This window comes from Bactrocera oleae, chromosome 3 (genome assembly GCF_042242935.1).
Source record: "Bactrocera oleae isolate idBacOlea1 chromosome 3, idBacOlea1, whole genome shotgun sequence".
Taxonomy (NCBI): domain Eukaryota; kingdom Metazoa; phylum Arthropoda; class Insecta; order Diptera; family Tephritidae; genus Bactrocera; species Bactrocera oleae.
In genome coordinates, this window is record NC_091537.1 from 23,160,444 (window position 1) to 23,373,749 (window position 213,306).

General features: G+C 36.0%; 10 protein-coding genes and 1 long non-coding RNA gene across 27 annotated transcripts; 6 read left to right on the forward strand and 5 right to left on the reverse strand.

The window, feature by feature from the left end:
- Positions 1 to 3,232: 3,232 nt before the first annotated feature.
- LOC106619850 (uncharacterized) lies at positions 3,233 to 4,763 on the reverse strand. Its single transcript, XM_014238138.3, has one exon. It carries the CDS (start codon positions 4,669 to 4,671, stop codon positions 3,388 to 3,390), a length of 1,284 nt encoding a protein of 427 aa, XP_014093613.2. The 5' UTR covers positions 4,672 to 4,763; the 3' UTR covers positions 3,233 to 3,387.
- A 6,571-nt stretch (positions 4,764 to 11,334) lies between these two features.
- On the reverse strand, positions 11,335 to 11,886 carry LOC118681589 (rRNA-processing protein UTP23 homolog). The gene is given in 2 exon segments (XM_036366679.2): positions 11,335 to 11,682; positions 11,684 to 11,886. Coding segments are annotated over 2 exon segments (519 nt in total). The 5' UTR covers positions 11,855 to 11,886.
- A 15,111-nt stretch (positions 11,887 to 26,997) lies between these two features.
- Positions 26,998 to 30,287, forward strand: LOC106619847 (collagen alpha-1(I) chain). The gene is made up of 2 exons (XM_014238132.3): positions 26,998 to 27,201; positions 28,270 to 30,287. Exons 1-2 carry the CDS (start codon positions 27,199 to 27,201, stop codon positions 30,175 to 30,177), a joined length of 1,911 nt encoding a protein of 636 aa, XP_014093607.3. The 5' UTR covers positions 26,998 to 27,198; the 3' UTR covers positions 30,178 to 30,287.
- Positions 30,288 to 44,241: 13,954 nt separating this feature from the next.
- Positions 44,242 to 47,620, forward strand: ppk13 (pickpocket 13). The gene is made up of 8 exons (XM_014238130.3): positions 44,242 to 44,413; positions 44,484 to 44,610; positions 44,687 to 44,971; positions 45,034 to 45,121; positions 46,056 to 46,141; positions 46,414 to 46,782; positions 47,124 to 47,230; positions 47,377 to 47,620. The coding sequence occupies exons 1-8, from the start codon at positions 44,251 to 44,253 to the stop codon at positions 47,517 to 47,519; spliced, it is 1,368 nt and encodes a 455-aa protein (XP_014093605.2). The 5' UTR covers positions 44,242 to 44,250; the 3' UTR covers positions 47,520 to 47,620.
- Positions 47,621 to 51,311: 3,691 nt separating this feature from the next.
- Positions 51,312 to 54,596, forward strand: LOC106619852 (uncharacterized). The gene is made up of 3 exons (XM_014238140.3): positions 51,312 to 51,707; positions 51,801 to 51,942; positions 52,705 to 54,596. The coding sequence occupies exons 1-3, from the start codon at positions 51,480 to 51,482 to the stop codon at positions 53,631 to 53,633; spliced, it is 1,299 nt and encodes a 432-aa protein (XP_014093615.2). The 5' UTR covers positions 51,312 to 51,479; the 3' UTR covers positions 53,634 to 54,596.
- A 139-nt stretch (positions 54,597 to 54,735) lies between these two features.
- On the forward strand, positions 54,736 to 58,312 carry LOC106619849 (uncharacterized). Its single transcript, XM_014238137.3, has 4 exons — positions 54,736 to 56,034; positions 56,716 to 56,863; positions 57,123 to 57,397; positions 57,603 to 58,312. The coding sequence occupies exons 1-4, from the start codon at positions 55,834 to 55,836 to the stop codon at positions 58,236 to 58,238; spliced, it is 1,260 nt and encodes a 419-aa protein (XP_014093612.2). The 5' UTR covers positions 54,736 to 55,833; the 3' UTR covers positions 58,239 to 58,312.
- Positions 58,243 to 60,412, reverse strand: LOC106619848 (uncharacterized). Its single transcript, XM_014238135.3, has 4 exons — positions 60,154 to 60,412; positions 59,938 to 60,088; positions 59,604 to 59,881; positions 58,243 to 58,957 (listed from the first exon to the last, which is right to left on the reverse strand). Exons 1-4 carry the CDS (start codon positions 60,346 to 60,348, stop codon positions 58,301 to 58,303), a joined length of 1,281 nt encoding a protein of 426 aa, XP_014093610.3. The 5' UTR covers positions 60,349 to 60,412; the 3' UTR covers positions 58,243 to 58,300.
- A 1,038-nt stretch (positions 60,413 to 61,450) lies between these two features.
- On the reverse strand, positions 61,451 to 81,477 carry tadr (torn and diminished rhabdomeres). Of its 3 annotated transcripts, none has more exons than XM_036366677.2 (12): positions 80,816 to 81,477; positions 70,014 to 70,156; positions 69,649 to 69,843; positions 69,419 to 69,510; positions 67,842 to 67,976; positions 66,169 to 66,326; positions 64,857 to 65,101; positions 64,629 to 64,772; positions 64,299 to 64,570; positions 64,132 to 64,230; positions 63,912 to 64,071; positions 61,451 to 62,537 (listed from the first exon to the last, which is right to left on the reverse strand). In XM_036366677.2, exons 1-12 carry the CDS (start codon positions 80,818 to 80,820, stop codon positions 62,185 to 62,187), a joined length of 2,001 nt encoding a protein of 666 aa, XP_036222570.2. In that variant the 5' UTR covers positions 80,821 to 81,477; the 3' UTR covers positions 61,451 to 62,184. The 3 variants fall into 3 exon arrangements, with proteins under 3 accessions (XP_036222570.2, XP_069962347.1, XP_069962348.1); XM_070106246.1 differs by having other exon boundaries at positions 64,629 to 64,768; positions 64,853 to 65,101; XM_070106247.1 differs by having other exon boundaries at positions 64,629 to 64,768; positions 64,853 to 65,101; positions 69,649 to 69,865.
- Positions 81,478 to 95,709: 14,232 nt separating this feature from the next.
- LOC106623403 (estradiol 17-beta-dehydrogenase 11) lies at positions 95,710 to 127,336 on the forward strand. 7 transcript variants are annotated; one of them, XM_036366663.2, is made up of 9 exons: positions 95,710 to 95,985; positions 101,095 to 101,475; positions 120,883 to 121,036; positions 121,226 to 121,350; positions 124,536 to 124,646; positions 124,729 to 124,854; positions 125,971 to 126,092; positions 126,169 to 126,285; positions 126,350 to 127,336. In XM_036366663.2, the coding sequence occupies exons 2-9, from the start codon at positions 101,293 to 101,295 to the stop codon at positions 126,624 to 126,626; spliced, it is 1,215 nt and encodes a 404-aa protein (XP_036222556.2). In that variant the 5' UTR covers positions 95,710 to 95,985; positions 101,095 to 101,292; the 3' UTR covers positions 126,627 to 127,336. The 7 variants fall into 7 exon arrangements, with proteins under 7 accessions (XP_036222556.2, XP_036222559.2, XP_036222557.2 ...); XM_036366666.2 differs by having other exon boundaries at positions 101,121 to 101,475; XM_036366664.2 differs by having other exon boundaries at positions 95,710 to 95,981.
- Positions 98,250 to 100,486, reverse strand: LOC118681586 (uncharacterized). Of its 2 annotated transcripts, none has more exons than XR_004977296.2 (4): positions 100,005 to 100,486; positions 99,472 to 99,644; positions 98,681 to 98,833; positions 98,250 to 98,600 (listed from the first exon to the last, which is right to left on the reverse strand). It is a non-coding gene; the product is annotated as an uncharacterized lncRNA (long non-coding RNA). The 2 variants fall into 2 exon arrangements; XR_004977295.2 differs by lacking the exon at positions 100,005 to 100,486 and adding an exon at positions 99,710 to 99,998.
- A 977-nt stretch (positions 127,337 to 128,313) lies between the features above and the next one.
- On the forward strand, positions 128,314 to 207,136 carry LOC106623489 (uncharacterized). Of its 8 annotated transcripts, XM_070106250.1 has the most exons (6): positions 128,314 to 128,406; positions 128,544 to 129,743; positions 162,703 to 162,729; positions 199,535 to 199,764; positions 201,835 to 203,163; positions 203,285 to 207,136. In XM_070106250.1, exon 6 carries the CDS (start codon positions 203,449 to 203,451, stop codon positions 204,412 to 204,414), a length of 966 nt encoding a protein of 321 aa, XP_069962351.1. In that variant the 5' UTR covers positions 128,314 to 128,406; positions 128,544 to 129,743; positions 162,703 to 162,729; positions 199,535 to 199,764; positions 201,835 to 203,163; positions 203,285 to 203,448; the 3' UTR covers positions 204,415 to 207,136. The 8 variants fall into 8 exon arrangements, with proteins under 8 accessions (XP_069962351.1, XP_069962350.1, XP_036222567.2 ...); XM_070106249.1 differs by having other exon boundaries at positions 201,835 to 207,136; XM_036366674.2 differs by lacking the exons at positions 162,703 to 162,729; positions 199,535 to 199,764 and having other exon boundaries at positions 128,316 to 128,406; positions 128,544 to 129,217; positions 201,835 to 207,136.
- The last annotated feature ends 6,170 nt before the right edge of the window (positions 207,137 to 213,306 follow it).

Here is a 213,306-nt window from a genome sequence, read left to right on the forward strand (position 1 = left end):
AATGCTGGATTATTTATTATGTCAAGAGATCAATGCATGTGAAAAAGGTAGTTTTTTAGACATGTGGTTTTCAAGAAGAAAAAAATATATGTAATTTGAAGTTATGACAAAGAATTCAGCCTTACTATAAAGATAAGAGTTTGCCATTATGTAGAAAAAATTATTTCGGACAAGGGACTGCTACAGTTGGCTTGAATAAATTCCAGCCGGGAGGCCTGATTATCGACCACTTTTTGCAGCAATTGTGGTTGTATGTCAGCAATAACGCGCCGAATGTTCTCTGCCAAGGCGTCAATCGTCTCGGACTTATCTGCGTAAAAACGCAACTTCACATAGCTCCACAAGAAATAGTTTAACGGTGTTAAATGCCATGATTTTGAAGGCCGCGCCACACGCCAACATCAACATCCTCCAATCCAGGAACGAAAAAGCCAATTTAATTTATGTACGCACCCATGCAACCAAAAAAGAAATTCATCGCTGAACAAAATTTTCTTGTGAAAATCGGGATGGGTCGATTCACTGATATCACTGACATCACAATAATTCTTGCACGAGTTCGATTTTGTAAGTCCGCAAACCTAAATCCTTTCGTAAAATCTTCCATAAAGTGGATGTGCACAGCTCCAATTATTGCGCGCGATGGTGAATGGACTCATTTGGGTCTTCTTCGATACTCTGCTCCTTAGCAGCAATATCATCTTCAGTGCGCACTGCACGACGGCTCTAAGGATGCGCATATCCACTAGAGTAAACGTGGTGCAAAACCGATCCTTGGTTGCTCGAATTACCCACTCTACTGGGTGATAATGTCGACCGGGCTTCCTTAAAAATTTATCAAATTAGACTAACTTTTCCCAGCTCTTACCTCAGATTAAATTATTTGCGACTTTGTGGTTGGCTGCTCATGGTTCGAGTGCGGATATCTCACTAAATTAAGCGTAAATATTTCATTTAAGCAGCATTTTTACAAAAATATTTACTTTTTTGCATTTAATTATTTCTTGAATTCTTATAATGAAGATTCGTACCTTTGGGTGGCTGCGTCACTAAACCATTATTTAATCGTTGCCTAACATTAAGACTTATCACATTAAACTTGATAAAATATATTAATATAATATATACATTGAGCTTCGTGAGGTCAGCACCCTTCAAGTTTAAATAGTTTTGGTTAGTTTATATCGAAACTAAAGTAGCTACAATATTAAAACTATTAGCGATTATTAATTAATCAATAACTCTACTAAATAAAACAATTTTTTTTTTTATATTTAAAGAAATAAAATTTTTCGAGTTCAACAAAAATAATAATATAAATTAGATCATCAGGTTTGCACATATGCCGTTTTTTATACCCTGAACAGGGTATATAAATTTTGCCACGAAGTTTGTAACACCCAGAAGGAAACGTCGGAGACCATATAAAGTATATATATAAATGATCACCGTGACGAGCTGAGTTGATTTAGCCATGTCCGTCTGTCTGTCCGTCCGTCTGTCCGTCCGTCTGTATATACGCGAACTAGTCCCTCAGTTTATATCGATCTGAAATTTTGCACCTGTACTTTTCTCACAAAGAAGCTGCTCATTTGTCGGAACCGCCGATATCGGATCACTATAGCATATAGCTGCCATACAAACTGAACAATCGGAATGAAGTGCTTGTATGGAAAACTCTTTAATTTGACGAGGTATCGTCACGAAATTTGGCATGTATTATTATTTAAAGCATTAATATAATCTCCGAAGAAATTGTATGGATCAGATGACTATAGCATATAGCTGCCATATTAACTGAACGATCGGAGTAAAGTGCTTGCATGGAACATTTTTTTATTTGACGAGATATCTTCACGAAATTAGGCACGAGTTATTGCTTAAGGCAATAAATTATTCTCCACAGAAATTGGTCAGATCAGATCACTATATCATATAGCTGTCATACAAATTGAACGTTCGGAATCAAGTTCTTGTAAGGGGCCTTTGTTTTTGTGAAGGGTATTATAGCTTCGAAGTTAACGTTTTTTCTTGTTTTTATTATCGTTTAACATTTTTAGGTAAGAACATATTTTTAAACTTGTATATTAATTAATTAAAACATTTTTACATTATTTGAATAATGAATCGATCCCGACTTGTTGAGAATGATCTCAAAGATCCGATTGAGTAGCGATTCGTAAAATTTTCCAATATAATTTAAGGAAATGGACGAACAAGCATTTTAATACCTTCAACTAACTCTTCTTTAGTGGAATACATCCAGCCAGATTCGAAAACTTGACGAGCGAACCATCCCTAGACATTGCCAATTACAGTGAAGTCAGGCGAATAAGTCGCCCACTGCATTAAATCGACGTTTTGTCGTTCAATCCCAGACATAAACACTTGGACTGTGTGAATCGGTGCTTCATCGTACTGTGCAAAGCTCCAAACACATTTTTAAAATGGAGAAAAGCAGTTTCCAGAATATTTCTATATGTTCCTTCCGAAGATCATGAAAATAATAATTATGTCCATCGGCCAAATTAATTTTTGTGTTATCATAAAAGACAAAATAGAGTCAATCATACTTCTAGTCTATGTGCCCCTTTGCAAAATGTAACCGTGTTTCTTTTCGGAGAACCTGAGCTAGATAGGTAGATATAGTGGCTGTCTTACGACACACCTAGCCCTTTAGGAGGCCTATTGTGATACCACCGGTTCCAAAGTCGCCTCACTCTATTAGCTCCTCTCTGAAACATCCGGTACTTTTGATGAACATCCTCAATACGACAAGCTTTACCTGTGCAACCTTCTAGACCTCATCAAGAAACCCTCGAGAGAGTCTTACAATCGCATAGAAGATATTTAATTGTCTCTCTCTCTTTTACCTCCTGACAGCTTCTACGATAGTCGTTATAAGGCGTTCCAAGACTATTGGCATGTCTGCGTATTAGACAGTGGCCTGTTAGTAAAGAAAAACTCTGAAGATAAATGCACATCGAATTGTATGTACTTGTACTAAACTGATGACGCAAAATTAAAGCACACTTTTCGACTAAAAAGAATAGAAAAGAGCGAAAGTCATGTAACGGGACACTCTTACTTACCAGTGATTGTTCATACAAAGATGATAAAATCAGTAAATCTAAGTATAAAGTAGCTACAAGTTAATAACAAAAATTCAGACGCCATTGTATTAGGCTAATGTGACGCCAAGTGTATAATGAACAATTTGCAAACAAATGAATGCGTTCTTTAAGTACATACTTGTATATTCTCATATTAAGATTAAAAAGTGATTTTAGTTGCATATATAGCTATGGTAATTTAATATCGAAATATATTTAAATCTATATATATTATTGAAAATATAACTTTTCTTCCGCTGCACATTTACAAATACTAATGTTTATTGTTTAACACAAAAGTATCGACAAAATCTTCCAGCATGTCCGTCATTCTTTCCCGGTATACGTCATCGGTGCGAAAAGCTTCCAAACACATGTCCACACGTTTAGCATCAAAGAAATCAGTGAAACCATTCGCCGATGAGGTAACAGCTTCTGCCAGTTCTGTTGGCAGATCCGTCAAGTGAGAGAAAAGTAGACTTTCTATAAGTCCAACAATGCGGAATTTGTCTGCCGTCTCATTGAACTCTTGGCGTGCTAAGTAGTCTTCCATGTTGAGATGTTCTCGCTCCAAGAACTTGGACAAAAAATTATAGTAGTCATCGAGTAATTCAGATAAATATTGCCTCCGGAAGCTACTGCTTGTCGGTATGGTGAGAATTGTTATCACATCTAATATGGGCGGTGCATAACGGCAAAGCTGAAAGTCCACTAAACGGGACTGTATGGGTGTCTTACTAGAATTGCTATACTGAAACATGACGTTGTTTGCCCATAGATCGCCATGACAGAATACGTTTCGATATTTTTTCGACGTCTGTACCAATTCGAAGATCACAGCCATGCGTTTCGGAAACTCCATTAAAATATAGTCCAAATTCTCCTGATATTTTGGCAGTAATTTTATCAGTTCCACAAATACTCGATTCCCATTGTTGAAATTTTGTTTACGCACGTGACTCTCCGGAATGCCCAACGGATAAGCGTTCTCCACGACAGCCTCGGGATGCAGCTCATTCAACTTACGTCCACAACGCACTTCATAGATTATTGAACTGGCATGCAGTGCTGCAAGTGTTTTCAATACGCAATGTAGATGATCATAGTTGAGAATGCCATCACGTCCGGCGGCCATGCGAAATTTCTGATCGGCGAGATGTTCGAAGACAAGTAGGCGCTCATCGGCGTAGTAGCAATTAGGGGCTACATGTGGAATAATTTTTTGCAATTGAGGCATTAGCTCGCGGTATACACTAACCTCTTTTTTGAAAACTCCAAACTCTTCTACATACTCCATACGAGATGCCAATTCCAATGGTGGAGTTTTGGTGAAAAAACGCTGTTGTTCCAAATGTTCGTTTTTTTCGGCATCAATTCGGCGAACTTTAAGCATGAGGAACTGATGGCGACCCAGAAAACCAGTGACGGTGTCTGCGTTGGCAGAATGCTCATAGCTGACAACTTCAAGAGTACGCGGCTGTTTGAACTCATAGTACTTGTGATAGCTCTGGCAAAGTCTGTGCAAAGCATTGTTGCTTAACTCTATTGTAGCTGTCATATTGTTAAGAAATGTAAAACTAGACGAACTTAAGAAGGATATTTTCAATTAACAACTCTTCTAGTCTGAACTGCGTTAGATGCTGAAGCTGAATAGCATTCAAACTTATAACCATGGAACTTTTGTGTGCTCACTTTACGTATCAGCGAGCTCTGCCTAATTTAGAAGGGAATGTAAGCGTTCAGCGAACTTAGAATGAAATATGTTTTGTTTGAGTTCAAATGTGGTTACGCAAATAAAATTTACATCTTGTTGGATTTGCTTAAAATATTTAATAAGTAGCAAATTTGATATACAATTCTGGGTTTTTCACACCATTCCTTATCTAATCTAATTGTCTAATTGCGCCTACAGTTAAGTTCATGAAAATATTATTACAACGAAGCTTATATTCGCACAAAATAAATCAAGAATGTTTCCTTAATTGTTATTGTCTTTACAATTGTTTCAAGCCCGGCATTTCAACATTAGTTCGTTATGTTATATATCGATTCGCCAATTTAGTACAAGACCTTTGCACTTACCTAAGGTTGGTAAAGCGAAACATCTATGCTAACTGAGCATATACCAAATGCTTAATAAAACGGGTGTTTTTTAGACTTCTTGTTTTGCAATACTTTTTCCGGAGTTGGTCTTTTTGATAGCTGACTTACAATATTTAATTAACAACATCTAATAACACATTTAGAAATCGTGCTAATTTATTACCAAACAAATCATCGCGCGCTGAGTCTAATATTCGGTCGACATAAGCGCCCAATAGAGTCGATAATTCAAGCAACAATGCGCATCCTCAGAAACGCCGTACATGCGACCGAAGTCACTATTGCTCCCGGGAAGCAGAGTATGGAAGAAGAACCTTATGAGTCCCTTCGGCAATGCGTGCAATAAATAGAGCTATGCCCATCCACTTTATAGAAGATTTCCCGAAAAGATCTTTGTTTGCGGGCTTAAAAATTCCAACTCGTGCAAGAATTGAAGCCGAACGACCATCAAGCGCGTCGCACGTTCGGCAAATGGGCCCAAACCGAGATGGCCACCGATCCTGACCGTGCTGTAGCCGACCATAATGTAAAATCAATGGGGAACCCTATATAGCCATGATTAATGGCTTTTTCGTGCCTAAATTTGAGAACGTTGATATGGAGGTTCTTGGTTCCAACAAGATGGCGCTACATGTCATATAGCCCACAAAACAATCAAATTATTGAAATAAACTTTTGTGGCGTGGCATACAAGATCGAGCGATTTAACACCGCTGGACTATTTGTGGGGTTATGTGAAGTGGCTTGTCTACGCAAATAAGCCCGATACGATTGATATAATAATTGAGATATTTTCTTGGTATTAACTATTTGGAAAAGTTTTGAATGTTCCATTGCTAATTTTCCGCTAATCGCTGTACTTACGGAAGGTGTTTGTTTCAATTTGTAGGAAAAATACGTTTTACTACGTCTAGTAAATATTTACGTACGATCCCACCTAATCTCAACCGGCCGGCTACCATTATGTACACATGCAATATATCAGAAGCACTTTGTGGCATATAAATAAACTGGCGTGTATATATATTTTTAGATATATAAAATGTGTACATATTTGTTTAAATTTAAGTATAAGAGGCATTGTAAATACATCTACGTCATGTATGTATACTGTATGCTTTTGTATATCTTTATATTTATATATATGTATATTATTTTTAACCACTTTTATTTGGTACCAAGACATATTATTATCAGAAAAAGTTCCTCTCTTAATTTCATGAAGATATTCATAAGCTCTAAGTTTTCGAAATCTGAGGACTTGAAAAGTTAAAGCCCGATTCGACTATGTTTTGACGAGAGGTGTCACACCTTGAATAAAAAGTTTACGGAATTTGGTTGATTTTTCATTTCATGACCGAAGCGTTTAATAAACTACATGTCTAACATTTACGCTTATTTTCTTTCAAGCCCATGGGATCTTCCACTGCTTTTAGGAAAATATGTTTTATCTATTGCCGATTTTTTGTCAACGTGTGCTCTGCTGCGGCTGAATCATTTAACGATTATTTTGTATATTTTCTATTCTATTGTCATTGGGATCCACTTATAAATATGTGACATCAAGATCCTTATTGATATCACTTAATACTTTTATGATTGAGCAGTAAAATATTTCATATATACCTCATACCTGAATCAGACCATCTAACCTCGTAGACATCAAGAAGATCTCCTCGTTCATGATAAGGTAGTCAGAGCCTCGTTCCTAATAGCGGGTACCGCATGAAGCGTTAAAATACAAATGTGTTGGTAGGGAACATTTGTTGTGAACGAGCCTTAATTGTTTTTGTTTGGTTATCATAACATCTGTCAAACATATTCAATAGCCTTACAGTCATTGAACAAAGAACATCATATTTTTTCATTGTGTTGAAAATGTCAAATTTTGTACCGGAAAGTAATGATTTGCGAAAAGCATTAATCAACATCAAGCATCAGTTTTGCATCGAATTGTTACTGACGATGGAAAATGGATTTATTTTAAGAATCATAAACAGAGAAAATCCGGTGAAACTGTTAATACTGATCGTTATAGACAACAAATGATTAATTTGAACCATGCATAGAGCGAAAAACTACGAGAATGGGCCAGAAGACACGGCAAAGTAATTTTGTTACACGACAATGCACCTGTACACAAAACAAAATCGGTTACCCCACCCGCCGTATTCAGCAGACTTGGCACTTTCCAATTAACATTTATTTTCAATGATAGGACATTCGCTAAGCAGCACTTCGATTCCTGCGCAGAAGTCGAAAATTGTTTGCCTGATTGGTTTGCTTCAAAAGACGAACATTTCTACTGGCATGGTATCAACATGTTGCCAGAAAGCTGGTCAACATGTGTAAAAAGCAATGGTAGTTTGAATAATTTGTTTTTACTTTCCCATTTAAAATTGTTATTTTATTTTCCCAAAGAAACGCTCATTTTATACCGGTACATCGTATGTGGCTCCTTAAATCCATTGTGCACACATAAAAAACTGATTGTTGTGGCTATCGGACAATAGGTAGCGCTCTACAACCATATAAAACAATGATCGGCAGCTCATTGCCCGCAGTCACTCTCTGAGCGCGCTCTGCGTATACGTGCGACCGCAGTTATTATTCCGTAGAAACGCTGACAGTGTCAGTTGCTTTCTGACTACGCAGCATTGTACAGGTATACAGGTAGGTTAATACAATGCTACGCAGCCAACTAGTTGTGCGCGGAAAACACACGCATACTCATACACAAGTATGAAAGCATCCGGAACTAATCGACTTTATTTTTATATACTCGCAAAATGTTACTACGGAACACAATGAATATATCGGGATAGGACATGCTTGCATGAATAATGTCTTAAAGGTATCCATCTCGAGTCTAAAAATTGTCAAAATCGGAGCATAACTGACACTGAATTTATGGACCCCAGTACCTATGGGTGACTTTTTACCGAAAATATCGGTCAATGTGTGATATAAAATATATAAATGAAGTTCAGAGAGAATTCTTTCATGATAATAAATAGTATGGCCGTGTCAAAAATATGTGGAATTCCCCTAGCCCCCATATTTCGAATAGAAAGATTTTCGAACTTCCGGCGGACTTTATACCGCATATATCGACCAATATGTGGGATATCTCAGCATATTTGCGAATGTACAGATATTTGAGAATATTCTCCGCCATGTAGCGGAATAAAGTTACGTAGAATTTCATTCAAACAAATTAATGGCACTAAAACATACCATATATAGTACTGCAATTGATCTGTAGCTTACCTCATATATTGAATATATTGACTTCCGTCAGAAATTACAATTTATATCTCGACCAATAACTCACAAATCTTAATAAAATGTATTTCAGATGCTTGCTTTGAGCATAGTTTTATTTGGTACCAAACCGTAAATCGTAACTTTCCTCACATGCCATATACCGAACGTAAATTTCCGTATCCCTGCTTAATTTTAAACATTATATAGAGCTCTATATGAGAGACCTCTCATTAAAGCACCGACTACATGATTTCACTTTTCAATTGAGAAAGAAGGTATAGAGTAAACGTAGAAAGATATTGCCAAGATGATATTGACTACATGACGAATATGACAAGGAAGATTAAATGCGATGGAACGATCAACCTGAATGCAAACTGCAAAAGTTATTTATAAAGGGGAGTTCCTACGGGCACTCGATAAAAGGTACTGCAGGAACATGATTAGAATACTCACTGGTCACAGTCTGGTAGTGGCACAAGCCTGCAACATGAGGCTGACAGTTTGACAGGACTGAAGAAATATTCAAGAGCAACGCACCAGAGAAACAATGCGTCTTTCGTTCACTTTTCCTGCATTGGCAAGGCAACGCTTCATGCATTTGGTATGAGACACTGGATTAAGTATCGTTAGTGAGGCCACAGAGCACTGTTGTAATTCGCGTCAAACGCAGGCATCTAGGCAGGATGACTACTCCTCATGGACTACGTATTGGCACTCCATCTGGTATCGCTAAGTACCAAAACTATCTATGCGTGATTCATTAGTACCTATACCAGACTAATCTAAACTAACCTAGTTACGCACGAACTTAGCCTTCGTTTATGGTTCAGAGGTTACAGTTACAGGTATAATTGATATCTTTCCATCGTTATCGTTATGAAGCACTTGGCCGTCAAGCAATCAAGCTTGCGTACTCCAATTATAGGCGAAATAAACCACTATAGTTTAGCGACTAAATGAAAAAGTATGTTGCTCTCATTTAGAGTTACGTAACTACTACTCTGGCATAACTTTCGCTTTTCATATGGTTCTTTTCTCAACACAACAGAAACTGCTTTTATGACACCTTAAAAGGCAAAATATTCGGTCACACCAGTTTCCTAACTCTGACACTTTTCCTTAAATGGTCTGAAAATGGAATGGCTGTGTTTTGGCTAATGAGTTGATTGTCCACCACTCTGTCAAGAGCACAACAAATGTGTGAAACTTAAGTGCGAAAACCCTTTGCTGGTTGTTTTCTTAATATTTAACAACTAAATTGTTTAACTGATTTACTCAGCCAAGTAAGCGGGTACATGTTGTGTACATTGGTGTTAGCTGGTGCTGTATAATGGTGTTGTCACGTTTCTTTTAATCAAGTAGAGCATTTCTTAGTCACAATTGTGCGCAAACTTCAACTGTTGTAAATTCTGCAAATGATTTACAAGTTGGGTTATGCAACTGAGTATTTTCGCAAATCGTGTGCAAAATTGCTCATCTTTCAGACAAAAAAAAGCATTTTTATATGTAATTAAAACAAGAAAAAACGTTAAGTTTAACGGAGCTAGAATACCCTTCACAAATAATGAAGTTTCCATACAAGAACTTGATTTTGGTCAATCAGTTTGTATGGCAGCTATATGATACAGTTATAAACTTGGTGGCAAACTTAATATACGCTTTTTAGGGTATAATAAAATGATTGCCGGCCACAATTTTCGGAATCTGATTGGTTGGTTGACAAGGTAGACGCAAGAGTGCCAGACCGCAGGCGGCCACATTTAGCCCAGCAACTCAGTGGATTTGGTAAAAAATCTGATTTTATCCACACCAGCTGTCAAATGTCTCTTAAATTGGAGCAATGAATATACCCCGTCTCATCCAGCTGAAGACTGGACATAGATAATGTTCGAGCGTCTCATTATCCTTCGCGCCTCCTCTGCATTCCACCAAATTAATTTTTCCCATTTTCTGAAGTGGAATCTTAAGGGTGCTGAGAATCTAGTTATTTCCTGATTGCATAACCTAACGCAATGGGACTTATGCTGGAATTAGTGACCCACGTGCCGCCCTAAAAATCAGCTGTTCTTTTTTGTTTATATTTGACATTTCATACAATTTTAATAAGCAAGTCGACAGCAATATGAAAGAAGACAATATTGATTAAATGTTTTTAAGTTTGTGCGAAGTGTACACATTGTATAAAAGTATGTAAAATTTGCCAAGGTATAAAATTCGCCCAATCAATAAAAACTGCGGCACCGCTGGTTATCAGTTAAAAACTTTTCTGGTGATTAACCATAACAATTGTTTTTGCATACAAGGATGTAGCCAGACATCTTTAACTAGCTTCTGAATTTAAAAAGGAAGTCATTGCAGAAGCCGAAGCAGCGGATTGGTCCCGACGAAAGGCTCTCGTTGGTGTTGCTGTGAGTTGATTGATAGTGTATTGTAAATTAATATTCATGCTTATGTACATAGATGCACTGCTATTATATATACATATATATATATATTTGTTAACTATGTGTCACAAGGCGTATCAGTGCAGAGCATTGCATGGAGTAATAAATTAGGGAAGTCAATAGTGCGCGAAATCATATTAAAATGTATGAGGTAATCTGGCGGCTGTGTTCCCTAGTTTATGTAAGCAAGCCAACAGAGTTTCAATACAAGGACGTCTCAATAAAAACAAGAATTTTTTAATATATGGAACATTCCGAATTGTGTCGGTGCAATTGATGGCAATTAATTGCCCGGCCAATACCAATCCGATGTTCTACAATTATAAAAAATTCTATAGCATCTGGTCCTTCGAGCCGGATAATTTTATTATACAGTTTTTCATTTTGTAAAGTCTGTATTTGTTTTAAATGTTCAACATGCCACTGGTTAGACTTTTATGCGATTTTTTGGAAACATATTTTTTTGATGCTTCGGAGGGCTCTTCTAAAACGGGTGTAGCTTTGTGCAAATACAACAATATCCTACCGGGCAGTTTTCTAAGGCTGTTTTGTAAACTACGATCCTGTGAGGCAACGACGTAACGTCCACATTTTGTCATGGACTTAATGCATTGTGAAGCTGGTACAGGTGCACCTTCGTGACCGCATTTGTGCACATGGAATTTCTTGACAATCATAGTAGCTCCAGCAAGCGGACTTCCCAGAGATTCTGCTTCTAGTATTACACATTGGGTAGTTACTAATTTTATATTTTATAGTTGACTGAAAATATTTTTTTATTTGCTCCTCGATTATAACTTTATTTTGTAGAGCTATCTGACAGAAAGTGGCATCTACCAAAATCTGGTATGGTTCTCGATATGCAAAATTCGTGGCAAAAAAGTTTAACGTTTTATGAGCTTTTTTAAAACGTGCAATTTTCATTATTGCAAAATAATTACCAGATTTTGGTTCTTCTCTCAGCGACTGTCGATCAGCAAACATCGAGCTTTCCTTTGGCGCGTTTTATCGTCAATAAATTTATATAATTTTATTACCTCTCCACTGGTATGCGACCAGGGAGTGAGTGCGTCAAGATTACCTTTTTTATAATTTCATATTAAAATAAACATTTTCGAAACGGAAAAACATTCAATTTTACTTTAATTTGCACACGCGGAAGTATAAAGTGGCAAGTAAGTGGTGGGCTTAACAGCATCTTTTTCTTGCAACTATACGTTCAGCAGTTCGTAGGTGCAGCTTTGGAAGTCAAAATGACGGAGGTACAGTCTATAAAATATTATTAATAAAGGATATTTATCTTAACAGAACAGCATAGGCATTAGCATAGGTGGGACATATGTTTTACGTTACTTCATGAATTCGTTGCTAATAAAAAGTAATACTGAAAACAAAAATATATAAATTGACTTTATCAAGACTGTGCAAGGAGGAGCTAATGTGAGAGGGGGAGATGGCGTTGGAACTTGTACAGCGTCAGAGTACCCTCTATTACGAAGTTCTACCTTTCGAGAACTTTAGAAGAGATAGACTGATTATTGTTGAGATAATCATTATGTCTTCGAAACAGTATTATCGGGGGCTACAGATTAGAGAGCCTTAGGTTTCTCCATGAGAACTTAAATAACGTTTCTGTCGCGAAGTTTTCGGTAATTTTCTCGCAGATCAGATCAATCACGTGATAGTTAACCGATTTCGTCCGATTATGCTGATTAATCACTTAACCAATCTCTCATTTCTGAAATCCCGTGTAGTAATCTTTTTGAATGTTTGTTATATTAAAATAGTCAGATGCATTTTTTATTACATAATAGGGTATAAAAAGATATTAATCTTAATTTTGATCGGTCAGCTTAAATAGCAGCTACAAGTATGTATATGCTATAGTTGTCCAATATAAGCAATTTGCTCGGAGGTGGCAGCGATGCATCTGATAATAATCCTTGCAAAATATCGTCAAGATGCACTGTCAAATAAAAAGGTTTTGCTTACAAGGACTGTACTTTGATCGTTCAGTTTCTATGGCAGCTATATGCTGTATTTGTCCGTTATTGGCGGTTCTGCCAAATGAGCAGATTCTTGGTGAGAAAAGGACATGTTCAAAATTTCAGATCGACATATCAATAACTGAGGAACTATTTCGAGTATATAGAGACAGACAGAGGGACATGGCTAAATGTCATCACGCTGATAATTTTATCCGCTTCGCAATAACAGATGAATTGTTTTAAAGAATCAATACACTTTAATCCAACGATTATAAAGTTTAAGAAACCACAGTAACTCCACTTAATTACGTGACATTTGATGCTAACGCATATAGCAAGCCAAGGTTTGAAGAGTCGTCAACAAATGATTTTAGATTTTTTCAACTAACTCAGTCGAGACATTAATGACTGGCGAATAGTCACAGTTCTTGTCTCATTAATCAAAAGTATTAGAAGTGTTAAATTTCGTTTTTAATAATTCATTTTACATCTTGTTCTTTTAATTTATGCGCTTGACAGTTCCTTTCTTCTATCATTCTGTTCGTTCTTTTATAATTTATTTTTGACTTGAAGTTTATTTTTTACTCAACTTTACAGCAATTTTGAAGAGTGACGCCATTGACCAAATTTAATAACTCTTCGCACACAACTTGCCAGACTAACTTATTCTTAGTTTATGATACTTAGACATATTTTGTTTCCGGGTAACTAATTAAGTTGCCTTTACCATCGTAAACATAATCTTCAAATAGTAAACTGTGACCCTCGCGTATAATGTTTCACTGTTGCTAATTAAATAATACCAATTTATAGCTTATCCACACAGTTAGGTTTTTATTTATAGCAAATTGTTTTATGTCTTTAGATGTTATAATTTTCCAAGATTTCAAATCAATACATACTTACAAGTAGATACCATACACACATATTTATTGAAATAGGTAAACTGTAACAACGTACAATACAAATACTAAGAAAAAATTATTAATATTTCTTAGAGCCCAAGAAAGTAAATCAAAAATTTGAAGAATTTTTCGTCTCTCTGTACATTTGTAACTGCATCACACAAAAGCTAATAACAGGGTATATTACGTTTGCCGCGAAGTTTGGAACACCTAAAAGGAAACGTTGGAGATCGTATGAGTGATAGTATGATGAGTTGTGTGTTTATCCATGTCCGACTGTCTGTATATACGAAAACTACTCCCTCAGTTTTATAGTAATCGATCTTAAATTTCACACGCTTCCTTTTCTTCCTTAGAAGCGGCTCCTTTGTCGAAGCCGCCGATATCGAACCACTATAGCATATAGCTGTCACATGAACTGACTGATCAAAATCAAGTTTTTGTAAGAAAACTTGAACCTGTGAAGGGTAAATAAAAGTGCTCAAATCTGGGCTAAAATAGCACTGGATGGGCCATTTTGATGCACTATCGTAGGGCCGTTATAAACTTATTATCTCGTCCCATCTTTGCGCTCAAACTTTTTCGTGCTTTCAATTAAATTACTTATTTTCGTTACGCTTTTTGTGGACAGCCATTCAAGGTTTGGTGCCTGATAGATTCCAAGTATTCTGTGTTTGGTTTGTGTTAGAGCTTGTCATTCACAGAGAAAGTGGAAAACGGTTTCCTTATTCCTATTCAAGCTGGCAGCTGTGGCAATCTGTGTAAGAAATCATAATCTTATCGTACTTGGGCCATATTTGCTTCGTTATACAAGTACTGCAGTTGGTTATTGATTTGCATCTGCTCTGAGCTAATGCATTTATTCAAAATGAGTATAAAGCTCTCTTTTGATCGTTCTCAGCGGTTATGGTATTAACTTCACCTCGTATTCGGCTGAAGAGGCTACTAGCTGGGTCAACTCGTCTGCTTTTGAGTTGCCGAACATGTTCGTGTGGTCGGAAATCAAAATTATGGATACGTGGAGTTGACCTTCCAAAGAGCTTAAAGCCTTCCTGCATTTATTGACTACGCTGGAATTAATAAGAGGCGTCAACAGAGTCAGCAATGTCGCCTGGCTATCTGTGTATATGTTTGTTTTCTGTATCTTCCCGTACTTATTCAATAGAACAACACAGGCCTTCCGCTTGGAAGATGCGGGCTGGCTAAGTTTGGTAGTCGTATAGAGTGAGAGGTTTAGAGACCATTGAAGTATACGCCCGCCTCTACTTCACAGTCCATTTTGGACCCGTCGGTGTAGATAGAGATGGCATCATCCTCACCTACAAAACCTCCTATACATTCACGTCTAGAGGGTATCCTCATCCGAAAGTGGCTATTGAAATCTAACCTCAAAATGATATAGTTTATTTACTGAAGTTTAGCTGGTTCAGGATGGCGCTATGTCCATAATATTTCCTGTTCCAACCTCTTAATTCCTTTATTCTTATAGCAGAACTTGCTGCTACTTTGCGAGTAAAGACGTCTATGGGCAGCTGATCCAGGAGTATATTAAGCGCATCGGTCGAACAAAACTTGATTCCATTAAATTTCCTGATATTATAGTGTGTTTTTTCCTGTTTTTATTCTCATATGGTTCAAATGTATATAGTCAAATGGACAGACAAAAACATATATAAATCTACTTTATATAGTGTCTCAATATTGTTTTGAAATCATAGGATGGAATCATTGTTATATTCTTTCACATTGGTTACACAGTTATTTTATTTTAAACTGGTGTGTTTTTATACAGAAATTAAAACAATATTGCACTCTCTGCCCCCCCACTGACACTTCTGCATATAGTAAATTACTTCACTAAGCTTTACGTGTTAACCGATTAGTCAATAATAGGCAAAACATGATAAAATATGAAAATCTGTTAAGTCTTGATTTTCGCCGGTCGGGTTTGTGTCGTGTGTTCTGCTGTATTTGTTTGTGTTAACAGTATTGACAGCAGTCACGCTATTAATATTTATTTGGTGTCGCTTCTCTACTGAATTTCGGCAAAGTGTAAACCGTAATTATGAATTAAACATCTTAATTTGCATGCCAAATTAAAATTTTCTGTTTTTTTCGTGTGATTGATGATGGGAATTTAATAGGCAAATTTGTTGCGTTCTAATGAGGTAATCTTCAAACCAAAAACAAAACAAACACAAAAGAAAGAAAAAAGATTTTAATATAATGAACACTAAGAAAAGATAATTATGCCCATAATTATTAGCCAGTAGTGAATGAGAGTGCTGTTAACAAGCTGTAGCTTTTTGTATAACAACTTTGATTAACAAAGGTTGTTTCTAACACCATAAAATATGTACCCATAAAGTATGTAAATAAATGTTTGGTACAATATGAAAAATGGATTGATTCCATCCATAAGTGAAATCCCACTTTCCATATAACGACAATCTTCACATTGCTAAATATTGAAAACTGTCCAGCGGCATTCATACGGTAAGGCTTAAAATCTTGTCAGACGCTAGTTTTCAAAGTTGTATGGAGGAGGGTGAAGTTAAAACATTCAGGTACTTTCTGCTTCATTGTCCGACCTTTGCAAGACTGAGACTAAAAGATCTCGGTAATCTAACCTTCGGCGAACTAGAAGATATAGCCGAAACTGATATTAGTCGTCTCAATAAATTTTTGATAGGCTCAAAGCGCTTTGTCGATGTGCAAGGATCTTATGATTCAGTATTTAGGAGTTTTAGGCACCACAACGGACCGGCGTTTTAAGCCGTCCAAGTGAGATCTCTCTTGGGATCGACCTCTTAACCTAAAATAACCTTACCATAATTTTAGAGAAATAATTTAGTAGTATTAACTTGGAATTGATAACTTAAATATAAGAGTGATATAAACGATAGCTGGAGACAATATATTTCGATTGAATTTTAAAATTTTCCTCGGCCCATTAACCATACAATGATATCCTAAATAAAATACAGATGGTATATACATTAAACGTATTAGTGGCCACTTTGTAAAAATTTTAAACCACAAACGTCACATTTTTGTTGTCAAAGTACAAAAATTTGCAAACAAATATTTTATTAATCGTATTCATATGTAAATATGTGAGCTTCCACTAATATCCGGGATTTGGGATAAACACGCGCGTGATTCATGTCTAGAAATCAGATACTTTGCTGCTTAAACTTTCGATGAACTGCTGTCAAATATAGTAAATTCATTTATTCTATAGTTATTATATACCTATATGTCTAACAGCAAAGTGTGAGCCTGTGAAATTATTAGATATTATGAAATGCAATAAATCTGTTAAGGATTCGTTTAAAATGTTAAGAGTAGTCAGAATTTTTAAAAATCGATTTTTTGCATTTTCTTAAAGTAAAATATCTTAGAAATATTCTATGAAATTTATAAATAAATTAGACAATTATTTTTCGATTTATTCGATAATTAGCAAAGGGGTTTCGGGCGGTCCAAAAATGTCGAAAAAAATTTTTGGATGCGCCACTTTGTTAATTAAAAAAAATGCTTCGATCGGGCACTAGATTATCTATTAAAAAAATAAATATTTTTGTCCGATGAATCCCAAAGATTGATGATGATCACGGCAAATAGCTTCGGTTGGAACTGGTTCAACTCAAACAATTATTACTTCTAAAATCATATATGGATTTTTTCAAAATTCTGTAAATTCAGCTCGAAACCTTATTTGGTGATGGTATTTTATAACTTTTATAAAATTAAATAATTTACTGGCAAAAAAAAAATTAAAATTGTAATTTTTTCATGTCAAAAATTACACTTATTCCTTTGCAAGGATCACTAAGCTTTTTGATAATATGAATGCAAGTTTTCGGTAGCATATGCCTTTGGTCCATAATCGTAATTTTATCTCAAGAGAAGGTATGCATCTAAAGCGGCAAAGTTTCCTTATAAATATAACAACAACAAATATAAATTTTATATAATAAACACGTGTGTATCGTTCAGCTAGCTGTACCTCCCACACTTATTAAGCTTACCTTCAGAGGCAATAATATTTAGTATAAGCTCCTAAATACAATAGAACACTGCTATCAAGTTTTAATACTGCAAATATACATTATTGTTGTCAACTCGGGGTTATCGCATACTAAATTTAGTCTATTGTTTAAATGCAAATAACATCGATATTAAATATATACACATACATATTTACAGCACAATTTTTCGACATAATGTTGTAATTTAATGTTTGCTTTTCCGTTCGTTTGTTCCCTACCCTGCAAGCCAACAAACCGTTAAATCACCGGTTAGTTACTCAACAGCCAGAGACTTCTGTTAAAGTTTCTAAGAGTTTTCTCTTCTCCTTAAGAAGCTGCTCATTTGTCGAAACCGGAAATCGGACCACTATTGCATATGGCTGGCATACAAACTGAACGATCTAACCCAAGTCCTTCTATGCAAAAATTTTTATTTGACGTAATATCTTCACGAAATTTTGTATGGACTATTTTCTAAGGCAACAGTATAACCTCCGAACAAACTGTTCAGATCGGACCACTATAATATTTCGCTGCCAAACATATTGAAATAATGAAAATCAAGATAACGATTTTGTATACCCTTTTATGCTATAAAAATTTAGCTGTGAAGGCTATTATAACTTCGATGCAAGCAAAATTAAAGTTTTGTTTTTGTTTTTTAACATATTATATTTTAATTTAACATTATTAAAAAGCAGTACGTTGATAAATTAGATGTGTACACACATGTACAATACAATCTTTAATGCTATAAATGGTATTTAATTTGAGGTAATTTTATAATTATGGCACACATGCTAATTGGAATATTTTAAATTGTGGAAAGACGAATATCTTTCTGCTTACTCTAATATATACATAATATTGACCGCAAATGTATAAGACTTATTGTGAATAGATTTCAAATAGCTCACTAAATATATAATCAATTTAAAAAATGTATATACATGTCCAGAGACAAAGTTCGAAATCACAGTTTTGCACGGTCCACTCGGATATTTATAAATTAGTAACTAAAGAGCCTTATGTACACTTATAAATAAAAAAAACGGTATAAAAATAGTTGCAAATTGTAAAAAAAGGTATTTGTTTATAAAAATGTACCTTTTAATTATGAAAAAAAAATTCTAAAAATTCAACGTTTATCTTATTGGAAATTTTGAAAGTTCATAACTCCAAAATTTTTCATATTGAGTCGAAATAAAAGAAAAACGTGTCCAATATTTTGCCTCAAAGAACACAAGAAATAAATGTTTTGCACAAAAAAAGATTTTAATTGAAAATTTTCGTGGAATGGCCCATATATGATTCTTTTTATTTGCATTCATAACTTAACTTTTGGTAATAAATATTCAAAAAGGACACATGTTTAACAGAGCTGAAACTGTGACAACAAAGTAAATAGATAAAATGGAAAGGCGTATGCGAGTATACAGCAATTAACACATGCTTTACTGCTTACTGCTAACTGCTTACTTATGCTCAAAACTAAATAAATTTGCACATCTAAAGAGCATTTAATGATACGTTAGTATGTGAAAATAAACATTACATTTACATTTGATTATTGCTGATGTAACCGAGAGAATAACAAAAATGTCTTAACATTTGTGAAAACATGTTTTAAGCTGAGTATTTGGCATTCACAGATAGCTTGAAGCCGCATCGGCTTTAGCACTTATAGCCAGAGCAAAATGATGGAAAGATTTGCCAAAAAACTTGGAGTTACTTATAAGTGCAGAAATAACCTTGATTGATGAACACACAACTTTCTAAAGACAGCGCGATTTGAATTTATTACCGAAGCTTACCGCACTTTTCTTCTGATATTTTATTTACTGAAATATTTTTGTTCGATTGAAGATTTGGAAGGAATAAAAATAAATGCTTTTTGAATTAGATTCTATATTAGATTCACAAAAATATATTTTTTTGCGCAAATAAAGTGCGATACGAGCTTTTCAGCCTGCCTGTTGGTTTGGTTGAGTTATATTTTATTCAGTGCGAGGCATCTCGTATGGGTTTAGGTAAACAGTATGTATTGTATAACATATGTATATCTAATAAAGCGTTTTCAGAGTTTGAATATCCATTTGAGTTTGTTTAGTTTTATCACACAAGCAAAGCAAGCCGATTAGTTCACAAACAAATCAAATTTGGCAACTGCCAATAGCCGAGCAAAACAAAAGTATTTTATTAATAATTTAGATTTAAAGAAAAATGTAATAATAGAAACCGTTTTAACAAAAAAAATTATTAGCAGATTACGATTTCTTAAAAATCTATTATATTGAACATAAATAAATCAAAAAAATAAAACACAAATTATTTAAAATTTTAATTTATTAAATTTATTGTTTAAGTATACATACATATATATGCATGAAAAAAATATTATAATCAATGGTTGAAAAAGCTGGTGGAAGCGCATTAAAATTCTAGCTAACACCTAAGTAGTTATAAAGGGTGTCCCAAAATTAACGCAAGATTGGAATTAAATGGAAATAAAAAAAAATTTCAAACACGATTCCGACCATATTTTGTATGCAATTTTGAACTGCGGCCACCAAGCTTTCATTATTTTTGAAATATTGTTCACTAATGAAGACACATTGTCCTATCGTGTTACGCTTCATTTGCACTGAGCCTAAACTGTCAGCTGTCGATTTGTTTTTTTTTAAACTGCGTAAATTTTGGGAAACCCTTTGTTACCAGATGATTTCTAACGTATTAATGCTTACCAGTCCTAAGTTTTAGTGGTTGTACGCACTTTTGCGAACTTCATTATGGGATATGAAGTAATAGTTAGAAATCTTAATTCTCGTGCGCTATCAATAAGGGGTTAGGTGTAGTCAGAGACATGAAAAAATTACAACTTAAAATATTTTTTGCCTGTAAATTATTTTATTTTATAAAAGTGATGCCTGTTTATCCAGGTCCAATCGACGCTTCTTGCGATGATTATCACTAATCCTTAGAGATTCATCTAAAATGAGTTGCACAAAAAAATTAGTTTAATTAATAGAAAATCAGGCGCCTGGTACTAGTTTTTCGTGTTTTCAAAAAGCTGTATAAACTTCATTGTATAGCACCTAGCGGTTTTCAAGTTACAGTGGTCACCAGTTCAAAAAACATAGTTTTGAGAAAAACGCATTTGAAGTTTTACACCAACGGTCCAGAGCGCCCGAGAACTCTTTCCTAATTATCGAATAACTCGAAAAGTGCTTGTCGGATTTACTTAAAACTTTCACGGAATATTTCCTAAATACTAAACATTAAGAAATGCAAAAAAAAAATCGTTTTGCTGTTGAAAATTCTGACTGCCCTTAATCTCACAAAGTTAAGTCATACCGAACATGTATGTTTAGTTCTTCTCCTTACATTCTATGTGCTCAATGAACTTTCAAACAATGATAAAGTACGAGATTGAAAGCGTCGTAAACGAAGCTGTATAACTTTCATTGTAATAGGTAATTCGTTCATAATGTCACGAACGCATGCTGTTTTATGTCAAACGCACTTCAAAAAAGGAAAGGAAACTGTCTACCATATACATATCTACATTTTTTTCTCTCCTACTTGCGCTTGCGAATACTACGCATATGAGAGAAAATATCTCAAGCAGTTTGTATCAATACTATAATGATTAGGCTCAGCGCTAGAATAACCTTCAAAAATAAAGAAATTCTCATACAAGAACTGCAGTTGATCGATCAGTTTGTTTGGTAGCTATTTGGCTAAATCAACTCAACTCATCATGCTGATCATTCATATACAAATATATGATGATGATGATGAATTTATAAGGTCTACAACGTTTGCTTCTGGGTGTTACAAGCTTCGTGACCCTGTTTAGGGTATACAAAAATAATACTAATAATTCATAGACCAAGAAGTATTTATATTTTATAGTAGTTATAATTACTTTATATTATAATTTGATACTAATCAGAAATTATATACCAATTTGATTTTGATATGCCTACAGTATCCATTTTACGTAATTATTATTATAAAAAATTATTTGAAGGCGATAATTAGGCATGCATTTAATTAAGAACCGTAAAACGAATAAAGAAAAATATTTAAGATTTACACAAACCAATTTACTTGAACAATCCAAATTACGGTTCGCGTTTTACGCTGAAAATATGTTTGTGTTACATATGTATGTGTTTGTGTGATCTTTGATTCGTACAAGTAGTTTGTATAGGCACTAGTTAATTTTCTGTTAATATGATTTTGATGAAAATAACACGACCTTGTTATATCCGAATTGTTATCATTGTTTTTGGTATAATAAAACCACGATTTTCGAGGATTGTTATCAATTTTTGATTCGTAAAAATCATGTTGCCTCATCTTATGCCAGCCGACACTAATTAAAAGTATGAAGTTCAGCTAAATTGTTAAATAAACAGCCATCGCTGCGTTACGTTAAAACATCGACGAGTTGTTCGCATTGTCATTGTTTTCAAATTATTGTAAATTCTACGGACGGCTAGATGCTCGTAATACTAACGGTATTATTTCTATAACACGAAGCAGGTGGAAGGCCTTAAAATTTTGTAATACGGTGATTTCTTGAGCTCCGTTCAGATTCAGCTATCGAGATCAAGAATGGTAGGAAAAGAGATTACTGCAATTTCGGGCCACTATTTTTTATAACCTGAACAGGGTAAATTAAGTTCGTCACGAAGTTTGCAACACTCAGAAGAAAACGGAAACGGAGACCCTATAAAGTATATATTATATATAAATGATTGGCCAGTCGATTTAGAAATGTTCGTATGTCTCTCCGTCTGAAATTTTGCGCACGTCCTTTGCTGCTCAGTACCGCCGAGATATAACAGTCATACAAACTGAGCGATCAAACTCAAGTCATTGTATGAAAAACTTAATTATTTTACAAGACATTTTCACGAAATTTGGATTGTCCAAAGCCAGCAGTACAACCTCCGAAGAAATAATTTAGGTCGGAGCACTATAGAATATAACTGTTATACGAGCTGATAGATCAAAATCAAATTCCTGTAAGAAAACTTGAACCCGTAAAGCGTATTAGAGCTTCGGTGAAGCCGAAATTAATGTTTTTTCTTGTTTATGTTGCGTTGGACTGTTTGGGACGTCATGGAAAAAGCGAGCCTTGCTTAAAATTACTCTTAAAGTTTGGCAGTTCGTTTCGTTTTTGTCGTCATGGGTGGCAATCTTTACCTTATCAGTTTTGTTCGGAATCAGTTATCGTCATTATTTCAAAATAAGAACTACAAGTATATGCCACAAAGCTCATTGCAATCCATTTTAAATTTAGAGTGGTGAGTCGTTTATAAACTAAAAAAGTATCTTTTATTCAAATTTTGAGATTTTCGTTTGTTTCCATTTCAACTTGTATAATTAAAATAAAAACTTTGGTTTCAAATCAAAAGATATGTTTCAGACATTTTCTACGACAATAGAAAGTGTACCCTAAGTTTAAACGTGTGCTGAGGATCAACGAAAATGTTTTTCGCGCTAGAAGAACACTTGAGCGTCTGGAATTACTTTTCTTAAATCAACTGTAAGAAACAAACTTCTATTTGATCGAAAGATCCGTATGTTGCCTAAACTCTTTTTACAACTTTGTTTAGGCCTATATTGTTACCAAATTCATTATGACAACTTAGTATCGGTTCAAAAACAGTTTTTACATTTCGCTTTACGTCATTCCGCTATGTTAAGTCTACCTCAATATAAAGTCATTTCAAACTTATAAATCAACCTACACTTACTAGTCTTAGGGAAATCCTGAATGGAACAGTTCTTTTATCTTTTTTTTCTTTTCTCTTGTCTGAAGTTAAATTGAATAGGCCGGTTCGCATTTTGAGGTCGGGTTGGTTGGGGGAAAGAGGTTAATCTTTGGGTTATTATTATTATTTTAGACTTGTGTCACGCCAATCGTGTGGCTGGTCTTCGACTGTTTTGAGCGAAGAGTATAAACACTTGCATTTATTAGGCAATTCCAAGAGAGTATTACCGGAAATTGCTATGAATTTTACGTTTTACAAAACTTAGGGTCAACAACGCCTATCTTACTTATTATTTATGGAATAGAAAATCTTGCTGCCAAACTGTTGACGCTGTATAACGTCAAACCGGATTTGGAACGCACACCTAGTCTTTTGTGCACCCTAATATCCGTAGATACATACATAACTACGTAAGTATGGATTTGTGTGTATGTATGTGTATGTGTGGGCAGAAACTTTAAAAATAATTTTAAATTCAACTGCGGTTTCATCATTCAAAATCAGTCGTAAAAATATTTTATTATGTAATGAAAAGATTTTTTGAATGATGTTTGTATGTATGTGCTTGTACTCGTATGTGTGTGTCTCTATGCACTCGCACAGAATAACCAATTGTCATAATGCAACTACAAATAATAGCTTATTAATTTAATATTGATTGAAAGTATAGAAGCCCGAGAACTGACACTGAATAATAGTAAGCGGACATTGCATGAAATACATAACAACATTGGCGACAACATGACAATAATGCTAAAATTCGCCACGAAGCCACTGACAGCGCTGTGCGAATTCCCAGCGCTACAGCAATTATATTTTGCGATTTCAGTTATACTATATACTATATTATAATGTATTTGCATAAAAACTATTTATGCTTGAAATAATAAATATTAAATGCAATTTCAGTTGACACAGTTGCACTTTTTGGGTCAGTCGATATTGCAAGTTTCACAAGAAGGTGTTTAGGTTTGAAATGGCGTGCACTTAATATATGGTATAAATAGGAGATCCCAGCTGCAAATTGCTATTTTAGTACAGATATGATAATTTGAATAATTACTCTCATTAAAATGGCACAGTCACACGCTCATGAGCACTCTTCGAAGAAGACTGCAACCATCTAGACTCGGTTTATTGAAATCATTGTTGCAATTTATGAGCATTTATTATGAATACATATGTATGTACAATACTTCAATGAGTAATAGAAGTCAAACTCCTTTATCGATAATGATCAAAAATCCTGAACAAATTAAATTTTTTTTGGTATCTGAGCGCTCTTTAGTTAAAAAATGTTTTTTACCAATTTTTCCCTATGTTACTGGCTTTCAAGTTGACCACACGTAAGAAGTGTAGAAATAGAGTTTGCAACAGTTTGCCCCGTAACCTATTTTGGAGTGTGATTGACAGTAAAACGATTAGTTGGTGACATCACAAAAGAAAGTTTAGCAGTTCTATTGTTTTGAAGCGCACACAAAAGAGCTAAAAGCCAATCCAAATGCCTGAATTTTGCAACTATTTCCTCATCCAGCCCTAGCTCTTAGAAATTGAAAGTATCAAATATATTGATCAACGAAATTTTCGACAAGGTTGCATAGGTTAGATTCAATAGCTGATCCAGATATCACACTTGGACCCCTATATGCAGTTCCTTGTAGCGCCAAAAAAGCAGAACTTCTGTATTCAATCTTACAAGTCAGCAAAGCGCCTAGTGGCTAATACAAATTGGCTTAGGCGTTTAATTGCAATTCCCACCAGCTTGGATTAATATCTGAAAGATTGAGCCCTTAAGTGTTTAAGCCTTGATCTCAGAAACGCGTGGCAATCAGACAGGAAATGTTATGATGTTTCCACCTCGTCTTCCTCTATATACAAGTAGCTTCTGCAGCTGGCGTCCGGTAAGATCTCAACCTTAAAGCATGGACGCCTATAGGGTCTTTCCTTTCCAGCTCATCAGCTTCACAGTTAACTGTGATTTCACTGTAGCCTGGGTCAAAGTAGTAGTAGTAGTTTTATCACAAAGTCACTTGTTGTATAGGAACATTGATCTAAAAGCGAATATTTGATCTACATTTTTGAGGATGAACCGATCGAGTTTTGATAACACACCCTTTTCTAACTCGTTTCGAAAAAGGATATTACCTATAGACTATTAAACTATAGACTATAGTAAGTCTTTCCTATATTTTTGGTCGGCACTCCTCATTTCTGTATTCTTCGCGCGTTTGTATTTCCCCATTAATTCCCTTAAGATGGACTACTTTATATGTAACCTCAGAAGGATGTGAATGGAATGGTGGAATACATCAGCCATTGCTAATCAGGTACTTGGGGATAGGCGCTGAAGGCTGAAGGAAGAGGTGAAACGGTTGGATTGGGCCAGAGGAGATGAAAAACGCAATTGGTGCAGTGCCTCGGATCCAGCCAGTTTCTGCACTGGACTGTATGAAAAATTCACTCGGATGATATCACCAATAACTTTACAGCTGTGCAGTGTTCAATAACCAAATTTTAACAGACCTTTCCAAAAATGTTATGTCTTGTTTAAGCGCCATTAGTTAATTCAGACATCCATTATAGAGGTTCGGTGTCACACCGAAGAAATATCTGCAAGCCACCATCCCATCATTCTTTTCGTGGGAACGTCGACCAACATAAATACTTATACATGGGAATATTATTAATGTTCTGCAATCATATTAAAATAACTAAATTGTATTTTACTTCAATATTAAATATTAAAAAATAAAATTATTACTAATTTATGAGCAAACTTTATTTCATTACATTAACATTTAATATTGAATTTATAAGCGAATTTTCATGTATAATTAAAACCACTATACAAGTATTTATTTGCTATGTACAGCCGTCGAAAGCAATTATGATGCTCATTCATAGTTGTTTTTATAAATATCATAGAGTTTGGAAAAACCTTTATGTATATGTATATGTGACATGGTGTGTTTGAGCTCGTCTACTGAGCGTGCGCCACCGCTTTATTAAATGACTTTTGGTTTGTTTGTTTACCTTACTCGTATTTGTTGTACGAGTAGATCTGCTCGTATGCTTCGTTGCTGTTATTGTTGTTCTTGTTGTTGTTGCGGAGTCTCAGGTCGCTTAGACTGCGATGACGCTGCTATTGAGGTTGCCGGTGGCTTAGCGGATTGACAACTTAGCCAGCCACTGAATCTAATATTTCTGTAAGGGAAAGAGCCTAAGGTATTCGCATTTGATGCTACTGTGGAGAAGCAATTGAGATGACGCGACTGCGCGCGCGAGAGTTGGGATTCCCTAGCACCGTAGCATCCATGAACCGCTCGATTTTCATATAAATTGAGCTGAGCGAGAACAATTGGTCAGCATTCGGTGATCGGGCGTGCAACAGTTGTGAACCAACTACAAAGTGAATTTCGAACTCCAAACGTTTAGTGATAATTTAAACATTTAATTACGGATTATATGAATAATATATAATTATACACCCAAGGATCGCTAAAAATATTACGTAACTTTCTTTAGTCGGGTACTAGCGACCGAAACTTGAGAATGGTGAGTTAAGGCAAAGCAGCGTTTAAGAAATAATCATAATGGGCATCTTAATTTCGCAATACGGTAACTTGCACTAGACAAGTATCTATTTTGCAACATGCAGAGGCACATATGTGTATATACATATTTACATAAGTATATTCATACGTACGCTTGTGGCGTTGGCTAACTATTAGCGCGAAATGTGATTTATGACCAAGTGTGACGCTATGTGCTTAGCAACAAAATTTATGTCATAGGTAAAGACAAAGAATACCTGGCAATACTGAAAATGGAAAATGAAAAGTTGAAGACCAACGTCTGTCTGTCTTGTTGCTAAAATAATAGAAACAACAATAATTTCTTAACAACCAAATATAGCGAATCTCTATTTATACAGCCAAGTATTTTAGGCGTATAACGGAGGGTTGACTCGGAAACTACAACGCTAGCTACAATAATGGAAACACAACTTGTGATGGAGAAATTCAGTTATGTCGTAGCAAAATTTTTTTTTCGTTAGAAAAAAAAAACAAACGAACAAAATATTGACTCTAATGCGGTTTTTTGTTTCTTAGCCTACAATGCTATGGCGTTATTGCCGGGCTTATTTCGAAATCGTGACATGAAGCACACTGCAATTGCAATGCAAAGGCAGCTCAATGCACAATCAGTTCCCAGCTTATTGAGAATACCATCACGAAATAGTGAAGTGGTACAAAACCATAACTTTTAAGGGCGGCATAGATTCAGCTAACGTAATAACATTTTTTTTTAATTTTTACAAATTTTTGCATTTTGATACAGGCATGTTTATGCGAGTTTGAGACTGTGCATCGTTGATTTGTTTGTTGATTGAAGACGCTTTGATTGTTTTTAACTGATTTGAATAGTGAAGGCGACCAAAGTGTACTATGATTTAATGACTAGTTTGCGGATACACTATACATTGTTAGCAATTATGACTTGCGTAATACCTGCCTGCCAAATTTGACTTGTGTACATGTGATACATACATACATCAAAATATATGTTTATATTTTATTGCACGGCACCTAAAAATTTTGTAAAATTTCATATATTTTACAGAAATTATTTCTACTTCTGCTGGCATTAGCTGCCGCTGGTGCGCATGCTGATGTCTCACACTTGAGTAGCGACTTACAGGAGGATGGTTATCATTACCAGCAGCCTTCGGTGCCTTTCCCAGCACCACCTTCGGGCAATGGCATAGATGATGTACAATACCAACCAAGACCACAGCCACAGCCACAGCCATCGTACCCTGCACCACGTCCGCAGCCACAACCACAGCCGCAGCCAACGTATCCAGCACCACGGCCACAGCCACAACCGCAACCGCAGCCACAACCAAGACCTCAACCTTCATATCCAGCTCCTTCACAGCCATCATATCCAGCACCACGCCCACAGCCACAACCTCAACCGCAGCCTCAACCAAGGCCTCAACCTTCATATCCAGCTCCTTCACAGCCATCATATCCAGCACCACGCCCACAACCTCAGCCGCAACCGCAGCCACAACCAAGGCCTCAACCTTCATATCCAGCTCCCTCACAGCCCACACAGCCATCCCCTCGTCCACAACCTCAGCCTAGTCGTCCAGCGCCAGCACCACAACCAGGTCCGGAATATTTGCCCCCAGAGCAACCACAACAGCCAAGACCTCGTCCTCAACCACAGCCACGCCCACAACCTCAACCCCAGCCCTCGTATCCTACACCAAGGCCCCAACCACAACCCCAGCCGTCATATCCTGCTCCACGTCCTCAACAACAACCGCAACCACGACCACAGCCACAACCGCGTCCACAACCTCAGGCAACACCTGGCCCTGAGTATATACCTCCAGCTGAACCAACTACTGGTCCAACTTATCAACCACGGCCACAACCACCCAGTCCTGGTCCAACTTATCAACCACGACCACAACTACCCAGTCCTGGTCCAACTTATCAGCCACGACCACAACCACCCAGTCCTGGTCCAACTTATCAACCACGACCACAACAACCCACTCCTGGCTCAACTTATCAGCCACGGCCACAGCAACCCACTCCTGGACCAACATTCCAACCACGACCACAACAACCCACTCCTGGTCCAACTTATCAACCACGGCCACAGCAACCCACTCCTGGACCAACATACCAGCCACGTCCACAACCACAACCAAAACCATCGCAACCTGCCAAACCCGGTCCAGAATATTTGCCACCACCTGGTGAAAATGAAGTAGGCCCAAAACAGCCGACACCTCGCCCTCAACCCCAACCTCGTCCGTCGCGACCTAGCCAACCGGCACCTCGACCAACCTACCCTGCTCCTCAGCCTAGTTATCCGGGACCACAGTCAACGCAACCAGAACCAACGTACCCAGAAGGTCCAGGTGGTCCAAGTGGTCCAGGTGGTCCAGGTGGTCCAAGCGGTCCAGGTGGTCCAAGCGGTCCAGGTGGTCCCGGAGGTCCAAGCGGTCCAGGAGGCCCAGGCGGTTCATATGGTCCAGGTGGTCCAAGCGGTCCAAGTGGTCCACAAGGCCCAGGTGGTCCAGGAGGCCCAGGCAGTTCATATGGCCCAGGTAGTCCAGAAGGCCCAGGAGGACCAAGCGGTCCATACGGTCCAGGAGGACCAGGTGGACCAAGCGGTCCACAAGGCCCAGGAGGTCCAAGCGGTCCAGGAGGACCAAGCGGTCCAGGAGGACCAAGCGGTCCAGGAGGACCAAGCGGTCCAGGAGGACCAGGTGGTCCAAGTGGTCCACAAGGGCCGGGTGGTCCAGGGGGCTCAGGCGGTTCATATGGTCCAGAAGGACCCGGCGGTCCAAGTGGTCCACAAGGCCCGGGTGGTCCAGGAGGTCCAAGCGGTTCATATGGTCCAGGTGGCCCTGGTGGACCAACAGGACCTAGCGGTCCCGAGGCAGGATCTCTCGGACCTGATGGTTATAACTACAACAAACCAGCTAGACCCTTCTCATATTAAAATAATGTACTCAACACATGAAACTCGCCCATTTAGTATTATAAACAACAACGAAATTTTTATGCAGAATTTAATAGTAAAAAAAAACAATAAAAACGAAAATTAATGTATGAGCAACATGTCTTCCATACTGTCTAAAAAGAGACAAACTGAGAGATTGTTTACCACGGACGCGAATGCCAGTTGACATTTACGTAAAATATAAATTATATGACTATTTAAAAATAAATTTTACTATAAAAAAAGCCGTGTTCAATGTTAATTATCAATGGGTTAAGCGAAAACGATAAAACTCGCAATGTCAAGTAAATTTTGTAGGCACAAATGAGAAAATCACTTAACGAATGTACGAGTGTGTATGTTCCAGCTATAACCCCCGTGGTCAAGGGGCGACGGTTGTTTTTTATGCAGACGGAACTATTGTATTTGTTTTTTTGCATATAAATTTGTAGCGAATTTGAGTACACATATAAAATCCACCTTGTTTACAATTCGTCAACGATTTTTGATCAGCACTTACAACTCCGCTTACATATACCGTTAATTCAATTTGAAAATTAGCTTATTTGCTTGGACGTAAAGGCGTCCAATTCATTCATACTCATGTTTTTCTTAGTACGTCTTTGAAAAGGGAGCCTTTGGATAAATTATCATTTATGACAATCATTCCGATACAATCACTCCCTATGTTACCACTTATGGTCAGGAATTAAGCTTTATTATGAATATAAGGGTTTGATATTATGCCAATTCCGGCACGAAAAGTCATCAATTATGGCTCTACAGCGTTTGAAGAAATATGGAGCAATCATTCCCTCTGACCATAGAGCCCAATAAACAGTTCCGTTTTGAGGATCTAACGGTTTCTCAATAATGATTTGTGGATTATAATCATTTCAAATGCAACAACTTTGTTTATTGACGTATCCGTTCAACCAAAAGACCCATTCATCGCTGAAAAAAATTTTCTTGTGAAAATCGGAATCAGTGGTCATGTCGTTTTGAGCGCATTCACCGAACGTGCAGCGCGCTTGATGGTCTTTCGCCTTCAATTCTTGAACGAGTTGGAGTTTGTAAGCCCACAAAGATAAATCCTTCGGCGAAATCTTCCATAAAGTGAATAGACACAGCACAGCACAATTTTTGCGCGCGATGACGGATGAACTCATTCGGGTCTTCTTCGACAGTCGACCCCACAGCAACAATAGCATCTTCGGTGCGCACGATGCGGCATCTTTGAAGATGTGTATTATCTACTAGAGTAAATGTAAACGAAGCCGATCTATGGTTGCTCGAATTACCGACTATGCCGAGCCGTTATGACGATCGAATAGTGGACGCCGCGTGAGATGCTTTGTACGAACCGAACCATTATTTTGGTAATACATTTGCATCGATTTACAAACGTTGTTCCCGAGTAGGTCTGTTCACTATGATTAACCAAACTGAGTATAAATAAAAAGTAACAGGTGTCAAAAAGACCAGCTCAGAAAAAAGTATTGCCTCATTGAAAACAACGAATCTAAAAAAAGCACTCATTATTTTGCAGTTAAAGCAAACCTTTAAAAGATGCATCTTGCTTCCAAGGCTGTAGGCCACAAATGCATAAGAAATGTGGTTTAAATGTTATGCTCCTAAGAAGGCTTTAGTTCAAAAAACTGACAAAAACGTTTGGCTTCCACGGACATTTATGTTTTGGATGTGAGAAATAGCAAAGGAAATTTGATGACTTAAGCTAAATAGTTATTTTCATTCGTGGGAATACCATAATTTCTGTGCAAAATTAATTACTGCCACAAAAGATTTACTATAATTCATTATGCATGAGGAAATACTTTATGAAGAAATTGCAATTGCTTTTGTTCATATAATTTTTTTTGTAAGCTAATGTATATATACAAATATATATAGTATATATATGTATATAAATATATATGCTTTGTGTAGGTTTGTGATAGTGACTGCATATAAATTCTCCACGGACATAAATGTGGCCAGACAATTATATGAGCATACGTAATAGTTAATGGACAAGATTTAATAGCATCGGGTGAGTGGATGGTTGCTTCATATACAACGTTAGATTTCTAGTTCCTGCTCTCCTCCCAATGATGCTGCATTTTTATAATAGTTTCATATTCAAGTTTGCAATATTTTACTATATATGGACAATAATCGAAGTGCTTAATTGGACTAAAAGCGCTGGATTGATTGCCCAGCTGTGAGCAATTGAAAAATGAATTTGAAAAATCAATACAAATAACTGTGCCTACTTATAGGTAAGAAACATCTAGTTAAACATATACATTTTTAGGTAATAGGCTAGTCTCCATAAACCAGAATAAAATATTGCTGTTAAATATTGCAATAAAATAAATCTTCCTCTTCTTTGGCACTACAACCGTGGGTCGGTCTGGGCCGAGAACTCAAAACTTCGTCAATTGTACATCCCAAGTGCATGGAGGTTCTTATCATTGTATGCGTGGGTGCTCCTGCTACCGTTGTCCACCTACGGGTCTCGAATCGAAGGAGCTTTTCGCTGGAGCATCATCTTTCATGCGTACAACATGACCTAATTGGCGCATTCGTTGCTGTAGTCATCGAGAATGATCTTAACATCGTGGCAGTGACATTTCACATACGTTTCATTCAAGCGTTTTTAGAACTCTTCTTTGGTATCGTCGTCTTTTTCTTCGGTCGGGCCGCACCTCTTGGTGAACAGATGCTGGAACCTTGTTGTTACCTCGGAGTGGCCACATCAAGGCTCCCCCTCTCTTAGCCGTGACCCTGAGATCTACACGGGAAATTTCATTTATTTTAATATTGATTGAATGCAATCTTAAACGTCAAATGATCTAAATATGAGTGCCTTCAATGTTGTTATACCTTTTTATACTCCAGAATATATTAAGTTTTCCACAAAGTTTGTAACAACTATGTATACCATATATACCACAAACGAGCATTTAGCCATTGCCGTATTTACGCAAACTAGACCCTCAAGAGATATCGATATAAAATTTTGCACCTGTCATTTTCTCCTAAAGAAGCTGCTCATTTGTCGGAACCGCCGATATCGGGCAACTATAGCATATTGCTGCCATATAAACTGATCGATCAAAATCAAGTTTGAAATGGAATATTTTGCATTTGTACAGGGTATTCAGACGAAGTTAACGTTTTTTCTTGTTTTGTTTTTTACAAAATAACAAACAGTTTTATTTCCCGTCCCGTAGTACATATATGCTTGAATGAATCATTACAAGAAATGGTCCAAGTGTTCAAATCGTCATTTCTCGCTATTAAGTGCATTTACGTGACACTAATTCTATGCATAAATTGAAATAAATTATATTCTCATTAAGACCTTGCATTTATTCGCAGTTCCTAGTGAAAACATGAATTTGAAATATAAAGATTTGCATAGAGACGAGCTTCGTTGGCTCGATTATACCGAACTATCAAAACTAATTAAAATCATGTCGAGTGCAGGTAAAAGTTCTGTCTTCACAAAACATGGTTTTAAATCACATTTACATACGAGTACAAACATATGTATGTATGGCGAATTAAAGAAATTAAGCAACAATGTTCGATCGCCAGCCTTGGCATTCTATTATTCTATTTGGCGAACTCGTGAGCTTTTCGTGTACTAAAGTGTAGTCATAAGCGTCGAATGAGTTGGAAGCGTTTGAAGAAGCATTCATATTTATGTACGAGCTGTGGGAATGTGGTCTGTGGTAGACGGCGTTGGGCTGTTCGACGAAATATTTATGATTTCTGCAGATACGGGAACTGAAAAAGTCAATTTCTGTCAGCATTGACAGCCAACACCTGACAATTCACTCTTCGACGTTCGCTGTAATTAATGAGCAGCTTCACTGTGGCATTGTGTGTAAATTGCATGCAGAAGCAACCGTTTGTGGTTGATGGCAACAAGTAGCTGTTTCTATTTGCATTAGGGAGACACGGTTTTATTTGAGGAATGTGCTAAAAAATAAAATTGTCTAACATTCAATATATTACCTGTCCAAAAAAAAAACTAAAATTTGATCTGTCGTTTGGACCTCCTTAGAAACAGTTTCCATTTACACCCACAACAATCCTCAATCTTAGTAGGGAAGCGAGTCCTTGAAGAGAAATCATATATATGTATGTGTATGTAGTACTTATCATATGCCTCCGTTCTCTATACTTAATTTAGCGAAGCGCGAAAAGTAATAATTTCGAAACTTTTAAATAACTCCTTAAAATCTAAAAGTTAAATTTCATAACTTCGTTAGTCGTCATTCCCATAACGTTAACATGCTTCAACTCTCACAGAACTGCCAGAAACAAATATGTGAAAAATCTACCAATTACATATATTTTTTATTTTACAAGTTCACAAGTACAAAAATTTAGTGACTTATTTTTCTTTTGTAATATGCGAAATTTCTAAATTTGCCAAATACCACAGATATGCCATGAACTAAAAATAAGAGAAAAACATTAATTTCGGTTGCACCGAAGCCAGAATACCCTTCACAAATTAAGAAGTTTCTACACAAGAACTTAATTTGGATCAATTAGTTTGAGAGGCGCATATATAATTTGGTGGTTCTTTAAATATTCTAGCGTTGCCATAGACATTAACCTATGCCAAATTTCGTGAAGATATCTTGTCAAAAAAAAAGAAGATAATTTTTCAATAAGAACTCAATTTTAATCCGACAGTTTGTAAGGCAGCTAAATGATATAGTGTTTCATCGGAGATTGCACCCATGCCACATTTTCGTGGAAGTATCTCCCCAAATGAAATTGTGTAACACACAAACACTTGATTCCGATCGTTCAGTTTGTATGGCAGAAATATACTATAGTGGCCCGATATCGGCCTTTCCGACAAATGAGCAGCTCTTGGTGAGAAAAGGGCGTGTGCAAAATTTCACATCGATATCTCAAAAACTTTGAGACGAACTCACATAAAAGTATACAGACTTAGCTAAATCGACCAAGTTCGTTATGATCTTTTATATGCTACATACATACTTGTATATTCTTTATATGGTCTCTTTCGTTTTTTTGGGTGTTACAAACATCGTGGCAAACATATAATACCTTGTTTAGGGTATAAAAAAATGGAAATGAAAAACCTATGTTGCAAATTTGATTGAAACTGATCGAGTAGTTTATGAGAATATGATATTTCTACGTAAGATGGACGTTGACACACCCGGAGTGCACTCGCTGAACTGATTAATACGGTTAACCAGTATACCTTTTTAATATGTAAGAGGTCGTCTTTAGGTTCAGTCAGAGACATAAAAAAACTACAATTTTAAATAATTCTACTAGTAAATTATTTTATTTTATAAAAGTAAAACATAGCAACATTAATTAAGGTTTCGACTTAACTTGATAGAAATTTGAGAAATAAAAATAAAATAATTTGAAAGTATTGGTTGTTTGTGTTGATCCAGTTCCAACCGAAGCTTTTTGTGGTGACTATCACTAATTCTCTTAACCTTGGAGATGCATCTAAAATCAATCGGACAAAAAAATGTGTTTATTTAGTTATTATCGAAGCTTCTTCTATTTTTTAAATTAGCAAAATGGCGGCCTAAGGAAAAATTTTTCACATGTTCGGACCAAAATCAACAGTTAATTGTTTATAAAAAATTTAAATTAAAAAGTTTTCAAAAAACTGTATAAATTTCATTGAAATCTATCGAGCGATTTTTGAGCTACCACTGACAGCAAAAACATAGTTTTGAGAAAAACACATTTGATGTTTTACACTCAAAGAGCCTTTGCTAATTATCAAATAACTCAAGAAGTATTTGTCAGAATTTATTAAAATTTTCAGAGACTATTTCTAAGATATTATACTTTTAGAAAATGTAAAAATCAACCTTTTTTTATTTTAACTACCCATAACCCCATAAGACGGAGCTCTTCAATACTTTTGTTATTTTAATTATATGATATATGTATGTATCTAAGTTTATGCCTCTTGCATCAGTGACCGACTCCCTGTTCAAACATTGGGCTTCGGCTATGATTTCGGCCATTTATTGAAACAGCGGTGCAAAATGATAAACTACTGTTTCTTCAAATATTTGAATGTTTATTATGTACTCGCATTCCTGATAATTTTTATGCAGATAACCCTTTGTCTATCGCGTTTAATGCTATGTGTTACAAACAACCATAACGTGAGGAAAATTTTTAACTTTTGATGTTTGATGTTGAGTCCGAAGAGACATCGAACCCTGGCGGCCACCTTATATTTACAATAAGACCGATAAGATCGCGCATCTAAGTGCAACATTTTTAAAATGACAACTTGTAATTCTACCAAACTTGTATTTATTATTTGTTGCAAATCTACTCTTAAATATACTCTAACATATGGGAGACATCATATGTACGCATATGATTTCATAATCTATGCCAGTCACGCATACTCGTACCAATGCCAAATATTAATATTTCTTCAGCTACATCTGTCATCTGTGACAGACACTTGACAGATTTCAACTGGAAAAACTCAAGGTCAGCGCATAGCCATCTGCAAAGCTACCGTGAAGTAAAAGTCATCTGCAACTTACCACACCTGCAGCATACATAGTTAATTAGTACATGCGAGTGTTTTTGTATGCAGAGCTTTACGTCTTCGTTTTCCTAAATTGTTTATAAGTGGAAAAGTTGTTTATCGCAGCATATATCACAAAAAATCTCCAAAGTATTATAGCTTTATTCAAAGCTACTAGAAGTTGCGCAAGTCATTGAACATGAATGAGAACTAACCGGCTGCTCAAACGTGTGACTTTGGTCTGTAGGGCTTTTATTACAGCCGCATACTCTTTAAATTAACATTAGCAAAAGTACATGCCAGTTATAAATACTCATACAGATGTACATTTTGTATTCATTCCAGTGCACACCTTACCCAAACATTGAGTGCAGTAAAATCAATCAATGGATAATATTGCCAAATATGCTTGTGAATATGTACTCGTATGTATGAATAGGCATGCACTTATTTGTACATGTATTGTTCCCTTTGAGGTGTCTGATGGCAGTAAATCGCAGGTTGCATTGCATAAGTGCAACAACAATAACAAGTGCATATGCGCAAGCGTAAGTGCTATTCATTGTCCACTCTTTTATATGAACATAACGGCGTTCCTAATTATCCAAAATCCAAAATATGCACTTTTAGGCCCAGCACGCCAAAAGATGAAGGATGAAAATAAAAACAGAGGTGACCATAAGTGACCACTTGAATATAATATTATATATTCACTAATGATGTATTAATATTTCCATAGTACTTCTAACATATAACATATATAACAATTGAATGTAATCCAAAATTTATATCATAATTTATGTTAAATAAACTGAAAAACTAGTTCCACACTAAAATAGGAGTATTCTATGTAGTATAAAAAATTTTAAAAACTATAACCTAAAATTGTTTCGAACATTTATGGAATGATAATTTATGATGCATATTGCAGCAGTTTAGCAGTTAGGTTGGTTACTAGGTTGGTTTACTGGGTATTAGGTCAAGTAGTTGCGTTTATGAAGATACTTAACTCATATTGCTTACGTCAATTATATAATATTAATGTACATATATTATAAATATGCATTTAGTTGAATGTTGCGTTACATATTTTTTGTCCACATACTTAGCGCTGACATTAAGGAGCAAACTGTCATGCTCAATGGCACCGCTACTACACGGTGTTAAAGTTAAATGTAAAATGTTTCTGTTGGTTGAAACCATGATTTTGTAGTGTTTGCTTTTATAGGCATACTTTTACAATAAGTTTTTACGGCTACTGCAGGTCATGCAGCTAGTGTTATTATAACATTAAGTTGTTGCAATCTGTGAGTTATATATCCTTTAATATGCCATCTTCAGAAATTTGGTAATATAGAATCGGCAGAATGCACACCACGCGCGGAGGATGATGAGACGACTAAGCTTTTTAAAGTTATTGTGAATTACATAAAAGATCTGCGGCTTAAAACATTTTGAAACAGTGGGCGTGGCCTCGGTTTAATGTACATATCTCAAAAACCATTCAAGCTATAATAACTAAATTCGCTCAGAACAAATCTTTTTGACATCACCAGAGACGCTTTCGAAATTGATGAAATCAGATTATAACCCCGCCCACTGCTCATATAACGGTTTTGTTAAAGACTGCCAAAAATGCGATAAATCAATAACTATGTAGAAGCCGCCCACATTTAGATGAAAAAACATATTTCGGGACCTACTTTGCCGATTTCAACGTAATTCGAAAGGTAACACTATTCTGACTTACCTATGCTGTGGCGCGAAATTGTCTATTTTCAGTATACAAATCAAGTATCAATGAATTTATCGGCATAAAACTTTGCGCATTTGATTTTATATGAATCTCCAAGAATTAGTGATGACCACCGCCAGGAGTTCCGATTGACACTGGATCCACACAAACAGTCATTACTTGCAAAATTGTAAACTTTTTTTTCAAATTTTGGCCAATTTAAGTCGGAAATCGATTCAATGCTAAATACACCTAACCCCATAACGCTAATAAAATTTAAGACAACCAGTATCTAAGGAAAAATTTAATAAATAGTAATAATTTTACCTCCTATTTCGTTCTCTTACAATTTCTTATGAATGAAATACATTTTATATGAAAATCATTATCTAGATAGTTTTCGTCCGCCCATTCATCATTGCTAAAACAGTGTCTAAAATATGTGCATATATATTGACATAAATTAGAAATCACCTGTACGGTGTAGAAGAAGCTGATGTGGAAGAGGCATCGCAAATATATATACATACATACGAGTAAGATATATGTGCATCGCTTTGTCTATAAATATCTTCGCAGACGTGTTTAATATAATTTTTTATTTATTTTTTTTTATGTGAAATTTGAAATTAAATGATTTTCGGGAAGTTTGTAGAAGCCAGGTAATTAGAATAATCAGCATGTTCTAGCATAGGTTTCAGTTTCCTGCTTTAGAAATTATTCAATATTTCTTCCGTAAACACCAAACATGAAAAATATCTAAACATTCGGTTCAAATGAATTCGCATTTTCCAAGGTAGTTTGTAATTAAATTATCGATTTTAAGGGGTCGGTTTCCAGTTAATATGAAGTTGAATATGATTTTGCATGCCTCATGCTTGGCAACACGTTTTGCCTTTGATGGGGTTGCATCTCATCACATTATGCCGTTATTAGTTTATTTTAAATATATTATTTTAACGATCATTGACATTGCCAAAGCCGCGTGCTGTTAACGGTTTTTGTTTTGTTGCATTTGCCAGTCGTTTCATTATGCTCTCGATACTCTGTCAACACACAATGCAACAGGTTTGCTTCGAACCAGCACCTTGTTGCGCACCTTCCCAGTAGGTATACGGGTATTTAAGCAAATAGTTTCTGACAATAACATTAGCAGGAATTATATAAACCATCTATTATTCGGTGTTTATATTTCAACCTTGAGCACACCTAGTTTACCTGATGGTTTTGTTGACAAATTTGACCAAAAAATGCTCAGACTATTTAATATTGATCTCGTCAAAAATAATAAACAAATTAAACTGGTAACATTGTGCGAATATTTTTCCCAGTTTTAGACTCGGAGGTTCACCGAAATTAGCTGTTATTCCAAAATATATCATTTGATGCATGCTGTAAACTACCTTTATACCTTAAAATCGTGGATTTGGATGAAATGGGATGGTGACCAGCCCCACTTTCGATATAATTATTATGCTGGAAACTGCTAAAAAAGCGATAACTCGCTACATAAATCCATCAGAGTTCTTATCCGCCCAATTTTATATCATATTTCAGAAACTACTCGACCAATACACAACTAAATTTAGTGCGTAACTTAAACGGGCGAAGTCGGACAACAACACTTTTAAATTTTATCTCATTCTTTAGGTTTATAGTATATAAATCAAGCACTAATGAAGACATCGGACCAAAACTTAGCACGTATAATGACTTCAAGGTCTGCCATCTCTTGCCCATAAATGAACGATATCAGACCATAAATTTTTAAGCCCCAGATACCGCATATGTGAACCCAGTGCCTACTACTAGTCCCTCCAGTCCATATTCCTAATATAGAGTATTCAGACTTTCCAGTTGACTTTAGCAACTCTCTAAATTGGCCACTATGTGCGATATTTTAATGAAATTTAATGTTTTCTTAGCCCCTAATAGGTATATCTTATTTCTCCCTCATTTTCTGTATATTTTAAAAGTCGTCCCAGTTTGTATAGCAGCTTTATGGTATAGGGGTTTGACTTCAATAGTTATTCCAGAGATAGAAAATAATCCGTGCTAAATTTCGTGAAGATATCCCGACAAAAACAAAAACTCTCGCAACCTGTTGCTACAGAGTATAATAGTTTTGTTCACCTAACGGTTGTTTGTATCACCTACAACTAATCGAGTTAGATATAGGGTTATGTATATGTAAATTATCAGGTTGAAGAGACGAGTTGAAATCTGGGTGACTGTCTGTCCATCCGTCCGTCCGTCCGTGCAAGCTCTAACTTGAGTAAAAATTGAGATATCTTTATGAAACTTGGTAGACATATTTCTTGGTACCGTGAGACGGTTGGTATTGCAGATGGGCGTAATCGGACCACTGCCACGCCCACAAAACGCCATTAATCAAAAACAAATAAATTGCCATAACTAAGCTCCGCAATAAGATACAAGACTGTTATTTGGTACACAGGATCACATTTGGGAGGGACATCTGCAGTTAAAAATTTGTTTAAAAAGTGGGCGTGGTCGCGCCCACTAAGAGGTTTAATGTGCACATTTCCTAAACCGATAAAGCTATAATAAAACAAGTAAGGAAGGGCTAAGTTCGGATGTAACCGAACATTTTATACTCTCGCAAATTTATTGTATACTCGTTTGTGGATTGACCGATATTTTCGGTAGAAGGTCAACTATAAGCACTGTGGTCCACATATTCAGTACCTAAAGGCTTGAACAGTTTTGGTTCGATTTAGAAAATTTTTGCCATAACTAAGCTCCGCAATAAGATACAAGGTTGTTATTTGGTACACAGGATCGCATTAGGTAGGGGCATCTGCAGTTAAATTTTTTTTAAAGTGGGCGTGGTCCCGCCCCTAGTAAATGGGCTAAATCGGACTACAACCACGCCTATTTCCCATATAACACCATTTTCAAATCCATCTGATTCTTTCACTTTCCACTATGCATATCAAGCAACAATGATTATATCGGGGTATAACTTTGCGAGAATAATATGTTTAAAGTATGCCACCTTGTGACCAAAAATTGTCTTAATCGAACCAAAACTGTTCAAGCCCCTAGGTACTGAATATGTGGACCACAGTGCCTATAGTTGACCTTCTAGCGAAAATATCGGTCAATCCACAAAGAAATCTCAAACGAATATACCATTTGACTTTGCGAGAGTATGAACTGTTCGGTTACATCCGAACTTAGCCCTTCCTTACTTGTTATAAGATAGAAACATTGAAAGCAAAGCGTTCATTCTGGCATACTGTTGCTTTCTTGGCTTTGTTGTTAAAAAATGAATTGTCAAGCGAAGCTAGGAAAGTTGTATATGAATGGGCCATAAATGTTAGAGCGTTCAGTCTGACATACCCTATGTTTCCTTCGTTTCGATGTCAAAGTAAAAACTGTCAATCAAATATTTTTTGACATCACTTTGCCGATATTCATATGTGCCGTTCGTACGGTTTTTTATTGCAAAACCGAGACATAATTTTTGAGATATGTTTATTAATACTTTTATTTCGCGTATCCCTCAAAGTATACTAAAATATTCACCCGAAAATATTTAATTTTTTTGAGTGGCTTTCATTAAACAAATTAATGTCTAAGTTCTGGCAACATTTTATATCTTCCGATCAACAGTTATTTTGTATACTTGTTCGAATTTTTTGCCTACTGCGTATTTCGAGGTGATCAATTAAATAAAAAAATTGCTAAAGAAGAATATAATATTTAGAAATTTGTATATTATATTATATATATGGAATATTCAAGTCGAAATAATAATATAAAAGATTTGGATTCCTGATACTTATAACAAATTTTTCTGACGCTTTAGCCTCTTTAATAAATTCGTTTAGCGATTATAAAATCGTTTTGGCCAAAACTAAATCAAAAGTGTTATCTGGTGTTACAAAATGTAATACTAGACTAGAGTGTAACTTCACATGATATGAACTGTATCTCAAATGTAATATTAGCAGGATTTCCGTCTTACTTACTCGTAGTCGAGTACTCTTTAACATAATTAATATAGGGTTTAGTGGTATTGCAAATTAATAAAAACAATCCAAAAACTGTCCTTTGATCTCGACGTCCAAACAATCCAATATTAATATATTATATAATATTTTTATATATCACCCAGATTTTAACAAGTTTCTTAAAGGGGTATATCCAGTTGCAAATCAAAAAAAACGTGTTTTTGTTTTAAGATTTGTTTCCTTTTTTTTGAATAGTCATTTTATTTAATAAATAAATATAAAAAATTTACATTTACAGCCTTTAATGTACTTTAAAAATCGTTGATTTTGAAAAATTTTGGACTCCCTTAATCCCGTAGCCGATCTCCAGGAGGACCTCCAAAAATAAGATGTCTGGCGGGGAGAAAGATTTTTCTGCTTAAAATTATTTGATATCCTAAAATCAAAAAAAAAAAAATATCTACAATAGATGAATACAGGTAATGATCGAAGAACTAGTCAAAATTTTGATTTTTGACAAAATGGCAGCGTTTCGAGAATAACGTGTTTAAAGTTTTGGGAGTCGATTACATTGAGTTAAAAAATTCTTTAAAGTATACTTATATCTCCAAAACTATTTGCCGGATCAACATCAAAATTTCAGAAAACATTTGCAAATAAATGTACTTTTTAAAATTTGGAAGTGGTTATACCTTTACCCCTAAATCTTTAGTATTCACTGAGAAGTCGAATAACCTGATACTTGACAACACTGAAAGCCGCCTTGACGTCTTTTGAATAGATCTACTCCGCAAAGGAGTAAAGACAACGCGGGTTAGGGAAGAAGAACGAAATAAAAATAGATAAAATAAAAGTACACATGAAAACAAGACAACAAGCGAATATAGAGACGTGGCGTATTAAGAAACACGGCGGGGTAAACTACTACTTAACACAGATGCTCTCCGGTCACAAGTTATATTACCGAAAATACTTGTACAACAGGGGAAAACAGAAAGTCCTGTATGTTTTTACAGGACGAACCACTAGACGACGCAAACCATACCTTATTTAAGTGCCGTCGACGGAAAGGAGCACGCAGAACATAAGAAGATAAACTGGATTAACTCAATACGGACAATCTACAAAAACAAAAGCTTATGTACTACGCACTAAAAAAGGGACATGGCCAGAGAGCTTGTGCCCGGAGAATTCGAGTCAATAGAAGGTGAGCCAAATACTTGTAGTTTGATGCTGGCTATAAAATCATAGGCATTCCTGGACGCAGGTAGAGTAGAAACTGATCTGCAAAATGTCCAACTTGGGAACCTTGCCCTGAAGAAATGCGAAAGCGGCACGAGGCACGGGAAAGTATTTAAGTGGATACACTATTCACGTAGGATGACGATCCCTTTACGGTGCAAAACCCTAAAACAAAAAAAATTACTTGTAATTTATCAAATGGAAGCGATTTGAACTTGGTCATTCACAAACAGTAAACGCATTTGCTTTCCCACATATTCTCTTTGAACGCCTCCGAGTGATTTTTGGGGTTGAGCATATATTCTCAATTTCTTGTGAATTGTAACATCTGTTCCATTGTTGGCATGTAATAATGTATTGTAATAACCTGATTCGAATGAGATAAGAGGCAATACTTATAATAAAATGCGTAATAAATTATGTAAGTCCGGTCATGCCAACTTGTAATGAGCTTAGCTTTACATTGCCACGAGTTATTGGTCGTTAGGTGTTTTTTGAAATCACTTGAGCTCTCGTGGTACCTCAAAAGAGTCAGAAATATGCGTTTGCGTCAACTTGTCGAGGAGTATTTCAAAAATTCAACATTGCATGGAGCAAAATTTATTGTGGACAAAGATGCATCATGGATAGAGAGATTGTTTTGGACGTTATGTCTAGTGGCCTCGTGGCTGGCTTCCTGGCAGCTGATAAAGGTTTCATTGGGTACATATTTACATTTTCAATGTGATATGCTGAATCGCTCATATATATTTATTAACTCTGTGTCTACTAGATGCTTTTGAGCACAATGCCATCAGTTTTGTGGTGGAGAGTTCCTATCGGGATTGGGACACCAATTTCCCGGCAATTGTTGTTTGTGAATCGAAAAACATGGATCGCATACAGGAAGTGGCGGAGCAGTAAGTGTTAAAATACCTAAAAGGATTTGCTCTACGCTTTTAATTGAAATATTCACACTTTTCACCTTTTTACCAGACTCTGGGGCGCCGATCATGATTTCACATTGGAGGAAGTGCTTAGCGAAATTTCATTCTTTCGTGGCGAATCTTATCACACCGTGCATGAATGTGGCGGTGAGGAGCCGGCGGAAAACTGCTTTTACTCGAATTTCTCGTATTACGCTCAATTGGTGCGCAGCAGTTGTCAGGACTCAATACAAAATTGTATGTGGAATGACAAGGCCTTTGAATGTTGTAAATACTTCCATCGCATGGAAACGGAACTGGGCATTTGTTATGCCGTCAACTCCTTACAAGCGGGGTGTGTATTGCTTTTTCTTAATAAAGAATCGATCACAAACTGAAGACTTCCTCGAATTTCAGTAAAAACAATGGCCCCAAGCTGAATATGTACTCAAATCGCTATACTGGACCAGGATCCTTGAAAATGGAACTGCACACTGAAGCCACTGTAAGTACTTAAAGCTTATAAAATTAATTATTTTGATAAATTTTAAGATGATGTGCTTTTTTTATACATTAATGTTATATACAAATGAAGATGGCTAATCAAAGAGAGTAAAATATTTTGTAACCTGTTACGATATATTACATATTCTTTCAACAATACAGGATGCGCCATCTTTTGTGTCATTATGCAAACACTTAATAACTTGGAGATATATTCATGAATCCGAATTCATCCGATCCATTTAAACCGAAACAACTCTTCAAAAAAGTGACATTTTACATTCAAAATAATCGTTCAGTTATGCGTATGCAAAATTTCAGATCGATATCTCAAAAACCGAGAGTTCGCATACAAACGGTTATTTGGGGAACATAATTTTCATTCGAGTTTTATAAACATATTCACATAACATAAATTGAATTCGATGGATGTTGATTCATTATATCAGCCAAAACGTCTTGAAGGTAATTGGTTTCCACCAGCCGGAGCGCTATATCGCAGGGCGCATAAAACTTATGAATTTCTGCAGCAAAAACTTCCATGGGTCTGTAGCCAAAAAAGCGCAGAATTTATTGGTCACGCAGATCTTCCGATTTGACTACTTCTGACTTCTTTTTGAGGGGTTATTAGAAAATGAAGCCTTCGCCAGCGGCGCTCGGAGTATTGACGAGCTTAAAATAAACAGTCGTTTTTACATAAACCCCATATCGTTCGAGATATCTAAAAAGTAATGGGCAAATAAAAATGCTGTGGCCATTAAAGTGGGCCCATTGGCTGATGTATTCAGTCTAAATAAATTCAAAAAATTAACTTAAAATATCGCAAATATAAAAGGCTGTTTTTTGAAAGCATAAGACGTAATATGTCTTACCCTGCACTTTTGAAGTACTTATTTTCAAATTTATTTATTTCCTTTGTTATTGTCTAATTTAAGGTTTTTATTCTTGGTGAGGAGGAGGTACCAACTTTTGTTACTCCCAAAACGGATTACCTATTAGTTGGGCCGTACGTGTCATTTGTGTAAGTTGTGTGAATTTTTACAAAACTCAGAAAGAGTTCTTGCATATTAAGGTAGGTTTATTAAGGATTAATAATGAAATTTGGCTTAATTTTTGTGGCATCACTTCATTCAAAAACACATTGATATGTAGGTATATGTATAAAAAAGTTATAATTTTACATTTCGAAATTCTTAAGATATGTATATATCAGTTCGGCAGCCATCACAGTTTCTATAATGTCTACAACAAAATTAAAAGGTAACTAATAGTTTATCAACCTATTTCCCTAAGTCGCCACATATCCAAGCGAGACATTCAAAACGACGAACAAATTCGTGCAACGAGTGTGGCTCAGCGCAATTGTCGATTTAGTGATGAAAATAATTTGGACGTCCACCGCTACTACAGTTATTCCGCTTGTACAGTGCAATGCCGTAAGGATCGCCAGATCGAATTCTGCAATTGCTCTAGTCATCTTTCACCGAACACACCAGATTGGCAGATGTGCAATATGGATGGGTTGGAGTGTTTGAATCGCAATTACGAAGATTTATCGGTAATCATTGCTAAGTGGTCACGCGGACGCAAAGGGCTGGTGTGCGATTGTCTGCCTTCCTGCACAGAAGTTGACATTTCTACGGTGCATGACAGCAAAGAAAAGTAAGCAAAGAATAAAAGTTACAACCCAGTCAGCATTTGACAGATGGCTGGTCACATTGGCGGATATTTAACGGTAGTGTGTAGATAAGTGTAATGCGTTTCTAACTCTTTCACGATGACATTCGCATAATGTTCGTGATCAAAACTCGACAGTAGGTATATATGGTAATATGTATTGCTATTGTGACTCGCTTTATATTCATAAAGAAGTTCGCGCCAGAGGATTCGATCTATTCAGTAAGCCGACTCAACTTTAAGTCCGTTATGTTTGCAAATGCCGACTGGGAAGGCTAACAGTGATTAATATAAAAATTAAACCAAAATAAATATTTGTATTTCAGCATTTTAGAGAATCAGAATCCATTGGCTAAAGTTGAGATTTCGCTTATTGAATTGCCCACAGAGCGCTATAAGCGAAATGTTGTGCGTGGAAAGTTGGATCTAGTGGGTATGCGAGTTATTTCAATTAATTTATATTTTAATATATATTTATTGTTGTGTTATTCATAAACATGTCTACAGAATTCTGTTTGCAATCTTAATATATGTTTCGGATTAAAAGACCATTCGTCAATATTATTGCAATTCTTTCAGTGTCAATTGGCGGCACTACCGGCCTTTTCGTTGGCGCCAGTCTCTTGAGCTTCGTGGAGATTATTTATTACATTACAATTCGCCCTTATGGCACCATGGTGTCGGAGAAGCGACAATTGCGTCAAAAAATGCTGATTTCATAAAATACAACCACTGAAATGATAACGAAGACAAGCAGCGACTTCTCGTAGCTCTTTTCTTTGCCTTCTAATTAACTGCTAATAAAATTAATAAATAAAACCACTTTGGCGTCAAGAAATTTATGTGTGATTTTTTCAACTTTGAAAACAATACAAATATGGTGCATATGTATTTGGATTACAGTTTTTATTAAGATGGAAATATAGAACGTTTTTGATTGACTCGACACTTGTAACCTGGGAAATGTGAACAACCCTTATTGACAACAAAAGGGATGGTTGCCAACATCGTCTGCCTTGTAACAAACGAATTGCTATATGATCATCTCTGATTTTATAGTGAGTTTTCTCACAAGCGGTTTGAGGTAGGGAATATCCGGCAATTTTATTTAGTAAATTTCTATTCTAATGTTTTTACACACATATGCATATACATTTTAATCACTATCGAATCTGATTTAAGTCTTATAACAATCTTTTTGCTTTTAGATATAATTTTGGTAGAAGAATTTGCCTTTTGCTCAAAATAGGATGTTGGGTAACATCCATACCTATTTTTATACCCTGAACAGGGTATACTAAGTTTGTCACGATGTTTGTAACACCAAAACGGAAACTTCGGAGATATTACAAAGTATGTATTAATACTTATGTATATATATATATTTATATATAAGTGATTAACGTGACGAGCTGAGTCAGTTTAGGCATGTCCGTTAGCCATGTATACTCGTGTATTTTGAAGGTTACGTGTCATTAAAAATTGTAGAAAACTAAAAAAAGGCTGTTTTTGGAAAGTGTTTTTTCAAGAAACTTAGGATGATGATATGAATTTATTAAAAATGGTGCCAAAAAGGTTGGATGAATTGTGTAAAACATTATAAGGCTGCACAAAACTAAATAACAGAACATGCTCTGTACTTGTTTAAGGGGGTATTCTAGTCTAGAAGCATGAATTTCAGGTAATTTTCAAAGTGTCGTAAAAAAGGCACTTCATATTTTTACTATCCATTTTTTGATTAGTTGTTTATTAACATTTCAATAGTACAGAAAAACTTAAAAAAATAAAAAATAATGAAAACAAGTAAGGATGGGCTAAGTTCGGATGTAACCGAACATTTTATACTCTCGCAAAGTCAAATGGTATACTCGTTTGAGAGTTCTTTGTGGATTGACTGATATTTTCGGTAGAAGGTCAACTATAGGCACTGGGGTCCACATATTTAGTACTTAGGGGTTTGAACAGTTTTAGTTCGATTTAGACAATTTTTGGCCGCAAGGTGGCATACTTTAATTGCATTATTCACGCAAAGTTTTACCCCGATATAATCATTGTTACCTGATTTGCATAGTGGAAAGTGAAAGAATCAGATGGAATTGAAAATGGTGTTACATGGGAAATAGGCGCGGTTGTAGTCCGATTTCGCCCATTTTCGCACTATGACATAGAAACATAAAAAGAACGTTATGCACCAAATTTGGTTGAAATCGGTTGAGCAGATCTCAAGATATGGGGTTTCACCTAAAAGTGGGCTGTGTCACGCCCACCTCTAATTTTGAACGCTTTTCCTATAAAGTCATCTCATACCATTCCAGAAATAAAATTTAATGTCTCTGGCGTGTTTAGTGCTTGATTTATCGCGCTTTTAGTAGTTTTTAACAGTACCGTTATATGGGGAGTGGGCGGAGTTGCCACCCGATTTCAACTATTTTCACACCGTCAATAGAAGGGCTAAAACATTTGCTTCTAGTGAATTTTGTTATTATGGCATTAGCGGTTTAGGAGATATGCACATTAAACCTATTAGAGGCGGGACCACGCCCACTTAAAAAAAAAAAGTTTTAACTGCAGATGCCCCTCCCTAATGTGATCCTGTGTACCAAATAACAGTCTTGTATCTTATTGCGGAGCTTAGTTATGGCAAGTTATTTGTTTTTGATTAATGGCGTTTTGTGGGCGTGGCAGTGGTCCGATTACGCCCATCTGCAATACCAACCGTCTCACGGTACCAAGAAACATGTCTACCAAGTTTCATAAAGATATCTCAATTTTTACTCAAGTTAGAGCTTGCACGGACGGACGGACGGACAGACATCCTGATCATTTATATATATATAACCCTATATCTAACTCGATTAGTTTTGGGTGATACAAACAACCGTTAGGTGAACAAAACTATTATACTCTGTAGCAACAGGTTGCGAGAGTATAAAAATTCGAAAACCAGCTGTATAAGTGGGAGATCTTTTTTTTACCTTTTTTATACTCTCGCAACCTGTTGCTACAGAGTATAATAGTTTTGTTCACCTAACGGTTGTTTGTATCACCCAAAACTAATCGAGTTAGATATAGGGTTATATATATATAAATGATCAGGATGAAGAGACGAGTTGAAATCCGGGTGACTGTCTGTCCGTCCGTCCGTCCGTCCGTCCGTCCGTCCGTTCATATCTCCTAAACCGCTAACACTATAATAACAAAATTCACTAGAAGCAAATGTTTTTAGCACTTCTATTGACGGTGTGAAAATAGTTGAAATCGGGTGGCAACTTCGCCCACTCCCCATATAACGGTACTGTTAAAAACTACTAAAAGCGCGATAAATCAAGCACTAAACACTCCAGAGACATTAAATTTTATCTCTGAGATGGTATAAATTGGCTTTATAGGAACCGCGTTCAAAATTAGCCAGTGGGCGTGGCACAGCCCACTTTTAGGTGAAAACCCATATCTTGAGATCTCCTCAACCAAATTTCAACCAAATTCGGTGCATAACGTTCTTTTCATGTTTCTATGTCATAGTGTGAAAATGGGCGAAATCGGACTACAACCACGCTTACTTCCCATGTAACACCATTTTAAATTCCATCTGATTCTTTCACTTTCCACTATGCAAATCAGGTAACAATGATTATATCGGGGTAAAACTTTGCGTGAATAATGCAATTAAAGTATGCCACCTTGCGGCCAAAAATTGTCTAAATCGAACTAAAACTGTTCAAACCCCTAAGTACTAAATATGTGGACCCCAGTGCCTAGAGTTGACCTTCTACCGAAAATATCAGTCAATCCACAAAGAAATCTCAAACGAGTATACCATTTGACTTTGCGAGAGTATAAAATGTTCGGTTACATCCGAACTTAGCCCTTCCTTACTTTTTGATTGTTTCGAATTTTTATTAATAGTAAAAATTGCAATTTGGGAACATGGCTAGCTCCTGTAGATAAGTCTACGAAGAGGACTCTCTTAAAATTTCAGGTAAATCGGTAGAACCGGTATAACTTGAGAAATCGTTGGTATCGTATTAAAAAAGAAATTTTCAAGAAATACACGCTTAAAGTTTTAAGTTAAAACCAAACCGGCGAACTTGTAACTATTTAAACTGTCCAAATGCGTAAGATAATTTTTTAGATTTATTAAAGTTTCTAGTGTAGACTACCCCCTTAATCTAGAATATAGAATTTCAAAGGGCTTTAACTTATTGTCGGAGAGACTGCATTTATAATTTACATAAATATTTCCACAAATAAACGAATTGTGTAACAGCAACAAATAAAACTGTACGTACATAGGTATGTTTCTTATCAAACGTGAGAAACGCAATTAGATATTTTGTTCCGAAAACAACAACAGAAAATTACTTTGTAAATAAATATTTTTAACGATATCGGCAACAAAATAAAAACAGATGTATGTAACAAACAAACGCCACATAAACATATGTATATATGTATGTGCTTGCATAAGTTTGTAAACATCTGAATCTGTATATATAATACTTATTGCACTTATTGCTCGATAAATATCGGCGACAGTTGATTCGAGAAGCTCTACGAATTTGGACGGTCGCCAAAACATAGACACATTGTAACGCTGAACTGGTGGAAATTAAGGCAAAAGTGAATTTTTCTGTATAAATACAAGAAATCAACAATTTTAGAATTACAAAAGAAAAGCGAAAATGTCACTAAATATTGCCGATTTAGATAAAAGTTCTCCAGCGGCAACCAAAAAGCTGCTAACGAACGCAGAATGCCAACAAATTCTGGCCAAAGCCTGTGTAACGGCGTCTAAGTTGCAGCTAAAAGACTTTCTACTGACGCCGGCCGAGAATGCATGTGGCTATCTTGGCGAATATTATCATCTGTTGGTGCAGTACAGCGTCGTTGAGGCAGATGAAAACAAAAATGTAAGTTTTGGCGTTAACAGCCCAATTTGTGGCACACTTTTGGGCTGAAAGTGTGTGAAATTAGTTCTATACATGTTGCTTGTAAAATCGCAGCTAGCTGATGGGCGCGAAATGCGCGAACTGCGTGCTTTCGTCAAACGTGTGCCCCAGGCTAGCGCAGAGCCTGAGAAGGAGGCGATATTTCGAAAAGAGGCAGGGTTGTATGTAACACTTTTGAAGCAATTACGGAAATACTGTAAGTACAATAACTTTTTAAATTAACTTGATACTAAAACTGGTTCTTTTGTTATTTCAAACACAAAGTCTTCTTTGTTCAACTGAAAAGTGATTAAATCATATTTTGAGACTTTTCAAAAAATTATTTGCTGCAAATTCTTCCAACGCGCAGTTCTAATCACGTAACAAATACAAAACTTTTCTTAGAAGTGCTTGATTTTGATCGTTCAGTTTGTGTGGCTGCTATATGCTATAGTGATTCGACCTCAACAATTTCTTCGCAGATTACACGATTGCTATACAAAATAATAAGAACTTGATTACGATCACTCAATTTGGAGGGCAGCTATATGATGGCCTGATATCTGCGGTTCCGACAAATGAGCAGCTTCTTGGGAAGAAAAGGACGTGTACAGTTCAGTTCGATATCTCAAAAAATGAGTGACTAGTTCGCGTATATACAGACAGACGGACATGGCTAAATCGACTCAGTCCGTCATGCGAATCATAAATATATATATTTTATAGATTCCCAATGAGACAGTATTTCGCTTCTTCAAAGTCCACTGTGTCGACTGTTCCTTGGTTTTTTTGTACCAATGGTTTTGTTGAAGGTGAAATCGGACCGCCGCGTATATGAAGTAGTTTGCAACCAAATAAGAACCGAAATTTTAAATTAGAAATCGCCTCAGAAGATTGATATTGTCTGCTGAAGTAAAATCGCTCTTATTACAGGAGAGTTGTTATTAATGTGATAATTTGAATTTCTCTTTCTTTTCAGCCACTGTTTCATGGTCACCTCGCTGCTACTATGCACGCGACGATCTCATTGTTCTCGAAGATTTGGAACAATTGGGTTATGCCCTGTATCCCAAAGCCGAAGCATGTATTCGTGACGACTATTTGCAAAACGTGCTACGAGCTTTAGCTGCTCAGCACGCATCCAGTTTAGCGCTCGAACACATAGAAGGCGTTTGTATTGGCGACATCTATCCACAATTAGAAGAAGAGATCACTGTGTCACATCGAGTGCCGTGGTACACCACGGGGTTACGTGTCATTCGCACTTTGGTTACATCACAGTTAGAAGCACTACCAACATTTGTACGGGAATCTATTGAAGCGCGCTTTTTGGTCGCCATTGAAAGCGTGTATGGTATGACCAATATTTCTGCTAAATATCGCAATGTGCTTTGCCATCGCGATATTTGGCGCGGTAATATCTTCTTTAATGACAACACTTTGGCCACTTCGAATGCGAACGAGTGTTCGGTAATATTCGTGGATTATCAAACTGCGCGCTACTGTCCGCCTGCTATCGATTTGATATACATATTGTTTATGAACCTAGATAAGGTTACAAGAAAAGCCAAAGAAATGGAATATTTGCGCTTTTATTACGATATTCTACAAAGAGATTGCGTCGCCAATGGGTTTGCGCAGACAGCTGTGCCGCTCTCTTTTTCAGATTTATTGGCATCTTATTGGGAATTTCAGTTTTTCGGTTTGCTTTACAGAGCGATTGCCAGTACGATTCTGAATGTTCCACGAGAGATTGTGACCAATTTTTACGTTCATGTGGAACGCACTGATGTAGTATTAAAACTGATGAATGAATTTCCCGACTTTGGAAAGTATATGGCGGAACAGATTTGTGACATTTTGCAGTTTCTGAGCGAAGAAAGTTATGAGAGCACTAATCGCATTTGATCTATTAGCATTTAATAATAAGATATGTTCAGCACATATATGTAGCTATTTGAGTAACTACGATGCAGATCAATTACCTACCAAATACCAAGCAGTAGTCTTGTTATACCTTGAAGAGGGTTTACTATGTTTGCCACAATGTTTGTAATACTCAAAAGGAAACGTCGGAAAACCTAAAAATTATATGTGTATATAAATTATCAGTGTGACGAGCTAAGTCGATTAAGCCATGTCCGTCTGTCTGTAGTTTCTGTTCCTCAGCTTTTGGGATATCGACCTGAAATGTGTACGCTTTCTCCGATATCGGACTACTATAGCATATGCTGCCGTACAAACTACTTGTTCAAATCCAGTCCTTTTATGGTAAACTTTATTTAGCAGTTATTATTGTCCAGGGCTACGGTACGATCATTTGTGCTATAAAAAATGCATCTGTGAAGGGTATTATAGCTTTGGTTCAGCCGAAATTACCGTCTTTTCTTATTTTTGAAGTTCATTCTTGTCGGATCATATAATTAGGTCGACATCTGGTTCCAAGTATGTAATCAATATCTGAAACTGCATATAGACTTTGATTTTAAATACGGACGAGAGACTGAGAAATGTTATTGTGCTTACTCCAATTAATTTATTCTACAGGAATAGAATGTTTCAAAAACAAGTTTGAATTTTTAAGTAAAACAAATTTTATTTAGACTGAGAAGGCTATGAACAGATATTTTACAAAGTATATACATATATAATAATTTATCAATGAATATGTGTTTTAGCAGAGCGAAAATTGCTAACTCTTTGTAATTTTATCTAGGACCATAATGTCGGAATTTGTCTAGCTGGTGTTAGCAAAATATAAATATTGATCAAGATAATGACATATGGCATCCATAAATGTGTTTGTTGTCAACTATTGATAAGAGCAAAGCAGCAACTTGTTTCATGCAATAAAAAGCCATAAGTAACTAATTTTAAGTTTTTTAATTTGTGTTGAGTTTTCTAAAGATGTCTTAATTGTCAAATGACTTATGGTGTGGAGCGGGCTAATTTCACTTCCACTAAATATACCATTTTTGAGTGTATGTATAGTTTTTTATACCCTGAGCAGAGTATATTAAGTATGTCACGAAGTTCGTAACAAGCAGAAGGAAACATCGGAGACCCTATAAAATATATGTATGAATAATGAGCATGACGAGCTGAGTGGATTTAGCCATGTCCGTCTGTAAATACGTGAACTAGTCCTTCACTTTTTAAGACATTGATCTAAAGTTGTGCACACGTCCTTTTCTCCCCAAGAAGCTACTCAAGGCAACGCTACAATTTTCGAATTTTTTTTAGATTTATTATATATATATTATATAGCTGCATATAAACTAAACGATGAAAGTTCTTGTATGAAAAACTTTTTTTCGTAACGAAATTTGGCATGGCTTTTTTCCAAGATAATGCTATAACATCTGAAATAATGTTTCAATCGCCGTGGTTCATTTAAGGAAAGAGGATACACCGTTATTAGAAAAAGATCATTTCTGAATTCCATAAAGATTTCTTATATATTGACCGAGAGTTGCGGTATAAAGTTAAGTATATGGGGGCTAAGTAAAGTTTTGACCTACCCATTTTTAGCACAAGTTACAGTGCCAGTCGACAATTTTATTACACTATTTATCAAAAGTTTTATTCTGATAACTTTATTGATGTTTAATTTAAATACTATAAAGTGAAGAATCGAAAGAGACGGAATTTAAAAGTTTGTTATATAGGAATAAGTCTTAGTTGTCATCCAATTTTGCCAATTTTTGCAGTTGATTTTTGGTTAAAATGCCTCGAGTGCTTCCCGAGATATATAATTTCACAAAACTATTATACTCTGTAGCAACATGTTGCAAGAGTATAAATATCAAGAACTTTTATGATTACTTTCCTGTTGGCCCCAATGTTTATAAAATGAATAAATGTAAACATCACTCTTTATCTTCAGTTATAACTGATTAGTATAAGTAACGAGTAAACTAACCATATTATTTAGTTGCCATTCGCTTGTGGAGGCGCGACGACGACGCGATCGTGTTTGTGAACTTTTCTGATACCAGTACATAGTATACAAATTTATTTCACGATATACGTTGGTTTTGATTGTCATTCAGAAACTGCGAGCGCCGCAAATATTTTCGCGAATTAGCTTTTGGCAAAAGTGATAAAAATGAGTCCGACAACAACGCTTGTACGTGTTGATAAGCAAAATGATCTCTTTTCACGCTCCGAAGTCAAGCAAATTTTGAGAAATATATTGAATTCAAATACGGCTGCTACGTTGTTGGAATATAATGTGTCGCCAGAGTGTTCACCAACTGGTTACTTAGGCGAATATTTTAGTTTGGAATTAAAATACAAATTTCTAGAGGTAATGTGGATTTGAGTGGCACTGACCTACGGCTAACTGCCGCATATAAAGGGTGTTTCGTTTTGAACAATTAATATTTTCAACGGAATATACAAACCTAACTTTTGTTAAGATTGCTAAGCTTCTTTTAACACAAACGAAAACGTCGGGACCCAATAAAGTATTGTATAGTTGGTAAATGATTATCAATGATCTGTTTGTCGGTATATACGCAAGCTAGTCCCTCAGTTTTGAGATATCGATCTGAAGTTTTGCAAATATTCTTTTCTCTCCACAACTTTAGCATATAGCAATTATACAAAACTAAGTTCTTGTATTAAAAAAAAAGTATATATTTGACAAGATATCTTCACGAAATTTTATATAATATGTATCTTTGTCAAAGACAATTTCCGAACCAATTGTTCAGATTGGATTACTATATAGCTGCCATACAAACTGAACGATCAAAATTTTACTTTTTGTTTGGAAACTGGGTACAGCCGAAGTTGACGTTTTTTTTTCGTTTCGAAGTTCGTTTTGTCAAAAAATTTATTGAGTTGTGGCGTCATTAATTAAAGAGTAAATTATTTGTAATATTATATATTGTATAGATATATTTTTATTTCACACATTTTGTAAGATGTGAAAACAAATAAATGTGTACAAATCAGGATAAACCAATTCTGGTATCATTTCTAGTCCAACGACACAATTCAAACAACGCGAGTATTCGTTAAATCCTTGCCTTATCAAAATCCCAAGATGACGGCGTTTATTGAAGCTTGTGGCATGCTTACCAAAGAAGCCTCGATATACGAGCAACTCTTAAATGAGTTGAGGAAATTGAGTGAGTATAACAAGTATTTGGATTTGTTGGAGAAAATAACAAAATAAGCAAATATCGACCCACTTAAAGTTGTCGTGGTAATTTTTGCAACCACTTAACAGGCAGATAAATTTTAGCTACTATTTTTTGAGCATTGGTATTTACTATTTGTTCACTTCTTTTTGTTTCCATTTATGCGTTATCTATTGTGTTATCATTCTCAATAATAATACTATGTCCATCAATAGAGATTTTTAATAATGTCTGTTATCTTCTACAGCGTCGACCGTCTGGTGTGCTCAGTGCTACTTTACACGCAGAGATCTGTTTGTCATGCAAAATATTGTTGATATGGGTTATGAGGCGCTAGTGGACCCCGGGGAATTTCTAACACAAGCACAGATAGACGTACTACTGAAAAGCTTAGCAACAATGCATGCTTGTATTGTCACATATGAAGAGCAAAATAAAGTCAATATCGGAGAGCAGCTAAAAGATGTTTTAAGAGAGATGACAGTTTCACCAGAGGTGGTTTTTTATACTGCGGGAGTGAGGGTAAGTATTAAGTAGATAACTTAGTCGCTCTAAACACCTATATAACTAATCGATTTTTTTTTAATTTTGAAGGAGTAATATAACATACATATATTTATATGTATTAGGTTGGGCAAAAATAAACGTTTAATTTTTTTTATTTAAAGAAAGATTTCTGGAAAAGTTGGCACTCTTAAATTCTTACTTCAGAATTTTTTGCTTGCAGGCTATCTTAGCTGTTGCCCGCGTCCACCCTGCCTATCAATGCGAGACGTTGCAAAAGTTTATTGCCGAAGAGCTGCCGCAACGTATGGACAACGTATACGAAATGGTAAATCCGTCAAAAAAATATCGGAATGTTTTCTGCCATCGCGATCTCTGGGGTGGCAACTTATTCTTTAACAAATTTAAACCCGATACAGAACCTGTCGTTCTCGTAGACTACCAACTGGCACGCTATAGTCCACCGGCGATCGATGTCCTCATGGCCGTGTATTTGAATATAACACCACAACAACGAAAAACAATGAAACACTGGTGCTATGATAGATACTATAACTACTTTGCTGAGGAACTAAAGAAACAGGGCCTATCAGCAGAGCAGCTAATTAGTCGGAGCGAATTTGAGCAATCCCTGCAAGAGTTGGAACTCTTTGGCGCACTATACAACTGTATATCAGCGACGATACTGCGAGTACCGGGCGATTACTTAAAGGATTTGAAGTTGAATCATCCGGACGCATTTCACCGCTATACAAATGTAGATCGAGTGGAAGAGGTGCTCGAGCTGTTAAAAATTGATAAGACATTCCGAGATTATATTTTTGAGTGTGTTGACGAAATGATAAGTTTGTTGTTGTAGAAAGTAATGTTAATAACAATATATATTAATATAATATTAATAAAGTAATAGAAATTATACAATTAATGCCACAAGTCTGGATTTCTTATTAAATATTCTATAAGTTCTTCAATGGGCCACATAATCTTTGACTCGTAGGAGGGATCCATTTCCATTATACGTTGAAAAAATTCATCACGCTGAGTATTCATATAGTGGTCGAACTTTTCTTGCTCCTCTGCACGCCACTTATTAGACAAACCGTCTGGCATCATTGTTAACGGCTTAGTAATAGCCATAATAACGAGTGCTGGCAGATGAGCACGACGTATATCTTCCAGAAGCTCCGCCTTAATAACAATATCAGGTGGCAAATCCAACTCCTTAAAGCGCGCTTGCAACTCGGAAACATAATGCTCGATATACTCCTTCATATGCAGCTTTCTTTCGCTTGCTGTGGTTTGGCCATATAAAAAGAATAGTACGTCTAAGCCAGGCTGAGCGTACCGGCTTAGTTGAAAGTCGACAATACAGCAAGCAGTTGGTTCATTATTTGTATCGAACTTAAAAAATATGTTTCGATCCCATGAATCACGATGTAAGTAAACATTACGTGATCTAGTGGAGGGTTCCGTATACTTTTGCATATCCATAAGCAGCGTGAAAAGCTTGTCATTGATGAGTGGTTGTTTCTCTGGTGTTTGAAATTTTCGGTAATTTTTCGCAAGGAAAATTATTCCCTGTAAAAACATAATTAAAAGATTATTTCAATAAAAGCGTTACGATATTTGGAAATGGGGTGTATCTCTAAGCAAAATACTCAACACTGTAGAAAAAATCCATTCAATAAAGGTATTTTAATCTAGTTAAACTTTGCGACAGTCAAGAAAAAGTTTTTCAACAAATTTGCTTCTTTGTTACATAACCATTGGGCAAGTTGAGGGCGCCTATTGTTATGCCATCAAAAAAGGCAATATATCTGGATGAAATTATCTTGACAGATTGTAGAGATAATTGATATGTAATCGGTGTTTTTTTTACATGAATGGTTTTCAATGAGACACAACTTTTTTCGTAGTTGGTCTCTTTGACAACAGTTATTTGATTTATACTCAGTTTGGTTTGCCATTGTATAATGAACAGACTTACTCCGGAACAACGTTTGCAAATCGTGCGAATCAGTGTGAATCAGAACCAATCGTGTAATCGTGTGTTTGTACCATAACAAACTGGAATTTTTTTGGCCATAACATAAACTGTATGCGACTTATTTCTTCTTGAAAATCACGTGTCTAAATAAAAACGCCCTTTATATATATATATCTTCAAATTATCCTAAATGTGGCTTTGCTGCAACTTGTTAAACTCTATTCAATTTAACTTTACCTTAGCGCCGGTGACGTACCACGCATTTTCTGCAATTAACATCAGTTCAAATAAAGAACCCTCGAATTGCTTGCCGATATTAACGTCTTCCTTCTCTTCCCATGCAATGCTACCTACATGTAGCTGAGCCAAGTGCGTGAGAAATAGCTTGATATGCCTGTGCGTATATGGCTCATCGCTGGTCAGATGCCGATAGCCTAGGTGTGCAGCGGAGAGATCTTCAAGCACCAATAAATCACTGCGCGCATAATAGCATTCAGCATACAGTTTTGTGGTGGCTGAGTGCAATCGGAAATAAGATTTCGAAATAGCAACAAATGCAAATTATACTCACCATACTTTTGTATATTCGGCAAGATCGCTGTGTAGGCACAGATCTCTTTGCGAAAAAAACACTTGCGCTCACACTCAGCACGTTGCAATTCGTTAGAAACGGGCACCGATTTTACAAAACAACAAAGCTCTCGTTTACCCTCAGTTGAGTGCTGAGAATTTATAAATATAATTATATTTTATAAGAAATGCATTTTTTAAACAGCATTTTGCTCACCTCGTCTGCTATTTGCACGCGAAGCTTGAAATATTCACCCATAAAACCCACGAGATCGTTTGATCCCTTTTCAAGTGTATAGCTTGCAATTTTTATACTCTCATCTGGACTTAATTTCAATGCATTTCTAACAACTGTTTCACATTCTTTAGCGCTTAAAGTGCAAACGACCTTCTCGCTCATTTCATCCGGCATCTGTTCCTAACACTCGCTGATTTCGAACTGCCGTTACTTGTTGTATCGCAAATGATTTCTCTGCCATTACAATGTGTTACTCGCGATCGTTTTCGTTTGTTATATACGAGTATGTATGTATATAGTAGTAGTAGTTAGGTGCACATATACTAGTAATGTTTTCAAGTGCGCTGCTATTGTTGCTAGTAACTATCTTAATGCTAAATAATGTAATACATTGTAGCGACATCTTATCTCATCCCGCGATTTCAATTTGAATCAATTATGAATTAGCTTCTGGCTTATCTTTGAGTTTGCTATTATTACGAGGGCTGCTATATAGCTTGCTGGCTATCTGACATTTCCATTGGAAAGTTTGACATTTTTTAGCATAACATCACTCAGAATGTTTTGTCATTTAATCGTGAATTGTTTTATTTACAGGGAATTAAAAAACCAAGATCGTTTTTCAACAATTGTTGTTCAATTCATTTGGCATCCATCTTCGTACCTTTTGAATGTATTGTATGTGGCTGTTTTAAAATTACTGCTTGAGTGACTCCACAAGATTCTTCGAGCTCTTCTTATGTTGAGCAATTCATCGAGTATTATTTCCAGTTCCCTATCATCAAATCCAAGACTTTCTTCGTCATCCAAGCCAAATCACCACTTTGAAATAGTGCAAAACGCTTTTGCCAATTCGCTCAGCTAGAGAATGTTCCCTATAAACTGGCACAGGAAAAAAATGTGTGCAAAATTTCAGATCAACATCTTAAAATCTGAGAGACTAAAGACAGACGGACAGACGGACATGATTAAATCAACTCAACTCGTCACGCTGATCATTTCGATATGGATTTTATAGGGACTCCGAAGTTGTTTGCTGGGTCTTACAAACTTCGTGGCAAACTTAATATACCCTATTCAGGGTATAAATATATTCGATATATGATTTAGAACAAATTTTATTCAAATAACTTATACTTATGGTACGCGTGTTGGTTACTGACACAGTCCCTCAATAGTCCCAAAGTACTGGACTTTTTATGCAATTTTCTATGTAAAAGTATAATATATATGAGTATCTACCTCAAATAACCTTTTCAATAAAAGAACACATCAATTTTTCCATTTTAAAATATTTTTTTCATATCTTCGAAAACTTATTTACTTATAGTTATTATGTCATTATTAATAGCATTTCACGCGACAGTGAACTTGCTCGTATAGCAATTTTGTTCAACTCAATTGTTAAATTTATGATTTTTAAATATTTGATTATAATTTGAATACTTTCTAATTTAGCACACATGTCTTTTCATGACTATTTATAAAAATATTTATACAATACATATGACATATAATATTATTTAACTAGAAATTATACTTATTACTTTTAAATCGTATTATAATTCGATCGTTCAAGATACAAATCCTAGTGCTCTAAATTTTCTTTATATTTATCTGAAGTAAATACTAAAATTAAGCACAAAATACATACATAATAGTATAAATACTCATACACCAGCTTTTTGTTTTTTTGTTGTCTAAAACTATAGGATTTTCATCTGATTTTGAATGAGGATTTGTCTTATAAAATATGCTTTCTCTACTCAGTTGCAGTTTCAGGCAAGCAGGCGGCATTACGGAGACGGCAATGACTAGGCTACGGCTGCGGCACAAAATTTCTCTCCAAATATCTCAGGTGACACAAAAAGGTACTCAGTTGTTTGAACATTTCATTTTACTTGTATTTTTACAATATTTCTACTCGCTCCAACAAAGTTCGTCATCTTCGTTTCGGTTCTCTTTGAAGTCGCACACATTAAGGTCTTCACTCTCTGAAGACTCGAGTTGTCACCTGCTCGTATTCACAAGAGTTGGTACTGTCACAGAATTTGTGGGTGGGCCTGGTATGTGTATTGCCGCGGACCTTGTCATTGTTTTCGGCGCATCGCTCGGTATTAACTGTTCTTGTATAGTGCCACCGCTATGTTCGAAACAACTACAACACCAGTTGTCACAACGCAGCAATAGCATCAGACCAGCAGTCACCCAAAAGACTATCGCAGGCCAAGCGTAGTATGAGCACGCCCCAAAAAGTACGCCACTAGTCATAAGTGTACCGCAGCAGAAAACTGGATTCAAACAGATGATACCGGTCTTGTGGCGTGGAAACAACGATAGCATGGAGCTAAGAAGCATTGTTCCTGAAAAATGGTAAGAAGAGCACACTCATATATATTTTAAGAAACTATATATATGTATATAGTCTTTCAAAACTATTTACTTCAATTAAATAAAACTGGGGTTATATTAAGTGCTTATCCTTGCACAAAAATTTATTTCTCAAAACTTTTAAATATGTTATTCGAATCCTATTTCTAACAGAATGTGAATATTTTCAGAGATTATTGGAGTGCTTACACGATCTTAGCATCTTCCATTAACGTTTTACAAATGGAAAAATAATCCAAACCACCAAAATATGTTGAAGACCACTCTGTTTTCTCATCGCCATTTAAACAGTAGAATGTTAGTTTACAAAGTTGAAGAAAACAACTATTATTTACCTCATCTTATATTGGGAGGTGTCTCGATAGAATTAAGTTAAAACATAACTCTTTAATTTTAAAATATTTAATTTTTACAGGGGTGTCATAGTGAAAACCATCCTAAAGTCGGTGGTCACCGCTCACATCCCTCTGAGGGAGTCATGAGAGGGGAGGACTCGCTGGGGGTGAGGAACGGGGAGCTTTTTTACGGATGGATGAAATCTTGTGTTGAGGATTGATGGAGAAGTACGCTGTACGGGAACTTTTCACGGCTTTAGGATTCCTGACCACTGCAGTATCTTCCAAGCATTAGTAGATATACTGCTCCGAAGGGCAGACCTCTTCAGAGTGATGACTATCAACTCCGGAAGTAGTACAACAATATTAGCCTTGAGTTCGCTGACTGTGTGCTCAATACTTCGGATATCGAGACTCTTTATCTCTAGCATATTTATTTGATGATTAGAATGATTTGGGTGCCTGACCACAGCGGTATAGCAGGAAACTGTAAAGTTGATGAGCTTGTTAGGATGGGTACTTCATTCTCAATAACTATGGAAGGGGAACAGGTAGGAGCTTGGTTGGCTTCTTGTGGTCTCCGAGTGGACTGTAGCACCTCAGACAAGACCCCAAGACTAGGAAGATCTTCGCAAGGTTCAACTTTCAATAGTTGTAGGAGTTCTAACTGAAACCTGTACGATTGGGATTCATATGGTATCATCCCAACACTTCCTCCTCGAATGTCTCGCTTTTGCCAGATCAAGGCAAAAACACCTCGGATGTCATACTTTTAGACATCCAGGGGAAATAGCGAAAATATAACAATAAAACCTAAGCAGAGTTGTGGTAGGCTTAGAATGTTTTGCCGTTAGCTGATATCCAACTAAAGAAGTTTTTCGTCTAGCTTCTAAAAGTAATGTACATAACAGTTTAAGTGTAATCTCTCCGCCATGCTGAGGGATTGGCCATCTAACCTAACCTAACCTAAGGCTCGTTCACAGCTACATATATATATATTTAAACACTTACCACAGCCGAAGATTATCTCTCCATGTGGATTCTGCTGCATGCTATTGAAAGCGAATGAAATTGTGCCAAAAATTGCGATGAAAATGATCAACAAAGCAAAACGCCACGAAAATACCGACGGTACACGCGTGCTGATATCGATTAGGCCCGAAGTTGTAATCTGAAATGCACAAAATAATTCCAAGATAGGTTTTTATTATTTTAGTCGCCTTTATTATACCCTAATTTTCTGCCTATATTCATCGACAATTGCATCAATATCTGTTGAGGTATCCGAGTCACTGATCTCAACTATCTCCGGATAAATGAAATTCAAAGGCTTCAAAGAAACGAATTACATTGTTATTAATTGTAAACAAAACAAAAAATATATTCCATCAATCGTACCACTGGTTTACTGCTCGACTGCATGGCGGATTCGACATCCGTCGGCTGACGTGTAGGACATGGAGATGTGGGTTCACCCAGCAAAAGCCATTCTTTTTCTAATTCTTTTTTCGGTTTTTTCTTCGGCACTGGCTTCTTCGCTGTACTTATATTGGCTACGTTGACACCCAATATGCTTCGCTTACTGTTGTTTTTCGCCGCTGCACGCTTGTATGAAGTCGTTGCGGCAGCTGCTGTTGCAAGCCGACTATATGCTAGTGACGAAATCGCAACTAGTGGTAATTATAATTAATTTAAGCAATTCAATATATAAATGAAACAATTATTTACCGGAACGTTGTATATACTTTGGACGGACTGGTATGTACAATAAGTATAATGCTCTTAAGAAGCCGGCAGCCAAATGGCTGGCCGCCAGCGTGTTGATGAGGTGTTGCATCGGACACGCAAAAGCCAACATAGCACAGAGGCTGCCTGCAAAGCACAAATAACAAATTCGTTCAAAAATATTTCTTCAAAAAGACCAATTCAACCAATTGAATTGCCATTAACACCCACCACTTATAAAAATAGCAAATACGGGACTACCGCTTTCGGAACTTTCGTAGCTGACGTGCTTTGAAAGCACTTTCCATTCTGAGGTAGCAAAACGCACTATTAAACCATAGAGTTCTGGAAAGAGTTCCAAGTATGCGGCTGAGGAGGTTAGCATTAGTAGACAAGCAGCGGCTGGCACTAGCTTGCCTAAGGTAATATCGTCTAGAAAGTTGAGGAGTGGATTGGCAATGTATTCGTCAACTGGTCTGAAAGGAAGAAATTCGTGAGGTTCTTTGATATGCATTGTACTTGTATAACTCTTTTAAGTGACAGCTTGCAATTTATATTGGGCACCTGAACTAATTTATTGTTTATTTAATTACCTGACTTTTAATCTTTCATCGAAAAAGTACTCACTCTCTTTGCAACTACAGGTCTTTATGTCGTGGTACTATTCGCTACCGCGCTTAATGTTTAGCTCTTTTTTATACCCTGTTTAGGGTATTTTTAGTATGCCACTAAGTTTGTAACACTAAGAAGGTAACGTCGAAGACCCCATAAAGTATATATATATATAAATTATCAGCATGACGAGTTAAGTTGATTTAGCTATGTCCGCTTTTCCAATCAAAATCAGGTTCTTTTATGGAACTCTTTGTATTTGTGAAGGTTATAATTACAATTATTAACTGACCTGTCTTGGTAAATTAAAGCTGATATCGCTTAAAGGTAGTTTAGGTTATGTTAGAAGGCGACTACAAAACAAGAAGACGCTCATGCGAAGTTGATCTCTACATTGCACGTCACTATAGTAATAAAAGGAAAGTTCCATACTCCTATTCTTTTTTCGTCTAAGTGTGTCTAAGCATACTATGACAGAAATGTTTAGTTTAGTCAAGTTAACGCAACAGTTAAGTCAAGTTGACTAAATATATTTTAACTAAGGTATACGAGACGTTTTCTCGACTGCTTTATATTTAACTCCTAGGTAAAGGAATATTCGTATTGTCGACGGCCTGTTATTAGTCAGGTGTCAGCAATTCGTGAGTTGCAGTTAGTCTACCGGATAACTTTTCCTTTTTTACTCGTTGCAACATTGTCAATATTTACACTTGTATAGATGATAAATAATTCCTTCTACGCTGTGATATTCTAGTCTTTTCTCTTTTTCTTCTATTTCGCATACTGTCACGTTGTTTTAATATCAAATCAATTAAACAACACTGACACCATTTGATTTACTTGTATGTCGCTAAATTAAAACTGAAGGTGTTGGTAGAACTAGAAATTTAATTTATTTACTTAAACAGTAAACCACATATTTATAACTTACTTGTAATGAACCAAGGTTGATAGGGATACTATCGTCAAACATAAAATAAGGAGAGTTCTGAAGAATTTTCCAAACCCCTTGAAACGCTCGAGGAATGAATTGGGCAGTGGCAACTCTCTGGGATAAACAAAGGAAAGAAGCGCCGCCGGCGTTAGAAGCTATAAAATCAAAAATATATTATATATAGATTTATGTAAACACGTGCAAGTATATATATATATGGTATATATATATATATAGAAAACAAAAAATCTTATACGAAATAGTTACATATTTTTCACCATACTTGCAATATCTAATTAAATTGCTCTTCTGCCCCTCATTACTTGTATCATTAGAATCCCATCTTGATATTAAACCAATAATAATATGTTAAAATACAAATTAAATTGGTTTCCGCTTAGGCTCACGAATCCACACTTTCTCATATTTCTTAATGCCTTAGGATGCAACTCATTAAACCACAGCACTACTACTCACACAACATGCACAGCGCTGTTGGCGATTGTAGAAAGCGCGCTAAGAGATTTGCAAACAGCCAACCACAGAAAATCAGAATAATTACTACAAATGGTCATAAGTCAAAGGGGAACCGAGAACTTGTGCAACAAATTACCCGACCATCAGCGTGCTAAATGCGACAACGTAAACAAAAATATACATACATACAAGCCATATGTAAAGGGTGTTTTTATAGAGATGTGGTTTTCAAGATGAAATAAAACGCATATAATTTAATGTTATGGCCAAGAATTTAGATTTATTATAAAGATAAGGGTTGGGCAATATGTAAAAATCATTTCGGTCAAGTGACTGACACGAATAAATTCTAACGGAGAGTTCTAATTTTCGACCACTTTTTGTAGAAATTGGGACCGTATGTCAGAAATAACATGCTAATATTCTCTTCCAAGTCGTCAATCGTCTCGGGCCTAACTGCGTAGACAAGCAACTTCACATAAATCCACAATAATAATCCAGCGTGTATGTCATGTAGCGCCATTTTATTGGGAACAAGGGCTCGTCCACACCAACATATTCCAATTCAGGCACGAAAAAGTCATTAATCATGGCTCTGTAGCGTTGCGAATGATTTTATTAACATACCCATTGAACCATCGCTGTGGTGGCCATCTCCTTGTGGACCCATTCACTTAACGTACGAGGCGCTTGATGGTCGTTCGGCTAAAACGGCAAACCAAACTGAGAATAAATCAAGTCCAATTTCGAGAATAGTATTGGCTCATTGAAAACCACACTCTAATAGGACACCCTTTATATACAGTGCTTAAATACATACAGCACATACTTCTTTCCGTTTGTATATACTCGAACTACTCCCTTAATTTTTTGAGATATCGATCTGAAATTCTAAACTGTTCTTTTCTCTCAAAGAGGCACTGAATGTTTTAAGCAACTCAATAATCGTGTTCATGGTAAAATAGACTCCCTTTTTCAACATCGCCAGACAAACTTTTCGCGTCATAAGCAAACAGTTGCTAAACACGCACTAATTGGCATATGGCGATCAAACTTCACGCGAACATAAAAAAAGTTGTATTAATCTAGAAAGTAATTTTTATTGATTAAGCTGTTTAAACGCATCAGTCCGAGTCAATTTTGATTTGTATACATAGGTATATTGTATAATGATTTATATTGTGCTTACTTACACTAAGAAATCCGTTTGGCCGAAACAAATATCGTGTCCACTCCACAAAGTCGCCTTTCCAGCAAGTCGCGACTGGCGGACACAAGTTCAGGATAATCATGCCGCACCACATGATGATATGGAAGACTTTCGAGTGCTGTCGCGTTAGAGTAAGGAGAAATAAACAGAAATTGTAATCAGTTTTAAAGAAAATGTAAAGGTGTGTTAAAATTTCGAAGAAATGATCTGAGATAAGAACTTATTAGTTTTACTTAGGCTTAAAAAATATTTTTATGTCTTCAAACACAAATAAGAAGCAAATTCGACCATTTATTATTATAAAGGTTGTTTTTTTAAAGATTTGGTTTTCGAGAAGAAATAAAACGCCAATTTAATGTTATGGCCAAGAACTTAGCTTTAGTATAAAGATAAGGGTTTGCCATTATGCTTTAAAAGTCTTTCGGGCAACCGCCCGTCGCATCTTCCATAAAGAAGGAATGTTCGGGTGTTCTTCGATACTGTGCTCCACAGCACCAATAGCGTCTTCGGTGCTAATTATCTTTTAAAGTAAGTAGTAAGTTGAGATGTGGTGTGAAACCGAATCATGGTGCTCGAATTACCGACTCTGCTGAACGACTACGTCGACCAATATTGGACGCAACGCGAGATGTGTCGCCCGAACCAAACCATTATTTTGGGTATAAATTTACACAATTTGAAAACGTTTTTCCTGAGTAAGCTTATTTATTATGAAATAACGAAGCAAATTGAGCACAAATGAAATAGCAGCTGAAATCCACACCTCTAAAAAAAACACCCTATGTTGATATATTTAACGTCATTTAATATACTTGCTAGAATCCAATATATAGATAATATGTGTATATACTAGACTGCTTTTTTTGAACTATTTTTTTTTTCGATCCCATGGTGAAATTTTGTTGGAAATACCAAAAAAAAAATTCCCTAAAAAATTGGGACTTTAATTTTAATATTAAGTACTAGACCTAGGCCTGTAAAGATTTCCCATATAAAATACACGTAAAACTTGATTTTTTTTCTTTTTAATTTTATAACTCAGCGGCAGTTGATGGGATTATCTCACCCGTCATTAGGTATTCCTCAGAATTGAACGCTCTACAAAAGTCTCCATTGCGGTAAAGTTATAACCTAACCCCAAACCTAATTTTTCCATGAAATTCGCGTTTTTTTGGAATTATCTCGTGAACAACATTAGATACAGAAAAATTGTTGATAACAAAATTGTAGGAAATTTAATTTCCTACAAAAAAGTCTTTGGCACCAAACCGATAATATTAATACTCTTTGAGATACAGAGATTTTAAATTGAAGTGGTATGACCTCACCTGAGTTTCAGAAATTCATAAAAATTCCATACTAGGCCTAGGTCTAGTACTTAATATTAAAATTAAAGTCCCAAATTTTTGGGGAATTTTTTTTTTGGTATTTCCAACAACATTTTACCATGGGATCGAAAAAAAAAAATAGTTTAAAAAAAAAAGCAGTCTAGTATTAACATATGAAGTGTGTGTATGTGTATATATACGTATGTGCAATTCTTCTGAAATATGTACTCACGTCCAGTCCCAGCATAAACATAACTGTAATTATAATGACCACGGCAACACCCAGCACATCCGGCCACGGCTCGTTCGGAGAAGAATTGCGGCCTAAAAGTATGCCATAAATTTGACTTAATAAATTTGATGTTTTAATAATTGCACACAGAGCCACCGAAAAGTAAGCATAACACATTTTCTAATTAAATTTGAATATGCATAAAATTAATACAAGACCAGTTCGCTTACCTAAAATCAGAATGTGCGCCATACCGCCCGTCATGGCATCCAAGCAGGTGCTCATGGTACGCGCCAGAGCGACACAGGCACACAGCACCGCCAGCACATCCAACCACGTGGCTAGAAACAGGCAGGTGTAGTCGATTTTGTTGCTGGCCCGAATGTACGGCATTTGGAGGGATTTCAAATGGGACTTGCAGTAAGCTGAACACAAAGAGAGAAAAAACTACGATGAGTTGGAGAGATAGAACGTCAGTCGCTTTTAACTTATTAGTAGGGAAGTGAATAGCATACATGTTAATATGTATCTGCAAATCTAATTAAAGTTTTTCGACGGTGGCTAATGATTATATACTGCATTATTACCCACTCACCTGCCATTGCGCTATAGGTGAAGGCGAGGAAATTGGCAAACAGTACAGCCGGTCCACAAGCCTCATTGTAGAACAGCAAATACACAACGACTGTTGAACCAAGAGCCAAACGGCCGGAACTGCCGTCAAAAAGTTTGGTGTCACTGCAAATAGAAAGAGATTAAGTTAATAATTTGTTTTTATAAAGTTTTAAGAAAAACTTTGTAGATATGTATATGTGTAGATGGTTGGTGGTTGGTGGGACAGGCTTCTGTTGGGACTTCTTAATCAACTCTTGTTTCAGACTGCCAGATCACTGTAGTGTCTTTCCAGCAGAAGTTGCAGCTATCAACAGATGTACTTCTTTGAAGTACGACTTCCCTTAGGGAGGTATGCATCCTCTCCGATATCCGAGTTGGTATACAGACCTTGAACACGCTGAGAATGAGCTCAAAGCTATTCCATATTAAACATAAAAAATTTATAATACGCATTTTTTTTGAGAGCTTCTGCATTTTGGCTGAATCTTTAAATAGCTATTCTTGCAGATAAGTAAGGCTTGTGAAAAAGAAGTTCGGTATTGAAATATGGACCTATGAGTTGCTATGATTTTTAATACAAAAAAGTGTATTATTTAATTGCAAATTGCAATCCTGTAGTGACCTAAATATGGTTCCTTGAACCTAACCAGGTTTCTCAGTTTGCTCTCAAAATAAACTTTTTTGTTATCTAACCTAATTGGATTTCAGAAATTGGCCACTTACATAGGAGTATACCAGGTGTACCGGTATGAAATTTTTTGAGAACATGAAATACTAATTTTGAATTGGAAAGTAAACAAAAATGTATTCAAAGTATTTCCCATTGTTTTTTACACATTTTGACCAACTTTCTGGCAGTTTGTGGATAACATGCCACTAGAAATGTTCGTCATTTGAAGCAAACCAATCAGACACCCAATTTTCAACTTCTGCGTAGGAATCGAAGTGCTGCGCAGCCAATACGTCCCCGATGAAAACAAATGGTAATCGGAAGCTGCTAAGTATGGTGAATACGGCGGGTGAGGTAACAGCTCCCAGACAAGTACTTTAATTGTATCCTGAACCGATTTTGCTTTGTGTGCTGGTGCATTTTCGTTTAACAAAATTACTTTGCCGTATCTTCTGACCCATTCTGGTCATTCATCGATCAATGCATGGTTCAAATTGATCATTTGTTGTCTATAGCGATTAATATTAACAGTTTCTCCAGCTTTTAGAAGCTCATGATTTAACACACTTTTCTGATCGAATCGATCTGTTTTTGTACTCGATGTTGATAGTTGTCCCGGATTAACCCAGGATTTTCTCCGTTTATGATTCTTAAAATAAATTCATTTTTCATTGCCAGTGACAATTCGTTGCTAAACTGATGCTTGACGCTGATTAATGCTTTCCGCAAATCATTACTTTCCCGTAAAAAATGTGTCATTTTCAACACAATGAAAAAATATGATGTTATATCAACCAAACTATTTGTATGTCAACGCTCACTCCATACCGGTAAACCTGGTATTTACTTTGCAAAGAAAAATCTAATTTCACAACCTTACAAAAACTGACACTTAAGAAACAAACAGTGGCGCATACACTACACTCAATTTAATTTTCGCACGAACTACAGTCGTAAACGGATTGAGTCAACAAATTATCACAAAATGTAGTGTTCAAATATAACTTAAATAACGTCATGCGGCCGGATAGTTCATTTAGTTAAAACGCTGTGTTACATAATTTCAAAAGTAGGTAGTAGTAAAGTATCTTGGTAAACAAGCTGTAAACCTGTGTTGAATATTACCTCAGTCAAGAGAAGAATAAATATGTAAATGGTAAAACTCAATTTATGGTAGAAGTCTGACGAAAAATATTACTTCCAGCATTTTCCTACAGCTAACGAGTGTGGGCAGTTTATAAATTGCAAATAATTAGAATATGAAATAATTGTATAGATGAAGAGTTAACACAGATTTGTAAAGAGTTTAATAAAGTAAGAGGTAAAAAGTGTGTTGAACGAACTTAAAGTATATATTAAAAAAAAATCCTTTATGTAGTTGATCTTAAAACCGTTTTATACCTATAGGTCTAGATTGCTCTTTGCAAATACCATGCTGAGGATATGAAATCAATGGAGAATCCGAAAGTTAGTTTTCCTGTGATAATTGCTTCAACGAGTTTTTATAGCCGATCTTTGTGTTAACGTTTTCAGCACATAATATAAATCCACTCTTATGCAAAGTGATTATACTTATAGAAGACTGTTTTCATGTTGAAAGAAAATACTTTGCTAATGAAATAGATTTGTTGGGGTTAAGTAGACATTTTTGGCAAATTTTCAAAAGAAATATGGATGAATCATATTAGATTCGGAATTAAAACTTATACTATTAAGGAGTTAGAGATAAACCAAATAAATAAAAAAATTACAGATTTTGCTGTTTCTTAAAGTATAATATCTGGGAAATATTCTCTGAAAATCTGAAGATAATCCGAAAAATGCTTTTCGAGTTATTAGATAATTAGCAAAGGGTTTTCGGGCGCTCCAGAACGTTCTTGTAAAGCTTCAGATGAGTTTTTCTCAAAGCTAGGTTTTTTGACCTGGTGACCACAGTAGTTCGCAAACCGCTGGGTAGATTTCAATGAAATTTGTAGAGCTATTTTTTAGAAACAAGAAAAACTAGTGGCTGATCGAATGATTTTTTTTATGTTAGTTTCGAAAAACAATTTTCTGAGGCCGCCATTTTGTTAATTAAAAACAGAAATAATAAGCTTCAATCAGTCACTAGATTATCCAATAATAAAACTAATATTGTTTTGTCCAATTGATTTTAGATGAACCTCCAAGAAACTGGAGATTCTAAAATGATTAACTTTTCAAATTTCTGTCAAGTCAAGCCGAAACTTTAATGATATTATGTTTTTACCTTTACGTTTATCAAACAAAATAATTAAGTGGCAAAAAAATTATTCAAAATTGTAATATACTCATGTCCCTTATTGTTTCTAATCCCATAAAATGTTAGATTAGATCTATCCTTGTATTGGGTGGTTCATGATTAAACTGGTTCATGATTAAACTTTTTACCAACTGGGGGACTGAGCACAAAATATTAGCCTATTATAATAAGTCTACTGATTTCTGTCCGTCCAGTTACCCTAATCCCAATTATGTTGATAAATAAATAAGTTGCTTTAATGAAATTATGTTCAAAACTGCTGAAATCGACCCATATATTTGAGTAATTCCTTTCACCCTTAATTGTACAATTATCTAATATTAAATTTCGATTAAACTTCGCCCTACTTCTTTACTTAATAATGGTTAAATTTTTAGTACTTCCGCCTCCTTCAGACAGTGATTAGGCATTGCACTTTAAGCTGCAAATGAAAACTGTCAACACAATAAAGGTAGGACTAAAACTGCCGATCCAACGCTAAAAGTAAGCTCCTAGTAGTTATATACATATACCTGTATACACATAGATTTATTTCTCATAAGAAACCTTACAAGGGACCACTAAGTAGTTTGCTCCTTCATTACACTCTTCACGTTGTTAATTTAATCTTATATATGTAGGTGTGTATGTTGTTAGTGGTATTGTTGGGCTTGGTAATTCTGCAGCTCTCACCTTTCATCAGTCAACAATTTTTCACGACATCCTAGCGGATTTCCCTAACAACATAACCTAGAAATCCTAAGTATGCAACAAGCGTTTCCATTACTCCGGTTGCTAATACAAATAGACGACAACCCACATAATGCACAGAAAGCAAACACGGGTGTATAGTATATGTATTAGACGGCCATATAGTAATTTTCTTTGTTATTTTGATTAAATAGGATTTTATTACTGTTAAGCTTCATGTGATGCCAGCAAGTGTGAAAGTTAGACGTATTACCGAACTTTATTCGAGGCTTGAAATATGAATGTTGCGCTCAGATTCAATTCAAAATGTTTAAGATAATAAAACAATTTTTTTTACGTATTTAACAATACAAATATACTTTAGAACTAATAACTATAATATTCATTCTTATTTGGGTCAAACGATATCTTCTTTTAACCTCCATATCCCCATGAGTTGAGCCGGTCCATACCGTCCCCCAACATTATTATAATGGCTGTACTCTTTTTTTATAGGATATTGCATTTTTAGTTAATGTTTGACAAACACTTTCCTTATATGTCAGTCAATAGATTTAACTATCGACGAACGCCAGCAGTTGTACATTCTTATGGAAGACTGTACCTTCTCTATTTAGCTCTGCAGCACGTATTATTTTCTCCAGCAATGGATTGAAGAAGTGACATGATAGGAAATATCCCTGTTTGAAACCTTGCTTATTATCGAACAGATCGGAGAGGTCCTTTCCGATCCTTCTCGATGAAGCTGTAAGTGTTGCTTAACGTCAGTATACACAGCCATATTAGTTTTACGCCAAATTCTGACATAGCGGCATAGAGGCAGCTCCTTTTCGTGCTGTCGAAGGCGGCTTTAAAATCGACAAAGAGCATGGTGAATATCTCAGCAGTGGTAAATTTTCCGGTTCTAAAGCAATGCTGAAAAGGTCCAGTCAGTGTTTGTCGACGGTGGGAATGTCTTTCACACAACACGCTCGATAATGCCTTATATATCCCATATCTTGAGGAGTCTGCTCCCACGGTAATTGGCGCAGATTGGAGGGCCTACCTTTTTGTGAGTTGGCCGGAGTACACCGACATAGGTACCAATTTTCGGGAATACGTTCATCCGACTATATCCTGCAAAGAAGAGGATGCATGCACCTTTGTCAGTTCATAGTCGCCGTATTTGAATAGGTCATCCGGCAAACCATCGGCCCCTGCCACCCTGTTATTCTTCAGGCGAGTAACTGCCATTCGAACTTCTTTATAGTCGGGCAATGGAACATTTATTACATCGTCATCGATAACCTCGTGTTACACTTTCTCTGCCGGTCAGCAGGTTGGAGAAGTGTTTCCTCCATAAATTCAGTATGCTCTGGGCATGAGACGTCAGATCACCCCTTTTGGGCCTTGCAACCTTGCGACTTCCTACGTTTTCTCTCCACAGTGGCACGACAGTCCTCATATTACTAGCTTACCACCTTACCGAAGTTTAGAATAGTTTCGATTGTAGCTGTACGTAAGGATCTTGAAATGCCGTCCCACAGTTCCGTTATACTGAGTAGCTAATGAGTGTTTTGAGAGAGCAGGATTTCTATTCCAGTAGAAAAGCGTTTAGCTGTCGGTTCTGATTGTAGGCTAAACGAAGTTGTTTAATGATGGGTGTACTTGGTTGCACATAGGCGGCTAGGCGCGAATAAATTAATTATGAAGAATTTGGCTAGACGTTCATCCATAGGAGTGAATGCCAGGACCCCACGACTTAGTTTCTATCCCATCACCAAATTTTTTGCGTTCCTTCATAAGGTCACTGTAGTAAATGTCACAAAGGCCTACTCGTTCCGTTCATCGCATTTCTTAGACAGCATTGATTTCTCTTATATTATATACCTCTTATTATGTTTGCACTGGTCGTCATTAAAGCTGTGGTATTTCATTCGAGGCTGTTGTTTTTTTTCATTGGAAGTTCATTCTACGTGGTGAGACCCAAATCCTGTGCACACTTCTCTAGGTGAGTAGTACGAAGTTTTGTACACATTTATAAAATAATAATAATATTATTATAATGAACCGCTGGTTTCAAGACCGACGCCTGCTCGCGCCCCTCTAGTTAACAGACGCTGCAATTAGACTTCAGCGATCCCTAAAAGCGAATACCATATGTCGGAGTGGCTCCACTGAAGCTTCCTCCATTTCTTCATATTTCATATTTCCTTCCTGTTGGTTTGCACAATTAAGATGCAATTGTTATACTCTCGCAACCTGTTGCTACAGAGTATAATAGTTTTGTTCACCTAAAACTAATCGAGTTAGATATAGGGTTATATATATATAAATGATCAGGATGAAGAGACGAGTTGAAATCCGGGTGACTGTCTGTCCGTCCGTCCGTGCAAGCTCTAACTTGAGTAAAAATTGAGATATCTTTATGAAACTTGGTAGACATGTTTCATGGTACCGTGAGACGGTTGGTATTGCAGATGGGCGTAATCGGACCACTGCCACGCCCACAAAACGCCATTAATCAAAAACAAATAACTTGCCATAACTAAGCTCCGCAATAAGATACAAGACTGTTATTTGGTACAAAGGATCACATTAGGGAGGGGCATCTGCAGTTAAAATTTTTTTTTTAAAAATGGGCGTGGTCCCGCCTCTAATAGGTTTAATGTGCATATCTCCTAAACCCCTAATGCTATAATAACAAAATTCACTGGAAGCAAATGTTTTTAGCACTTCTATTGACGGTGTGAAAATAGTTGAAATCGGGTGGCAACTCCGCCCACTCCCCATATAACGGTACTGTTAAAAACTACTAAAAGCGCGATAAATCAAGCACTAAACACGCCAGAGACATTAAATTTTATCTCTGAGATGGTATAAGATGACTTTATAGGAACCGCGTTCAAAATTAGACAGTGGGCGTGGCACAGCCCACTTTTAGGTGAAAACCCATATCTTGAGATCTGCTTAACCGATTTCAACCAAATTCGGTGCGTAACGTTCTTTTTATATTTCTATGTTATAGTGCGAAAATGGGCGAAATCGGATTACAACCACGCCTATTTTCCATTTGACACCATTTTAAATACCACTTGATTCTTTCACTTTCCACTATGCAAATCAAGCAACAATGATTATATCGGCGTAAAACTTTGCGTGAATAATACGTTTAAAGTATGCCACCTTGTGACCAAAAATTTTCTAAATCGAACCAAAACTGTTCAAGCCCCTAGGTACTGAATATGTGGACCCCAGTACCTATAGTTGACCTTCTACCGAAAATATCAGTCAATCCACAAAGAAATCTCAAACGAATATACCATTTGACTTTGCGAGAGTATGAACTGTTCGGTTGCATCCGAACTTAGCCCTTCCTTACTTGTTTTAAACTAACTTCTTCATTTGTGTTCTTTAATCGTAAATAAAAACTGATATCGGTTCTTTTCATCCAAACCCTTTATGCACCCTGTCTTTCATTGATATTAGGTAAAATAAAACGCTCGTTCGGTTTTTTATTGATATTTCAAAAGATGATAACTTTGTGTACATTTGTCCGATTTAAGTCAAATATGCGCCGTTTTGTTCGTAAACTTGTTGCCAACGAGATGCCAACCTTATTATACCCCTCTCGTAGAAGGCTGCGTCCCTATTGGCAAAAAACTCGGAGAGCTAATTTTCACAGGCCTCTCTTGAGGCCAACTTCTCACCATTAAGCGCGTTCGCCATGGACAGGAAAATATGGTAATCACTTGGCGCCAGGTCCGGACTATAAGGTGGGTGCATTAGGACCTCCCATCCGAGCTCCCGGAGCTTCTGGCGCGTCACCAAAGACGTGTGTGGCCTGGTATTGTTCTGATGGAACACATTTCGGAAGCTGTTGATCATAGATGGCCTCTTCTGGATGAGTGCTGCCTTCAAGCGGTCTAGTTGTTAGCAATAGAGGGCTCAATTGAGCGTTTGGACATAGGAGCGCAGCTCGTAGTAAATTATTTCTTGCGAATCCCACCAAACACGCAGCAATACCTTCCTGGCCGTCAATCCGGTCTTGGCCAACGTCTGGACCGCTTCCCCGAGCTTTGACCGCGACCGTTTGCGCTCAATATTGTCGTAAGTGACCCATTTTTCATCGCCAATCACAATTCGCTTCAGAAACGGGTCGATTTTGTTGCAATTCAGCAGCGATTCGCAGATGGAAATTCGGTCCATCATGTTTTTTGCGTTAGTTCGTGTGGCATCCAATCATCGAGCTTCTTTTTGAATCCAAGGTTATGCAAATGGTTCCAAACGGTTTTCTGGCTTATCTTTATTTCCTCAGCAATTAAATAAGTACTCACGGGACGGTCTGTTTCCACTATTTCCATGATTTTATCGCAATTTTCGACGACAGGCCTCCCGACGCGTGGTGCATCTTTGACATCGAAATTACCGGAACGGAACCAAGCAAATCACTTTTGTGCTACACGTTCGTTAACAGTATCGGGCCCATAAACTAAATTAATTTTTTCAGCCGCTTTGGCTGCTTTTTCGCCTTGATCGAAGAAAAATTGTAAAATATAGCGAATTTTCTCTTTGCTGGACACTCTCAAGGACAAACTTTTAGTAGTAGTATGACATGATGCGAGACGTAACACCAGTACTATGGACAATAACGCCATCTCTTAAATAAAAACCGAACGAACTTTTTACTTGAGCTAATAATATTAATATAGAGTGGATTTATAACTTTTGTAGTTGCATAGCGCTACGCTTTCCAAACACAAAACATTTATTAACTATTGAAATTCGCTCATTACTCGGCACAATATCTTTGATATTCCTGGCATAACATAAATTGTCTACCGATAGTTTACCAATACACCTAATTCTGTTTTTACAGGTCTTGATTTAGAACGATTTGAAAATCAAAAAAAGTTTTAGTTTTTTACACGATTTAATTCCATTTTTGGGTTTCCTTTTTTTTCAGACCGAATTTTTGCGAAATATGTTCATATCAAAAATTTAGAGGAATTCCTCTTTTGTGGATACAAGCAAGTTTACTGGACAGAGTAATTGTAAATATCACAAATTTAGGAGAACGATCAATGTCGTTTTCTACACGGCTTTTTTTTCTGGAACCAATCTACCGTGTAAAAACAGAATTCGGTGTATAGTACCGCTGAGACAGACATAGTAATGGGCCGCAATAGAACGCGTAGAAATTTAATTATTTGCTAACTTAACACTATGAATGTGTATTAGTGTATTAAAAGCTTAACATACATACTCAAGTTATATCGATAACACTCGATTATGCATTGTTGTGCTAAGTTAGCTTACAAAGGCACATATGCACAGTATTGTGTAAAACCTTTGCATTGATCATCATTTTCCTTAATGAAATAAGAAGAATTCAAAAGAAGTAAGAAAGGGCTACTAACTTCGGGTGTAACCGAACATTTCATATTCTCCCAACTTGCAAGGATCAAAGCCGGGGAAATACCTTCGGTTGTTGACAAAATTTTATTATATTGTACTTATATTATAAGTCACTACTAACTAAGTAAGTCTATAGTTTCATAACTACATATATTTGGCTTCCCGTCAATGAAAAGTATATTTATATCATCATCAAATCAGAAATATGTGACATAAACTCAATTGAAGAGACTAAAATTAATGTATTGAGTTGATATGCAAAACGTCAACCAGAAGATCAGAATTGATTATGTAAGTATTAGAGATATGAAGTTTAGACCAAGATACTCAGGAACATATTTTTAAGCAATTGCATAAATAAATAACTCACACACTGAACGACATATTCGTCACAAGGTTTGTCAGTTTTTTAAGTCCTTACAGTGGTGCCGTCGGGGTAATTCGTGGACGAATTTCAGATATTTTCGACATTAAACTGTAGTGTATCCAATATTATTCGCTCAATTAATTTTGCTAAGATATATACGTACTGTATGTGTAGCTGTATGTATATGTTTTATGTATATAAAGCCGACCGGATGTTTGATCTTATATAAGGTATATGGAAGATAGGGATAGTGTAGTATGAACCGGCTTAGCTCACATATCATCACCAATTCATATGTCATAAAAGGAGTAGAGTCAATTGGTTGTTATGATATTAATTATATAGAAGCTAGGGTAAATTTTCACCCGATTTTATACACTTGAGGCACAAAGATAATCTGCTAATAGAAAAACACGCTCTCTCAATTTTATTAAGATAACTCAAATATTGACCCTTATGATATATGCGTATAAAGTCAGCCGGAATTTCGAAAGTCTTTATAATAGGTATATGAGGGCTAAGGGTAGTATTGACCCGATTCAACGTATAATTGACGTACAGGCATATCATTATCAGGAAAGAATTCTCTCCGAATTTAAATAATATATCTCATAGATTGACTGACATTTTTGATAAAAAGTTCGCAATGGGAACTGGGGTCCACATATTCGGCATCTGGGGGTTTGAACAGTTGTAGTCCAATTATGACAACTTTTAATCACACCTTAAAGGCCTTATTTGCGCAAAGTTTTATCTTGATAAAATCAGCGGTGCTTAATTTGTATATTGGAAAGTAAAAGAATCAAATGGAATGTAAAATTGTGTTAAATGGGAAGTAGGCGTGGTTGTAGTCCGATCTCTTTCATTGTAACATAGGAATCTCAGATTAATGTTATATATCGAATTTGGTGCCGATATATGCTTGTGTTTTGCTCACTACTGCAGATATATGTAAGTTGTTGGCGGTCAAAATTAAAAATCAATTTATCGATTAGTTTAATGCAAATGCTAATTGTAGGCATGAAAATACCGAAATACAAGTGACAGCAAAATGCTAATTACGTCAAATCACCATTCCCTGAGAGTACAACAAGATAATAGCCTCGGACTGGTCGCCAAAGTGGTATGAAAATTGCATAGCTTTGCATAAATTTGTTGAAGAACCACAAGTGGTACGCCAGGATTGCTTACTTGAATAGATGAGAATATATGTATGTATATTGATGCGCTTTTAAAGAAGAATAAAGAAGATTATGGTGGCAATCATCATGAATAAAGATGGTTCAAGCACCATATCCATAATTTATGTACATAAGAGAGTAGTAGCACTTGCCTGTCGCACTTTTGTGGCACAAACTTAACTAAATCTACACTCACCCCATCTTTTTGCAAATGCGTGTGTATGTATGTTGTTGTAAGATAAATTATTTGCTTTTTGTTGCGGCCTCTATGCTGTCGTTTTTTTCAGCAGAAAAGCTCCTGATGCCCGCTTTGGCTTTTAATGGCACGCGGCCAAATATTAGAAATTGCCGTGATTATGCGCACATTCAAAATTAAATATATTCCCTTCAATATTTTCACGCGTTTTCAATGCCAACAATCTTGTAGTATGTTTTTATTCGTTATATTAATATTATTTGTATTCATAAATTTGTTTAATTAATTTTGTATAAAATTCACACAATTAAATATTCAACACAATGTGCTTTAATAAATTCACTATTCACTTCACCCTTCCGAAAATGCTGAGTATAAGCAATCAGCTGCGCTAACTTGGCTAATTTATATAAATTTTCTCTTTCATAATTTTAGCTACACGTAAAAGGCAATTAATGATTTGATTATTTGTATATGTTTTTTCTTATTTTTGCGATTTTTTCATATATAATATTCGATTTGCTATTTTCACTACAATCCACGCCCCTCTCTTACTCCGCATTTGCTCTTCCGCTCTTCGCGTGCCACAACTATTGCACTGAAAAATCGCCGTTCTGCATTGCGACCGTGAAACTGCGACGTTCCACACGAAGCTCATAAAACGAACTGAATTTGCCGGGACCGCATATTGTTGAACGAAATTGCAGTTTTCTCTCTATATTCCTACGATTCCCGTTTAGTAATATTTGTGGAAAATTCTCATTTTCCAATTTCATTGTAAACACAACATTCAACAATGAGGCGTATGTATGTGTATTTACTTATTTCTCTTTACGAATGCTTCGAAACTTGCGCATTCTCTCGTTTTTCTCTCATGACGTTTAGCACTTTCTAAAAAATTGTTTTACCCTATATTTTTTACTCGGCGATGAAAACATACATAACATACTAAAGTTCTCTTAATCTCCCAACCCATATCCCCTCCACACAAATTGGTGGCACCACGAAATACTCGCGGCACATATTTTTCTTGCACGAATTGGTATAACTTTTGGCAATTACAAGCCCCACAGTGTACGAAGAAAAAATACAAGAAATATGCAGAAATAAATTAACGATCGATTCCCGATATTTGTCTCTCTGCCTGTCCTTTGGTATATATATTCCCTACCACACAAAGAAGTTTTATATTGTATATTAGAGAAATCGCCACATTACCACGCCCACAAAAAAACATTATTCGAAAAATTGATGGTGCTATAACTTCGTTAAAAGATGTTATTGAATTTGTGCTTTCATGATGTCAGAGAGCTGTCCTTTAATAGGTCTAAGTCATATATCTTCTAAATTGCCAGGACCACAATTAGCTGACAATGGCTCATATCTTCACTGAGAACCATATTTTTTCAGGTCATTATAATAAAAAAATTTTTAATTGATATCGAAAATTCTTCTCTGTTTGAGGCATATACATGCGAGTTATCTTAAAATCTATTTAAATAATAATTTAAAATTATATGTAAAATCCAATCAGCAGTTTTGTGCAACACTGTACTTATGGTATACCTATAGGCAGTTTACACTCGTGCCACCACAAATTTGGGGAGGGATTCTCCTCTCTTTTATTTGCTTTTACATTCTATAAATGGCACAATGAAGAGTTTTTCTGTTTATTCACCTTTTCAGTTTGCGGCATTTTTTTCGTACGGCATTCTCATCAAAGTTCACTTCTCTTACCAATTCCCTTTCACTACAATTAAGTCTTTTGTATGGTATGTGTGTGTATTTGTTTACATTAATGGTTTTAAACACTTGACAGGATCTTTATGTCGTTTGAAACGATGTTCGTTACATCTGAAAGGAAACGTCGGAGACCTTATAAAGTATATACATACATATTGCATAAATGATCAGCATGACAAGCTAAGTCGATTTAGCCATGCTCGTCTGTAAGAACGCGAAGTATTTGAGGTATCGATTTGAAATTTTGCAGGCATTCGTTTCTCCCCAAGAAGCTGCTCATTTGTTGGAACCGCCGATATCGGATAACTATAGCATATAGCTGCCATACAAACTGAATGATCAAATACATGTCGTCGTATGCAAACATTTTTTATTTGACGAGATATCTTCACAAAATTTGACACAGATTATGATTCAAAGCATTTACAAAGCTACATTTCCAGAAGAAACAGTTCAATTCGGACCGATACAGCATATAGCTGCCATTCCAACTGACCGATCAAAATCAAGATACAGATATTTAATACCATTTTATGGTAGCTACGAAGTAAACGTTTTTAATGAAATTGAAGGTATTTCATTTTTATACTCTCGAAACATCTTGTTACAGAGTATAATAGTTTTGTTCATCTAACGGTTGTTTGTATCACCTAAAACTAATTGAAATAGATATAGAGCTAACGAGTAGAAATCCGGGTGACTGTCTGCCTGTCCATGTATGTGATAACTTTAGTAAAAATTAAGATATCTTGATGAAACTTGATACATACATATGCTATGTTTCTTGGCCCTCACGATAGGTTGTTATTGAAGTAAAACCTATGAAGTGCCATAACTAAGCACTATCAGTTTGTCGTAACAAGGGACACCTACTGGCTAAAATTTCTTTGAAAGTGGGCGTGGCCCCGCCCCCAAACGGTTTTATGTACATATCTTTCAAACCGCTAAAGCAAAAATTACCAAGTTTGCTGAGAGTAAGTTTTTTAGCACCTCTTCTATACTGTAAAAATGGGTAAAATCAGATTATAACCACGCCCACTTCCCTTAAACGGTTCTGTTGAAAACTACTAAAAGTACGATAACTTACTGAATACATGCGCCACAAGCCTAAAATTTCACAACCAAGATGGTAGGGAAGGGCTTTATAGAAGCCGGTGTAGAAATTGGACAGTGGGCATGGCACCGCCCACCTTTAGGTGAAATCTTATACCTCAGGAACTACTTGACCAATTTCAACCAAATTTCCCCTATAACATACTTTTCCATCTTAATTTTTATCTTTACCATATACAAATCAAACATCAATGAAATTATCAGAGTAAAACTTTGCACAAATAGTCTCTTTAAGGTGTTTATCCTTAAGCGCTAAAATTATCGAGATCGGACTATAAAATTTTAAGGGCACATACAGCAAATATGTGGACACTAGCGCATATGGTAATTTTTTACCGAACATATCGGTCAACCTGTGAGTTCTAGTATTGAAACTCGGGATAAATATTTTTGTGACGACAGCATGTTCTTGTGTTCGGAAATGGGTAAAATCTAAAATTGAGATTTTAAATTAATACGTGATAGCAAAAAAAAATTTGCGAACTTCTCACTTGTTGTTGTACTATATAAATTAAATAAATAAATTTTTCTATTGGGTCGTATGAATTTATGTCAACTATACCTAGAAAATTTTTTAGTTACACCGCTTTTATTCGAAGAACAAATAAAACGGAATATGAAGTCGTTGTGAAGTAGGAAATTTCGTCGAATACTCGAAAACGCTGAATAAATCATAGCGGTTGCTTATATTCGTGCATGCTTAGAGCACTTGCCTGCTTTGCGGACTAACGTATTCAACCCACTAGCCTTGAGCAATACCGCATTTTTTATAGCAAAACATTGAACTCAAAGCTAAAACATGTAAAAGCTTTTGTATATTTACCGAAGTGACCAAACCTGTGGGCTATATTATTTTATAAAAGCTCTGCAGTCTTATTTTTCCAAAAAAATGTTTTCGCAAACACATGAAATCTTCAATATTAAATATATCGAAGATAGCCAAAAAAACGAAAGGAACGGCTCAAACCACAACAAACACGCATATAACGTGTCCATAATAAGAGGAAATGGAAATTTTCTACAAAATATAACCCGTTTTCCTGAAACAAGTGACTACAGCGCGTTAAAAACATAAAAATTTAGAATATAAAAACAAACACTTAAACGAAATACGCAGAAAGTGTGCATTTTTTCTTCAAAACAAAAAAGAGAAACCAAATTTAAACAATTTTAGTAAATAAATAATTATTATATAACTTTGTTATGAAGTCGCATTTGCTCAGCTTTCACTAGTAATTTGCTATTCACAGATCCAGTGTGATCACCATCAAAGTTCATTTATGTATCAGAAATTACATTTGAACAAAGTATGAACTATGTCATACAAGTATATTGAACTAAGCTTTTTTGAATTCCAATAGGTTGTTGTAAAAGCAACAGCAAAGTTAAGGAAATAGACTTCGACCAAATATTGCACCTATATGTTATAACAGCTTTGTCGCAAAGGGTAAGGAATATGAATATGAGCACCTCCGTCTTTCCGGCTCGCGTTTTACTGGAAATATCCGTGAGTGAGGCAGATTTCTCATTAGAGTTATGTATGAGTATAGAGTATGTACTTGACCCTTCTTTACTTGCTAATTATTTTACATTTATAGCTCAACGTCGGTATTTTAATGAGATCGATATGAAATATTACATTCGTCTTTTTTTATCCAAGAAGCTAATCATTTGTCGGAACCCCTGATATCGGCAGCTATAGCATATAGCTGTCATACAAACTAAACTGTCAAAATCATGTTCTTGTATTGAAAACGTTTTCATTTGACGAGATATCGTCATGAAACTTGGCATGAATTATGGAAAAAGGTAACGGTATAATCTTCGAAGAAATTGTGCAGATCGTACCAATATAACATGTAGCTGCCATACAATCTGTTCAATGCTACATGAAATTCGGGATACCTTATTTTCCATAGCAATGTTACAATCTCCTAAGAAATTATTCAGTTCGGACCATAATAACTATAGCTGCCATACAAACTTACCCATCAAAATCAAGTTATTTTAAGAAATCTTTTGTATTTGTGAAGGGTATAAAAACCGAAATTAACGTTTTTTCTGGTTCTGCTTAAAAACGTGTCGATATTTTTATTTCTGCGAAGTAAAAAATTTAATAAAATTATATAATAATTAACCCGGCGAATAATTTTGCCATTTGTAGCCTCTCTAAGCAACGCCATACCGGCCCAATTATGGATTACAAAGTTCAACAGTAATGCGACAAATTATATAATATACATTTATACATATATGTATTGTACATACATATGTTTGCATACATGTATGTATATATGTACATATATGTTTGTATGTGAGTATATATCATAAGTGACATCGACTCTGGTTGCAATACATCACTGAACTGCAAACGGAAGATCAAGAGGTCAACTTTTGCAACAAGCCGCATATTTGTAACAATGCATGCCTACATGCATACAAATATGTTTATAAATTAGCAATATGACCCTTGGCTCCTAACACACGCTTACACATTTTGAAATCACTGCCTTTATTTAAATTAACGTTTAAAGACTGTGTAAAACTTTTTTACGAAAGATTGAATTTGGTATACAAATTCATGCGCAGTTCTGTAGAATATTCATAAATTCTTGAAAATTTTAGCACCCGTATTTATAGATCTCTTATTTACACTGTTGTATAATTTACAAACAAGAATGTTGACACTTGTAAGGTTAGCGTAGCATACCATAGAAGCCACAAGATTATTGACCGTATACTAAATGTCTAACAATTGTTTAAGGTGTGGTGTTTGTTATTGAGTATTCTGAAATCTTCATAAAGAGAATTACGAATAATTTATGTACATATGTATTAAATATTGTGTAAAAACAATATTGTTGGTTGTTTTGGAGTGAAGGTAGGTAAGATAAATGACAAACGTGGTACAACAAAAGCCTGGCTTATTTTATTACAACAAGATATCAAAGTAAATCTGCGACTAAAGTCATGGTAACACAACTTCAAACTTGTAACTTGCATGTAGCTCCCAACACTAATCGAGTTAGATATATGTATGTAGATACTAGAACCAAATCTGGTACATTAATGCCTTTTGATAATCATAAACAGTTACATTTGCATTTTAAAAAAGGAAATAAACTAAATCCACACCTACTTCCCATATGACCTCATTTAACATTCCTTCTCCGATTTTCTCTAACGAAACTATCAATGAATTTGCGACATATCTTAGAGGCATAAAGTGAGCAATACTTCCTATTAACATTGTGTTTTTATATAAAAAATCCTTTAGTACCCTTATAAAACATATAATTGTATGGAAATAGTGTCCTTCGGTCCAAACCTTTCTCTAATATACATTTGTTATACATATAATATACTATACCCAATATAATGAATTGCGTGAAGCTACAAGTAGTTGACTTTCAGTCTAATATATTATAATATATAAATATATTTCATTAAGATATCCAAATATTGGCTAATATATAAGGTATAAGTCAACAGGATGTTTGAAAATCCTTATATTAAGTATACGTGGCCTCGAGGAAGTATGGAACCGATGTTTTCCATTGTTGACAACACAAAACAGCTAGCCATAGGCTCCGAGGTCCGCATATTCGGTATCTGTGAACTTAGAAAGTAATGTTCCGACTTCGACTATTTTTGGACGTGACATCGCATACCTTGAATACACTTTGTATGCAAAGTTTTATTTCGATCATCATAGACTTTCGTTTTATATACTGGAAAGTGAAAGTATAACACGAAATTCAAAATAATGAAATATATTTGAGAAATAGGTGTGGTTGTAGCTCGTTTTCGCACATTTACACAACATACAAGAAAAGTCATAATATATTATGCACAAAATTTAAATCAGATAAGTAGTTTTTGAGATTTCGGATTTAACCCAAAAATGGGCAGTGCTACGCCACCAGCACCCATGGATCGCTTTCGTACCATTTTGGTTGTAATTTTAATTTATATGACGCATTTACTTATTGAGTTATCGCACTTTTAGTAGTTTTCAACATAACCGTTATATAGCGAGTAGAGGTGGTTATCACCTGATTTAACCGATTTTCATAGTAAATAGTATAGGTTACCAAAACGTCTTCCCTTTTAGCAAATTTGGTTGAAATAGGTTAAGTAAGAAGTTTCTGGAGATATGCTCATTAATCTTTTTAGAAGGCGGGAATACGCCTACTTTGTAGAAATTTACAGCCCACAGATTTCCACCACGATACCTCGTACGAAATAACGGTTTTCTATCTTACAGGTCGTTCAACGTTCATAACATTTTTCGATGGCGCGTAGATGACAAACTAAGAAGAGAGGGGAACCACGTGGCATCTCAAAGTAAGGACAAAGCTATTTCTCTTTTTTCTGAAAAGAAACCACTGCTAAGTCCAAGAGCAGCTCAAAAATGTGGTTTGTAGGGGAGATATATCTCTAAACTCAATACGGGACAAACTTCAGAGATCTGACAACAAACACAGCAGTACTATAATCAAACTCCTACTTTTAAAAACATACATTGAAAAAAGATTGCATTGGGCGCAGGAGAGCATCAATGTAATATTGACAGATGAGTAAACTTTTGTTGCTTTGCTTCTCTACTCATGGATTTGAGGTATTGAGGTCCTACACAGAAAACCTGAACGCTGTTAGAATTATAAAATTGTATAAAAAGGGGTTTACTGAAGTCAGCTGAAATGATTTACGGCAAAAATAACCAAAATAGGAAACTGAAAGAAAACAATGATCCGAAACATAGGAACAAAGCTATGTATTTTCTATAATTACAACATTTTTCTCAATAAACGCTACCTACACTTAGTATAGTCCTTTTAATATTTTCGCTTAGTTGTAGTTTGTCTACGTAGCAATGAACCGATTCCGATCTACAATACTAACCCCCTTAGATGTAAAAAAACACGATTACTAAGTTTCATCAAGATATTTTACGGTCGGACAGATGGATTGACGGACAGATAGCCAGTTACTCGGAATTCAATGCGTCTTGTCATCTAAATTATTTATATATAAATAAGTCTATATCTATGATTTTTACAAAATTCAATGAAAACAAATGATTTTCCCCGCCCACTCTCCCGTTAAAAACTATTAAAGGCGCGATAAATCAAGCACTAAACACGCCAGAGACATTAAATTTTATCCCTAGGATGACATGAGATGACTTTATAGGAACCGCGTTCAAAATTATAAAGTGGGCGTGCCACCGCTTACTTTTAGGGGAAAACCCATATCTTCAGATTTGCTTATTTGTTTATTTTTTAAAATCAAACTCATATTTCTATGTTATAGGGCGAAAATGGGCGAAATCGGATTACAACCACGCCACATAGAAATCTCAAACGAGTATACCATTTGACCTAGCGAAAGTATAAAATGATCGGTTACATCCGAACTTAGCCTTTCCTTACTTGTATATATTAAAATTTATTTAATTATAAAAATGTACCTTTTGTTTATAAAAAAAGTCGAAAAATCAACGTATATCTCATTGCAAAGCTAAGAAAAAATCGTAAAGAATAGGTCAGTTGGTTATTTTTATAATGAAATACTTTTCTTCGTACACGCAAATGTTTAAACGTACTTTTTTCTAACGTTGATATTTTGAAAATTCATAACTCCAAAATTGTTTATACAAGTATTAGGTCGAAATAAAAAAATACGTGTCCAAAATTTTGCGTCAAAGAACACAAAAAACATGTTTTGTACGAAAAAAATTTTTGTATGATAATTTTGGATGGAATGAGCCATATTTAGTTGCTATAAAAAACGTGTTTGTGAAGTGTATTATAGCTTCGGAGCAGCTGAAGCTACCGTTTTTTCTTGTTTCTAGGAAATTTTCATTTCTATAAATTTTAAGTAAACACCTTTTTCAATTTCCTTACTTTGATATTAACCCTAAAAACACATTAGCATTTGTTTTTGAAACGTCAAAAAAGGCGTTGAACTCCGGCGGTATGCGAAAATATACGAAGACGGATTTCAAATAGAACGTAATCAAGGCACTAATGTTTATTTAAAATTAGTCTAAATAATAAAGCAACAAAATAAATATTTATGTATTGCCTTTTTCATTGGCGTTAAGCAATATATAAAGAATTTAATAATTTCCGCATAGTAGTAATTCTGACTGATACGATGACTACTGCGCGCACACATACAAATACATACATGAATACATGTAGATCTAGGAGTGTGGGAATTCCCAGCCGACATATGGTCAAGTGTATGTCATACGTTTTTTATATGTACAAGTATACAAGTATCTATGTATATAAACTGTATTATTTAATAGGTCGAAATTAAAACTTTTTTGCAAACACCAATACATATGCACATTGATTTATTGAAAAAACTGGATTTACAAATTTTTCGGTTGACCTTAGAATGACGCCTAATAAAATCTGTGCAAATTCTTTTTATACTCTTGAGTCTGCTGTTCGCTTGTGCGTGCGTATGTGTATAACATAGAAGCGTAGATGAGTAGAATTGAAACAATTTACCGGATATTCTTAGTTCTTTGGATCGTGGCATCACATCTGTATGTAATTTAACCTATTTTACTTCCTCAAACGTTGTCTGCAAATGAAGAGGAAGTTGTTTATTTGCCAAAACACATTAGCAGTTATTTGTATGTATGTGTGTGCATTTTATAGTGAAGTTGCGAAGTGCTGTTCTGCCTCTCAACGGCGAGCGTTTCAGTAGTTGACGATGTGCTTCCGTGCTTTTTAGCAAGTACGCTTTAATTTTACATTTGTGCGATTTTTGCGTTGTCATTTTATGACATAATGCGAGGCACTTTAGCGTTTATTTATTAACAACGAATTTTATGGTTCAATGCTTTGAAGAACACTCGATAAGCTGTTTGTTTGTAAAGGCTTAATGGACTGTATTAGTGGCATATATAGCTGTTAATTATTTGGTAGTTCACGGTAGTTATTTTTATTTACTCAATTAGATACAAATATAAACAAAATTTGTATAATTTAGAAAAGTTTTGATTGACATCACGAAGTTGTTAGTGTTGTCACATTTCAAGGTCACATACATATGTACTCGTATATATTTTTGTAGAACCGAAGAAATAAAACTTTCCATAAAAACTTGTAATTAAGTGCTTCTGAACACATAAACTCAGTCCTGCCATTAGTTCTGTTACAAGTCCGGTATAAAAATGGTTATGTTAGGTAACGTAAATCGGCTGTTTTTGCGTGAGGTCACGTATAAAACCACTTGAACAGCTGGAGACGCTTGGCCGTTGTGTTGCTCAGAACTCCTAGGGTTGGATCATAGATACCGTCGCATATCTGCAAAACGCCTAGAGCAAGCCACAAATTTATTGAGCAGGCTAATATCTACTCCAGCCAATTTGCTGAGTGCCTATAAATTATGGCAATTGAGATGCTTCAACCTTAGTCTGGCCAAAGCTGGACAACTCCTTTTCCTATCTGCAACTTTGACAAATTGAGTTCTCCAAAATCTCTAGTCTCACAGTCTCCATTTGGGACTTATCCTTGCGGCTAAGTGAACCTTGCTAAGAGCCAGTAACTCCATGTACCTTATATGTTCCACTCTGAGCTAGAAGGCTTTCGCAACTCCACAAGTGCTGGTTGCTGACGAACGCTTGCTGATATCGCACAAGGCCCATAGACAAGGGACAAGGGTTTGGGTAAGGGTGCCCTTTCTCACACAACTGGATATTGACAACGTTTAACTCTTTAAAAAATATGTTTTATGTCTTTGAAAATTTTAGCGTAGATTTTGTCATTTTCCTTATAAAAAACTTCTTCAAAGGTTAAAAATTGTTAATCTGTTAAAAGGATACTTTCACGGCTGACCACGTGCCACTAAAGAAACCGTTTGCATTTGTTAAGCTTAATTTGCTTCAAGCGCGTTGTCAAAAGATGACCAGTTGACCGACAGAGGGCTTTCATGTGGAGATCATCTCGAATAAGACATTGATCCGGTCGATATATCCATTTCCTTTAACATAATTTTCCATTTTCCAAGAGGATTTCTGCGAATGCATTCAAAAACAGCTTTTGTGGCTGAATTGGTTCGAATCATGCGAGGACGACCGCTTCTCTTTCCATCATCAACTGTAGACGTTTGGGAGAAACGATCAATGGTTCAGTAGATAAACATTCTGAAAATATTAAGTTTTCAGAGAACCTCATTTTACTTGTGCTTCTTACACATTTATGTAAAACAATCAACACCATACGAATTTCTTTGTGTCCCCATTCCATTGTTAAGAAGCGAAAGCAAACACCGAACTGATATTACATATGTACGAGCAGACATTGTATACCAATTATAACAAAAATAACGGCTCTTTTTTTAAAAATTTTTCCTCACTGAATGTATTGTAAACTTTGTAACAGATTATATGGCAAGACTAAGTAAGACAAGTGGTAAGACATATACATATGTATTTGATCGTTTTTCCCGTAAACCTGTTTTCACACGACAATCTTGAATATATTTGTTACGTAATCATCGAAGGATACGATTTTTATACTCTCGCAACCTGTTGCTACAGAGTATAATAGTTTTGTTCACCTAACGGTTGTTTGTATCACCTAAAACTAATCGAGTTAGATATAGGGTTATATATATATAAATGATCAGGATGAAGAGACGAGTTGAAATCCGGGTGACTGTCTGTCCGTCCGTCCGTCCGTGCAAGCTCTAACTTGAGTAAAAATTGAGATATCTTATCGTGGTCCCGCCTCTAATAGGTTTAATGTGCATATCTCCTAAACCGCTAATGCTATAATAACAAAATTCATTGGAAGCAAATGTTTTTAGCACTTCTATTGACGGTGTGAAAATAGTTGAAATCGGGTGGCAACTCCGCCCACTCCCCATATAACGGTACTGTTAAAATCTACTAAAAGCGCGATAAATCAAGCACTAAACACGCCAGAGACATTACTTTTATCTCTGCGATGGTATGAGATGACTTAATAGGAACCGCGTTCAAAATTAGTCAGTGGGCGTGGCACAGCCCACTTTTAGGTGAAAACCCATATCTTGAGATCTGCTCAACCGATTTCAACCAAATTCGGTGCATAACGTTCTTTTCATGTTTCTATATCACAGTGCGAAAATGGGCGAAATCGGACTACAACCGCGCCTATTTCCCATGTAACACCATTTTCAATTCCATCTGATTCTTTCACTTTCCACTATGCAAATCAGGTAATAATGATTATATCGGGGTAAAACTTTGCGTGAATAATGCAATTAAAGTATGCCACCTTGCGGCCAAAAATTGTCTAAATCGAACCAAAACTGTTCAAACCCCTAAGTACTAAATATGTGGACCCCAGTGCCTATAGTTGACCTTCTACCGAAAATATCAGTCAATCCACAAAGAAATCTCAAACGAGTATACCATTTGACTTTGCGAGAGTATAAAATGTTCGGTTACATCCGAACTTAGCCCTTCCTTACTTGTTAATATAAGTTTCGATTTTAAAGCCCACTCACACACTTTTTCCCAAAAAATAAAACGAATTTTGTCAAAAATTAAAATTTTAACTAGAACTTTAATCATTATCTATATTTTTAGTTTTTAGGTTTAAAATAATTTTAAGCAGAAAAATCTTACTTATCGCCAAGAATTTGCCACCTTTTTTCGGAGGTGCTTCTGGAAATCGGCTACGGGATAAAGGGTATTCAAAGTTTTCAAAATGAATTTCGACCGATTATGAAAGTACATTTAATTCTGTAAATGTGCATTATTTTAATTTATTTATTAAAAAAATTCCTCTGTAAAAAAAGTTCACAATATACGCGGCTTTTCGCTCTTTCAAGTGAGTAAATTCCTTAAAGCAAATTTAGAACGAAGCATTCTCAAAAAGCCACCTCTTAGTGCATGCCAAGAATTTGTTTTCTTATTAAATTACTTATGCCTCAAAACAGTAATCGCACCTTGCACATATACTGCTCTCGATATCTTCCAAAAATATATGTAATCTGTCTATACTGTCCCTTAGAGCCCATTTACTCAATACACAGACTTTCGTTCCTCCGTACGCGTATGCTTTTTGTATATCGCTATCAAAATAGATTATCTCGTTGCCTTAGATCGCATATACTGAATATATTAAATTTTCCCTCTTTGGTTGACTTTACAGAAGTTTTTTTTTTGTAATTTTGATTTAGTAAAAAAGATATTAGAAAAGGTCTATTTCACATAGATGTCAATGAGTTTCTCCTTTTCCTAAACTGTATTAGACAACCTCTACCAGAAAAGGATAGATGGCCTTACGTCATGAGTGGTTTCAAAGAACATTTTAATTTAATTATCTCCATTTTATTAAGTTATTCGTTCTATTTCTAGGTAAATCTACCTCATTATATGTTCGTCCAGTATTCGGTCGACATAATCGTCCAGCGGAGTCGATAATTCAAGCAACCATGGATCGGTTTGGCACTACGTTTACTCTAGTAGATAATGCGCATCCTCAGAGATGGCGTACAATTCGCACCCAAGACGCTATTGCTGCTGTGGAGCAGAGTACCGAAGAAGACCTGAATATTCCAGCCGCCATCTCGCGCAACAATTCGACTGCGACCATACACTTTAAGGAATATTTTGAGAAAGAATATTAGTTTGCGAGCTAAAAAAATCCTACTCGTGCAATAATTGAAGCCGAACGATCATCAAGCGTGCCGCACATTCGGTGAATGGGCCCAAAATGATATAGCGTCCCGATTTTCACAAGAAAATTTTTTGTTCAGAGATGAAGCTCTCTTTTGGTTGAATGGGTTCATTAATAAACAAAATTGTCGCATTTGTAGGGATGATAATCAAGCCATTACGCCGGTATATCCTCAAAAAGTTACAATTTGGTGTGCTCTATGGACAGAAGGAATCATTGGTCCATATTTCTTCACAAATAAAGCCGGCCATAATGTTATATTCAATGGTGAACGGTATAGAGCCATGATTAAAGAATTTTTCGTGCCTCAACTGGAGGATATTAATGTGGACGACCTTTGGTTCCAGAAAGACCTCGCTACATGCCATACATCCAAAGGAACAATCAAATTGAAGGAAACTTTGGTGAGCGCATTGTCTCGTCCCATGGGTCTGTGGCGTGGCGTCCAAAATCGTGGCATTTAACACCGCTGAACTACTTTTTGTGGGGTTTTGTGTGAAGTATTGTATGAATTACGGTTCCAACTGCTGCAAAAAATGGTCGAAAATTGGCCTTCTCAGCTGGAATTTGTTCGAGCCAACCGCGGCGGTCACTTAGGCGAAATCATTTTTAAAACAAATTGGTAAATCCTTATCTTCATAAGAATTTAGCTAAATTCTTTAAGAATATTAAATTATATGCGTTTTATTTCTTCCTAAAAACCACATATCTAAAAAAACACCCTTTAGTTATTAAAGCACAACATTGGCGAAAATGGAAACAGTGTTACTTTTGTAGAGCAAATACGTTAAGAAATCCTTCCAGTCCTGTTGGTAGTTAATGCCAGTAATATGGATAAAGAATATAAACACGCTTATCCTCTATGTAAAGGTGAAGACACCTTTGCAGAATTGTATGGAAATATTTCTTAAATTATGTAAAAATGTCTTAAATATTATCATTAAAATAAATAACGTTTTTAAAGAGCAGGAGACAGTGAGAAAGAGAGACTAAAATTATGTTGTTTTTGCTGAGATTTATCTAAGCTAAGAGTTCGTTTATGTGAGTTTTCGATTTTTCTAAAAACCAGAAACATAAAAGGATTTTAAAAAGTGGCTAAAAGTCAATTAAAGTAAAAAACTAAATTGCTGCAGATCTAAGGAAAAATGTAAGAATTTGATATTAAGTTTGCTCACCACTCTTATTTCCACAAAAGTGGCAACGCACCGCTACACAAAACACAAGTCCTTTTCGGCGTTGAGTTTGGGTGCAAACCCAAAATAAATACAAAACAGATTACAACAAACATTACAACTGCGCACGCGCTAAAAATGACATTCCTATTGCATGAATCAGAGATAAAGCATGAATTGTCAAAACAGCTCAGTTTCTTTCAGAGAATCGAATCATTATTTGATGAAAGCAATTGAAGAAAATGTTTTTTCTATGTTGAATTGCATTCATGCAAAAACTTCGTCTGGCTAATTATTAGAAAATAAGAGTTTATGTGCCTAAATAAATGTTTAAAGTTGAAAAAATAAAACTACAAGACCAAGTGGAACAAGAAATTTATTAATGGAAGTACCGGAATCGAAAAATCGGTAATTCAGCGGATAATTTTAGTTCGATAGTCGGTGTGTGAGTCTCATATGAATTTACAGTAATAATTTTAGAATTAATATCTGTGCCTTCAAACACTCGTTCATGGAAAAGTATAGAAGGTGTTCTATAGTGGTGGTGGTTCAGCGGTATACGAGAATACTCTGTGACTCGCTGCACAAAATCACTAAACTTAAAAGCGCTGCTAAGCCAGAAGCAAACAAAAATCAACCAAAAAATCAATAATTATAAAATATGTTAAGCAAAAATTAACAAAAAGCCACGTAATGACGTAAATAATTAATGCAATTAATGCAACAACAACTGCAAACCGCATTTGACTAGCTGCTGACCTTTATTTTGGCTAAAGAGTTTCTTGAACTTCCAGCGGCACGCGCACCGCTCTGCACAACGCACAAATCCAACGGTTTAGATTCTGCCGACTAATTAACGCTTCTTGCTGTTTCCTCCACTTCTTTGTTTTGACGGGCTGTCGCTACTTTTTTTGCGCACAAAGCGTTTGCCTTTAGTACTGCTGATTGGTTTTGCATAACTGGTCTGTGAAGTGATCCACAGATATGCATAATGATACGATATAATAATACAGCCTGTATCCGAACACTTGTATATTTTCAAATGCAAAAATTGTTAGGAACACTTTTGAAAAGCACAAGCAAAATAGTGAAATCAGTAAAAACTTACATTATAAATTATATTTTATTACTCTTCTTTTCGCCAGTTAAGACCTTGAAAAATTGAATCATCGAAAGCCAGAGTGCGGAACTTTAATCTGCAACAAACTCAAGAATCTCACAAGGAACCACCAGATTAAGTATTACCATACTTCATGGGAGTGACAAGACTTTTAGGTCTCCTCTATTATGAGAACTAACGGACGCCCAGTCTACAATAGTTTCTAGTTTCTCCCTTGTATTTTAAAAACGAAGGCAATAAAAGAATAAATAGTACATACATATTCAGAGTCATGTACATATGCACTCTGTACACTGGACTAATGTCATGATGGCATCTGTAGAGTTAGCTTCTAAAGCACCCATTTACACTCATTATTTGGGTCAGATCGAAATCCAGGTTACCAAGTCGTCTGTCTATTCACGATTGTATGTCTGGTATCAGTCTGTGGGTCCTCTGTCCTTTGGATTAGCATTGCCAACGCTGCTGCCACATTTTAGACCTCTAATTCCTTTCCTTTGCCTTTATCAATACTGTTTTTGGCGCTGATAGCTGATATAATTATATAATTGTCAATAGGTAGCATCCCGGCTCAAGTACGAAGCAGTGTCGGTTGATATAGTCTGGAAAGCACTAATATTTCGCTGATGCGCTGTAGTTATTGCTCTTGCATAAGATTTCATGTTAGAGCCTCAATTCATATTGGAGCATATAATATGTTAAGCAACTAGAAGATATAATAATTGCAGATATTATCTTTAAGGCAGCTTTAAAGCATTCAGAAAATAGGAAAAAATATCCGACCCATAAAATATGGGCATCATAAAAAAAGTAATTCCACTGTACAAAACTGTTAAGCATCCAATAGTTCTCTCACGAAATAAAGTATTTTTTATCATTCAGATATCGTTCTAAGCAACTCTCAATTTATGGTGTGCGCCTCAATGTTATCAGATCATCTCGGGTTATACTCAAAAGTATGATATTATTAGTGTTATTAACGCACTTAATCCATTCACCTACTATTAAATCTGTTGATGATAAAGCTTATCTGCTACTTCCAATCTACTGTATCTTGGATCGGACTTGTATAAACAAACTGTAGAATTTCTCTTCAGCTCCGTTTTTATACTGGAATTAGAACTCCGATGATGATTCGTGGATAATTTATAATGAAAAATCAATCAAAATCTCTGGTTTTTTAACTAAATATTCAAGTGTGCTGGTAATTGTGCATAATATCACAGTTTTTCAGGTTTTAATCCAAATAACTACATTAAAGTGCATAGAATATATAAAAAAGCGATGACCTTCACATGAATCTGAGTTAATGCAAAATAAGTTGAATTAACGACGCCATAGAATAAATATCCGATACACACCATCACCAACTTCAAATAGCTCAGCTAAAATAAAAATATTAAGCAATTTGCAAAAATAGAGAAAATCCTGTTTTCGCGTTTATTAATTCAAGGCCAAGCTATATTCACATCCAAAACTAAAAATTCGCAAAAAATCAACTCGACGTTTACTTAAAGCTTTGTTATGTATTTTTTTTTAGGAATATTTATTTAGAAATCAGATAATTCATTAGAAATTTTTTTACGGTTATTCTCATAAGTATGTTTATTTATTCATAAATTCTAAATTTTGTTATCTTGCATATCATTTCAATATTATTGTTTTTGTATTACTCGTGACCTCCTGCCTCAGAAATGCAAAAATATAGAGACGATGAGACGAACTAGTTGTTTCATTCAAATTTGTTGCTTTTTAATCTATATACTTGTAGTATGTTGTACAGATATCTATCTGCTATCGGCGCTTTCCTAAATAACGGAGTACATTCGGTGGCTTTCGAGCTAATAAAAAGTGACGCCCCTGGTAGGTACCTATTAAGCTCTCAAAATGTCGTTCACCAACTTCGCGATTGTCTTATGCTTTGGCCTTATATTTGTAAGCTGAGATGGATTAGAGAATACCATTTTAAGATGAGGTTTGATGATATCAACTAATCTATAATATTCGTATGTGAAGTTACCTGTTTGGCCGTGAGCTTGAAAGCAAACTAGTCCCTCGGTAGTAAAATTATCTGAATCAATCATTTACGAAATTGACTACATGTGAAGGGTATATAAGTAACATATGTCACCATACATCCGATTGTCCAGACATAAGTTTGAACTGTGACCACCTACCGCAAATAGAGAGGCTACAGTAAAATTAAGAAAGTGCCTCTCATATAAGAACATATAAGTAATGCAAAGTGAAAATATTTTTATGATAGACATGAAGATCTTCAGCTTTGTGCTCCTATCATATCCAAATATCGGTTTTACGGATCATCAGCTATTTTTTGTTTGGAAACATTTTTGTTTTTCTATACAAACACTTGATTCCGCTCGTTAACTTTGTATGGCAACTATATGCTATAGTAACTCGATCTGAACAATTTTTTCAGAGATTGCACCGTTGTTTTGGATAATAACCATGCAAAATGTCAAATGAAAAAGTTTTCCATACAAGCACTTGATTCCGATCGTTTAGTTTTTATGGCAGCTATATGCTATAATGATTCAATATCGGCGGTTCAGATAAATGAGCAGCTTCTTGTGGAGAAAAGGACGTGTGCTAAATTTTAGATCGATATCTCAAAAACTGAGAGATTAGTTCGCATCTATTCAGTCAGACGGACAAAAAGACGTACATGGCTGAATCAACTCAGCTCTTCATGCTGATCATTTTACTATATATTAGGTGTAGTAAAAAGAAATCCATAATTTTTGAATTAACTTGAATGCTTTAATTATTACTTTTCGTATCCAGACTTACTAAAATAGTTCCAAACGATTTTTTGTGCAATGTTTAGATCCTGGACAATTGTAATCGATGTTTGGACTCGGCTGTCGGAAAAAATTTTTTAGTACGAAATGTCATCTTTCTAACGCCATCCAGCCGAACCTGATCGGACATATACAACGCGAGATACAGCTAAATAACGCTATCTATTGGAAAAATAATAATAATAATAATATTTAATTAAATATGTTATTTCCTAGGGTCTGCGAACCTTCCTTCTAGGTGTTACAAACTTAATATACTATAATATAAAGTGCCATTGGTTTTAAAAAATATGTAGATTTTTATTTTTTCATCAACGGGCTTTGTTTTGCACGATTTAATGATATTTCCACCTTAAGCAACTAAGTATGAAGATTCTTATAAAAGTACTTCCTTACGTCTATTTGACACAAAACATTTTGAAATTATAAAAAAATTATAATTAACAAATAAACGCATATTAAAAAAGAAAACTACTAAGTCCGCACCTCTCCCTATCGGAATGAAAATGGGAAACAATTTACCTGACGGAACAAATTATAATAAAGGCAAAGAAGACCAATTAGTGCATCAAAACAAAAGAGCAGAATAGGAAACAGGATGAAAGAAACAGTTATAAGAAATGAAAACGAAAACGAATTGCTCACGCTCTTATGTATGTACATACATTTGTTTCGAAAAGATACCCCACTAAAGAAATGAAAGGAAAATGAAATACAAAATAACCAACCTTGAAGGTCTCTTTAAGAAAGCCACTTCGCGGGCCACCGCCAATCGTTTGCAAGCATTTTGGCGCGCAAAGCCAACGCAACACAATACGATCAGCTGTGCCGAACAACGCTAAAGAAAAATCAAAAGAAAAAATTAGATAAAGAAGCTGAAGACAAAAAAAAAAACTAACAAAACCGAAAGCATGTTGGTAGGTTCGATATGAAAACTGTAATGCAAAGTGAAGTGAAGCGTGCGAAACAAACACATAGGAGGGAGGTGGAGGGTGGTGTGAGCGGAATGCTACAACAAAGCACAACAGCTGTGTGACGTCTGATTTTAATTAGAGCTGCAGCGCCACAGCTAGCTCAAGCTTCAGCATTAGCATGCACGCTTCAGCAGCTGCTGCACCTGAGCTGCTGAGCGCCTGAGCTAAGCTTTGGCCGAGCGCAGCTGTGTGCAGACCGTTCCCGCCAGCATGCTACAACTATTTTTTGTTGGCTATCATTTGCGATGCGCTGTTGTTGTTGTTGCGGTCGAGAAAATCGAAAGCCTCACAAAAGTGAGCTGCGCGCTATGTGTCGAGCGGAGAAGTCAAGCGACACTCGAAGCGATTTAGCGAACACTCAAGTTTCTTACGCTCAGCAGAGCGGACGTGTAGCGCGGAATAACGAATTTTTATCAAACTCAAGCTCCTACGTGCAAAGACAGCTAGCCAGGAAAATAAATAAATATCCATACACATATACTTACGCACAAGCGAACAGTTCTTTTTCGCCACCAATTTGTTTCGTTGTGATTTTTTTTCTTTTGCGTATTCAAAACTCCTTGCGAAATATTCAAGTTGCAGTCGGTCTAAACAAGATTTACTACTTCTTTTTTTTTTAATTGGCATTCTGTGTTTAGTGCAAGTGGGTTTCCTTACATTTTAGTGTATATAGAAGAATTTTATGTGATCTGGCAACGTGTTTTCCTGGCTGTTCGTATGAAATGAAAACAAATTATTAAGTTCATTGAGAAAACTTAAATAAACGAATGAACCTAATTTGTGTGTTCTCAATAAAATAACAATCAAAAGTTGAATATCTAAAATTAACGGTGAAAATGGTGAATAACAACAATTCTTCGGAAGCCAGTGGCAGCGCAGCCAATGGCCATTTGCCCAACGGACAATTGGCAACTGCGACCGCGCCGACGGTGTCCTTTTTCAGCAGCGTTTGGAGCTGGGCGGATGCCATAAGGGACTTCCTGTGGTTCATTATATGCTCGATCGGCTATATTATCCAGGTGAGTTATATACTGATGTTGACATTATAGTACTTGGTTAAATAAATCGTTAATGTGACATAGAATGAAGTGGGATCGGTGGGTGTAAAATACTAATCGCAACCTGTTGCTACAGAGTATAATAGTTTTGTTCACCCAATGGTTGTTTGTATCACCTAAAACTAATTAAAGTAGATATAGTGTTATACATAACAATATATAATATATATAAATGATCAGGATGAAGTGACGAGTTGAAATCAGGGTGACTGTCTCTCCGTCCGTCTGTCCGTGCAAGCTGTAGCTTGAGTAAAAAGATAAAAATATCTTTATGAAACTTAGTGCATATGTTTCTTGGTACCGTAAGACGGTTGGAATTGCAGATGGGCGCAATCGGACCCCTGCCACACCCACAAAACGCCATTACACAAAAACAAATAAATTGCCATAACTAAGCTCCACAATAAGATACAATACTGTTATTTGGTACACAGGATCACAGGCAACTTTAGTTAAAAACTTTTTGAAAAGTGCGCGTGGTCCCGCCCCTTAATAGATTTAAAATGCATATCCCCTAAACCGCTAAAGCTATAATAACAAGATTCACTGAAATCAAATGGTTTTAGCACCTCTATCTACAGTGTGAAAATGGGGGACAACCCCGCCCACTCCCCATATAACGGTATTGTTAAAAACTACTAAAAGCGCGATAAATCAAGCACTAAACTAGCCAGAGACATTAAATTTTAACTCAGGGATGGTATGAGATGACTTTATAGAAACCGCGTTCAAAATTAGACACTGGGAGGGGCACCGCCCACTTTTAGGTGAAAACCCATATCTTGGAATCTGCTTAACCGATTTCAACCAAATTCGGTACATAACATTCTTTTTATATTTCTATGTTATAGTGCGAAAATGGGCGAAAACGGATTACAACCTATTTCCCATATAACACCATTTTAAGTTTCATCTGATTTTTTCACTTTCCAGTATGCAAATCCAGCAACAATGATTATATTTTATTTAATTTTGCGTGAATTATCCGTTTAAAGTATGCCACCTTGTGACCAAAAATTGTCTAAATCTAACCACAACTGTTCAAGCCCCTAGGTACTGAATATGTGGACCCCAGTGCCTATAATTGACCTCCTACCGAAAATATCGGTCGATGTGTAAGATATATAATTAAAATTCATATCATAAAATAAATAAATGAAACTCTCGATAATAGTATGTCTTTGTGTCAAAAATGGGTTGAATCGGATCAATACTTCCTTTAATATAAAGTTTTGTCAACATCTGAAGTAATTTCCCGGGCTTTGATTCTTGCAAGTTGCGAGGGTAGAAAATGTTCGGTTACACCCGAACTTAGAACTTCCTTATTTGTTTATTTGAAGTTCGGTGAATCAGAAAAAAATTTTAATCAAATACTGGTTCAAAACTTGCTGAAGCCCAGGACATGGATTTAGATAAACAGGGTATATTCAGTTTACCACGAAGCCAATAAAATATATATTATATGTATATTAGCGAACTAGACCTTCAGTTTTTGAGATATTACTCTAAAATTTTGCACACATCTTTTTCTCTGCAAGAAGTTGTTCATAAGTCGGAACCGACGATATCGGATTACTATAGCATATAGGGGCCATACAAACTGAACGATTAGAATCAAGTCATTGTAAGGGAAACTTTTTTATTTGACGAAATAATTTCGCAAAATTTGGCCTGGATTACTGCTCAAAGCAATGCTATAATATCCAAATAAATTATTTAGATTGGGCAATCATAGCTTATAGCTACCATTAAAACCTATCGTACACTGAAACATTCAAATGTAATTAATAACATTATTATACAGAGACGCTCAGCTCAAACGTCAAAAGCTAATGTTTAACAGAGCGTAGGAGTAATCATAAAAAATTTTCAATATTTACCCTTAGTCCATAACTATTTACCATTTTTCCTTTTTAATTAACAAAGCAATGACATTTCACAACTCAATTAGCAACAATTTAACTCTCCATTCCACTGTCAACGAACACCGTTTAAACACTCTGCAGTTAAACACACATACTAGACAGACAGACAGACTAAACAAATTCAGCACTCACTTGTAAAAATATGCATGCCACCTAAGTAAACTGCAGTTGAGCAATCAAAAGTTGTATATTTGATGCGCTAAAAAGCGATTGAAACAACCTAAAACCGTAAACAATTTACTACTACCGCTTAGTTTGTAAATCATAAAACAAAATCAACTAATTAAGTGTGAAGGTTAGCGCTGCTAGCTGCCTTCTAAGTTCACTCTCAGCTGTGTAAGCGCTAACAAATGTTTTTATGTGCGTGTAAATATATATAAATATCTTATATATATAGTTATTTATATATACATATATATATTTATATATATATATATATTGTACATTTAGTCACCAAACACCACTTGAATGTTCCGAGTGCTGTTGCACCAGTCGCAAGGGCAATAAATTAACTCTCAGAATTCTATCTTTTATTGCCAAAATAATATTCGAAAGCAAATAAGCCCAAAGTAAGGCACCTAATATGGCCCTTTGGTAATATACAATATAATGCAGCAAGAGAAAATGACTGCAGCTTACAATCGAATTTCAATGCCTACTATATAGGGTAGGATAGTTTTTTACTGGCACAAACTCTCGAATTGCCCACCGAAGGGCGACCACTTTAGCAAAAGTCACTTACACTACTTTAGAATTTTGATTTTTGACCGCACGACTCCACAGTTGGGGGTCGCGCACAGCATATACTTTGAACTTGTTGCTACTGTGCTTTGATATTGAAATTTCATAGTACAAGCAAGCACTTAAGACATCGCGCCCTTGCAATCTATGCTGCCTTTTCAATATAAGCGTTCATCTAAGTAGTCATTGAGTTAAAAATAAACTACGATATGCGTTTTAAGACCTTCTCAAGTTCACAGAAACATAACTAACTTAATAATTAAAGACACAAAAGTGAGAGTACAAGCAAAAAAAAAAAACCAACTGAAAACAAAGCGCACGAAATCAAACAGTAAAAAAATGATTTACTCATATTTTCAAGCGCCATTAATCTACATTTACTACGAACGTTATTTCGGCTGTAAATCAAAAGGCACTTTCGTTAACAAAACGTAAAAAGTGTTGTAACAGTTAAAACACAGCCTGACACACACACACATACCCATATCTCCGCATGTAAATTTGATCCTTGTTGTTGTTGTTTTTTTAATTTTTGTAACAGTAACATTACGCGGCAGCAACAACTTGACACCAGCACAATGGAGATTTAGCTATGAATATATCATATATCTCTACGCGCGTCTACCAACTGACTGACGGATGTAAAACAATAGCAAATTGGTTAAAAATGGGCAGTGAAAAGGGAAATACCAAAGGAGCATGTGCGTAATATATGCAAATAGACGAGACCAACAAATTTGTGGTTGTGAAGAGCGCGAAGAAAAACGATACAAAAGCAGTGCATAAATTTGGCTCGCCATGTGCTTTGACAGCGTTGAGTTGCGACTGAGCCGAAATTGCAAAGATGCAATTCAGTGAAATTGTACGCAAATTAAAAGTTTATTAATTGATTTTATTTGAAATATTGTGTTGGAGTTAGCTTTGTTCGTTTTTGTTTTTCGATAATTTTCGAGCTTTTGGTGTGAATTGAATTAACAAATCGATTTTTCTGCAAGTTGCAAACACACACATACACACTTATTGATGCAAAATATAATATACAATTCCCCATTATTCAAGCTGCCACTGACATGAATTTGGTAATGTGTGGAATGCAACTATTACAAGGAGAATTTGATGCACAAATTCTAAGTCACTGTGTTATCATTCTCATGAAGGTTTTAGTGTACTACATGATCGAAATAATTTTAGTATTTTATAAAATATTTTCTGTCTCTAAATGCAACAACAACAATTATATGATGAGTGGCGCTTTGGCGCTTCCATATAAAGACTGAGTTTCGATCAATCAGCTTGTATTGCAGCTTTATGTGATAGTGGTTCCGACAAATGAGCGGCTTCTTGGGGACAAAAGAAAAGGGAAGGAAAAACCGAGAGAGTTTTCGCGTATATACATATAGATGAATAACAGCTGGTCACGATGATCATTGATATAACATATGTATATATATTACAGGATCTCCGATGTTTCCTTCTGGTTGTTACAAACTCCATGGCAAACTTAATATACTCTGTTCCGGGTATAAAAAATAAATACAAACCATATCACATATCTATTTTTCCTTAATTTTTAATACTTCTATATGAACAATGGCGCTTATATAACAATGGTCGGCATTTACGTGTTGGAATTTGTAAAGTTTGCTTCAATTTTTCAATTCAAATGCCTAAAATATATATACATACATATATTTATTATTACCTTGGTAATATTTTCCATACATAAATTAAAATTTTCTTAAAAAAATTTACATATCAACATTTTCTTACTTGAACACAAACGCCATTCAAACTCATCTACTATTGAGTACTTTTCCATATGCGGAAGGCATTGTTGCTCAACGAGTTCGTTACTTAAGTCTTTTGTTCGCAATACTTTGGGCAGCAGTTATTGCGCTACGATTTTTAAGAATCATACTGACTTCCACTTTATTCTTCATATTTGTGTTAGTAATATAGCAACAATGATTTCAAAGAAAAATAATTTATAAAGTAATGGACAAACAGGCAATTCAAACAATGAAACCCCCAGTAAACAGACACAATGAAAATCGATATTGATTATTTCCTACATTTTGGTTTGGCATGTGAGAGAACTGTTTATTTTAATGTAACTATTTTTATTAAAAAAAAAAATTTTTAATAATACACAATTAGAGAATATTATATTTCTATCTCTACAGGCTGCGCTAGAATTTTATGAAATTAGGGGAGTTTTTATTTCACAAGCACAAACGTTAATTTCGGTTGCACAGAAGTCAGAATACCAACCTTCACAAATAAAAAAGCTGCAATACAAGAACTTGATTTTGATTGTTCACTTTGTTTGCTAGCTACAATATATGCTATAGTGCTCTGATCTGAACAATATGTTCGGAGTTTGTAGCGTTGTCTTTGAAAATATTCTTGGCGAATTATATCAAAATATTTACTCAAATAAAGAATTTGCCCATACCAGTGCGAGTTTCGTGAAGATATCTCGACAAATAAACATGTTTTCCATTCAAAGCCTTGATTTTGATCGAACAGTTTATATTACAGATATACCCTATAGTGCTCCGATATCGGCGCTTCCGACAAGTGAGCAGCTTCTTGGCAAAAAAAGTTCTTCTTTTATGTCAGGCAGAGAGTTTAAAAATTTTTATCTTATTTGCTTGCCGCCCCCGAATTTCTGGAGGCTGGATTTTATGAGCAGAAGTTTCGGAGGTGTATTTAGAAGAGGTTGTCATCTGTAAGACAACAACTAGCCCTTTAACTAATATTTTTGTAAAGGACTTTCTGTGAGTAATTCTTTTTATTGAGCATAAAATAATCCTCCAAAAGTGTTTGTGTGCCACTCTATCTATCTGTTTGTCACTCAATTACAGTCGCCTCTTATTTACCTTTTGTATGCTTGCTCTTTCTAAGTTTTGTCTAATTTACGTAATGGAGAGTAATTAGTGGTCAAATTAAGAACAAACGAGGTTTATATTTTATTTTTTTATCAGAATTATTTACATATATACAGCAAAGTAACTACTAATATGAGTTCGAATATACATATATATAATATTAGGTAAGATCGTAATACTCTTGTTTGTAGAGCTTTCAATTTCCTACACGAAACAATATATTTTTTTCAAGTAAATTGAAGCAAGATATGAATTGATCTGTTACAAAGAAAAAAATAGAGAACTGTATGGTGGAGGACCTCCCCGTTACAGTTAAGAGCTCATACTTGGAGAGCCTTTCTTAGAGCTGTTTTCAGAGTACCAAGCGAAAATAAAAATTCGTTTTTTGGCCCATCCTAATATATATATATACACATATATAATATATTTAGTATGAAACATTTATGTAATTTTCAACTTTTCTGTGTAATTATATTCCGGTCACTCCGCTGTGCAAAAAATCGAAAATGGAGATAAAGCATGGCCGGCGTTTCGTTTAGCATAACAATTAGCAATTTAAGCTGCTCGAAAATAGTTTTAATACGGCAGTTGATGGCGAACCTTTCCCACATTTAATTTTTGACTTCTGTTGTTTCATAAAAATCGTAGTCATCACCGTTGCTGCGTGAATTGTTTACAAGTTAAAGCGCGGCAAAGTCAAAGAGCAACTAAATTCAAATGTTTTCTGACAAAAATTATCGTGAAGAAGCATAAGTCTTAAATCTTAAAATTCTTTGTGCGCACAATTTATCACATTGCTTTTTATAAGCGTAAGCTTTGCAACTTTTGACAGCCGCTGATTTGAAGATTTTCCAACAATTTGCTTGCTCGAAATCGGCGTGAAGCTTTTTCAGCATTCGCCTAGTAATAATGACAACAACAACTATAAACAAATACATGCCGGGTTGCACATGCGTTCAAGCACACTTTTGTGTTGTTGTTATCTGCTTGGCCCACATACCCCTGACCACCGCTCACCGCATTAGGCCAAAACACTCGGCTGTCTACTCGACTTGATTGCCGCTTGTCAGTGGCGATTGTGTGTGGCACTATTAGTTGCCATTGTTTGCTGTGCGCACACCCACACAAGCACATACCAGCATACCAGCGCACGCATGCACCTGCAAGAGTCGACGATATGCGAGCAATTCAGCGCTGCAGAGTAATAGAGTATTTGTGCTGCTCAAATTACTAATAAAATGTTCGCAAAATAGTTTAAAAAAAAATTTTAAACTGAAGGCAGAGTATACGCATATGCATATAAGTTGCATGACTTGCGTAATCGACATTGAGTGCTGTGTGCATGGCAGATTTGACTTATGCATATTACTTACTTAAGTGTATATCGTAGGCCTCTTGCTTGATATCTTCTTTGTGGCACACATACTTGTGATTTAGAAAACAAGAAAAAACGTTTACTTCGGTTACACCGAAACTATAATACCCTTCACAAATACAAAAGATTATAAACAAGAATTTGATTGTGATCTGAACAATTTCTTCGGTGATTATGCCGTTGTCTTGAACAGTAATCTAGGCCAAATTTCGTGAAGATATTTCAACAAATAAATAAGTTTTCCATGGAAGAACTTGATTTTGATCATTCAGTTTGTGTGTTGCCTTCGAAAATAATTTGTGGCTAATTTCGTGAAGATTCGTGGAAGATTTTTAATACCAGGACATGCTTCTGATCGATCGTTATGTATGGCAGCTATATGCTATAGTGGTCCGATCTCGAAGGTTCCGACAAATAAGCAGCTTGTTAGGGAAAAAGTGTGCCAGATTTCAGAATGATATCTCAAAAACTAAGGGGCTAATTCGCCTACATATAGGCGACAAACCCTGTTAAGGGTATAAAGATAGAGCTTTTTTATCCCGAAGAAATATTATTTAAATAAGAAAAAAATCTATTTCAGTCTTAACCTCTTTAAGTCTTTAATATACTAGTAAAAATCCCACTTTCAGTGTAAAATTTTAAATGAAATTTTGCTTGTCTTAAAGTGTGATCTATCAAAGATTACTATATTTATATGTAGTATGTTTACTTAACGCATTTGACAACGAATTATTCTAGCAAATTGTAGTAATTAATAATTCTATCTTTGCTGCCAACGGTTCATTTACCTCTATAGAACACTTAGTAATTGCTTGGTTATTACCTTCGCCATATTATATAAAAAAAAGCAACAATTAAGTTGTTGTGAAACCTGTATGGATGTTTTTTGCAATTTAAAGTTATTAATCCAAATTCTGTAGTGCAAACTTGTGATTTGAACGAGCAATTGAGGTTTCATTCTCTAACAACATATTATATATACGTGTTTATTTGTATGTTAACAAGTCTATGATTAAGTGTATTTAAGTAAGTACAAGATACATATCTAAGTAGCATACTTCATAAAGTCATGAAATTCATGCCCCAGGCCTCGGAAAGTTGAATTGCTAGAAGGTCGTTGGGGTGTACGTTCAACGTCCAGATTTGTTTTGCTTATATTATTCATAGAAATCAAAACCACATGTAATTAGAAACCACAAAAAGTAATAACAATTTTAGTTTGTTGTTATCATGTGTGCCCTAAATGACCTGACAGACGTTGCCTTGTTAAAATATTTTATCGACATTTGCTGTGAGTATTTTGCAAAACAGAAAAAAGTTCTTGTAAACGTTTGGAATATTTTTGTATTTAAATGTCAGTGGAATAGGTAAACTTCTAATCCCAAATACCAGTTAAAACAATACAGTTAAATTTTTATCCACAAAAATCAGATTTAAACTTTAATAGAAAATTTTTTATTCTAAATACCTAAAACCTAATCCCAAGTAATGCACAACTAATAATTAAAAAAAAAATTGGGTTTTTGAATTATTTCGCGCTGACACACTTCGTGGTCAGCCATTTTGGTTATAATTTGAAAAGAAAAGTTAATTTTTAATAAAATATCAACTTAGTTAGAACTTTTGGTCGTTTTTTACATTTAATCACTTTTTTTATAACTTTTTGGTTAGAATTATATTAATTTTTACATTTTTTGTGCCTTTTCCAATATTCGATTTGAAAAATTATGGATTTATTTGTTACTCCAATTCTTAAATCAAAAAATATTTCAAAATTTTGATGACTTTAATTAATTAAAATTTTAAAATTCTTAATTGACTTTAATTTTTTTTTAATTCCAAATTTTTAAAATTGTTAGTTAAGTTAATTTTTAATTCATCGAAATTAAAATTTAAAAATTTAATTTTCAGATTTTTAATTAATTTTAATTTTTTTTTTTAATTCCAAAATTTTAAAATTTTTAATTACTTTAATTTTTAATTCATCGAAATTAAAATTTTAAAATTTTAGCAAATGTTAAAACAAAAATTTGAAATTTAATTTTTAAAATTTTTAAATTTAATTTTTGATTTCAAATTTTTTAATTAATTTCAATTTTTAATTTATCGAAATTTAAATTTTAAAGTTCCAATTTTTAATCTAAAATCAGAAAACTAAATTATATTTAAATTAAGTAAATTATCAAATTTTAATTTCGATGAACTAAAAATTAAATGCTCAAATTTTTAATAGTTTTAATTTTTAATTTACCGAAATTTAATATTAAAATTTTTTAATAATTTTAATTTTAATTGAAATTTTAGTTTTTAATGAAAATTTAATTTTTTATCTATTTTTTAATTTGTTTTAATTTATCGAAATTTAATATTAAATTTTTTTAATAATTTTGATTTTTATTGAAATTTTGGTTTTTCATGAAAATTTAATTTTTATGCAAAATTTTGGAATAAAAAATTTAGCACCCGTCTAAGTAACGTGTGTTTTTTTCGAGGTATAGAACTTCAAGTTGGCATTACTGTTCAAGATGGCAACCGATTTAACAGCTGTCAAGTGATATTAGTATTCTCAGTTTGGTTTGGCAACTCATCATAAATAGACTCACGCCTGAACAACGCTTGCAAATAGTGCAATTTTATTTCGAAAACAATGGTTCTGTGCTGAATACGCATCGCGCAGTACGTTCATTTTATCGTCGACAAAATCGTCCATAAGAGTAGTTAATACGATTAACCAAGGGCCGTTTTCGCACCACGTTTTTTCTTATTGATAACTCGCATCCCCAGAGACGCCGTACGGTGCGTACAGAAGGAGCTATTGCTGCTGTAGAGCGTAACATTGAGGAAGACCCGAATGAGTCCATCCACCATTGAGCAGAGGAATTGGATCTGTGTCCATCCACTTTATGGAAGATTTTGCGGAAGGATCTTGGTTTGCGTGCTTACAAAGTCCAACTCGTGCAAGAATTGAAGCCAAACGATCATTAAGCAAGCCGTAGATTCGTCGAATGGGCCCAAAAAGAGATTGCCGTTGTTCCCGATTTTCATAAGCGAATTTTGTTTAGCGATGAATCGCACTTCTGGTTGAGCTGGTGAAATCATTGGTCCGTACTTCTTCAAAAACGATGTTGGCCAGAACATTACAGTCAATGGTAATCGGTATAGAGCCATGATTACTAACTTTTTCATTCCTAAATTGAACAACCATGATGTCTAGGAGCTGTGGTTCCAACAATACGGCGCAACATGTCACACAGCTCGTGCCATAATCGATTTATTGAAAGACACGTTTGGTGACCGCCTCATTTCACGTTTTGAACCTGTGAATTGGCCTAAAAGATCTTGTGATTTAACACCGCTAGACTACTTTCTGTAAGGTTATGTAAAGTCACTGCTCTATGAGCATAACCCACAAACGCTTAACCATTTGGAAGACAACATTCGCCGTGTTATTGCCGATATACGGCTACAAAATTGGAAAAAGTCATCGAAAATTGGACGTCCAGATTGAACAACATCCGATCCAGACGTGGCGGTCATATGCCAGAGATCATATTTAAAATGTAATGCCACAAGATTATCTTTCGGATAAATAAAATTCATGTCAATCGAATAATCCATCGTTGTTTTATTGCAATTTAAAGTTCTATACCTCCAAAAAAAAACACCCTTTAGTAATAGTAATCGATTTATTTATTAAAATATTATTTTCATACAACATTTCAGCGACTTTTATACTTTGTAAGCAATGAACATTTCTATTCGCATATTATAAAGCATCGCTAAATTAATATTTTGGCACAACCAACATGTATTTGTATAACTTAAGAGGTGGGTCTCAGACTTTGATCCATTTCGATTCCTTTACGATTTTTGGTTGTGGTAATATCTTGCAATAAGTCCAACTGTTTACATTCTGCTGCGAAAAATAATCAAGCAACTTCTGCGCACGCGCCCTCATCATAGCCGGCACAAGTAAGCAAGCGATTGAGAAATTTACAGCAAAAATGCAAAAAAATTAAAATTGTGAGAAATATAAAATTAGCACGCCAATGGATAAACCTGTTTGAGAGTAAAACTTTTGAATGAAAATCATATAGTTTACATGAAATCAAATGCAAATTTTAAAACATTTACATATGGGTATGACACACAGACACATATATACACACATGTAGTCAACATATTGCATGTAGATTTAGTTATTGAGCAATATCTCTGTATGTATGTAGTAGGGTGTTTGCGAGTGTGTACTGTATGAATATTTGGCTTTTGCAAATGAGCGATGCTACGCCACCGCCTTTTCATATGCTTTTATAGTACTATTGTTGCTTTTGTTATTATTTTGGCCGATATCTATGGCTTGAGTAAAGCCCAAGTGTCAAGTCGTGAACTCCGCTGAACGGCAACGTGACGACAGAGAGGCGCGAACGCACTCACATTCACACACAAACACTCTCCGCCGTTCGAAACATTGTTAGTCAAGCAAACGCCAGGCCATATAAAACAACAACAACAAATTGCAAAAGCAACAACTAATACTGCTTGTACTTTGTTGATATTGATGCTGCTAATAGTTTATTCAGCAGCGTTGTTGCCGCCGTTGCAGCAATACTGTGAAATACTCGAAACATTCGCCGCGAATGGCTCGTTGACCCAGTTCAAGTTTTTGCCGGCTACTAAACGGCTAGCAAGCAGCCACACTCCCGGGCGATTAGCTTGCGACGGGAGAGAGAGGTGAAACGGCAAATCCGCCAAAGACACATTATTAAAATCAAAGTTTTAAAAATTTATTATAAATTTGAGAGAGATTTGCCGATAAAGATTTTTAGCGAGGTGACGTCTTGCGGGGTCAGCTAGTACGAGTATTAAATAAAATGGAGCATAAAATATATCAGACGATTACACCACCCTATTCCTCATTATGGGACGAAAGCAGGAGGAAGGCGAAATACAAATAAGTTGTGTAAAAAATAATAATAAATAAAATAAATAAAAATAAAATAAAATAGTAAGTGCAAGTAAAAGCAAAAATATAGTATAATATATATTTCAAATATACGGAAGGAACTTGATTACATACCGCAAACCCATTAATTATGCATTATTATTGTTAATGAGTTTCGAACAAAAAAAAAACTTTCTGCTCAACCGAACATTGTAAACTTTTCCTACACTTTTTTTTGAAGAAACTTCAAAAGAGCTTTACCGAGAGAGATTGCTGGAGAGCATGATTTAAGAAACTGGGCGAGAGCAGTGTAAATTGATTATTACTCTTTGCCATTTACATTACTTTTTATTAACGCTCAGCGTCAATGACAAGCTCTTCTTGTATTACTATTGTAATTGGCACTATTGAGCATTTCGAATCGTCGACCGACTAACAATCCGTTGCAATCGCTATTGTTTGGCCGCAATTGTTTCTGCAGTTACTGCCACCGCTTGCGGTTGATCCATGGAAGCCTTAGCCGTTGCGCTACGCTTGCACTCGCTATTAACAGCTAAGCTATACAAACGTATGTACATATGTATGTTGTTTGTTTTGATTTTGTTGTTGGTGTTTAATACTCTTCTTTCTATACCCTTAACAGGGTATGCCCCTATAAATTAAAATATATGTATATGGTATATAAACGATCAGCAGGTCCGTTTTTCGGTATATACGCGAACTAGTTCTTTAGTTCATGAGATATCGATCTGAAATTTCGCACACGTCCTTTTCTCCTAAGAAGCTGCTTATTTGTCTGAACCGACGATATCGAACCACTATAACATATACATAGCTGCCTTACAAATTGAACGATCATAGTCAAGCTCTTGTATGAAAACCCTTTTTATTTAACGAGATATCGTCACGAAATTTGGATTGGACCACTATAGCATATATCTGCCGTACAAACTGAACTTCAAAATCAAGCTCTTGTAAGGAAAACTTTTATTTGTAAAGGGTATTATAGCTTTTAACGTTTTTTCTCGTTTTTATTATCACTTTTTATTGGTGTTGTTGTGTTTTTTTTTTTGTTGCTTTTTCCAGTTTTTTTGCAATACCAACACTCTCGCGTAGTAACTTCATGCAGGGTCAACTCGGCAGCACAGCGAGTGGCTGCGACTCCGGCTGAGTTGTTGTTGTGAGCGTGTGTGAGTGTTTAATTTAATGTTTGCTTTCGGCAATTGGCCAAAGTGTAACTGCAGTAAGTAAGTTAGGTATGCACGAGTGCTGCCGACTACCGGTGTTGCTTGCAAGAAGCAAAAAGAAGGGGAGCTTATGAATTGTCGCTGCATTCTTTCAACTGCCAAATTAATTTTGTGTTGGTGTTTTTGGGTTCCATTAAATTAAATGGTTTCATGTAAATAATTTTTGAATGTTAAAGGAAGCCTCATATATTGTATATTTAAGGCGTTAGGGCTAGTCAGAATTTTCAAAATAAATGTTTGTTTTTGCATTTTCTTATAGTATAATATCTTAGAAATATTCTTTGAAAATATGTAGCAACCACGACAAATATTTTTTGGCCAAAAATTATTTAAAATTGCATTTTTATGTCTCACTAGACCTTACATATAAACTAATAATTAAGTAAAAAAAACTATAAAATATTCCACGTTTGTAGACCTCACTGGCAATGCATTTTCTTTAACAAGCTTTGGAAGTGATAAAAAATTTAAATTTCCAGCAAAAAAATACACACACAATTGAAAATCCTAAACTACAGCAGGCGGTTTCATAACTATAGTATACATACTTATGTGTATTCAGAAATGCTTTTAAGTGAAATTCAAATGCATTTCAATTCGCATACGCTAATACTTTGCAAACACGTCGCGTATTTATTTGCCATGTATGTATGTGTAGAATGTTCGCTATCTGCTTATGATGCTCTATATTTTGCGTCTCCAACACTTGCGCATGCGTTCTCATAACATGTTGCGTAACACCATGTCAACGATAGCATGTCGCTATATATTGTATAATACATACATACAACCATACTTATGTAATATGTGTTTGTGCCCAGTATAAATAAAATACTTATTTAAAAATATGTGACAGCGAGAGCATACATATTCATACATAAGCTAAATGTATTGAGTACTCCGTTTAATATTAAATTTATTATTTATTTTAAATATTTAGACTTAATATTGTTCACATTGATTATTTATAACCAGTAAAATAATCCTTGCCAAAAAAAAATTAATTTTTGAAAGTATAATATTTTCTGAAGAATGTTTTTTATTTAAAAATAAAATACTAGAAGCTGAAATAAATGTTAAAAGTTCCAAAATCCGACGCATTCTCATAGTTAAGGTTTTCTCCTCTGGTTTGGAAACTATTTCTTTAATATCGATTGATCAAGTAATCATACATATATTTTTTTAAAGTATCGAATATTTTCTTTAAGTATACACATTTAGATAAAAATTCCACGCTGAGAGTCGAATATTAATAATTTTCGGAAAATTTAGACTAAGGTTAGGTTCAATGCCTGATCCAGGGATCGCACTTAGACTAATATAAGCCATAAAATAGAACTCCTGTTTCCGATCTGGTAATTCGGCAAAGTGAATTGCGGCCAATACATATTTGCTGAGGCGTTTAATTATATCTTCCAGCTCGGTGGGTGATATGAAAGTGTGAGCTCACAAGTTTTAAGCAATCCCCACAACTCAGGAAAGGCTAGTTAGTCTTACTGAGGGCAAATACTTCACTGGATTTTTTACGATGGTTCTTGGGTCAAAAGGATCTTGCGACAGCGTATGAACCGATGGTAGCTCAGCACTGGTTAAGTTCTCGTGAAACCAAGATATCCAGTAGTAGAACACACGTGGAGAGTGAAGCACCGATCCGTTTCCATTCTACTGACAGTTAGAGTGCCTTTCCTTGCCAGCTTGTCAGCTTTACAGTTACGTGCGATTCCGCTGTGGCCTGGCACCCATACTAGTCTTATCACGAGGTGACTCGATGCCATTAATAACGAGTTAAGGCATTTCTTAATCAACCTTGAACGCACGGTTAGTGAGCTCAAAACTGGTATTGCCGCCCTGCTATCAGAGTGAATAGTAACTTCTCTGAAAGAGGCTGTACTCGTAATAAAGTACTTAAAATAAAAATAAAAATATGTGAAGTAAAGTTTAAGAGAGAGAGAACTTTCATTTTAATACATAAAGTAAAGTGTAGTCTGAATAATTTTCTCCAGTTTTTCTTTGTTTCAACTGCAGAATTTAGAATTTTTAATTATTTAAATATTTTAATAATCTTAAAGTGTGGTACGCACAGTTTTTGAATTTTAATATCTCATAACTTCATTTCATTTTTGTCAACAAACCCATCCTATCTAAAGCCGGTTTTATTCCCTAGAATAATCTGTCAATTGCTGTTAAGAATTTTAACTTCAAATTTACCTTTTCTTGGAGGCGTCAATATTCTTATAGAGTCAATAGATATGCTAATTGAAACCCCGCTCACGTAGCTACATAATTACCCCTTCGCTATGCAAATATGTACGATACACAATGCAACTCTGTCAAATCTGTCGTACTCGTGTTATTCAATTCACAGTTTATCGTTAATGTTTGTGAGCCCAATAAGGCTACTGAATGAATACTCGCCATATTTTCAGAAGTCATTGTTCGAGTTCTTTGTTTGTATGTTTGAAGTCTACGTTAGCACCTGTACTCAAATAGTGGCACAAAGCTTTTTGCGTCTCACGTTCGGCGTTGAAACTAAAAGTTGTTATGTCTACTAGACACATACATACATACACACACATATGTTTACCACTTTTTGTTGTTGCATATAGGCAAGTGCGACTGTTTTCGTGTCACCTGTCAGTGATTTTGCGGTTTTCAATTGCTGTTTTTGTTTACATACATGCACATACATATTTGTATATATAATATAAATAATTGTGTGCGCCAACAATTAGCTTTGGTTTGGTGGCTCGTGCCGATGCTTTTTTAAGAGGGTGCCTTGAGTGCGCATTTGAAGCATGACTAAGAACAAAAACAACAACAATAATCATAATAGTAATAACAACAACAATATTAATATTGTAGTAATTGTCATTTTAATGTGAATTCCTAGAATGATTTTTTGTCGAAATTCCAATAAATGGTCAGCTAGGAGATTTGCTACTTAAATATATCCCTCTACATATATGATCATATATACATAAATATGATATATGTATACGCTTAGGCTAGATTTACATACAATTATTATAGGTTTTATAGGCCTATATGATTGAGCTAGTTCCCACTTCTACCGAATACTTCGATTTTCGTAATTCTTTAGCATTGAATTTAAATTCGGTACTCCAATATTGCCTCCCTTCCACAGAGGAGGGGAATAAGGATGAGGGCAAAGACACAGGGATAAGTATCTATACGGATGGGTTCACACTGAATAATCGAGTGAAAGGTGGTGTATTTTCTGCAAAATTAGATACCAGAAACGCCTTTCGACTACCAGACCATTGCCATGACTTCCAAGCTAAAATCACAGCAATTAAGGAAAGTCTTCTTGTTCTACCAAAGAGGATGCTTACAACAAAAAATATATTTATAAATTTAGGTATCCAAGTCGCTTTGAAATCACTAAATTATTTTAGGGATTCATCGAAGACAGTAAAAAAATGGCTTGCATTTGCTCGATGTTTGGCAAATATTTTAATATATATTTTATTACAAATGTAATTATTATATTGAAAATATTAAATTTAAGAATTTTTTTCCTTATATTTAACTTATGTTCACCTCTTATTTTAACACTCCTCCCGTGTGAAAGTTGAAAACCTTTGGTATATGGGGCACACTGCGCGTACCCACCACTAATGCGCAAGCGCAACTTCCTGTGATTAGAGTTGAACTCATTTCAGACTGATATAACTTGATTTAATAGCACTACCAACGATCTTCTTATAACACAACAACAACACCGTAGTGTTTTTGCTACTTCTGCTACAAATGCAGCACGCTACTGTAAAAGTGGCAAATACAATTATTTTGACATTAATAATGAATAATATATACGATGAGTCGCTCGAAATGAGCCGGCGGCTTGCCTACCTCTGCACACACACACGCACGCACGCTTAAGTATTTTATAATACCACAACGATTTGAGCTTTCGACCGTGTCACTGTGCATTAAAAGTAAAGCAGAGCAGTGCAAAAACGGTACAACATTGTTGTTGTTGGGCACATTTCTTTTTGTGTGTATAAAAATTTTCACGCTATTTTAGCCCGCAACTGCGGAAACATCGCGCATCGCTGGTGGCCAGCGCAAAAGAAGTGAAGCGACGTCGGCGTACTGTCTGCCACGTTGAGCACAAATCGCCAACACACAACCACACGCACTCACACACGCGCATAAGAGCAAGACAACGGAAACAAATAGAGTAACAATTTTTGACTGCCCTTCGTCGCCATGGCAAAGTGAGCGTTGACATGCCTTTGTCACGAATGGTTAACTTAATGATAATGGCAAAACAGCACAATAATAATGAGTAAAGCAATAATCTTTATAATTATATATAAACAACAATATCATGCATATCATAATTTGAGATTTGTTGTGTAAAAATTTGTGAATATACATATGTATGTAGGTATTACAAATGCTACATCAAAAAATTAGTTCAACCGACGTCTCAAGGTCATTAGCAGCACGGAGTGGCGCTGTATGGTCGCAGCAACATTTTCCAAACTATTTTTGTTATCCGTCTCGCTCTTTCTTCACCATAAAGCACAACCTTCGGTTTATTTAAATTTTCTGTGCATAACTATTGAAGCATAAATTAATTTTTTTCTTAACAAATATTTTTCAATCAATCCACTGACATGCATTTTATTATTAAGGTGTAACAACCCGTGAAAAGCTGGTAAAAATTTGTTTATTACACAATGTTAGAATTACGTTTCTTTTACTTTACTTTAGTTTACTATTTCTATTAATTTCCTTTGTATTTTTGGTGTAATCGTTCCTATAATGGTGTATTTCCTGTTATTAGAGCGCTCAGCCTAGCATAATGCACATAAGCGGTGATTTCGTTTTGAAATTTTGTCATGTTTTTGAGGCACATGAGTGGCTATGGAAAATTTGTGATTCTATTTTCGACCGAATGAGTTTAGTTGAGAGCCAAAGGTTAACAAAAATGTTAGAGTATAGTAGTCCGATCTAAAGAAAAGAGGTACGAAAATATCTTTATCTTGATTTTGATTGGTTCGTTTTTACGACAGCTATATGTTATAGCAGTCTGATCTGAACAATTTCTTTCGAGGTTGTACCGGTAATAATCCTTGGGAATTAATCCATGACAAATTTCGAGAAGACATCTCGTCAAATAAAAAAGTATTCCATACAAGAACTTGATCTAGATCGTTCAGTTTGTATATCAACTATATTCTATAGTGGTTTGATCTAAAAATGTTTTTCAAAGATTCCGGCTTTATTTTTGAGAACACTCTATGCCTAATTTCATGAAGATATCTTGTCAAATATAAAAATGTTTCCATATAAGCACTTTATTCCGATCATTCGGTTGGTATGACAGCTACATGCTATAGTGACCCGATCTGAACTATTTCCTCGGAGATTGTGGCATTGCCCTGGACAGTGATCTGTGCGAATATATTTTGCCTAATAAAAGCTTTTTATACAAGGGCTTGATTGATCAGTTTGTATGACATCTATATGATATAGTTGTTCGATATCCCCGGTTCCGACAAATGAGCAGCTGCGTGGTGAGAATTTCAGATCGACATTACAAAAACTGAGGTACCAGTTTGTGTGTATACAGACGAAACGGACAAACAGACGGACATGGGTAAATCTAATCAGCTCGCCACGCTGACTATTTATACTCCGACGTTTCCTTCTGAGTGTTACAAACTTTGTGACCAACTTAATATACCCTGTTAAGGGAATTCCATAACATCTGTAAGTTCAAGACTAGCAAAAAAAGTCTTCCGAACATTAACACATAGATCTTAACAAAACACTAGTTTTGAGTAAAGTTCAGTTGGCCGGGAGTATAATATTATACAACCGGCTACAATATACAAAATATAAAGAGCTCATTCAAATACCAGGTGTTCCGAAAATCATCACTTTCCCATACAAAATTTGACATTTTCAACACAATGAAAAAATAAGATGTTATTTGTTTAATGACTGTAAGTCTATTGAATATGATTGACAAATGTCATGCCAACCAAACTGAAAAAAATTAAGGCACAATCACAACAAATGTTCCCTGCCAACAGATTTGTATCTTAACGCTCACTCCATACCGGTACACCTGGTAAATATCAATTCTACTACATTAAAAACATGTTATACATAATTCCTATTTTGTACCGAAAATTAATTAAGTAATTTGCAAATTACGGAAATTTAATTACAGTAATTTAAATACTATTTTACACTTTCCTTGCAGGACCTGTACTACATTGCGTTGGGTTATCCCGAAAAAGAATTGAACACAGACATCGCTCTAATAACAGGAGGAGGTAATGGACTCGGTCGATTGCTCGCGCAACGCTTGGGCAAAATGGGCACCAAAGTTATCATTTGGGATATTAGTAAAGAAGGTAAGTAAAGAGAGTAAAAACATGTTTGAGGCTGTTAAGCACTTTTGTATATGCAAAATATTACGATGAAGAAGAATGCCAATTATTAGTACTGGCTGTAAATCTTTCGATTATCATTACATGTATCATTCTTTCCAGTACTGCAGTTTAAAATGTTTTGTATAACTTAAGTAAAATCTTTGATTTCAGGTATCAAAGAGACTACTGAAATGGTCGAAGCGGAGGGCGGCTACTGCAAGGGATATGTTGTCGATATTTCCAAAAAGGAGGAAGTGTACAAGGCAGCAGAAGTCATAAGAAATGAAATTGGCGATGTAAGTACAGCAACAAGGATTTCGCTTTTCTTTGAGAAATACCAATAATAAAGTATTGTAAAGTATATAACGATTGCGGTAGTTGTAACTCTTCGACAGCTATCATTGGAAACGTGCTATATGAAAGTAATATAATTAACATAGTATACAATGTGTAGAAAAGTTGTTTGTAAAGGGTTTTAAATTTATCAGCGCCGACGTTTTATATAGCTAACGTATTACGTATAATTTCATAGTAATCGGAACACTTTTCGATGTCTGAACGAACTGCTACTTTTCTTTTCTGAGTGTGTCTTTATGTTTTCGGACGATTGGCCATACAGCACACAATGCACAGCTGTGGTGATTCGCTACAAGAGCGTTTGGTCCGCAGATAACTTGTTAAAAGCATTCTGTGTCGCTCTCCATATAAGAAAATTATTTTTAACGCACTAAACTAAGCACTCCACTTCGGTTTTAATAGCTTAAACTACACTTAAAGAACTATATAAGTACAGCTACCAGTTTCAGTTTACCTTGAATGTCAAATAAATAAAGGCATTCATTGTCACAACTGTGCCAACAACAAAAATATTTCTGAATGCTCGCACTTCAACTTGACTTCCACATGTACTATACATACAATAGAAAGATACAAATGTATAAACTTTGAAGTATGCAACTTGAGCTTGTTTTATTGCAGCATACTTGAAACGCTGGAGAGTCTATAAAGGAGCATGACGAGATAGGTTGTTTTAGCCATGTCCGTCTGTCTGTATACACGCGACTAGTCTCTCAGTTTTTGAGAGTTCGAAACGGAAATTTTACGCACGTTTAATTTCTGAAAAAATTGTTCAGATCAGACCACTATAGCATATACTTATGTAGCTACCATAGGAACTGAACGATCAAAATCAGGTCCTTGGATGGAAAATGTTTTTATTTGACGAGATATCTTCAAAAAATTTGGCATGGATTATTGCTCAAAGCAACGGTGTAATTTCCGAAGAAATTCTTCAGTTGGGACCACTATAGCATATAGCTGCCATACATACTGACCGATATTCGTGTCAGCGATGAATTGAACAAATCAGAGTTCATCGAAATCGTTTCAGTTGTTCTTGAGCTATAAATGCTGTAACTAAACTTTTATTATTATTATTATTTATATAGAAAAACTTTACGCAAACTTTTTCAAGCAACCTTTCATATGTAATAAATAAATCATTAATAGCTTTAAAGACCATTCCACACAGATGCAGCTGGTGATAAAAGCAATAAAAACACACCTTTTCTTAAATAAAAAATATTCAAAGTAGCTTACGCAATCGCCGTCAGTCATTACAAGATAGCCAAAAATCGAAATAAAACGAAATAAGCATAAAGTTGCCAAAATGCATAGAAAACGTTTGCCTTGGCATCAATATTGCGGTTGACCGGCACGCATGCGGTATGAACTCACGCCCAGAATGGCTGTAAACTAATGTCCAAAAACCAAAACCTATGTATGTATGCGTGTGTTGTAAAACTTGTTGCACGTTTCTAAATTGTAGTTTCGCAAGAACTTGTTTGAATAGTGCCGTTTCAGACAGGGATGCAAAAGAGTCTGATCTTTTTCAAATTTTCTTTTGGTGTCGCTCTGGGCATTCACACGGTCAAAAAGAGTCCAGCAACTCGAGTCTAGTTTTTCTGCATTCCTTTTCACAAAATGTTCGTAAATATTTGTGCGGTTCGACTGCGCAACACCGCGCAACACTGCATGCTGCGTATTTCATTTGTATGTTGAGATGATGGTCACACATTTTGCTTGCAATGAATTACCATGAATATGGTAGAACAATATGCATAATACAAGTACCTACCCGCTAAATAGTTTCAAAAAAATACTAAAGACGGGAATTCCCTAATCCACAAGAATGTATTGAATATCCGCAACTAATATTTTCAAGGCCAAATTTATAATAGCAATTTCCTAATCTTTAAGTATTAAAAACTCATAATTTCTTTACTGCGTATTAAAAATTCATAATTTCTTTACTCCATAATCTATATCTTAATTTTCTCCTTATTTACAATTTGTCATAATATTTCTATTATTCTATGCATACATATTTGCACATTACATACAAAAATAGATAACAGAACTCAAATTTGCGATCGAATTCATTTGAAACCGAGCGCTCTTGCAACCATTCAAAGGATTTGAAAGTGAAAAGGAATGCTGAAAAGGGTAGCAGCGAGCTGTTACGAAAAAGAACACAAAGCGTGCCACCCGAACACGAGTGGCACGGTCCCTTCGTCTTTCCTCGTCGTCCCCTCGCCCACAATAAACTGGTATGAGACTCTTTTGCGTCCCTGTCTGAAACGGCACATACTTAATGGCATTAATAAATTTTTTAACTCAAAGCTGTAGTGAAGAATTAGGATTAAAATTTTCATTGTCAAAACAAAATTTGTAAGACGAATTTCGATAAGCTTGCGGTGTAAAGAACTGAAAAGAATGAATGGAATGAAATGCTAAAATATACCATAAACTAATATAAATGGTTTTTCCCTTTAAAACTCCGGTAAATTTCAGCATAGATGATGCACTTCCCAAAACCAAATATACTAAGGGCTGCGATAGTTAGATTTCCAAGGTTGCCGTTTACCATAGAGTTTATTTTTCTTTCGATTTTTAAATACTGAAAAAACAAAACAATAAGAAGAAACGCTAACTTCGGTTGCACTGAAGCTATAATACCCTTTACAAATACAAAAGATTCCATAAAAGAGCTTGATTTTGATCGGTCAGTTTGTACGGCAGCTTTATGCTATAGTGATCTGATATCGGCGATTCCGACAAATGACCAGCTTCTTGTGAAGAGGACTTGTGCAAAATTTCCGATCGATATCTCATAAACTGAGGGGCTAGTTCGAGTATATACAAAAAAAAAGGACACTGTTAAGGGTATAAATATGGTATATAGTAACATGACAAAATGTACAGCAGTATATGTTATCATAAAACAGCGGAAATACATGTAATCATAAAGATGTAAGATCTTCAGTTAAAATTATTGGTTTAGTCTCTAGTAACCTTAGTTACCACATTAACACCTGAACCAGAATCTTTCGAGGCTAGCATATATGGACATATCTATATATAAACATGAATCTACACTTCATAAGAAGAAGTAAATATTAATTTAATCTGTGTTTTCCAGGTATCTTTGTTGATCAACAACGCTGGTGTTGTGTCTGGCCGTCTTCTGTTGGATACACCAGATCACCTTATTGAGCGTTCGTTCAATGTTAATGTCATGGCACATTTCTGGGTGAGTTGCTAACATATAACGGCATAAAAAATATTCATATTTGTTTATTATATATTTTTTCCAATTTAATGCCATCCTACAGACTACCAAAGCATTCCTACCGAAAATGATCGAGCATCAACGTGGACACATTGCAACCATAGCTTCTTTGGCCGGTCACGTGGGCATTACCAAACTGGTCGACTACTGTGCTAGTAAATTTGCAGCTGTAAGTAACTGAAATAATAAAAGCTTTGTTCCTTTGTAAACGAGTGTGAAACCAGCAACACTCATCCCACCTTCATTTATCAGCTTATTACTACTAATAATACTAGAGATGTTTGGTATCTACTCAAATAGTTGCATTAAACTTTTCGCAAAATTCTTTAGATGAGCTGAAACTTGATGAGAAAGTTCTACCTTCTCCTTAGTTTCTTATATCAAAGTCTAACGCTCTTCTCTGTTCATCTGGAAGTATTCAAAATAGTCTCAAAGAAAGAATTAATGTAGAAATATTCAATATTGTTAATAGAAATGATTCTCTTTATGTGCCCAATTTTCGGCCACTTTTTGCAGCAACTGGTGTCGTCAGCAATAACACACCGAATATTTTCTTCCAAGACCTCAATCGCCTCGGGCTTATCTGCGAAGACAAGGGACTTCACGTAACTCGACAAAAAATAGTCCAGCGATGTTAAATCGCACGATCTTGAAGGCCCAAGATCCGAGACAAAGTTTCCTTCAATACATTCTTTGTTTTTTTTTCATAGCGTTGCCAATTGACTGTCCTATTATGGCAGACTTCATTTTTGAAGAAATATGAACCAATGATTCTCTCTGACCACAGAGCACACTTAACAGTGACTTTTGAGGATGTAACGGCGTCTCAACAATGGCTTGTGGATTATCCTCACTCCAAATCACTCCAGTTTTGTTTATTAACGTACTAATTCAAACAAAAGTAAGCTTTGTACGGCGTCCTTGGATGCGCATTATCTACTCGTACTAGAGTAAACATGGTACAAAACCGATTGGTGGGTGCTCGAATTACCGACTCTGCTGGCCGATTTTGTCGACCGAATAGTGGACGAACCCAACCATTCTTTTGATAATAAATGGTTTGCAAACATGGAGTAGGTCTGTTCATTATGAAATGAAAAACTAAACTAGTATAAATTAAATAACAGCTGTCAAAACTCCGTTATTATATTAAAATATTATTCCGTCAGTGCGAATATCTAAAAATAAAATTGACACACTCTAAGAAACTTGGCTATTCAAAATGATTTATGATGTAAGAATAAGGTTATCTAATTTGAATTCTTACTTTTTATACTCTGTCCAGGTTGGTTTTGACGAGGCATTGCGTTTGGAATTAGACGTCCTTGGTCACAGTAATATTCAGACCACCTGCATTTGCCCGTTTTTCATTCAAGCAACCGGCATGTTTGACGATGTTAATGCTAGGTAAATAACACAAACAGACAATTATTCGGCTCTCAATGAAAACCGAACTCAATCAAAATGTACATTTTCAATTCAGATGGGTGCCCACATTGAACCCCAACGCCGTAGCTGATCGCATTATATTGGCGATAAAGAAGAACGAAAAGATCACAATCATACCCGGTTACATCCGTCTGCTGCTTTCGCTTAAATGGTAAATATTAAAATTTGTATAATGAAAATAATATTAAAGCTGTTTTTATTTTTTCTCCCCCCAGGACTTTCCCTTGGGGTTGTGTGGGTGGCCTACTACGTCGTCTTGTACCAGATGCGGCGCCACATGGAGTCGCTCAAAAGCCGCTACCCACAGACGCTTCCTCTAAACAACAGCAACAACATGAGCAAAGCGCTAAAGCCGCTGCCAACAAAGTCGCCCACACGAGCTTAATCACGAAGCACACCACCGATCTGTGCACGGATTTCAGCGAAACGCTGCCAAAGACCGCCTCGTTGTTGGTGCAACGTACACCGTCGCTGGGCGAGCGTGTTCTCTGAGATTCGCTGCTGCATATCGCCTTCAACTTATTTAGCGGTTTTGGCATTTCGTTCTAGGATCAGTGCGCGACAGTTGGCGCACTCGTCTAGTGATATTACATTTACTTAGTATTATGTTATTAATTTTAATTAGTTTAGATTCTAACGGCTTAGAATACGGTTACGAGTATATATGTAAGGCGCTATGAACAATAAGTTTTAAAGTACGGATAGAAACGTTGATCCACAATATATGTATGTATATATTTATATATACTAGTAGATCCGGCCAAGCGCTGCTGTGGCTATGGTATATATTTTATACTATTACTTACATAATAAACTATTCAATGCAGTGAAAATATTATTTACGAATAAACGCGAAAATGTTATTGTCGGTATAAAAATCCAAGGGATTGTGCTTTGGATTTAATTTTGAAATTGATTGCTACAAATATTTGTCAAAACAAAAAAATTATAAATTTTCCATTTGGCATATTAAATATTATAATAATTATATTTTTTTGTTGGAATTGTGAACACATGCTTACGTTTAGAAATATATTTTGTTTAATTATGAATTGTTTTGACTATCCTATCTTTTAAGTTGGATCAAACTGGATACAGTGTGCTAAATTTTACTGAAATCGCTTCAGTAGTTTAGGAGGATTTTAATGTATATAAATATTTGAAAGCAAAATAAAGCCGAAGCAATCAATTGAATAAATAAATTTTCCCTGAAGCTTCCATTTTTACATACTCAATTTGATTATATACATACATATTTAGCGAATTTTACAAACATTATGAATTTAACCTAAAATGATAGTAACCAATTTGTTTTATTATTATAAAAGGTTAAAGGAAAAATAAAAAACAATATTAATTTCGGCTGCACCGATAAATACCTTTCAAAAATAAAGAAGTTTCCATACAAGTACTTGAATTTGATCGTTCAATTTGTATGTCAGCTATAAGCTAGAGATCTGAATATTTTCTCAAATATTGTAGCTTTGCCGTATCGGCGGTTCCACCAAGTGAGCAGCTTCTTGAAGAGAAAAGGACGTGTGCAAAATTTCAGATCGATATCTCAAAAACTATTTCGCGTGTATACACACGGACATGACTAAACCGACTCAGCTCGCATTGTTGATATTTTATATATATTATATATATACATATATCCGACGTTTACTTCAAAACCGGCTTTTTTAATATGACATAAAGAGTTAGGGGCAGTCAGTATTTAAATATATATTCAAAGTAAAGCGATTTTTTACATTTTCTATATAATATCTAGATATATTTCGTAAAAATTTGAAGTAAATCCGACAAATACTTTCACTGCCTTTTCCTTTAAAATCGACGCGAAGCGCTTACTATAAACATCCGAGGCAAGCACCTTGAAATACAAAATGGTGAATTTTAAGTTTCCAACCAACCAACGCAAGCGACTTCTCCTCACACCTAAGTTTCGAACCATGAGCTGAATACAGAGTGCTCCCAAAGAGGGGCAAATATTGAAAATATGACAGCATTTAATATTTTGCATGTAGAGAAATGATTGAATTTTTTCACTTAATTTTTCATGCTTGTTTAGCAAACTTTTTTACTAAAATTATTATCTTACAGCTGTTAACCATTTAGCAGACATCAGGGCTTATTATTGCGGAGAGTGGCAACTACTACAATTGACAGCTGGACGTAAATCTGCTGTTCACAATAAACAACTTTCAAGCAGCGTTGTATTTTCCCGGTTTTAAAAGCCAAAAATTTCTTCAATAAACAAAACTTTTATAAGGTAAATATTTATTAAAAATGAGGACTGGAATTTAAAAATCACACATACTTATGCTATTAAACATAATCTTGAAAAGACTATTCCTTTTAAACATTAATAAGCACCAAATAATATGGTTAAATTTTTCTAATTTCGAGCCCGAATTTCAAACGATACCTGAATGGAACAGTTTAGATTTGTCCGACAATCGACGCGGACGCAGCGACGGAGTGTAACGAAAGCGCGACAGTGGCATTTGTGTGGAGTCGAATTAAGTGGTGGCAGAAAATTTATGAAATCAACTAATTTCAGTTAAAGAATTGAATATAAATAATCGTAATAAATGCAATTAACAAGTGAAAAGTAATTGAAATATGTGTAAGTAATTGAATCAAAGTTTAGCAAAGTGTTTTCAAATCCAGTTGAATTCATACACATAGTTTTTCATAAGAAAAAATCAAAAGTCAGTGAGAAAAACGAAGAAGTGGAGGAAAAGTGTACGCAAAACAAGAATTTTTGTGTACTCCACGAGCGAGCGCGAGTACGAAGCAGCGGCGAAGAAGATTGCCGTCGAGCCGTCACTGAAAATCAAAGTGGAAAGAAAAACGGGCGAAAAATAGTAAAGCAGGACGGAAAGTCCTTAAACGAAACGAGGAAAATTTGTGTTTTCTGAGAGCGATAACTTCCAAAGTATAAAAGTTACGTTTTCGTTTGTGTTTACATGTATATGTGATTAAGAAAATTTTGAAAAGTGAAAAGTGCATGCAAATATGTATTCCTTTTGCAACGTTGGAATGCGCATTTGTGGCAGCAAATAACGAATAACGTAAAGGTTTGTGAAATGTATGGTGTTTAAGTGTTGGCGAAAATGCCCGTGAGTCGTGTACAAATTAACACGGCTGGAAAGTTTTGGCATAAAATAGAAATTTTCAAAATAAAATTCAATATTAATAGTTTGTGAAATACAGACGGAGTAACGAAGAAGTTTATATCTTTTGGTTTTTCATGTCTCGACTGCTTTAATTTAGCTACATTCAAAGTGTATCTGTGTGTGAGTGTTTGTTGTGTGCGTGCACGGATTATTGGATTATTACCTGTTTTGCTTCTTCTGCGAGCGCAGTCGGCAGCGGCAGTGACAGTGCCGTCAACGTAGTCGACGACCGACGACGTTCAGCACAGCGACCTGACATTTTTTCGGCTTTGCTTTACGGATTATTCGTTGTTGGTTGCAGTCGCCGCATTTATACCGCTGATTTGTCCACAACGTATGCAGCAAGAGTTTCAGCATCGCCATTACCAACTCCATCAGCATTAACGGTGCAGCAGAGGCAACTAATGACCGTATTGCCACATTAAATGTAAATATTATTTTTGTGTTAACATTTTTACAAGCGTTTAGTTGCAAAGCTACTCTATAAACCTGTATATTCATGGATCCTTGTATGTTATTTTTTTTACTCCATGTTTTATGTTAATCAAGCGATTTTTGTCTAGTACTTTCATAATAATTAGAAAAAAAATATGTAAGTGCATATGAACGAAAAATATTTTAATAGTATTTATACACCCAAAGTATACATATTTATAAATATATAATTTTTATTTCGGAATTTTAAACACCCAAAAAGTGACTACCTACGTAAAAGGGTGTAAATGATGATATCTCCGCAAGTGCTGCCTTAAATTGTGTGATATAATATATTATATATATTATTTTATATTAATAAAGTAAGAATATAACATTATTCAATCAGGTTTCAACTTGACTTGACAAAAATTTGAATAAAAAATAATAATTTTAAAAGTAATATATGTTTGTTTTGACCCAATTTCAACCGAAGCTCCTTGTGGTGACCATCACTTTTCTTTGGAGATAATAATAAATAATCTATGGCCTGATCGAAGCATTCAATTAACAAAATGGCGGTCACAGGAAAATTTTACAAAAAATCGAAATTAAAAAATCCATCGGTCAGGTACTAGTTAGTTTCTCATGCTTCCCAAATAAATTTCATTGAAATCTACCCAGCGGTTCCAGTGGTTATCAGTTCAAAAAACATAGTTTTAAGAAAAAAGCATATGAAGTTTAACACAAACGAAACTTATTTATTGCATTTTAAATTGATATTATAAGCGTTTAACTTTATTTATGCGGGTTTTTTCCAAGTTTGATCGTTTATTTAAGGAAAACTTGTAAAATAGTATTATTCAAAGTATTGCCCATCTAATGCTATACAATTTTTCTATATTTCTGTCAATTTGTGGATTCTATCTCAAAAGAACTGAGCTGGCTTGGCGGTCAAAGCTGAATCAAGTTTTCACAGCCATATTAAAGTGAGAGCGTTCTGCATCGTCAAGCAAGGTCTGCTGCTGTTTTAAAAAAAGATCTTGCAACATGAGGTTGAGCGTGTAATGATGGAAAATTATTGACTCATGTCTAGTCGCGAATACCTGGAGTTTTTCGGAAAACGCTCATTTCAACTTGATGAGTTCTTGTCGGTAGCATTCCCCATTTATGGGGTCATCCAAGCCAAAATCACCATTTTTAAATCGTACAAGGTACAATTAAGTTTTTACCCGATTTTATCACCTTTTACGACGTAACATCTGTGAAAGTCGAACCAAAAAAAAAAAAATAATAATAACATTAATGAAAAAATCTCTAATTCTATCAGTCTTCGTTGGAAGCAAACAGTTTGAAATAAATGTAATGCTGGATATACCTAAAATTATATGCTTTCAAAAATTCTGCGAATTTTTCTACAATGCCTATCACTCAAAATCCAGATATGTTGTCAAATGTGCATCAACTTTTATGTGTTTTATTATCACTTTCAAGGTAGCTTAATTTTGTAGCAACAATAACAATTTTAGTTACAAGAAAGCAAATGTAAATACAACAAACATAATTGAATGCACAAATTGTTGGCTGTTGCATGTTTGCAGTGACTCTTGTACGTACAAGTACAATGGTTCAGCTCAGCTCATTTGCAATGGGGTCAAGGTAGCGAGCGTCGAGCGACTCACTTTACGCTACGCTTTTGCATGTGGCAACTGTTTATTTCGCTGTTTATTCGTATGTTTGCATTGTTGAATGCCTTTGTGTTATTGTCAATGATATTGTTGCCTTAATGCGCCCATAATATGGAAATGCACGTGACGAAATACCACCACCACCTGCTGCAAAGCGAACAAAAAGTAAACAAGTCCAAAAATCGCACATGAGCGTACATCAATTATACATATGTGTGTATGTACATATATACATATGTATACAAAAAAACATTCAGCTGTGTTATGTTTTAAAACAAGGAAAAATGTTAACTTCTATTGCTAAAATACCATTCACAGATAAAAAAAATATTACTACAAAAATTTGATTTTGATCGGTAAGTTTATATGGCATTTATATGCTATAGTGGTCTGATCTGAAAATTTTTTCAAATACTGTAGCATTGCTTTAGAAAATAATTTGTGCAAAAATTTCGAGAAGATATCTTGACAAATAAAAATCTGAACAATTTCTTCGGATATCGTACCGTTGTCTAATGCAATAATGTAGACTTCTTGTTTGTAATCGCATATGTCCTGTACGAAGTTTTCTTATCAAAAAGGCAGTACGGTTACACCGGTCGAGAAGTATTGTTAGGGTTTGACATCGTCAGGAATCTTCGAATGACCTCAATCTTTTATGTTGAAATATTTACTAAAGCATATAAATCAACGTTTAATCCATTGTCGTGCAGATATATTTCCCATAACTTGTTTGTGTCTAAAAGTACTTTAAAACGATTAAAGCGTTGTTTTATTTCTAGGCGAAGTTAGGCTTGATTTTGCGACTTAAAATGCCAACTTTGCGAGTTTGCTCCTAAACACGAAAAAACGTTAATTTCGGTTGCACCGAAGCACGACTATTCTTCAGAAATAAAACAGTTTCCCTATACGAACTTGACTAAGCGATCAGTTTGTATGTCAGCTACGTGTTATAGTGGTCCGATTTGAACATTTTGTACCACTGCCTTGGACAATAATCCATGACAAATTTAGTGAAAACATCTCGTTAAAGTAAAAAGTTTTCTCAACAAGGACTTGATTTTGATCCTTCAGTTCGTATGGCAGCTATTGATATAGTGATACGATATCGCCGGTTCCGACAAAAGACAACTGCTTAGGGAAAAGACTTCTGCATAATTTCAGATCGATATCTCAACAAGTAAAGAAGGGCTAAGTTCGGATTTAACCCAACATTTCATACTCTTGCAACTTGCAAGGAATTGCAAATCCGGGGAAATTCCTTCAATTAATAATTTTATAAATATATAACGCATACATTGACCGACATATTTAGCATATGGTTTGTTAGACGGGGAACTATAGTATGTCCAATATTATACGTTCATTTAATTTTGTTAAGATATCTTGCATATTGACCGATATATACGGTATAAGGCCGGTCAGAAGTTTGAAACCTTATATTTGGTATATGTGAAATAGGGATAGTATTGGACCTCTTTTATCCATTTTTGATATTTTAACATCCTGTTATTAGTTATATGGCTGCTACGGCAAGTTTTCACCCGATTTTATCCATTTTATGCACAAAGATACATTGTTATAAAAAAATACGTTCTTTTAATTTCTTTAAGAAAACTCACACATTGACCTTGACCGATATTTGCGGTGTAAAGTCAGCCGGAAGTTCGAAAATTTTTCTATTAGGTATAATGGGACTAAGGGAATTTTTGATCCGATTCAACCAATTTTTGGCACACGGGAATATTAATATTAGATAAAGAGTCTCTCTGAGTTTCTATAATACATGTCACAGATTGACCGATATTTTCGATAAAAAGTTCGCAATAGGAACAGGATCCATATATTCTGTCGGTCAAGCAGGTCCCGAAATATTGGTTTTAACCTAAATGTTGGGGGTGGCAGTGGTCCGTTAACACTCATCTACGAACTGGTCCTTACCTTTTGCCAAAGAACACGTGTATAAATTTTCATTGCGATATCTCAATTTTTACTCAAGTTACAGCTTGCACAGACAGACGGACGGACAGACAGACATACGGATTTAAACTCGCCTCGTCATCCTGATCATTTATTTATGTACTATGTATAACCCTATATCTAACTCGATTAGTTGTAAGTGATACAAACAACCGTTAGGTGAACAAAACTATTATACTCTGTAGCAACATGTTGCAAGAGTAACATATAAAAACTGAGGAACTAATTCGTGTATATACAGACAGGCGGACACAGCTAAATCGACTCACTTATGTGTATATATTTTTTTTTTGTAGATTTTGTTCGGAGTGTAAAAAGCGCGACTATCTGGCAATAATGAAAAAATAAAAAAAATCGATAATGTGTCAAAATTGCTGCTGGCAAGCATAGCATCAAAGGCAAGCCAGCGCAGCCGAGTCAGCCCAGGCGGTCGTAGTGTGATGGTCGTAGATTGAGGCAAATGAAGCCAACCGTGGCAGCAAAACCGTTTCTACTATGAGCCTAACAAAAATAGCTTTGCTGGCATAAGAGCAGATATAATGTTGCAAGAGTGTATTATACGCAAAGCTTGTACTTGAGTGAATGTCTATGAAAGAGTTACGCGATGCGAACATGCAGGAAGGGTCCTAAATGCACACGGTCTAAATACGCGCTGTAGTGTGAATATGTGTGTGTGCATGTGTGTGTGTGTGTGTGTATAAATTATTAAATCTGCTCTTATCATTTGCGACTCATTGTCTGATTTTTCTGCACATTTCACTGATTTTAGCTGTTTTTGTTGTCTCTTGTATGCATGCATTCACATCCATTTGATTGTTTTTAATCCTTGCTTGCATAAATGCTGTTTCTCATCGTGATACGATTGTATATTATGCGTTTTTTCTTGTCTTCGTCCTTTCTTCAATTGTTAAACACATCATTTATCCAAGTTACTATGTGTTGTTGTTGCTGTTGACATTGTCATCGCACAGTGGCGGGCTTTTGCGCAGACATATCCTCAGCGCAAGGAAGTTGTCGCCTTCCTTGAAACACTTAATGTTACAACATTAACAACAACAATAATAATAATATGTGCTGCGAAAACAATGCTCAGAAGCTGATACAACAATAACAATGAGGCAGTCATGCGATAGGCCGTATATGCTCATTCTTCGTTCGCCGAAAGTCTGGAAAACAGTGACAATAATGCGACAGTAACAACAAACAATGCTGACATGCTATATACGTACACATATGACAGCGGAATGGAGACGAAGTTTAATAACGACGTGCCAAGTGACAAGGATATACCCACATTCACACATACACACATCGTATACATTAAAGCGAATTTTCACTTTTGGTTGCGAGTTGCCCGTATTTAAAAATACTTTATGTTGCATCGGCTTGCTCTCATTAGTCATCGGCGATCGACGCTAAATTCCAGTGTGGATGTGCTTTCTTATTATTCCTTTGAAATAGAAAAAAATAATAAAATGCCGTTTTTCGTTTTTTGTAGCAATATTTGTCTGCGATAGCTGAAGTAATACAGAAAATATGTAGTTGCATAAATTTTAAAAAGATATTTATTATATTTAGTTAAGCGTATTCTGTGAGAGTGATCTATTCCATCCGTCTTATGACAATAAATCGATTTTGACTCTTTCATTTTGTACCATTTGATACCAATCGATCAAATTTGACCCGCGCTGGTCCATATAAGCTGCGTGAGCAAACCGGATCCTAGATTGGTACAACCTTTTTTACTGTTCGTGTGAAGTTTAATCTCTATTAATGTGTGTTTGTCAATTATTTGTTCACGACATGAAAAGTTTCTCTCACGGCTACGGGAATAATCGAAAATGTTACAGTAGCGTTTTGAGGAGTCTACTTTATCACAACACAAGTATTTGAAAAGCAAAGCATTCAGTAAAGGCCGTGAAGTCATCGAAAACTTGCCTCATGAGAGTCGTCCATCCCCCATAGCAGCGAAACTCAACATCTCTTATGGATCGAATGTTGTATTGTACCAAAAGTCCTAAATACGCCGTCTCATTCTAGCATCATTGTGAGGGACTTTTTGGTGAACAATTTTTTAATCGCAATGAGTCCGTTGACTCAATATATAAAAATCACCTACCTGTTGAAAGGTGTACCTGCCATTGGACTGGATATATGAAGAAAAAATAACCCCAAAATTAACCTCTACGCTACTATGGTGGTGGATATAGAAAAACATAGAAAAGCCAACCGTTAATTGTTTATGAAAAATTCCACTAGTTTTTCAGGTTTTCAAAAGGCTGTATAAATTTCATTGAAATCTGTCGAGCGGTTTTCGAGTTACAGTGGTCACTAGAGCAAAAAATATAGTTTTGAGAAAAACGCATTTGAAGTTTTACAACAACGTTCCAGAGCGCCCGAGAATCCTTTGTTAATTATCGAATAACTCGGAAAAGTGTTTGTCGGATTTACTTCAAATTTTTGGAGAATATTTCTCAGATATTATACCATACTTCAAAAAAATGAAAAATTTATTTTTCTATTAATTCTGACTTCTCTTAACCCCATAAACAATTAATTACCAATGTGTGCTCTTTACAATATGCTGCCTTCTGCTGAGAGCAGTAATTTTGATAGATTTAATACACAATATAGCTCTGGTAAAAATTAATGTAAAATCTCAAAGTAGACTACAATATTTGTTGAGCTGCTTTTGTACCTTTCAAAAATTGTGGCTTTATGTAAGTGGTAATTGCAAAACGGGTTAGCACTTAAGGTAGCTCGGTAACACAAAATGATATATAAAGACAAGACAACACTCCTCTTCAAAGCATATACGAGTACCAGGTTTACTATACACTCAATCGAGCAGTTCTCTAAAAGCCTTTTTCTTTCTATTATTAAATACCACTCAGCAGTTTTCCTTACCATTTTCCGTACTGCTTTTTCTGTGCTTCCATTTCCTTTGCCTCGTCTCACTCTAGACCCCTCGGCGCGTTAATTGACATTACATATTGCGCGCCACATGTCAGACAAGAAAACAGGGGCGAAAGGAAGCCACGCACGAACGTGCTCCATCAGCAGTGCGACGTGTTTTTTCTCAAGTACGCAGAATTATAGTGACACCTTCCGGAATGAACGAGAGACTTCTAAGAGTTGAAAATGCTTTGTTTTGCTTTACATCCAAACTTATTTTGTCCTTTTGATTCATCGTTTTGGTTTTTTTATACCCTGAACAGGGTATATTAAGTTTGTCATGATATTTGTAGCTCCCAGCTGAATCGTCGAATATCCTGTAAAGTATATATAATATATTAATGATCAGCGTGGCGAGCTGAGTCGATTAAGTCACGTCCGTCTGTATATACTCATGCCTCAGTTTTTGAGATATTGATCTGAAATTTTGCACACTTCCTTTTCTCCCCAAAAAGCTGCTCATTTGTTGCTATAAAAATGCACCTGTGAGGGGTATTCTAGCTTCGGTGCAATACCTTTTGTTTTTCTTATATTGTTTTTTTTTGTTTATGTCCTTACATTTTTTGGCCGTATTTATTTATGTTGCTGCACTGACACATTCTTTTATTGAGACTCCGCTGCAAATAGCTGCAGCCTACTCGTTGTTTCTTTTCTGCTTGATTGCAATGCGTGTTTATTTTTGTTTCCGATTTTTCTAGTCCTGTCTCTTTGCTTACATATTTTTGTTTCTATTTTTTACAGCTATTGCAGTTGCGTAATGTCGGAAAGTCGTTGCATTGTTGATTGTGTCGACTTTGAGGTCGTAATTGTGTTTTTTTTTGTAGGAAAACACTTTTTCCGCTCTTTGTCCATATTACACATTGTTGCAGTTTGTAGGTGTGTTGTTGTTTTTTTTTCCTTTTGTAATTATCTCCGTTTTGTTCCTTGTCATTTTGCTCGAGCCCGAACTATTGTTGCTGGCATTTCCAATGCAGCATCGCTTTGTCATTTAACTTCAAAATCGCCTCTGGGCGTCACTACAACGCACTCACTCTCACTGCCGCTCACGCGCCCACTCTTAATTTGCACAACGCCACTCACAACTTCATCCTCTCTTACAATCGTACAAAGACACCACTACCATCACCTACATATCCTCCTAATTCACTGGCGCTTGTAGTATTTGTCTTTTCCCTTCCCCTTCTTTGTGTTCTTTTTTTTTTTTGTTTTCTTTTTTGTTTTACCGGAGCAGCAGCTATTCTCTGCTGTTGTTGCTGCTACTTAACTCATAGATGTAGTCTCCCGTTCATTTTGCTAGCACTAACAACACAGCGTCTGCCAGTCCGACTGTCTGCATTTAAATGCATTAAATTGCATTGCTGTGGGTGCTTTTTCCTCGTTTTATTTTCGCCTCAATTCTTTCGGCATTATTTCGCAATGAAGTCAGTGTGACTGGTGGTGTGGACTCGTATCGTGTGTTTGTGCTTGTGCCTGTGAGTGGATAGTAAAAGTCAGTTACGAGTGGCATTTGTATTTGTTGCAGCCAAAGACCACAATGACGACGGCATGCTGCCAATGATGGCACCCAAAAAAATTCCAAAAAGCCTTAACTAACTCGCAATCGAGTTGGCCACATTCTGCATCTATGCGCTTCCACTTACTAAATTTTTACTTACCTCCCGCACCTCATTACTGGTTTCGCTGCAATGCTGCTCGTACCATGCTTTGTTGTAGCCACACTTTGCTCCATTGTCTTTTCAATACCCCCCACCGCCGTGATTTTGTGTGGCGCCCTGCAAAATTTACACGAATCTCCATTTATTTGCTACGGGCTTTTGTTTTATTTTTCCTCCTTCTTCTGGCCCAGTTTCCTGGTGAATTGGTGGCATTTTTTCGTGTGGTAAATTAATAATTTAAATTGTGTTGAAAATCAGCTATGTTGGCAATGTCGTAATGTGGATTACGTGTGAACTGGGTTAAAATATCGTTTGCACTGTAAATTTACCGATAAACTTTTGTGGTTTTTGGCATGAAAGTAAAACCTTTAAGTCTTTATTGTTGTTGCCGTTAACGCGGCTATTTGCGCCAATCGCAATTGATTATCCTGATTGCAGTTAATCGGCTGCAAAGTCTGATTGAGGATTTATTCTTGGCGCAAAGTTATTATAAATAGGTAAATGTGAGTTAAAATAATTATACTGGGCTTTCCATTAGCTGGCGTTGGGTAGTATTTTGCACAGCATTTTGAAGTTCAAAACATAATAGTTGGACCCAAATTAAAGTACTGCCTTCGCATTTGAATATGATCATGATTTCCAACTTAGTAATATTTTTCTTTTTAAATCATACTTCGGTCAAAAATATGAGTATAAGTTTATGTTAATTTTGGTAGCAATATTTTAGCAGCGAGAAAGGACAAGATAATTAGAAATCAAATTCTATTAGCATCGTTCTATATATTCGGGCATACATTCGATATAAGCATCGTAGGGGTTGTACTTGTATTGAAAACGATCGATATGTTTTTTTTATGAATTGTTTTGACTTTTAACGTAATTGAGATATAAACTATCCTATCATTTAAGTTGGACCAAACTAGACACAGGGGTCTAAATTTTACTAAAATCCGTTCAGTGTACTCAATTGATACGTCTGCAGTAAGCATCGCTCAGAAGTGGCCAGCTTTGGCCACGCACATCTATAGTGATTCGCCAGAACCTCCGGAAGCTTGGTTAGGAGGTTCTTATGTATCCAACTTATAGTCTGGACTTACCATCAAGTAATTACTATCTGTTTCTTTCTATGACGAATTATTTTTCAGGTGAAAACTTCGCGTCAAAAGAAGCTTGTGAAAATCGCATTATGAAGTTATTAATTTTGGTTTGAGGGCTGGTTGGTTGGTTGGAAGAGAAGTCTCAACTAAGTACAATTCAACAACTCGCAAGTCGCCACTCTTTCCAACTGCCTGCCCTATTTGTTTTAGAATACAATATTGAGAGCCGTGCAAATACCCTGTATCAATTGCCTGAAAGCTGGACACAGGTAATGTCTTTACATTTCATCATACAGAGGGCACATTCTGGATTCCATCGATTCCTCTTTGCCGAGCTTCTGAGATGAGTTCTCTAAGTTATCTTCCTCCATCCATTGATGACTACTACCATATTACTTAATTTTCTAACGGTGGGTTTAATATTTTGTTGTACTTTTTGGTACTAGCAATCACAAAGTAGTTCACCCACAGTCAGTCCCTTACTGCTTACGTTAGTATTGAAAGTAATGCGGCAATTTCCTTGCTCACTTGCGACTAAATATTTTGCAATTATTTTGTCATTGTTTTATATGCTCAACAGACTCGAAAGTATTTATAGTGCTGTCAAATGGGTCAAACCATGCTATAACAGAGGGCCAGCGGTGGGTGCAATGGAAAAATCGATTAGATTTACGTGCTTAGCGCTAATCGCCCACGCCTGAGCGAGCTGCTGGTTTGCATTACCAAGCATTGCTGGGAAAACCACCAACACGGCGGCAAATAGAAAATGTACTTATCTAAATACACACACATTTTACTAATATACTAATATACAAAAATGTCAAGCCTTACACACTTTTAAATAACTGACACACGTTAATATGTAACTATGTATTAGGGCGTTGGTACTCTCTGGCGTATGCATGTAGATATGTGTTAGCGCGCGCAACACAAATGAGCATTTGAGTTAATTTAAAATCGGTTTTAAATTAATTTAATTCGCATTAAAACAAGTCTCCCGAAGTCTGCCGAAAACAGCAACAAAGCATAGCAGCAAACCTACAGCGAAAGACCTAATAAATGCGGCTACATGCGAGTGGAAAGGCGGTAACGGCAGCGCAGACAAAGTGACGAAAAAAATATGTGCGCTTGCTTAAAGAACAACAACAACAATAAATACCACAATTGTTAGCAAACAAAAATTAAAAATACATGAACTCAAAGCGCGTGGCGGCGCGGAGAATCTTCAGCACCAAGCCGTAGCTAATACGAGTGCGCGTACACTCGCCCTGCGCCAGGGAGACGCTGCAGCGCCGAAGGAGACGGCATCTGCACTCTAACTCAACTTTAAATAAAACCCATTCTACCAGTTTTTGTACTGCCACTTCGGGCTTTGCCGCCGACAGATAGCAGCCTACTCGCCACTTTGCTGCATAAATTGCCATTTATAAACGTACCCAACCACACACACACACACTTATGTTTGTTATAAAAAGGTAGATAATATTAAAACAAACCAAAGGCCGATCAGAGATTTTGTACCAAAAATAATAATATTAAAGCAGAAAAAATGTTGTTTGTTGCGGTGGAATGAGAGGCCGCGTGCTCGCTTTGGCAGGAAAAGTGTGGAGTGGCTGCAGCGACTTAAACGACTTTTAATAGATAGTAATACATAATTATATATGTACAAGTTTTTTTGTCTGCTTGACAATTTGTAGCATGAGCGCTTGTTGGATTCTTCATAAAGGGTGGTCCAAATACCTTTCCGTGCTTTTGTCTGAGCTTATTTTGACGCTGGCAGCGTTTTGCCATATTTATCATAAACATCTGGCAATACCGTTTCGAAAAAAAGAAGACATTTCCTTAATTAAGCCAGCATGAAACATAAAGACTTATAAAAACTAAAGGTAGATTAACCATACGATCAGAACTTACCTAAATTTCATATGTAAACCGAATTCATTTGTCAAAACAAATTGAAACAAAAGTTCTTGGGACGGATCCTAATTTTTAATAGATACTACCAAGCAAGTAAAACCGTTAATCCGTGCGAAATTTTGTGAAGATATAATATGAAATCAAAAAGTCCTTCACCATAACTTAATTTTGAACGTTCAGTTTGTATGGCAGCTATATGCTATAGTAGTTCGATCCGTAAAATTTCTTCGGATTTTATAGATCGAAAAGATATAATATCTTGTCACATGAAAAAGTCTTTCATGCAATAACTATTGTGATCGTTCGGTTTGTATGGCAGCTATATGCCGATATCCAATATCGGCTGAATCCAATACAAAATATTATATTTATACCTGATTAAAGTGGTATAACCGTTGGCTCTTCTATCTCTATTTGATTAGGACTTAATTATACCAGTCTCTACCATTTATACCAGTTATTTGTTCGATTCAAACTGTGGAGACTAGAGTTAAATGAAACGAAAGCAGTTAATAGTTGGAAAAAAGAGACATCGTGGCGTTTTAGACAATTAGATAATAGTCTTTCAATACTGGCAAATTCCAAAATACAAGTTTTATACGATATTTGGTCGAAATAGATAAAAACTAAAATGCAATTATAAAATAAGAATATAAATCCCAAAGCAGTCGAACCGATATTCCGTCCCAAATGATAAATTAAAAAATACAATGGATATAATATATAAATATTAAAAATATAAGATATATAAGCATTGGTAGTCACACAAATAAATACAGTATTTCCTTAAGCTGAATAGTGTGTATTCTTTTGCTTTTATAATTGTGCTCGAACCACATTTTACGGGTGTACATAAGTGTGTGTCCGTCGCTTTTGAGCTGTGCTGTATAAATCGAAATGCTAGAACGCCTCTTCACAACACTTTTGCCACTGTCCCACTGCCCACTGCTGGCTGCTGACTGCTTGCTGTTATATTCAGAAACTGTTTGTTGTTATTGCTGCCGTTTGGTCGGTTGACTGCCTGTCGTTTGCGCCTGCGCGCGCGCATATTAACATTTTGCGCTACATTAAGTCAACCACAACAACAATAGCAAAGGCAAAACAGCAATAACGACATGCCAGCAACGTCTGTATGTATGTATGTATCTATGTATGTGGCGGTGTTGGTGAATACATTTATGATGGCGGCGACCACATCAGAAGCAGCAGCAACGGCAGTCCGGCCGCCAACCGTGCTGGCAGGCGGCAGAACATAACTAATATCAGCAACAAAAACAATGATAAGTGAACAACCCAAATACGACATGGGCAAATAAGAGAAATATGTATTTAAATTCTGAAATTCCAATTATCAATTAAGTCAGCGTATTTTCCCTTTATTTGTATGCTATAATACATGCATGAAGAGTAAGTGTGCGTGTGTGTGTGTTGGACTACCACTCAGCGGAGAAACTGTAATAAAAATTACAAGGCAAAACAACAGCAATAAAATAAAATAAGAGTTAAGAAGACAAGCGCGTAGTTAAGGCGAATAAAATGCAGCAGCCGCAGTAGCGTTGCCACATGTTTGTTTGTATGCCCGTGTGTGTGTGTATTTAAGTAGATATCCGACAAACCTGCAGCAAATGCGACGATGTCGACGACGACAACGACAATCAGCCGTACAAATACATAAAACAGCGCACAACAACAATAACAACAATGGCAACAAAACAAAACGTAGATAAAACATTAATTATTATTAATTGCTTTTTGTATTCGAACGCACACCCCGGCCCGCCTTACCGCTGCCAATGGAGCGCACCTCTAGCAGCGGCCTTTGCTTCTGCGCGTAAATGGCTTTGAAGCTGTGTGTAGTTTATACGCTTGCCAGCCGGTCGGTCGGGATGCTTAAGAACATATGCACTTTACGCATTTTTATATTTGTCCAATTTTCCGTTGGTTCGCCAACCGTGCTCGGCCACTTTGCTCATTTCAACTTTGTACAATTCTTTTTATTCGTTTTCTTCCAATGTGGCACAGCGAAGGTAATAAATGAGGCAATAAAGAAATATTAAATATTTTTAAGAACTCTGGACATAAATGTGCTCGAACACTTACTATCTAGCATACATATTGTACATATATACTCATATAACTGTATGTATGTAAATGTGCGAACATCTTAATGTACGTGACAATTGATATTACGGTAAAAGAGAAACCCCCGTCGGTAAAGAACTTTTTCATTCAGTCCTCTTTTCAATTTGAGTTTCTAATAATATTTGTGGTATTGTGGTTTAGAAAGCCGGTTCGATCCCGTTTTTGAAAATCTGACACCATTATTATTTGTACCTTGAACTGGGTATCTTAAGTTTCCTACAAAGTTTGTAACACCCAGAAGGAAATGTTGGGGACCCTATAAAATGTATATAAAATAAAATATTAGCTTCTAGATATTGATCTGAAATTTTGCAAACGTCTTTTTCCAAAAACTGCTCATTTGTTGGAACCGCGGATATCGCGCTACTATAGCATATAGTTGCTACACAAACTGATCGATCAAAATCGAGGGATTGCGGAAAACTGTTGTATTTTTTGTATTCGACAAGATATCATCACGAAATTTAGCATGGATTATTATCAAGGCAACGGTACAATCTCCGAAGAAATTGTACAGATCGGATTACTATAAGTACATATATGTAGCTTCCATACAAACTGATCGATCAAAATCAAGATAAATATCTTTTTATACCCTTTTATGCTTTAAGAAAGGTGTCTGTGATGGGTATTATAGCTTTCCAGCAAGTTAAAATTTTTTTGATTTATATATAGTTAAAGTTCGATTTTTCATATAAAAATGTCATATATTTTGCCCTTTAGGGTCATATGAGCATAGTTTGAGTAATTCCTAAAATTGAGCATACCAAAATTTTAACCCCTGGACAATGTGCTGTGCATGGATGGTAGTACACATTTCTGGTTTTCGAAAGCTTTTAAACAGTATTTGGATTTGATGGAATCAAAAGAATATATTGAGGAAAAATCTGTTGGCTTCTCGATTGAAAACAAGCGTTCATATTCCCAATTGTTATAAAATCAAGTCCTTGTAAAATATAGTAAAATTCTGCACTTACTACATCCTGCATTTAACTTCGACACGACGCTCCTATCTCTTTGATCTGTGAAACCTGCAACACCAAAAACAAAACCGCGCACGCTACCTTTCTCAGTTTTTTTTTGTGAATTGCTGCCAATACAACTACACAACCATGAAATTGACATGCCTTATCAAGTATTTGGGACAGGTATTTTACCTTAATGGCGTAAACTGCGGGAGACGGGTGACAACGCAAAGCTCAGTTTTTTATGTACAGGCATATGTTATGTAGACATTTTTGAAATGCTATACTTGTCATTACTTTCTCTACCGTACCGTAAATTTGAGCCATCAGTAATAAACTTTGAAACTGCTCAAAACTCCTCAACACTTATCCGCAAATCTCCACATTTTTTATATATTTTTTTTATTTTCAAAATATTTCACAACAATTTATGCTTCATCATTTTCCCGGCGTACTCAAATTACCAATGCCCTATGCGCGTGTTTACTTAACACCAACCCCTAACAACTCTGTCTCTCTCACTGCGGACACATTTTTCATTATTTTTTCTCCTTCGGTATTTTGTTTTGCTGCGCTCCAACTCGTTGCGTCTTTGAGTGCGTGTACGAGTGGTATTTGCCTCGTTTCATTTCTTCCACTACTAAACACACACATAACTTTTCTTCAACATTTTATTTTATTTATTTTTTCAATGTCTTGTTTTATTGTCGAAAATTTGTTGCACCTTCTAATTGCCGTCTTACGGGACTTACACCAAAACTCAGACATATTTCTGTTTGCTTCTTCGTGGAAGATTTGTACATCTTGTTGACGGTAATACCTATTTCGTTTGTTTTTCAACCGTTGCGGTAGCTGTTTACGCTTGAGTTTTTATTTTTGTTTATGCGCTGCCTTTAGTGGCGTTTCTCGCAATGTGGAGTTCCAACCGTTTTGGGTTTTTGTTGTCTTAATGCGATCTTTTATTTCCCCACAGTTTAAAGTCGACAATTTGCTTAACTCTTCTGTTGTTGTTAGTTAGCGTTAACTTTGGATATAAGTACCTAGTCTTGCCATAAGTTCTGTTACAATATTTACAATGCATACAGCGAGGAAATATTCACTGAAAAAAGTCGTCGTCCTCTCGGGGTTCGAACTAATTCAGCCATAAACACACTAACGCATTCGCAGAAATCCACTTGGAAAATAGAAAATTATGAAATATTATTAGGAAATGTATATATATCGACCAGATCAATGTCAAGCCTTATTCGAGTTGAGCTCCCCATGAAAGCCTACCATTGGTCAACTGGTTATCTTCTGATAACGCGCTTGTATCAAATTAGGCTCAACAGATGCAATCGGCGTTACACCGCTTCACTTCTGTGAAAAGAATGATTAAAACTCGGTTAAATGTGTACCAGCCAGATGTTTTAAAAGGCTGTGTAAAGCAAATTAAGTATCTTCCAGCCAATTTTTCTGCTCCAGTACACAAGGCTAAAACCAGCCAGCAGTGGCTTTAAAGTAATATTTCTGGTTTCGTGGTTGCAGATTGTTGATCGTCTGGAAGTCCAGATTTGAATCCATTAGACTGCGGTTTGTGGTCAGAATTCGAGAACATGGCTTGTTGAATACCCCACAAAAATTTGGTGAGCGCCGTCATGACCAATAGAAACTGAACGTGCTGCTATTGATCAATGACCAACGAGTTTGAGGTTTTTTGTGAAAACAAAAGGTGACCATTTCGTAAAAAAATTTTAGACATCACATATTCAATGTAGGCGTTATGAAATAAAATTAAACTTATTGAAAAATGTATTACAATTACATTTTTACAACGGCCTGGACTGATAACAGAACTTATGGCAGCACTAAGTATTTTATCAGCTTGTGGTGTTTGTATCACTTTCGGTGTTATCTGTGCTTCTTTGCGTTTTTTCGTGTTACTCTTTGGTGCTTGACTTTCGCCTTTTCCTTACCTGTATTTAATGGTTTGTCATTTTTGCCTTTCGCTTCCACCACTATGCTCCATGTCTAATATGTTACCACGTCGCTGTTGTTTCTTCTGCACTGGTTCTTTTGCCAATTGAATTTTTGCTTGACGTTGTGTTCACTCTGCCTATGGTATTTTTGTGTTGTGGTTGCATGTAGCCTGATGTCATTAGCCATTCTTGTTTCTTTTGCCGCCTATTGTTGGGGCCGCCTGCTGTTGTCCACACATTCGATATGCCGCGTACACATGCCGACAGTTGTTGAAATTAAGTGCGCTTGTGGGAGCTTTTCGCCCTTTCGCTGCCTTGATATCGTACTGCGACAGCAGGCGTCTTGGTAACAGCAAAGCGACCACCAGCTGGTACAACAACAACAATAAAAAAAGAGAGAGAAAGCCTATAGCTGCAATAACGTTAACGCTTGTGCGCGCTCCGCTCGAACCGCTTTTTCCGGCAACCAATTTAACGAATTTTTACCTCATCTCATTTTGTTGTAATTTTTTTTTAAACAATTTTTTCAAGCCTTAATTTTTTTTTTATTAATCATTAATTTTTTAATTTTTTCCCCAAAATTTTTAGCATTTCTTTTCTTCATTAAATCTGTCCGTCCGCTTTGTCCCTTACTAATTTTTACAATTTTTTCCATTATTCTCCTTTTAATGCTGTTCGCTAAGCAGCAGTTGTAGCTATTTTTTCCTCTCCTTATTTGTTGTATTCTACTCATGGCATTGCTTTTGTTGTTGCGTGCTTTTTGGCATACTGTGCGCCGCCGGTCGCGCATTTCGCTGTCTGCCATGATTGAAGAATTTATGAGATTTGTGGCATTTGAGTAATTTCAGTGAGATTTGTTGTGTGAGCGGTGGCATGAAATTGTATTTAACTGCGTGCTTGTACATTTGTCTGCAATATGTCACTACCGACAGCGACAACAACAAAGCGAAAGCGCATACAACTTCAAAAAGAAAGAAACAGAAATATTAATATCTGAAAAACAAGGCAACATACTGAAACAAAATGTGTATTCATTTGCTTCGCTTGATTTACGAAATTTATTTACCGTTATTCTGTTCTGTTTCTGTTTGCTTTTCTTTTTATACCCTGAACAGGGTATATTAAGTATGGCACGAAGTTTGTAACACTCAGAAGGCAAGGGCGGAGATCCTATAAAGTATATTTATACCACAAATGATGAGCATGATGATCTGAGTCGATTTAGCCATGTCCGTCTGTCTGTATACCGATATCTGCAGGAAATTGAGTATGAATTAATGTCCAGTTAAGTGCTACAATCGTCGAGAATTTTTTTTGGATGAGACCACTATAACATATAGCTGCCATACAAACTGAGCGATCAGAATCAAATCTTTGTATGGAAATTTTTTTATTTTTGGAGATATCTTCACGAAATTTGCACTATAGCATTTAGCTGCCAATCATAATCAAGCTCTAGCTCTTCTATCGAGTCTTTTGTACTTTTGAAGGGTATTATAGCTCCGATACAACTCAAGTTGACATTTTTTCTTGTTTTGTTTTGAGTATATACTTTTCATTTATGTTTTGGCAGTCAATTGGACAGTTGAATTATCATGTTATTGCTGGCAAATTGCTGCAGTTAATTAAAAACTTAATTGAGACTACTTTTGTCGCTGCTGCGTGCCAAACGCGAAAACGGGTTGTGCCTTTCATGAGCCTACTCATGCGTCACAAATATGTGCCTATATGCATACATCCACCATGTGTGCACTTGTGTGTGTGTGTCTAAAAAGTAATCAAAATTTATATACAACACGAGATTTTTTCTCAGCAAATCTGACATAAAAATTTGTAAGGGGTAATGGCCTTTGCCGCGATAAGTGAGACAGATATGTATAATGGATAATCAAGTTTATAAATAAAAACGACAGAGAAGGAAAAATTTCAGATCCGCTATCGATGCACGGCATATTGAAACGATTACCATTCGATTTCTTATCGACGAAATTTGGACAGACGCTGAAGCATCATAGCGATTACTGTAGTTCCTTTCAGACCTGGTTCTACGGAAAAGTTGTACAAAGGTTTTTCACGAAATAGCGACTGCCTAAAAAAACCCACAATTTTTGTAGCAGTTTTTTTATTATTACGAATTTTTTCTTATAAAACGAGTAAAAATGGATATGGGATATGGCTAGTTTCAGACATAGACAAGTCTATAAAGAAGAACCTCTAAAAATTTCAGGTGAAACGGTTCAGAGAAATTGTGGGTATCGTTTTGAAACAAAAAGTGTGGAGAAAAACGCTTTTAAAGTCTCAGTTCCGGCCGAACAAGTTTGGATGCCGGGTGAGCAAAATAGACATATCTCCGAAAATAATTTGAATTATAAAAACTTCTCTTGTAGGTCTATTCTTAAATGGTTAAACTTTGTAAATAAAAAATAATCAATATTTTTTATTTCTAGACTGGAATACCCCCTCAAGGGTTAGGTGTAGTCAGAGAAAAGAACAAATAACAATTTTAAATAATTCATATTTGCCAGGAAACTCTTTTATTGTATAAGGTTGTCAAACATTTAAAAAAAAATTATAATTTTAAAAGTAATGGTGGTTTGTGTTGATACAGTTCCAACCGAATCTCTTTGCGGTGATCATCACTAATATTGGGATATTCATCTAAAAACAATTGGCGAAGAATTAGTTTTATTAACAGATAATCTAGTGCCCGATCGAATTTTTTTAAATTAACAAAATGGCGGCCTCAGATTTTAGGAAAAAAGCTAACACTTTATAGTTTATAAAAATTCCGATTAAAATAAATCCTTCGATTAGTCAATAGTTTTCATGTTTTCAAAAAAAAAAATTCTGACTAATCCTTTAATGCGTTCTGCGATATTTCATTAGCTCCCTTTACTCTTAAAATTCATCTTATTCTTCTAACTGCAATTACTTAGTACTAGTGCACTTTCTTATGTACTATTTATACATACTTACATATGTATTTACATATATGGCTTGTGTGAGAATGCGCTGAAATTAACTTGCGAATCACTTTGTAAACTTTTAAATTCTTAACTGAACTTAGTAGTGCACAGAGTGCCGTAGTTGAACAGGAAAAATGAATAAACGGCCAAGAAAAACAACATCAATAACATGCAGGCTGGCAGTCGGACAGACAGACGAAATGAAAAATCGTTGCATAGTTGCTTTAGCTAGCGGCATAATGCTTAGCATGGAGGGATAGGAGAACTGTTTTAGCAGCACAAACGAAGTAGCATAAAATAATGTTGCCGTACCGCACACTCCACTGTGTTTCATATAGTATAAAATAGAGACTCCTTACTGCTGGCACTTTGTGTTCGTGTTTTAAAGAATTCTTATAAATTAAATTTATATAAGAACAATATTCCTGATACCTTTACGATAGTATGATCTGGAATACCTGTTTTCAGGAAAGATAGTAGAATATCTTACTTATAGTGCTTCACAATGTAGAAATCTTTTTGCTCTTCGGATTCTCAAAAATATCTAAAGAGATCATTCAGGTGGGTTTCTAACCCTTTCTGTATCAGTCTCTCTATATATATCACTCTCTCTCCCTACTTATCTCTCTCCGTCTGTCACTCTCTACTTTGAAACTGAAAACTTCAAACAAGTGTTTCCACCATGCGTATTCGTTTTGCTGTAGATGGGGGCACAGTATTTCGCTGTCGTAGCTCTTCGTGTCTGTTTATTTGTTGTTGCTACTTGTTACCAATTCAATTCACTGCAGGTTGCAACTTGCCACACCAAACGCTTTATGTTTATCCACACGTGTGCAGTGTTGTTTTTGTCGAACAAATGTATATGTACATCCGTGTATGTTGGCGCTTGCAATTGCAACAAAACTAAGAATGCAATATTCAAGCGTTTAAGTGGCTTTCTTGCGTCTGTTATTTTGCTTTTAAAGTTCTGTTTAATTTTTATAGCCTGAACAGGGCATACGAGTATAAAGTTTGCCAAAAAGAAGCGTCGGAGACCCTATAAAATATATATATAAACGATCAGCATGATGAGCTGAGTCCGTCTGTCCGTTTGTCTGCGAACTCGTCTCTCAGTTGCTGAAATATCGATCTGAAATTTTGCACACATCCTTTTCTCCTCGAGAGCTGCTCATTAGTCGAAAACCACCATAGCTATAGCAGCCTTACAAACCGACCGATCAAAATCAAGTTTTTGTATGGAATATTTCATATATGTGAAGGGTATTATAGTTTCAGTTAAAATTTTTGTTTGTTTTCTAAACTGTTTTACGTCTTTTTGCGCTGATGGCTTCGTTTATTTTTCTCACGTTGCGCAATTATTTCGCTTAGCACTCTAAAGAGTATGCTTGCTATTGTATTTGCTTGTTTTCTCAACACCTCCTGTCTGTTTGCACTAAACTCCGAGTGTTTCCTGTGCGCTCTCTCCGTTACAACCGTCTCTTTTCTTAGTTCTTTGTGAAAAGCAAAACTAAAGAAAAAAGTACGGAATATAAAGACGAAGAATAAATACAAAGTGTAAGAATGCGAAAAGTAAAGAAATTGCTTTGGTTGTTGCAATTACAATGCGTGTTAAATGGGGAAAACTTGTAGACGAACTAATGTACAAGTCATCAGCGGCAGCAAGAGCTTTACCGTTCAGCCGATTATGTTGTTCTTGCCACTAGTAAACTTAGATCTAATACTGTGCAAATAGATAGATATACTATGTACATAGCACAAAGAATATTTATTTGCCCAAGGCAAAGCTGTAATAAAACGCCATACACATAAAATTCGATTTGCCAAACCTTTGAGAGTGGCGAATCGAACAAACAACTGGTATCATAAACAAATTGAGTTATATAATTAAGCAGTTATCCCACTTTAGTTACTATAACGTGCAGCGAAGTGACGAATCATCAGTCTAAGTTAAATTTAATGCCATATTTAAAAAGCCACTGAGAGCGAGACAAAATTTTGAAAGCAGGGCAGCAGTGGAGAGGGGGTGAGGTTATAAAGGCCTCGATGGCAATGAGATAGTAGGCAAGATTGCCAAGAGTGGTGTACGGATATTATCCGATAATGTGACCGACATTGGTAAACCCATGCATTGTCTTTACGACGACCTAGACAAGATCATGGCAAGGAAAGGTAAAATTGAATGAAATGAAGGTATGAAGAATTGAATGAAGGTAAAATTGCATACTGATAGATCATTCCATCGAAACTGCTATGTTCATGTGCAAAGCGAAAGATCAAAAATACACAAAGTTTCTGCACACTCTTGATAGAAGAAACTGTAGTCACATGATTGGAATACTCACTAGTCACAGTATGGTGGCGGCACACGCCTGCAGAATAGGGCTGACAGATGGAGACGATTGCAGGTAATGTCAAGAGCAAGGCTCTAGGGAAACAATGGAGCATCTTTTGTTCACTTGTCCTGCACTAGCAAGGTAACGCTTCAAACACTTGGGTGCCCCGCCAAAACCGGTCCATGCGTGGCTCACGAGCCTTCCAGACTAACCTAACCTCAGCTTTCGTTGGATATAATAGAAGACATTTTACTGCTAAGAACCATCAATTCAATGAAACTTATTCAACCCAATGTCTCATCTCGCTTGAACGACTAACGCCAAATATTTTTGATAAAAAGTGGAATTAAATAACAATTTACCTTCAATAATTACCATTACTATAATTTTTTATTTGTTTGTTATTTTTTTTATGGTTAATTTTTATTGACTTTCCTGTTCATAATTAATATGAAATTTGTAAAGAATATTTTTTAATAAGAATTTATGACGCTTGTGAGCATATGGCTTATTTTTATCGCTTTGTCCTCGATTTCTAAAGACATTTGATCGGTTAATGTCCAGCTGTGCACTTGGAATTTATACACCGGGCGGTGTTTTTGTTGTTCTTGTCATTATGCCGCACTCGTAGCATCTGTTGATGAATCATTTGGTATTTACAGTTTTCCCAGCATTAAGCCGACATTGATTTTTGTTGTTAAGAGTGATTTCATGCAAACTGACAGGTGGTTTTACATTTTAAAATGCACACTTACATGCGCAAAATTATTCATACAAGTCGAAATTATGAATTTAACTTTTATACAGTTAGTTTTACAGTGAGAATATCATAAATACTTAATAAAAGCAAATATATAAATTTTTTATTCGACATTTAAAAGACCATGAAACAGCACAACATGCATATGATTTGTACCTTACATATACCTATGATAGAGAGTGGTGAATATGTACTTTGTTGTGTATCGATACAATTTTGTTTTCCAGATTAGTACAACCTTTTTTATGTTCGTGTGAAGTTTGAACTCAATATGTCAATGTGTGCTTGGCAGCTGTTGGTTTTTTACGAAGCGAAAAGTTTCACTTATGACGAAGGGATTCATTGAAAATCTTGCAACAGGATATTGGGGAGTCTACTTTATCACGAACACAATTATTTGAGTGTCACAAAACATTCAGTGAAGGTTGAGAAAACATCCATACCTCCATCCACCTCTGTTAATGGCGACAAAGTCGAAAAAGTTAAAGAAAGAGTGCTTGAAGATCATCGTATTGGCATCAGAGACATAGCAGATAGATTTAAGATATTTTGGTTAATGGTTTGACTATGTAGCGTGCCAATGCTATATTCGTACCAAAATACCTGAATCTTTGGTAAAACGACGTCGAGTAGAGATCGCAAAAGAAATGCTTGACAATGTAGCTAAGGACCCTACATTCATCAAACGCATTATAACTGGGGACGCGATGTGGGTTTATGAATTTAACGTCGAAACTTTCCAACAATCTAGCGAATGGCGCTCCAAAAATCAAAAACAAAAAAAACAAAAAAGTTTTACGTAAAAGAACTTGATTTTAATCAGTAAGCTGTGTAAGTAAGTGTCAGCTAAAGGGTGTTTTTAGGAGGGTCTAGGACATGTATTTTTCATAAAGAAATAATTTATTGTTAAGGCCGAGAATTGAGCTTTATTATAAAGATAAGGGCTTGCCATTATATTTTTAAAATGATTTCGGGCAAGTAACCGTCCCGGCTGGCTGGAATAAATTCAAGCCAAGAGATCATATGTTTTTGAGATGCATCATTTTGTAAACGATGCATAATTCTCACTAGGATCATTTCCCATACGGTTTCAAGCGAGTACCAACGGCAAACAGATAAACCGTTAGGTTAACAAAACTATCATACTTACGATATGTGCAACATTTTGCAAGAATAGGTACAGTTTTATAGTTATGCAATTGTTGAGTGCATAAAAATGCACACTAAATCTTCGGATAGCCGAAAATGCATTCTCTGTCTATGTTGTCAGCTTCTCTTGTCTACCATAAGGTCTTACCTCCCTACTCACGCGCTCGTTCACCAGAAAACTTTTTATTATTGGTATACGTTTGTTGCAGCTGTTTGTTGTTGTTGCTTCGTATGTTTGCATCGTGATGTGGCGTTTCTATGGCGAGGTGTTTGTTGTTTTTGTAATGCGATGTGCTACATGTTGTCTGGGCGCGCTTTTCCTGTACCTAATAGTATGGGCTCTTATGCTTCTTTCTTTTTGATTTCACATTCAGCTTTTGAGTTTTTGTTGTAATTTCTCTTTAAAGAGATTACCATTAGAGTTATCAGTTTTTGGGTCGTAAATCGTGGAATTTAGAGAATCGAGCGCACACCTACATACATGCATACAAATGCACATGTCTGTCTACCATACACAGAAGAAAAGCCAACCGCCAACAACAGCAACAGCATGGCACACAAACTTTCAGCCGTACACCACAGTATGTTCCAATTGTTCAGCTGTCTGAATTGTCGCTTGTATTGTTTTTCTGGCTTTTGTGTTTTTTCGTATTTATTCTTCACAAAACTTTTATCCCGCCACTTGAAAGTTTTCAACAGAATTTTTAAGGTTTCAATGTTTGGAAGTTTCTTCCTACGTCTCCGTTACCCCATTAGCACGCCTCCTTGCATTGTGCTGGCCGCAGTGCTGACAATAATGAAAAAAACATAATAAAAAAAAACGAAAACCGAGCAAAAACAAAAATTGAGTATATTGTTTGTCCAGGCTTTAACTACAGCTTCGCCACTTATGCGCATACACACATACACAAACACACACTCCGATAAGCACATGCTTACCCACATGAAAGCTTACCACATGCAAGTGTATATTTATTCATGCATATGTATGTGTGTGTGTGTTGCTGGCCCCACAAGTGGCGCTGTCAGCTCAATTAAAATGTCGAGTGCTATTAAGTGTTCAATAACTGTATAATACAGTAGAAAAAATACAAACATACATGCGCACAAATCTACATGTATTCGCACTTAACATTCATATAACAATTGCACACACTGCTGCAGACTCAATTGACTTGAATTCAATACAAATTTTATTGCAATAGGAAATCAACTGACTTGACTTGAGATTGGCTTAGACACAATTTGCCCATAAATTCGAGCATATTTGAAAGGCTTTAGTTTCCAAATTCTATGAAAATGCTTGGAAAACTAAAAGAAACATTGAAAACTTTTTACATTTAAACAAACTAACACACAAACACATATGTATGTACATATGTATGTTTTTGGTCTCTACTGGCTGTACACATAATTATGTATATGCAAGTTAGAGCGGGTCGATTTTTGTCCATAAAATTCCATATTCCGAAAAGGTTCTACGGATCAGTCTGAACAACTTTGCCTAAGCTACTATGGATCTGAAATCGATTTGGAGCCAGCGATTTTTAAAACAAAGTTTAGCTTCTAGAGATTATAAAAATTTGCGCGTCAGTTTTGGATATATCCGAATGAAAACTAATTTTGATATTGTATTGATCGTCTGTCGGAATTAGCAAGAGCGGGCAACTATAACACATAGAGTATAGGACAAAACAAGGTATAACCATGAATGTAAAAACTAAAATGATTATATCTTTTGAGAACTATAATTTATTGTTTTGGGTATATTGCACTAAAAAGTTTTGAAGAAGCGATTGCTTTATGTTTTCCCAGGAGTGCTGCAATCTATAATTGGAACGAAAAGAAGATCGGTCGAGCTTATTGGGAATTAAGTTAAGGCTTTCGGCAGGCCATGGTAGGAGCTGTATCGATATTTAATAGAGATATGCTTTCGCAACCCGACTTGTATATTTGGGTTAATTGCATCTTGCTGGTATATAAAGTTATCTTTTAAGCCCAATATTTGCGTTGCCGGCTCTAAATTTGTACTCAGCATCTGTAAAAACAATTTGACATCAACCTTTACCAGATTTGATAGACCACTGTAGCTAAAACAACCCGAAACTAAAACATTTCCTCGTCCGAACGTTATGGTGCTTTAGACGCACTTACTTTGGAGCCTCTTTTGACTATTTCGTCAAACTTTTTCTTTGCTTTTCGTATTTTTAAACTTAAATTTGCTCTCGTCACTCAAAATTACTTTTTCTAAAAACTTGAAACCATTTGGTTTTTTACTTTGTGGTAAATTGTCCTCCAATATATTCCCAACGTGTTTGAAAGTTCCTTTTGATCTTGTAGTGGTGGAATAACCACTTTCTCTGATTCTCCGCTGCATTGTTTACTCGGAAACATTCTTTTGAAGGCTCTGCTGAATAAATCGGGCAAAAACAGTCGGGTCTTTCTTCACTTCTCTGATTATTTAAGTCTTTTCGCGAGCAGTGGTTGCCCTTTGGCGGCATCTTTGGCGCGCTCTCTAGTCCACATTTTTTTTGTATCTTTTTATTACCTTTTGGGTTGTGGCCTTGCTCCTAGAATATTTTCACAGTCCATTAAAATGAGCCTGAACAATCAATTTTCGAAACTCAACGCTCGCTATCCATAGTTTTGCCGGGTACTGTATCTTTCATTCTAATATATACATTGTCCTCTAATATATACTTACAGTGAAAATAAACATACACACATTTTTCCGTTTTTTCGTGCCCTTGTAAATCGACCCGCTCTAATGTATGTATGTGTATGTGGAGAGCCAATTTAAAAGTTTTAAGTACTTTAAAATATTGTCTGGAAATTTAACTTTATTGTGAATTTATTTCCCAAAATTGTTCTTTAATACTTCTCTGTCTTTTCTGAGTTCATTGCAGACCTTTAACTGGTCACTTTGCTTTAGAAAAATACATACATATGTACGCATGTAATATGAAACATCTAACAATGCATACTTGACCCATGGATTTGATAAAGCAATGTTTTTTTGAATTTATCTTATACTAATTGAGAGAGGTTTTACACTGCACACGAAAATAGGTGGGAGGACCGGGTTGGAACGCGCACTTACGGCTCTGAAATTTAAACCGAGAACTGATAGACATTGTCGCCTCATTAGTAGCTTTATATGTATAAACGTTACGTTCTCATTAATCTGAAAACTACTTAAGTCGGCGAAATACCTAAAAACCAAGTGTGTTCATAGATGGTATAAGTAATTTGACTCGTTAGCCTATTATATTTTATTAGTAAATTGGAATTTACACAAACACTCAAAAAAAATTTGGCTATGCTACTAATATCTTAGTAAATCATCATGTGGTTTTTGGGTATTTGATATACTAATAAATTTGATAAAGACTTTACTATAACTAGACTTTACTACCGGATCCTAATTACTACAACTTGAAGATAATATTAGAGGGAACTTATATAATACAATGTTCGCCGAAAGAAAGTATACAAAGAGCAGTACATGGTATACATCCGAAGTCGGCTTTTAGACTGAGCGAATTCTCCATATTAGTCGTCTGTAATAAGGAGTGTCCTAAGGTACTAAGCAACTTCCCGTTTCTACCCAATAGATTTGAACTTAAATTCGGTCTCCAAAATTACCTTCCCTTCCAGAAAGGAGTGGGCTGAGGATGAGGTGGGCAAAGACACAGGAATAAGCATCTATAGGGATGTGCTCAAACTGTATAATCGAGTGCTTTAAAATCATTAAAGTCTCTTAGGGTTCCGTCAAATACAGTAAAGGAATGCTTTGATCTCTAAGTGAATCTAACATCCTATTTCACGACAAACCTATAATGGGTTCGAGGACACGGTGATATCCCAGGCAACTGTGAAGCAGATGAACTAGCCAGAACAGGCACGACTTTTCTTCCTGAAATTTGATGAAATCGACGCAGACGATCTCTATTTCCAACAAGACGGTGCGCCGCCTCATGTTTCATCATCAAAAACATGGACATATTTCGAGGAAAGTTTGGCGACTCGTTAATTTCGAGAAATGGTCCAGTCAAATGGCCGCCAAGATCATGCGATTTATGGCCTCTAAATTATTTTCTCTGAGGGTTTGTTAAATCAAAGGTTTACGCCAATCAACCAGCAACGCTTTAGGAGCTCGAAGACAACATTCAGCCACCGATAGCCGAAATTCCAGCCGAAGTGCTACAGCGAGTCATCGAAAATGGGCGTAAACGGGTGGTGATCATTTGGCCGACATTTTGTTCATATCATAAATGACATTAAATTATCTGCATAACAAAAAATACAGAACCCCTTTCGACCAGATTTGAGGTAATATTTCATTTTAACATCACGTCGTTTTTGTTGGTTTATAATTAAGAAAAAATCTAGGGTTTGTAATTTATAAATGAAAGAAATAAAAGTGAAATATGGGCCGCGCGGTGCATTGCAACATTTTTGAACGGAGAATTATGGTGAAACTATATAAGGATGGGAAACTGCTAATATCATGGACTTATCTAAGAAAATGACATTTATTGCCCTACACCACGGTAACCACCCGAAACTAGAATAGAGAAAAGCAAAACCTTAAGAGGTTGCAACAAAATATTGGTACATTATGCTCACGAAAGTCTATTTTATACTTCCAACGACTTGAAAATGGAAATAATCCAATTAAAAGTTGTACAGTCGAGTTGTAATATTCGTTTACAATTATTTCTCCATTAGTAAAAGCTTTGAAATATCAAAGACAAATATTAAATGAAATTAAAGGAAATTTTTAAGTAGTAGCTAATTGAATCATTGCTTATATATGTAAGTAGTATGTATGTATGCATGTGAATATTAACCTGAACTTACTGATACCTGACGAATAAATAGTTTAGATTCAAAATTCCTGACTGCTTTTTTGTTTACTTTCGTGTTTTATGTATGTTTTTTGTTGTTTTTTTTTTTTTGTGCAACCTGACATGTAAATGAGCTCTTAATTTGCGCTTCACTTGCTGACATAATTTGCGCACTCTCACGGCTCGTAAAATAAGCGTTTAGTCGAGTATGCAATAATATTTAGTGTCCGTGGTCGGGGCGCCTCACCAGGCATACATACGTACATATTTTGTATACTAAGGGCTTTGAGGAATTGCCGCTAAACTGCTGCGGCCGCTGCCTGCGGTAGCTACTCCACTGTAAGCATTTTCTAAAGTGTGATACAAATAATAATTACGCCTGACAGACGTTCGACTATAAAATGTAATTAAAACGTTAATTATTTCTCTTGACATTGCCGCGCACTCCACATGCTTGCCACACACTCACATGCACATAAACACACGCTGATAACTTCTTCTGATGTAGCTTCGGGTTTCTGCCTCACGACCGCTCACCGCCACTTAATTACATACCAACTAAGATTGACTTGCATGTGAGCGTGAGTGTATGTAGCGACATATTAAATGCATAATGTATATTTATGCGTATGCGTATGCTTATGCTCGTACAATCTCCGTACGTATACTTAGCGAAAACACTTTAAGTAAAACGCTGTACCCACGTAAATACCAGTCACTTAAATGAACTACAAGCACCACATAGCCGCAAGCGTGCAAACACACACTCTGCAAATCAACGTGTTGTACCCCAAACAATTTTCTTCGCACCTGGTTACCCTTTTTTGCCGTACGCTCTGCTCGGAGTGTAATGTGTAGTTCTGTTTATGTGTCCGCTCTACGATCACCTGGAGCCGAGAACAGGCATTAACTACACATTACTCACACGTAAGAATGCCGAAATGCTATGGCCGGTAAAAGCATGTGTCGTTCGTCGCCGCCTTCGGCTTGGAGTGCCTCATCTTACATTTAAGTTCCCCTCCCCGCTGCAGCACTAAATATGACCCGAATAGTACCGACCACCCTGTCTCCGCTTGCACTGGGACTGCCATTCTTGTGATTGTCTTCTTAAAGGGTCCACCATTCGTTGGAGGAGTGTCTGTGTGTGGACAGCGTGCAATCGCAAATGCAGAAAGTTGCACGAGCTGGCTGCTTGGCGGTGATGGTAGTATGGTGGCTTCAGCAAAACTCAGGCCGAAAAAATATCTTGTTTCATATGTATGTTGGACGTTAATAGCCCCGTCAATCGAGTTTACTTGCTGCTGCGACCGGCTGATCTGATCAGCGATTGCTTAGAGTAGTAGTAGAGAGTTTTGAGCATTTTGGCTTCGGCTTTGGCTTTGGCTTTGGCTGGCACCACAACCACATATGTGCACTTACTTTGAGCGCGATTCCCAACGGAGCAGTGTGGAACTCACTAGCTTGCTGGTGAATAGCCGGACCAGATCGCTACAAGTAGGTGACTTGTTGGTCTTATATGCACACACACACGACTATCTCATATTTATGTTGCTTCTTTTCTTTCTGATTGCTCTGGCCAGTTAACTTTCCTGTTGTTGGCTCTTGACTTTCTTATTACCTTTCGGAATGTATGGTATGTTTTTATTTTCGTTGTTTCTACTTCATCGTCTCTTAATCGGGTATCGAATCATACTCGTTGTTGTGTCGTATCATCAGCCGCAAGTTGGATGTTTCTTAATCTTTTCTTGCTTATACAGTTGCGGTCATAATAATAGAAGAAAAAATGGAATTTTCGAAATATTTCACACAAAACGTTTTATTCATTTCAAAAATATTAAGAATTTATTTATTCTTCCAAATTCATTTCATCCCCTTTTTCTAGTCCTCGAAACAGTCGTAATAGCCTTCAAGTCCCTCTTCTATTCTTTTTTTATCTCCTCAATCGTGTCGACGCCCCGCCTTTTGAGTGCATTATCGTGATAAATGAACCATAATTCTGGGCGTTTCAGACAAATTGCTTTACGCAAACGCCGCATAACGGTCAAATAATTTTCTCAAATATGGTTCTTGGTAAGGAATTCATAGTGCACCAAATGACAATATTCACATCACCTTGGTGCTCTCATGTTTGGCGCAACCTTTCCTACCCTATTACCCTTTTATTCTCCTCCATATACGCCATTATTCACTAAGTGCATTAAATTACTTGCGGTCCGTAGTATTAAGACCACAACTGTAAGTATTATATTAGTATGTAGACATACCTATGGTTATGTGTAGCTGTTACTATTGCTGCGTGCTTTCATTTGCCGCTCGGCTCTCAAAATGTTTGCGGTTAGTCATTTAGTTTTAAACGTATCCTCTTCTTTTATTTTTCTTGCGGTGACTTTATTTCGTTGACCAATTCGGTTCACTTTATCGTTTTCATTTGCACTATAATGTTGCTGTAGTTAAAGCCTTAGACTTAGCGAACGAAAAGCTTTCACATCGAAATTGTTTAGCGATTTTAGCTATATAAATGTTGTATATACTCGAGCATTCATCGAAATGTTATTCCCAATAAAACTGAAATTACCAATATAGTATGTTTAGCTATGCATGAAAGCCAGGAAATGTTGTCGCGTTCCCTCTACAAGGCTGTTTTCTACGAAAAAATTAAAGCAGAGGCTGCTTGAAGATGAGTTCGCTATGTTTATATACAAGTCCTATGTGGACGCTCTTTAGAGTAATTTTGTTCTAGTCCGGAACCCGATGTTTTGGAATATTTCATACCTCTTCATTTGCGGCATACAAGAGCCACGCGACTAGATTGGTTTTGCGTAATTCAAGGTCGTCATCTGATTGTCTTGTATGTATCCCTTCTTTGCCTTTTTCTGAAGTATTGATATCTAGCCATTCGAGGAACTTGTTAAGGCGTTGCACCTATTGGCGATTAAAACCGAAGTGAAGAAGTATACACTGTCAAATGTAATACCCAATATATTTTATTTATTTATTTATTAGCATCGGCAAAGATATTATCCGTTTGGTGAACAGGGCTTTATCTTCTTAATTATAGGAATGACGTTTTACAAGTAAGGAGTATCTGCTGCATTAGCCCACCGCTGGAGATAGCGGGCCATTCGATGTGGTTTCCGTCGGAAGTGTCCTGAGGACCAACCTCTCAAAGTTATAGCTTATGTCCTATTTTCGTCACTAAAAGGAAGAGAGGAGTGAGGAACTCCTCGTATAGGAGTATCAGCGCTTGCCGATATGGCTCCTTGGTTCTCTCCTGCCTAATCGACCTACATTCGTGAGTGGCTAGGAAAGGTTTCCAATAACTAAAAATCTCGTTTTCATCTCGGGTGGTGGGTTCAGCTGGAAGCCAGTAGAAGATCGGCTTAGTCAGTCAATCCATCTAATAGTCCTAACCAAAGCCCGTGTAGAGTCAAAAGTCAATAGGATACAGATTTTATATTCTGTTTCGTTGCAATTCTTCCACTATTTCCATTGCATTAACTGCTCTTTCAACATTGCCACGCTTTATACGCGTTAATGAAAATTCTTTTATTCAAGTTGTCATTGACTTTTTTGGCACAGTTTTTTCTCAAAATTAATAATTCGCATTTTAACTGTAGTTATTGTTAACAGTCTGTTTAAACCGCGAAATATTTGCACTGCGTGAGGTCCTTTTCACACACCAACACACATGCACTTAGGTGGCTACCTCTTATCTCGACGCTTACAGACTTCATTTTCAGGTTTCACTCGCTTTGGTAAGTCCAGACAGACATACCATACATACCAAAATGCTAAGTAGGTATTAATATACCCTGAACAGTGTATATTTAGATTGCTTCGATGTTTGTGACACCCAAAAAGAAAAGTTCGGAGACCCTATAAAATATGTATTATATGTATGTAAATGATCAGCATGACGAGCTAAGCCGATCTAGAAATGTCCGACCGTCCGTCTCTCTATATATACACGAACTAATCCCTCAGTTTTTGAGTTATCTATCTGCAATTTTGTGCATGTCTTTTTCTCACTAAAGAGTTGCTCATTTTTCGGAACCGCCGGTGTCGGACAACTATTGCATATAGCTGTCATACAAACTGAACGATCAAATAGATGTCCTTGTATGGAAAACTGTTTTATTTATTGAGATATTGTCACGAAATTCGGCATCGATTATTGCCCAAGGCAACGGTACAATATCCGAATAAATTGTTGAGATCGGATCACTATAGCATATAGCTGCCATACAAAATGTCCGATCAAAATCAAGTTCTTATAAGACAACTTAAACCTGTCAAGGGTATTATAGTTTCAGTGTAGCCGAAGTTAAGGTTTAACTGATTTTTTATTTATTTTGCTTTCACAAATTTCTGTTGAATGTTATTTAAGCAGAAGTGCGCCGACATTAACGGACAACAAAAAATATTATAGGTATTTTAATGTTGCAATGTTCGTTTAATTTTCGGTAGTGTTTTGCGGTAGCTTTAAACTGCAGAGCTCTTCACATTTTTCTACTAAAAAATTTTAATGTACCCTCATCTTTTCTTCTATCTTTGCAGGCAATTTCTCGGCATCACTTTTTAACGGTACGTAGCTGAAATTTATTTATGTTTTATATCCTGAAAAAGTAAGTGAGTGTAGCGCTATGAGCAAATATTTGCGGGTTTCGGGAAGTAGCAACAGCGAAAAGTGGTCTTAAAGTGGAGCAGCTAACTAAGGCTGAGAAAGACCGGCTGTGGGAATGTGAATTTATATATATATATATATGTGTGTGTGTGTGTGTTAGTGGGTTTTCTGCAGAAACTCAAGAAAAGAAGAGCGAAAGAAAGCGAGCGTAGGAGACAGAGAGCGCTGCAGCAATGAATATGTGTGAAATGTGTGAAAACTAGTTTATGAAAACATTACGGCTCAACGCTGGCGAATAAATGCGCTATTTATGCGAACAGCTAAAGTGCCAGTAGTAGCAAAACAGCAACAAATCAGCGAAGAAGACACACACGCCTCGAACACAAGAGCATATGTACATAGATACTTATGTATGTGCGTTTAGCAGCAAACAATAATAACAACAATATACGCACAAGTAGAAGCAACTCAGAATCCCATGAAAACCACTTGAAGAACCGCTTGCAACACACCTCAGCGCCACGATCGAGGCAGCTCCAGCAAGGCAACTGCAGAGGTGTGGATAAGGACGTTTCTTTGTGCCGCACAGAGTTGCATAGCAAGTTTTATTTTTTTTCTTTTCGGGCATTGCAGTTGCTGCTGCAGTTTACTTACTCGCCAAGTGGTAGCAGCGGTGTTGTGGTGTTTCCTCCATTGACTTGCACTCACCTCGACTATTGCATATACATAGATATTTTTAAATCCACTTAGATACACGCGTGCTTCGCGACGCATGCAGTCCACTTGGAGTCGCCACGGCCTGACTTACTGCTCGCTCATATTCTCAACTATGCAAACAATACGTGGCTTCACTAGATGCACCTTGGTTGCGCTAAGCTCACCACCGTCGCTTCTGAGGTGTGTAATTCCCATTGCATGGCTGGTGTCGTTTACTTACCGGCATTTGTTATTTCTTGCTTGCTGTTCTTGCTATTGCTATGCCTTTGCATTGTTGTTATTATTGCTTTTATTTATGTTTTGTTGATGAAGCTGACAAAATACGTACTTATTCTGCATGCCTCGGCGTTATTACAGAAAGTATTTACCATAAGATTTGCCGGTCTAGCTGGTGATTAAAAAAAGTTCTACGTACACGAGCGATAAAGTTGAAGAAACCAATTTGTTTCGCAATAAGCTCAGCGAGGTCTTGCAAATCACTATGCGTTGCACTTCATTAAACCTTAATAATTTATATAATAACTAGGGGATCCGACATTTACGGAGTTTACGCAAAAACAACTTTGATTGATATGTGTTTCCAGCTTATAGCGTTTTCAAAGGTTCTGGTGGCGCAATTAGTGATGGCAGTAACATTTTTTCAGATGCGCAACATAAACCGACCGATTCACTATTATATTCGACAGCATGACAATATTTATATTCTTTGTCCATACTACCAATCATGATTGCCGAATGCGATGAATAGTCTATTTCAGTGCTCGACGATTTTGCACCCGCTGTCATTCATTTACTCTGTGAGCGTCGGTTACTCGTTGAAGTGCCTCTCGTTGTCTTAACACGAAGACGTTGATTGCATTGGTCTGAATTCTCATTTACAAAAAATTCATTAATAAACCATTATCTAGTTGATCGAATTGTGAATCTAAACCATTCTCAAACCCCATTGAATACACACAAAAAATTGCATCAGAATCGGTCCAGCCGTTTAGAAGGAGTTCAATTACAAACACACGTACAGAAGATTTATATATATAAAGATATTATAGGAAAAACGATAGATATAACAATCCCCATATTTTTGTCAATTTGTGGCTTCCATCCCAAACGAGCTGTACCGGCTTGGCGGCTAAGAATAAATCAAACCAAACCAAACTTTTAATACCCTGTTTTCATATGAACCGTATTTCAATGTGGGCGTTTTGCATCGACCGGAACAAACAGTTGATTGAAGAGGCAAGATCTTTGCTATAAGGCGGGTGAGAAAAACTTCGCAGCCACTCATGATGGAAAATTATTGCCTCGTCTCTCACCATCAATTCCGGGTGTTTTTCGACAATCGCTCACTTCAATTTGATAAGTTGTTGTCGTTAGCGTTCCCCATTAATGGTTTCACAGTACAGGGGACTACCTTGGCGCCATGGATGTTGTTGGTGTTTTTGTAGCTGTAGAATAATACCCTGAAATAATTTAGAAGAATGCTGCCCAGTTGACAATTCCTGGCGAGATAAAAATCCGTGTTAGTTCAGGTTAAGTATATCCGAATGTCGTGGAAACGGCATGGATATTATTCTTTGCCTTTGACTTGGCAAGTTGGGCAGATTTCACAATTGTTTTTATGTGTCTTAAGGGTTCTCGTATTGGATCCATTCACATTGGATCAGGTCACAATCCAAAAAGTTTGTCTGGCGGTGAGAAAATTTTTTGCGTAAAATCATCTGAAATTCAAACGCCGAAAATATATTATTACCATATATGAATACCAGTAATTATTGAAGGACTAATGAAAATTTTTATACTTGACAAAATGGCGAATTTTGCAAAAAAAAGTCGTTTTAATGAAAAACTTTACATTTCAGCGTGAAAATTTTGTGTCGATGCGATCGGTCCTGCTGTTTTAGAAAAATATTCCTCACCGGCTCTAAAACATCGTTTCGAGAATAACAAGTTTTAAGTTTTAGAAGCCGATTACACTTACTTAAAAAATCTATCTATCTCCGAAACGATTTGCCGAGTCATCTTATATATCATATAGTATAGCAAAAAAAATATTTTTTGAAATACGCAAGTGTATATAACCCCTTAAGATCCAAATCTAACATTTAACGTTCCAGAACCGTCAAAGTACCATCCTTTCTTTCAAGCTTATGAATATTTTATTGCTCAACTGGTCAAATATGACAAATTGAAGAACTTTTTGAACCACTTTTGTGAATTTACATTTTTCTTCTTCTTTGTTTTGTTTGGGGTTGTGTCATTCAGCATATTTGCTATCGCTTTTCTTGTCATCTTTTATTCACACGCACATTCTCGAATGAGCAATTTGTAAATAAAATTTGTTTCACACTGTAATTGTTTTATTGTTGTTCATGCTTTTCGTTCATTTTTGGCTTTACTAGAATATATAGCGTTATAAGGAATGCACAAATAATTATTGTAGAATCGAATGTCCCACTGGAAGAGAAACCAAAAACGAGGCAAATAATTATAATTATAAGCAAACAATAAAATAATAACAGCTCAACTAAAATGAAATATGTCCGCATATAATTTCGGAAATTCACCAGCGCTGGGCATGAATACTCACCAAACATTCGAAGGAGAAGCGTCAAGGAATCGCACATACAAACATACATACTACGTATATTTATTTATCACATAATATTTTCCTCGCGCTATTTCAGCCTCGCACTTCCACCATTTTGCACTTTGCTTCCGTGAGTTGTGCAAATAACTGTATACAAAGTGTGCATAGGACTACAAGCAATAACATCGACTGTCTAACAGTACTAATGCCATGAAATGTGACGAAATTAATAACTTCCTTAATTGCCGTCGACAACGCCAATACTTCTTAACTCACCTCAGGGTCGTCATTTTACAAGCCACAGAATGATTGAGTTGAGCATTTACAAAACATAGTTCGTTGCGGTTCCCTCACAACTTGCAAACTCTCACATCCAGTTATACTGCATACACACGAATAATTTTGCTGCACAAAAGTACCGCTTCGGGTCTTCGCCATCGTAAATAAATGGAAAAAATCATGTACATACTACTTGCATAGTTGTTCATATGTACAGGTTGGTTGTAAAGTTGGTTGGTCTTACCAAGAAATGGCACTATTAGCTCTAAAGTTTTTTGTTTTCTTAAGTTGGTACATCTGTCGTGAGAACACATGCAAAGTTACAAGTCATTCTGTTAATTAATTCTTCGTTTACAAGCCATTTAAAGTTGACATGTCAGAGAATTTTTTTAATATGGAAAAAATTGAATATCGCGCAATGATTAGATTCTTAGATTAGGTTTCGAAAGTTTTAAAAGCAAAGGAAATTTATGAACAATTGTTAGAAGTGTATAAGGAGTCCTCACCTCCAAAACGCACTGTTGAATTTTGGGCGGTGGACGACCCAAAACCGCAACCAGAAATCATTGAGCAAGTTCATAATACTGTTAGTGAACAAAAAACTCATTTTTCATCAAGGCAATGCACCAACTCACAAAGGTGTTTTAACAAAATTCAACGAATTAAAGTACGAATTGCTTGAGCATCCCCCGTATTCACCAGATTTGGCTCCCAGCGACTACTACCTCTTCAGAAACCTGAAACAATTAATACGTGGAAAGCGTTTTTCGTCGAACGAAGAAGCTATTTCAGCCGTAGCCGGGTATTTTGCAGAGCTTTCGGAAAGCCATTATAGGGATAGCATATTATTGGAGGATCCTTATAATAAGTATATTGAAGTTAAGGGAAATTATATTGAATAAAAATATATATTTCGTACCAAAAACAGAATTTTTTTCATTTCGAGCGCAGAAACTTTTCAACCAGCCAGTGTATGTACTTAAGCAGTGAATTGAACTCACCGCCAATGTTCTTCTATAAGCTCTGTACAAATGTTTCGTACAAAACGCGCATGATCCTCTAATGCTCATTTAAGATAATTTGCCCTAAAAATGCCAACATTTTCCTGCTTAATTTTGCTACCAATTTAATGCTTTATATTATATAACTGACAGTGGTACCGAAAATTTTAAATTGATACGCCACATCAATCGGAGATATGAGTTTCCCAAAACTTTAGGTAAGCGCGTTTTTCTCGAAACGCGGTTTTCAAAGTCGGTGGTTTCTCCCAAACGACTGAACCGATAGATTTGTCAGGCAATGATAGAAGGAAATAGATGTTTACCTAATAACAAGTTCGATTTCTTAAGCCACGCTGAAATGTACATTTTTTCACAAAAAACGACTTATTTGTTTCGGAAGCCGTCATTTTGTCCATAATTTTAAATAGATTTATGATTTATTACTTACTGTTAGGCTTTAACTATATTATATTTAAACGTGTGAGTAGTTCAGAGATTGTTTTCCAGAGTGCCAACTTATTTCTTATATTTTGCGAAAGATTTTGCAGCTTAGTTTACTAGTAGCCATATATTTCTGTAAGCGAGTGCAAAAAGAACGCTGAATCAAATAACCCTGTACTTAATAGCCCTGGTGCGAACGCAAAGACAAAAAGCATTGCGTTGAGTTTCTTTTTACGTTTATCCACCCCCGATCGCTCTAAACTACATTAACAGATCTTTAAATAAAGAAAAATGTATGAATAATTTCATTCTTAAGACTAACTGCTTTGCTAATAATGAAATTTTAGGGGTTTGAAATGTCCCTATAACAAAGTTCACCGATCAAACTCAAGTACTTCTATGGAAAACTATTTTATATGTCAAGTTATATTCATAAAATTTGGTTTAGCTTATTATCTAGAGCATCGCTACAATCTCCGAAGAAATAGTTTAGGTCGGACTACTATAGCATATAGCTGTCGTACAACTGACCGATCAACATCAGCATAAAGATATTTTTATACACTTTTATGCTATACAAAATGCACCTGTGGGTATTATAGCTTTGGTGCAGCCGTAGTTTTGGTTTTTCTTGTTATAGCTTTCAAAAGTATAAAAGGTGCTGTTTAAATTAATCTCATTTACACCGGGAAAAACATGTTTACAAATTCCAATGAAAAATAAATCCATATTAAAAATAGAAATTGTGTTAAGTTTTCGAAGAATTTGCATTCTACAGAAAAAATTCCTTTTAATTTGTTTTTCCATAGTCAAAAAAACTCACTTCAAATTGAGATCTCTGCAATTCCCGTGCATTTTTTGCTTGATTTTGAATTTAAATCACCCATTCTGAATTTGACATGAGCTGTGCTGTGCCGCCACGAGCTGGGGTGTCGATTTTGGTAGCCTCTGTCGCCGCCTTTGCCGCTGCTGTTGCACTTGCAACGCCTCATTTACATTTTGTCACACATTTTGTTGCATCTGTTGCAAGTTACAATGCTTTAATACATTCCAACGCACACACACACACACGCGCCAAATAAACACGTGCAACACACACGGGAAGAAATTGTTAAGACTTAAAAAAGAATTAATAACATTCACACTTGGCACGCACAAGTCGGCACGCAACAACAACACAAACTCACGTAAAATGAATTCATGAAAGGCGGGAGAGGAAACGTTGCCGCATGAGTTACAACAATGAAACAGTTAAAAGCCCACAAAAGGTGGACTGAGAAGCAGAAAAAAGTCCAACAATCTGCTCGCTGTGCGTGCATGTTCATGTGCTCATTCATACGCATACATACATATATATATATATATATATATATATATATATACAAATATATGTAAATGTATATACACATATATGTAGAGATATGTTTGCCTTTCTAACGGCTTTGCATTCAAACGACCGTAGCAGGCTACGACCTTCTTCAGCACCCTTCATCAACAAGCGTCTCTCCCATCAACTCGTTGCTGGAGGGTCGTTCCTCTTTCTGCTTGATGTTCGTGTTTTTCTAACATAGGTCTATATTAGTTGTTGCTGTTGCTGTTGTTTCATGTGTTTATGTTTTTGTTGCTCTTATTGTCGTCTCATTTATTGCTAGCATTTGTGTTGTTGCAAGGTATCTTCGAGCTGATCCCTGATGGGCTGTGGTATCATTAGTGCAGGCGCTGATGATGATGATGATGATGGCATTCGGTGTTTGCTGTTGTAGTTTTTGTTGGATAACTTATTTCCCCTCCTTATTTCATATACACCTTTCCTTTCTATTTGTTGTTATTTACCTTGCGTGTTCGGTGTAGATATGTATGTACGTGTCGTTCCAATTTGCACCACTTTGTGATTTTCAAAATTGTAAGAAATCTGAGGAATGAGACAACCTAACAATGAGGTGGGGGGGCAGTGAAATTTTAAGAATCTCGCTTTTATCTTTTTTTATATTATATTATTAACAAAATCTAAATTATAGAAAAAACTGGATCTAGTGGAACACCAGCCCTCGTAAACCAATGTCAAGCCTCCAAATGCATTCGTGACCTGAAGAGTTTTCTCATAAAATTCAAAATCCATTAATAAACTACTAAAAAGTATTGAAGCACTCCTTTTGTCGAATGACATTAAGATGAATACCAACAAGTATGAGGACCCCATAACTTTGGGAATCAGATCTCCTGAATTCTTCTCTAGGCCAAAAGAGGGTCGACGACAGGCACTTGCTAAGCGTACACGAGGTCCATTGGTTCAGTGTTCGAACGCAACATGCTAATGGAGATTCAACTCGTTCCCATATTGATGTCAGCGGGGCAAGGGTGCCCCCTCAGGCTAACTCATCGGTTTTGCCTTTACCAGCTATTCCGCTATGACCGAATACACAAACGTGTCCGACGGTGAAGTAGCTTGATGCTATTTTCAGTGAGGACAGACACTCCTTGAATAGCTTTGAGCGCACAATTAGAGAACTCAGCGTTAGTATTTCGTCTGCTGTCAGAGTAAATGCTCACCTCCCTGAATGAGGGAGGACTTCGTAGCAGTACGTCAACTGCTACCTTAACAGTATCTACTTCTGACGAAGAGCTACAGAAAAGAAAACGCTATAAGTAATTCCAGCCCCGGCACCGAGAGGAAGCATCTTATATAGCAGGTTTTATCTCAAAACTTAACTTACTTGTTCCAACCACTTTTCTTTTTATATATGCCACGCAGTTCTTATTTTATAGGTTATGTCGAGTAATGTATGGATCAAAAGTCATAAAATAACTGCTACTGGACAGGAGCCTACTTTTACAATCTACTCTCAAACGTCTCTTTAGTGGATTCATGCTATGCCTTTTTCTGGCACATCATCATATACATTGCACAAAATTAGGAAGAATAATTGGGTTCTATCAGATTGACATTCTTATGAACGCCATTAACTACCTGACACTGTGCCGGATCACTTGCTATAGGAATTACCAAATGTTTTCAACACCAACAGCCACAACATGAACAAGTGCAAACGTCGAAGAAAAACGCAATGCCGTCACATTTTCCGTAAATCAACAAAGCTCTTGGTGTTGCCATTGCAATGTGCTCGGTCGCTTCGCGTACTCGTCTTATTCAACTGACTGCTGGTCTGGTTGTCTGTCTGTTATGGAATTGTGTTTTGTTTTGTTTCTCTGCTTTACTCAGCCTTGTTTTTTCTTCGTTTCATTGCGCTGTCATTTAGCCGATAGCGCTTGTTGTTGCTTTGCCCTTCGCGTTAGCCCAGCACCTTGTCGTGTACCTTTAATAGTTGCATTTGTTTGGTCGAGTCTCTTTAGTGTTGCTTTTGTTGTTTGCAGCCAAAAGTATCTTTTAGCACGCACACATAATTTAGGCGGCACCACTGACAATGACAACAACAACAACAAAATGATGATAGTGGTCATCACATCCACACACACAAAACATCGGTAATAATAATAGCAACAATTTTGTAGTTTAGCGCCTGAAACATGTTCATTTCATTAAGTTCATGTATTTTACTTTGCACTTTTATACCCAGAACAAGGTATATTATGTTTGCCACGAAGTTTGTAACACTCAGAAGGAAACGTTGGAGAACCTACAAAATATACATATATAAATGATCCGCGTGATGGCCTGAATCGATTTAGCCATGTCTGTCTGTGTTTATGCGAACTAGTTTTTGAGATATCGCTCTGAAATTTTGCGCACGTTCTTTTTTCTTAAAAAAGCTGCTAATTTGTCGGAACCGTCGATCTCGGACCACTACAACATATAAATATATGCCGTACAAACTCAACGATCAAAATCAAATTCTTGTATGTAAATTTTTTTATTTGACCAGGTATCTCCAGGAAATTTGGCATGAATTATTGTCGAAGGCAGCATTACTATATCTAAAGAAATTTTCCAGATCGAACTACTATAACATATAGCTGCCATACAGACTGACCAAACAAAATCCAGATCAAGTTCTTATATACCCTTTTAAGCCATAAGAAATACACTTGTGAAGGGTATTATAACTGTGGTGTTAATGTTTTTTCTTGTTTTCTATGCAGTTGCTCTGTCATGTTTGTTTCTTCCTCTGATTTTCAGTATGCGGTTTTTTCTATTCTCCGTGCATTTGCTTAGCTCCAAGCGTTTTGGTTGCTTAAATTTTTTAAACATTTTTCTATCGATATTGTTTTTGTTTGCTTGTGTAGTTGTTGCACGCACGTTCTTCTTTTGACCCTCATAAAGTTGATTGTATTCGAGTTGCATTAAAAATAAATAAGAAAAGGGAAAGGCATGTAGTTTCATTGTTATAATCTTTTAATTTTCACACTTGTAATTTGTGACCGAGAGGACCGGCTGCTGCCTTTGGCAACACTGTTTTGGGCGAGCAATATGTAATATATTTTATCTATAATATTATTTTCCTTGTACGAATATTAGTCTTTCTACTTTTCTCATTGTCAAAAATTACTAAGCTAAGCTCATATTAAACCCTTATGCTCCTTATGATATATAATTATTATTCGGTACCGAATCACACTGCTAGACGAAATACAATATTTTTGCACTATTTGACTTTTACATATGTACGGTCCTTCAATATGTACGGTAAAAAGCCAGTCGGGTTAGGGAAACTTCCAAACCAAATAGTAATATTATGTTCAGTAAGATATGTTCTCGGCATTTCAAAAACTTACCGACATACATGAATAATATTTTCAAAATTTGTGATAATAACTTACACTTTTATATACAATATATTTGAGAGTGTTAATTATTTTCGGTGAAATATTTATCCAAGAAATCGAAGAATATTTTGATCAAATGATAGTAAATGCACAAATTATAGGAATAAAACTGAAACATCCGAACAAAAGCGCCACACCCACCGACGATCCCAATATAGGACACTACTGCGATGAACCAAATTTGTCAGTTAAGACTGAAACTCTTCCCAGGCGTTTAAGGGTTGCGCACGATGAAATTGGTGCATGTTGTCAAATTTTTCAAATTTCAAATTAATTTTTTTTTCACATGAATATGACTTTGCATAATACCTATAAGTCATTGCTCCTGTCAAGTTTCAATGGAATTCGATACATGTTGCTATCAAAGTGAGTAGTCAACTAGAAGTGCGCGAAAAGATTATTCGATTTTATAACGAAAATCCAAATTGGACAATGAAAACAATTAGTAGAAAAGCAAATATTTCCAGGAATACCATGTTGAGTGTTGTTGATACGTTTAGCAAAGACATAACTTCCAATAGGAAGCAAGGAAATGGTAAATGAAGGTGTTTTAAGAACCCTGACGTAGCTAAGAAGGTAAGAGCGCTTTATGGGTTTTCAGCAAGCAAACAAACTACGGAAGATTCTATTAGGAGGCTAATATTGGTATATTGGTAAAAATTTAGTAATTTTAAAAAATAATTAATCTGCAAAATGTGTTTAATAAATAAACATGAAATTAATTTCTGTTAAAAACTATTTATTTTTATTTTTAATACATGAAAGCAACCCTTTTTACAGAACACAAAAAGACCACAAAACGGTACTTTACTAAAATAAAAATAAGACACATAGAAGCACATGTGCAATTTGCACAAATGCATGTCAAATTAATGCAAAATTTAATTATTTTGTAGTAAAAGCTGTACAAACTTTGTCCAGGGCCCCCTAACATGGATTATAATAACTGATTTAAAACAAAACCAGTCAAACATGGCGGCGCTAAAATCATGGTAGGGGATAACTTTTCAGATAGGGGAGTTTAACTCTCGAAATTGAAAACGTCATGATTTTAGTGGCATATGTCAAAATATTAGATGTGGTAATGTTACCATATGCCTGTTGGAATATAAGATTTATATAAGTATACCATCAAGATAATGAATCTAAACATATCAGCAAGCGCGCAAAGAAGTGATGCAGAGTCAGAGTCAATAGAGTTAAGGTTATGCCGCAGACTGTTTAATCTCCTGACCTCCGAATTTACGCATGCGTCAGAGAACATGCTGGCGCAGGGTTGCACCACAAGTGTTGCCTGTTTGCTTGAACATCTCGTTTAGGTTGTTCGATTGATTACTCTTCAACGCTTGGCGAATCGAAGACAGCTATTAAATACTTGTAATGCTACGACCTGCCTAAGATATCTTACTGATATGTAAACTACTTAATTTATGAAAAATATGTTGTCTTCACATTAGCATTTCTTAATTCACCAAAGGAAAATTGCCAATAACCATACCATATTAGGAATTTTGTTTATTTTTGATTGTATTATGGACAGAATTTACATACATTATCAATGAGGTTTCTAAAACCAAATTATGAACAAACAGTTTCTAACAAAGAATTTAAAGAACAAATTTTATTCATTCACTTTGTTGTTTGTGCATCAATTAATAATAAGATACGGCGAACACGGTATAATTCTCTTTAGAAAATTGATATAATTTGTAATTGATATAATTAGTAATTCTATGAAGGTAATTGTAGGAGGTGATATGAACACCTTAAAGTATTAGGTTCATATGTATTAGGGTGGGTAAAAAAAAACGAATTTTTTTTCGTTCGGTACTCTGAAAAATAGGCCCTTAGGCACCTCTAAGAAAATCTCTGCACGTATGAGCTCTTAATTGTAACTGGAAGGTCCACAGTGATATTTTTTTGTTTGCTTATTATCAGTTAGAAAAATTCAAATCTCGCTTCCAGCTGCTTGAGAAATATTCTGTTTTATAGATTTTGTAGGAAATCAAGTGCTCTACAAAATGGTCGCTTACGATTTTTTCGTAAAACTAACTGATTATTTAAGGGCAAATTTTTTTCTTATAACTCGATGAAAAAAATAACATTTTAAACTGCAAAACTCACAGTTTTGCCAAAAATATACTGTTCTACAAAAATAATTTTATTTATAATTTTTCGATTAAGTTAATTGCCAAACACTAATGAAAAATATAATAACAAAAAAACTTAGAAACCATTTTTGTAGAGCAGTAAATTTCCAACAAAATATGAGTTTTGCAATTTTAAAAGATTTTTTTTTATTGAGAATTTTATGCATAAGAAAAAATATTCGATTTTTGACCCAACCTAATATGTATGTATATATGCCATTATTTTTAAAACCTTTTAAAGCCACCCATAGATATACACATACTCGTACAAATTCTCCATGTGCGGCTAATTTCCCTTACAAAACAAAGAAGTTAGGAAGAAGTCGAAATAAAATTTATATTTGTATTGTATGAGAAAATTCTTGGGGATTATATTTACACGTTTGCTTTATTTTCATAGCAATATTTTATCCCGATTGCCATAAACGCCGCAAGCTACGCTTTTCAGTTTCATATTTGTCTGCATCTGTGTGTTTTGTGTTTAATTTAAATTCAAAATCTTTTACCAAATCCGTAATATTACTAATACCAAAATACCTCCATTCCATTTACATTTGTATTTCTTTTTTATTTTTACATTATTTTTCCTTTTACATTTTTGTTTGTTTTTTTCCTGTTTTCTTTTTTTTTGTCATTTTTTAATTTATTCCCCAACCTTTTTCCATTAGCCGTGTTATTTGCTGTCCCACTTGATATTTCTACTACGATTATTTGTATTTGTATTTGTCTTTCAGCATTTCAGTTTTTCACTTTCCTTTGAGCGCGTTCACATTCAATATTTCAATATTTTATTTGCCTCGGCATGTCTGCGCCTGTGGCTGTGTGTGCGTGTATTTCAAATTGTGATGGCATTTTCTCTTTTGTATGCGCTTGTAACGTTTATACTTTTTAATTTCCCATTTTCCTTACTGTTTGTTGACGTTATTGCTGCCGATGAAATCGTCATGAGGTCGTCACCGTCGACACCGACTCCAACCGACTTAAATTCGAATTCCATCTTCACCGCCTTTCGGTCGCATTATCGTCTATCTATTAAGATATACGAGTAAGTATGTGTTTGTTGACTGTGCGTCACAAGGCGGCACATGCTGTCATGAGTCGTCGGGGCGACAGTCATCTGTCTAGGCTAGTCGCCGGCACAGTGGTGGTATGCAAATAAAATATTCATATACCTTAACTTCCATCTCGATTTTATCATAATTATTATTACTTAACCTAAAAAAACATCTTTTGTTTTGTTGTTGTTTTTTTTAGGCATGTGATTTTCAATAAGAAATAAAACGCATATAATTAATGTTATGTCCAAGAATTTTGATTTAATATAAAGACAACGATTATGCTTTACAAGTGATTTCGGGTAAGTGACCGCCGCGGTTGGCTCGGATTAATTCCAGCCAAGAGTCCCAATGTTCGACCATTCTTTTGCAGCAATTGGGGCCATATGTCAGCAATAACGCGCCGAAAATCCAAGGCGTTAACCGTCTCGGGGTTATCTGCATAGACAAACGAATTTACATGGTCCCACAAAAAATGGTCAAGTGGTGTTGAATCGCACGTTCTTGGAAGCCACGCAACATACCCACGACTCGAGATAATGCACTCACCAAAACTTTCCTTCAATAAATTGAATGTTTCGTTTTCTGTATGGCATGTAGCGCCGTCTTGTTGGAACCAAAGGTCGTCCACATTAACGTCCTTCAACAATGGCTTTTGGATTATTCTCACTCCAAATCACTCCAGTTTTGTTTATTAACGTACTCATTTAACCAAAAGTGAGCTACATCGCTGAACAAAATTGTCATGTAAAAATCGGGATCGGTGACCATGTAGTTTTAGGTCCATTCACCGAATGTGTGACGCGCTTTATAGTCGTTTGGACTCAATTCTTGCGCGAGTTGGATTTTGTAAGCTCAGAAACCAAGATCCTGCCGCAAAATCTTCCAGCTCCCATTGTTGCGCGCGCTGTCAGATGGACTCAACTATGGCGTCTTCAAGGCGCAGTACACGACGTCTCTGAGGATACTCATTATCCACTAGAGTAAACGTGGTGCGAAACTGATCCTTGGTTGCTCGAATTGCCGACTCTGCGATCATGTCGACCGAATATTGGCGAACCGACCATTATTTTGTTAATAAATGTCTGCGAATCAGTCCCCTAGTTTTTGAGGTATCGATCTGAAATTTTAGACACGTCTTTTTATCACCAAGAAGCTGCTTATCGGACATTTTTAGCATGTAGCTGCTATACAAACAGTTCAGATCGGACAATTAATATATCAGTATATAGAACCTCAACCATTTGATATATACATGCAACAGTTAAGTGCTGTATTTATTAATTTTTCTTCCCACTTGTCCCACTGTGCGGTCCGGCAAAACCGCACGAATCTAGCCTTTGCACTGGCATTTCTTCATGTCGGCATTCCATCAATGCCGCAATTTCATCTTGTTGCTCCCTTTGACTATTTGTTCTAATATATCTTCATAACTGCGGATTGTCTGGCTTGTCTTTCGGCTATTTTCGCACATTCTCCACCGCTGTTTTTGCCACCGCTTGGCTACACGCAAACCAACATCAGAAGCACCAACTACTTGCGCCCAGCACTCTTTGGTCCAAATATGAAATTTGAGTTCACACATTTTACATTTATGTTTGTTTGTTTGATTCCTGCAGCGCTGTCTGTCTGCTATTTGGCTATTCGGTTGGCTGTGGCTGTTTGGGACAGTTATTGCTTTTACAAGTAATAGTGCTCATAGAAAAATCTATGTGTTGATATGTGTAGATCCGTGCGTGCCGTCTGCCATTTATTTGCACTCGGGTATTTGCCTGTGTGTGTGTAAGTAGGCATGTGTATCTGATGGTGAGTGTATTGGAAGTGTTTGTCCCACTTGAAAATTTGGCATCAAATGTCATCGTTCGCACAATCTATTTTGTTCTGGCAATGCCCGAATTTCTTGCACTCGTACGATTCATGCGGCAGGCATTCAACTGTTGGTGTGACTTGTCTGAAACGGCTGAGCGCTGCGTTGCGCACAACAATGAAGACGGACTACCCGAGAAGTCGAGTAGCTGAGTGCTTGGGGTCGGATTGGCTGCGGCCTGCCTGTCGGCGTCAATGTTTGCTTGGCAGCTTGATTTTGAATAGATGACGATAGATAGCTGGATGGATGGATGGACGGATGAATGCCTCAATGACGGGCTGTTAGCCACTGCGTGCTCATAAAACACGAACAATGAGATATGTATTTTTGTTATCGTTTGTCAGTTGTTTTGCTACTTTAAAATTCTGGCCGTGGTTTTGTTGTTGACTATTTCGCGTTTTGGTTTTTATACCTTGAACAGGAGATATTAAGTTTGCCACGAAGTTTGTAACACCTAGAAGGAAACGTCGGAGACCCTATAAAATATATACATATATACATATTGAACTGTCCGTCTATCCGTATATCTGTCTGTATATACGCGAACTAGTCTCTTAGTATTTGAGATATCGATCTTAAATTTACCGAATGACCGTTTCTCACCAAGAAGCTGCTCATTTATCGGAAAGGCCCATATCGGATACTATAGCATATAGCTGTCAAACAAACTGAACGATCGGATTCAAGTGCTTGCATGAAAACTTTTCCGTTGACTAGATATCTTCACGAAATTTGGAACGGCTCATTATCTAAGCCAATAATGGAATCTCCGAAGAAATTGTTCAGATCGGATCACTATAGCAAACTGAAATTCGGAACCGAGTTTATAAGGAACATTTTGTATTTGTGAAGGGTATTATAGCTTCGGTGCAAACGAAGTAAACGTTTTTTCTCTTGTTTTTTTTTGTTCATTGCTCAAATTATTTTTTCATTTCAATTCTACTTATTTATTTTAAAGTGCTGTCGGCATTCGACATTCTTTCACTCAGTACACCACGCATTAGCGTTTCGCCGTCCGCCGTTTGCCGGGTGAAAGTGTGGATTTAAATGAGTTTTTAAGATACTTGTGCACGTTCTTCAGCACAACATTTTTCGTTTAGTTGTGAATGAAATGTGTTTCTTTTTTTGCTTCAATAAGTAATCATGAAGTTTACGGTCTCGTCTTTTGTCTGCCGTCGCAATCCGTGCGGCAGCTGTAGATCATTATTTTTTGTGATTTTAATGAGTCACTTACTTAATTGCTGTGTTTAGCTTCCCTTTTCTCACCATCACTTCATCTCTGATTTGTCGACAAAACGTTTAGTGGATTTTCAAATTTTTCATTTTTTAATAAACCTTATTTATACGTTCGCCTTTCTCTGCTGTCGTTTGGTTGAATAGCCCTTAGCCGCGTGTTGGCGTCAATAAAATTTGTCGCTTATCTCAATTGCCGGCATATAAAATGCTCAGAAGCTATCAGGAAGTGCTCATTTATTGCTTTTTAATAGCTAATGGGTCACGTGACTGCTGTTAAGTGTATCCGAGTGAGTCACCGAGCAAGGAATTATGAAAAAGCGTGAATCGGAAAAAATTGTATGGAGCTTTATTAAAATTTCAAATATTATTTATAATACAAATTTAATTTGGGCCCTTTCTGAGTTGTCAAAATCTATTAGCAAAGCGCGAAACTTTTTACTTCATTAAAAGCAACTTTGAAAGCGGTTACTCAAGTCCACTCATGTCTGTAAAAATATTTATCTTATTGTCGAAAGTGGTCGTTAATTCCCGTTGAATTTCTTCGGTGTTATATAAAAGGTGATTATTTAAGACCAAGTCGTACTTAATTCTTTATGGACTTAACCATTTGCGAATTTCAAAATATCGATTTTTTTTGTTATATAATATATTGAATGTATGTACAATACATGTATTTGAAAATATCCTCTGAAATTCTGAAGTTTATTCAGCAATATGTTTTGGAGATATAAGCGTATTTGTAAGAGTTTTTTAATTAAGTGTAATCGGTTCCTAAACCTTAACCTTTTCAAAACGCGGTTTTCAGAGTCGGTAAGAAAATTTCTCCCAAACGGTTGGACCCATCGACTTGAAATTTTCACACGACCTCCTTAGATATATTTGTCAGTTAGTGATTGGAATGAAATGCATGAATGACCAAAAAGCGACTTTTGTTTTTTTTTTGGAAGTCGCCGGTTTGTCAAAAGTCCAAATTTTGACTAATCCTTTGATCATTACCTGTATTCACCGATTGTAATAATACAATTTTTTGGCTTTGGGATTTGATATAGCTTTAAGCAGAAAACTCTTCCTCTCCGCCAGACAACTTTTTCGGAGATCCTTCTGGAGATCAGCTACTGGATCAAGGGAATCCAAAATAATAAAATAATACTGCGAAAATAGTATTTCTCAAGGCACTTTTTTCCTTTTTAATTCCCAACCTTTCACAAGCTCCATGCACTCTCACTCACCCACGCACACGGTCACACAGACCCACATACACACAAGGAAAGATTTGAAATTTCCACAGCTAATCCATTTCATGAATGAATTCCACAACTGCCATAATGATGCGCGGTGTACCCGAGTAGTAATTCGCTAAGCCAGCACTTACTGGTCCCCCTTCGCCGTCATTTCACCGCCCACACAGCCTCCACAAGCACCCAGAGATACATATACACGCCAGCAAATCCCTCGAATTATTTATAGAAAGTGAAATAGAAATATGCAGCGGCTGTCGAGCGAAAAGGCTTAATTTAACGCATTATAAGTGTCGAAGGCAATGGGAGCTGCGAACATGATTGGATTGAATGCTGCTGCTCGGCTGAATGGAAAAGCCGAACGGTCGGTTGGACGTATAGAGCGCTGAATGGGTGGTTGCGGATCTGGCTGCCAGCGGCTAACGGTGTCGACTGACAGCGCAGATGTGTTGGCGCGTCTGCCATTTATTCCTCAATTGTATGGCTCAGTAAAAGTTCTATGGCTGTCCGCTGTTATTGCGGTTCGGTTCATGCTGTTAGTAATTTGTGTGTGCGGGGGCATTTAGTCTTTTTATGAATAGTACATTTGATTGGCAATAATTGAAAATTGTTGTTGCGACTAATGCTGAAATGATGCAGTTGTTAAAAATCTATACATTTAAAAGTTGTTATTACGGTTCTTAGTGTTCTTTTTCCAATCGATTCCACTAAACGGCAAATATTTAACTGTTGATTGCCTACTCGCATGAATAAAATAATAAAATAAACCGAAATAAATTTTCAACCCGACCATTAATTTTTAAGCCCCCAGATATTGAATATGTAAACGTCAATGACTACGTCTGACGTTATACCGAAAATATTTTTACCCTGATAATAATGCGCCTTTGTATCGAAAATGAATAGAATCGGGTCAATAGCTCTCATATATGTACCCAATATAAGTACAAAATATCATATTATTTAAACCACGAAATAACTTGATTATTTAAACTTTTTAAATAAATTTTGAGGTTATGTGGAAAAGGCGTTGATACAAAAGTTGTAGATCTTTTCTTTGTCTACAACTTTGAAGTATAACTTTTTTCGATAGCACTCGTAGTTTTGCCGGCAATCTAGATGAACCGGTTTTAACCTTAAACTATTAAAAATTCAACAACGCCCCCTCCCCTTCCTCATATCGCCCGCAAATTATTTTACTTTAATTTTTTATCTTCATTTTCTAATAGATTTCATCCAATTTGCCAAGAGGCAATTAAGAACATAGGGTCGAAATCAAATCGCAGGTAAAAGAAGTGAACGAGTGTGCCCTCTACCAAGTACACAGTAGACTGCCCAAACCTGTTGCGAACCTTTAAATGTTGCTGAAAAATATTTATGTTAAAGAAACTCTCCAGTTCGTGGAACAGCACCAATATAGGAAGTATATTAAATTAGTTTTGAGTTAGTATGGATGAACCAAAAAAGCATATTTTTAGGTGATAATAATAGAAGTTAGATAATAAAATCGATAGAATATAGGATAGAGAATGTTGAGAAGGACAAAACCTTCGAGCGTTATCTCTGTGAATGTCTGGCTTTTAATTGATTTATATTTAATAATAAAGGTTTATAAGTAAGTATCTTTTAATATAAACTACCACTAAAAGTTGTAGGAACCAAATATCCAAGTCATTTACCGACAGTCTCCAGAATTCCGCCTAAAAAATTGTTCGACACTTGATACGTTCCACCTTAATATTAAGTATAACTGTTTAACAAAAACCATGAAAAAATTATTATTAATTATTACACGCGATCTCACACGACGCAAAAAATAAGGTTCTTCACATAAACCTAAAAAAAACTCTAAAAGGTATTGTTCATACTATGAGCTTAGGTCGAAAAACTGGCGCAGTTTGAAAAAAAAAACTTATTTTACCTAAAGTTTTGGTCGTTTTTGGGCTGAAAAAATATATATTCTTTTATATAAAGAACATTCAAAAAAAAAAAATGATAGTTATCGGATAATTTTTCTCCGACTAATCACTACAGCGAATTCGATAAACTGTTGTAGCTGGTTGAGTTGAGCGGCTACACTGTAGAACCCGGTAACTCAAAAACTATATGTGATATGAATTTAGAATTTTAGTATGTTCTTTGTAAAAGTATAGACTGTCGAAATATGCAAACACAACATCATATTATCAAAGATTTCACACTAAGTAGGTGTGGGCCTTAAATTTGATTATTTTGCAGTTTCAGTGTACGAATAGCCAAAGTGATTAAGTTGATAATAAGCTCGAACTTCGCACATCTGCTTGTACTAGTAAATGTTAGTAAAAAGAGTAATTAAAACGCTTGTAAAAAGTAGGTCTGTCGAATACTCAGCATGAGCTCCGCCGACAAAAGCCGAAGCCATATGGAGAAATGTAAAATTTTCTAAGATTTGCATGTGCCACAGCTGTGAAAACACACGTATACAGTTACAATAAACTAGCAATATATGTGTGCTTAGACGTTTGCATAGTGTGTGAGCTGGTGCGCCAGTGGAATGCAAGCAAACCAGTGCAAACAAAGCATAAGGTTACACGTTTTGTTGTTGTATTTTTGCAATATACATTTTTGTTGTAGTTAAAGCACAATGGATTTGTTTATTATATGCTGTTGTTGTTGAATTTAGTACTTTTGTTGTTGTTACTGTAGCTTGACGCTATGCCTCCTATTGTTACTTCTCTTGCATTTGTTGTGGTAAATTTCTTTTCAAATCTGTATACTACAGCTACAAAACAATCTCAATAAAGCTAACCACAACATTCATGCAATAGAAGCAACTATTTATGTACTAATCTGCAACTAGTACGAAGCGCATGCTTAAGTAGGCAGCCTATTGTTTTTTCTCAAACTCGCTTTTTCCGCGATTTCCTTCAGATCAGATCAGTCTTTAACTCGTCCCTAGTGTCCAGCACATTTATGGTCTAAGGAATTATTATACCCTGAAAAGGGTATATTAACTTTGCCACAAAGTGTGTAATACTCTGAAGGAAACGTTGGAGGTCCAATAAAATGTATGTATGTATGTATATATAAATGATTAACTTGACGAGTAGCATCGATTGAGCCATGTCTTTTTCTCTGTCCGCTTGTGGCTTTATTTAAGCGAACTAGTCCCTCAGTTGTTGAGAAATCGAGCTTGCTTATATAGAAGAAACGCCAATATCGGATCACCATGCATATAACTGCCATACAGACTGATCAGGTCAAAATGAAGTCCTTGTATGGACAACTTTTTTATTTGTCAAGATATATTTCCGAAATTTAGCAAGGATTATTGCTCAAGAAAACGGTACAATCTCCGAAGAATTTGGATCGGACCACTATAGCATATAGTTGACATGCAAACTGACTAGTAAAAGTCAAGTTCTTGTGGGGAAACTTTTTTTTAAAGGGTTCTCTAGCTCCGATGCAACCGAAGTTAACGTTTTTTCTTATTTTAATTCGACTTTTATTAGGAAAATACTGATTCACCTCTCTTTCTGAACCACAATTCCAAGAAAAATCTGTAAGCCTGACTTGTTTCAGATTGGTATAATTTCATATGTATGTTTTCTTGTTTTATTATTTTTTTATTCGTAGTTTGTTTCTGATTTTATTCGCTTTCTTTTCGCAAACAAACATGAGCACTCAAAGTAGTACTCGCTTAGTAATCCTTTACATATGCACTCACTCACTGAGTTGTTACAAATGTACTTCATTGCCCATAAAAATATTTATGTACATATATGTATGTATACTCGTATGTAGGTATATACGTTACTCGGGAGTATGCACTTCACTTCGTTTAATTCTAGTATGTTAACATTTCCTCTTCTCGTTTGTATGCATTTAATCTGGCGATTGTTGGTGTTAATGCTGTTATTTTATTTTGTTATTGTAGTAGCAGCATTTGTTGTTTGATCTTCTCATTGCCACGCCAAGGCAACTTGACTAGCACTCGTATAAAGCCATACTTATGGACGTAGACGTTTGCTCAATCAAAGACTTCCATTATTCTTATTGAACTAAGCTGCTGTATTACAGGGTGTATGTAAGCGCTTTGTCGGCTAGAGTTCAAATGTGGCTTGAGATTGCGAACATTTTATGGCATTTTCAACGTAATGAATTGCTTTTGATTTTGATATTTTGCCGCTATAAAAACAGCCATGGAAATGAGATGATAATTTATGGAAAATGGCAAGAATATGTGGAGTTTTGTGTATCTTTTAGAAACATTAAATAGGCATGCAAATTTTGTCCATCTTTTAAGAAACAGATTAAGAATACTGAGTAAAAGAAATTAATATAATATTATACAAAAGGGAGTATTTTACTGTAATGATCAACATGGTGAGCTGAATCGATAAGGCCAAATTCAATATGATTCTCTGAACCGGTCTCGGTTAAACAACGTACCATATACTACTCGCACATTGCTGAAATAACTGGCAGTAAAACTGAAATTAATTACTGCATGCGATAAATAACTTGACAGTCCATCTGTATCTATTGTATTTGTTTAGGCAAGGCTGTGTACTTTATACCAGTTGTATGTTCGGCGCGTTAGTCTCTACCTAATTTTACCCAACTCGTGAGTTAAAATATTTTCATATTTTCATTATTAAATTGCATAAGTAAACGATATTGTCGAATAATTAATATATGTATGTAGTTATTAATATGTACTTGTAGATACCTTGCTAAAACATAAAAATATAACAAATGCAACTTTTCCAATTTTTATTGAATATTTGTATAACCCGAATGTGCACTTGTCAGGTTTTTTGTATGAGGTAAATCTCTTAACTACTGAACCGGTTTTAGTAAAATTTGTGTTTGATCCAACTTAGATATAAGAGTTTACATCTTAAATATGTTAAACAGGCCAGTGCAAGTCTTAAAAAGTGAAAAAAATCAGAATAGGTTGAAAGTCATTGGGAAAGGAGGATAAAATAACTATAATTAAAAGAAAAATAATAAACGGACGACCTTATGAGGTGGGAAGAGGAACGTGAGGGCTGAGTTGAATTTTTGAAACTTAGAAACGATTTAACTCGATTTCCGACAAAACTACGAGCCCTGTCGAAAAATATTACAAAGATTAGATACTGAAGAGATCTAAAACTTTGAATGAAGAGATGCAAACTTGTTTTATTTGTGAAGAGTATTCCAGCTTCGGTGCAACCAAAGTCATAATTTTTCTTGTTTTACAATTATACAGTTTTCGCTTAGCAAAAGCGAGAATTCCAATAGAACATACTAAATAATAAAACCTGTTGTACCTATGTACTTATATTATATATTAAAGATACATATGTACAGGTAGAAACATGTGCATTTTGCTTTTATAAAAGACTGCTATGTAAACAAAGAATTAAAAATTTATATAAGGACGTAGGTAAGATTTCCATCAGTTTAAGTTTCACTTTTCATGATATTTAATCTTTGAGAAATGCTTTTTCATATTTTATAATTAAAAGCTCTCAGCATGAAATTACTCAGTCAGTAGTCATAACTGGAAATTTATAAGCCGAAAGATATCAAATTTACAACAAAAATGGTGGCAAACGTAATTTTTTCTATGGAAAACATTGAGGAGATATACATACACCTACGCTCATGCGTTTCCATGAAATGGTACATACATACATGTGCTTATATGTAGATACATATTTTAATTATTGTAGTATTACAATGTGATATCCAAAATAGTGAAATTCCAAGAATACTCCACACACTTAAATTTTCTTAAATTCCAAAACTAGTATGTAGTAGAAAAGTAGCATAAAGTAAATTTATATTAAAATTTGCAATTGACAGCAATAAATATGATGTTGTTAATAATAGCAGCGTTCGATTCGCCGCTGTGCATGTATGTACATATGTGGTTACCTCATTGAATCGGTATATTTGTTGGTAATCTATATACATACGTACATATATTTTATTATGTCAGCTTACGTAATTTTTACCAGTGATTTGTTCTATTCGTTGTTCGCAACTTTTCTTTGAGTTGAAAACAACTATTATTACAATTGTCAATCTATCAACAAAACAATAAATTTCGTTGGAGGTTTAATCAAAATTTTCCTATTAACTTAACTTAATCCACTTGGGTATTCAAATGGCACGTTGATGCAGACAAGTGTAGGGGATTAGAAGTTTTATGATACGTGCTAAGATCAGTCTTAAAAAACTCAGTAAAATAATGGATTGTATTAAAGACGGTTATGTAAACTCAAAAATTTTCGGGTCAGAAACCTGAAAATCTGAAATTTTGCACACGTCCTTTTCTCTCCAAGAATATACTCATTTGTCTGTACCGCTGATATCTGAACACTATAGCATATACACACATACATATGTATGTAGCTGCCATACCAACTGAACAATCAAAATTAAGTTCTTGTATGAAAACTTATTTAAACATGAAGGGTATTCTAGGTTCGGTGCAACCGAAGTTAACTTTTTTTTCTTGTTTAACTTGAATATTACTTTAATGCTCGACATTTATATGTATATGTCTATAATATATGCATGTATTAGTGTGTGCAAAAAATAGTTCTTATATTAAAATCAAAGATCATCCAATACATAAATGCAAATTCTAGCTGATGTGAGAGCTAGTTTTTTAATAAAGCACATATTGTTGGTGCACTCACCACAAGATAATTGTACAAACCACCTGTGAAGCAGAATAAATTAAATGGAAAAACGTCGTAATAAAACATAAAAGGCATTAATCATAAAAAATATCATATATTCAAGCAAATAGTCACTCAATCAATGAAGAAATTACAAATAAAAGAGCGCGTGTATGCCCAGCGCATATTGAATTAATTGAATATTAAATTTTGATGGTTTTGTATCTAGGAAAAAAGCGCTACAAAATGATGTCATATATGGTATGTCATAAAAATAATAGCTAAAAAATAAAGATAATAAAAGTTGATTAAATGCAAAGAAATCAATAAACCAAATTGCATACATACCTACGTATGCATGTATGTGTGTACAAAAGTTTATAGTTGATAATAGCTGACTGCTGCATACGAATTGGGAAAATTCGGCGCAAAATGGAAAGTAAGCGCATAAATAATGCAAACGGTAATCTATCATATATTTATGAGAATATCTGCTTTAAATGTAAGTACACACACACACACATCTACATATGTACATACACACCACATGTATGAGCGCATAAAAGCTCTGCAAATAGATGCGCTTGGAAAAATAAATATGAATTCGTAAAAGGGTAAATATGAAGCAGTTCAATATCATATAAAACTGGCGAGTAGAGCAGCGAGTATGATAATGCAAAGTGAACAAAATCCAAATTAATAAAAAAAAATATCGAAAATCATGTGAAAACTCAGTAATGCAACGTTGCTGGAAACAAGTATGCATTATTAAAGCTTTGGCTTGCAGTTTTCACTTTTGTTGCTTTAAAGTGCTTAAAAGAGAGCACACTGCAAATTCTTAAAACTTCTGAACAACATTTGAATTATGCAGTGCTGATCAATTCAAAAACATGAAACTTAAGGCCATTCTTTGACGGCTGCTACACAAGAGGCGACCCGGCCCCAATGCGACTCCACATTGAACTGACACAAGGTTCTTCCCATCCGCTTGGGTTTAAACCCCAATCACCACGAATCTCACCGAAGATTGGAGCGAACTCCAAGGGCTTACTGCTCCCCATGGTACCAGAATTAAGTTGGTCCTGTTCTGTAAGACCTTGTAGCCGAAGCTTCTTCGAGTTGAGCAGCTATTCAACTCATGACTGTTGACATTTTTAGCTTGAACTTCAAATGTCTTTTCATTAGTAGGAATCTCATTCAAATACTATAATTTCAGTTCAAGCTCAATATTATAGCACTATTTTTAGACAAGACTATGCTTATATTTCTAGGGCAAAGGCGTACAAAACATATAGTATATTTTTTGTGGATTTTAGTCGTCGCCTCCTACGGCCGATATGCCTTACCGCGGGCAAATTCTAATCCGCTAACCCACTGGGGGATTTGTTGGGTCAGTTTGTATGGCCACTTAGAGTGGTCCGATCTGAACAATTTATTCGAACATTGTAGCGCTTTCTTCGACAATAATCCATTTCGGAAAGATATCTTGTCAAATGAAAAAGTTTTTTATACTGAAACTGAATTTTGATCGTTCAGTTTGTATGGCAGCTAGATAATATAGTCGTCCGGTATCTACGGTTTTGTCAAATGAGCAGATTCTTGAAGAGAAATAGACGTGTGAAAGTTTTCAGATTGATACCTTAATAACTGAGGGACTAGTTTGAGTATATGCAGATACATCCTGTTCAGGGTATAATAAAAGACATCACAAAACTAGTTAATCTACAGCAGCTTATAGTATATATACGCCTGTAAAAAAAAAACTCGAAGCTAAAATCGCGAACGGCTTCGGGAAGTTAAAAGAGTGGAGTTCAAAATGCTTCAAGAAGCACGAAATGATAATAAACTGCTATTAGTTTCGAAAAACATAATAATGGGTACTTATTAGCAGTGACTTGCTTGTACTGTGCCACTCTATAATTTAATGCTAATTATTGATTGGCTACAAATAACCGAAAAATACAGAAACAAAAGAAAACAACAGCACCAAACGAAAATTAAAACATAAATATCAAAGCAGAAGACAACGAGTCGCTCAAGCGGTATAAATTACGGTTTTTTTTTTACTTTTTTCGAGTTTTTTATTTTTGTTTTATTTATTATTTTTTGGATCTGCTGCCCACCGGGCTCCAACGCTTCATAAATCGCTGCAACTTTTAAAATTAATGACTTAAAATTAAATTAAAAAATTAAAACTTAGCATTAGTCTTCAACGGCTTAAGGCGAAACAGCAGACGTCTGTTAATCGCTGCTACGAGCTCGCTCTCTCCCAGTGGCGCGTACAAATGTGTTGGCTAAATGAACATTTGAATTATTTATTATATGAATGAATTAAGGTAAAATTAATTAAATGAACTAAGCGCACGTCTGGCGGCGGTGTGCGGATTAGATCGACAGCGTTACACTAAATGCGAGCATCAATTTGAATTTCTAAAGTTGCTTAATTAAATTATAACACATTTCGTGAGTGGTTAAAGAAATAAATATTCATACGCAGATAATTACTTCAATTAAGTGGTGAGCCGATTGTAAATGTCGGATTTGTAAATTCACCTATATTTAAGTTCAGCTCGTGTTTGTTTCGTAAGTGTTACGCTGTTAATTTAAATTCGTGTAACTGTAATGTTTCTGATAATTTGAGGTGTTCTTATTTTTTAAGCACCGATTCACTACATTTTTAGTTGAAGTTTTGACCGATATCAACTCAATCCGTAAAAAAAATTAGTCTTCTTCTATTAAAAGAAATCACTTAATTAATATCTTCTTCTTGTGATTGCGGGGCAATCCAGGAGTATGTGTTCTGGTGTTTTTGCTCTTTGGTCGCAGAAGCGTCACAGATCCGTAGAAGAGTACCCTAATCTGTGCAGATGACACCGCAACCTGCAATAGCCTGTACAAAATCCCACAAGCTGCCTTAATTTTTTTGTGGAAGAGCGATTAGTTTCTTCAATCATTCATCTAACTCTCCCAGAAACAGTCTCGCCTGTCGAAGCCCAGGCATATCTTTTTTCCTTATTAACTAATTTTAACTCAATATTATTCGAGAGAGTACGCGGGAAAAAAACACTAGCCAACCAGTTGGAGCATGTTCAAAGAGCGGCTGACCGTGCGCTCAAAACTATTTAAGAAGTGCATGCTCTATAGCAATAGCATCAAGCTTCTTCCATATTAGACTTTTATGAGTGGCCGGTCGCAGTGAAATTGCCGGAAACTGCAAAGCCGAGCATTTTTACAGGAAAAGTATTCTTACCACAATTTTATCCAATAGGGAGCGATTCGGTTTTCCGTTGTCCTATGTCGTTCTAGCGCTTCCAGAGAGCTCGCCAAGCGTTGGTTATCAATTTGAGCGACTGCGAGATTCTTCTGGTCCAGAGAGAACCGTAAGATGACCTCTGAACTACGCCGCAATTATAGGTGTTCTAGACACTGACTGGACACAGTTCAAAAGGTTCACACACGGTGCGGCTAAATATTTTGTCGGACGCTCTTTACCAAAGCTGTATGGCCCTGCTTTTGCCAGACTTAGATTGAAATATCTCGGTAGACACACCTTCGTCGAACCTAGCAAAGTGCTTGGTATTGATATTAACCGCCTTAACAAATATGTGGTAAGCTCAAAACACTTCGCCGATCTCTGAGGATCTCGTAATCCATTTTTAGGAGTATATGGGTAACAGCAGCTGTGGAAGTGAGAGCCATCGACTAGGATTCTCCCTACGACCCAACCGTAATTCGACATGAGGTTTGTTTGTAGCAAACAACGTGACTACAAAGAACTAGCTAAACTGGCAATAGTGCTTCTGAAACACACACACACATGCAAACATTGCTCACATAATTTATTTAGTGAGAAGCATGCATTTTTGCTTGCTTGTCTTCATTAAGACATTAGGTTGATTTTGCTGGGCAAAATTGCATCTACATATGTTGCAGCAAACCTTTCTTCGCAGCTTCTGTGCCGCTGGCTATTGCCAGTCACATATACATATATGTACATACATGCTTAAATTTGCATTCACGTACTTAATAACATAAATTGCTTATTAGGATGACTAAGTTACTTAACCTTAGCCAGAGCTGCGTTTTCACATATGTTTGTTGTTGTTTGTTTGTGTGTATATACATATGTATATGAATGAATGGTCTGTTGAATAGCGGAAACTTAATTTGTATGCTCGTGGTAAGTTGTTGTTGCCCGCAGCCGAAATGCTCTTTGTATTTTCGAGTGCAAAACTTGAAATTGAATTTCAAAATTCAATTAAAGTTAAAGATAACAAATTAACAAACAAACAACATTGCCGCCGCCACCGAATCGACTAAATAAACAGAAAACGAGCAAAGCTTATTATGTACACAAATACACCCAAATGCCGCACACACACACATACACCCATATTTATTAATGCACGTGTATTTAGCCATATTTAGTTTAGGCTCTATGTGGGTGTATGCCACAGCGTGTCCGTGTACGTGAGTGCGTGAGTGTGTGAATGTGTGTGTGGGTGCATTTATGCTTGATAATACATTTGGAGCGCACAAGCAAAACATTTTCCGCCCGAGTGCGTTTTAATACAATACAATTATGCTTAATTACGTACTATGTACAATAATTACGCATACGAACACAACAACAAAAACAACAACAGCTACGTACCCAATACCGGCAATTCGCTTTCATTGTGCAGATGCTTATGGAAAGTAGGCAGCTTGTTGGCGAAATGTTTTGCAGTCGTTTCAAATTGTTTTCCTTGCGATAACATAAAATGTAAATGTACGAATATTGCATGTGTATGTGTGGAAAATCAGTAATATATACAATTAAATGCATGTATATGTATATCTGCATATGGTTGTGGTATTTTGCGTATTTGTGTTTATGTTTGTGTTTACGTGGGTGGCAGTCAATAATCAGCAGCTCATATGGCCACACTCACACCCTCACACATATACACCCACAAGTGCATATGTTTTGCAAACATATAATTAAAATATAAAATATTCTAATTTCAATTTGGAGCGCAGACGCCGTTATTGTCGACATCGTATTGTTTCTTCGTTGTTTCTGCATGCGTGTCCAAATGTTTTGCATGCGCCAAATTACGTATACGCAGTGCCTGCCTTCCTAACGTCCCAGCACAATATAGTATTAAATTATAATCTAATTGAAGTGAAAATGATGCCAGCTGGAATTTTGAATTTTTATGGAATTCGAAGTAGGTATGTTAACTGTTGTCTGAAATTTACTTCATTTATTTGATTTTATTTCTTTGTATTTGCATGATTCGCTTCGATAAGTCGACACCAAAACTTTGATATATACGTGAGAGTGGCCCGATCTGAAAAATTTGTTCGGCGATCATACATTTGAACATAACATATAAGAACCTGATTTGAATCACTCAGTTTGCATGGCAGCTATATGATATAGTGGTCCTTTGCAAAAATAATAGTGGACGTGTGCAAAATTTCAGATCGATATTAGCGTATATGTATAATGTAAGGCTCCAAAACTTTTTTTCCGCAGTTTTCTAAAAATATTTATTTAAGGAGAAGTCTTCTTAGGCAAATCTTATGTAATTTTGTTTGTTCATGCCTAAAATTCTTAGAAAAATTAATTAAAAATCGTTATTTGAAGGAATATCTTATGGATGTCTCTCCAGTGCTGTTCACCCCCGTGCTATTTTAACAAACTTCCTAAGCCTTGAAGAGAACAAGAGACAGTTACTTATAAGCCGAAAATATTACCAATACATTTTTATTCATACCTATATAGCATAAAACAAACTTCCTTGCCAAGGGTTACGAAATTTTTAATTACAAAATTCGGGATTAGAAATTAGATTTTCATTTTTTATTCCGGTTTTTGGGATTGAAACTTTTTTTAATCCCGGGTTTGATATTACAAAAATTTTAATTCAAATGATAATTAAATTATTTTTTAATGCATTATTGGCAACCCTGCTTGCCACCCAAATCCTCTTTCCGTCTTTGTTCTAAGAATCTACTAACCTCATAATTGCTAGTCATTTAATGACTGCTGTTCAAACAGACTACACTAATTTTTTTAACTATAATCTTTATGTACTAATCACTAGCCGATTTAAGATTTCAATTTGTACATGAAAAGAATTTGACAGGGAAAGTTTTTTAAAATCTGTCAAACAATGTTTATTAGCATTTAACTACCGGTTGCTCCGCTTTCATGAGGTATCTGCATGCTCTCTGTATTGAATAAACTCTATTTTACCGTTGATTTCATGTTTGACAAGATAACAGCGCGAAAGGACAGCGAGCAATGAAATGGTGAATCGATGACGGCTGCAGTTTCAAACATTCGAGAACTTCTTAGACTTAAACTAAAGTAAACTTATGCAGTTCTCAAACTATTCTCAAGTCGAAAGTAACGGTTCAGTACTACAGTACAATTAGATTGAAACGAAAAAAATAAAACCTATCAAATAAATGAAGTATTCGAAAATACCGGTTAAGAGGCACACCTACTGTTAAATTAAAAAACAAAATCGGTTTTTTTAATATTTCAATAGGTCATATATTTAATTATAACGCACTAGAATTTTAAATTGATATCTTAAATAGTTTTTGAGTTGTAGCTTTCTAAAGTGTAGCCACTCAGTTCAATCAGCTCTATCAGTTTATGTGTTCAAATGTACTTTGCTCGGAGACAAATTACCTGATCACTATCAAATTTCTTCTGCATATTCTGTGTACAGTTCTCCATACAATAATCTACCAGTTTTTTGATTTCAAAATCGAATTTTGGTAGTCAAAAACGACAAAACTTTTGGTAATATTTTAAAACGTTGCCAATTGCTTTTTTTTTTTGGGCAAAAGGTAATTTTACGGGCAATATCTTGCAGTAGAGAACTTTTTATTTAGGTTTCCACCACAAAGAAGTCCGGAATCACTGCAGAAGGAGAGTACCTTTTTTGACGCCGTCGGAGATCCAAAATTATACTGGTTTTGGTTTTTCCAATTAAAGTACAAATTCAAAAAAGAAACTCATTAAAAAGCTGTATCAAAATTCAATTTAATTGCAGAAATAACATTCTCTCGATCGGAGAAGTATCTCCAGTTTTGTTTCAGAAGCTATGTTTCTAAATTATTTTGCGGTAGTTCTTTACTATTAGAGATTATAGAACAAGACTAGTCTACACAATCATTCTCTAGTCGCTAGCTAATATTTATATTTGCTCGGGTAATGTAAAGTCGAAGCTCTATCAAGTGCCGCGGGGAATAGTATATGTAACTAATATAAACATATAACCACTCAGCGGATGCCACAAAAAAGCTACTGAAGTAGTAAAAACCATATATAAATATAAAGGCAAACAATATGTAGCTGAAACGCTACAGTGCCAACAAAATGCTCACTGTTTACCAGCGCAGAGCGCATACAAAAACATTACAAACAAATAGGCGCAGAGAAGACATGCGCTGCAGACAAGCTGAGTTCGAGGACAGATCCGGAAATGCGTTCTCGTACAAGTTGAAGCTGAAGATGAAACAGTTTCGAAGGAAAGTGCAAACGAGACAAAGTGAAATAATAACACACAAACCAAAATGATAATAATAAAAGTAGAGTTCTTCTAGAAGCAAGTGCACTAAGCAAGGACAGTGGCTGCAAAATGGGAGGTTACAACGGTGGAGGCAAGCGGATGAGATGCTCAAGAGCGGCAGTTACAATGAAAGCTGGATCGTCGTGGCAAATCATAAAGCACATCAATACTAACAGCAACACAAAGGCAACGACAGCTAAGCTGCTAAATAACTCGTATTAAAATTAATAATAATAATCGGCTACTAGACCCTTTACTCAAACTGAATGAGCGACTGACGGCGGCTGAGCAATGCGTGGATGAGCATGCAAACAAAAGAATATACGAGAGTATCGAAGAGTGGGTACTTAATTGAAGACAGTTTCAGTACAAGTAGGCTACGAGCAATGGCACACCCACATGTATAAAAACACCCACACACGCGTTTGCTCATTACAAGAGTATTATATGGAGCTATGATGATGCGCTTAACAGCTTGCACGTTAACCTATTTCTTGCTAGTGCCACCACCAATTAGACACAATCACTTAAGCTGCTCGCTTCTTACTCAAGTCAAACACTCATCGACGAGAATCAAACCTCATTAATTCAACATATAAACGAGCATAAAAGCGAAGTGAAATGCTCTCAACACACAGAAGGCTAAATGAAGGCGATATCAATGGCAACGCTGCAATAAATATACCAATACTTATTTTGTGGCTGCGTGTGTGTGCGGAATGGGGGCGATGCATGCTAGATTCTAAAAGAACGTGCGAACAATGTGTTGTCGTTTTAGCTTAAGTATATTGAGTTGATAAAGCATTAAATAAAAGGAACTACTTGCTTAGAACTACTATACTATCCAGCTACATTTAATCTTACATAAAAGCCCAAGTAAAACAAATTATCGGTATTTGTGGCAAACCGAGACTCATACATACACGCATTTGTTTATTTGTTACAGTAGCGGTGAAAATATTGGCACTACTGTGGGTTATTTATTTGGTAGATTCAAATAAGAAAAAACATTAACTTCGCTTGCAGCGCAGCGATAATCTCCTTAACCAAAAAAAAAAAGGTTCCATACAAAAAGGTGATTTTGATCTGTCAATAACTGAGAGACTACTTCGCGTATACATAGACAGATGGACAACGTCCAATGTGTTTTACGTGAGTACCAGTCGTCGACGGCCTTACCTCACGGTGCTCCAAAGCACAACGTATCAAAACAATGCGTTGATAAGCGCCCCAAATAATACGAGCTTTTTGCAGGTATTAATTTGGTTACCAATAGCCAGTATGTAGGGGCACACCGACCATCTTGGTAGGATTCGAGACCGACCTAAAACCTCTTCCATTTTCGGGTACGGAACCCAGTTGCTTGTGCAACTTCTTTTTTCGAACTGAAATTCAGTTCTTCCAGCATTTAGGTTTAAACCACAGTCACCACGATACTCCCCAAATAGCCGAACCCAATAAGCAGATTGAACCGAAGTCCAAGGGCATTCTGCTCCCCGTGGTAGCAGAGTTGAGTCTCTGGTAAGACTTGTGTAGCCGAAGCTACTGCCAGTTGAGCTACCCATTACTCAATGACTGGTGACATTTGTCGCTTGAACTTCAAATGTCTTTTTATTTAGAATCTCATTTAAAGTCTATAATATCAGTTCAAGCTGAGTATTATAGCACTATTTCTGACATCATTTACTATGCTGATAAATTAACAGTCATAGTGCATTTGGCTTTTAGTCGCCTTTTACGACAGGCATGCCTTACCGCGGGTAAATTCTTACCCCTACCCGCAGGGGGAAGACAGATGGACAGACGGACATGACTAAAGCTAAGCAAAGCAATAGTACAATGCCCGAAGAAATTTTACAAATCGAACCACTATAGCATATAGCTGCCATAGAAACTGAATAATCAAAATCAAATTCTTGTAAGGAAAACTTTTTTATGTGATGATCAAACTTGGTATGAATTATTGTTTAAGGCAAGGCTACAATCGCCGAACATATTGCTCAGATCGGATCACTATAACATATAGCTGCTATACAAACTGACCGCTGAAAATCAAGAAAAAATATCGTTGTATACCCTTTTAGGACCCTTAAAGGTGAGGGTATTATAGCTTCGGTGCAGCCGAAGTAAACGTTTGTTTATAAAAGTATTTCTTAAATTTTATCAACCACATTAGTTATTTTTTAAAATATATAATTTAAAATAAACAAATGTGTCACTGCACATCGACAAGCCTTAATCATAAAAATACGTATTCTGTATGCATAGGTTGGTTTAAAAATATGCCAACATTTATCTTGACTAGTAAATATTTGATTACTGTTAAGCAACTGTCATATGTTTTGATGTATAACTATAAAAAATACTCAGAAAAAAAATTTAAGAACTCCAAATATTTGACTTAATTTATCACTTATTTTACTTTTTCAGTTAGGAGACCTACCCCTTTTTCCGTTCGTTCGGATATAATACATTAACTGCTTGTTTTCGTAGAATTCCAGCGATAGATATACTTAAATATGAGTATACGAAGATATTAGCGTTTTTTTACCATTACAAAGGTAGACACGAACAAATAAAAAAAGTATTTATGCATTTCCACGACTTATCGCTCCAGAAATATCTCTTGCCCACACGGGCATTTAAAGCAAATAAGGCTCTATTTACTTAATGAACGTGCGTAAGAAATATTTATATACTCATATAAGTATACACTATGTAAATATGTAAAATCATTAGGTGTATGTAGCTCTTTGCATTTTATGTAAACATATGGAGGCTTGATAACATAATTCAACAATTTACGGGCACATGAGTTCATTTACGTACATATATATGTACGTATGCATGTGTGGAAAAATGTGGCAACACTCGTAAGCACAGGGGAAATGTACGTTAATATTGCCTACCTCACAGTAGCATTGGCGCATTCCCATGGACGTGCAGTGTGGCCAAAGAATTTTGATACATTTTGATACATATTCATATTTACACGTGACTACATACATATGTATATATATAGATATGCATATACATTTATATACTTACAGTGCTAGGAAAAAGTTATTAAACATTTTTTTTTTTGGCAAATGAGCCAATTCCGTCTGTTTGTATATGCATCAACTAGTCTTTCAGTTTTTTAGATAACGCTCTAAAAGGACTTTTCTCCCCAAGAATTTGCTTATTTGTCGGAACCGCCGATAACGGACCACTATAGCATATAGTCTCCATCTACCGGGTCTATAAAAATTCAGTGCTTGTATGGGAAACTTTTTTATTTCACAAAATATCTCCATGAAATTTGGCTCGAATTACTATCCATTCAAACGGACCGATCAAAATCAAGATACAGATCTTTTTATACCCTTTTTGCTATAAGAAGTGCATCTGACTAGAGTATTACAGCTTCGGTGCAGCCGAAGTTAACTTTTTTTGTTTATGTTTTAGATAAAAATTTATATTGTTCGCTTGTTTTATATTTACTTCACCAAACGAACTTATCTGTACATACTACGAGTATATGAGCTGAAAAATCTTTGTCCTGAGAGAGATCGCATCACAAACATAAAATAGATACATTTACTTGCCTTCGAGTACTAACCATACGTGCAAAGTTTCATGCCATTTCACCCAAGAGTAAAACTTTAGCCGATTGGCTCTACATCTATGCCTTTTTGGTCTACTCTTCGTTCAACATTTGTTTCTTTAGGTTTCGTTGCCACTCCTTCTTCCTTAGCTCTATGAGGACTGTTATGGTCCATTGTCTCTTTCTTTCCACACATTCGGATCAGTGTTTTTTTGGAGTGAGCGACTCTTCTAGGAGTTTCTCTAGCTCCGCTCTTTCATTATTATAACACGGACACAAGAAGAAAATGTGCATGTGTTTTCTCGCCTATTGCTACAGAAAGAGTAATGCGAACCACCATCATGCCCATATTTGTGTAGAGACCTAGTCCGGAATTGGATTATATAAGCATCGGTTTTACCATGCTTCCGCTCCACCCATGCTTTCACATTTCTATTGAACCTATGTCTTATCCATCTACCTTTTATCGGCTCATCCCAGCGCCTCTGCCATTTATTAAAACTCGTGTGTCTTTTCTCCTTCCGCTCTTCCGTCGCTAGCCGCCTATCTAAGCTCCTAGTTTTGTCGAAGACCCTTTTCTGAGTTCATTATTTCTAGGGGCATGATACCGCGTCATGTAATACAGTCTGGAAAGCGCAGATGGCTCTGATCGCACTTAGCCGAAGTACAGACTTGGTTACTTTGGCCAAACATGCGCATCTGCTCTGGCGAAGTGCACCATTGTTGGCCATTATCCTAGTTGGTGTCGAAATGGCTTTTGCCGCTTTCTCGCTGGTTTTATCGATGTGAATGGTAGTTAAGCCTCACGTCTAGCGTCACACCAAGATATTTTAAGGACGACTGTGTGGATATGTCAAACCCATCGATCTTGAGCCTTACAGTCTCTAACTTTTTATACCCTGAAGAGGTTAGGTGGTTTGCCACGAAGTTTGTAACACCCGATAAGAAACGCCGGAGACCCTATAAACTATATACAATATAAATGATCAGCGTGACGAGCTGAGTGGATTTAGCCAAGTACGTATGTCCGTCGGTCCATCTGTGTGTGTATATACGCGAACTTGTCCCTCAGTTCTAGAGATATTGATCTGAAATTTTAAACACGTCCTTTTCTCCGCAAGAAGCAGCTCATTTGTCGGAACCACCGATATCGGACTATACAAGTTGCATATAGCTGTCATACAAACTGAACAATCAAAATCAAGATAAAGACCTTTTTATTCACTTTTATGATATAAACAATTCACCTGCGAAGGGAATAGCTTCGGAAGTTAACGTTTTTTCTTGTTCGCACTTGTGATAAGGACGACTTCAGTCGGCTCCATTTGTGTGACTGTCACTGTATGCTTGCGTATTCACGGAATGTGTACGATTAATTGCGTATGTATATATATGTAGATATATTTGTATGAATGTTTGAAGGTTTGGCTCTTTGCAGCTGCGCACCTTTGCGGGTCGGGCATGTTGGGAAAAGCGAGTTTGCTTTACTTGTGTGCGTTTACATTTCTTGTGGGGCAAATAGCATTAGCATATATCAATGCCAGCGCAAATAAATCATTAATATTTTTTCTTGCTTTTTTCACATTTCAGATACGACACGGCAAACTAAGGGAGTAAAGATACACAACACTAACAACAATAATTGCACATACATATTGCTGACACATTGCAATACGAAGACGAACACCAGCGTTTTGCTGTGCTGTGGAATGTTGCAGCAACGACAGCCGCTCACAATATTTGCCGTTTTTTGTGGCGGCTGCTGCCGCCGCTGCCAGTAACAAACAAGGCAACGTGCAACTGACGCGAAAAGTGGCGAGGTGACTGTGTGCCGCCGACACAACTGCATATACTCGAATTTGTTTTAGTTTTTTCACACGCTTTTGCGTTTATGTGTGTGTGCTGTGCGCGCTGGTAACATACTGTATTGCTTGCAGCACGAGTGTCGTTTTATCAACGTGAATAAATTTCGTAAGAAATTTTTATCAACGTGATAGCAGCAATAAAAGCGAAATAGTGTGCAGCAGCAGAAGTGGCAACTGAAAAGTGAGACAGGCAAAGAAATCGAATCGATACGTGTGTAGGCAAATACGTTGCACTAACGCAGTTGCTTTTATATTTATTTATTTTTTAAGTGTTGTTTGTGTGTGTATGTGTGCGTGTGTGCTATATTCCCGAAATGCAATAGCTATAAACAAACCAAAATTTAGACGTAGGCAGGGAGCGAGGAAAGCGGGGGCATTTACATATTGAAAATAAATACAGTGAACCAAAAAAAAACTTGTACAGAGTAATATTTTGATTTTGAAGTGGCTTTTCTCTTAAACTATTTCAGCTTTAAGGCTGCAACCAAGAGTAACAGCATGTGAATCTTATGTATTTTTCGATTTTTCTAAAAATTTTAATACTTAATCAATTTAAACGTTAAAAATTGCAAAAAATTAAAATGTCTAATTTTTGAGCAGCCAAAAACGAAAAAAAATTGTACACTTACGTTGGCAACACTTTAAATGTTGTTATCAAGGAGCTACCATTATTTTTGTCTGTTATTATTTGCGTATGGTCAAACTGTATTATTTGGTAAGCGAATTTCTTGTGTGCGGTTGTAGTTTTTGAAAAAAAAATGGTGAATAAAAAAATAACTCAAGATTTATAGGCTCTGGTAGTCAAATATTGACAAGAGAACAAAAATAGTCACGAAATTGGCAAAATTTAAAAAACACACAACCTATTGTTCAGTACATCATAGCTAAATTCCAAACGACTGCTGAAGTTGGAGGATTTGATGGTAGGGAAACGCCCAAAAAAAATTTCTCGCACCATTCTGAAAGTAAAGTTGCACGCAGTATCAAGGAACGCCAATAAACATGCTCTGTCGCTAACGCCAAGGAGTTGAGGAAGATGGCATTGCAAAACTCCTCCCTCAAACTGTTCAGAACTACTTCGTTTCACCCAATTTTAGAGCGCAAACAGCACGAAACAAGTCACACTTATCGAAGAGAAATATTGCGAAACGCTATTACTGTATTCCAAAGAGTTTCTCCACCGTGATGGGATGATGTTTTGAGAATCTGTAATTTTTACAGATGACTGCAAATTTAATTTATTTGAATCTGATGGTCGTCGATTTATATGGCGTAAGGAGGGGTAAGCGCTAAAAAATAAAAATTTAAATAATACTGTCGAGCATGGTGGAGGCAACATTATGGTGTGGGGCGTAAAGGGAGCAAATGCTGTCGGTAACTTTGTTTTCTCCGAAGGAATTATGTAATGAATGAACTGCTAGGAAATATTAAAATTTAATTTGGCTCCGTCAGCAGCTAAACTCTATTTAAATGGTGGCTACTGCTTTATATCAGAATAATTACCCGAAGCATTTTGCTTTTTTAGCTAAGCAATTGTTGTTCTACGACTGACACATCCTCCCCAGAGTCCATAGTTTAAACTTAATGGGTTTAGCTATATGTAGATGAAGTTACGAGAGCGCAAAATTAATAGCTCTTCGTAAAATAAGAGCAAATATATGTACCACTTGAACTTTTACAAGATTTGATGAATTCTATCAATAAAAGATTGCAAATCAGATAAAAGCCAAAGGTGCACATACAAAGTATTACGTTTTTCTCAAATTGTCTTGTAATGTCAATTACTGCAAACTGTACAAGTTTTGTTTTTTGTCTTCGAAAACGGAGTATTTTTTGATTTTTTTAAAGCTTTTGGAAAAGTAATAAAACGGCATTTCTCACTTTTGGATGCAACTGAAAAGTTTTAATAGTTTAGCAGATATGTAAGTCACTTCAATGTCTAAACATCGCCCTGTACAAATTTTTTTAGTCACTTTATGTGAGAAGTCAGCCAGCCGAACACATATTTACAGTTGTATATTTCAGTGCCAAAAAGCGGAGTGCCATTGAGCTGAGTGTGCAGCGCGGCAAGGCGTTGATAAATAGACATGAAAATAAAAATAAAAAACAACACAAGAACAAATTCCAGCGGCAGCTGTACAGTTAAATATGCATGTGCAACATTGTAAATAAAAGACAAAAACAAAACTGAAAGCAAACTGATAAAACAAAAATATAAAAAATTTTTAAATAAAATAAAAAGAAAAAATATAAAAAAACTTTGAAGTGTATACAAGTTGAAAGTAAACTAAAGTAAATAACAACAACAACAATTGAATATCGTATTAAAAACGAATACCGAGTGCGACGGACCTGAGTGATAAAACTCCCCTGCAAATGCATTAATAAACGACGATTTGTTTAACATTTGTAGTCGGCGATATTGGTGTGTGTGCTCAGTGCATACTTATTGACAACCGTAACGTAGACAGGACGGACGGCAGTCAGTCGGGTTGTCAGCGTGCGTTCGATAGACACTTACAAGGCGTCCGGCAGTGTCACACTCGCACACGCAGCCGAGCGAGGAATCGCAAAATCAAAGTCGAACACTCGCTTAGTTAAAGAGACCAGACAAACAGTCAGTCAAATAAATTGAGCTGCCAGTAATGCGCAAGCAATCGAGCTTTTAGTGTAGCACATACGCATTATAGTTAGACAAGCCAGACTGACTGTCAATCAGCTAGTGCGCTAGTTGAGTTTGTCACTTATTGAAGGCACGTTGCGTCGACGCTCCCAGCATTTGCAGCAAACAGCGAACAATAACGTCTAGCGCTCAGTGAATTTGTAAACAAGTAATAAATTCATATATAAACTGTCGAGACTGAGCAGTGAGTGAATGATACAACTCGCGCGCGCATCAAACTCGACGCAGCGGTAAATTGACAGTTTTACGAGTAGGTGGCTAGCACAAATAGCAGCAGTATACTTTGTTGCGAATAGATCAACAACGCATACGTGCATGCATATATTTTGAAGCGACGACGTCAAACGTACAACTGAGTTGTTTGCTCGCAAAGCGTGGCGGCCAGCCTACGAGGAGCTCGAGTGTAAAACTAAGAAACCGCCAACTCAATTCCAGCGCGTAACAAGCGACGCAACGAGTAAACGCGCAAGCATTTCGACGCACACTGCCACGCCCATATCTACGCCAACCCGCAGACTTTAATATCAACATAACAGTAGGCTGGCCTCGGCAATACCACCCGCTGTTCCAGCGCGCGTACGCTAGTTGTTAGCCGAGCGCGGCGTGGTGCGCTTTTACTGCCCCCCTCGACGCGTCGCAGCGACAGCAGCGCAGCTTTGCGAAGATCAAAAGTAATGAACAGTGAAAATTTAATGAAAAAAATATGCTAAATATTTTTAGTAAAAACAAATAAAATTGAATAAAGCTTGCGCGCTGCAAACGATGACATGCTCTCAAAATTTTACTCAACAGCAAAACAACAACAACAACACATACAAAAGCCAACTGAAACAGTATACAAGCGATACGATTGTGAACGCAGCAGAGCAAGCAACAGCCAAAACTCAGCAGCAACAACAACACAGGAGCACGCTTGTTGTTGCTTACACGCCAGAACCACATAAATTCAATGGAAAATGATGTTCACCGCCAGCATCAGCAGCAGCAGCGGCAGCAAAGGCAACAACAACAAGTGTAACAAGAAATGCATTTGCAAAAGCGCACACAGCATTGGCAGCGACGTCGACTGCAACTGTAGTTTGCTAACAGCATCCAGCACGCCGATCAGCGCGCATGGTTCGGCCAAGCAGCGCAGCAGCAGCAGCTATAAGAAATACCGCAGAGCGAAACTGCGCAACGACGTCCAACACAGCGATTCTGGCTCTAACAACAACATCAACAACAACCATGACGCACAGCGTTTGGACCATTGCAGCAGCAGCCGAAGTAGTAATTCAATTACGTCATTATCGCCTGCGACCGCGCCCACAACAACAACAGCGTTCAGTGCAGATAGCACTAATTCATGCAGTTCCACAGTCCACCGACAACGGCGACGCCACGTTGCTTCGCTTACCGCTTGCTGCAGTTCGGCGGCATCAATCTCGTCCATTGCAGTGGCGTTGACCGCCGGTTTAAGCATTTGTCGCGCCTTCAGCTTATCGATATGCGTTCTGCTGTTGCTGCGACTTGCGCCCACTGTGCACGGCCTTGCTGTCGGTGTGGACACGGCCAATGCCAACCTCACAGATTTGGGTAGTCCCGGTGGGTATTCTACGACTATTCTACTATTTATAATGCAGTTTAAGTTATATACGCATATTTTTATTCGTAGTCCTAAGCTATTTTATAATGCAGGAAATCTTTTAAAATTTGCTGCTGCTGCCATCTATACATTTTCCTTTAATGATGGTGTAGTAGGTTTACCTTATTATGTACCATATTACTTGTATATAGTTATTAGCTCAGCACTTTACCAAACACTTTCAATTCCGAATTGTACTGGAGGTTTTGTAAATTCAGATTTTGCTTTAGTCGGAATCGAACATAAGTTGTATGTCAATTTAGTCCAGTGTAGTGAAAGTTTAGAAAAACATTATTGATTTGCTTACGGTCTGATGTGACCTAGGTGTTTAAATTCATGTTAATTTTATAGGAATAAGTACAAATTATATAAGCGCTATCATATTATTCAATTCCCTCTTTCCTAAAATTATAAGCCTTTTGGGTCCGTGTTCCATAAACTACCACCTAGAAGAAACGTCTGGGACTCTTTAATATATATTTATATGGTATATCATAAATAATCTGCGTGACGACATGAGTTGATTTGTCCATGGCCGTCTATCAATCTGCCATATCGGACCCCTGTAGTATAAAGTAAAGTTTAAGCTTTTTCGTCTTTCACGTAAGATGAGGACTGGACTCTTTATCGTGTCGAAGATGGCTTGTGTTGCTTGTTTGGTCTTTATGTACAATAATTAATCACGGAGCGTGCCTCAACATTGCCCAGATCAAACAATATACTATTTACGTCTTGAGGCACAATTTCCTGTTCAACAATTACCACTTGAATACCTGTGTATGTATGTAGATATGTGTGCATATACATGGTCTGTGCTGATGTGTGTGTCGCACTCGCATAAACGTCGACAAAGTTCAGTGGCCAATTCACTTATACGCTGCTGGGAATCATTGTCGCACCGTTTGTCATCATGTCCTTTACTCTGCACATACACACTTACATACATACGTATGTATGTACGCAAGTGCATGAACTTAAATAGTTTTTGTTGCGGCGACATTCGGTATCTTCATTTTCATTTCAATTTATTTTTCTACTTCTTTGCGTTGCTTCTATTCGCATTGATTTCATGTTGTTTTCGATTTTTTTTCTCAAGTTTTCTTTTTTCCTCAATTTTTGTTCTTTTGTTTCGTTGTACACCTGCATTTTTACCGCGCTCCTGTCACACTATCGCATTTTATACCATTTCCTTTGCCACATCAAGCACCCGCAACCGACTTCTCAGCGTTACCTCAAAGCAATAGCGCCACGCCACCACCACCACCACCAGCAGCAGCAACCCGGTCCCATTCAGTCAAACAGTGCCTCTAAGCATCAATTAACCCAATTTTCAAATCCATTTGCACTGCTACGCCGCAAAATTGCAGTTGGCCGGAGCGTTGAAGTGGCGAAGTGACTACAGTTGCCACCCGTGCTGGCGCTCACCTTTTAGCCCTAGGATGTGCCAACAACAACAAATGCGCCGCAACGCCACTTCATTTTCTCTTCACACCATGACGGCGAAGCCCCCTCCCTGCACGACCAACCACTTCCGTCATAACCATTTATATATCTATGGTGTTTGTGTGCTTTGTAATATATTTATATATATATATTTTTATAATATATATATATATATGTATATACGTATATATTTGTATTGAGTTAGCTTACCTCAGAGCTAAACTCCCAATGGCGCTGCATGTGAGTGTGTGCAGAGTGTAGGCCCGACTGTGCCACCTCCACCCACTGGCTCTCAAGCAAAGTATATACACATATACACCCACATATATATATATATATATATACGGGTATATGATTCAAGTGCGCTGTGGCTGGTGACGTTTACCAACGGTGGCAGCAGCAGCAGCTTTGGCAGTTGTTGGCCATTTTCCGCCAATTCTCTGTACGATTTCCTCGCTTTTCTATTTTTATTCTTATATATGTATATATATTCTATATATATTTACACTACTAGTTATACGCTTTTATGTATGTGTGTTTCGCTTTATTCTACACATTGCCCCTAGCGGTATTTAAGTTTATTTGCAGAGTTGTTGTTGCTGTCGTCAACGTAGTTGATTTGGTTTGGTTCGAATTGGATTGGATCGACAGTTTAGATTGGATTGTACTGGATATGCCGCCCTACCTGCCTAATACAATTTCTTTCTTTTCTTAATTAAAATCTAATTCGTGTTACTTTGCAGCATTTATAGCATTTCAATTTCAGCAATAACAGTAAAAATTTTCGCTTTTCAGCCAATTGAACTGTCCACACTTAATTTCCTTGCAGCATTTTTAACAACACTGATATATATATGTATATAATGCTGAAAAAACTTTTACTTTTAGTTTTAATTGGCTTTGCAGAACTCGATTTTGCAAAAAGGATTTGTTGTTGCTGGAAAACACTAAAATCACTAATATTTAAAATAACTTTATTTTCAGCTTTTTGCTATAAATTATGAACAATTTTTAGCAAATTAAACTTTGTTAACGGTCTAACAATATAATACACAACAAAATGTAATAATTGTATATTTTCAGAGTTCCGCTTGTGAAATCCCGTGATATTTAACTCTTAATCGAAATTTTACTTTTCAGCTCCGTTTTGAACAAATCATTGCACATTTACATTTTGTCTTTTCCACACTTTTTGTCTTTTGCAACAGCAAGGTTTCGCATCTGCATTGGAATACTACCAAAGGCTGTTTGCCGTTCTTTACGAATTGAAAGCAATTGCTGTGATAAGCCGGCAACATGAGTTCCTGTTGCTGTCCCTGAATTAATTTTGCTGCCGAGTTGGCAGTACTCGGGCGGATAAAAATCCGGGTCCGTTCCGGTTACGTAGACCCTACGCACATGAATTCCTGAAAACCTTGGACTAACCAGTTCACCGCTATCGATTGCTGTTGCAAATACATCCACAATGCCGCTACAATAAATGTAATTGAAAATTATTATTAATTATCATAATAATGAGAATAATGTTTAATATATGTAATAAGAATAATATATATAATAAAAATAACATATGATAATGATAACTTGTATTAAATAAAAAAATATATAAAAACGGGAAATTATAGCCAAAATAGTAATAAACATATGTATGTATGTCATATATGTACATGTACATATGTAAAATTTAATTAAACCTCCATTTTAAACTTTTGCTACAAAAAAACACACACACACTGAATAATGTAATTAATATTGTAAAAGAGGTAGCTTGTCTTTTGGAAAATTATATTTTAATAAACATAATTATTTTGATGTTGCAACGAAAAGAGTGATTTCATTTATGTTAGAATTTTTCAATTTTTTTTTAATAATTTTTATTTTTGTTATGGTTAAGCGTAGCCAAAGACATTTAGATGTTACAATTTTAAACATATATTTCTTGCAGCTAAATTATTTTATTTAATAAAAGTAAAAACATAGCATCATTAAATAAGATTTCGACTTTACTTGACAGAAAACTGAAAACAAAAAAATTGTTTACAGTTAATGGCTGTTTGTGCTCCGTGCGGTAATAATCCTTGGAAATTCCTCCTAAATCAATCGGACAAAAAAATTAGTTTTATTAATAGAAAATCTTTTTAATGTTTTTTTTTTTTTAATTAATAAAACGCCGGTTTCAGGAAATTTATTACATTATTTTAAGAAAAACGCATTCAAGTTGCAGCTGCTGCCCGCTACATATCTACTCATTAACGTTCCATAGCGCCCGAGAACACTTTGCTAATTATCGAATAACTCGAGAAGTATTTGTCGGATTTGCTCCAAATTTCCAGAGCATATTTCCAAGATATTATATTTTAAGAAAATAGAAAGAAAGAAATTTTGAAAATCCTGCCACTAACCCCTTATGACCACACAATATGTTAATAATTTGTGACATTAAATATTTCAAAATAGTTTTACAAAACGCTGCTCTGCCACTAATTAGAAGATAGGTGGATTCTATATTGACAATAAGAACAATAAGTTTCGACGTAAAATAACTAAAATAATGGTGGAAAATGTGGATTGGTAGGTAAGTAATAACATTATAATCCTCCCACTTCAATATGGCAGTGTTCAAAAACTAAAAAGTGCAAGACAAACAGGAAATTTGCAATTTTCTCATCCTTTGCTGCGGTATGGAAAGTAAAACCGCAAATGTTGTTACTCAGAGAAAGTTTCGACAAGGTTGCACTCATATTGAGAATTTGAAATCGATTTTTCATTTTCGATTATTTAAGAGAGAATGCAACTTTTGATGGAGTCAGCATTTATCTACAAATTTTTTATTCCATTTTAACAAAATCATACATACATACATACAAATAGTATAACCTCAGTATGATAAATCATGTGTTATATTATTGCAGAGCTAAGTATAAACTTTTGTAGTCTATAGTCTGTTTCCGTTACAAACTTTAAATTTGTAAAGCTTATCTCATGGCGGATGAGTCCTTTGAAGAACTATCTGATCAAATTTGAAACAGACTGACAAACAAGTCCTTTGAAGTGCATACTTCATTAAATTATGGATAGAAAAAATTCGGGGCGTCCTAGTACTCAATAGATTATTTTATTTGTTTGGTGTTGTTGTTAGTTATTTATGATAAACCCTGTTTGAATGGCAAGGTTCAAGTTAGTTGTCATCGAAATCATCGAATAGGAGGCCCTGGAAACGGGCTGTTTCGACGGGGCCGGACAAATGTAGATGAGTGGTATTCGTTGCATATGCAAAGAGATGGTTAGAGTCATGCGGGACTCATTGCACGAAAGACATATATTTGATATGTCGAGATCGAGGTAGGAGTTTACATAAATTCACGAGGCAACTTGAGCTCCTCGTCTGCAATAAGTTTGTCTCCTAGGTCGTCATTCTCTGAGTGGGAATTGGTGAAGGTGTTAATGGATCCAATATGAACTGTGTTCAGTACTTGTACGAAGTTAGTTGCGTCCGTAGTCTGGTCGGTGTATTATTCTATGTCGTCAACGTAATCGAGGAATGATCTGTTGCTGTAAGATGCCAACAATTTGAGTATTGCTAACAACTTGAGGATTTTGTTCGGTTCTTGTGAATTTATCACCTCAAATCCAAGCGCACATGTGTTGCCAGTAAGTTGTAACCTGTCACCACGGCACTGTAGTATTTTCAAAGATGTTGCAACTTCCGATGGCGAGTCGGAAGCTTCTGCGTCATCCACCCTCTCTTAAAGTGACTTGAAACTCTCTTTCGCAGATAAAGCTGGAGGGTACGTAGTCTATTTTATCCATAAACCCCGTGCTTAACGAGCTATGGACGAAGGACCTTGTGAAATATATACCTAACGCCGCCAATCTTGTTGCTGATTTTGCTGCTGAGCTTTCCATTACAATATCGATTAGTGGTAGGTTGAATAATATTTCTAGTGCAGCTGTTGGAGTCATTCTTAGCGCTCCCATTACACAGAGAACAGTGAGCCCGCTGGAAACTTTTAAATTTGAGAAAAAAAAATAAGTGAATGGCCAGTACTTACAAATTATATGTGTTTATGCCACTTGTGACTAAATTGACAGCAATAAAGTTAAATCACGTAGTTATCCCATCTAACTTTGTCACACGCTACCCAAGTGTTTTTTTATTAGTCCAACTAAATCCACCCGCGTATACATCGCTCGCAAATAACATTAGTAACCATTTTAAACTGTCACAATATAATATTTAAATTGCCGTCATAATTAATATTTTGCGCATTTTTTGTGGCTTCGAAAAGCAACAAAACCCCGTTACACTCTGCAGGCTTCGCACTGGCATCATTGAGCAATTTCATTTATTGCCTGCAGATTTAGCATTTCACCCGCATTCCACCCGTTGACATCGACCACTTTTTCGAATTTTCCCTGACTAATTACGCATATTTAATTGGATTATTTTATTATGTGGTTTTTAATTTCAATTTAGTGTTATTATTTAATTAAATTATATTTTAATGCAGCCATCATATTATATAACCAAACACATACACACAAAATTTTTAATATATATTATATGTTAGTTAGTATGTATGTAACTCTGGACAACTGATGACATTCTAAATAACAAATTAAAATAATTGTTTTCAATTATTTAGAGAGTAGCTTTAAATAAAGCTGTTCGCATAAAATATGGACCAATTGCATTCATATTCAGAGCTAAGCGACATTATGTTTAAGAAACCAACCTAAACGGTTCAGAGTCAGGTGGAACTCGAAAATCACTTATTGGAAATATTGGGGAGGAGAGAAAGGTTTGCGATGACTACTTTAACTTTTGACATTGTTCAGGTATACTTGAGAAAATGTTTCCATATAATTTCGTGAAGGTGTAACTCACACCTTGCCTGACTGACATTTTCGGCATAAGTCTGGTAGAACAACGAAAAACATAATTTGTAAAGAATCTACCAAAATGGTCACCACGGCTTCCCTTGCATATCTCCACCCGTTTACGCCTATTTCCGATGACCCGGTGCAGCATTTCGGCTATATTGCCCTGAATGTTGTCTTCAAGCGTTTGCTAGTTGATTAGGGTTAACCTTCCATTTAACATATCCCCAGAGGAAATAATCTACAGGCATTAAATTGCATTTCTCGAAATTAACGAGTCGCCAAACTTGCAATGTGTCCATGTTTAGATATGAAACATGAGGCGGTGCACCGTCTTGTTGGAAATAAAGATCGTCCGCTAGACGTCGTCAAATTCCGGAGATGAAAAGTTTTGCTTGTTAACGAAGCCAGAGATGGGTCTATTCTGAAAAGATGATTTTTTTTTGATGAAAGTGAATTTGTGAATTTTTCGGGGAACGTAAATTTACGTAATAACATAATCTTGGACAACTTCCAAGTGTTGTACCAAAGTGAAACATGACAGGATAAAATGGCAAACCTTACTAAACAAATTGACAAAATTTGACACAAATCCGTAAACAAAAATGGCCGCCACAAGCTGTCAAAATCATGCCATCCTTATTAGTAGACGCTATATATACATACCATACATACTCATAGCATTATTCACGATGTTTTGGGCATGAGACGTGTGTCTGCTCGACTTGTTCCAAAATCCAGCTCATACGTATCGTCTTGTACGCGATTATTTGACCAAAAACAACGTAAATATTGTTCCGCAAGCACCGTATTCACCCGACATGGCACCGTGTGACTTTTTTCTTTTCCCTAAACTGAAATTGCCGCTTCGTGGAAAGCATTTTTAGTCGATTGAAGTCATAAAAGAGAATTCGAAGAAGGAACTGAAAGCCATACCTAAAGCGGCCTACCAGAAGTGTTATGAAGATTGGAAAAAAAGGTGGCATATGTGTATCGCCTCTAATGGTGACTATTTTGAAGGGGATAAAATAAATATTGAAGAATAATTAACCGTTTTTGTTTTATTGAGCTAGTCTCGTTTATATTTGAGCAGAAGGTATGTAGTATATGAGAGCTGGGGTGGTTCTTGGCAGATTGAAATGTTTTTGTTATAAAATCCAAATAAAACTAAATAATAAAAAAACTCTGTCCGGCACTATGAAACCGTAGTTAAGCCAATGTTGGCTTATGGAGGACGCTCGGAACCACACTAGGCATAGCTGGTAAATGCCTTGCGGCGAAGGCTGCTAGGGAAGCTGGGTATAGGAAGGGCACCGGGCATGGACACATTTCCTCTACTTCGATTGCATTCCTTACAATATAGATTACTACAGCATGTAACCTTCTCCTTTCGGTTCCTTTTCTACTCAAATAAACCACTGTAGCATCTTTTAGGCGGAGGTGGCTGTCATCGTATGAACCTCCATTGTGCTCGGCAGCGCTAGTCAGCAGTGCGAACCCTAAGAGGTCCTCCAAACTACTTGATATCAGCAAAGCCAGTCTGGCCGTAATTGCAGGTGTTTTGGCTGAACCCTGTCCAATAGGTTCACACGCGGTGCGGCTAAATATTTTGTCGGACGCTCTTTGCTAAAGCTGTGTGGAGGAAGGCGAGGTGGAATTATCTTGTCACTATCACCTCTAGCGCGGCATTTGCCACACTGTGATTGAAATACGTCGGTAGACACACCTTCGGTGAACCTAGCGAATTGGTTGGGATTGATATAAACTGTCCTAACAAATTTGTGGTAAGCTCAAAACGATTCGTCGTTCTGTAAGGATATGGTTATCCACTATCAGGAATTTTTGGGTAACACAAAGGCCAAACATCTATTAAAGTTTGTCCATGGATTAGAATCAACACTATGACCTATCCTAACCTAACCCTGGGGTAATTCTTGGCCGATGTCACATTTGCTACAAATCACTATCACACAAGTATATCCATTGCTATATGTTCACCTAACTTATCCTATGTTTCAACAAACATATTGACCGATATATGTGGTATAAAGCCAACCGGGTGTTTTAAGATTCGTGTTTAGGTATTGACCCGATTTATTCACTTTTGGCATTGTACCATACTATAACCAGAAAAGGTGCTCTCTGAGTGTCATTAAGATTGAGTGATTGTATTGTATAAAGTCTACCGGTAGTTTGAAAATTCTTATATTAGGTATGTTTATGGGCGCTAAGAGTTGCCAAATTTTAACCCTTTTTGACACAAGCACAGATTATTTTCATGACGATCTCTGAAGTTAATTACGACAACTCTCACATTGACCGATATATACGGTATGACTTTAATTCGAGAATTTCAAAAATATTTATATTATGGTATATGGGGGCTACGGATGCCCAATTTTACATATTTACATATACATATTATATATAATGGTACATAATATATGTTTTTACTTCGTAAAGTTATATAGACTTATCCGGTTTAAATGAAAGCTTCAATTCCATTTGGAAAGTTGCAGCCACAAACTCGTCTTACAACCTTGCGTTTGAACCGATCCAATATTCACAGATAATTATGCTGTTGGAATTTCATTTAATTATATTTTATAGCTTTAAATTTTTTCTTAGTTCGTTTAAGAAACTTCTAAAGCATTTTAGCGTGGCACAACATTAATTTTGGTTTACCAGCCAAAGTTTGCACAAAATTTAAGTGAAGTATTTTATTACCGTAACTTTTTATCGACACTCTTCTTTGCAACCAGATAATAACCAATTTCCAGCTGCTCCGGGGCACCTCTTGTCTTACCGCTTCCAACATAGCCGCGTTCATAATCGCATTTCTTGTCAATACAGAAAATTTTTAATG

Bases quoted from the DNA above. Each gene is read 5' to 3' on its own strand.
- LOC106619850 (XM_014238138.3), bottom strand. From the start codon at position 4,671: ATGACAGCTACAATAGAGTTAAGCAACAATGCTTTGCACAGACTTTGC.
- ppk13 (XM_014238130.3), top strand. From the start codon at position 44,251: ATGCGTTTGCGTCAACTTGTCGAGGAGTATTTCAAAAATTCAACATTG. The intron at 45,122-46,055 runs GTAAGTACTTAA...GTCTAATTTAAG, and splicing joins AACTGCACACTGAAGCCACT to GTTTTTATTCTTGGTGAGGA. The intron at 46,783-47,123 runs GTAAGCAAAGAA...TTTGTATTTCAG, and splicing joins GTGCATGACAGCAAAGAAAA to CATTTTAGAGAATCAGAATC.
- LOC106619852 (XM_014238140.3), top strand. From the start codon at position 51,480: ATGTCACTAAATATTGCCGATTTAGATAAAAGTTCTCCAGCGGCAACC. The intron at 51,708-51,800 runs GTAAGTTTTGGC...GTAAAATCGCAG, and splicing joins AGGCAGATGAAAACAAAAAT to CTAGCTGATGGGCGCGAAAT. The intron at 51,943-52,704 runs GTAAGTACAATA...CTTTCTTTTCAG, and splicing joins GAAGCAATTACGGAAATACT to CCACTGTTTCATGGTCACCT.
- LOC106619849 (XM_014238137.3), top strand. From the start codon at position 55,834: ATGAGTCCGACAACAACGCTTGTACGTGTTGATAAGCAAAATGATCTC. The intron at 56,035-56,715 runs GTAATGTGGATT...TATCATTTCTAG, and splicing joins TAAAATACAAATTTCTAGAG to TCCAACGACACAATTCAAAC. The intron at 57,398-57,602 runs GTAAGTATTAAG...TTTTGCTTGCAG, and splicing joins TTTATACTGCGGGAGTGAGG to GCTATCTTAGCTGTTGCCCG.
- LOC106619848 (XM_014238135.3), bottom strand. From the start codon at position 60,348: ATGCCGGATGAAATGAGCGAGAAGGTCGTTTGCACTTTAAGCGCTAAA. The intron at 60,089-60,153 runs GTGAGCAAAATG...ATAAATTCTCAG, and splicing joins GCGTGCAAATAGCAGACGAG to CACTCAACTGAGGGTAAACG. The intron at 58,958-59,603 runs GTAAAGTTAAAT...ATGTTTTTACAG, and splicing joins GGTACGTCACCGGCGCTAAG to GGAATAATTTTCCTTGCGAA.
- tadr (XM_036366677.2), bottom strand. The intron at 64,571-64,628 runs GTAAATAATTGT...AATTACCACTAG, and splicing joins AAAGTATATACAACGTTCCG to TTGCGATTTCGTCACTAGCA. The intron at 64,231-64,298 runs GTACGATTGATG...GTTTCTTTGAAG, and splicing joins AGTCGAGCAGTAAACCAGTG to CCTTTGAATTTCATTTATCC.
- LOC106623403 (XM_036366663.2), top strand. From the start codon at position 101,293: ATGGTGAATAACAACAATTCTTCGGAAGCCAGTGGCAGCGCAGCCAAT. The intron at 101,476-120,882 runs GTGAGTTATATA...CTTTCCTTGCAG, and splicing joins CGATCGGCTATATTATCCAG to GACCTGTACTACATTGCGTT. The intron at 121,037-121,225 runs GTAAGTAAAGAG...CTTTGATTTCAG, and splicing joins TTGGGATATTAGTAAAGAAG to GTATCAAAGAGACTACTGAA.
- LOC106623489 (XM_070106249.1), top strand. From the start codon at position 203,449: ATGATGTTCACCGCCAGCATCAGCAGCAGCAGCGGCAGCAAAGGCAAC.